Source organism: Saccopteryx leptura, chromosome X, assembly GCF_036850995.1.
Source record: "Saccopteryx leptura isolate mSacLep1 chromosome X, mSacLep1_pri_phased_curated, whole genome shotgun sequence".
NCBI classification, from domain to species: Eukaryota; Metazoa; Chordata; class Mammalia; order Chiroptera; family Emballonuridae; genus Saccopteryx; species Saccopteryx leptura.
The window spans coordinates 69873863-70162220 of record NC_089516.1 but is presented as its reverse complement, the minus strand read 5'-3'; the positions used below and the strand labels follow the sequence as shown (position 1 = coordinate 70162220).

Here is a 288358-nt window from a genome sequence, read left to right as displayed (position 1 = left end):
ATGAGACTTAGAATAGTAAAATAATTTACTTATATAGAAGATGCCTAGACAAGATCTAAACCCACATCTGTGTGACTCTACAAATGATTCTGTAAAGCAAAACATTATTTTATTTCCTTCATATCTTTGATGACCATTTAGATAGCATTTCTTTTTTTATTTAGAAAATTAAATTTAACAGGATTGATCAGCAAGAGTATACAGGTCTCAGGCAAATGTTTCCACTACATTTGAACTGTTGATTATGTTGTACATCCATCATCCAAAGTCAAATCATTATCTGTCACCATATATTTGTCTCTTTTTACATCCTTCCCCCCACTCTCTTCCCCCATGTCTCCACATCCTCCTTTCCCTGGTAACCACTTCACTTTTATCTATGTCCATGTGTCTCAGTTTCATATCCCACCTATGTGTGAAATCATACAGTTCTTACGTTTTTCTGATTTACTTATTTGCTCATAGACCTAGCTATCTCAGATTTCTCTTTTCTCTTTTTTATTGAAATTATTGGGGTGACACTTGTTAACAAAATTCTACATAGATTATATGTTATAAATTATATATGGATTTCAGGTGCACAACTCTACAATACATCATTTGTGTATATCACTCTAAGTCAAGTCTCCATTCATCATCATTTATCTCTTGTTTTTAAGGTTTATTCATTTTATATTTGCATTTAGCTAAAGATACCAACTAATAGTATTTACAATGTTCAACATACACAATTGAGAGATAATCAAAATAGAAAAAAAATTAAAGCATACTTTCAAGATGTACTCAATAATAAATCTATAGTACATTTGTATAGTATCTTGATCTAGGCCAGCGGTTCTCAACCTGTGGGTCGCGACCCACAGGTTGAGAACCGCTGATCTAGGCACTTTGGGGATGTGGTGGTCCATTTATAGTGCTGGCCATTTGTGCTTAGCCATCATTTATTTTCTAACTTCCAATATTAACATGATTTATGTAAAATGAGTGCAAAAACGTCTGTTCCCTTTAGAATTTTTTTAAACAGTTTTTTTAGATTTTTTATTTATTTATTTTAGAGAGAGGAGACAGAGAGAGAGAGAGAGAAAGAGAGTGAGAGAAGAGAGGGAGGAGCAGAAAGCATCAACTCCCATATGTACCTTGACCAGGGAGGCCCGGGGTTTTGAACCGGCGACCTCAGTGTTCCAGGTCGATGCTTTCACCCACTGCGCCACCACAGGTCAGGCCCCCTTTAGAATTTAAATCTGGTTAAATGACTTAGAGACTAGATGGACTGTGCTTGTTTTCATTTTGTTTTGTTTTCTGAATCTGAAAACCTACTTTCTCCCTTTCCCTAGAGCCAGTCTGCTGGATTAGATGGAAACAAGTTCTTTTCAAAGACAGAAGCTCAAGAACACCCAAATATACCTTGATCTGAAATAAAAACCATGCAAGACTACATTGAAGAAAGCTTTGGAATATAAAAATAAGATTAGAATAAGAATTTCAGAGTCTTACCCTACATCTTACTCCTTAATAACATAAATCATTTGCCACTTACCATTTGGTCTAATGGTATACAGATACTAAATAAAAATGGGATTATATAAAGTAATATAATGATCAAAATTTTGAATATTCAGAAGAAAAACAGATAAAATTTTCATTATTTAGTTTTAGCAACACCATGAAAATAATCAATCTTGCAAATTAAAGATACTGCAATCAATATATTTGATTCAGACTGTACTTATAAAATTTGGAGACACAAAATAATAGTTTCATACACTTAATATGCTGCAGAATAAGCTGTTATGTTTGGTAAAATGCAGATATTTGGCCTCTTACCAAAGAGAATGTCATTGAGTGAATTTGGTGTTGTTTCAGGAATCTGCATTTTAATGAACGAAGCAAGGTGATCATAGACTACATTGGAAACTATTCAAATCTGCTGTTGTAGCATGAAAGCAGCCATAGACAATACATAGTAAATGGGATCAACTGTGTTCTTTTTTTTTCTTTCTAGTAAAAGAAAACATAAGATAAGCTTTATTTTTGAACAGGTGTACTCATTTTGGCCCATTTGAAATATTAGGTTCAACTATATAAAATTGCTGTTTTTTAAAAAGTGACAACAGTCATTTTATGGGTCAAAATAATTATATAGATCCTAATTGTTTATAAATATTACATATATTTGATTATATATCCTAATTTTATATAAATCCTAATTGTATATATATATTTATTTCTGACATCATGGATTTACTTATTGTGTTTACATAGATTCTAGTGTCTCCTCAAATGCATCTCCCCCTCCCCTGTATTCCCCTCAACATCTCCCTTGTCCCCCTCTGAACAGAGCCCTCCCCCTTCCCTTCATGTTTAATTCTGTTCCTCAGTTCACATTGTTCCTTGGTTTCCTCAAATGAGTGAGGTCATATGATGTTTTTCTTTCTCTGCCTGGCTTATTTCACTTAACATAATAGTTTCCAGGTCCATCCATGTTGTTGCAAAAGGTAATATTTTCTTCTTTTTCATGGCCCCATAGTATTCCATTGTATATATGTACCACTGCTTTTTAATCCACTCGTCCACTGATGGACACTTGGGCTGTTTCCAGATCTTCACTATTGTGAACAATGCTGCCATAAACATGGGGGTGCATTTCTTTTCTTGAGTTGATATGATGTTCTTGGGATATATTCCTATAAGTGGGATGGCTGGGCCAAAAGGCAGTTCCATTTTTAATTTTTTGAGGAATCTCCATACTGTTTTCCACAGTGGCTGTACCAGTCTGCATTCCCACCAGCAGTGCAGGAGGGTTCCCCTTTCTCCACATCCTCGCCAGCACCTATCATGTGTTGTTTTGTTAATGAGCGCCATTCTGACTGGTGTGAGGTGGTATCTCATTGTGGTTTTAATTAGAATTTCTGTAAGGATTAGTGATGTTGAACATTTTTTCATCTGTCTATTGGCCATCTGTATGTCCTGTTTAGAGATGTATTTATTCATTTATTTTGCCCATTTTTTTATTGGATTGTTTGTCTTCCTGGTGCTGAGTTTTACAAGTTTTTTTTTATAAATTTTGGTTATTAATCCCTTACCAGATGTATTGTCGAATATGTTTTCCCATTGTGTGGTTGGTCTTTTTATTTTGTTCATATTGTCTTTAGCTGTGCAAATGCTTTTTAGTTGGATGTAGTCCCATTTGTTTATCCTGTCCTTTATTTCCCTTGCAAGTGGAGATAAAACAGCAAATATATATATTGCTGCGAGAGATGTCGGTGAGCTTACTGCCTATGTTTTCTTCTAAGATGCTTATGGTTTTACGGCTTACATTTAAGTCATTTATCCATTTTGAGTTTATTTTTGTGAATGGTGTAAGTAGGTGGTCTAGTTTCATTTTTTTGCAGGTAGCTGTCCAATTTTCCCAACACCATTTGTTAAAGAGACAGTCTTTACTCCATTGTATGCTCTTACTTCCTTTGTCAAATATCAGTTGTCCATAAAGGTGTGGGTTCATTTCTCGGTTCTCAGTTCTGTTCCATTGATCTATATGCCTGTTCTTAAGCCAGTACCAAGTTGTCTTGAGTACAGTGGCCTTGTAGAATAACTTGATATCAGGAAGTGTGATACCTTCCACTTTATTCTTCTTTTTCATGATTGCTTAGGCTATTTGTGTTCTTTTTTGGTTCTATATAAATTTTTGGAATATGTGTTCTATATCTTTGAAGTATGTCAGTATGTCATTGGTATTTTATTTTATTTTTTTTAATAATTTTATTTTTAATGGGGCAACATCAATAAATCAGGATACATATATTCAAAGATAACAACTCCAGGTTATCTTGTCGTTCACTTATGTTGCATACCCATCACCCAAAGTCAGATTGCCCTCTGTCACCTTCTATCTAGTTTTCTTTGTGCCCCTCCCCCTCCCCCTTTTCCTCTCCCTCCCCCCCCCCGTAACCACCACACTCACACACACATACATAGGTGGGACATAAAAGTCATTGGTATTTTAATTGGTATTGCATTGAGTTTATAAATTTCTTTGGGTAATATAGACATTTTAATGAAGTTTATTCTTCCTAACCATGAGCATGGTATATGCTTCCACTTGTTTGTGTCTTCCTTGATTTCTTTTATCAATGTTTTATAATTTTCTGAATAGAAGTCTTTAACATCCTTGGTTAAATTTACTCCTAGGTACTTTATTTATTTTATTTTTTTGCAATAGTGAATGGAATTGTTTCCTTAATTTCTCTTTATGACAGTTCATTGTTCGTGTATAAAAATGCCTCTTATTTCAGTGTATTAATTTTATATCTTGCCACCTTGATGAATTCATTTATTAGGTCCAGTAGCTTTTTGACTGAGACTTGACGGTTTTCTATATACAGTATCATATCATCTGCAAATAATGATAGTTTTACTTCTTCTTTTCCAATTTGGATGCCTTTTATTTCTTCTTCTTGTCTGATTGCTGTAGCTAGGACTTCCAGTACTATGTTGAATAAGAGTGATGAAAAGGGGCACCTTTGCCTTGTTTCTGATTTTAGGGAAATTCTTTTAAATTTTTGTCCATTAATTATAATGTCGGCTGTGGGTTTGTCATGAAAGGCCTTTATCATGTTGAGGTATGTTCCCTGTATTCCCACTTTGCCAAGAGTTTTGATCATAAATGGGTGCTGGATTTTATCAAATGCTTTTTCTGCATCTATTGAAATTATCATGTGGTTTTTCTCCTTCCTTTTATTTATGTGGTAAATCACATTAATTGATCTACAAATGTTGTACCATCCTTGCTTCCCCAGAATAAATCTCACTTAATCATGATTTATGATTTTTTTCATGTATTGCTGGATCCAATTTGCTAATATTTTATTGAGGATTTTAGCATCTAAATTCATCAGGGATATTGGCCTATAATTTTCTTTCTTTGTGTTGTCTTTGCCTGGTTTTGGAATCAGAATTATGCTAGCCTCATTAAAGGAACTTGGAAGTATTCCTTTGTCCTAAATTTTTTTGTAATAGCTTGAGAAGGATAGGAGTTAGTTCTTCTTTGAATGTTTGGTAGAATTTACGAGTGAAGCCATCGGGCCCAGAAGTTTTGTTTTGGGGGAGCTTTTTGATAACTATTTCGATCTCTTTTGTTGTAATCGGTCTGTTTATGTTTTCTGATTTTTCCAGATTGATTTTTGGAAGATTATATGTTTCAAGGAATTTGTCCAGTTCACCTAGGTTGTTTAATTTTTTGGCATACAGTTCTTCACAGTATTATTTTTCAATATTTTGTATTTCTGCTGTCTTCTTTTCTTGGTGAGTCTAGTTAAAGGTTTGTTGATCTTGTTTACCCTTTCAAAGAACCAGCTCTTGGTTTTATTGATCCTCCGTATTGTTTCTTTACCTTCTATGTCATTTACTTCCACTCTGATCTTTATTATTTTCTTTTTTCTACTACCTCTGTGCCTTCCTTGCTGTTGTTTTTCTAATTATTTTAGATGAAGGGTTAGGTTGTTTATTTTAGCTTTTTCAAGCTTCTTAAGGAATGGCTGTAGTGCTATGAACTTCCCTCTCAGGACTGCTTTTGCTGTGTCCCATAAATTTTGAGTTGTTGTTTGCTCAATACCATTTGATTTTAGGATTTTTTATTTCTTCTTTCATTTTATTGTTAACCCATTCGTTATTTAATAACATGCTATTTAGTTTCCATGTGTTTGAGTATTTTTTAGTTTTTCTGTTGTGGTTGATTTCTAGTTTCATGCCATTGAGATCAGAAAAAATGCTTGATATAATTTCAATCCTCTTAAATTTGTTGATACAGCTTTTGTGTCCTAACATGTGGTCTACTTAGAGAATGTACCATGAGCACTTGAAAAGAATGTATATTCTGCTGCCTTAGGGTGAAAAGTTCTAAAGATATCTATTAAGACAATTTGATGTAGTGTGTCCTTTAAGTCTGCTGTTTCTTTGTTAATTTTATTTCTTGAGGATTTATCTAGTGATGTTAGTGAGGTATTGAAATCTCCTACTATTATAGTATTGCTCTTGATCTCTTCCTTTATATCCATCAAAGTCTGCTTTATATATTTAGGTGCTCCTATATTAGGTGTGTAGATATTTATGATGGTTATATCTTCATGTTGGATTGATCCCTTTTTCATTATGCAGTGGGAGTTGGAGCGTCTGCTACTCTGTGGCCATCTTGGATTCTTCTCCACCATCTATCTCTCTTATACCCTATTCCACATCCTCTAACATCTCTTCCTCTGGCAGTCATCACACTATTGTCCATGTCCATGAGGTTTTTCTGTATTTTATTTTAAATTTTTGCTTAATCCCTCCACCCTAAACTTCCCTCCTTACAGCTGTCAGTCTGCTCTCTACTTACGAGCCTGTCTCTATTTTGTTTGTTAGTTTATTTTGTTCATTAGATTCCATGTATGAATGAGATCATGTGGTACTTGTCTTTCCCTGCCTGGCTTACTTCACTGAACATAATGGTCTCCAGGTCCATTTATGCTGTTGCAAAGGGTAAGATTTCTCTTTAAATATACATCTGATAGTCTATGTTGACCATCTTTTCTCAGTCCTTAAAACTCTTCTGACTCTTTCTGATCATCAGGATTTATCATCCATGTCCACAAACCTGGACTTAAATATCATAGGTATTTTAGCAAAGGGAAAGTAAGAGTGGAGAACACAAATACAACTTACTTATTTTTATTGTCTGGTAGAATGTGAGCAACATGAGGCAAGAATTCTGTATATTATGTTTTGTAAAAAAAATTTATTTTAAAAAATAAATTTAATGAGGTAAGATTGATCAATAAGAGTACATAGGTAAATATTTTTATAGTGTTTGTTTTTGAATATATCAAAAGTGTTTAGGCCCTGGCCTGTTGGCTCAGTGCTGGAACATCAGCACAGTATGTGGTAGTCCCAGGTTCAATGAATGGTCAGGGCACACAGAAGAAGTGCCCATCTGCTTCTCCACCTCTTCTTCTCTCACTTCTCTCTCTCTCTTCTCCTCCCTACCTGCAGCCATTGCTCTATTAGAGCAAGTTAACCTGGTCACTAAGGATGGCTTTATGGCCTCTGCCTCAGGTGCTAAAAAATGGTTCTGATTGCAACAAAGCAAGGGCCTCAGATGGGCAGAGCATTGCCCTCTAGTGGGCTTTCCAGGTGGATCCTGGTCAGGGCACATGGAGGAGTCTGTCTCTGCCTCCCTTTCTCTCAATAAAAAAAAAAATTTAAAAATGTCTAGAACATTTCTTGGAAGCTATTTTGATCTTGGTAAATATTTGTTGAATGAATGAATGAACATTCTAAGATCTTATAGTTCATTCTCTTCCTTTCTAGTGCTCAAATTAGAATCAAGCCTGCCCTTAAAGCTTACAGGCCATATGTTTTAAGAAGTAAAACTACAATTATTCTCAAGAAACCTTTTCAGTTTCTAAAACTAATCACTACTAGAGTTTGTTATTTTGTTCATGTACTCATGTATTCAGTTACTGAGTGCCTACTATGTGCCTGACCTTGAACTCGTGCCAGAAGTACAAAACTGAATACAATATACTCTTGCTTGTAGGAAACCCAGAATATAGAGTGGAACTTAGATACAAAGCAATTAACTAGATTTCTAGGATGCATATAATAAATGTCATGTTACATATCATCAACAGTCCAGATGCAAAAAGGGAAAAGATCTCCTTTAATTTTGTATTTTAATATCACCTTTAATAGCATCTTTAAATACCAATATAGTGTATTTTATTTTTAGCAGCTTAAGCCCATTAAAGTATTAGCAGAAAATTGTCAGGTACTCTTTTGACTACTAGCAAAGATGTTTCCTTCCATTAATACTCCTTCTTCTAGCTTTTTCTTCTCTATAATTTTTAATTCCTGTTCTGTTAGCCTCCTTAAAAGATCATGGTCTCATGACCTTGAACAGTTTTTTACAGTCTGTACTAGATTTTCTCTCAAATGACAATTTTATTTATTTACATTTTTTTGTGACAGAGACAGAGAGAGAGACAGATAGGAACAGACAGACAGGAAAGGAGAGAGATGAGAAGCATCAATTCTTTGTTGCAGCTCCTTACTTGTTCATTGACTGCTTTCTCATAGGGGGCTACAGCAGAGCGAGTGACCCCTTGCTCAAGCCAACAACCTTGGACTCAAGCCAGTGACCTTGGGCTTTAAGCGAGGGACTATTGGGCTCAAGCCAGTGACCAAGGGGTCGTGTCTATGATTCCATGCTCTAGCCAGTGACCCTGCACTCAAGCTGGATGAGCCCACACTCAAGCTAGTTTGAAACCTTGGGGTTTCAAACCTGGGCCCACTGTGTTCCAGTCCAATGCTCTGTCCATTGCACCACCACCTAGTCAGGCCTGAATGAAAATTTTAGTAAGCTATGATAGTCAATCTCATTACTAGGAAGTTAAGAAATTAAAGCATTTTTAGAGGGTTGTGCTGACTAATATGGAGAAATATCCTTGAAGATATAATGGTGTAGTCAGCCTGCCACCCCCACAGAGAATGAAACAACTAAGAATATGTAACAATAGGGTGATGTTGAGGGGAAGATGGAACAGGTGAAAGAAATAATCAAGACAGACTTAAAAGAAGTCATCAGAGGCAACTTCCCTAGCCTCCATCTTTCCTCGGGGCCAGGGAAACTTGCTGGGCGGGATGGGTGCTTTGTACTGAATAAAGCCATTTATTATTTCACACTTTGCGGCACTAAGACCTCTTCCTTCTCGGCGGGGAAAAATACCTTACATTTTGGTGCCAAAAACCCAGAAGGAGTTAGAAGTCCGCAAGGACCACTCCTTTCCCCTCCCCTCCGAGAAAGAAGCAGGAGAAAGAACCAGGATCTCCAACCTTCCACCCACTTCGGTGCAAGGTGCGGTAAGTCCCCTGCCTCTGCCTTTCCTCTCAGTTCTTTTTTTCCGAGACTCCTTGTCCAAAACCGTAGCTACATCAGGGAACTCTTTTCCGTCCGAGTGAGCGTGTGCTTCGGAGACCTCTGGAGCATATCCACTTTACCTTTTCTGTCCGTGGCCAGACCTTTGAGTTTTTAGGACGCTAATACTCAATACTGACCACTCCAAGAACTGAGGGTGGCTATGAGGGCACAGGAATCTCCCTCCCTAAGAAAGAAGAAACTGTTCTTCTTCTCTGCTGTGGCCAGGCCACAGAACCCACTGAATTAGCCTCCTGAAGGGACTTTTGGTGTTAACACCCTCACCAATTTAACTATCGCCAAAAAAGCTGGGAACTGATTGGAGATCTCTTACATACATGGCTTCTAATTATTCGTGCACCCATCCTTAATCTCTGGGCCACCTGTTCCACCGCACGGGCCTTTTTCTGGCCAGAGAAACCTCACCTAAAACCTCTACTCCTGATCTTTCCTTCTCCGTGGACTTCCAACTCTCTCTGTCTCTCTCTGTCTCTCTCTGTCTCTCTCTCTCTCTCCCTCTGAGAGCCTCCTCCCCTCCTTTCTCAAAACCCTGTTTCTTATTCACCACTACCATCTCTCTCTCCTCCCCTGCTGGCCAGGGGCCCCTCCCTTCACTGTGTTCTTAAGTTCCTCCTCCATCAGGCCTTTCTCAGCCTGGCATTGGCTCTTACACCGGTTTTCAGGACGTCCAACCCCAATTTTCTTGCAGGAAGTTCCTGCCCTGTCCAGAGTTTCCTGCAGGATCTGGGTGCTGGGCTCCACATAAGACCTCCTCCTCTTATTCCCAAACCCCCAAACCCCTATCCAGAACCTGTGAACACGGCATTTAAAGTTTTTAACTGTCCCAATTAGTAGAAACAGGCCAAGGCTGTTCCTCCAGGCCCCGCATGCAGTAGAAGGTAATGCTCCGAACCCCCAGGTCTTGTGGCAACCCTGAGACCAGCAGAGCCACCAGCAGCTTGCTTTAAGTGTGGCAAGCAGGACCACTGGTCCCGGCAGGGCCCCTGCCAGTGACTGCCCACTGAGCCCTGCCCTAACTTCAAGCAGCCCAGTCACTGGCAGAGTGATTACCCCTTTGGGCAACAGGTTTTTCCTCAGTGCCTCTATGTGGAGGACAAGCTGCCTGAATGGGAAGGCCAATCCAGCCAGGTGGGTGTATCGCTCGAACTCCTAGGACACAGCCTTGACTTGGAGAACCCAGGGTTCTGCAACAAGTGGGTAAGTCCACCTCATTCCTTGTGGACACAGGGGCTGCCTTATCTGTTTTGCCATCACACTCTGGACCTCTAGTTCCCTCACAGGTTTTGGTTATGGGAATGGATGGGACCTCTTCCTTTCCCCTAAAAAAAGAAGAAAAAATAGAAGTCATCAGAACACCCAGAGTTGCAGAGGTCACTACCACTTGAATTTTTTTCTTGATTGGTTTGGTCACTGTCACTTAAATGAAGAGTGTTTATATTAACTTTATTACTACTCTGTTTTGTAAGACTGTCCTGGATGGCACACTGCTGAGGATAAATCATGAACAGATAGATGTAAATGTCCAGCAACCTATAATAAAACTGGCTCAATGGAACTGTACTGATATTGTGTCATGTGCAGGAGTTCAAAGTGTTCAGCATTAGATGTTAATTTCTTCAATATACATGGACAACTTAACAACTTAAACACAGGTCTTGACAATTTTTACTTTGGAAGACATTATAAGGAAATATCCCAGAGCCTTGCAGTTAGTGACACTTTCACCCATCATTTCCATTTAACTGTTATAATCTTTTAAGGTGAGAGTTATATGTCACTAAAATATAAATAAAAAAAGGTATTTTAAAGAGCATCTTATTTTCCCAAAATCATGATAAACATTTTATATTTTTTAGGTGCTAGGAAGAAAAGTATATTTCTTACACTATCTTGGGACATATATCTATGTTGTGGCTGGTTGAAGGATCTTCAAGGATTGGTTTGGTTCCGGTTACTTCAGGGTAAGTTCTTAATTTCATGGATTCAGGCAGTCACTGTTTTCAACTCTGGTGAGTGGTGTCAAATTAATCAAAAGGATAAGCCAATGTTTATCAGTCTTGATTACACTTTATAATTATCTGTGTGATTGAAAACAATTCCCAATATCCAGATATTTCCTCAGACAAATGTTGAAATCTTTAGAAGTTGACCCCAGATATCAGTATTTTGCAAATGTTCCCAGGTGATTCCAATGTGTAGCTAAGGTTGAAAACCACTGTATTAGAGTAATCATTGTATAAATCGAAATGTTGTTTAAGTTACTGTGATGAGTGATATAACTAGCAAGATTTCCAAGGATTACCATCTTCTTTGTATCTCTTTTTTGGTATGGCTACATACAGGAAATACAATCTTGAGAAATGAAGCTAAGTACTACCCTCAGTGAGCATGTTATCAAAGTGTAGAGTCAGGGACTCTCCAGGCATGGAAGAAATTCTTATGATTTGAGAAAGTACATAAATAGAACAAAGGGTAAGGGAAGATCCTTAAATTAAATTAGGTAACATAACAAATACCCTCCCATCCCAGCAGACCCTAATATTGCTATTATGTAATACTATCCTATGTATAAAGAGATACAACCATATTAACTAATTCTTTGGTAAGTTTCTTACTTTATGATTTCCTTTTATAATTTATCTCTTTAATGGAAACCAACGTTACTTAAAAATTTATTTATTTATTTATTTATTTTATTATTTTTTTTTGTATTTTTCTGAAGCTGGAAACGGGGAGAGACAGTCAGACAGACTCCCGCATGCACCCGACTGCGATCCACCCGGCATGCCCACCAGAGGCAATGCTCTGTCCACCAGGGGCCGATGCTCTGCCCCTCCGGGGCGTCGCTCTGCCGCAACCAGAGCCACTCTAGCGCCTGGGGCAGAGGCCAAGGAGCCATCCCCAGCGCCCGGGCCATCTTTACTCCAATGGAGCCTCGGCTGCGGGAGGGGAAGAGAGAGACAGAGAGGAAGGAGGGGGGGTGGAGAAGCAAATGGGCGCTTCTCCTATGTGCCCTGGCTGGGAATCAAACCCAGGTCCCCCGCACGCCAGGCCAATACTCTACCGCTGAGCCAACCGGCCAGGGCCAAAGATTTATTTTAAAAAAACTTATTTTGTAGTCAACTTTGTAAACAAATAAATTTCACTTTTCACTTTTTCCTCTTTGCATGCAATACAATTACATATTTGCGTGATTAATATCACTCTGCTAATAGACTAAGACCATGAGGGCTGGAGCCTTGTCTTGTTTACTACTATATTTCCAGTTCTTTGCACACAGTAGGCACTCAATAATATTTGTTAAATTAAAGAGTTTATAGCAATAGGAAAGCAGGTGGTGGTTTATCACTTTTTAATTGATGAGTATTACCACTTTGTTATTTTACTCTCCTTATCAATAACACAATAGTCAACGCAGTCAGCAAAGACCCTTTACCTAAAGATTTTTTTTCTTGATAAGGCCCTTGAGGAAAGGAAACAGAGATATTCCTCCATTGTTGTAAAATCAGATCTACTACTTCTCGTTTCTGAGGGACAATGCCCTGAGCATAAGCAAAGTAAAATAAGCTAAAGCACTTGTTGGAAAGATTTCCATTGTATGTGAGAAACCATTTTGTATTTTCAAATTCTAAGGGAAGCTGTTAGCTTCTAAGTCTTTATTATGTAAGTTAATACCAAAGTATATTTTATTATACACTTAGAATGCACATTGTGTTTCTATTTTGGAGGGTGTTGCAGCCCTTTATATAACTGAGATTTTATCTACTGAGAAATTTTAAACTTTTTCAGACATGTACCCTTATAGGAGTGTGTATGAAAACATTAGAGCATTTGCCTGGCCTTGAAAAAGGACCATAACTCTTCAAGAGAGAAGAAAAGCAACACCTGCATTCTTGGAATTTACATAGTAATCTGGTATTAAGAAAATTTATTCAGATTACACCATGGTAGTAATATCGTTCACTACAGAGATTTTTGGGTTTTTTTTATTTTATCTTCTATGGGCTGTCCAAAATAATGCAGTGATAGGTTTAGAAAAAAGCCTTACCAAAACAAAATTTTTTAAAACCCCAGTTTAATATTTACTTGGTAAACATTAAGATCTCTTAGTCATTTAGTCTTTTGTTTGAGGTTAGTAAAAAAGTATGTAAATTATTTCATTATTTTGTATAAGCTGTGGACTCTGAAAAAACAAACAAATCAAAAACATTTAATAGACTTATATTATGCATACAGCATACCAATTTCATCTCATTTTACCCTTCAGATCATCTTGGTTGTTTCTTATTGCTTATTTGTTTAAAGTATAAACCTTGTACTGTTGACTTAGAAATACTGCCTTAGTTTGCCTAACTTATTCACCTTTTTGTTCTTATTTGTAATTTCTGCTCCAGCTATGCCATGCTCACTCCCAATACTCTTTCTGTTATTTCTTTACTCTCAACATCCTTTAAAAACTAAGCCTTAATAAAATAAGCAAAAAAATATACTAAGTCTACTTATTTAGTTAACATAGTAGTGTTTATCAACCCAGTTCACTTTTACTCATGCTGCTTTGTGATACATATGACTAAGGAATGTTTTTACCTTGCATAGAACCACACAATTGAAGGGTACTCCAACTAGATTTTTTAAGCAGAAAAAAATGGTGCAAATACAAATTCATATATACTCATAATTTATACCTTTCATACCTATATGCATACATATCTAGAAGCTGTACTTTCTTTTGCCATAGAGCCCAGTCTACCTTAAAGAAGAGGGCACTATAAATGCATACTAAATTCTTTGTTAATTACATAATAACATTTGGATCAATATTACAATGTCAACACATTTTTTTTCAATTTGTGAAATAGTGTAGTTTTCTTTACTAACTCTTATTTAGACAGGATGGAGAGACTCAACTGAGAGTGCAGTGACAGCCAACTGTAGGATGTGAGCCCAGGTGTCATTTAGCTTGAATTAATATTGACCAAAAATAAACTGAAAAGACAGAAGCAGACATAATAAATATTGGATTTGAAATTGAAAGTCTGAACCTGAATAACGAGACTCTTTAAACATGCATACTTCATCTGGCAGAAAGAAAATAACACTTCTTTCCAGAGATATTGGTTAAGTAATACAACAAGAACTAATGCATATCAGGGTCAAGTTCCATTACCTACCAATGACAAAAATGGTTTCATCTGGATCTTCCATAGCTGGAGAAAAAAAATATGGGAAAGTAGAATGGTTTTATTTTATTTTTTAATCTTGTCTCAAAATAAAAAGAAAAATAAGACCTTATCAAGCTATGAGAAAGAAACCTGTGGAGAAGACAAGATGGCACTGAAGTAGGCAACGTACCAACATCCACCTCCCAGAACCAAAGTGAATTACAAACTAATTTTAAGAAATATCATCTGGAAAAACCAACTTTGGACTAAACTAAGAGGACTCTTCAACCAAGGAACACTGAAGAAATCACACTGAGACTGGTAGAAAAAGCGGAAATGCGGATGGGGCTGCCCAGCTCCCTGGAGTGAACGGCAGCTGGGAGAGACTCGTGTGGTGGGAAGTGAGATTAACAGAGAGGGGAGGGTCCTGAGCCCCAGGAACAAAGCCCCAGCCTGCAGCCCCAGAGCCCAGAAAAGGTGTAAGGACAGTATTTAGCTGGAAACAAGTCAGGATACTGTTTGTGAGAAAGAGACTGATTTCTCAGACCCAGGATTCTTCTTAAAGGGACCACACAGAAAACCTCTCTCACAACCACTCACCCAGGGCTCTGGGGAATGGGGAGAGAGGAGAGGACCAGAGTAGCAGGAAGAGAGTGTAATCTAGGAGGCACAGGGAGAAACATTTTGGGAGAGAGCCACCCTAATCCCTGGGACGAGTCACTCCCCAAATCTGAAGTGAATATTTCCCCTGGAAACAGCAATACCAGCAAAGGGAAGCAGAAGAGCAGCCAAACAAGCTCCCCCACGGCACTCAGAGCAGAGACGCTTAGAAGGAGGGAGCTTTCAGGTCTACAGTAGTAAGTGTTAGGATCTGAGCTACAGCGCCTGCACACCACATGGCTGAGGGCTCGCCAGAGGGCAGTCAGCGGCAGGACGCGGAGGTGTGGTTCTGTGGGCTAGGGCAGAAGCTGGGTCGCCACCACTGGGCTCACGTGTGAGCTCACTCTTTCCCAGCTAGGGAGGAGTAGGTGTGCAAAAGCGGTCAAGCCCAGCTGCTGGCAGCCTGTAATCCAACCTGCAGGAGAAGGGCAGGAACCTCAGAAAGGGTGGAGACCAGCCCTTGAGCAAGGGCGCTGGAGCACAGCCTTGCCCTGCCGCAGAACCGAGGCTTGTGGCCTGACTTGGGAGCTGGCTCCTCCCGCAGGGGTGCAGCCAAAAGCCCAGAACAGGCGGAGTTCTGCTACTGAGCTGAGTATGAGCACGCAGTCCTGCCCGACCGGTAGAACCAAGGATAGCAGCCGTTCCACGAGTGGGCTCCTTCTGCAAGGGTGGGGTGAAAGCCCAGAAACAGGCAGAGAACCACAGCTGAGCGAAGGTGCATGCCAGTGCCCTCAGGACCGAGCATAACACCACCCACGGGGGCGGGGCAAAGGCCAAGGCCACCAAGGCTTGTGCACCTGAGCACGTGCTCACAGCCACTCCCATGAAAAGAAAATGTGGAGGCAGAGAAATGCAACACAAATGAACCAAGAGAAATCCCAGGAAAGGAACTAAATGAATCAGATATAACCAAATTACCAGATGCAGAGTTTAAAATAATGATTGACAAGATGCTCAAAGATATTAGAACAACAAAAGATGGTCATTACGAACAACTAAATAAAGAGATAGCAGATATAAAAAAGGACATTAAAATAATAAAAAAAATCAGTCAGAAAGGACAAATACAATATCTGAAATAAAGAACACAATGGAAGGAATTAAAAGCAGGATGGATGAAGCGGAGAATCGAATCAGCGAGTTAGACGACACGATAAATAAAGGCATGGAAGCAGAGCAGAAAAAAGAAAAGAGACTCAAAAAGTCTGAGGAAACTCTAAGAGAGCTATGGGACAACATGAAGAGACATAACATCCGCATCATAGGGGTTCCTGAAGAAGAAGAGAAAGAATAAGAGATAAAGACTTTGTTCAAATATATCATAGCTGAAAACTTCCCTCAATTAAGGCAGGCAAACATCTCACATGTTCAGGAAGCACAGAGAACTCCATTAAGGGAAACCCAAAGAAATCAACACCAAGACACATCATAATTAAAATACCAAAGCTAAGTGATAAAGAGAAAATATTAAAATCTGCTAGAGAAAAAAAGACTATCACCTAAAAAGGAGCTAGCAAGTCAGGTAACAGCAAATGTTGGAGAGGCTGTGGAGAAAAAGGAACCCTCATACACTGTTGGTGGGAATGTAAAGTAGTACAACCATTATGGAAGAAAGTATGGTGGTTCCTCAAAAAACTGAAAATAGAACTACCTTATGACCCAGCAATCCCTCTACTGGGTATATATCCCAAAAACTCAGAAACATTGATACGTAAAGACACATGCAGCCCCATGTTTATTGCAGCATTGTTCACAGTGGCCAGGACATGGAAACAACCAAAAAGCCCATCAATAGATGACTGGATAAAGAAGATGTGGCACATATACACTATGGAATACTACTCAGCCATAAGAAATGATGACATCGGAACATTTACAGCAAAATGGTGGGATCTTGATAACATGATACGAAGCGAAATAAGTAAATCAGAAAAAAACAGGAACTGTATTATTCCATACGTAGGTGGGACATAATAGTGAAACTAAGAGACATTGATAAGAGTGTGGTGGTTACGGGGGGGGGAGGGGGGAATGGGAGAGGGATAGGGGGTGGGGAGGGGCACAAAGAAAACAAGATAGAAGGTGACAGAGGACAATCTGACTTTGGGTGGTGGGTATGCAACATAATTGAACGACAAGATAACCTGGACTTGTTATCTTTGAATATATGTATCCTGATTTATTGATGTCACCCCATTAAAAAAATAAAATTATATTAAAAAAAAAAAAAAAAAAAAAAAAAAAAAAAAAAAAAAAAAAAAAAAAGGAGCCCCCATAAAGGTGACTTCTGACTTCTCAACAGAAACACTTGAGGCCAGAAGAGAATGGCAAGAAATATTCAAAGTAATGCAGAATAAGAGCTTACAACCAAGACTACTTTATCCAGCAAGGCTATTGTTTAAAATTGAAGGACAAATAAAAAGCTTTACAGACAAAAACAAAACAAAACAAAACAAAACAAAACAAAAAAAACCCAAAACAACTCAAGGAATTCATTACAACCAAACCAAGGCTGCAAGAAATTCTAAGGGACCTGTTGTAAACAGATCAAAGGAAAAAAAGAATATAGAAAAAGAGGAATACAGTTTTAAAGAATAAAATGGCAATAAACAATTACATATCAGTAATAACCTTAAATGTAAATGGATTAAATGATCCAATCAAAAGACATAGGGTAGCTGCGTGGATAAGAAAACAGGACCCATACATATGCTGTCTACAAGAGACACACCTTAAATCAAAAGATGAACACAACCTGAAGATAAAAGGATGGAAAAAATATTTCATGCAAATGGAAATGAAAAAAAAAGCTCGAGTAGCAATACTTATATCAAACAAAATGGACTTTAAAACAAAGACTATAGTTAGAGATAAAGAAGGTCACTACATAATGATAAAGGGAGCAATCCAACAGGAAAATATAACCATTATAAATATCTACGCACCTAGTATAGGAGCACCTAAATATATAAAGCAGACTTTGATGGACTTAAAGGGTGAGATCAACAGCAATACTATAATAGTAGGGGATTTCAACACCCCATTAACATCATTAGATAGATCCTCAAGAAATAAAATTAACAAAGAAACAGCAGACTTAAAAGACATATTAGATCAACTCAATTTAATAGATATCTTCAGAACCTTTCACCCTAAAACAGCAGAATATACATTTTTTTCAAGTGCTCACGGCACATTCTCTAGAACAGACCACATGTTAGGGCACAAAAGCGGTCTCAACAAATTTAAGAAGATTGAATCATATCGAGCACTTTTTCTGATCACAATGGCATTAAACTAGAAATCAACCACAACAGAAAAACTGAAAAACACTCAAACACTTGGAAACTAAATAGCATGTTATTAAATAGTGAATGGGTAAACAATGAGATCAAAGAAGAAATTAAAAAATTCCTAGAAACAAATGATAATGAGCATACATCAACTCAAAATTTATGGGACAAAGCAAAAGCAGTCCTGAGAGGGAAGTTTATAGCATTACAGGCATACTTCAAGAAGCTAGAAAAAGCTCAAATAAACAACTTGACCTTACATCTAAAGGAACTAGAAAAAGAACAGCAAGTAAAGCCCAGAGCTAATAGAAGGAAGGAAATAATAAAGATCAGAGCAGAAATAAATGACATAGAGCAGTGTTTCCCAACCCTTTTTGTGCCATGCCCCACCTTAACCTTTCTAAAATTTTTATGTCCCCCCCTATGTAACATACATAATTTTTAACATTAAAAAATTGATTTGTTCACTTAATAAACATAAATGATAGGTTCTAGGAAGAAATCACTATGAAATTGTTAACAAAACACAGTAAATAAAATTTCAAAACATATAATGAAAAACAGAAATTTAAATTCCAAATAATTTTAATACAGATTTTTCTATATTAATTTATTATTTTAATTTAGTGTGATCCTTGCGCTTGATGCTTGCTGCACAGAGATTTTATATTAGGTTCCAATTTGGTTAGCTTTAGTCTCAAGTCTCCACGTTGTGTTATATCCAGCCGATTTCTTTTTTTTTTTTTTTACCAGTAAATCATTTACAGCACTAAATCCACATTCAGCTAAAAATGAAGATGGAAATGGTAGCAATAGTTTTCTTGCACATTTGGTTGAATTTGGATATTTGATTTCTGTTTCCTCACAAAGCCATTCCATCGCTCCTTTGATATTAAATAAAGCTTTCACTGACTCATCATTTTGCAATTCTGCGAGTTCTTCTGGATACTGCATATTTGATATATCAGACAAATCCACTAACATTGGCTGCATCATCCATGTTGGGAAATCAATTTGTTTTAAATCAGAAAATCTTTCTTTTAAATCAGCCGATAGAATATTCAAATGGTTGACAATAACAAGTAAGCTGGTATCAGTTACTTCCCATTTTTGGAGCCAATGAAAACTGTTTAAAGTTTTTGTTGTTAATATCTTTCTGACATAACTCAATATTGGTAATGAAACCAAATATCTTTGCTTTTTGCATCGACAAGAGTTTTATTTGTTCCTTGAAGTTGCTTATTTAATATATTTAGTTTTTCAAAGATATCGGCTAAATAACTCACAAATGCTTTACCATCTATTGTTAACAGACACTTCATTTCAGGTTTGTCGCTTAAAAAATCACTAAGAGTATCAAAACAGTTCCATAAATTCTTTTCAAACAGTTTCCTTTAGTTAGCCATCTTACTTCAGTATGAAGTATAAGTCTCACATGATCTTCATTTTGTTCTTCACAAATATTGAGCTTTGAAAAGACGCTCACATTGGCACTAGCTTTAATAGCATTAACACACTTTATTACTGTATGTAATACTTCATTCAGAACAGGCGAGATGTTTTTAGCTACCAAGTTTTCCCTATGAATAACACAATGCACAAGAATCATTTCTGGATTCGCATCTTTCATCAATTTTAAGCAGCCATTTTTCTTGCCCATCATATTGTGAGCACCATCTGAAGCACAAGATGTTATATTTTTCATTGGTATATCATTGACATCTAAGTAGTTTTTTAGCTTATTATATATATCTTTGGAGGTAGTGGTGCTTTCTAATCTTTTACAGAACAACATTTCTTCAGCAAAATGTCCTTTATCAATATATCTTACGTAAGTTATCAATACTGCCTCACTGTCTCTCAAAGTTGATTCATCCATTTGAAAGGAGAATTTTCTTGTTTTTAGCTTTTCAGTAAGTTGTTTTTCAATATCCTCAGTCATTTCATCTATTCTTCTGCTAACAGTATTGTCACTGAGTGGCATAGCTTTTACATCTTTGTCATCTTTTTCAAGAACCTTTTTAAGAAATGCTGATATTGACAGTTTTATTAAATTCTCTCCTATAGTGTGATTTTCTCCAGTTTTAGCGATGAATAAAGAAATTTGATAATTAGCCTCATGAACACGATTATTATTATAGTTGAAGTATGAGCAGTAGAGACTTTAATGTTGTTCTTTTTTCAAAATTTTTCTTTAAAGTTTTAAAGTAACTCAAATCTGAATTAATATGAGCACTATGTTTCGCCCTCAAATGCGCCTCAAGACGACCTTGTTTCATTGATTCGTTGGTCAAGCATTGCTGGCATAAAAGACAAAAAGGAATCCACTCATTATGAACAGCGAGTATGAACCCAAATTTTAAATATTCCCCCGAATATTGACGAGTTTTTTTCTTGCTTGCACCACTCATTTTACTATGGGCTATAAGAAATAAAAATAAGATCAATTAAAAACTAATATTAAAATATGTGTTAAAATATATTCAATGTGACATAGAGTAAACGTGTACTAAAAATTCATATTTATTTAAATGTATATAACACATTTACTACACTACCACTGCAAATCAAAAGGTATCTATAATTTTTCCACTTGACAAAATTTTCTGGAAAGTTATGCTTCTAAAATTAAAATTATCGTGCATGCACTATTATAGCTCCAATAATATTTATAAAATATTAGTGCTTTCTAGCCTCAATGCAAGAAGTACTTAATAAAGAGTTTAATATTGATAAAAATAAAATCAAATACTTACCAATTATATATATACAATATATATATGTATATTTATTAAATCAATGAGCTTTTACAACAGTTTTGACTGACACTTATTTCAAATTAACACCAACTGAATGATGTGAAACACTACAGAAGTTGCGATGGGCCAATTAGGTGAGAATAACTGCGTTGTTTAGCGAGTTTTAAAAACGTTTGAGGTTCCCTGCGGCAGACGGCACGCTCCGCGGTGAACCCAGGAAGAAGTTTACTTGACGACATCAATCACCCAGTTGATATTTTAGTCTCGTCAAACAAAATTATACTTAATAATTATTTACTGCAATTATTTAAGAATTGCATTTTTTGTTAAATTTGGCACTGATATCTAGCATTGCATTTAAATGTCCCGGGGCGAAAGAGTTAAAGTCCTGTCTAGTCCATTTTCAAATTGCCCCCCTTAACTATCGAATTGCCCCCCTGTGGGGCGTTGGCCCCACATTGGGAAACACTGATATAGAGGCTCAAGAAACAATACAGAGGATCAATGAAACCAGGAGCTGGTTCTTTGGAAAGGTAAACAAGATCGATGAATCTTTAACCAGACTCACCAAGAAAAAAAGAGAGAGGACTCAAATAAATAAAATTAGAAACGAGAGTGGAGAAATAACAACTGACACAACAAAAATACAAAATATTGTAAGAAAATACTATGAAGAATTATATGCCAAAAAACTAGACAACCTAGATGAAAAGGACAAATTCCTTGAAACATATAATCTTCCAAAAATAAATCTGGAAGAATCAGAAAACCTAAACAGACCAATTACAACAAATGAGATTGAAACAGCTATCATAAAACTCCCAAAAAAGAAAAGTCTTGGGCCTTATGGCTTCACAAGTGAATTCTACCAAATATTCTAAGAAGAACTAACTCTTATCCTTCTCAAGCTATTTCAAAAAATTCAAGAGGAAGGAAGACTTCCAAGCTCCTTTTATGAGGCGAGCATAATTCTGATTCCAAAACCAGGCAAAGACAACACAAAAAAAGAAAATTATCGGCGAATATTCCTGATGAATTTAGATGCTAAAATCCTCAACAAAACATAAGCAAACCGGATGCAGCAATATATGGAAAAAATCATACACCATGATCAAGTGGGATTTATTCTTGGGAGGCAAGGCTGGTACAATATTCACAAATTGATCAATGTGATTCATCACATAAACAAAAGGAAGGAGAAAAACCACATGATAATTTCTATAGATGCAGAAAAAGCATTTGATAAAACTCAGCACCCATTCATGAACAAAACTCTCAGCAAAGTGGGAATACAGAAAACATATTTCAACATGATAAAGGCCATCTATGGCAAACCCACAGCCAATATCATACTCAATGGGCAAAAGTTAAAAGCAATCGCCCTAAGATCAGGAACAAGGCAGGGGTGCCCCCTTTCACCACTCTTATTCAACATAGTTCTGGAAGTCCTAGCCACAGCAATCCAATAAGAAAAGGAAATAAAAGGCATCCAATTTAGAAAAGAAGAAGTAAAACTATCATTATTTGCAGATGATATAATATAGTATATAGAAAACCCTAAAGTCACAGTCAAAAAACTACTAGACCTGATAAATGAATTTGGCAAGGTGGCAGGATATAAAATCAATACTCAGAAATCAGAGGCATTTTTATACACTAACAATGAACTGTCAGAAAGAGAAATTAAGGAATCAATCCCCTTTACCATTGCAACCAAAAAAATAAAGTACCTAGGAGTAAATTTAACCAGGGAGATTAAAGACTTGTACTCGGAAAATTATAAAACATTGATAAAAGAAATCAAGGAAGATACAAACAAATGGAAGCATATACTGTGCTCATGGTTAGGAAGAATAAACATCATTAAAATGTCTATATTACCCAAAGCAATTTATAAATTCAATGCAATACCAATTAAAATACCAATGACTTACTTCAAAGATATAGAACACATTCCAAAAATTTATATGGAATCAAAAGAGAGCATGATTATCCTCAGCAATCTTGAAAAGGAAGAATAAAGTGGGAGGTATCACACTTCCAGATATCAAGTTATATTATAAGGCCATTGTACTCAAAACAGCCTGGTACTGGCATAAGAACAGGCATATAGATCAATGGAACAGAACTGAGAATCCAGAAATAAACCCACACTTTTATGGACAACTGATTTTTTGACAAAGGAGGTAAGAGTATCATTGGAGTAAAGACAGCCTCTTTAACAAATGGTGTTGGGAAAATTGGACAGCTACCTGCAAAAAAATGAAACTAGACCACCAACTTACACCATTCACAAAAATAAACTCAAAAATGGTATAAAACGACTTAAATGTAAGCCAGTTGAACCATAAGCATCTTAGAAGAAAACATAGGCAGTAGGCTCTCTGACATCTCTCGCAGCAATATATTTGCGATTTATCTCCACAGGCAAGTGAAATAAAGGACAGGATAAACAAATGGGAATTTATCAAACTAAAAAGCTTCTGCACAGCTAAAGACAATAAGAACAGAATAAAAAGACAAACTACACAATGGGAGAATATATTTGACAATGCATCTGATAAGGGGTTAATAACCAAAATTTATAAAGAACTTGTAAAACTTAATACCAGGAAGACAAACAATCCAATCCAAAAATGGGTAAAAGAAATGAATAGACACTTCTCCAAAGAGAACACACAGATGGCCAATAGGCATATGAAAAAATGCTCAATATCACTAATTATTAGAGAAATGCAAATTAAAACCACAATGAGATATCACCTCACACTAGTTAGAATGGCGCTCATCAACAAAACAATACAGAATAAGTGCTGGCGAGGATGTGAGAAAAGGGAACCCTCCTGCACTGCTGGTGGGAATGCAGACTGGTGCAGCCACTGTGGAAAACAGTATGGAGATTCCTCAAGAAATGAAAAATCGAACTGCCTTTTGACCCTGCTATCCCACTGTTAGGAATATACCCCAAGAACACCATAGCACTGTTTGAAAATAAGAAATGCACTCCCATGTTTATGGCAGCATTGTTCAAAATAGCAAAGATCTGGAAACAGCCCAAGTGTCCATCAGAGGATGAGTGGATTAAAAAGCTTTGGTACATGTATACTATGGAATACTACTCAGCCATAAGAAATGATGACATCGGATCTTTTACAACAACATGGATGGACCTTGATAACATTATACAGAGTGAAATAAGTAAATCAGATAAAACTACGAACTACATGATTCCATACATAGGTGGGACATAGAAATGAGACTCAGAGACATGGACAGCAGTGTTGGTGTTACAGGGTGGGGGGAGGGGAGGGAGGGGTTTGGGGGAGTGGAGGAGCACAAAGAAAACCAGTTAGAAGGTGACAGAAGACAATTTTATCAATGTCACCCCATCAAAATTAAAAAAATAATTAAAGAATGTGTCTCATGGCTAATTCAGGCAGTTAGAAGAAAAGTATAAGGATGTTAATTCTGCTTCTCAGGCACATCCTGCAAAAGGGGCCCCAAGCAAATTGGTGATTTGTCTCCTCTGATTTTGCCAATTGGATTAAAAAAAAATAGGTCAGGAATGCCCTGGAATGGAACTAACAATACATGAGCATAAATTTAAAGGACTTTTAGATACTGGAGCTGATTTATCTGTTATTGCTAAGCTACATTGAACTCCTTCCTGGCCCACTCATCCAGCAGCCACAGAGTTACATGGTATAGGGCAGAGTAAATCCCCTCAACAAAGTTCTAGTTTTTTACATGGGGAAGATGAAGAAGGTCATTCTGAATTTCTTAAGCCTTATGCGCTCCCTGGATTGCTAGTTAATTTGTGGGGTAGAGATGTTTTGAAAAATACGGGAGCATTGCCTGTCAGTCCTAATGGTTTAGTCAGTACTCAGATGCTTGATTGGGGATTTTTTGCCCACTAAGGCGACTAGGAAAGAACAGCAAGAAATTCTCACCCCCAATAGAAAATGGCACCCAATACCAGAAGGTGTGGATTAGGATATCAAAATTTAGCATAGGGGCCTTGGTAGCTCCTGCTACCGCATTTATGCATTGTGCAGACCCAATTACTTGGAAATCAGATAATCCTGTATGGGTAGACCAATGGCCCCTTTCTCAGGAGAAGCTTAGGGCAGCTGCTCGATTGGTACAAGAGCAGCTACAGTTTGAGCACATTGAACCATCTAATAGCCCATGGAATACACTTCCATATTTTGATCTTGTCGCCTTCTTGATTATCAAGGGGCATAGGCGACCCTTACAGCATATAGGTTTTGAGCCTCAAAATTATTGTTGTTCCTTTTCTCAAAGGATCAACAACAATGGCTCTGGGAAACTTCCACTAAATGGCAAGTCGCTTTTGCAAATCAATGGACAACTTTATATTGAAACAGTCAACTTAAAATCAGTTTAAAGACTAGAATTATATGCCATTATTATGACTTTTCAGCATTTGCCATATTCCTCCTTTAATCTATATACAGACAGCAAATATTTACTTATGGTTGTTTCCACTATAAATACTGCTGTCTTAGGGACAACTGCGGATGAACTATTTCAGCAGTTCCTCCTTTTTCAGACTTGTATGTCAACATAGAGCTCCATGTTTTATAGGACATACTTGAGCTCACTCCATGCTCCCTGGAGCTTTAGCACAAGGGAATGCCCTTGTTGATCAAGCTACCCAAAAGAAAATTATTTGGAACAACCATGACAGAACAAACAATTCAGTCTTATACTATTCATCACCAGAACCCTGCAGCTCTGTGTAAAGAGCTTCAACTTTCTCAGGAAGCAGCACAGCAGATTGGTAAATCCTGTCCAAGGTGTCTAATCTGTCCCCTCATTTGGAGTTAACCCTCAAGGACTCCTACCAGGACAACTTTGGCAAATGGACGTTACTCATATACCTTCATTTGGCAAACAGCCCTATGTCCACATTACAGTGGATACTTATTTTGGATTTATATACATAGTAACCTCTTCCAGAACAGGAGAGGCTGCTAAGCAGGTTATAGCTCATTGTCTGTATGCATTTTTCTATTACTGCATTTCCTAAACTGGTTAAAACTGACAATGCTCCTGCATATGCAGCAAAAGCATTTACTGTAGTTTGTCAAACCTTTCAAATTATGGGTATTTCTTACAATCTTTAAAGTCAAAGTATTATTAAAGCATACCCAGCCAAAGCAATCTTAAAGAAAAAGAATGAAGCTGGGGGCATTACAATACCTGACTTCAAACTATATTATGGAGCCACGACAATCAAAACAGCATGGTATTGGCAGAAAAATAGACACTCAGACCAATGGAACAGACTAGAAAGCCCAGAAATAAAACCACATATATATGTCAAATAATTTTCTATAAAGGGGCCAACAACACACAATAAAGAAAAGAAAGCCTCTTCAACAAATGGTGCTGAAAAAACAGAAAAGTCACATGCAAAAGAATGAAACTAGACTACAGTTTGTCCCCTTGTACTAAATTTAATTCAAAATAGATCAAAGACCTTAATATAGGACCTGAAACAATAAAGTACATGAAGAAAACATATGTACTGAACTCATGGACCTCGGTTATGAAGAGCATTTTACGAATTTGACTCCAAAGGCAAGGGAAGTGAAGGCAAAGATAAACAAATAAGACCACACACGACTAAGAAGCTTTTGCACAGCAAGAGAATCTGACAACAAAACAAACAGATAGACAACTAAATGGGAGACGATATTTTCAAAAAACAGAATAGATTAGGGCCTAATATCCAAAATAAACAAAGAACTCATAAAACTCAACAACAAACAAACAAGCATGCCAATAAAAAATGGGAAGAGGACATGAACAGATACTTCTCCCAGGAAGGAATACAAATGGCCAACAGATATATGAAAACTTATTCATCTTCATTAGCTCTTAGAGAAATGCAAATCAAAACTACAATGAGTTACCACCTCACACCTGTTACATTGACTATTATCAGCAAGACAGGTAATAACAAGTGTTGGAGAGGCTGTGGAGAAAAAGGAACCCTCATCCACTGTTGGTGGGAATGTAAAGTAGTACAACCATTATGGAAGAAAATATAGTAGTTTCTCAAAAAACTAAAAATATAACTACCATATGACCCAGCAATCCTTCTACTGGGTATATACCCCCAAAACTCAAAAACACTGGTATGTAAAGACACATGCAGCCCCATGTTCATTGCAGCATTGTTCACAATGGCGAAGATATGGAAACAACCAAAAAGCCCTTCAATAGATGACTGGATAAAGAAGATGTGGTACATATATACTGTGGAATACTACTCAGCCATAAGAAATGATGACATCCGATCATTTACAACAACATGGATGGAGCTTGATAACATACTGAGTGAAATAATTAAATCAGAAAAAACTAAGAACTGTATGATTCCATATATAAGTGGGACATAAAAATGAGACTCAGGGACATGGACAAAAGTGTAGTGGTTACCAGGGTAGGGGGAGGGAGGTGAGGGAGGGGATGGTGGAGGAGAGGGGCGCAAAGAAAACCAGATAGGATGTGATGGAGAACAATTTGACTTTGGGTGATGGGTATACAACATAATCAAATGTGAAAATAACCTGGAGATGTTTTTTCTGAATCTATGTACCCTTATTAATCAATGTCACCCCATTAAAATTAATAATAAAAATTAAAAAAAAATTTTAAAAGACCCAAATAGTTTAAATTTTTAAAAAAATAGTGAAAAGGAATTGGAAATTGAAGTATACAGTTAATGACCGTTAAGAAACTAGCTGAAAAGTAGCATAATTTTGTGCTATACTTATGGTCATATATTTGAATATTAAATTTACACTCCCTTCAAATCTCTTGTCAATCAAGCTTTGTTGTTGTTTTTTAGAGAAAAACTGAAATGTGGTCAACAACTTATACCTGGGCTTAGCTCTAATGAATGGCTTGTGTTTCTGAGGCAATCTGGATGTTGAACTTTAGACATAAATTTTTCTAGAATTAGAAAATTGTCTGTATTATAGAATTATACACCTGAAATGAATAATTTATTAACAAATGTTACCTTAATAGATTTAATTCAAAAGAAAAAAAAGAAAATGGAAAGGAAAGAAAATTGCATTTCAGTCCAAAGGGTAATGATAGGATTCTGAGACATGATTATGGAAACATATGCTTTGCATTTCCACTCCCAAATATTGTACTTGTTTCTCATAATACCACAGATGACTCTTTGCTTCCTGTCCCCTTTGTTTTCTCTTTAAAATGTGTCCCAAATATTGATAGTAAAAAATTTACCATATATCTTGTATCTGAAATTACCTTTTTAAGTAGGGTCAAACTTCCTGCTTGGCATAGATTCGTAAGAAAGAAAATGATGGCTTCATTTCCTAAAACTAGGAGATGGTGTTTCAGCAAAAAAAAAAAAAAAAAAAAAAAAAAAAAAAAAAAAAAAAAAAATGCTACTAAATTGGAGCCACAATGGTGCTATCATCAGCAAATCTCTTTCTATGAAAACCCTGAGTGCTATGTGGAGGAGGAGTGTCTGCCTAAGTTTCACCTTCATCAGCAGTTCTTACATTTGTCTGTTTACATAATTTATTATTTTGCATTTATGTTATGCCCTGCTGCTGATCCTCTTTTCTTGCCCAATTCAAGGAGAAAAAGGTCAGATGTGGGCCTTGATAGTTTTTTTCACATAAATAATTTTCTATGAAACTCACTCCAAAGGTGACCCTATTAGATTTCTTAGTCTGATTTCAAACTTCATTGTAGACCATACACTTAAACCTGTACGAAAAGGAACTGATCTAGACAATAAAATAATCATCATCCTTCAAGCACTGAGTTTCTCAGAGCCTTAACTGATCATAACAACTCTCTCAGTTGTTGATTATTCTGGACAGCTTTAACACTAAATGTCTGTTTTGGCCACTAAAACTGAGTTCAAATTCTGCTAGATCGAGAATGCTATGGAGAAGTTCAAAAGCTCCCAGTGTTAATGGGCAATAAAAATCTAGTGGCATCTAGGCCTCCTGAAATCAGGTTAAATTGTAATGGCTGACAGTAATACCACAAATGGTCCTAAGAGTACCAGCTTTACCTTAAAATGTGTTATATGGTCAAATCAAAATATGCAATTTTGTTGCTCACTGGTAATTGATATATGTTTCCCCCCCCCACACACACACACATCTGAGGATCTAATCTATTGATGAGATTCAAATTAAAGGCTATGAACTGCAGAAAATACAGTCATCTCAAAGCCTAAATTGCACATGTAGAGAATATTATAAATAAGAGTTCTTTAGAGGTTATTTTATTAAGCAGCTACATTGTTGCAGTACCTTGAAGCTCACTCTATTCTGACTTAGGACAGTGAAGTGACTTATTGTCTTTACCTGGTGCCACATGAACAAAAAATTATTGTTTGGGCTGAGAGCTCTTCTCGGTTGAACAATATTTCTTACTTGGAATTTTTAGGATCTAATCTAGACTAATGTGTTTTTTCTTCCTTTGTGTGCCTCTTCTGGTTACACACAAACTCTGGCATGTTACTTGGAAGAAGACTACTCTGGCTGATTTATAACTGATGAACTATGTATTCAAATCTTATGAATAACAGTAGACTTTCCTGTCTAGAAGTGAAATATCTATAACTAGAAAATGCAATATAGTTTGTGGTTTCTTGGTCTAGGATCTGCCACAACCTATGAAATTTATTATGTTTTTTTTTTCTTAAATATCTACTCTGGTATTAGTCTCAGGATTCGGTATCTCTTGACAGTTAGATTATTATTTTTTTCCATCTTGCTTGACAGCAGAGTTTATTAATTCTACACCCTCTCCATTTGTCATTTAAGAGATGATATGCCCATACTATGTATTGACAATAATCTGGCAGAGCAAAAATTATTGTCATTTAGGAAGAATGTGAATTATACCTCAATCATGTCAGTTACTGCTTATTAGTTCATTTTTGAGACTCCACTGCGTTTGTGATAATTATTTCACAACAATAACAAAAGGATAATATATGACAACTGACACTGAGTATAATATTAGACCTGGGAATTAAAGAAATATTTGAATTATTACCTTGTTTTTTCACCAATTTAGTGTACATCATATTTGTGTTTGTTTTATAAACTGAAAAGTGAAAAAGCTGTTATAACTTCTCTTCTCCATAGTACTACAATAATTTACTTGTTATTATTTAGTGTGTGATATTTTTTTATTTTATTTAGACAATTAATTTTAACATGGTGACATTGATCAGTTAGAGTATATAAATTCAGAGAAAACATCTACAGATCATTTTGACATTTGACTATGGTGTGTGATATTTTTACTTGCTCTAACAACTTTAAAATTGTCTACATGAAAGTAAATTATGTAGAATAGTGATACTTTAATAATATTCCATATATACACTATTCCCTTTTATGTCACATTATCCTGTTTTACACAAAACAATGCTGTAAAGTAGTTTTTACATAATAATTAAAAGTTTAGAATTTAAGTAGTTATATTTACAAGACCTTGTTTATAATATTTTTCAGCCAGTCAGTTCTAAACTTCTTACTTTGATACAAGTGAAACTAAAACTACTCAATATGGAGGCCATTATAAAAATAGATGTAAGATTCATTTTCTTACTTTTCTCTGTTGCTCTTTATTTACTACCTAGCTGTAAAGAGCTGTATTGTACCCATCCCAATAAAAATTGCATGGTAATAGGCTATTATCAGGGAAACTTTTCAGTTAAGTGAATGAAACAGGATGGTTTAAGGTGTGCTCTTTATATCCTCCCACTGCTTTACTCATGCTATTTCTCCTTTGCCTTAATATTTATTAATTACAAAATATTTCAGTCTAAATAAATATTTTTAATACTTTATTACTTTGGTATACATACAAATACAACAGAGCCTAGCTTAGTGATAAAAATTTTTTGTTCACATTTGCAAATGGTTACTAATAAAAACAATAAGTTCTCTTAAAATGTCTTTTCTTCTGGCAATTGTTTTCCTTATAAATTATATAAAGAGGAAGTTCATTTTATTGTCTATTGGATCACAAACTGGAAAATATGTAATTCAATGCAATTTTACTCTGGCTACCCTGTTGAATATCAGAACTTTCTTACGTACTTTCCTCTTGTGTCCAAAGGGACTATGAAAAGTATTGAATATTTAAAGGAGCACTTTGTCAGTCAGAAGTATATGCATATTTGTCATACATAGTGATATATACATATGTTTTTATACATAGTAATATATACATATACAAGGAGACCTCGGGTTACAACAGTCTCCACATACAATGTTTCGGGTTTACAATGCTTACTCCCATAAAAACTTAAAAAAATTGAGACATGAGTGTTTTGGCTTATGCCTTTAGCATTGTACTTTTTTTACACTCCTTTTTTTGTCTCTTTTTCTGTTACTACAGTATAGTATACAGTGCAGTATATTTATGTCTTTTTCTTTGTTTTGTTGCTTAGTTGTGTTTTTATGTTCTAGATTATGATTTTACAGCTGTGTTATAATAGGTAAGTGACTTAGGCTAGGGTGTGTTTTGATTTACACTAAAATTTGGATTACATCATTGTCGTAGGGACAGAACTCTGTCGTAACCCAAGGACCCCCCATATATATATATACACACACACACACACACACAAACACACACACACACACACATATCACTAGCATTACCACATTACCCATCCGGCAAAGCAAATATCATTGCTATCTAGGAAGAAAGTGATTTATGAGCCTGAGGTAAGCCTACTGCACTGATGTGGGTTATTCAACAACAAAAAGTGGATGATCTATTACAACTGGCACTAAGTATAATATTATGGTTGGTATTCAAAAATATTTGAATTTCTGCCTTGGCTTTTTCACTATTTTGTGTATATTTGTTATCTTAAACATTACTTAATAACTTAGGATATTCACTCCATCTTTTAAACCATAAGTTTGTTACTATGGTGGCATTTTAATGTGAATATTTGAAAAAAGAAGAATCTGAACATTTTATTTTATTTTAGAAATATTATTTTCTTAATAAACCCAATTATGTTTTTTTATTAAATTTATTGGTGTAACAGTGAAATCCACAGAATGGAAAAATATATTTGCTAAAATGATACATCTAATAAGGGGTTAATTTCCAAAATATATGAAGAATTTATACAACTCAACACCTAGAAGACAAACAACCCAATTAAAAATTGGGCAAAGATCTTAAATAGACAGTTCTTTAAAGAAGATGTACAAGTGGCCAATGCATGTATAAAAAAAATGTTCAACATCACTAACCCTCAGAAAGATGCAAATTAAAATCACAATAACAATCTGTGCATTTTAGTCTGTGACATGGTTATGTATCTAAATGGTAAATGCACTACTGTACAAATATTGGCTAGGTTAAGAACTTTAATCTACACAAAGAAATTATGCATTTTGACTGGACTGAGTCAGGTTGTAAATAGCCATAATTGTAATGGAAATTCTAAGAGCATGGTGTCTGCTTTTTTAAACTGCCTTTATTGAGCTCTTTTTCAACTATTGTACCTGTGAATATTAAGGAAACTTAATTCCTGGCAGATACTTGTTTTTAATACTGTTATTACAGGTTTCCTTTTTTTTTTTCCGATTACACAACAAAGCTTTATTGTCTAGCTTGGCCAAGCAGCCACTCCTCCAAAAGTGGTCTGAGGGAGCACACGTCGGCCCTTTGTTCTATGTGGTTTTTATAGTTTTGTAAGTGGGAAGTACAGAAGCAAAAATTGTAATTAGGAGCCCTTTACCACTATTGGTTATAGTCATATGTCCTTTAACATGATAGGACCACGTTCAGTTTGCAAGCCATACATCCTTTTGGAGAAAACAAAATTTGCAAGTCAACACAATGGCAGAAAGATATCTTTTTACATATTAAAAGGAATTCCCATATTATCTAGTGTTCATCTGCTATCTCTCTGTCCAGAGTCACACGTGTTAACTACATGCATTTACATAGGAGAGGTAGTTTCCATGTGGACAAAAGCCCGCAAATGGTTCATAGTTATAAGAAAAGGTTTATTTTGGCTTTTCTCTCCCTGCACCTGGCTAGCCATTCACCCTTTTCCCCAAAGGTGTGGTGGAATGTCTGGGGATCCATGTTTTCCTCCCCTTTGCATTTACAATACAATGCCAAGGGCCATCCTGGTTATGCCAATCACACAGTACAGAGACTATTCTCACAATTTCTCTGCACACCTTAACCAAAATTAATAAAATGTTCTCCAAACCTCTTAAAATATTAATATTAATTCTGTAGTTATTGGTACCTTACAACACCTGCGGGTAAAGTGGCGCAGTGGCTCCTCACAAATAAGTTTGTAAAATGTGATTTTTATGTTTGCTCCCTTATAGTTTGTATTGGGGGCTGGGCAGCACCAGGTATATGTCTGTGAAACTGCAAATTACCTTCCTGCTTTGGAAGGTCCATTGCCTTGCTAATGTTTGCTGTAGGAAAGGTTTTCTTGCCAAAAAGTTTTGATAAGGAGAGAAGGCAGACAGAGAGAAGCCATGTTTGCAGTGAGAACAGAGAGAATGAGGGTGTGCAGATGGGGAACCAGAAGTGAGGGGCTTTGTGAGCTCGGTAAGACTGGTAAGGCCTTTTATTCTAGGAGGAGCCAGAGAAGATTCTCCTGGTTGTAGAACCAGAGAATGTGTCAGTGGCTCAGGGAGCCCTGAGTGAAAGAGAAGTGTTTTCCCTGTGATTGTTTGCTTGTTAGCTGGTGAAAGACTTTAATAAAGGATTGGCCCACCATTTTTGGCTCCACTCTTTGTTTACCATCTGCCCAAATCTTTTTTTATATAAATAAATTTTTATTTTAATGGGGTGACATCAATAAATTAGTGTACATATATTCAAAGAAAACATGTCCATGTTATCTTGTCATTCAATTCTGTTGCATACCCATATCACGCAAAGTCAGATTGTCCTTCGTAACCTTCTATCTAGTTTTCTTTGTGCCCCTCCTCCTCCCCCTCCTCGTCTCCCTTCTTCCCTCCCCTCACCCCCCGTAACCACCACACTCTGGTCTATGTCTCTTAGTCTTGTTTTTATCTCCCACCAATGTATGGAATCCTGCAGTTCTTGTTTTTTTCTGATTTACTTATTTCACTCCTTATAATGTTATCAAGATCCCACCATTTTGTTGTAAGTGATCCGATGTCATCATTTTTTATGGCTGAATAGTTTACCATGGTGTATATGTGCCACATATTCTTTATCTAGTCTTATATTCTTTGTTTTACAGTGATTAAAGCCTTTAAGCAAACTCTTGGCCAATACAGCAAGAATCCATAAAAGAGTAGTGTCCTTAACATGTTCACCAAGTCCAAGCCCCAACACCATGCCAAATCCCTGAAAAATGCAACTCAATCCCAGTTCAGTCTGTTAGGAGCTGTCACAAGGAGTAGGAGTCCAGGAAAAGTCCACATCCAGAAAAAGTCTGCATGGCACTGGAATTGTTGTCACAATTCTACACTTTGCAGCCCACGTCCAAGTCCCAATGACTGCTGCTTCTGGCTGGTAATGATTTAGGTAGACTGGAAAAGCCATCTGCAGCATGTGTGGATATGGAACTTCTGTTCTCCTCTGCCTGGAGAGATAAGACCAGGTTGCTTTTCCCTGGAGCTCTGTGACTGTGGCTTGATAAAGAGAACCTTGGGATACACTCAGCTGGGTGGCAAAGGTAGGTTCATAATAGAAGTTGGCAAAAGGGGGAAAGAGAGCTCTAAATTAGGAGTAGGTCCCAGCCTGAAATATGAGTGGGGCATTGAGGTAGGAGGAATAAAGGAAACATTATATATTAAACAAAGCAGCAGAAAATAGGACTATCAACACCCACAACAGAAATCTTCGAGGGAAGAATAAAAAACCTGACTATTCAGGCAAAACATAGTTAAGTGGCCCTTGTGCAAATGAGATCAGTTTACCTGCTCCTTGGAAGAAATACCCTAGGCTCATCCACAGTGTCGTAGATGGGGCAGACGGTCCTGGGCACCTTCAGCCTTCCATGGCAAACCCCAGCATTCTGGACAAGGTTAGGTCATAGGTGGCTGGAGCAGGGCTGGAAGAGACTGAACCCTCCCTTAGAGGAGCGAGGGGGAAGCCTACCTTCAAGTGTCCCTTTTTCCTCACAGCAGAGGCATGTAAGTCCGGCAGGCTTTAGCTCAATGACCTTCCTTTCCACTACTGAAGCAGGACCCAGAGGGCATCCTATGAGATCCCTTTGGGGCGTTGGAACCTTTAAGGGCGTGTCCTAAAAGCTGGTATTTCCCCTGATCTCTATTGGGCTTTTTCTGCTTCTTGGTATCTTAAAAGCCATGCTCAGAAGATCTCGCTGAGAAGTTTGAGGATCCCCATCCACCTATATAAATATTTTCCATATATCAGGAGCTATTTGGAAAAAGAAAAAACAGTGTTATTAGCTGGATCAAATAAAGAAGGTAGTAGTTTGCAGAAGAAAAAGATTTGGCATCTCCTGTTCATCAGCATTCAAAAGAAATTTAATTTTTTTTAAGTTAAAAAGCATGATATGGTAGACCCGTAGGAGTTCCAGGATATGACTACCCCCTTTTAAATTTTTTTTTAAATTGACCTTAAAATATTTTCTTGGTACACTTTAATAATACCTTAACTTTAAAGATTGTAAGAATGACAAAATACAGTAAATGCTTTTGCTCCATATGTAGGAGCATTTTCAGTTTAACCAGTTTAGGAAATCCAATAATAGAACAATGCATACAGACAATGAGCTATAACATGCTTAGCAGCCTTTCCTGTTCTGACAGAGGTTGCTATAAACCCAGAATATGTATCCACTGTAACGTGGACATAGGACTGTTTGCCAAATGAAGGTATATGAGTAACATCCATTTGTCAAAGTTGTCCTGGTAGGGGTCCTTGAGGGTTAACTCCAAATGAAGGGGCAGATTGTACTATAGGACCCCTTGGACAGGGTTTCCCAATCTGTTGTGCTGCTTCCCGAGAAATTTGAAACTGTTTACACAGGGCTGCAGTATTCTGGTGATGAATAGTATGAGACTGAATTGCTTGATCTGTCATGGTTGCTTCAAATAATTTTCTTTTCGGTAGCTTGATCAACAAGAGCATTCCTAGGCCCTGGCCGGTTGGCTCAGTAGTAGAGCATCGGCTTGGCATGCAGGACTCCTGGGTTCAATTCCCAGCCAGAGCACACAGAAGAAGCGCCCATCTCCCTCTCCACCCCTCCTCCTCCCCTTCCTCTCTGTCTTTCTCTTCCCCTCCTGCAGCCAAGGCTCCACCGGATCAAAGCCAGCCCAGACGCTAAGGATGGCCCCGTGTCCTCTGCCCCAGGTGCTAGAATGGCTCTGGTTGCAACAGAGCAACACCCCAAATGGGCAGAGCACCCCCCCCATTAGGCATGCTGGGTGGATCCCGGTTGGGCACATGAGGGTGTCTGACTGCCTCCCCGTTTCCAACTTCAGAAAAATATAAAAAAAGAAAAAGAAAGAAAAAGAAACAAAAAAAAGGGCATTCCCTTGTGCAAAAGCTCCAGGAAACATGGAGTGAGCTCGAGTATGTCCTATAAAACATGGAACTCTATGTTGACATACAAGTCTTTGAAGAAGGAGGAACTGCTGAAATAGTTCATCAGCATTTGTCCCTAAGACAGCAGTCTTTATAGTGGAAACACCATAAGTAAATATTTGTTGTCTGTATATAGATTAAAGGGGGAATATGGCAAATGCTGAAAAGCCATGATAATGGCAAATAATTCTAGACTTTGAGCTGATTTTAAGTTGACAGTTTCAGTATAAAGTTATCATTGATTTGCAAGAGCGATTTGCCATTTAGTGGAAGTTTCCCAGAGCCATTGTTGTTGATCCTTTGAAAAAAGGAAAAACAATAATTTTGAGGCTCAAAACCTATAAGCTGTAAGGGTCGCCTATGCCCCTTGATAATCCAGGAGGCGACAAGATCAAAATATGGAAGTGTATTCCATGGGCTATTAGATGGTTCAATATGCCCAAGCTGCCCTTGTACCAATTGAGCAGCTGCCCTAAGCTTCTCCTGAGAAAGGGGCCATTGGTCTACCCATACAGGATTATCTGATTTCCAAGTAATTGGGTCTGCACAATGCATAAATGCGGTAGCAGGAGCTACCAAGGCCCCTATGCTAAATTTTGATATCCTAATCCACACCTTCTGGTATTGGGTGCCATTTCTATGGGGGTGAGAATTTCTTGCTGTTCTTTCCCTAGTCCCTTAGTGGGCAAAAATCCCCAATCAAGCATCTGAGTACTGACTAAACCATTAGGACTGACAGGCAATGCTCCCGTATTTTTCAAAACATCTCTACCCCACAAATTAACTAGCAATCCAGGGAGCGCATAAGGCTTAAGAAATTCAGAATGACCTTCTTCATCTTCCCCATGTAAAAAACTAGAACTTTGTTGAGGGGATTTACTCTGCCCTATACCTTGTAATACTGAGGCTGCTGCATGAGTGGGCCAGGAATGAGTCCATTGTAGCTTAACAATAACAGATACATCAGCTCCAGTATCTAAAAGTTCTTTAAATTTATGCCCTTGTATTGTTAGCTCCATTTCAGGGTGTTCCTGACCTATTTTTTTAAAATCCAATTGGCAAAATCAGAGGAGCCAAATCGCCAATTTTCTTGGGGCACCTTTTGCAGAATGTGGCTTGCCTGAGAAGCAGAATTAGCATCCTTATACTATTCTTCTAACTGCCGGAATTAGCTCTGAGACAATTTTTTTTGATTAATTTTAATGGGGTGACATTGATTAATCAGGGTACATATGTTCAGAGAAAACAGCTCTAGGTTATTTGACATTTGCTTATGCTGAATTCCCATCACCCAAAGGACAATTGTCTTCCGTCACATTCTAACTGGTTTTCTTTGTGCCCCTCCCCTCCCAAACCCCCTCCTTCTCCTCCCCCACCCACTCCATAACCCCCACACTCTTGTCCATATCTCTGAGTCTCATTTTTATGTCCCACCTATGTATGGAATCATATAGTTCTTAGTTTTTTCTGATTTACTTATTTCACTCAGTATAATGTTATCAAGGTCCATTCATGTTGTTGTAAATGATCCAATGTCATAATTTCTTATGGCTGAGTAGTATTCTATAGTATACATGTACCAAAGCTTTTAATCCACTCGTCCACTAATGGACACTTGGGCTGTTTCCAGATCTTCGCTATTGTGAACATAGGGGTGCAATTCTTCTTTTCAAACAGTGCTATGGTGTTCTTGGGGTATATTCCTAACAGTGGGATAGCAGGGTCAAAAGGCAGTTCGATTTTTCATTTCTTGAGGAATCTCCATACTGTTTTCCACAGTGGCTGCACCAGTCTGGATTCCCACCAGCAGTGCAGGAGGGTTCCCTTTTCTCCACATCCTCGCCAGCACTTATTCTGTGTTGTTTTGTTGATGAGCGCCATTCTGACTGATGTGAGGTGATATCTCATTGTGGTTTTAATTTGCATTTCTCTAATGATTAGAGAAGTTGAGTATTTTTTTATATGCCTATTGGCCATCTGTATGTCCTCTTTGGAGAAGTGTCTATTTATTTCTTTTGCCCATTTTTGGATTGGATTGTTTGTCTTCCTGGTATTAAGTTTTACAAGTTCTTTATAAATTTTGGTTATTAACCCCTTATCAGACGCATTGTCAAATATATTCTCCCATTGTGTAGTTTGTCTTTTTTATTCTGTTCTTATTGTCTTTAGCTGTGCAGAAGCTTTTTAGTTTGATGTAGTCTCATTTTTTTTATCCTGTACTTTATTTCACTTGCCTGTGGAGACAAATTGGCAAATATATTGCTGCGAGATATGTCAGAGACCTTACTGTCTATGTTTTTTTCTAAGATGCTTATAGTTTCACAGCTTACATTTAAGTCTTTTATCCATTTTGAGTTGATTTTTGTGAACGGTGTAAGTTGGTGGTCTAGTTACATTTTTTTGCAAGTAGCTGTCCAATTTTCCCAACATCATTTGTTGAAGAGGCTGTCTTTTTTTTTTAAATTTTTTAATTTTTATTTATTCATTTTAGAGAGGAGAGAGAGAGAGACAGAGAGAGAGAGGAGAGAGAGACATGGGGGAGGAGCTGGAAGCATCAACTCCCATATGTGCCTTGACCAGGCAAGCCCAGGGTTTCGAACCGGTGACCTCAGCATTTCCAGGTCGACGCTTTATCCACTGCACCACCACAGGTCAGGCGAAGAGGCTGTCTTTATTCCAATGTATGCTCTTACCTCCTTTGTCAAATATCAATTTTTCATAAAGTTGTGCATTTATTTCTGGATTCTCAGTTCTGTTCCATTGATCTATATGCCTGTTCTGATGCCAGTACCAGGCTGTTTTGAGTACAATGGCCTTATACTATAACTTGATATCCGTAAGTGTGATACCTCCCACTTTATTCTTCCTTTTCAAGATTGCTGAGGCTATTTGTGTTCTCTTTTGGTTCCATATATAAAGTTTTGGAATATGTGTTCTATATCTTTGAAGTAAGTCATTGATATTTTAATTGGTATTGCATTGAATGTATAAATTGCTTTGGGTAATATAGACATTTTAATGATGTTTATTCATCCTAACCATGAGCACAGTATATGCTTCCACTTGTTTGTGTCTTCCCTGATTTTTTTTTATTAATGTTTTATAATTTTCTGAGTACAAGTCTTTAATCTCCCTCGTTAAATTAATTCCTAGGTACATTATTTTTTTTGGTTACAATGGTAAAGGGGATTAATTTTTTAATGTCTCTTTCTGCGAGTTCACTGTTAGTGTATAAAAATATTTCTAATTTCTGAGTATTAATTATACATCCTGCCACTTTGCTGAATTCATTTATCAGGTACCATCGTTTTTTGACTGAGACTTTAGCAGGGGTCCCCAAACTACAGCCCGCGGGCCGCAATGCAGCCCCCTGAGGCCATTTATCCAGCCCCCACTGCACTTCTGGAAGGGGCACTTCTTTCATTGGTGGTCAGTGAGAGGACCACTGTATTTGGCAGCCCTCCAATGGTCTGAGGGACAGTGAACTGGCCCCCTGTATAAAAAGTTTGGAGACCTCCCCTGCTAGGGTTTTCTATATACAATATCATATCATCTGCAAATAATGATAATTTTACTTCTTCTTTTCCAATTTGGATGCCTTTTATTTCTTTTTCTTGTCTGATTGCTGTGGCTAGGACTTCCAGAACTATGTTGAATAAGAGTGGTGAAAGGGGGCACCCCTGCCTTTTTTCTGATCTTAAGGGGATTGCTTTTAATTTTTGCCCATTGAGTAGGATGTTGGCTGTGGGTTTGTCATAAATAGCCTTTATCATGTTGAGGTTTGTTGCCTGTGTTCCCACTTTGCTGAGAGTTTTGATCATGAATGGGTGCTGGATTTTATCAAATGCTTTTTCTGCATCTATTGAAATTATCATATGGTTTTTTCTTTCTTTTTGTTTATGTGATGAATCACATTGATTGATTTGTGAATATCATACCAGCCTTGCCTCCCAAGGATAAATCCCACTTGCTAATGGTGTATGATTTTTTTTTTTTATATATTGCTGGATCCAATTTGCTAATATTTTTTGAGGATTTTAGCATCTAAATTCATCTGGGATATTGACCTATAATTTTCTTTCTTTGTGTTGTCTTTGCCTGGTTTTGGAATCAGAATTATGCTCACCTCATAAAAGGAGTTTGGAATTTTCCTTACTCTTAAATTTTTTGAAATAGCTTGAGAAGGATAGGAGTTAGTTCTTCTTTGAATATTTGGTAGAATTCACTTGTGATGCCATCAGGCCCAGGACTTTTCTTCTTGGGGAGTTTTTTGATAACTGTTTCAATCTTATTTGTTGTAATTGGTCTGTTTAGGTTTTCTGATTCTTCCAGGTTAATTTTTGGAAGACTATATGTTTCAAAGAATTTGTCCATTTCATCTAGGTTGTCTAGTTTTTTGACGTACAGTTTTTCATTGTATTTTCTTACAATATTTTGTATTTCTGTTGTGTCAGTTGTTATTTCTCCACTCTCGTTTCTAATTTTATTTATTTGAGTTCTCTCTCTTTTTTTCTTGGTGAGTCTGGTTAAGGGTTCATCAATCTTGTTTACCTTTTCAAAGAACCAGCTCTTGGTTTCATTGATCCTCTGTATTGTTTCTTTAGTTTTTATGTCATTTATTTCTGCTCTGATCTTTATTATTTCCTTTCTTCTACTAGCTCTGGACTTTACTTGCTGTTCTTTTTCTAGTTCTTTTAGATATAGGGTCAAGTATTGTATTTGAGCTTTTTCTAGGTTCTTAAGGTATGCCTGTAATGCTATGAACTTTCCTCTCAAGATTGCTTTTGCTGTGCCCCATACATTTTGAGTTGATATATGCTCATTATCATTCATTTCTAGGAATTTTTTTATTTCTTCTTTGATCTTATTGTTTACCCATTCCTTATTTAATAACGTGCTATTTAGTTTCCAAGTGTTTGAGTATTTTTCAGTTTTTCTGTTTTGGTTTATATTTAGTTTCATGCCATTATGATCAGAGAAAGTTCTCGATATGATTTCAATCTTCTTAAATTTGTTGAGACCACTTTTGTGCCCTAACATGTGGTCTATTCTAGAGAATGTACCATGAGCACTTTAAAAGAATGTATATTCTGCTGCTTTAGGGTGAAAAGTTCTGAAGATATCTATTAAATCAAGTTGATCTATTATGTCCTTTAATCTGCTGTTTCTTTTTTAATTTTCTTTCTTGAGGATCTATCTAGTGATGTTAGTGGGGTATTGAAATCCCCTACTATTATAGTATTGCTGTTGATCTTGCCCTTTAAATCCATCAAAGTCTGCTTTATATATGTAGGTGCTCTTATATTAGGTGCGTAAATATTTATAATGGTTATATCTTCCTGTTGGATTGCTCCCTTTATCATTATGTAGTGACCTTCTTTACCTCTAACTATAGTCTTTGTTTTAAAGTCCATTTTGTCTGTTATAAGTATTGCTACCCCAGCTTTTTTTTCATTTCTATTTGCGTGAAATATTTTTTTTCATTCTTTTATCTTCAGTGTATGTGCATCTTTTTTTTTAAGGTGTGTGTCCTGTAGACAGCATATGTATGGGTCCTGTGTTCCTATCCATGCAGCTACCCTATGGCTTTTGATTGGATCATTTAATCCATTTACATTTATGGTTATTATTGATATGTAATTTTTATTGCCGTTTTATTCTTTAAAATTGTATTCCTCTTTTGCTATATTCTTTTTCTGCTTTGATCTGTTTACAACAGGCCTCTTAGCATTTCTTGCAGCCTTGGTTTGGTTGTAGTAAATTCCTTGAGTTTTTTTTTTTTTTTTTTTTTTTTGGTCTGGAAAGCTTTTTATTTCTCCTTCAATTTTAAAAAATAGCCTTGCTGGATAAAGTAGTCTTCGTTGTAGGTTCTTGTTCTGCATTACTTTCAATATTTCTTGCCATTCCCTTCTGGTCTCAAGTGTTTCTCTTGAGAAATTGGAAGTCATTCTTATGAGGGCTCCTTTTTAGGTGATAGTCTTTTTTTTTTCTAGCAGCTTTTAATATTTTCTCTTTATAACTTAGCTTTGGTATTTTAAATATGATATGTCTTGATGTTGATTTCTTTCGGTTTCTCTTTAATGGAGTTCTCTGTGCTTCCTGAACATGTGAGATGTTTTCCTGCCTTAACTGAGGGAAGTTTTCAGCTATGACATGCTTGAACAAAGTCTCTATCCCTTGTTCTTTCTCTTCTTCTTCAGGAACCCCTATGATGGGGATGTTATTTCTCTTCATTTTGTCAGAGAGCTCTCTTAGGTTTTCCTCAGACTTTTTGAGTCTCTTTTCTTTTTTCTGCTCTTTTTCCATGCCTTTATTTATCTTGTCCTCTAACTTGCTGATTCGATTCTCAGCTTCATCCATCCTGCTTTTAATTTTTTCTATCGTGTTCTTCATTTCTGATATTATATTTGTCATTTCTGACTGATTCTTTTTTATATTTGCTATCTCTTTATTTAGGTGTTCATAATGACCATCTATTGTTCTAATATCTTTGAGCATCTTAACAATCATTATTTTAAATGCTGCATCTGGTAATTTGGTTATATCTGATTCATTCAGGTCCTTTTCTGGGGATTTCTCTTGATTCAATTATGTTGCATTTCTCTGCCTTCTCGTCTTCTCTGTGTAAAAGAAGGTCTTGGCCACTGGAGTCCACTGGGTGTGGCCTCTGTTTCCTAGGTATGGTCTGTGTGCAGGCCCACCACCCCCTCTGCTGTTGCATCTTTGGGCATTTGGATATGGGTGTTGCCGGTGCCTGCCCACTGTGGCTGTTGCTGTGGTTTCTGCCTCTCCTTCACAGGAGTGGCTGTGATCATGTGCTTGGGTGTACAAGCCTTGGTAGCCTTGGCCTTCACCCCACCCCCATGGGTGGCGTTATGCTCGGCCCTGAGGGCAGTGGCGAGCACTTTTGCTGAGCTGTGGGTCTCTGCCTGTTTCCGGGCTTCTGCCTCGCCCTTGTAGGAGGAGCCCACTTGTGGGACAGCTGTAAGCCTTGGCTCCACAGGCCAGGTGGAACTGTGTGCCCATGCTCAGTAGCAGGACTCTGCCTGTTCTGGGTTTTTGGCTCCACCTCTGCTGGAGGACCTGGCTTCCAAGTCAGGCCACAAGCTTTAGTTTCGTGAGTGGGGCAAGGCTGTGCTCCTGCGCCCTTGCTCAAGGGCTGGTCTCCACCCCTTCTGGGGTTCCCGCCTTTCCCCTGCAGGCTGGATTGCAGGCGGCCTGCAGCTGGGCTTGACCACTTTTGCATGTCCCCTCTTACCCAGCCAGGCAAGACTGAGCTCACACCTGGGCCCAGTGCTGACCAGCCGGCTTCGCCCTTGCCAACAGAACCGCGCTTCCGCGTCTCATCGCTGCTTGCCCTCGGGCAAGCCCTCAGCGTGTGGGGTGTGGGCGCTGCAGCTCAGACCCTAACACTCACTACTGTAGTCCAAAAAGCTCCCTCCTTTTAAGCGACTCTGTTCTGAGTGCCATGGGAGAGCTTGTTTGGCTGGTGTCCTGCTTCCCTTTGCTAGTATTGCTGTTTCCAGGGGCAATGTTCACTTCAGATTTGGGGGGTGACTCATCCCAGGGGTTAGGGTGGCTGTCTCCCAAAATTTTTCTCCCTGTGCCTCCTAGATTACACTCTCTTCCTGTTACTCTGGTCCTCTCCTGTCTCCCTGACCTCTGGAGCCCCTGGTGAATGGTTGTGAGAGAGGTGTTCTGCACTGTCCCTTTAAGAAGAATCCTAGGTCTGAGAAATCAGTCTCTTTCTCACAAACAGTATCCTGTCTTATTTCCAGGTAAATACTGTCCATACACCTCTTCTAGGCTCTGGGGCTGCCGGCTGGGGCTTTGTTTCTGAGATTCAGGACCCTCCCCTCTCTGCTAAACTCACTTCCTGCCACTCAAGTCTCTCCCGGCTGCCGTTTACTCCGGGAACTTGGGCAGCCCTCTCTGTGTTTCCGCTTTTCCTACCAGTCTTGGTGTGGCTTCTTCAGTGTTCCTTGGTTGAAGAGTCCTCTTAGTTTAGTCCAAAATTGGTTTTTCCAGATGATAATTCTTAAAATTAGTTTGTAATCCACTTTGGCTCTGGGAGTTGGGAGTTGGTACATCCGCCTACTCCATTATCATCTTGTCTTCCCTCTATCTTGTTTCTTGATATCAGCCTATAATGATGTAAACCTCCCTTTTATTACTGCCTTTGCTGCATTCCAGAAATTTTGTTATGTTGTGTTGTCATTCATGTTTTTCTGTATATACGTTTTGTTTTGATCTCTGCTTTTATTTTTTCTTTGACCCCATCATATTTTAGAAGTATGCTGTTAATTTCCACATTTTTGTGGGTTTCTTTACTTCATTTTTACAGTTAAGTTTTAATTTCAAATACATATGGTAAAAAACTATGCTTTGTATAATTTCAGTCTTCCTGAAATTATTGATGGTAGTTTTGTGGCCCAACATATGGTTTAACCTTGAGAATGTTTCATGCACACTGGAGAAAAATGCATAATTTGATGTTTTGGAAAAAAATGTTCTGTAGATGTCTATTATGTCCATTTGTATATAGTGTGTCATTTAAGGTTGATATTTCTTTATTGATTCTCTGTTTTGATGATGTATCTAAAGCCATCAATGGTGGGTTGAGATCTCCAAGTATGTGTTTTTGTCTGCTTAGATTTTTTAGAGCAGTTAGTAGATGTTATATATTTTGGTGCTCCCTGGTTCAGTGCATATATATTAAGAAGTGTCATGTCTTTTTTTTCTTTCTTTCTTTCTTTCTTTCTTTCTTTCTTTCTTTCTTTCTTTCTTTCTTTCTTTCTTTCTTTCTTTTCAGGGACAGAGAAAGAGTCAGAGAGAGGGATAGACAGGGACAGACAGACAAGAATGAAGAGAGATGAGTAGCATCAATCATCAGTTTTTTGTTGCGACACTTTAGTTTTTCATTGATTGCTTTCTCATATGTGCCTTGACCATGGGCCTTCAGCAGATTGAGTAACCTCTTGCTCAAGCCAGCGACCTTGGGTCCAAGCTGGTGAGCTTTTTTTGCTCAAGCCAGATGAACCCGCGCTCAAGCTGGTGACCTCGGGGTCTTGAACCTGGGTCCTCCGCATCCCAGTCTGACGCTCTATCCACTGTGCAACTGCCTGGTCAGGCAAGAAGTGTCATGTCTTCTCGATACAATGTCCTCTTTATCATTATAAATGTCTGTTTTTGTTTCTGGTTACATTTGTTTTCTTAAAGTCAGCATTGTCATGTATAAGTGTGACTACACCTGCTTTTCTTTGGATATTATTTGTTTGGGGAATTGTTCTCCAACTTTTCACTTTGAATCTACTTTTGTCCTTGAAGTTTAGATGTGTCTTTTGAAGACAGTATAAGGTTGTGTTTTGCTTTTTGATCCAATCTGCTACTCTGTGCCTCTTTATTGGTGAGTACAGTCTATTTATATTTAGGGTAATTATTGATACTTGATAATTTCTTATAGCCTTTTTATATTGTGTTTTCTGGTAGCTCTGTGTCTCCATTGGTTCTCCCATTCTGTGTTTATGTTAGTTGTTTTTGTTTGATGATATTGCATATTTCTTTCCTTTGTTTTTCTTTTTTTAAGCTGTGTGTTTAATTCAGTAGTGGGATTTTCATGGATAGTTATCATTAGATTATTAAGAGAAAAATTGTTATAGTACTAAAGTCCTTTGACTTATAAGTGCTTCTGCACTCCATCTTCCTTTGTTACTGCAGGTCTTTCTTAGTCCTCTCCTCTTTTATGTTATTGCTGTCCAAGATTATACTTGTTTTTATTGTAACCTTGTTGGAACTTTTACTTATAGTTTCGATTTGTTTTGTTCTTTGTATCTGGTTGAATAACTCCCTTGAGTTTTTCCTGAAATGGGGATTTTCTGATAATAAATTTCTTCAGCTTTTGTATGTTTGCAAACTTTTTTTATTTCTCCTTGATGTTTGAAAAATAATTTTGATGAATAGAGTATTATTGGCAGGTGATTCCTTTCTTTCAATACTTTGAATGTGTGGGTCCACTCTCTACTGGCTTGTAGATTTTCTGCTGAGAAGTCCAATGTTATTATTTTTGACAATTTTATTATTAGTTGCCTTGGAGAACATATCTGTTTGAGTTGAGGTAACTCAGCATTTTTTGCTTCTTTAATTTGACGTTCAACACTTTCCATAAGCTTAGGAAATTCTCATCAAGGTCTCCATTTCCTTCTCCCTCTCTTCTTGTTCTAACATCCCCATTATTTTTATATTATTCTTTCTAATTGAGTCAGGTAATTTTTTTTAGAGTTCTGACATATTTTTCAATTTGTGAGTCTCTGTTTTTCTCTCTGTAGCATTCTTAGTTGCCTGTCTTTGATGTCACTGATTTTCTCTTCTATCTGGCCTCTTTTATTAGTTAAACTTGCTACCTCAGTTTTTAATTCATGTATTGAGTTATTTCCCTCTTTTCCTTTTAGATTTTATTTATTGATTTTTTTTAGAGAGAGGGAAGGAGAGAAGGGGAGAAGCAAAAAGCATCAACTTGTAGTAGTTGCTTCCTGTATATGCCTTGACTGGGCAAAACCCAAGGTTTCGAACCAGCAACCTCAGTGTTGCAAGTCAATGTTTTATCCGCTGCTGTAAGGTATTTTTCTCCGAGGAAGAAAGAAGGACGTAACTACCAAGTGTGGACAAGCAAAAGCTTTATTTAGAGGACTCCTAGATGAGGCTCACTGGCCCACAGACAGGGTACAGGGAAGTCATGCAGCTTCTCCCTCCCGGGGGTAATTTATAGCATTGTTAGGGCGGTGGTGTGACAGATCATGGTGAAATTTTATTGGCTGACAGATAGTTTCAAAATGCTCCTGGGCTGTTTCTTTTGGTGGTCATGGGTGGTTTCTCATGTGTCCTTCCCCCATTGTCAACCGACCTCACATTCCGACCTTTTATGTTAGATAGGGGCGCCACTATTTTTCTGGCTACTTCCTGCTTATTAGAGGCATTGTGGGGAAGGGAGGTCGGAAGGAGGTGGCTCTGAGGGGAGTCGCATATATGGGTGTAAGAGCATCTTGTTGACCATGATTTGAGAAACCTTGCAGATGTGGCCCTGTGAGAATCTAAGAAAAAGAGGAGCAAACATTAGTAATATGCTGATAATTAGAGAAGGACATAGGATAGGGACAACCCAGGTGAGGATGGGTGACTGCCACCAGGAGTTAAGCAGGTTGTAGGAAGAGAAGATCCTTGTGCAGTTTCTCTTGCAGGTGGTTGAGGGCATTAATGTTTTCTTCCACCAGTCCAGTGTCATTGATATAGAAACAGCATGGCTCCCTGCTTTAATTTATTATGACGGCAGGTTCCCAGTGGGAGGGACAGGAGTAACAGGAGGATCTGTGGGGCCCAAACTTTTGTTGAGCTGAAGATGGGTGGGGCCTAGCGGTTCCGACTGCCAGTTGTCCTGTACGGGGGCAAGGTTGTGGTGAGAAACATGGTAGCAAGGTGTTTGCCCTAGGAGCTTGGCTGTGGTAGGAGTAGTCAATATTACCGTATGGAGTCCAGTCTTTTTGGGCTGTAAGGAGCCGGGTTGGAGCTCCCTAAAAGAATCCTGTCTCCTGGCTGGAGGGGGACTGCTGGGTGTGCTTTATCTGGACCCCCTATGGGAGGAAGTGTCTGGTCTGCATGTTCCCTGAGAAGATGTTGGAGTAAGGATAAAAAGGGGAGGTATGTGGCAAGAGGAGGGACATTGACAGGTGAGTTGTGATTGATTAGGAATGTTCTACTGTAAATCAGCTCAAAAGGGCTGAGTCCAGTGGTGTTTCATGGGGTTTCCCTGATTCTGGTGAGTGCCAGGGGGAGGAGGTTCGGCCAGGAGAGTCTGGTCTCAATGGAGAGTTTAGTTAGTTGACCCTTCAGGATGCCACGGGCCCTTTCCACCTTACCTGATGATTGAGGATGATAGGGTATGTGGAGTCTCCAGGTGATGTTGAGAGAGATGGCAACCTGTTGGGCTATTTGGGCAGTGAAGGCCGGCCATTTTCTGATTGAGTGATAGTAGGCAGTCCAAATTGAGGGATGGTACATTCAAGGAGAATGGAGGCAACAGTGTCTGTCATTTCTCGGGAGTGGAATGGTTTCTATCTATCCTGAAAAGGTATCAACAAAAGTTAGAAGATAGCAGAGTTTTTTGTGAGGAGGCATATGAGTGAAGTCACTTCGTCATTCCTGACCTGGTATGTGCCCCCTCAGTTGATGAGTAGGAAAGCGGGGGTGAAGACCCTCTTATGTAGAGATTTTGGAACAGATCGTGCATGCTGCATGTACCTTTTTAATAGTTTGCTTTAGGCCTGGGAAGAATAAGAGTGGTTTCAAGAACCGGAAGAGAGCTGTTGACCCTGTATGTAAGGAACAGTGGATATCAGAAAGGAGAGTTTCAGCCTGTCCTTTTGGTAAGGTAATTCTATCTCTGAAAAATATACATCCCTGGTTGCACATATCTCTACCTTTTCTGAGGAGGGTTTTTTCTTCCTCAGGAGTGTAGGATGGTTTCAAAGAGGTGGAGAGAAACATGAGAGCAGTGGGGGAGGCTCCCAGGGTGAGGTTTCAAGCCGCAGTGGCGGCCTGAGCTTTTGCTAAGGCCACCGGGTCCTGAGAGGTTTGATGGCCCCTACAATGTACCATGGTCACCTTAGCAGGTAGCTGTAATACCTGCAAAAGTTTAGAAATGAGGGTAGCATTGATTGTGGAGAAGCCCTTGGTAGTGAGGAAGCCCCTTTCCTTCCAGAGAACAGAGTGGCTTTGGGTGATAAGAAAAGCATATTTAGAGTCAGTATATATGGTTACACATTTTCCCTGGGCCAGAGTGAGTGCTCGCATTAGGGCAATTAGCTCTGCTTTCTGGGAGGTGGTGCCCTCTGGCAGCTGTTGGGCTTCTAGGATGGAGGAGGTGGTGACCACCACGTAGGCTGCCTGTCATCATCTGTCAGGTCCCTGTACAGAGCTCCCATCTCCAAAGAGTATTAGGTCTGGATCTTTTAAAGGAGAATCTGATCATCCATTTTGGGGTCTATTGAGGTAATCTATTAGCTCTGTACAAGAGTGGGTGGGTTCCAGAAATGTCATTGGAGCTGGCAGTAGAGTGGCTGGGTTGAGTCGGGGAGAGGACAAAAGAGTGACTGAAAGGTTTTTGATGAACAAGAGGTGAAATTCTTGTAGGTGGGGAGGACCCAATAAAGAAAGAGATTTGTACAAAAGGAGGTCAGTGAACCTGTGGGAGAAGTCAGTGATGGGTTGGGAAAGGGTGAGTTTAGTAGTCTCCTTGGTGAGTTCAGCTGCCGTGCCCAGTGCGCAGAGGCAGGGCTGCCAACCTTTGATGGTGATGCCTAATTGTTTAGAGAGATATTCCACGGGGCGGTATGTAGGTCTCACAGGTTGAGCCAGTATTCCAATTGCATTACTATGCTTTTCATCAGTGAAAATGTGGAAGGGGCATCTGGGGTCAGGTAAAGCGAGAGGGGGAGAGGAGATAAGGGTTTCTCAAAGCGTAGAGAAATCCCTTTTGATGGTGTTGGGGGATGTGAGAGGTCCCATGGGAGTCTCCTTTTCAGCCTTATAGAGGGGTTTATCCAAAAAAGAAAAATTAGGAATCCAGTGTCTAAAGAAGTCCATCAGACCAAGGAAAGAAAGAATCTGATCAGCGGTGGTAGGTGGTTGGAGATTGCAGATGGTCTAAGTTTGATCTAGGGTGAGACCTTGAGTGGTAGGGGTTAAGACAATGCCTAGATACGAACTGCGAGTGAAGTTGAGCCTTTGTAGAGGAACCCAATACCCCTTTGAAGCGAGGAAGTTGAGAAGGGTGGCAGTGTGTTCTCTGGAGGTGAACAGCGAAGGGCTGCAGAGGAGTAGGTGATCTACATATTGTAAGAGAGTATTAGTGTCTGGATTGCATGCAGCCAGATCTCGGATCAGTGCCTGTCCAAATAGATGTGGGCTGTCCCTAAATCCCTGGGGCAGGACAACCCATGTAAGTTGTTGGGCTGCGTTAGTGTCTGGGTCCGTCCAGGTGAAGGCAAACAGAAAGTAAGAGTCAGGATCTAGATGAATGGTAAAGAAGGCATCCTTAAAATCTAAGACCATGAAGTGAGTGTTGTCAGTGAAAATGTGTGAAAGTAATGTGTATGGATTAGGGACCACCAGATGGAGTGGGACAACCACCTCGTTAATTAGGCGTAAGTCTTGTACGAGGCTGTAGGCCCCCGAGAGTTTTTGAACAGGAAGGATGGGAGTATTACAGGGGGAGTCCGTACGGATAACTAGACCTTGATTTAAGAGGTGGGTAATTATGGGTTTAAGGCCTTGTCGATGATTCACCAAAATGGGGAATTGGGGTCTAGATGGGAATTGGGAGGGATTCTTCAAGCGGATATAAATGAGTGGGTGGTCGGTAGCTACTACAAGGGTAGAAGTGTTCCAGACTTGAGGGTTGACAATATCTGGTGGAATAGGGGGTGTGATCAGGTTAGGGTGATCTGTAGTAGTGGGAGAACCTTCAGTCAGGAGTGGTAGAAGTAAGTGGGAAGATGTCAGCTGGATAGTGACTCTGACACTTTGTAGAATGTCCTGACCCAAAAGGGGTACAGGGCATGATGGCATAATTAAGGAGTGCAAAAAGGGGAATCTGTCTAAACTACATGTCAGATGTGGCATGTGAAGGGGAAATAAAGGGGTCCTATCCACTCCCATAACTGAGACCTGTGAGCAAACTAGAGATCCAGAGTGTGATGGTAAACCAGAGAAGGTAGCTCTCATGTCCACAAGAAGTGAGATGGACTTACCTGCTACCTGCAGCATTACCCTGGGCTCAGCGAGGGTGATTGGGGGTCTTCAAGTCCAGGCTGTGTCAGTCATCCATGAGACCAAAAAGTTTGAGTGATGGGCCTGCCTGGCTGGCTTGGCCTCCCATTTGGGTGGCTTTTCCTCCACGTGGAGGTGCCAAAGAAGAGCCTGTTATCCAAAGGGGGCAATCACTTTACAGTGGCCAGGCTGCTTGCAATCAGGGCAGGATTTAGGGGGTGGCCTCAGGCAGGGGCACTGCCAAGCCCAGTGACCCTCTTTGCCACATTTAAAGCAAGCTCCTGGTGGGGTTCCTCTTTACAGTCCAGACTTGGGTTGGGTATCTCCTATGCCTTGCCCCTGTTGATCTGCTGGCATCAGGGCTGCCACAAGAGCCTGGGTTTGGAGCATTACCTTTTGCTACATGTGGGACTGGTGAGCAGCCTCGGCTTTTTCCTCCTGACCATTAAAAACTTTAAATGCCATATTCATAAGGTCTTGGATAGGGATTTGGGGACCCTCTTCCACCTTTTTTAGTTTCTTCCAAATGTCCAGGGCCGATTGGGAAATGAAATGGGTGGCTAATACAGTGGTCTCGGCATTGGAAGTAGGGTCTAAACAAGTATGGAGGACCATAGCATCAGTGAAGTGGTTCAAAAAGAGGGCCAGGTTTTCCTCAGGTCCTTGAGTGATTTCTCTCAATTTGTCATAGTTTATTACCTTTTGGGCTGTGCTCTGCATACCAGCTATGAGACATTTAATCATTTGGTCTTGTTGCCTCCTACCTGTTTTTCCCATCTGGTAATCCCAGTTGGGGTCCGTGTTGGGGACTGCTTGTACTCCAACTGGCATTTGGTCATTTGTGAGGTGAACTTGATCCGCATGAATTCATGCCACCATCCGATTTTGGTCCTGTTCATTGGGGGTAAGGGTAGAAGACATGATAAAATAGAGATCATGCCAAGTGAGGTCATATAACTTAATGAGATATTGGAATTCCTTGGTATAGGTCATAGGATTAGAAGTGTAGGAGCCTAAAAGCTTTCGATTGCAGACAGATCAGAGAGGGAAAAAGGAACATGAACCTGAACAACTTTTTCCACTCTGGCCACCTCACAGAGAGGGCAGAGAAGGTTGTCTCCCTCTTGTGGCTCAGAGCGATATCTGGTGTGAGCACTGACGGGAGGAGAGAGAGGGACTGATATCTGCGGGCAAATGAGAAACAGGATCCAGCGAAGGAAGAGGAGGACCCTGATAGGGCGGAGGAGGGGTTGTGCAGGAGGGTGAGAGAGCTCCTCAGGGGGGTCGGTGAAGGAGGAAAGATCAGAAGCAGAGGGTTTACCTGAAGTTTCTTTGGGTAAAAGGACTTGTGCCGTAGAGCAGGCAGCACAGAGATTAGGACGGGAGTGCAAATACCAGAAGCCCTGAATGTAAGGGATCTCCAACCATTTCCCAGTTCTCTGGTAATAGTTCTGTAAATCAGTGAGAATGGCAAAGTTGAAAGTCCCTTCAGGAGGCCACCTGGTTTGGTTATCCAGTGGGTACTGTGGCCAGGCCACAGTGAAAACGATCAGTTTCTTCTTTAGGAATGGATCTATGTTTGAGAGATTCTGGATAAGGCACCCTAAGGGTGTTTTTGAGCCAGGTTTAGATTCCTGTGCCTCCATGGCCGCCCTCAGCCTTGGGGTGATCAGAGATGAGAATTGGCATCCTGCAACTCAATCTCTGGCCAGCTGAAAGTCAGGCAGAATGGGAGTGTCTGAGACGTCTCCACGGGCACATACACACTCAGAAAGGGTAGGACATCCTTAATGCAGTAGTGATTATGGACAGGGAGTCTCGGAATTGGAAAGAACTGAGGGGAAGCCGGAGGCAGGGGACTTACTGCACCATGTGCCAAAGTGGGTGGGAGGTCGGATGTCCCTGGTCTTTCTTGGAAGGGAAGGGGAGAGGAGTGGCCCTTGCAGACTCAAGCTCCTCCTGGGTTTTGGCACCAAATGTAAGGTATTTTCTGCTGAGAAAGAAAGAAGGATGTAGCCACCAAGTGTGGGCAAGCAAAAGCTTTATTTAGAGTGATGCTGGGTGAGGTTCACTGGTCTGCAAGACGGGCCAGGGAAGTTGCGCAGCTTCTCCTGCCCAGGGGTAATTTATAGAATTGGTAGGATGGTGGTGCTGTGATAGGTCGTGGTGAATTTTTATTGGCTGACAGTTTCAAAATGCTCCTGGGCCATTTCTTTTGGTAGTTGTTGGTCAAATAAGTTTGTAAATATGATATATATGTTTGTTCGCTTATAGTTTGCATTGGGTGTGGGGGGCAGGTTGTAAGCAGGCAGGGTTGTTATAGCCTAAGGCTTAGTTTCAAGACAAGCTTTTCCCCACACCCTTGACTGTTGGATACTTTGTATTAGAGACTTCTTTGTTTGTATATTGGATTAAAGGTTTTGATTTCTACACTCTAAAATGGGCCAGAGGAGCCCATGCTGTAGGAGGAGAGCAGAGAAAGACCACGTGGAGGAGAGGAGAAGCAGTCAAGATGGTGGAGTGCTGAAGGAGAAGCCAGTTTGTGCAGTTTGTGCAGAGAGAAAGAGATGGGGAACAAAGGTGAATAGGCTGGTGAGGTAGATACCTTTGATTCTAGGAAAATCAGATAAGTCAGTGACTTTGGGATCCCTGAATGGATAGGGAAGTTTTCCCACTGTATGCATTTCTTGCCTGCTGGGTGCAAGCTAGGATTAAAGTTAATGGCCCACTAGTATTTGGCTCCATTGTTTTATTACTGTCTGTCCCAATCAAATGTGAACCTGCACAGGCCAGGTGGCTGTGATGGTGGCCATGGCAACTGGCTTTACAGTGGTCATGGGCATGGTTGATTCCTCATGTGACCTTACCCCATTGCCAACTGACCTCGCAACCGTGCCACCACAGGTCAGGCTGATTCTTTTTTTTAAAGTGTCAATCTTCTTGGTGAAGTACTCATTTTGTTCATCAATTTATTTTTTGAGCTCATTAAATTTTTTATCAGTGTTTTTTGCATTTCACTGAGTATTTTCAGAACTCAAATTTTGAATTCACTATTATTTAACTCCAAGGTTTCAATGTCATTGAGATTGTTTTGTGGAAATTTTTCGTTATCTTTCTAAACTACATCTCTTTCTTGTGTAGCCATAGTATTCAATTTCTTCTTGTTTAATGGAATTTTAGAGTGGTGTTATAATAAAAAATTCTATCAAAAACCAATTATAAAATGAAAAATAAAAGTTGGATAGATAAAATGAAAAATATAAAAGTTTACAAGTAATAACAGCTAAGAAAAATCCTCAAAAATCAAAAAACAAAAACAAAAAAATCAAAAGCAAACAGAACAACAAAAAGTATAAAAATATTAACATTAAGAAAAATAAATGAAAAAAAGATTAGAGTTTTGAGAGTATTTGGTTTTCTTTCAGTAAGTGACATTGTATTTCAAATTTTAGCTCTGTAAAATTTCTGGGCCTCTGGTGAGCTATTGCTATAGAAATCATGTAGGCAAGGCTTAATTTGCATTGGTAGTTGGAGTGTTGTATGGCCAGGAACTGCCATCGTGGCCATTCACATTCAGGTTCCCATTGGATTCAGGCAGGTGGTAAAGAAATAGCAAAGTCAGAGGATGATGGGCCATTCTGTTTATTGGTGTCTCAGCAAGACAGGCAAGCCACAAAAGAATACAAGGGAAAAGTAGAAAACCTGCCTTTTCATGAAAGGCAAGGAATCAAGAAGGCTCCTGGAATGGTGATAGCAGGAACTGAGAGAGAGCAAGCTCCCGGTCTGCCCCACTTTATAGTATAAAAATCAAAACCTTTTAATCCAATATACAAACAAGGAAGTCTCTGATACAAAGTCACTTATCTGAGGCATAATGGGATTCCTCATAAGAGTGTACCACCTTCATCATGCAACAGTCAAGGGTGTGGGGAAAAACTTAGTCTTAAAACTAAGCCTCAGGCCATAATGACCTGGCCTGCTTCCAGCCTGTCCCCCACACACAGTGCAAACTATAAGTGAGCAAACATATATATCAATTTACAAACTTATTTGACCAACAGGTGTGTTGTGAGAGTTTTATGTCTTTAGCAATGATTATCTCAAGTCTTAGGGGACTCCTTTCCATGTCTTAACAGACCAGGGGACCAGACATGGAGCACCTGTTTTTCAGAGGTGAGAGTGCCTCTGGAGAGTTAATTGTGGGGTCTTTCTCTGTCACTTTCTTTACACCCCAAGGTGATGGGAACAAGATCTAGGAAGCTGGGTATTTGGTTTTCCCTTTTTCTGTGCCAGGTGTGGGCTGGCAGACTATAGTGCTCCAGCCCATTAGGAACTGCCAGTGTCATATGGAAAAACCTACTCAAGACACAAACTGATGTCAAGAGGAAGAGGAAGAGGAAGAGGAAGGGGAAGAGGGAGAGGCAGAGGGAGAGGCCTGCCAAGAGAGGCAAAGAAGACCCCGGAATCTTTTTCTCCTTTAGATTTTATTGATCAGAAGGAGAACAAAGGTAACAGGATTATAGGAGAAAGATATCAGGTGATAAAGGGAAGAATGACTAATGGTCTTTTTGCTGTCATGGAGAAAGGTCTAATTTGGGTCAGTACATTCTTTTTCTTTTGCTAATTAACAAGGACAAAGGAAGGGGCAATCTAGAACCTCTAGGCTAATTTTCTAAAGCCCATTCACATATATTCCTTTTTGTTTGCACAAAGGTCACTCAATTCACCCAGTTTCTTGGTATTTGCATTTAAGAGACATTCACTCAAGGCTTTTAACACAAGTTCCCTAATCCAAATGATAGTGTTCAAGGTTAGATAGGTGACTCCCTACACGAGACTGTGGAACACTGGCTGTGACTCCTTGTTTGTCCCCACTTTGGTTTAGTGTCTCACCCTCTGGCCCTCAATCTCACCACTCTTCTTGGCAGAAGGAGACCCAATCACTCCAGGCTTCTCTTCTCTCTGGAGCTTTGGAAGAGAAAAATCCAAACAGTCTGGCTTAATTCTTCTCTGTAGCCCCTAAAGACAAAAACCACAACAGTCTAAACTTCCTTTCCAGAGCCACAGCAAACAAAAAACAGACAGTCCAGGACTCTTTCCTTTCCAGAGATGACTGTGAGTGCATAGTATCTCTTGTCTTCTTACTCAACCTTTCTCACTTTTAGTCCATTTTGTGTATGGATTTTTCAGACAAGCCTGAAAACCTGGATGAGTTGTTTTGTCATGTTATAGTAGTTAAATTTGTTGAAATTTCAATGGGAGAGACCAGTGGTGTCTCTCATGCTGCCATTACTCTGATGTCATCCTCAACATTAGTGTAAGGCCAGGAGCTGCCATCGTGGCCATTTACATGCAGGTTCCCATTGGATTAGGGCAGATGGTAAAGAAATGGCGGAGTCGGAGGATGGTGGGCCATTCTTTTTTTGGTGTCTCAGCAAGACAGGAAAACCACAAGAGAAGACAAGGGAAAAACAGAGAACCAGTTTTTCCCATGAAGGGTGAGGGATCAGGGAGGCCGCTGCAATGGTGATAGCAGGAACTGAGAGAGCAAGCTCCCGATCTGCCCCACTTTATAGTGTAGAAACCAAAACCTTTAATCAATATACAAACAAGGAAGTTTCTGATACAAAGTCACTTATCTGAGGCATAACTGGATTCCTCATGAGAGTGCACCACCCACATCATACAATCAGTCAAGGGTGTGGGGAAAAGCTTAGTCTTAAAACTAAGCCTTTGGCTATAATGACCTGGCTTGCTTGCAGCCTGTCCTCCACACCCAATACAAACTATAAGCAAGCAAACATATATATCATATTTACAAACTTATTTGACCAACAATTAGTTTCCAATGACTCTTTTATTACAACATTAAAGGTAAAGACAGAAACGTTCTACAATCAACAACCAGCAACAAGGGTACATCCTCATGATCATAGAATGACAAATTAGTGTACATCATCATAAAAGTATGAAAGAAAAGGAAAAACAATATAAAATAAATTGTGCTGTGCAGGAAGTACAGTACAGAGTTGCAATTATTCATGAATGGATTTTAGGAAGAAATTCATTGTGATTAATTTATTATGATTAATAACAATAAAAATAATTAAGGCAAAATCAAAGGGGGTTTGAACTTATGTAACTTAAAATACAATAAAAAAAAAGAATCAATGCAACGATAAGTTATACAACATCACCAGACAAATTAATATCAGTGTGGGCTCTAGCTTTATACAACAGCACCAGTCAAAGAAACATCAGCTGGGGTTCTAGAGTAATAGCTAGTTGTAAAGCCAGTAGCCATGACCACCATCACAGCTGCCTGGCCAGTGCAGGTTCGCATTTGATTTGGACAGATGGTAACAAAACAATGAAGCCAAGAACTGGTGGGCCATTAGCTTTAATCCTAGCTTGCACCCGGCGGGCAAGAAATGCACACAGTGGGAAAACACTTCCCTGTCCATTCAGGGCTCCCAAAGTCACTGACTTATCTGAGTTTCCTAGGATCAAAGGTATCTACCTCACAAGCCTTATTCAGCTCTGTTCCCTATCTACTTTTCTCTGCACAAACTGCACAAACTGGCTTTTCCTTCAGCACTCCGCCATCTCGGCTGCTTCTCCTCTCCTCCACATGGCCTTTCTCTGCTCTCCTCTCTAATGCTATTCTCAGGAACCAAGAGAAAGCAAGCTCCCAATCTTCCCCATTTTATAGTGTAGAAATCAAAACCTTTAATCCAATATACAAACAAGGAAGTCTCTGACACAAAGTCACTTAGGGTGGGAAAGAGTCTTAAAACTAAGCTTTAGGCTATAATGACCCTGCCTGCTTACAGCCTGTCCCCCACACCCAATGCAAACTATAAGTAAACAAACCTATAATATCATATTTACAAACTTATTTGACCAACACTAGTTAAAACAGTAGACTAAAAAAAGAAAATTATGAGTATGTACAAATCTCACCAAACTATGGGGGAACACTTCACCAGACTGGGAAGCTTTAGGCTGAGCTCCAAACTCAGCCACCTGCTATGTGCATTGACGAGGAAGAGTTCTCTAGAGCTCCAGGAGCATTCTGCGACCCTACCTATATTTATAAGAAAATTTTGACTGGAAGGTATTACACGAGGGCCCTTTGTGCATAACCTCTGAGAACAAAGAAATGTCGGCACATCCTGAAATAATTAACTTAGAAAGCAATCACGTAGTAAGAATATTATCCCTGGCTTCTGAGGAAATTGCACACCTGAGCAGCATTGGGAAAAGCAGGACCACTTATGACCATCCTCCTTGGCTTTAGGGAAACCTGTCTTAAGACTATCCTCTCTGCCTGTCCAAGTGGTGGCGCAGTAGATAGAGTGTCAGACTGGGATGCGGAGAACCCAGGTTCGAAACCCTAAAGTCGCCGGTTTGAGTGTGGGCTCATCTGGTTTGAGCAAGGGTCACCAGCTTGAACCCAAGGTTGCTGGCTTGAGCAAGGGGTCTCTTGGTCTGCTGTAGCCCCCCGTCAAGGCACAAATGAGAAAGCAGTCAATGAACAACTAAGGAGCCACAATGAAGAATTGATGCTTCTCATCTCTTTCACCTCCTGTCTGTCTGTACCTATCTGTCTCTCTCTCTGTCTCTATTTCTGTATCTGTCACAAAAAAAAAAGAAAAATAAAAGACTATTCTGTTTGGCTTCAAGGAAAACTGCAGGAGGAAGTCCTATTCTTTTCTGAATAAATGACTCAGTCATTTCTGCAGTCATTTTGTGTGACTTTTTTTGTTCCTGTTCAATTGAGTTCAAATATTATATATATAATATTATATATATATATAATATATAATATTATATATATATATATAAAATGTTCCTCCATATGAATCAAGATATGTTTGACTTTCCTTCAAAGTTATGTTTTTATTTGGATGTCACACATTTTTCATGCATGATAATTAATTGCTTTTTCTTTGTTTGACAGAGAAAGAGAGAGACAAAGAGAGGGACAGATAGGAACAAACAGACAAGAAGGGAGAGATGAGAAGCATCAATTCTTCATTGCAGCTTCTTAGTTGTTAATGGATTGTTTTCTCATATATGCCTTGACCTGGGATGGGGGGCTCCAACAGAATAAGTGTCTCCTTGTTCAAGCCAGTTACCTTGGGCTCAAGCCAGCGACCTTTGGCTTCAAGCCAGTGACCTTTGGGATCAAGCCAGTGACCATGGGGTAATGTGTATGATCCCATATTCAAAGCAGCAACCCCATGCTCAAGCTGTTGAGCCCACACACTCAAGCCAGATGAGCCTGCATTCAAATCGGCAACCTCAGAGTTTTGAATCTGGGTCCTCTGCACCCCAGTCTAATGCTCTATCCACTGTGCCACTGCCTAGTCAGTCATGATGAATAATTGTTTTGACCTTAAATAATAAGGATGAATTTTGGAAGAGAAAAAATATGAGATGAAGCATGAGAGGAAAGGAGCCATGTAGTTTCCACTCATCAAACTCAACATAAACTAAAAAATTTTCTAGCCAACAACTTACAGAAAAGTAAAGATAAGCATCATTTAAAAAAATTAAATTTAGTGAGCTGATTTTGGCTAATAATTATATAGGTTTTAGTGTACAAGTCCATAATATGTCTTCTGTATAATGTCTTGTTTGTTCACTACCCAAAGTTTAGTCTCCTTCCCTCACCATCTATTTCCCCTATACCCTCTTCTCCTCTCCCTCCTACAACTGGCACCTGTGTTAAAATCTGTTGTTGCTTGTGGCAGGAAAACAACATATAAATGGAAGATAATAGCTTCCCAGACAACTTAATAGAAGTATTTATTAGTAGCCAGCAGAGTATGTGGTGCTAGTTGTACTAAAGCATGATCTCTCCAAAGTTAGATTTCTAATATCGTATATAACTTTTACAATGTCCATGCAAGGGGCATGTGATTCTTTTGTCTGAGGTCCTACGTAAACCTCATGACTCAAGATAGATGGGGAAGTTTCAGTGGGGCAGCAAGAAAGAAGGGGTTTCTGGACCCCTGGTCCTATCTATTTACAGATCCTGTTTTTCCTGTGAGTAAGAGTCTCCAGGAGATCAGTTAGAGATCTATAAGATGTGAAAAATATTTAACTGGTCGAGTCAATCATTTCTGCAGCCCCCCTTTTTCTGCATTTTTCTGGTTTCTCCCTTCTCATGCTTATAGTAATTCTATTTCAGTTTTGTCATTTCAAGCCACAATAAATGCCACAAATGAAGCAGGATACAACATTTATGTAAAATTTTGAAGATATAATATATAATAATGTATTGAACTTTTTGAAATAATAGCATATATCATATTCTTCATGAAGATTCTTCTCTTATTATACTTCCTGAATATTTTGCAATTAAAATTTAACTTATTTTAATCATTTTGTCAGTGAATTAATCTATCAAGTTACCGCACTAACATTTCTGAAAGTACAGACTACCTTAATAATATTCAAGATTTGTAAAGCAAGATAATGCTAATGCAAATTTCTTAGTGACAATCTAGGGGTAAAACAAATTATTGAAGGCTGGAAGAAGAACTAAATTTCTTTCTTGTTGTTTAGAACTTATTTATTTATTTTCTTTTTTATTGAAAGTATTGGGGTGACACTGGTAAATAATATTACACATATTTTATGTGAATAAGTCTACAATATATCATCTGTACACTGTATTGTGTGTTCACCATCCCAAGTCAAGTCTCTGTACATCACCATTTTTCTCCCCTTTATACTCTCCTCCACCTTTATTCACTCCTGCTCCCTTTGGCAATCACCACACTGAATCTGTAGGCCAGTGTATTTACACCAAAACAATGTATCTATACTTCCAATGGATGATATGACAAGAGACAACCCATGTCAGAGTTAAAAAACCACAAATTTCTTTTTATTTTCTTTTTCTAAATTAATTTTGATGGGATGAGATTAATAAATCAGGGTACATATGTTCAAAGAAAACATCTCCAGATTATTTTGATATTTAATTATGTTGCATACCCATCACCCAAAGTCAAATTTTCTTCTGTCACCTCTGTCTGGTTTTCTTTGTGCCCCTCCCCTCCTCTCTCCACCCCCACCCCTTCTGACTCCTCCTCCCCATAACCACCACACTCTTGTACATGTCTCTGAGTCTCATTTTTATGTCTCACCTATGTATGGAATCATGTAGTTCTTAGTTTTTTTCTGATTTACTTATTTCACTCAATACAATGTTATCAAGGTCCATCCATGTTGCTGTAAATGATCCCATGTCATCATTTCTTATGGCTGAGTAGTATTCCATAGTATATACGTTCCACATCTTCTTTATCCAATTATCTATTGAAGGGCTTTTTGGTTGTTTCCATGTCTTGGCCACTGTGAACAATGCTGCAATGAACATGAGGCGGCACATGTCTTTACGTACCAATGTTTTTGGGTTTTGGGGTATATACTCAGAAGAGGGATTGCTGGGTCATATGATAGTTCTATTTTTAGTTTTTTGAGTTACCACTATACTTTCTTCCATAATGGTTGTACCACTTTACATTCCCACCAACAGTGGATGAGGGTTCCTTTTTCTCCACAGCCTCTCCAACACTTGTTATTACTTGTCTTGTTGACTTGACTTGTTATTACTTGTCTTGCTAATCTAACAGGCATGAGGTGGTATCTCATTGTAGTTTTAATTTGCATTTATCTAACAGCTAATGAAGATGAGCACATTTTCATATATCTGTTGGCCATTTGTATTTCTTCCTGGGAGAAGTGTCTGTTCATGTCCTTTTCCCATTTTTTTATTGGATTGTTTGTTTGTTTGTTGTTGGGTTTTATAAGTTCTTTGTATATTTTGAATTTTAGGTCCTTATCTGAGCTGTTGTTTGAAAATATCATTGCTCATTTAGTTGGCTGTCTGTTTATTTTATTATCAGTTTCTCTTGCTGTGTAAAAGGTTCTTAGTCTAATGTGGTCCCATTCATTTATCTTTGCCTTCACTTCCCTTGCCTTTGGAGTCAAATTCATAAAGTGCTCTTTATAACCAAGGTCCATGAGTTTAGTACCTATGTTTTTTTCTATGTACTTTATTGTTTCAGGTCTTATATTTAGGTATTTGATCCATTTTGAATTAATTTTCGTACAAGAGGACAAACTATAGTCGAGTTTCATTATTTTGCATGTGGTTTTTTAGTTTTCCCAGCACCATTTGTTGAAGAGGCTTTCTTTTCTCCATTGTATGTGATAAAAACCTTTATTGAAAATTATTTGACCATATATATGTGGGAAAACCCACAAATTTCTTATACAGAATTAGGTTTAGATATGATTTAATATATTTCAAATTTTACAATTGGAAAATTTTACAAATATTTGACTAGAAGGAACTTCAAAATGCCATCTAGTTCACTACTGCCCAAAAATTTTTGGTGTGATTTATGTATAAAACCAAGGAGCCAATAGAGCGCTGTATATATATATGTATATGTATATATGTATATGTATATATACACATATATACATGCATGTATGTATATATTCAATGTTAATTTAAAATTCCATAATAAGGCTATGTCCAGAAATTAACATGAAGGTTGACTCATGGTCAGTGTCAATGTTAATATTGAAATCTTGGCTTAATTCAATGTTGATGAAAAGCAAAAAATATACTTCCACCTCTCTTCATTTTCTTCCTTTTCAGACATGAAAATATAATTTACTAAGTTAATTACAAAAGATAGAATCATGAAAATAAAGATATATTTGTACTTCATTAAAAGTTAGATGATAAAGTTCAAATTTATATTGAATATTAATAAATATTTGCTAGAACATATGCACATTATATCTCTAAGGTAAGTAATGGATTACACACTTTTCTCACAGATATTACACAATGATTTCACCATTTGAATTTGTCTTTGAATGCTACTTACTAAGCAAAGACCCAAATATTAGAGCCATTGTATACTGTTTTATGCACTCTGTGGTTCATTGTAGAGCATTGACAAATATCTTATAGTAGCCATTTTATAGACAAAGTAAAAAAAAAAATAGACCAAAAAATTAATCATAGATTATCCTTATACTCACTAAGAATTAGCAAATAAGCTAAGAATGTAGCTCAGAGTACTTAAATACAGAACCTATACATTTTACATCTTTTTCTGTTTCTTTAGTGTCAAATGGAAACTGCTATCTGCTATATTACTCATGCCTGCATGTCATCTTGAATGCTGGTACATTTATTTTTGATTTACTGAGTGGTCTGCTAGTCAGCCAGAGTTATATGGTTCATGCCATTGAAACTTTAACAGTAGTCCAAATACTATAGTGTTTGATTTAATTCTGTGGTTTTACTTAAAAGAAACCTCACTAATGTGCCATGGAAAACAAGAGTTCAGTTCCTCAACTCAGAGGCAATCAACCTTAAAAATCTTGGAAAGGAGGATTGGAAATCCTGATAAACACTCACTCCTTCAGTTCTGCAAAATTGGCATTCATATTTCTCCACTTCTCTTTCATTTATTGTACTTAAGCATCATTCTCTGGAACTTTTCAGGGTAGATTCTGACATCCTCAATTTTCTTTGTTGGCATATAAAATGAAAACAGTTTACAATAAAGTTGGTTAAAATTTCCACATACCATTAATTCTCAATTACAGGAACTACTAAAAAGAAAAAGAGGCATAATTAATCTAAAAGTGTAGACCATATTCAACAAATGTATGCTAAGCACGAATGCTTATATGACAGTTATTGTAAACATTCTCAACTTTTCCACTAATTGGAGAGCTCTTGTAAGACTGGAACTAGTCTACCCCATCTTTCCTCCAAAATTTTAAACAATATTTTACACATAATGGATCCTCAATAAAATCTTACTGAATTCAGCACGTATTTTTTAGTATATTGTGCACATTAAGAACTATGAAGAGAATGCAATGATAAATAAGTAACAGTTTCTGTCACTAAACATTTAAAATACTCTACAGGGAGAATAAAATGTATTTATAAAGAATTATAACTTAATATATAAAATCTAAAATCAGATAGATGTGACTTGTATTTGTAGAAAGTATGTTTATTTAGAAATATATTCCCTCTCACATCTCATTCTGTTCAAACTTGAGCTCTGACCCTTGCCCAGATCTCTCTCTCTCTCTCTTTCTTTCTTTCTTTCTTTCTTTCTTTCTTTCTTTCTTTCTTTCTTTCTTTCTTTCTTTCTTTCTTTCTTTCTTTCTTTCTTTTCAGAGACAGATAAAGAGTCAGAGAGAGGGACAGATAGGGACAGACAGATAAGAAGGGAGAGAGATGAGAAGCATCAATTCTTAATTGCAGTTCCTTAGTTGTTCATTATTAATTGATTGCTTTCTCATATGTGCCTTGACTGGACAGTTACAGCAGAGCAAGTGACCCCTTATTCAAGCCAGTGACCTTGGGCTCAAGCCAGTTACCTTTGGGCTCAAGCTAGTGACCATAAGATCATGTCTATGATCTCACGCTAAAGCCAGTGACCCTGCACTCAAGCTTTTGAATCCTCATTCAAGCCAAATGAGCCCATGTTCAAGCCGGCAACCTCAGGATTTTGAATCTGAGTCCTTCATGTCTCAGTTCAACGTTGTATGAACTACATCACCACCTGATCAGAATCCCAGCTTTTTCTTGTTGGAAGTAATTATGAGCAGTGTTGGGGAGGAGGCTTTATTTCATGGAAAATCTACAGTGTGAGTAAATTTCAGAAGTAAACTAATATGGACTGTAGTTTCATTTTATATCTTCACTGGGATAAGAGCATATTTAACTAGGTGTTTCATAAAATGAAGCTCTAAAGAAATTTCTATAAGGTCTAAAAATGCAATGTTATAATTATTTTCATAGGTGGTGACTAAATATGATTTAATAATTTAGATCTGTACTATATTTACATCCTTATAAGATGTATTATCACCATATTTAATACATGTTAAAAATAAGTGTCATTCAGTCAGAATCTTCCAGTATAGACATAGTAAAACCTTTATTTAAAATTTAACACAGATAAGATAAATAATAAAAAAACCTAAAAGAATAAAACAACACATCACATTATCAATTACTCAAAATAAAGCTTTGTACTGTACCACTAATGTAAATAAACCTGGGTTATAACAAGCAAGGGACTAAAGACTCTATATGCCTTAAGTTAAAACTTGGAAAATATAAATAGGAATATTCAAACTTGTTTTACAACTGCTGTAATAGTTCCTAACAAATGTGCTTATCTGTCAAAAATCCCTTGAGGAGTTAACAGATCAGGAAAGTAGGTAAGATATTTAGACATAAAAATAGATGACTACTGCAAAGAAGTAACTGATAATTGCTGAATGAACAGCACAGATAATTTATTTTTATTCACATTCAGAAGAGAGAGCAATCACATTAAAAATTAGTCAGGCCTGACCAGGCAGTGGTGATGTTGGTAGAGCATCAGACTGAGATGCAGAGGACCCAGATTTGAAACCCCAAGGTTGCCAGCTTGAGTACAGGCTCATTTGATTTGAGCAAGGCTCACCAGCTTGAGCCCAAGGTCGCTGGCGATTGAGCAAAGGGTCAGTTGGTCTGCTGTAGCCCCCCGTTCAAGTCACATATGAGAAATAGATCAATGAACAACTAAAATGCTACAATGAAGAATTGATGTTTCTCATCTCCATTCCTGTCTGCCTGTCCCTCTCTGTCCCTTTCTCTCTGTTTCTCTCTGTCTCTGTCACACATACAAAAAAAATTAACCAGACATCTTTTCTGATTCTTTGATAATAAATAAATTTTCTGTCATCTCATCTTTTTAGGCCAGAAACTGGTGATCTGTTTTGTGGGTAGCATTTATCATTTGCCTAAATATTTACTCAACCAAGGAACACAAAAATCTAACAAGTCAACATATTATTTAAAAAACAGAAATTCAAGTTTTGGTTTTCTTTCTTAAAAAATTTGAAGGAAATGTTGACAATCCCTTTTAATCTACCAAGATCACAAACTGCATCAACAGAATATGAGAGCCACTGTTGCTAATATAGAAACTCAAGTTAAATATTGGTCAACTCATATGTCTAAATGTTACTCTAATGAAAGAAATGATATAGACTCAGAAATATCTGTAAACACAGCTTTTTTTCAATGTAATCGGATACTGACTCATCTTTATTATTTTAATATTCTCCTACTTCATATAATATAAGCCATTCCAAGGACATCATGACTAAAACAAAGACCATGTAGCTTTTGTATTATGAAAAAAGTGTCCTGTGAATTGAGTTTGGTCTATTTCAGTGGTGTTTCTTTTTCTTTTTTATTGAATTTACTGGGATGACATAAGTTAATAAAATTATACAAGTTTCAGGTGCAAATTCACAACACATTATCTGTATATTATGTGTTCACTATCCCAATTCAAGTCTTTGTCCATCATCATTTATTTTCACTCTCCTCCATCTCCCTCCCCAACAACCACTGCACTATTGTCCTTATTCATTAGTTTTTTTCTTCTTTTTCTCCCTTTTTTAATCTTGGGCCAGAAGGTGGAATGGGAAAGGCCTTTGATCATTCTTTTCTTTCCTATTAGGGTACTGCCGTACAAAATGTTCTGTGCCCTTGCATGCAAAGCAGGCTCCTTGTGTCAGTTGGCTTCCTTGATGGGAAACACTCAACTGGGCTGCAAGAGCAGTAGCAAGGGCCGCTGCTGAGTTGCTGCCTGAATCTCGGCAGGCAAGGACCCAATCATCTAGGAGCGCAGCTCTAATTGGCCTTATTGCCTATCTACACTCTCCATTGGTGCCTTCCCACACCAATTCTTTAGTTAGAGCACCGACTGCATCAGTGTGCGTATCTACACTTTACAGCTTCTTGGACCCTTCCTAGAAAATCTGAAAAAGGTTCACTGGGACCCTGAAGCAATTTGAAAGCTTTAAGGGCCTTCTATGAGCATTAGTTTGAGTAAATGCTCTAGTGGCACATAGGCACACTTGATCAAAATACTGAGGGAGTCCAGTAGCCTGTACAGCAGGGGAAGCAAATTGCCCTTCTCCTTTGAGGGCTTCCAGGGGGACGTTAATACCAGCCCTTTGATTTCTTTCACTTATTATTTTACATTGCTCATTGTATAAAGCTTTCCATTGAATTAAGTCTCCCATGGTAAGGACTGCTCAGGCTAAAGTTTTCCAATCATGGGGACAATTTAAATCAACACTGATATTTTCAAGTAATTGCTGAACATAGGGGGAATGAAGGCCATCTCCCTGGATAGCTTTTCTGAGAGTAATGACTATTTTTTGGTCATGTGGATACCATGCTTGCAGTGGTACAGCGGTAGGGTTAATATTGACTGGGAAAAGGTGAGGGAACTCTAGTCCTAATGCTGCATGGGAAATATCTCTGTGCTGACACATGGGGGCATATAGGCTGGCCCATGGATCTGCAGCAGGAACACGTGTTGGAGAAAATCGTGTCCGAGAGGCTGGGATGGGGCACTGAGACCTGGCAGGGAATGCAAAAGTAGTGACTTCTGCTTTTCCCGGTGGTGGAGCTGATGGCACAGTTAGCAATTCGGTTAGTTTTATTTCTGCACACTCGGCCGCAAATTCGGAGGCTAAACTACTTTCCTCCTCAGTGGAGGGGGTTGAATAGGGAGGTAGGGTCTCCTCTGAAAGAGGAGTAGCCTGTAGGACCTTAAGGACCGGTGGAGGGTCCCCAGCAGGAGCACCGGTCAAGCAGGTGTGTATTGCCAATAAGGCAGGAGTGAGGCCAAGAGGGAAAGCCTATCCCTTATGTACCTCGGTTGAATAAACATGTCGGAGAGCTTGGGCCCAAGTATCTGGGTCCTAGAACAATGTGTCCTCAATCCAGGGATTGAGACCAGAGAGAATCTCCCAGTAAGTACACAGATCCTTTTCACAAACTTCAACTCACCCACTCTGCAATAGGGCCTGCTGGGCTCAAGCCTGCAGGGCTTGAGAGTGAGGGAGAAGGTTTCCCATTACAGAAGGTCACTCACCCATCCCTTGGATGCTGGTTAGGTCCCTGCCCAATGTTGGGCACCAGTTGTGGAGAAGCTGGGGGTGAGGATGACGAAGATGCAAAGACCCAACTCCGGGGACTAGGTTCAGTGATGCAGATCCACTTTATTCAGGAAGTAAGCTAGCTTATATACATGGGTTCAGCCAATAGGATGTTACAGCATGTACTTCATAGCCAATGGCTGAAATGATCAGGGAGTTGCGTGGTTGATGCTAAATCACTTCCTTAAAGTGGGTGAGCTTCCTTCCTGGGTATGCCCAGGAGGCTTCTGGGAGTTGGAGTATTCTCATAGTATTGCATCAGCCACAGCGCTAGGAATGTGCTCTGCGCTCCACCTACATTTGTGTCAAACTTCCAAATCACAGACGTCATCAGTATAAATGTTTATGCAAAATGTCAAGATAAATGGATGTTTTATAAGTAAAAACCTATGCTACTATTTTATATTCTGCCTTGACTTGTAAGTAGTTCTGAATGTACATAAACAGGTTTGCTCATTAAAAGTATCAAAATAACAATAACAGAAAGATGTCAGAGTAATGGCAGCATGAAAGATACCTTGGTCTTTCCCCTTGAAATTTCAACAAATTGAACAACTATCATGCAGAAAAACAACCCCTAGGCTTGTAGGCTTGTCTGAAAGATCCATGCATCGAATGGACTAAAGGTGGGAAGGATTGTAAGGGGGGGGAGAAGATAAAATGCACTCACAGTCAGCTCTAGAAAGGAGAGAGGACTGGACCATTCAGGTATTTAGTTTTAGGGGCCTGAGAGAGGAGAGAAGCCCAGAATGACTGTATTTCTTTTCTTTATTGGGGCTATGGAGTGGGGGGAAGCTGGGAATAAATGTGTCTCCTCATGCAAGGAGGAGAGGAGAGACTGAATGGCAGAGGGGAGATACTAAACCAAAGTAGTAGCAGAATAAATGATCATGGCCAGTGTTCTTGTTGTCTGCCCACAGCTGGCACTTGGCACAGAGACAGAGAAGACAAAGTGTGACCTTGCAGCCTCCCAGATCCTACTTCCCTCTCCTGGTGGGTAGGAAGAATGGCAGAGACAGAGCACACAGCTAACTCTCCAGAGCCACTCTCTTCCCTGAAGAAGGGAGTTGTTTTGCATCTGATCTCCTTGTCTGTAGAGATTTGGAGATGAGTGCCTGGAAGACTCAGATCTCCATTGCTAAAGATGAAAAGCTTTAAAGTCCTAAAAACATGCCTCACCTTGCAACTGCAGCCCCACCTACATCATTGCAACAGCAGCATCTTAGCACAGAGCAGCCCAGGAATTTCACAGAGCCCTGGAGGAGGCATTGAAAGATGGGGGAAAGTGACCTATTGTAGGAGAAAGCTGGAGAATCAGGAGAACATGCAGCAGGTGCTGGAGATACTGGATCAGGTGAATCAGGATTTCCTAAGGAGCATGCAGGAGATGCTGGAGATTATTCTACCTATACTACAGATGTTTCATTTTGAGAAACAGCTGATGTACAGGGTACAGGATCTGTTTCAGGCTTCTCTACCATCTTAAATAATTGTTCTAGGCTAGGCTGGAAAATTGATGACTTCTCTTCCACAATTTGCCTATAACATTGCAAGGCATACATAACAGCTCTGTAAACCTTACTGAATTTGTCATTGCTAGGGTCCTCAGCCTGAAATTTTGCCAATCCATCCTCTACCATAGAAAAACCTTCTGCCAAACCCTTGGATTCTGGGGTTTCTATCTTTTCCTCTTCAATCAGCTGCTTTTCTATTTAATGCCAGTAGATATGATTTTCATTCAGGCACCATAATAAGGGCCAAAAAAGCACCAAACAAAGCAACACAAATAGATACTTTTGTTTTTAACAGTCCAAAATGGTGTAGGTAATTGTACTGGGGGATGCAAACTCCCTCACTTATATGCCACATTACTGAGTATTCTTTTGCTGTGCACAACCAATCTAGTTCACCCACATAGTCCATAAGTATAATGCTAATAGTGTAAGTTGAAACACTTACATATGAATTTTTTTAAAGTTTTTATGGGAGTGAGTGACATAAACTTGAAATGTCATATGTTGAGACTGTTATAACCTGAGGACCCTCAGTATATAACATATTTATAAACAGCTTTAAAATTGAAACAGACAAAAACACAATCAAACTTGGAGATCTCCACACACCATTGATGGCTTTAAATAGATCATTCAAACAGAAAATCAATAAAAAAATAATGTCTTTAAATAACACACTTGACCAAATGGACATAATAGACATTTATAGGACATTTCATCCCAGAACATCAACGTGTTTTTTCTTTTCCAGTGTACATGGAATATTTTAAAGAATAGACCACATGCTGGGCCACAAAACTAACTTCAACAAATTAAAAAAAGATTGAAATTATACCAATCATATTTTTTATTATATATTTTAAAATTAGAATTCAACTGAAAAAGGAAGTAAGAAAACCCCTCAAAATGAGGAAATTAAACAACATACTTCTAAAATATGACTGAGTTAATGAAGAACTAAAAGCACAGATCAAAGGGTATATACAGTCCCTGGCTGGTTGGCTCAGTGGTAGAGCATTGGCTCAGCCTATAGAAGTCCCAGGTTTGATGCCTTGCCAGGGCACACAGGAGAAGAGCCCATCTGCTTCTCCACCCTTCCCCCTCTCCTTTCTCTCTATCTCTTTCTTCCCCTCCCACAACTAAGGCTCCATTGGAGCGAAGTGGGCCCAGGCACTGAAGATGGCTCCATGGCCTCTACCTCAGGTGCTAGAATGGCTCCGACTGAAATGGAGCAACACCTCAGATGGGTGGAGCATCTCATCTTGCTGGGAATGCCTGGTGAATCCCGGTCAGGCGCATGCAGGAGTCTGTCTGACTGCCTCCCCGCTTCTAACTTTGAAAAACAAACAAACAAACAAACAAACAAACAAACAAAAAGTATATACAGACAAATGAAAATGACAACAAGACATATCAAAATTTCTGGTACACAGTGAAAGCAATAATGAGGGGGACATTTATACCATTACAAGTTTATATCAAGAAACAAGAGAGATTCCCAGTAAATAATCCAACATCATACCTTAAGGAACTAGAAAAAAAAAATCAAGGCAACCAAAAGTAAGTTGCAGAAGAAAAGAAATAGTAAAAATAAGAGCAGAAATAAATGAAATAGAGGACAAATAAAGTATAGAGGAAATTAATACAAGAAAGAGCTGGTTCTTTGAAAAGATAAATAAAACTAACAAACTCTTGGCTAGTCTCACAAAATAAAAAAAGAAGAAATATCAACAAAATCTGAAATGAAAGAGGAGAAATTACCACATGCATCATAGATATACAAAGGATCATAATAGAATAGTATGAAAGATTATATGCCACCAAATTCAGCAATCTAGAAGAAATGAGTCAATTTCCAAAACTATACAATCTTCTTAAACTGAGTCATGAAGAATTGAAAAATTTAAATAGACCAATAAGCAAGGAGGGAATAGAAAAAAAGTATCAAAAACCTCACCAAAAACAAAAGTCTAAGACCAAATGGCTACACTAATGATCTACCAAACATTCAAAGAAGATTAGGTACTTATCTTTTTCAAAGTCTTCCAAAGAAGAAGAAGAAGGAAGAAGAAGAAGAAGAAGAAGAAGAAGAAGAAGAAGAAGAAGAAGAAGAAGAAGAAGAAGTAGAAGAAGAAATACTCCTTAACACATTATATGGGGCCAACATAACCCTCACACCAAAACCTGGCAAGGACAAAACAATAAAAGAAATTTACAGACCAATATCTCTAATAAATACAAATGCACAAATCCTCAACAAAATATTAGAAAATCAAATACAATAACACATTAAAAAATTAATACATCATGATCAAGTGGGATTCATTCTAGGGGCACAAAGATGATGGTTCAACATACAGAAATCTATCAACATAATCTACCACAATAGCAAAACAAAAATATTATATTATTTTATCAATAAATGCAAAAAAAGCATTCAATAAGATACAATATTCCTTTATATGTAAAACACTCAATAAAATAGGTATACAAGGAAAGTACTTCAACATAATAAAAGCCATATAAGACAAACCATCAACTAATATAGTACTAAATGGTGAAAAAACAAAAGCTTTTTAAAAAAATTCAGGACCAAGACATGGCAGCCCATTCCCTCAACTCTTATTCAACATAGTTCTTGTAGTTTTAAACAGAGCAATCAGGCAAGAGAAAGAAATAAAAAGCACCCATATTGGGAGAGAAGAAGTAGAGGTATCACTTTTTGAAGATTACATGATATTGAATATAGAAAAACCCCAAAGACTCCACCAAAAAACTATTAGAAACATAACATTAAAGCAATATAATAAAATAGCAGGATACAAAATAAATATACAAAAGTTCATTACTTTCCTATATGTCAACAATGAAACATCAGAAAATAAACTAAAAAAAACCTCCTTTTACAATTGCAAAAACAAAAAATAAAATGCCTTAACAAAGAATGTGAAGTACCTATATACTAAAACCTACAAAGTATTTTTGAAAGAAAGTGAAAAAGACACAATGAAATCAGAAAAATATTCATATTCATGGAATAGAAGAATCAAAATAATTAAAATGGCTATATTACCCAAAGCAATATAAAAATTGAATGCAATATCCGTCAAAATCCCAATGTTATTTTTTAAATAAATAGAACAAAAAAAAAAATCACCAGGTTGTGTGGAACCATAAAAAACCCTGAAGAGCCAAAGCAATTCTGAGAAAAAAGAATGAAGCTTGAGTTACTACAGTACCAAACTTCAAATTATACTATACAGCCACAATAATTAAAACAGCATGGTATTGGCAGGAAAATAGACCTAGAGACCAATGGAACAGACTCGAGAACCCAGAAATAAAACCACATATGTACGGACAAATAATCTTTGACAAAGGAGCCTAAACACACAATGAAGAAAACAAAGCCTCTTCAATAAATGGTACTGGGAAATCTGGAAATCCACATGTAAAAGAATGAAACTTGACTATAGTTTGTTCCCTGCATGAAAATTAATTCAAAGTGGGTCAAAGACTTAAATATAAAACCTGAAACAATAAATTACATAGAAGAAAACAGGTAATAAATTCATGAACCTAGGCCATAGAGAACAATTTATGAATTCGACCAAAAAGGCAAGGGAAGTAAAGGCAACAATAAATAAATGGGACTATATCAAACTAAAAAATTTCTTTACAGCAAAAGAAAATAATAACAAAATAAATAGGCAGTTGGCCAATGGGAGATGATATTTACAAACAACAGCTCTGGTAAGGGGTTAATATCCAAAATATATAAAGAACTCACAAAGCTCAGCAATAAACAAGCAAACAATCCAATTACAAAATGGGGAGAAGACATGAGCAGATACTTTTCCCAAAAGGACATACAAATGTCCAACAGATATATGAAAAAAATGCTCATCTTCACTAGCTATTAGAGAAATGCAAATCGAAACTACAATGAGTTTCCACTTCACATCTGTTAGATTAGCTGTTATCAATAAGAGAGGTAATAACAAGTGTTGGAGAGGCTTTTGGAATAAAAGCAACCCTCATTCACTGCTGTTGGTAATGTGAACTAGTATATCCATTCTAGAAAAAAGTATGGTGTTTCCTCAAAAAAATTAAGAATAGAACTACCAGATGAGCCAGCAATCCTTCTATAGGGTATCTGTCAAAAATTCAAAAGCACTGGTGCACAAAGACAAATGTACCTCCATGATCATCGCAGCATTATTCATAGTGACCAAGACATGAAAACAAACAAACTGTCCCTTGATAGAACATTGAATAAAAAGGGGTGATACATATGTACAATGGAATACTACTCAGTCATAAGAAATGATGACATATTGCCATTTGCAACAACATGGATAGATCTTGAAAATATTATGCTAAGTAAGATAAGTAAACCAGAAAAAGTTAAGAACTGTATGACTTCACAGAAAGGTGTGATATAAAGCTGAGACTTATGGACATAGATAAAAGTGAAATGGTTACCAAGGGGAGGGGAACTGGGGGAGGTTAAAAAGAAGGACAGATATACGGTGATGGAAAATCATTTGACTTTGGGGCATGCAGCACAATCAGCAGCTTAAGATTGTGGAGATGTTCTCCAAAACCCTATGTACTCTTGTTGAGCAATGTCATCCCATTAAATTTTATTCCAAAATAAAAAATCTTAAAAAAGAAAGAACTAAGCAAACAATCTCATTAATAAGTGCTTCAAAAATAATTAAAATACCTAAAAATAAATTTAATCAGTGGTATAAAAGACCTGTACACCAAACATTATAAGACATAAAGAAAAAAAGTGAAGAAGAGAAAAAGACGTAAGTGGAAGCATATACTGTAGTCATGGATAGGAATAATTAACATCATTAAAATATCCATACTACCAATAATCTATATACTCAACATAATTTCTATCAAGACACCAATGGCATAGTTCACAGTACTAGAATAAATATTTCAAAACTTTATATAGATGGACAAGAGTGTGGTGGTTACATGGGGTGGGGGGAGGAAAGGAGAGAGAGAGGGAGGGGGAGGGGGAGGGGCACAAAGAAAACTAGATAGAAGGTGACAGAGGACAATCTGACTTTGGGTGATGGGTATGCAACATAATTGAATGACAAGATAACCTGGACATGTTTTCTTTGAATATATGTACCCTGATTTATTGATGTCACCCCATTAAAATTAATAAAAATTTATTTATTAAAAAAATCTTTATATAGAACCACAAAAAAATGTCAAATAGCCATAGCAATCTTGAGAAAGAACAATATTAAAGGAATTAAACTACATGATATCAGACTATACTACAAGGCGATAGTAATAAAATAATTATTGCACTGGCATAAAAACATACATATAAATCAATGGAACAGAGAATCTAGAAATAACCCACACCTATATGGTGAATTAATATTTAAGAAAGGAGGCAAGAATATACAATGGGATAAAGGCTGTCTATTTAATAAGTGGTCCAAAAATGAAGTTAGACCATATTCTTACATTATATATTAGAATAAAGTAAAAATGGACTAAAAATTTAATGTAAGTCTTAAAACCCCCAAATTTCTTAAAAAAAAATATAGGCACTAAAATAATATAGGCACTAAAATATCTGGTATTTCTTACAACAATTTTTTTTTTCTGATACATCTTTTCAGGTAAGAAAATAAAAATAAATCAAATAGTTTTTCATCAAACTAATTTTTTTTTGCACAACAAATTAAAGCATTATCAAAATGAGAAGACAGACTACTGAATAAAAAAATATATACTCACCAATGATACATATGATTAGGAGTTAATATCAAAATTTATGAAGAACTCATACAACTCAACAGCAAAAAAATTTAAAAATCCAATTAAAAATTTTGCAGTGAAATTGAATAGACACTTTCCCAAAGAGGACATACAGATGACCAACAGACCTATGAAAAAATGCTCAACTTTGCTAATCATCAGACAAATACAAACTAAACCACAATGACATATCACAGCACACCTGTCAGAATGTCTATTATCAATAAAACAACAAACATTTTTTGTTGAGGATGTGGAGTCAAGAGAACCCTCATGCACTGTTGGCGTGGAACACAGAGTGGTACATTCACTATAGAAAACAATATAGAGATTTCTCAAAAATTTGAAACTGTATCTGCCTTAAGACCTGGCAATTTTAATTCTGATTATATTTCTGAAGAAACCAAAAGCACCAATTTAAAAGAATATATTTACTCATATATTTATTGCAGTTTTATTTTATTTACAGCTATTAAGCTATGGAATAAAACCAATTGTCCCTCAATTGATGAGTGGATAAAAAAAAGCTCTGCATTGTTCACAGTGGCCAGGACATGGAAACAACCAAAAAGTCCATCAATAGATGACTGGATAAAGAAGATGTGGCACATATACACTATGGAATACTACTCAGCCATAAGAAATGATGACATCGGATCATTTACAGCAAAATGGTGGGATCTTGATAACATTATACGAAGTGAAATAAGTAAATCAGAAAAAACCAGGAACTGCATTATTCCATATGTAGGTGGGACATAAAAGTGAAACTAAGAGACATTGATAAGAGTGTGGTGGTTACGGGGGGAGGGGGGAAAGGGAGAGGGAAAGGGGGAGGGGGAGGGGCACAAAGAAAACTACATAGAAGACGACAGAGGACAATCTGACTTTTGGTGATGGGTATGCAACATAATTGAACGACAAGATAACCTAGACTTGTTATCTTTGAATATATGTATCCTGATTTATTGATGTCGCCCCATTAAAAAAATAAAATTATTTAGAATGAAGAAAAAAAAAAGAAAAAAAAAAAAGCTCTGGTGCTTATATACAATGCAATATTTCTCAGCCATAAAGAAAAGTTCCAATTTGTGACAGCATGGATGGACCTAGAGAGTATTATAGTAAGTGAAATAAATCAGTAAGAGAAAGACAAATACCATATGATTTTACTTATTTTAGGAATCTAAATAAAAATATAAATGAACAAACAAAGCAGAAACAAACTCATAGATACAGAGAACAGACTGATAAGTTGCCAGAGGGAAAGGGGGTTGTGGGACTAGTAAAAAAGATAAAGGGACTGAGAAATACAGATAGTAGTTACAAAATTGTCATAGCATATAAAGTATAGTCAATAATATTGTAATAACTATATATGGTGCCAGTTTGGTATATAAAATATTGAAATTAAAAAAAAAATGATGCCCTGGCCAGATAGCTCCGTTGGTTAAAGCATTGTCCCGAAGCAGAGAGGTTGCTGGTTCGATCCCTGGTCAGGGCACATACAGGAACAGAGCTATGTTCCTCTCTCTCTCTCTCTCTCTCTCTCTCTCTCTCTCGCTCTCTCTCTCTTCCTCTTTCTCTAAAAATAATAAAGAAAGAAAATTAAAAAATTGACTTGCAGGTCCAAGTGCCTGTTATCATGGAAACCAATTGTATGACACAGGTGCTGATGAGAAGGAAAGAGGTTTATTTAAGTGCTTGTTACCTGAGAGGGGGCTCTCCTGTCTTCAAAACCCCATCTTACCCTTTTGGTGCAGGCAAGGTTTTTTATGAGGAAATTTGAAGGGCCGATTAAAAAAAAATAGAGCAAAAGAATAAAAAGAAGGGTTTTGAGAGGTTTTTTATTTGTTTGCTTATTTTTTATTTGTGTTTTCTTTTTTCCTGTGGGGAAGCTATGTGCTCCCTAGCCAAGTGTTTTCAGATAACTAATTCAAAGTCAGCATATCTCTGGTAGCTAGAATATCTGAAGGTCAGAATTTGCTTCTTTGGTTGTTACAGGAACGAAGCTAACAAGTAGCTTCTAAACTAGAATTTTGTTCTTTGTCACAGGTTTCTACATATTCACATAATCAGGTTGTCCTCTTGGATTTGAGTGAGAATCAGAACTTTAAACCTTTTTGTGATGAGAGTGAGGAGAAGAGGGGGAGACCAAAGTGCATGTAGCTCTTGCTTATGCTTCTTCTTCTTGCTAGGATATTAATTCTTGGTGTGCATCAGTCAGAGGGGAACAAGTCTTTTAACTGTAATGAAAACTTGGCCAGAGGTTAAAGCACAAGGTTGATTATATATTTTTTATTTGTTACAGAATATATAAGTGTGATCACTAAATTAGTAATATTGAATCATGGATATAAGAGCAATAAACTAGATTTAGCATTTTACAGAAATTATTTTATAAGCTTACTTTGTTAGTACATTCTTGTTTAGCTCTATTTTTGACTAATCAGACTAAAATCAGTAAATTAGTAATATAGTATATTCCATTGCAATATTAGGGAAAATACTTTGTAAAGGATATGATTTTTTTACCGTTATGTTGTACACCTGAATCTAATAAAAATAATATTGAACATAATTTTTAAAATTTGAATAAAAATAAAAGAAATAAATAGTAGTCCCATAAGGCAGTAGTATATAAGATTAACAAAACAAAGTCATCTCACTAAATGGTGACAGGTCATTGACAAGTTCACTCCCTCTTATAGGTCTTACACAAGTGACACTTATTCATAAGCAAAAAAAATCACTGAAAGATTCTTGAACATTTCAATGAGACTGAAGTTTTCCTCTGCACCACAGATCAAGAAAAAAGTGTATGTGAAGGACAAGAGATGTAGCTATGTTTACCATATTGCCACTCCCCAAAGTTAGGGCAGCATTACATGAAGATGTCTCTCTTGAGCCATTGGTTCCTTCAGTGAGAAAAGAGAACCCAGAGGAGAAAACCAGCAACCCATTCATTGTTACTTACTTTTTGGAGCCCTTACTCTGATTGCACTCATGCAGACTTCAGGAATAATTGCAGGATTCAAACACTGCAAATCTGATTGTGATAAAGGAGGTAGAGCTTTTCTCAACAACCAGTACACAGACCTGTGAAGACTAAGTTCATATGTGCAGTGCCCAAGTCATAATTTCAAACATTAGTTTTGCTTTTCTGCAAAACCAAGTTGGTGGCAAATTCCAACCTGCGTACCCATTGGTGTGCAGATCTGCCTATTTAGAATCTCAAATGAAGAGTTTTGCTTGCCCTAGATTTTCCATGCCTAGGCAAGTAGTTGAATAACAGCCCCACCCACTGTGTCTCTCAGCTACATCAAAACAGAGGGGCTGCCTGAAAGAGCTGGAAGCTGTGTAGTCCAGCAATTCTTGAGCCAAGACTCAGTTGGGCAGTGCTAGTTGCCCCTCAGCAAAGCCAGTACTGAACATCTAGTTACCAAGATATGCATAAGCAGGGAAATGAATTCATACCCAATAATGAATGTAGCTCCCAGTCCCTCCTAACCAGAGAGCCTGTTTGAAAAATTGTGAATAATCTGAAGCTTCCACTTTCCAGCCTCATTCAAAGGGGCTGAGACAAAGCCTTACTTCCTGTAAGAAGTAAGAAGAAAATCTTCTGGCCCCATCTGAGAAAAAGGGCTAGGGACAATTCCTGGAAGCTGTGCAATTTAGCAGTGCTTGAGGCAAGAGAAAGGCAGACAAAGCCAATAGTTTGCAAAGCAAATCCAGTAGTCTTATTTGGCCAGGAATCTTTGGGTGTTGGCTGGACTGAGTTAAGACAGCATACAAAGAGCTTTAGTGGCTTTACAACTGTTTTTCCATTGTGTTTGGATGAGGAAACTAATTTTTAGCTCACATATTGCTGAATACAGCCTCTAGTTTGGCAGACCATGAAACTTAATCAGATAATATGGAAAGCTACATAGTCTATCCAAAATACCTGCTTACAGTAGAACTCTAGAGTGCACAGCCCATGGCTTTTTCCACCTCTAGAGAAGAACTAGTGGTTTCATCTGACAAGGAAAATCATTACACATTTTTAACTGATTTAGGTCCCCAAATAAAGAGCATTACAGGGCCTCTTCACCACATACTTCCCTAATAGGGCAAAGAAACATATTCATAACTGTTTAATACTGAGTGTGCTAATCAACTAAAATGTCAAAGCTGTCTTACCAGAAAGCCAAGCAATCACATGGTCAGTGAACCAAGTCACCAGTCAGTCCTATCTCACTGTTTTCTGTAAAACCTCTCTCACAACATAATCCTAGTGCTGAAGGACTATCCTCACTGAAAAATAGATTATGACAACCAAGTCCTACCTGCCCAAGGACATTATCAAAAACCCAAAATGAATGGCTGACAAAGAAATGTCTTTCCAACATGAATTTGTGAATTCTATAGAACAGTGGTCCCCAACCCCCGGGGCTGTGGACTGGTACCGATCTGTGGGCCATTTGGTACTGGTCCACAGAGAAAGAATAAATAACATATTATTTCCATTTTATTTATATTTAAGTCTGAATGATGATTTATTTTTTAAAAATGACCAGATTCTCTCTGTTACATCCGTCTAAGACTCACTCTTGACGCTTGTCTCGGTCATGTGCACATGATACATTTATCTGTCCCACCCTAAAGGCTGGTCCGTGAAAATATTTTCTGACATTAAACCGGTCCATGGCCCAAAAATGGTTGGGGACCACTGCTGTAGAAGATTACTTGCTTGATTGCACAAACACCAATTTAAGAAATGTAGAGTCACAAAACTATGAAGTATACATGACACCACCAAAGGTAATTGACCCTAAAGAAATGAGGATCTATGAACTTCGAGACAGAGTTCAAAATATTCCTCTTAAACAACTTAGTAGAATGCAAGAACAAATCTGTCTGTGTGTGTGTGTGTGTGACAGAGACAGAACGAGAGACAGAGAGAAGGACAGATAGTGACAGACAGGCAGAAATGGAGAGAGATAAGAAGCATCAATTCTTCATTGCAGCTCCTCAGTTGTTCAGTGATTACTTTCATATATGTGCCTTGACCAGGGGGCTCCAGCAGAGCTAGTGACCCCTTGTTTAAGCCAGTAACCTTGGGTTCAAGCCAGCAACCCTGTACTCAAGCTGGTGAGCCCACGCTCAAGCCAGATGAACCCATGTTCAAGCTGGCAACCTCAGTATTTCAAACCTGGGTCCTTTGCATCCCAGCCCAATGCTATATTCACTGTGCCACCACCTGGTCAGGCAAGAACAAATCTTTAAACTGTAATATTATTAATCTAAAAAGAAAAGTAAAGAAATAAAGTGTAATTTTGGAAAAGCTATTAATGTTAAGGTGCCAATTTAAATGGAGGGTTATAATTTTAAAATATTTTATGTAAACCTCATGGTAATCACAAGGGAAAAACATGTAATAGTAATTACACATAATAACATAATAAAAATGTCAAAAGATGCTAAAACAAAAAAGTAAAAAACAGAAGATAATAAGATAAATAGAAAGAATAAATTTATAAAACTCAGATAAAAACACATTTCAATAAATTCTCATCTATTAGTAATTACTTTATTTTATTTTTTTCCTTAAGCAAAAAGTGGGAAGGCAGACAGACAGACTCCCACATGTGCCCTGACCAGGATCCAACCAGCAAGCTCCCTACCAGGCGATTCTCTACTAACACTGGGAAATAAAATTTTTGTTACATCCACAAAAACATTTGTTCTTACCTAATTCAAGTGTGCTGATCTCAAATATGACATTAGTTTTTCTCTGTAAGCTATAGGTTTTTTGCAATTCAAGATTTTAGGTTTGTATCTTATTGTAAAATTTTCAACATTTAGTTTAACATAATGAAGTAGAATGTTTTCTTAGGCATCAATCATCTTTGTGAAAATATAATAATTTATATAATGCAATAAATACACTAATACACTAAAAGATATGATTGCATCAGAATTTGTCTGGAATTTCAGAATAGAACATATTAAAACACTTATTTTAATAATAAAATTTGCACAAAACATTTAAATTTTATTCAGGCAAAAATTTGCGTTTGTAGCTCTTGTGTTTGTGTACTTGTTGAGGACAATCTCGTTTGATGCTCCAGCAGTATCTGCCATCATATTTCTGTATCATCGCCCCAGATAATGCTCTTCCATTGTCTTCAAATCTTGATAAAAGTGTTCTCCCTGCTCATCACTAACAGCTCCAAGATTTTGGGGAACTTATGAATCTTAACGTTCACGTTACATCCAATGTCACGGAAAGCCAACAGCATCCTTTGAACCAGAAGTTCATAGTTTTCTGCTTTTTTGTTGCCAAGAAGTTCTTTATAACTGCCACAAAAGACTGTCATGCTGTTTTCTCCTCCTTATTTATCTTCCTGGCAAATTCTTCCTCATGTATGAGGGTTCAAATTGGAAGTCCATTGAATACACCTGCTTTTATCTTCTCGAAAGACAAGGCAGGAAAAGCAGAAATAATATGTTGAAAGCATTCACTTTCTCTATTCAAAGCCTGAATAAACTGCTTTATTAAGCCAAGTTGGATGTGAAGTGGGGGGAAAATGATCCTGTCTCGATTAACTACAGGTTCATTCACAATATTTTGCATTCCTACTTTGAGAGCTTCACGTTTCAGCCACTCCTTCTGTGTCTAGTGTTTCTCCCGAGCTTGGCTGTCCCACAAACACAGAAAGCAAGGATACTTCGTGAAACCTCTCTGTTGTCCTAGCAGAAAATTTACCATTTTAAGATCCACACAAATGATCCAGTTATGCTCCTCATACTTCAGAAAGTTGAGGACATTTTTTATGTCATTATAATCTTGTTGCAGATGAGTTGAATAACCAATTGGAACTGCTGCATAAACATTACCATTGTATAAGAGAACACCTTTCAGACTCCATTTAGAGCTGTCAAGAAATAGCCGCCATGCTGTTGGACTGTAAGTAGTAATACATAGCTGGCTGAGAAGACTACTGATATCATGACAGTAAACAAAGTGTTTGTCTTCGGAAAAAAAGTCCACAAAAATTTGTTCACACTTCCTGAAATGGGATACTTTAGCTGACTGGTGAAGTATATTCTTTTCTTGAAGCTTGGAGGCTAATAACTCAGCTGCTTCCTTTGATGGGCCCAAATATCTTACTAAGTCATTCAATTCTGGTTGGCTAAACTGCTGAGGTGTTAATGACTGCTTGGCATCAGAAGAAGACCCTTCAGATTCTACGACCATTTCCTTATGCATCTTATCAAAATACACTTGATCACCATGTTCACTTTCTTCGTCCTTAGAAGAAAGAGAACCATTGAAAACTGGAACAGGGAGTGTCTCAGAGTGTGGAATAAGTCATACTACTGAAGAAATATTAGGATATGTGATCACATGCTGTTTTTTCTTGCCAATGCCCTTTATATGGATCAAACAGAAATAATAGTCACTGCTGTGGTTTTTAGGTTTACGCCAAACCATGGGAATACCAAAAGGCATTCCTTTGCATTTTCTTTTTGTCCAGTCATGAAGCATTTCTTACAATTATGATAGACAATATGAGGAACCCATTTCTTGTCTTGATCGCCAAGGGGAACTTGAAAATAGGCAATATATGCATGTGTCACAAATGATGAAATATTGCTCCTTTGACGTTGAAGTGTGTAACAGCCACATATATAACAGAAGGTGTCAGGACTATTCTTACGTTTATGCCTACTCGAAGAAGCCATGATTCAATCTTAAAACAAAATAATGGGGTGTTTTTATCAGATAATAATTTCTTACATTTAAAAAAATCTACTATTATGTAAAAGTAATGTTTGTAAAACATTAATTGCCTTGTGGTTATGTTCAATTCAAGAGTCATTGTCCTTTAACTCCAATTTAAAAACCAATGCATGCCATTAACTGTAACAAAAAGAAATTAAAAGTGCATAAAAACTAGACATGCACCAAAAAAAATGGATTTCAGATTTGGAATCACTGATGCAGAAATATATAGAAAAAGTTCTAAAACCTCATGCAACAGAAAATTAAAAAAAAAAAAAATTGTTCCCCAGTGTAATCTGAGGACATTGCTTGGCAACTGAGCTATTTTAGCACCTAATGTGAGGACATGGAACCATCTTCAGTTCCTGGGGCCAACTTGCTCCAACTGAGCTATGGCTGCAGGAGGGGAAGAGAAAGCTAGAGAGAGAGAAGAGAGGAGAAAGGGGTAAAGAAGCAGATGGTTTCTCCTCCTGTGTGCTCTGACCAGGAATCAAACCCAGGACTTTCACACTTCAGGCTGATGTTCTACCACTGAGTCAACCAGCCAGGAGGGTAATTAATTTTATTATTCATTTACTTTTTTGTGACAGAGACAGAGAAAGGGACAGAATGGAACAGACAAACAGGAAGGGAGACAGATGAGAAGCATCAATTCCTCATTGTACCACCTTTGTTGTTCATTGATTACCTTCTCATTTGTGCCTTGACTGGAGGGCTACAGTAGAGTGAGTGACTTCTTGCTCAAACCAGTGACCTTGGGGTCATACCAGCAACCATGGATTTCATTCCAGAAACCTTTGGGTTCAAGCTAGTGACCATGGGGTCATGTCTTAGATCCCACGCTCAAGCTGGTGAGCCTATGCTCAAGCTAGGTAAGCCCGCACTCAAGCCAGTTATCTTAGGGTTTTGATCCTGGGTCTTCTGTGTTCCAGTTTGATGCTCTATCCCCTGGGCTTCTACCTGGTCAGGATACTTTAAAAATAAATTTATTTTTCCTTTATTACCATTTATTCTCTCTATACCCTCCTCTACCTTTCCCCACACCACACCCTTTTCTGGCAATCACCATACTGTTGTCTGTGTCTATAAGTTTATTTTCTCTCTCTCTTTTTCATGGTAATGGAAAAAGACATGAGGTGGTGAACATATAATACAATATACAGATGATGTGTTATAGAATTGCACACCTTAAATCTATATAATTTTATTAGCTAATGTCACTCCAACAAATTCAATTAAAAATACACATAATAAAACTTATGAAATTCAAGAAAAGCAGTTCTAACAGGAAAGTTCATAACAATAAATGCCTATATTAAGATACAAAAATGGTCAAATAAACTATATAATTCTATGCATCAAAGAATGAGAAAAAGTAAAAAAATTAACATAAAATGATATAATAAAAAATCAGAACAGAAATAAATACAATAAAGAACAGAAAAAACAGAAAAGATTAATAAAACTAAGAGTCAATTATTTGAAAAAATGAACAAAGTTGACAACCACTTGCTAGACTAAGAAAAAAGAGAGAGGGCCCAAATAAATAAAATTATATATGTAAAAAAGGGAGACATTACCTGATACAACAGAATTATAAAAGATTGTAAGAAACTACTATTAACAACAATACACCAGCAAACTAGACAACCCTGAAGAAATAGAAATATTTTTTAAAACAAACAACCTGAATCAAAAAAGTAGAAAATTCAGACAAATTATTAGTATGGAGATTGAATCAGTAATCAAAATCTCCCAATGAAGAAAGGCCGAGGACCAGACGACTCCTATGGTGAATTCTACCAAATATTTAAAGAAGATTAAAACCCACTCTTTTCAAACTCTTCTGAAAAAATAGAAAGGGATTAAAAACCTCTAAATGCAGTTTAACAGTAGAGCACTTTCTATGGTACTATACTTAAACCACAAGACAAGAAATGTTCAGGCCAATATACCTGATGAATATAGATGCAATTGTGGTAGAGGGGGTTAGGGGGAGGGAAGTAAAGAGGGAAAAATATACTGTGACAGAAAATGATTTGACTTTGGATAATGGGTACATAACATATTCAACTGTTCAAATACTATGGAAATGTTTACCTGAAACCTATGTACTCTTTAGTGAGAGAGGGATAGAGACAGAGAGAGAGATGGAGGGACTGACAGAGACATACAGACAGGAAGAGAGAGAGATAAGAGTCATCAATTCTTTGTTGTGGCACCTTAGTTGTCCACTGATTACTTTCTCATATACACCTTGGCCGGGGGGCTACAGCCAAGCCAGTGGCCCCTCGCTCAAGCCAGTGACCTTGAGCTTAAGCCAGAGACTTTGAGGCCTTGTCTGTGATCCCACACTCTAGCTAGCGACCTTGCACTCAAGCTGGTAAGCCCACACTCAAGCTGGATAAACTAATGCTCAAACAGGAGACCTCAGAGTTTCAAACCTGGGTCCTCAGCATTGGAGGTCGATGCTTAATCCACTGTGCCACAGCCTGGTCAGGCAAAGCCTATGTACTCTTATTGATCAATGTTACTGCATTACATTTAATTTCTAAATAAAAAAGAGAAACATTTGCAAACTGAATTATGTAGCACAGTAAAAAGATCATTGACCATGACCAAGTGCAGTTTATTTTTGTGATACAAGGATGTTTCAGCATACATAAATCAACTAATGTAATACATACATAAGTAGATAAAAAAATCTTATGACAATCCAATAAAAATTATTTGACAAAATTCAACATTTGTTTATGAGAAAAATTTAACAAATAAGGTATAGAAAGAATATAGCTCAAAAGAATAAAAAATCACTTCTCACAAGTCAACAGCTAAGGTCATATTCCATAGGAAATGACTAAAAACATTTTCTCTAATATTACAAACAAGAAAATGGTGCCACTCTCACCAACCTTATTCAACATACTATTGAAAATCCTAGCCAGAGTAATCAGGTAATAAACACAAAAACAAAAACAAAAACAAAGAAAAAATTGGAAATGAAAATATAAAATTGGTTTTATTTGCAGATGACATGACTTTATATACAGAAAAGCCTAAATAATCCTCAAAAAATCCTGTTATCTCTAAAGGAAGTTGTATTGTTTGACATGAGTAGAATAATAGAATAATAAGCTAATGTTTCCCCTAAAGATCATATGAAAGGCAGCTTATCTGGAGAGCAGTGTTGGTTTAGAAAACAAAAAGACCTTTCTGAGAATTAAATACTGACAGTAACAAAATATCAGCAAATATTTACTGAGTACCTGTTATAAATAGGTCATTATTATGTTTAGAGTAAATGAAAAAGTTCACTAAAAACTTTTACATAGAGGCAAGAAAAACAAAATTCCAAAACTATTATATAAAGCATAACAAAAGGTAAAGAAAATAGCCATTAAGGAATAGCTACCTCAAAATTACCTAGAGATCACAAGTTCCTTGCCCTTGCAAGAAAAATGAACCCCTAGAGAGAGAATGGATTTCCTCTAAAATGAAAAATAACTCTGGTCTCCCAGTCACCAGGCCATTCTTTTTTTACTTTGTATTCTGCCTTTTTCTATATTACTAAATAAATGTGTATCTATAACATTACAGTCTTTTAATTTCATATCTGCATAACAATATCAATAAAAAAACTTATAGACGCAGACAACAGTGTGGGGATTGCAAGAAGGCAAAGGGATGAGGGGAGGGAGAGAACGGTAGTACAGGGATAGATGGTGAAGCATGGAGACTTGACTTCAGAGGGGAGACACACAATGCTATACACAGATGATGTATTATAGAGTTATATATCTGAAACCTGTATAATTTTATTAAAATGTCACCCTAATAAATTCAATACAATTTAAAAATAAAATAAATGAAAGTTTAGAATACTATTTTTTAAATCAATTCATTTCCAGGACAATAGACATGCTTTTTAATAACAACTTCTGTCCACAAATTGTGTATAGCTTTAAATAAATATAATTGGGATAATTAATGGAAAAGTAAGTTGAGTCAAAACAATGATGATTTGTACTAAAAAACATTGGGCCTGAAACATATACCTAAATAGTGATCTTCATTCTTTTCTTTGTGAGTTAGCCATTCATAGTACAAATAGAAGGAGAATTTACATAAAGAATAAAAAAGAGACTAGCATTAACTAATCGCTTACTGTGTAACAGGTACCGCTCTAGACACTAGACAATTTTACAGATATTCTTCCATTTTATTTTCTCAGCCTGATTTTACAGATGACAAACTGGGTCTCAAAGAACTCAAGTGACTTTCCTACACACTTTCTAGAGAGGCAGAGCCAAGATTCAAAGCAGTAGTCTCTGTGCCAGAGCCTACAATCAGGAAGCCACGTGAGAATGTAGAGGACAGTTGGCAAGAGGGGCTGATGCCATTCATAGAGTTGTTCCAAGAAGGTACCAGAAAAGTAGACATGTTAACTGAGCATGGAGGGGAAAGGGAGGTTCATATAGGCAGGCAAGAATGGTCTGGCAAATAGGTGTTGGGAGGATGCTCAAAAAGACTCCACATGAAGGAGGTACCAAGAAACTGAAAGAAGTACACTTTTGATGTGGGGCAAAATATTGGACACTTGAAGACCAGGGTGATGAGATCTCAGGGATCAGTCTGCAGAAACAAGTTGGCTGGCAGTAGTAAACTTGAGAACAAGATTTCCTTAGGCTTGAGTAGTGTTTCTCAAAGTGTGATTCTTAGAACAGCAACATTGGTATCACTTGGGATCTTGTTGTAATTGTTGATTACCAGGCCTCACCTCAGTTTTATTGAAGCAGAAATCCAGTGTCTTCACAAACCCTCCAAGAGATACTTGGTGCATGCACAATTATGAACCCACTGCTTTGGAGGACTGATGAAAGTAACACGTAGAATTAAGAAACAGAGTTCAAGAAAGAGACAGTGTCACTTGGGGAAGCCTGAGAAAATCACACATTACAGTAGTGCATATCAATCTTTACGAAGTATGATGGAGCCTGTTGGTCAGAAGTGGGCAGGGGGATGAAAAAGAAGGGCAGTAACTTTAGAGATGTGACCTCTAGGCAATAATATCTTGTTCCCTGCACCCCTTCACCATTTCTCAGAGGACTTCTTTTTAATAACTGCTAAGGGAAGCTCATCAGAGAGTCTTGAGATAAAGGAGGCAGACTGCTTATGCTAGGGCACTGCTCATGGCTTATTTTTTGTTTTTACCAGGTACCTGATTTCACTGTGAGAATGACAAGAAAGAAAAGAACATGAATTGGAGGCTGCCAAGGTTATACACTGTGTGAAGTGTTCATGGAAATGACAGCTTATTTAATTATTACAATATTCCACTCATGGAAGTGTTATTGTTTCTTTTTGACAGATAAAGAAACAAGAACCTTAGAAAGTTTAAATAAGTCGCCCAAAGTCACACAGTTCAGAAGGAGTCAGCCCTGGTCTTTCTGATTGCAAAACCCATACTTCTCACACTAGATAACGTTGCCCCTAACATGAAGGTCCCTGTAATCCTTTCATGTTTGTAGCCATCCCAAAACTATGCCCTTTTTATTGTCCATGCACAAGTAACCTGGACATATTTATTGAGTAAATGAATAAGAGATGGGTTAGTGACATTTTTTACCAAGACAGAGAGAGACAGACAGACAGACAGGAAGGGAGAGAGATAAGAAGCATCAACTCATAGTTGCGGCACCTTAGTTGTTCATTGATTGCTTTCTCATATGTGCCTTGACCAGGGGGCTCCAGCTGAGCCAGTGACTCCCTGCTCAAGCCAGTGACCTTCGGCTCAAGCTAGTGACCTTGGACTTCAAATCAGTGACCTTGGGCTCAAGCCAGAGACCATGGGTTTATGTTTATTATCCCAAACTCAAGACAGCGACCCTGTGCTCAAGTTGTTGAACCAACGTTCATGCCGTATGAGTCTGTGCTCAAGTTGGTGACCTTGAGGTTTCAAACCTGGGTCCTCAGCATCACCACCTGGTTAGGCTAGTGACAATTTTTACTTACTCTTAAACACATTCTGTTCTTGTGCTTCTTAAATAAATGTACTTTCAGTGCCATTGAGATTTCTTGCTTAGTGCAGCAGGGTTAACCACATTGTCATAGTGGGCAAAAGTACAAAGAAACATATCCCTGTGTCTTAACCTTGCCCATTTTCTTTCTCTCTTCTAGCCTTACCAGAAGAACTCCAGTTTCATCTTCCATACATAGTGGGTATATACTATAAGATTTTGTTTAGGAAAATGGTTTTGATGCCAAAAATAATCTCGAAAAATAAAGTTTAGAATATCTCCATTTTATAAGAGAGTGAACAAAGTCGTGTAAAGGCAAATTGACTTGTCCAAGATTATTGTGTGATTTTTTAGTAACATAATTAGAAATTAAAGACAGAATTCTACATTCTTACTTTTCATTTTAAATTAATAAAACTTATTTTCTGAGAATGAGTAAAAAGAATTTAGGTTTTTTTAATTTAAAATTTTAAAAAATAATAATTCTTTTTGGGTCACTTATTGTGTGCTAGTCACTGTGCTAAATAGTTCATATGAAAAATTTTATTTCATTCCTCATAAGAGCCTTATGAAATAAGTACTATTGTTATCCTTATTTTACAGAGGCAAAACTGAGGTTTAAAAGGATTGAATAAATTTTTCAAGGTCATAGAATCAGAAAATGACAGAGTTGGTATTTCAGTCTAGAGTATCTGATTGTTTTCATTCTCTTCATAACATTATGATATTGCACATGTCCATATTACAGAACAGTCTATAGTGGCAGTTTTCAAACTATAGCTCATCAGTCAAATCTGGCCTGCTGCTTGTTTTTGTAAATGAACTCTTTTTTTTTATAAATAAATTTTTATTTTAATGGGGTGACATCAATAAGTCAGGGTACATATATTCAAAGAAAACATGTCCAGGTTATTTTGTCATTCAATTATGTTGCATACCCATCACCCTCTTATTTGTACATAGATATGCCATACATGCTACCCTGCTCTGTTTTGGTAGTTATGGTAGGGGTTGCATATTATGCAAATAAAATATTTACTACCTGCTTCTTTACTAAAATAGTTTACTAATCTTGGTCTCTAAAGGTCAAGTTAAACTCTTTTTTGGTGACACTTGATGAAAGGCACCAGAAATATATCCAGAATTTGTAAAAGAGGGAAGAGCTGTGTGCCCACTCAGTGAATTTCTGAATGAATAATGTAAACTCTGAAATCTGGCCTAGCTAGCTTCCTGCAGCTTTTATTGTGTTGATTTAAGTGTGTCTCTATGACCTGCTTCTTGTTTTCTTTCATGAGTCAGAGCAGAGATCTTATCCTTTACCTCCCTGTCATAAATGCCTTGGAGCCTGGACTTGGATCCAAGCTTAATGGGTTTGGTTCCCTCCTTCCCCTTCTGGCTTCAAGGTTCACATCAGTGACAAATAGGGGAAGAGGCAGATAACTTCAGCAACTGCTGTGTCCTGATCCAGCTTCACATGACCACTGAACATTTCTGAGAGAGCTGAGGCTGGTGGTTTCTCCCTTCTCCCTATCATTGCTTCTACTTGGCATGGCCTAGGGTGTAGTTTGTGGGACAGCTCCTAAGTGTCCAGGCACCTTTAACCACCTCCAGTGGTTTATGACCCAGACTTTGCCCCCACCAGCTCAGTCTTTGAAAGTTCTCCTCCCTGGACCCTGTCCCAGATACTTTAAATCCAGGGAAGAAAAATGTTTTGAGCTTGCCTAGAGAAGAGTATCTGCTCTGAGCCAAGATCTCCTCATCATAAAGTAAGGATACTAGGTGGTAGAACCGCCATTATGTGTCTTCTTTCTATACGTGGGTCTGGTGGGTAGATGCAGTCTTTTCTAAAGCGGCAGGCATATTTTCTCCACTATTTTTCTCCACCATTTACTCTCTACTCATTCTTTCCTTATATTTACTTAACGTCTTTGCAAACTCTCTTCCACTCTTAATATCAAAAATGTGTCTTCATCATAGAATGCTAGATATATAAATTTATAAATCTTAGAGGTTCTGTAGATAGCTTAAAGTTTTTTTGTGTTTTTTTTGTTTTGTTTTGTTTTGTTTTGTATTTTTTCTGAAGCTGGAAACGGGAAGAGACAGTCAGACAGACACCCGCATGCGCCCGACCGGGATCCACCCGGCACGCCCACCAGGGGGCGACGCTCTGCCCACCAGGGTGCGATGCTCTGCCCCTCCGAGAGGTCGCTCTGTTGCGACCAAAGCCACTCCAGTGCCTGGGGCAGAGGCCAAGGAGCCATCCCCAGCTCCCGGGCCATCCTTTGCTCCAATGGAGCCTCACTGCAGGAGGGGAAGAGAGAGACAGAGAGGAAGGAGAGGGGGAGGGGTGGAGAAGCAGATGGGCGCTTCTCCTGTGTGCCCTGGCCGGGAATCGAACCCGGGACTCCTGCACGCCAGGCCAACACTCTACCACTGAGCCAACCGGCCAGGGCCGCTTAAAGTTTTATATAAATAGAATGACTGAGGCTCAGAGAAAAAGAGCCTGGTTAAAGTGACATACCTTAAAACTACCAGAGCAAGCAGGTGCTTGCATTTAGGTCACTTGACTTAGGCTAGTGATTTTTTTCACTACCCCATCTTTCCATCAGAAAGAAGTGTGACTTCTGGTTTAAAAAAAAAAAAAATCCAAATTTCAATTTCACCTAGAAATTTTAGGATCTATTTGCATTATTTTTTCCAATTTACTTTTCATTAAGTTTAATTGTTCCAATTCTTCTGGATCTTCTTTGTTTTTAAAAAGCTGACCTATATTAATCTAAGTTATCTTCTAGTTGTATCTCATCTTCTCTATGGAAACTGTTGACAATACAGCCCTGAGATATTACAGTAGGAGATTCTAGAAATGACAGAGGCAGAGCTAATATACGTTTTAAAAATATCTAGCAGTGACTAGTAGACAGTAGACGCTCAGTAATTATGAAGTCACTTCCCTCAACTCAAAAAGTCTTTCTGTTTCTTTCCTAAGCAGCACAGTGTGGTAGTGTGGTACTTAAAATTCTAGACAGACCCAGTAAAGTTCCTTCTTTTACCTAGTAATTGTGTGACCTTGAACAAGTTATGTACTCTCTTAGAGCCTGGCTTTTATAAGTTGTAAAATATAGAGAAGTAGAGTCTATTTCACAGGGTATCAGGAGACTTAAATGAGAGATTGCATGTAAAGTAGTTAGCACAGGGCTTGGTATGTAGAAAGTTTTGTTTTATTACTAGTTTTTTTTTTAATACCAAACAACTATGGCCAGAAGATAATAGGCAGAGATGATGCTGTTTTACAGAAAGAAGGGGAAAAAATTGGTGGTGGTGGTGTGTTCTTCCTAAATCTAATCACACTTACAAATGACCACCTTTCATTAATGGGTTGTGGGAGTCCCTCTGTGAGCTTTGACTGGCCATACTGTCAGTGTATTCTCCTCCCCCACTCAGCAAAAGCCAACTAGCAAGCTGCGATAACAAAAATGCAGCCCACCCCCTTGTAATTCCTCCTGAGATCCTAACCAGGATTTGGAAAACACCCGGATATGTTCAAAGAACCATCCGGGTTTTGTACCAAACCGGACGGAAACAAGAAGTTTCAGTAGTTTAATTTCTGGAAAGGATTGCACCCAGCATTACCTCTTTCTCCACTCACCCTACCTCAGTAACAATCGTCAGATTGGAGCCTTGGACTTAGTTTATGAGAAAGTCCCTGTAACCCAGGATACTGACTGAGCAAGGGTGACAGACTCACGCTGTGGTCTGCATACTAGGTTGCTGACATGAATATGTGGAAGGGTTTTCTCTAGCAAAGGTAAGCTTCCTTTCATCTCTTTCCAAATTCCACCTCACTTTCTTTTCTATGTAAAAACTTTATGTCTCTGGGTTTAGTGGAGTTCTGGGCCACTGGGAGAGAAATTAAGTTGCTGAAAAGTTAGAGGAAGCTTGGCTATGTGTGCACGAAAATTTAAATGAACAGTAAGCTTCTTTTGTTCTTCTCTTCAAAATGGCCAGGACCACACTGGCTTGACTGCTTCAGGGACAATTCTGGAGCTGTAGAAAGTAGTTAATATTTTTTTGTTGAAATAATGTATGGATCTCTCATCTTATAGGTTAAGAGGTTTGTTGAGGTGATGGATCTGAGGACTACATGAATTAGAAGTTCAAACACTTAAAAACAACCACTTGTTTTCATATTTTGAGATCCAAACTTAAAGAGAATAAGCAAGTAAATGATAGGTAAACTAAATTATTAGCTTAAAATATCAATTATTTCTCACACTTAGTATCTAAATAGCAGAAATATCTTAGAAAACAAGGGTTCAAAATCTGGCTTTACCAGTAACTGCTGCTTGACTTTGAGTAAACACCGTCACTCCTCTGCCTCAGTTCTCTATTTGTCACATCAAAAGGTTGATAAAAGATACTTTCTAAAGGTCATTATGGATGTATGAATCTATGATGCATCCATTTTTTTACAGAACATCTATTGCATTCAACCGTTTGCTTGGGTCACAAATATTAATACTTGAACCTCAAAACAATCATGTAGATAATTATTATCCTCAGTTTTGGATGAAAAAGTGAGGCTCAAATATGTGAAAGTGACTTGTTGAGAGGTCACATAGCTATAACAGACAAGATATAAGATTTGAATTTAGGTCTTTGTATTTCAAATTAGTATGTTTTCTATGATACCACAACTGGAGTATGTGGAAATAAAGCAACCTCATTAATACAAGTGGAAAATATGTAGTGAAATAATATTGTCCCAGGAATGTTACGATGACACTAGGCTGAACACGATTGCCAGGATGGGGAGTCAGAAGTCTTAGGTTCTAGTACTATTTTTCAAGATTTCGGGTGAGTTTCTTCTGCTCTAGGTCTCAATTATATCACCTCGACATGCAAGCATACAGTGATACTGACTAAAGAATAATATAAATTTTATTCATATTATCTGGAACCCTGTGAAGCTTTTAACACTCTGGTTTCTATCCTTATAAAGTAAGCCTTCTACTTAACTAAGGTGAGAAAATCCCCATTTGGAATGTATTTTGAGTCACAGGGTAAAGAAAGCACTAAAAAGAATTAAGGAAACAAAGGACCAAAATGAATGAAGGGTTTTATTATGTTGAGATTGGAGACAGGACCCAAAAGATAATTCAACATTCTTGTGTTCAGTTGAGTGATCCTTTCTTTAGTATGAGCCTGTCAATTTCAGTCTAACCCAACCCATAGGGAGATGGATAGAAAAGAACCTTATCACCTTAAAGTAATAACTTGCAAATTATAGGGAAAAGAGTGATGCAAATTGTCATGGATTTTGGTGACCAGATCTAGGTGATGTTGGGATGTCAGGAAGGTAAGGTAAAGGTAGGGGAAGCTTGATTGTTGCTGGCTGACCTTCTCCCCAGGCTAGTCTCAGTGTGTATTAACTATACTATGTCTGATTCCAAGTGCAGCAAAAAATCATTCATATTAGTTCTCTCTCTTTTTCTTCTCTCTCTCCCCTTTTGCTCCCCAACCATTTTTTCTATTTTACCTTCTTCCTTATGCCCTCTCTGTTTTTACTTTTTTCCCAGGATCTGGCTCACCTTACCTATTTCATTTGTCCTTTTACCTTTCTTTTTTATTTTTCTTCCTCAGTCTGACCTTTCTCTAAGACTTCCTTCTGTGGACTCAGTAGAGAAAAAGTAGCCTTGCCCAAATAAAAAGTTTATGTAGGGCTTCCACATCCTTCATTTCATTTGATCTTCACAGTAAACTAATGAGGAACCCAAAGCAGAGATTATCTTCACTTATTTGATGAAGGAACTAAGGCTCAGGAAATTAGGTTGACTTGCTCAATATTACACAACTAATAAATGATGAATCCAGAACTAGAATCTATTTTTTCTAGGGTTTGAAGTATTTTAATTTTATTAAGAAATATCTAAATGATTCTAAAGGAATATTATGGATTTTCTCTTTCTTCTGTTTTAATAATTTACTGTAAAATTAAATTAAAAATAATACAGCAACAATAGCAACAACAAATGCATTTTTGGGAAGAAAGAAAGCCAGTGATTAGGAAGAAAGAAAATTAATATTTATCAGGTACCTATTAATAGTTATCAGGTGCCTACTAAGTCTCCGATGCTATCCCTTTCCAACACAACTTAAAACAGTACTTGAACTTAAGTTCATCTGACTCAAAAGTTCTGGTTCCTTTTATTATATTATATCACTTCCAAAGAGACTAATTTCAGTCATATACATGTGCCTCTATGCTTAGTATGTGTTACTGTATATAATTTTTTCTCTGTGTGTACCTGTTGTGACTATCCATAAAATGTCAAAGTTTTGGGATCCTGACAAGTTTCATTTCTAAACCTATTTTCTCATCTGTAATAATAACAGCTGTTAATACTTTTTGACCACTTATTTGTGCACTTCACATATTTGTGTTCTGTGCATTTACAGATATTAATTCATTTAATCTTCATACTACTTAAAGTGTAACTAATAGTATTAAATCCATTTCAAAGATAAAAGCACTATGGCTAGTGAAGTGAAGCAGTGTATGAAATCAAACAGCTAGGGAAAGTGTAGCCAGGATTTGTTTAGGTAGTCTGATTCCAAAGTCTGCTCCTTAGATACAAAATGGAGAAGATAATCCTTATCTAACAAGAGTCTGAGAATTAAATAAGATGGCAGATATGAAAAACATACTGTGAAGTGGAATGTGATAGGAAACACTTTTTTCCCCAGGTTTTATTGTCTACCTCTTTTTGTCATTAGTCACTACCTTTAAATGCTTAGTCATTGTATGCTGAAGATCTGTACCAGTCTTTTCTGGGAATATTTCCAAGTTTAGCATGTGCTTCTCCAGTTGTGAAACTGTTACCTGGGACAGTTTTATTCCTAGGTGAGTGAGTTTAAGGTACAAAGGCTTTGTTGGCAGGTTCCTGAGAAAGAAGCTTGGAGAAGGTCCGAGTTTCACTCAGATTTCCCTTGAACTAGAGACATTCTCTCCATATTGAAGGTTTTAAAGCAGGGCTATTTGTTTGACAATATATAATACTATATGTAGGTGCATATAAATGCATCCATGTTTCATTGGTAAATGGGAGTACTGACAAAGTATGGGGGTTTAGAATTATTTTTTTGTGTGTATGACAGAGACAGAGAGCAACAGAGAGAGGGACAGATAAGAAAGGAGAGGGATGAGAAGCATCAGTTCTTCTTTGCGGTACTTTAGTTGTTCATTGATTGCTTTCTCATATGTGCCTTGACCAGGGGGCTCCAGCAGACTGAGTGACTCCTTGCTCAAGCTGGCGACCTTGGGGTTTTGGATATGGGTCCTCCACATTCCAGTCCCATGCTCTATCCACTGCACAACCGCCTGGTCAGACTCTTTTAGAATTCTTTATATAAAATATTTTTGTATTTCTGTGTTTTTACATTTTATTAGGTTCTCAAACATCCATGATCCTTAAAAGGTAAGAACTATATAGTCCAGCTCTATTATTTTATCTATGGAAAAAAAATAGACTCACTAAGATAAAGTAACTTCCATAAAGTCACTCTGTGAACCAATGTCAAACTTGAACTAAAACCAACTGGTGGGAAAATATGTGTGTGCATCACTTCATGTCACTTTAACAGTAGCTGTTCATGGTACACCCACGGAGCCCTTGTCATCATGCCTGGCAATAGATGCACAAAGACTTCTAAGACATGACATCCATTGTCAAGGAGTTTATATTCCAATATGAAAAATAAAGACAGTTCATGAGGCAGCTCATAGACAGAAAGGTGGCAATAATACTAAGTCTGAATTAATGAAATTGGGTGGTATAGAGAGTAGGTAGTCATTCAGAAGAGAGTGGTATGAAAAAGCTAAAGGGTACCTTCTGGGGCAATTAAGATTTAAGCTAGCCTCTAGAGTAGAAATCTAGAATGTAAGATATGTAGGAGACAGTAGCCAGGAAGGAGAAGGAAGAAGAAAAACACCAGCAGTTATTGTCACTTATGTTCTAAGCATTAATTGTATTATGTCTCTTTCATGTAAGTTTTCTAATCTATTTCTTCAAGACACATTCTTATATATACTTTATTGATAAGAAAGCAGGTTGAAAGTAGTTAAGTATTACCCAAGTCTACACAAATGGTTAGTTGGAGATCCAGGTTTTGGGAAAGGGAACCCCAGAACAGATTCTCTGTATATCAAGGGCTTTCTACCAAATGTCATATGGAGATTGGGGATCAACACTGGTACTACTGTTGTGTGTAGAGGGGCTTGAGATTTTGTAAGGAAGGCTATAGGTTTGCTTATTAATCAAGGCCAATATCTAGGCTTCACCAAAGTAAATATCTGGGGATTTCTTATTTATATGTAAATCTGTGCATATCTTTATTTTATATTTTTGATTTATTGTCCCTATTTAATGTTTTTAGAATGAGAATTTAAGGCAATGATTTATATAAACCATTGAATATGGTGTTTAGTATGTAGTAACCTCTCAATGAATGTTAACTATCATCATTATGACCATCATTATGAATGATATTGATTAGATGGTTCTTTGCCTATATGAGTATGTTTCTAGAAGTATCTGTTTCTAGAAGTGATCACAACTATATGTGATTGCATGCTTCAGAATATATGAGATTTTCCAAGCTATGGTTATAGTTATGGACCTATACATGTTCTCTGTGTATATTCATGTGAGTATGCAAATTTGTTTTGTGGAAGTTAGTAAGGCATGGTGATTAAGAACTAAGCCACAGTTTCTGGACTCACTATCCAACTCTACCGATTGTTAACTAGGTGACTTTGGGCAAATTATACTTCTGTTCTGCAGTTTTACCTTCACTAATATGGGGATTATAATGATGCCTTCTTCTTAGTGTGGTCATGAAGATTACATTATTTAATCTATGTAGAACATTTAGAAAAGTATCTGGCATGCTATGCACACATGACAAATATTGATTTATTATTATTATTGTTATTCTGAAAGTGACAAAGGCTTTTATGATAGTGTGGTTCTATATGTGGATGCAAGTGTGTACAACTCTGCATAAGATTGCAGTGTGTGTGCAAGTGTATGTATATGTGTGTTTGTGTTATGTTGTCTGTGTTTCTAAGTTTGATTGTAGCTACGTATTGTGTGACTGAGTGTATCACAGCCCCAAGAAAGCTTACCTCCTGGATGATAAACTGAAATGAAAGGCTAGAGGTTTCCTGTTGACTCTGATTCAAGACCGGACCCATGAAATGAGTCTGTGCACAGTAGAGAACCAGCAGAAAACATTTTTCATAAATTAATGTTTTCTTTACATTGTCTCATTTGTTTGTTTCACTTTACCTTTTTATTTTTTACTTTTTTTTGCTATTCACATGCAGAAAAACACACAAATATTAAGTTCATAGCTCTCAATGTATTTTCACAAACTAACCACATCCATGTAACTAGGATTGAGATCAAGAAACAGAACATAACCTAGAAGCATTCTTCCTCTTCCTTTCCCAGTCACTGATCCCTACCTCAAGGGCAAACACTATCTTGAATTCTAGTGGCATAAATTAGCTTTACCTAATTTTGTACTTTACATAAATGAAATAATAGAGTATATATTCTCTTGTGTATCATTTATTTCTGCAACATTGTGTTCATGAGAGACATCTATATTTTCATGTGTAATTGTAGTTTGTTCATTATCATTGTTATATAAAATTCTATTGTATAAATAACATACAATTTACTTATTCTAGTGTTCATGGGCATTTTGGCTGTTTTCATTTTGGGTCTATTAACATCCTAGTAAATGTCTTTTGGTGAATTCTCATTAGTTTTTAAATACAATTCATAGGGGATAGAAGGAGAAGCAGAAGTAGAATGATAGCAGAAGCACAGAGAGAATTAGTGACTTGATTCAGGTATTGAGTCAGTGGCACAATCAGGTTTTTGGTGCCTGTTTCATGACTCTTGAACTAGAGTAATTCTTCCTTCTACACAGCTAAAGAAATTAGATTCAGATTTCCCTTCTGAAAGAAGTGATGCATAATTATCAGTATACGTGACTCTTTAACTTTCCCCTCCAAAGTCCAGTGCGTAGAGATCAATGACTGCTTGTTGAACTGAAAGTAATAAAGTAAGGTATAGATTCTATGGTAATTTGTTTTTGCTTTCTCAGTCACTCTAAGTGGCTTTGCCTCTAGTTTTCCAGACGCAAGCAATGCCCCTTTGTTCTCTTTCTTCCATACCAGCAGCTATTCATTTGCCTGTTTCCCAGAGTAATGTGGGCTATGGAGCCAGGCTGTCTCCTTTGGCCTCTGCTGTTCATGCAACTTTTGTGGCCCCAATTGACTGATGGGGCCACTCGAGTCTACTACCTGGGCATCTGGGACGTGCAGTGGAACTATGCTCCCAAGGGAAGGAATGTCATCACGAACCAGCCTCTGGACAGTGACACGTAGGTTTAATCTCTTGTGGAATTAGAGCTGGAGTTGGGAGGGAGGCACCTAGAGGCCAGGAGGTAGCCTTTTGAAGAGCCTTTCCCAGGGTGTGATAGCAGGCACTTCCTGACTTCTCTGTGCCATATATCGAGCACCATGTTTACTGAGATTAAGGCTAGTTAATTTAAGAACCAGCATTCCATGTGGATTCTGCTTTACACTGAGGTGCCTCAGCATTTTTAGGGTCCTAATGGTAATTTCATATTCTCTTGATGCTAAAATGATATGCATAATACTGTTTCAATAACACTTGATTAGTTTTAGAAAAAGAAACATGAAATACATACATAATTATCTTACAAAGACTGTATGTATTTCATGTTTCTGTTGAACTATGGGTAATTAATATCCCATAGTTCAACAGAACTATACTAATTTCAGATAGGTAAAATGAGAAAACATAAGGAAGTCTTAGAATCAAAGAAAGAACAATAATAACTATTACCTATGTAATAATAGTCTGCCTGTGACAGACACCATACTAGAAATTTACACACTAGTCTCACCTACTTCTTACAAAAGTACTAGGAGGTGAGTTTGAATACCCTCATCTTTTAGATAAGAAACCTGAGGGTCAGAGATATAAAGTAACTTGCTCACGTCCCATAGCTATGATTGAACCTGGGTAACATGGATGCAAAATTGGTACTCTTCTCATCATTCTTCTGCTTACAGATACCACAAGATTAACCTTTCTTGCTCTTAGATCCCTGTAGGTGTTCCACAAATATATACTTTAAAAATGAATGAATGTATTAAATAATCATTTCTGATCATGAATCATTTTGTCTCTCCAAAGCCTCAGAGTTTTTCAAAGTTGACTGTAACATCTCAGTGCTCCCTAGGAAGAATTCGAGTAAGAAAAACAGCTGTTTGTTTTTTTTTGACAAACCACCTTTTCTATCCATTGAATTTTGAAATCACAAAGTCTTTGTTTTAAAACTGTGCTTAACAGATAACTGCATTATCTTCCATCCCCAATATTTTGAAGTAATACTTAACATTTATTAAATTTTTACTAATTTTCAGGCACTGCCTTAAACTCTTTACTTATTTTAATTTTTTTAGTTACCAGTAGCACCTGTTCAAGTTTAAGATAGAGAAATTATGCATGCACAGAGAAGTTAAATCACTTGCTCAAAGTTCAAAAGATTTGAAAGTGCCCACATCGACATTTTTTAAAGGGTTCAAATATTTATTTTTTTTATTTATTATTATTATTATTATTATTTTAATAATTTTATTTTTTAATGGGGCAACATCAATAAATCAGGATACATATATTCAAAGATAACATGTCTAGGTTATCTTGTCGTTTAATTATGTTGCATACCCATCACCCAAAGTCAGATTGTCCTCTGTCACCTTCTATCTAGTTTTCTTTGTGCCCCTCCCCTTCCCCCTTTCCCTCTCCCTCTCCCCCCTCCCCCTGTAACCACCACACTCTTATCAATGTCTCTTAGTCTCACTTTTATGTCCCACCTACGTATGGAATAATGCAGTTCCTGTTTTTTTCTGATTTACTTATTTCACTTCGTATAATGTTATCAAGATCCCACCATTTTGCAGTAAATGATCTGATGTCATCATTTCTTATGGCTGAGTAGTATTCCATAGTGTATATGTGCCACATCTTCTTTATCCAGTTATCTATTGACAGGCTTTTTAGTTGTTTCCATGTCCTGGCCACTGTGAACAATGCTGCAATAAACATGGGGCTGCACATCGACATTTAATTGAAACATTCCAGCTCCAGAGCTTGAGAATTTAACCACAAAACTAAAATCCTCCATGTATAAACAGGGCTATGCTACATCAGATAACATGGGTAGGGAGTTGATCACTTAAAGGAACCAGTCTTAGTTGGTTGTTTCGCCATTACTATATATTAGATTGAACCACATGAAATTGCCTTTTCTCTAGGTTAAAAGTGGCTAAATATCAGCAGTTTTGTATGCTTTCACTTAATACTTCCTATTATCAAACAATTAGACTCTAACTTAAAGCTTTCATGTTTTAATTAGTATATCCAATTTCCTCTTGTTTTGCCAACAAATACGGACCCTCTCTGGCCAGCCTCCTATGGAAAATAACCTTCCAAAAATTTAAAGATTGTTGTTAAATTGTGACTCTCTTTCTTTCTTCCCAGAGTAGCTTCCAGCTTCCTAAAGTCTGACAAGAACCGGATAGGGAGCAGTTACAAGAAGACAATCTACAAAGAGTACAGTGATGGCTCATACATGCATGAAATGACCCAACCTGCCTGGTTGGGCTTCCTGGGTCCAGTGTTGCAGGCTGAGGTGGGAGATGTCATGCTTATCCACCTGAAGAATTTTGCCACTCGTCCTTATACCATTCATCCCCATGGTGTTTTCTATGAGAAGGACTCAGAAGGTAAATCAGTCCACCCTTTCTTTCTCCTATCCATAACAACTATAATTTTTCTCTTCTACTATGTTAAAAACGAGCTGGGAACAAATATAGTCTTTTCTTCCTTTTTGATCTGAGGTAGCAGGGACTCTGCTCAGAAAAAGGATGGCTGAGTATTATTATCAGTTCTGTTATTCATATACTGTGTAACTTTGAGCAAGTCAATGTCCCTCTCTGGGCCTAAGATTCTTTATTAAAAATGTGATGATTCAATCTGCCTTTTTTCTATGAGTTTGTTTCTGTATTTTTTTTCTATGATTGATACAGAGAACAAAACGATGGTTGCCAGATGGGAGTAAGGGTTCGGGAACTGGGTGAAATAAGTGAAAGGATTAAAAAGTAAAGATTTGCAATTACAAAATAATCATAAGGGTGTAAAGTATAGTATAAGGAGTGTAGTCAATAATATAGTAATAACTATGTATGGTGTCAGGTGGGTACTGGAAATATCAAGAGGAATCACTTATATGAATGTCTAAACACTATGCTGTACAGCTGAAACTAACATAACATTAAATGTTAACTGTAATGGAAATACAAAAAAATTGAAGATCTGTCCTTTATCACAAAGAATTACTTAAATGGCATTTCCATAAAATATTTGTGATTTGAAAAAAGAAGAGTGTGCTCTGAATATAGGGAGCATCAATCTAGGTCCACAATCTTCCAAAAGATCATCTTTTTTCTTAAGTAAAAGTTCAGTTTACTCATCTGAATCTCTCACTATCCCAGACCCAGTGGCCTAGAATTCAAACACATAGTGACTGAGGGGAATAGAGAGGGAAATCAGAAGGTCCTGACTTGGTCGTCAGTTCCATCTGTATGATCTCCAGCAAGTTACTTTTTCTCAGTTTTCTCTTTCATAAAATGGGTAAGTGGACCAACTGATCATTAAGTGGCCTTTAAAATTAATTCTGTGATTTTTTTTCTAAAGCAAGTGCTTGAAGGGAGGGAATTCTCTTTTCTCCCATGCCTTCATGCCACTGACTTTGCACTAGGGTACTACTACTAGGTCAGGCTGTGGAGCAGTTTTGTGGCCACAGCTCCTTTTCGAGTGGCTGCTACCTTTCCAACCATTTTATTTATTTATTTATTTATTTATTTATTTTAGATTTTATTTATTCATTTTTTAGTAGAGAGAGAGGAGAGAGAGAACAGGGGGAGGAGCAGGAAGCATCAACTCTCATATGTGCCTTGACCAAGGCAAGCCCAGGGTTTTGAACTGGCGACGTCAGCATTCCAGGTCGACGCTTTATCCACTGTGCCACCACAGGTCAGGCTCCAACCATTTTAAATGTGAGGCCTGGGATTCTCTAGGTAGATATTACCTGAATCTGTGCCCTCCTTTGGTTGTGAGGAACACCAAACTGGATCTTAGAACTTGACCTTTTCTGCAACACTGGAGCTAGGTGTCTCATATGTCAGCCTTTTCTTTGTTTCTCTATCTTCCAGTTCTTTCCTGCTCACCCGGGGACTGAACATATACAATTTCATTTTCTAGGCTCCCTGTACCCAGATGGTTCCTCTGGTCAGCTGAAAGCTGATGACTGTGTTCCTCCAGGGGGCAGCCATATCTACAACTGGACCATTCCAGAAAGCCATGCACCCACTGATGCTGACCCAGCATGCCTCACCTGGATCTACCATTCTCATGTAGATGCTCCACGAGATATTGCAACTGGCCTTATTGGGCCTCTTATCACCTGCAGACGAGGTATAGGCCCCAAGAGTGAGCTATGAGATGCAGTTTGGGATATCTTTGGGAAGCAATGATATAGTTGAACCACCTACATATTAAGCAGCAGCCTGAGGAGTGTTACTTCAGAACCATTGCTTATCAGCAGAAATAAACAATGCAAACTCCATTTTCACTATTTCTTTTTTTATTTTATTACCTTCTTAACAACAACAACAAAATATTTTCAACTTTTTAAATATTTTTCTAAACACTTAAAAATTTGAATTACTAATGATGAGAGTCAGGTCACATAAAAGTAAGGTATATGTTAAGAGTTTAAGTTTAGATAGGATTGAAAGTGTAGTCATCAAAATTTGGGGAGGATTGTAGAATAGTAGAAAACAGGGTATGTTTAAGTTATAGTCAGGCCTGAAGACCTGGGTGTTGCCACAGTGTAGTCAATTTAAGGCCCTGGGAGAAGAAGTCTCCATCTGCTTTTGTGTTGCTGACAGATTCTTAAGGTTCTCATTCCTATTCCTTTCTTATAGATACCCCTTGCAGTTTACTGTTACTAAGGATAGAGGTTCTAAAAAGCATCTTTCTTACTTGTACTAGGAACCCTGGATGGGAACACTCCTCCTCGGCGGCAAGATGTGGACAATTATTTCTTCTTGCTCTTCAGTGCTGTAGATGAGAATCTTAGCTGGCATATCGATGAGAACATTGCCACTTACTGCTCAGACCCAGCCTCAGTGGACAAAGAAGATGAAGCCTTTCAAGAGAGTAATAGGATGCATGGTAAGCTGGGAGGCCGTGACCACACTGTGACAGTAAACACTGATGAAGGGTCTCCTCTAGGCCTAGTATTTGGTGGGTGCTTTCATATACCTGGTCCTTTCTAATCCTTAGAAGGACCAGGAGTAGTAGAAATTCTATAAGAAATCTGAGAAACACACAGCAGATAAATGGTACAGCTAAAATTCCAATCCTGATCTTTCTGACTGCAGACTGTGTTCTTATCATTAAGTAGCATGCCTCTTCAACATTGAATAGCCCCAGGTGTTGACTCCAAGCTCATATACTATGTTTAGACACTTTGGTGAGGATTGTTTGTTGATATAATTAATTAACATTTATTTGTTCTGAATAGGATGTAAGTTGGAAGAATTACTCACTTTGTGAAGAGAAATGGTTACCTATAAGGGTATCCAGCATTTTAATTAAGCTTAAAATTAACTAAAAGCACAAAAGCTCTGAGGTATGGGCAGAAAAGTGATTTTGAGAAAGAGAAGCAACTTACCTTTGCTTTTGCTTAATTAAGGGTGTGGCTTACTTGCTTTTGGTGTCAGATTGTCCCAAAGTGAATACTCAGAAAGAAAATATAAGTGATGGCTTAGAGAGCTCAAATTTATTTCAGATTTTATATAATTTGTTTATAATAAATACAGTGTCCTATAAACATTTTAGAAGAAAATTGGCCTGGAAAGAAAGAGTAGCTTACAAAATAAAATACATTCTACCACTTAATATCTCTATGGTCTTGGGAGAAAGTACCTTTACCTCTCTGAGCCTTTGTTTTCTCATTTTTTGAATTAGTCATTGATATCTGCCTATTTCCTAAGGTTTTTTGTGAGATTTAAATAAAATTATACTTTTTATGAGCACAGTGTTACTTATTATTACTGCCTGATAGTAAGTCTTTCTCCATTGAGCTGTCATTCATTAACTCTGATATTTTCTTTGGATTTTATTTTTCAGCAATCAATGGCTTTGTATTTGGGAACTTACCAGAGCTGAACATGTGTGCACAGAAGCGTGTGACCTGGCACTTGTTTGGTATGGGCAATGAAATAGATGTCCACACAGCTTTTTTCCATGGACAAATGCTGACCATCCGAGGCCACCGCACTGATGTGGCTCACATCTTTCCAGCCACCTTTGTGACTGCTGAGATGGTGCCCCAGAAAGTTGGTATCTGGTTAATTAGCTGTCAAGTAAATAATCACTTGAGAGGTAAGATCTATCATCTTTGAACCTTGAGGTATGAGAGGGTGGTGGCAATATGGTTGTCAGGAGTCTGGGCTTCTGGTCTGGAACTATAAGATAGGTTTTTTAAGTGAGACAGCTAGGAGTAAATGATTAAACACTATACTAGAATTCTGGAGACCCACATTTTTTCCTGGCTTAGACATTAACTTGCAGGTTGATCTCAGGCACATCTCTCTGGGTTTCACTTTCTTCATTTGTAACGTAAAAAAATGGTATAAGGACGGATAAGTGGAGTTTTAAACTGTTTATCTTTTTCTCAGAGTTCTAAGGAATTAATATTTGGAGGTAATTGCAGCTGATTGAAGAGTCAATAAAGGAGAGATTAGTTTAAAAAGTATAAGCTTTTGCAGGAGATCATGGAGTATTGTGGGCAAGTGGTGATACTCTAGCTGGGACCCAACAGGAATAGAGGTAGGAGGTTTGGTTTTCACAAGAAAAATGGTTGAAGTAATGGTACAGTGCACTGATGAGCATCAAAGGAGAGGAGGAACATATGAGGCAATGGAAAGAGTACTGGATAAGTAATTAGACGGTTTCAGTTGTTCTTTCTGCTCTATGAAAAGTTCATTGTAATAACTTCAGAAAAGTACTTTCCCATTTTTAGGCTTCATTTGCCACATTTATAAAATGGGAAATTTGGTCTAAATAGTCTCTAAGATTCCTTTCAGCTCTCACTTTCTAAAATTATTTGATATATGGTAAATTGAATGGATGTTAGGAAAGTGATATATAAGTATATGAAAATGGATTTGAATAGGCAAAGAGTTATAAACTAGTAGGATAATGAGTCTGGGGTGGTAGGTTTGTCTTAATTGTGGTCAGTTACCTATGCTCCATTATCCAGGATCTGCCATCAATCCTCTAGATGCCTGGGTGAAGACTAAGAATACAGCCCAACTATAAAACAATAAGGGGTCTTAGAGCCAGACAAACTTGGATTTAAATCTTGTTCCACCAGTTGCTTAGTTAGTTTTGGTAAATCATATCACTTTTCTGAACCTGTTTCCTCATATGATTATTTCAATAATGAGTCCTACTTCATAAAGTTGTAATGAGGTTTTAAAGAGGTATTGTGATTTTGAATCTTAAAGAACAGGAGAATGTTGATACCAAGGTAGTGAATATAAGAGAAAAAAACAAGCACTCAAATCTGCAGTTAAGAAATAGGAGCTTAAGTCTCAGCTCCACTTCTGACTAGCTGTGTTATCTTGGGAAAATTACTTAACCTTTCTGAGCCTTAGTTCTTTTCAACTACAAAAGGTGATGCTAAAAGTCTGTTTCAGATGGTGGTTATGAAGATTGGAAGAGATAACGTATTATAAGGAACTTGACACAGGACCTGGCCTATGTATACTTATTCAATAAAATGAATATCCTTTCCTCATCTTTTTTCCTAACTCAGATTTTTATCTAAAATTTAAATTCTCCTTGGGATGCTGTGAGATTCAAATGAAATAATGATATGAATGACTGCTATAAGATGCCAAGCAAATATAAGGCAATATAATCAATTACCACTATACCTCAATGTAATATTTTTCACACTTTGGATACACTACTTAGAATCTACATTTTCATGACAGTACTAAATCTGAAGCTTCATCTCTATGTATAGAAGAAGTTCCATTATTTGGGGAGATTCCCTTTTTATAAATTACTCCTCTTTTTTTTTTTTTCATTTAATCTGATGCTCCCACCAGCTTAGTGTGGCACATTTCCTATTCTCCTCATTTACAAAACAGGGGTTAAACTTTAGATCTAGGAATTGATTTGCCTAAGGTCCTACAGAGCAATAAGGCTTGGACTGAATACCTTATTCAGTGCTTGAAGACTGAAGGTATTCAAGCACTGTGATGTTTGTACAATGTAAGCCTTTTGCAAAGGAAGGAACATCTGGTAAATGAATCAGTGGGGGTGAGCAGATAGAGTATTTGAATTCCCACCTGTGTTCCTTCTCTTCCAGCCAAGCTCTTAAAAAGTGAGAGAAAATGGTTCATTTGGAGCTAGGGGTAAATAGCCTAGGTGTAGGAGGGGAAAACTTTAGAAGAAGGAGAAAGGTAGTTTATCTGAGTAAAAGACCTGTTGGTTGAAATGGGGCCAGCCATAATGTTCTTCTTCCAGATGGCATGCAAGCACTCTACAAGGTCACATCTTGCTCAACGTCATCTCACATGAACCTACTAACAGGGAAAGTCCGGCAGTACTTCATACAAGCCCATGAGATTCAATGGGACTATGGCCCAACAGGTCATGATGGGAGTACTGGGAAGAATTTGAGGGAGCCAGGCAGGTAAGGGGCAGAGAGATTCCTCTCCCTACTCTGGGTTTCAGCTCGCAAAACCTATTATCCTTCTCAGAAGTCTCTCGCTTTCACTTGGGGATCACAATCACTGTCTGACTCGTTACATGACACAACTTTTAATTAAGTTATTTTGGCCCCCTTGGACAACTTACTCTTGGGGAGCTACAAATACTTTTTAAGGTTATGGCATATCCTTAGTAAAATGTCCTAACACTGAGTTTGTTACTGCTCTAATCCCAAACTACATTCAGAAAAGGAAGCCTGGTGTGACCAGCTTGGTTGAAAAATTTCCAGCTCTTATTTATTTTATCCATTATGTACCTCCTTGCACCTTTCTTTATTTTTCATAGTTTGAAGGAGGGATTTAAGCAGGACTCTGAGAAGCACTCTGAGAAATGTAGGGAGAAGGGGAAAAAAATCTGCCTTGTGACCATTCCATAATCATCATTTTGGAGGAATTTATCCAAATATACTGCTTCATCCATGACTCATACTGGGCACGGTAGAGTAGGTTAATTTCCTACTTAGTTGCTAGGCCTTAAATTATTCCTACTCATTGGCTTATCAGTAATTCCAGGTCTTTCACAGATGAGGCACTTGGTAGATGACTAGAAGAGTTTGAAGGAAAAAAAAGGAGTTTGAAGGAATATTCTAAGGCACCTGTCATGTTTATTCTTCCAGCAATAGCAATAGTAATAATAATGGGCTGAATCTGCAGGAAACATAAGAAAGTAGGCACTGAGTCTGAGCATGACTTCTAGAATATTTAACAGGATTTCCTAAGTTGGTAGCTTTTCATTTTGGAATTAAGGATATTCTTTATTAAGAGAAGAAATAATATTGAGTACCTAAAGATGTTTAAGGACAGATGTAAGTCTATGTAACTCAGGAGGGCAGGTGCTAGTGTCTGGAAGTTACAAGCAAGAAGATTTCAGCCTACTCTAAAAATAACCCTAATCATTAATTCTATTCAACAGTAAGAGGGATTGCATTCTCTGAAAATGACTTCCCTGATCTTAGAAAGGTTGAAACAAAGGCTGAATATTATTTGTTAGTGGTGTCACCTTCACTGGATTGAAGCTAACTTGGATGATCTCTGAGGTCTTTCCTAATCATAAAAATACATAACTTGATGAAACCAAGGGTGATATGGGAATCTTTGATACATAATTAAATCATGTGACATTGTTCTTCTTATATGACAGTGGCTCAGATAAATTCTTCCAGAAATCCTCCAGCCGAATTGGGGGCACTTACTGGAAAGTCCGATATGAAGCCTTCCAAGATCAAACATTCCAAGAAAAGGTACAGCTGGAGGAAGATGAGCATCTTGGAATCCTGGGTGAGGAATACTTAAATTATGAAATTAATTGACTTGAACCACAGAACTGGGGAGGACTTAAAAACTGGAACCTGGGGGCATCTCAGGGACATACATACTCTAGACCAGCATCACTAAAAGTGATTACTAGCAGATGAGTGTTTTGTGCAAAAGGGTTATAGTTCTGAATGTACTTACAAACTACTGAGTTAAACATAGTCCAGTAAAACAGAGTCAGATAATGTTCTTTGCTGCAAGGCTTCTCAGAACTTGGGGTTTATTTTTGTTTATCATGAATCTCCAATATGGGAAAAGAGTATGTAGCATGTCTTATAATTTACTACAGACCTTTGTTTTCAATGAACACCTTCTAGTAATACTGTTGTACAGATCACATTTTTAAAAATGTTTCTGTATGTATATTTCTGAAGGACTATATATAAAGTAGTAAGATGGTCTAGGTTCCTGGCAATATGAGGACCAGAACAACTTGATATGACGTGTAGACATGCTTGCTATGGTGAGGGATGCAAAACAAAGCCTAGAGCCTGGCTTGGATAAAGTATCCAGAAGGCCTAAAGCACAGCATTGAAACAGTATAACAATATTAGATGTGGTTTAGTCACTTAATGGAACAAGAGAATAAAAGAGATCAGATGGGAGAAAACTTTGGAAATGAAAATAATGAACTGCATTTTGGAGTTGGATGTGTGCCAGTTAATTCCAGGAGATCTGAATATGGCTAGTAGGGTTTATATCAGATAAATAAGGAGAGATATAGACCAGAAATGTACCTTGCAAAAGAGGATGGGCAATGAGAATTAAGAAGCTCTCATTAGTTTCTGTTCAGTATGGATCCTAGGTCTTCTTTATTCTTCAATGTTTTAGTGTGGTGAAAAAGCACAAAATAAAATTTATCATAGTAATCATTTTAAGTATACAGTTTATTGGTGTTAAGTGCATTCATAATGTTGTGCAACAATCACCACCATCTATATGAACTCTTTTCATCTTGTAAAACTAAAATTCAATACCCAATAAACAATAATTACTCATCCTCCCCTCCCCCAGGCCCTAGGAACCATCATTCTACTTTCTGTGTCTATGTTGATTATTCTAAGTATCTCATATAAGTGGAATTATACAAAATTTGTCTTCTTAACTGGCTTATTCACTTAGCATAATGCCCTCAAATTTCAATTATGTTGTAGTATCCTACAAAATTTCCTTCTTTTATTAAGGCAGACTAATATTCTATTATATATATATATGCTACATTTTATTTATCCATTCACTCATCAATGAGGACTTTGGTTGCATCTACATTTTAGTTCTTGGAAATAATGCTGCTATGAATATGGGTTTGCAAATATGTCTTTGAGACATGATTTCATTTTGGGGGGTATACACAGAATGTAGTTGTTAAATCACATGGTAATTCTATTTTTAATTTTTGAGACCACTATACTGTTTTTCACAGAGGTTGTATCATTCTAAATTACCACAACGGTGCATGAGGGTGCTGTTTTCTTCACACCCTCAGCAGCACTTTTTTTTTCTTTTCTTTTCTTTTATAGTCGCTATCCTAATGGGCGTGAGGAGGTATCTCATTATAGCATCTCTCTAATGATCAGTGATGTTTATAATCTTTCCATGTGCTTATTGGCCATTTGTATATATTGTTTGGATAAATGTTTACTCAAGTCATCTGCCCATCTTTAATTGGGTTGTTTACATTTTGGTTGTTGAGTTTTAGGCATTATCTTATATTTTGGATAGTAATTCCAGATCAGATATATGATTTATAAATATTTTCTCATTCTGTGGGTTGCCTTTTTACTCTGTTGATTGTGTCTTTCAATACACATTTAAAATTTTATGAAGTCCAATATATGTTTTTTGTATTTTGCTACCTATGCCTTTGGTGTGATATCCAAGAAATTATTACCAAATTCAATGTTTTGAAGATTTTTTCTTGTTTTCTTATAAGAGTTGTATTAGTTTAGGTGGTATATTTAGGTCTTTGATTTATTTTGAATTGATTTTTGTATATGGTACTAAGGATCCAACATCATCATTTTGCTATAGAAACCAGTTCTTCCTGTACCATTTTAAAAAATGTTTCCATTGTACCTTATTTTTGCAGAACATTAAGGCAACTTGCATGCCTCCCTGCACTATTTGTTTAAAAGACTGTCCCATATATGTATAGGTTTATTTTTGGGTTCTTTAATGTATTTCATTAATCTATATGTCTATCCTTATGCCAGTACCACACTTTTTATTGCTGTAGATTTGTAGTAAGTTTTTTTTAAATTTAATTTATTGTAATGACACTGGTTTGTAGAACCATACAAGTTTCAAGGGCATAACTCAACAAACCACCATTTGCCTACAGCATGGTGTGCCCTTCACCCTTAAAAACATCTCTTTCTGTCCTCATTAGCCTTACCCTCCTTTACCCATCTCCTTCTTTCTTCCTCATCCCCTGCTTTACCTCTGGCTATCACCACACTGCTGATTGTGTCTATGTGTTATGTGTGTATATATACATATTGGGGGGTGGTGAGTTTTAAAATGAGAAAGTGTGAGTCTTCTAGTTGTGTTTTTTGTTTTTAAGAGTATTTTGGCTATTTGGGATGCCTTGAGATTCTATATGAATTTTAGCAATGTTTTTCCGATTTTTGCAAAATTATCACTGAGGACTTGACAAGGATTTCATTGAGTCTGTAAATTTTTTTCAGGTAGTATTGACATTTTAACACATTAAGTCTTCCAATCTATAAACATGGGAAATGTTTACATTTAGTTATGTCATATTTAATTTATTTCAGCAATGTTTTATAGTTTTTATTGCACAAGTATTTTACATCTTCAGTTAAAATAGTTTTAAGTATTTTATCCTTTTTGATGCATTATATCTGAAATTATTTTTTGTAATTTCATTTTAGATTGTTCATTGTTAGTATATAAAAATGCAATTGACTTTTGTTTGTTTGTTTTTTTCGTATTTTTCTGAAGTTGGAAACGGGGAGGCAGTCTGACAGACTCCCACATGTGCCCGACCAGGATCCACCCAGCATGCCCACCAGGGGGTGATGCTCTGCCCATCTGGGGCAAAAATGCAATTGACTTTAATGTGTTGACTTTTATCTTGCTCTTTGATTAATTTGCTTATTAGTTTGAACAAATGTTTTTTGTGTACTTTCTAGGGTTTTCTACATATAAGATCATATAATCTGTAACAGAGATAATTTTACTTTTTCTTTTACAGTTTGAATTTATTTTATTTTTTTTCTTGACTAATCACTTTGGCTAGAATTATCAGTAATATGTTGAAGATAAGTGGTAAAAGTAAGCAACCTTGCTTTGTTCCTTATCCCAGAAAAAAAGCTTTCAGTCTTTAACCATTGATTATGGTATTTGTTGTGGCTTTTTTATATATGTATTATGTTAAGAATTCCCTTTTTTATTTCTTTTAACTTTTATTAATTTTAATTTATTGTGTTTACATGGATTCAAGTGTCTCAACTCAATATAACACCCTCATCCCCACCCCCTTGTCCCCTATTATACCTCTTTTGCCCCTTCCCCTTAACTCCCTCCCCCCTTTCCTCTGGGATTTGCTGTCCTGTTATCCATATTTATGTGTTATGTATATATAATTTTACTAATTTCTTCACCTTCTCTGATCCCTCCCATCATCCCCCTTCCCTCTGACAGCTGTCCCTTTGCTCCCTGTTACCACGTCTCTACCTCTATTCCATTCCTCAGTTCACTTTGTTCATGAGATTCCACATATAAGTGAGATGATATGATTTTTTTTCCTCTGCCTGGCTTATTTCACTTAGCATAATAATCTCCAGGCCCATCTGTGCTGTAGCAAAATATAAGATTTCCTTCTTTTTCATGGCCACATAATATTCCATTCTGTATATGTACCACTGCTTTTTAATCCATTCATCCACTGATGGACACTCAGGCTGTTTCCAGATCTTGGCTGTTGTAAACAATGCTGCAATAAGCATGGGAATGCATATCTTCTTTTGAATCAGTGATTTGCTCTTCTTAGGATATATTCCTAAAAGTGGGATAGCTGGGTCAAAAGGCAGTTCTGCTTTGAATTTTTTGAGGAAACCCCATACAGTTCTCCACAGTGGTTGCACAAGTCTGCATTCCCACCAGTAGTGCAGGAGGTGCCCTTTTCTCCACACCTTCGTCACCACTTATTGTGTGCTGTTTTGCTAATGAGCACCATTCTGACAAGTGTGAGGTGATATCTCATTGTGGTTTTAATTTGCATTTCTCTGATGATTAGTGATGTTGAACATTTTCTCATATGCTTATTGGCCATCTGTATGTCCTCTTTGGAAAGTGTCTATTCAGTTTTTTTGCCCATTTTTTAAATTGGATTGTTTAGGTTCCTGGTGTTGAGTTTTAGAAGTTCTTTATAAATTTTGGTTATTGACCCCTTATCAGAAGTATTGGCAAATATGTTCTCCCATTGTGTGTGTTGTCTTTTTATTTTGTTAATGATGTCTTTTGTTGTGCAAAAGCTTTTTAGTTTGATATAGCCCCATTTGTTGATTTTGTCCTTTATTTCACTTGTCCATGGAGATAAATCAGCAAAAATATTGCTACAAGAGATATCACAGAGTTTACTGCCTATGTTTTCTTCCAAGATGTTTATGGTTTTGCGCCTTACATTTAAGTATTTTATTAATTTTGAGTTTATTTTTGTGAATGGTGTAAGTTGGTGGACTATTTTTATTTTTCTGCGTGCACCTGCCCAATTTTCTCAACACCATTTATTAAAGAAATTGTCTTTATTCCTTTGTCAAATATCAATTGACCATAAAGGTGTGGGTTTTTTTCTGGATTCTCTGTTCTGTTCCATTGATCTGTATGCCCATTCTTATGCCAGTACCAAGCTGTTTTGAGTACAATGGCCTTGTAGTATAACTTGATATCAGGAAGTGTGTTATACCTCCCACTTTATTCTTCATTTTCAAGGTTGCTGAGGCTATTTGTGTTCTTTTTGGTTTCATATAAATTTTTGAAATATTTGTTCTGGATCTGTGATGCTCAACATTTAATTAGAATTAAAGCAAGCTTATATATTTAAATGGGTCTTACAAGGATACTCAACTGTGAGAACTGGAACAATAGAGGCAGGGGAAATGCGATAGGACCTGACAGTGAAGTGAGAGAAAGCCCTAGTTTTAGACCTTGTCTCTATTCTTAATCAGCAATTTAAATTTGAGGTCAATTCCACCTGTCTGAGCTGTAGTTTCCTAATCTGTAAGATGAAGATATCCCTTGCCTTGTATACCTTAGAATGATATTTGAAGATCAAAGTAAGATAATGGATTTTAATGTGTTTTTTATAGGTATAAATTTGAATATACTTAGGAGAGACTTCTCTTTATCTTCTTTTCTCATTCCTTTTCCCCCTTTCTTCTGTTTCTATCCTCCCTGTCATTCCTGTTTTCATTTTCATTGCTTCTTCTTCCCATTTAACAGGGCCAGTGATACGGGCTGAGGTGGGTGAAACCATCGAGGTGATCTTCTATAACCGTGCATCTCAGCCATTCAGCATACAGCCTCATGGAGTGTTTTATGAGAAAGACTACGAGGGAACTGTATACAATGAGGGTGAGCAGACAGGGTCTCCAAATAATAAGGGCTACAGGCAATAGTGGGTAGCTTTAGAGGAAAGATAAATAAGGAGTAAAAGAAGAAGGAGGCAGAATTAATAGCTATGTGGATATTATTGAATGAATTTATGATTTTATAACAAGGCAGAGCTGGAATCAATAACAGACATGTTTTAAATATTTTTTCATTATAAAAATAACATACCTATTATGGAATTTTGTAAAAATGTAAAAATTTATGAAATTGATAAAATAATTCATAGAAAAATTGTCAATATGTTTTGAAATATCTTTAAATATTTTTCTGTGCTTATAATATGTATGTATTTATAGATTTGTGATCATGTGGTTTGCACAATTTTGTATCATACTATTCTCAGTTATCATTATATTTTGTCAACTGTCCAATTCATAGTAATGTTATAAATATTTTAATGACATATTATGCTCTGTCATGTGGATTTGCCATAATTTATTTACATTACCCTCCTTTGTTTATACATGTAATTTTAAAATTATTTTAGAATACTTTAACTCATTGAATGCATTAAATTAATACACACATAAGTTTTGAATTCCTATTTCAGAAGAGAATTCTAGAAGTGAGATTATTAGGTAATTTATTTCTGTTTTCTCTAGAAATAATATTAACACAAGCTAATTGCAAACCCAAAATAATAAAATTATAAATGGAAAAGTCACAGACAAATCTAGACTATAAAAATATCCTACATGGCAACTGATCTAGTCCCTTTAAGAAGTCAATGCCATAGGGAAAACATTAAAGAGACAACACCATGGGCAACATACAAATCTTTTTTGATCCTGTTTATAAAAAAGTGGACTTAAGGGTCCTTTTGGAGGTAATTGTAAAATTTTTGTTATAGACTGAATATTAGATGATATTAGGGATATTAGGGTATTTTTAGGTGTGATAATATTATTGTACTGTTACAGGAGATGCTCCCTGATTATTTGTAAATAAAATACTATGATACTTACTTTTTATTTCCAAAGGATTTAACAAAAGTAAACAGAAATTGTGTGTGTAATGTATGTGTATGTAGATAGACATACACATAAATGTAGATGTATTAAAGAATGCAAAATGTTAAGAATCAACTCCAGGTGATAGGATGATTGTTGCACTAACCTTTACATTTTTCTGTATGTTTGAAAATTTAAAAAATTTGGAACAATGAATGAATAAAAAAAGATAAGTTAATACCATTCTAAATTATACCATCCTATTATAGGTTATACTACAAATATCCTTGTGTATGTTTCTTTGCACACTTACATAATTATTTCTTGAGAATATATATTTTTGATGTAGAATTGCTATGTCTCATGAAACACACATTAAAATATTTTGTACATAATATTTTGTACATATATATAAATTGTTTTCTGGAAAAATTTGTACTCCCATCTATTTTGAATTCTATAACAGCAGTTGGGAGGGAGGACCCATTTTCTAACATCTTTTCCCACACAGAGCAGCCATTTTAACCTTTAGCAAAATTTCAGTCTTGTAAGTAAACAACAACAAAACTCATGGTTGTTTTGATTTGCATTAAGTTGCACATTCTTTTTAAAATTTATACATATCTTACAGTTTTTATGAGCATGAATTTTTTAAGGCTTTTCATACTATTTACTAATCTTTTTTTCCCCTGAAAAGGCTATTCGCATTTACCCTTTTAATAAGTGGATGAGAGGGGTAAGTGCTATCTGAACTATTTTAATTTGTAAAATATTGAAAAATTGACCAGAAAAAAGTTATCAAGATACTTTTGTACCTTTTTTGATTACGAATAGGTTTGGAAATTTAAGATAAAATTTCTGTGCATTGCTTGACCATGACATGTATCCATTTAAGAAATGACAGTTTTAATGTTGTTGTTTTTTTCCAGTTGCAGTTGATGTTCAGTATTATTTTATGTTAGTTTCAGGTGTACAGCATGATGATTATACATTTATATATCAATAATTTGTGATGTAATCCCCTAATAAGTTCAGTACTACCTGACACAGTACATAGTTATTACAATATTATTGACTATATTGCTTATGCTGTACTTCACATTTTAACAACTATTTTGTAACTACTTTTTAATCCTTTTATCTTTTTCACCCAGTCCCCCCCAATGCCCTCCCATCTGGCAACCATGAGTTGTTCTCTATATCTATGTATCTGTTCCTGCTTTGTTTGATTATTATTTTTTATTTAGATACCTCAGATATGTGAGCTATATGGTATTTGTATTTCTGTATGACTTAATTTAGCATAATACCCTTTAGCTCTAGCAATGTTGTTGCAAATGAGAAGATTTAATTTTTTATAGTCAATTCATATTCCATTGAATATATATACCACATCTTCTTTATCAAATTCTCTACTCATGAGCACCTAGGTTGCTTCAATATCTTGGTTATTGTAAGTAATGCTACTATGAACATACAGGTTCATATATATTGATATATTTTTGAATTAATGTTTTGAATTTCTTTGGATAAATGCCCAGAAGTGGAATTGCTGTAAGATAGTTCTATATTTAATTTTTTGAGAGGAGCCACTAGACTGTTATAAATAAATAGATATGTACATAAAGGAAAAAGTATTAAACAATCAGAACCATTCAAAGATGAAACAGGCTATGATGGATGGCAGATAGTGAATCTCCAAAATACAATGATTATTAAGCAGAAGTAGGGATATAAGAGCAGAAAAATGTATGTTTTCAAGTGAAGAGTGTTCCAAGTAAGATTTTAATGCCCTTTTTTTCCTTAGGTCTTATAAGTTTGAAGTTTGGGAAGTTGAAATATCTCCTGTTCATATAACAAGGTGTGACATAACTATAAACCAAAGTCTAGTGTCTTGATTTTTACCCAGGATTCTTTTAAATATTCAATATTCCTATTATTGCTATTCTTGTTGCTATTTCAAAATATCTTTGTAGTTAATGAAATTTACTCCAGTGTTTAAAGCTTATGATCTTTATTCTAGCCAATATGAGTAACGAATCCTATGTTTTCCTTGCAGGCTCATCCTATACTGGCTTGGTTGCCAAGCCCTTTGAGAAGGTAATCTATCGTTGGACAGTACCCCCCCATGCAGGCCCCACGGATCAGGATCCTGCCTGTCTCACTTGGATGTACTTTTCTGCTGTGGATCCCATAAGAGACACAAATTCTGGTCTGGTGGGTCCCCTGCTGGTGTGCAAGGCTGGTGCCTTGGGTACAGATAACAAACAGGTATTGTCGGGGATTCTGTCTGGAAATTCTATTGGGAGGAGGATGAGGCTGGGGTGCTGAATAGGAGTTAAGCATGGAACTGGATTCTAAAGGTAAGAGAATAGAAAAAACAATAACAACCAAGTTATTGAATCAGACATTAATAGTGAAGTCATGTTATTTTGCACATTTTTCTGTTAGTCACGAACACACATCATCCTTAGTCTTTGATTCTTTTTTTTTTTTTTTAGCTTCCGTAGCCCCTAAACTTTGTTCTAAATTCCTAAATCTTCATTAAGATTTGCTTGTTTTCTTTCATATCCAGCCCACCACTCCCAACTGTGTAACCTTTGGCAAGTGACTTAACCTCTCTTTGCTTCTGTTTCTTCATCTATAATAAAGGGTAAACAATAGAAGATGGTATCTGGGTTTCTAAAAAGTAATTAAAGTAATCTATATAAAGTGCTTAACAGAGTGTCTGGTAACATAACTAACACTCAGTAAATGTTAGCAATAATAATAATTACATATTAATCATAATTATAATTATTTTTTTCTCTTACTTTCTAACTTTCCCAGTTTCCTTCTGATCTCCTAAATATTTTGCCCCACTCCCACTCAAGTGACTGTAGAGTATCTTCTATCACACTCTGTACCTTTTATTTCACAATCCACATCTTATGCTTCTTCCCTTCTCCCTTTCTGACATTCCTATCCTCCAGTCGTGTCACTTTGTTCTGACCTCCTTCACCTACTTGTGATTGAGGTTACCTAATTACCTTAAGAAAAACTGCATAGCAACAACTGCACTTCTAAGCAGGAGATGAGTTTGGCTCTGTGTCTGGAAAAAAATGGGAAAGAACAAGGGATCATTGGGTCTAAGAGTATCAGAGTCTTTAACTGCTGAAACTGTTGTCATATCTCCCTCTTTTCTCTCCCACTGGGCCTACAGAAAGGGGTGGATAAAGAATTCTTTCTCCTTTTTACTGTGTTGGATGAGAATAAGAGCTGGTATAGCAATGCAAATCAAGCAGCTGCTATGTTGGATTCCAGACTACTCTCAGAGGATGTCATGGGTTTCCAAGACTCCAATCGGATGCATGGTAAGGGAAATGAGTGCTTTTGTCTTGAGCTACAGCTTCGAAGTTATAAGTAAAATCTAACCTTAACCTAATTATGACCCACCCTTGAAAACACTATTGCCGCTGGTCAGCGATGCCCACGAGATGGAGTAGGTTGAGGGATTAAACCTGACAACAGATCTTATACTTAGCACCTGCTTGTGCTGTTTCCTGTGTTAAACAGTATCAGGAGCACTAGATAAAAGTATTATGAAATGAGGACTATGCCCAAAGAATCCACTGTAGACTGAGAAGAGTAAGCAGGGATGACACCTTTCCAGGCTTATTGCCTTCTCCCTTATTGCCAAACACCCTGGTTTCACAAACCCATACTTTAGCCAAACAGAGCTATTTTTATCTACATGGACATACCTTTTACTTTTTTAACTTCATGTTTTTGCAATGCTTTGCCCTCCACTTAAAATTCCTTTCCTTATATCTTTGCCTTGAGCCTAGAGAAACTATTTCCATTCTCTAAGGCTCTATTCAAAAGCTAACTCCTCCAAGTAACAATTTACTTTATCACCCAAGCCCAGGATTATGACACCTTGTTCTGAACAACTATAGCAGTTCTATCAGACTATTTTAATAACAAGTATCATATACTCACCAGTAATTTATTCAATTGTTACATTGCTTTTGATTTCTGCTAAAATGTAATCCTTAATAGTGAGTATTGTTTGTTACTTATCCCTGTATCCTGCCAGGCGTTCCCAAACTAGGGCACGGGCCGCATGCGCCCCCCTGAGACCATTTATCCCACCCCCTGCCACACTTCCAGAAGGGGCACCTCTTTCATTGGTGGTCAGTGAGAGGAGCACTGTATGTGGCGGCCCTCCAATGGTCTGAGAGACAGTGAACTGGCCCTCTGTGTAAAAAGTTTGGGGACCCCTGCTACACTGTCTAATACACAATAAATATTTATGAAACAGTGAACTACCAGTTCATGAGTAGGTGAAAGCGTGAGTGAATGAATGGAAAGACGTTGTCCCAGTTTGCAAAGAGCTCCTAGCATTTTATAACAAGATGAGGCTAATAACATCCATGAAACAATTATAGAACAATCCAAGGTATAGTATAATTAAGTGCTAAATTATGTGGAACCAATTTTAAGTAATATAAAAGTTTGAAGGGAGAAAATATTAATGAGAAACAATCAAATGAAAGGGTTTCTGAAAGAAGGGAATGCTTGACCTGGGTCTTAAAGGCTGAATAGGTTTTCAATCAGACATTATAGGAAGGAGACACAGAATCAGGTTAGCAATGTTTCCATCCAGATCCCGGGAAATTACCCAATAGGGTTCCTCGTTAAAGCTAGTTCCAGTGGATGTGGGGACATTGAAAAGGGGTCAGCTTCAAGCAGGCCTCCCTGTATTTTTTTTGTATTTTTCTGAAGTTGGAAATGGGGAGGCAGTCAGACAGACTTCCCGCATGTGCCCGACCGGGATCCACCGGGCACACCCACCAGGGGGTGATGCTCTGCCCATTTGGGGCATCGCTATGTTGCAACCAGAGCCATTCTATAGCCTGAGGCAGAGGCCACAGAGCCATCCTCAGCACCTGGGACAACTGTACTCCAATGGAGCCTTGGCTGCAGGAGGGGAAGAGAGAGACAGAGAGGAAGGAGAGAAGGCGGGGTGGAGAAGCAGATGGGCGCTTCTCCTGTGTGCCCTGGTCGGGAATCGAACCTAGGACTTCTGCACGCCAGGTGGACGCTCTACTACTGAGCAAACTGGCCAGGGCCACCTTCCTGTATTTTTGAAGGGGGTGTAGAGGATGCAAGGGAGTCAAGAACAAGTGTGTTGTCTTTTTTGGCACTATCTCTTGGTTTTCATTACTGGTCAGTTAAATCATCTGGAAAAAGTAAGATAGTCCTGCAATCTAATTTTATCCCAGTATGAATTAATGGAGCACCCAATTAGTATTAGGTGACATGTTAGGTACTTGGATAACCACACAGATACAGAAAAAAAATGCTTCTTCTTAAGTCTGTGTGGTGGGGGAGATAGATCTGTAAGTAAATCACTGTATTCTGTGGTAAGAGATATGATAGAATTTTGTGTGGCAGGGGAGTTTCATAGAAATCAGAGATGGAATGATAATTCTGCTTCACTGTAGAGATAATGTTTATGTTGGGGCATGATGAATGGATGAGTATCTGTATGTTGTATAGAGAAACCAGAGGGAAATTATATTACAGACACAGGGAGCAGCATTTAAAATCAACAAGGGTATTATAAGCACTGACCATATTTAGGGCTTTGAGCATGGAGAGGTAAATAGAGCTCACAAGATAATGTGTGTATGTGTGTTAGAGGGGGTAGGAGGATAAACTACAGGCAGGGGTACCAGGAAGGAGGCTTTTGCAAGAGTTCAGGACAAAGATGATGAGGGTTAGAGACAGAGAAGTGGCAGTAAAGATGTAGAAGAGGAGACAGCTTGAAAACTGAGTTTGGAACTTTACATAAGAATGGCGAATGAGAAAAATATGTAGAAAGAACAAAGGGGTTGTAAGAGAACCAAGAAAATATGGTGTTACATAAGCCAAGGGAAGAGATTTTCAAGAGAGTGGTGGGAGTACAAGAGGTTGGTACTTTTGTGTATGTGTGAAGAGGTTATGGTAGTGGAGAATACTTCAGTTTTGCCAAGATGTGATGTATGTTGGAGGAGGAACAGTAAGTGAAGCAAGAAAGGCTATTTAAACCCTTATTCCAAAGGGACAGATCTTTATAAGAGGAACTAAAATGGTTTAGAGAAGAGGGTACAAGTGTTGAGAGTGACTCAGTAATTTAAAGTTGTGGGAAACCATAGTACAGCCAGAGGTGCATTTAACAGTGGGCGCACCGGGCACGCGCCCTGGGCCCCAACTTTTGAAGGGCCCCGCAAAACCCCAACCTAACACCTTTTTCTAATGTAAGGGGCCCAATATTTTCTTCTGCGCCCAGGGCCTCAACCGATCTTAATCCACCTCTGAGTACAGCACTGATGTCATGTGTGGTTTCATCTCCACATCCTGTCTTGTGTTCTTGTTTTCCAGCCATTAACGGGTTTCTATTCTCTAACCTGCCCAGGCTGGACATGTGCAAGGGTGACACAGTGGCCTGGCACCTGCTCGGCCTGGGCACAGAGAGTGACATGCATGGGGTAATGTTCCAGGGCAACACTGTGCAGCTTCAGGGCATGAGAAAGGGTGCAACCATGCTCTTTCCTCACACCTTTGCCATGGCCATCATGCAGCCTGACAACACCGGTAAGTGTCTTAGCAACTTGCCTGAGGCTAAGAGACTTTATTGGGCTTGCGGTTGGGTGAAGGGGGCTGGTGAAGAGGAAAGAAGAGTCATGTAGAGGGTTCTTACAATATTTTCAAAACAAATTTGTCTTCTCTCTCCTCAATATGCACCCCATGTTATGGTTATTTGGATTATCATCTTAGCTGCAGGTAAATTAAAGTGAAAAGCTGAGGAACCTCTTTCTGGAACAACAGGAGATAAATAGGGATGCTGCCCAGGTGCCAGGGTCAGGACAATTTTTATGTAGGTAGAGGATAGAATTGACCATGTAGCCCTTTGGCCACATAGAAATTCCATATATACAGTCCTTGCTTTTGGGGATGGATATGTCCATGTGATGTACTGATAAGCACTTCGAATTCTTATATTCCATGAGAATTTTTGCAAATTTTGCTGGGAGTGAGGCAGCCGTGTGTTTAACAGTTTTAACCCAAGTATTGGAACACAATAACTTCTAGTACAGCTTCTTTCAGAAACTTGCAGTTTAAATTTGTTCTAATCATTTCCCCTCTATGTGGCTAGATTTCTTTCTTATTTTCTTTTTCTGTCTGTCCCTACCCTCCCTCCCTCCTTCTTTCCCTCCCTCCTCTTTCTTTCTTATTTTTCTTCCTCTCTGTCCCCTTTTCTGTCTTTCTTTCATTAAGAAATTGGACTAGTCTATTTCTTCAGATTTCATCTCTGTCTAATATTTCATAATGCAGCAGTAATCTCTCCTTGCTGTTTCTAGCCTCCAAACTCAGTTTTCATTTACTTTTTCTAAGCAGTAGATGACAATAATGTTTGTAAAGAAAATTTGTAAGTTCATGTATTTCCCACTAAACTTTATTTTAGTTCAGTAAATTTCATTCATATCTCAGAAAAATCCCTATTCAAAACAAGTCTCCTTGACAATTTAGCAATTGCATTCTGGCACTGGGTTTAACAAACATTTGACATAAAGCTGGTCTCCACAGCAATCTAGGTTCTCATTTTTGCCCATCTACCTGGGATATCTTTTTAGTCTGGGAAAGTTGTTATCAAATTAGAAACAATAGTTAATAGAGCTGAAAAGAAAAAGAGAAACAAGTGTTTTAGTGAAACTTAAAGTAGGGAAATTCTGAATAAGGAAGACCTTACTCTCTAACCTTAATCCTAAAGCCAAATCCTAGGTTTAATCTCTTTCTTGTGAAATTAGCCAGGCTCACCTGCCATGACTATATACCTCCCCAGGGCTCACTCTTACTTTGGATGAATAAAATTATTTTTGTATCACATTGAGTCTTAATATAGGATGGCTTTAGATGGATTAAAAACATTCTGATCTGGTATGAGGGAAAGAAAATGTAAATGGGTTTATAAGAGTAAGAGCTTGAAAGGTTCTTCAAGCAAAAGCCCAAATTTATCTTACCTTTCAAACTCTTTCTTCTTTCTGAGAACTTCTGAAGTCATAGAATGTTGAAAGTTGTAGAGCCCCTTTGAGATCATCTCAATTTACTTATTTTATTAATGGGAGGAAGAGACAGAGACCAGAAAAGGAACAATGTTTTGTTCTGATTAACCATATTGGCTCTATATGAAAGGGAGATAGGTATGTGAACAATATTATAAGGCTATAATAGTGCCATCTGCCAAGAGCTATGGTAACACAGAGAAAGTTATAACAAATTCAACCTGACTTGTAGAGTGAAGTTTTCTTGGGAAAAGACATTCACACTTACCTTTTTAAAGATGAATAAATTGTCACCAGGCAAAGTAAGGATATGGGTGTGAGGAAGGCATTATAGGTAGTATGAACCATATAGGCAGTGTTTTGGAAACAGCATTTACCTGGAGAATGTTTGCATAGACTGATTTGATTAACTGTTTTTCAACTCAAAGTATTATGCTAAAAGGTGTTTGGAAATATGTGGAGGTACTTTTAGTTGTTACATGACTGGGGATATGAAGACGGTTATACTGTCATTTAGAGAGTTGGAGTGAGAGATGCTAAAATGTTCTGTAATATGTAAGATAGTCTTAAGCAGTGAAAAATAGTTTCATGCAAAATTCTGATAGCTTCTCTGTTGAGAAACATCAGGAAGTAAGGTTTAAAGGGAAGTATAACAAGAGAATCTTGCAAGAGGATGTGAGAGCCTTTCTGATGGGTGGGAACAATAGGGTGGTGAATAGAGCCAGAGTTAAAACTCTAGAGATTATATACATAAGACCTATCAACTCTTTAATTATAAAAACCTAAGGAAAGACATTTCAGATGTCTCTGGTGTATATATCTCTGTGATCAAGAAGTTTTTTTTTAAATTTAAATTAAATAAAATATATTGTAACATTGGTTAATTACATTATGTAAGTTTCAGATGTACAACTTTATAAAACAACATCTACATACTCCATTGTGTGCTTACCACCCATAGTCTTGTCTCCCTCCAACATCATATATTTGACCCCCTTTAGCCTCTTTATCTTTCCCCCATTTCCCTTGCTCTCTGATAACCAACAAAATGTTGTCTGTGTTTATGAGTTTGTCTATTTGTTTGTTTGTTGTTTTTTTGTTGTATATTCCACCTATGAGTGAAATGGTATTGTTCTTGTCTTTTTCCAACTGATTTATTTCACTTAGAAAGAAGTTCATTTTTTATATATCTATTTAAGATCACCTTTATTTTATTTTATTTGTGGCAGAGACAGAAACAGAGAGAGAGAGAGAGACAGAGAGAGACAGATTGGGACAGATAGACAGGAAGGGAGAGAGATGAGAAGCATCAATTCTTCAGTGCAGCTCCTTAGTTGCTCATTGATTGCTTTCTTATATGTGCCTTGACTGCAGGGGACTACAGCAAATCAAGAGACCCCTTGCTCAAGCCAGAAACCTGAAGTAACTAAAATTGTACTCATTTTACCACATGGGTAAACATAGGCTTAAAAACTGCCTTGAAATTATATAGATAATGTGTCAATAGGTTACCAAACATTCTAGTTTGCTCAGAACTGATGAGTTTCTAGGGATATAAGACTTTTAGGGGTAAAACTCAGAAAACCTTGGATAAACATGGAGGAATTGGTCATCTTAGTAGTAGAGTTTAGTTTTAAACCCAGACAGTATAGATTTGGAACTACAACACTTAACCCTTGTGTTCATTGCTCACAATACACTTGTAATAATTTCTTTTAATGTACTACCTAGATTTATCTGAAACTACCCATTTTCTACAGTATGCCTAAAATCCCCTAGGCACTTTACAGGTATATTCTGATTCAGATTTTTTCTCTTTCTTTCTTTCTCAGGGATATTTGAGATTTACTGCGAGGCAGGCAGCCATAGAGAAGCAGGTATGAGGGCAATTTATAATGTCTCCCAATGTCCTGGTCATCAAGCCACTCCTCGCCAACGCTACCAGGCTGCAAGAATCTACTACATTATGGCTGAAGAGGTAGAGTGGGACTATTGCTCTGACAGGAGCTGGGAACTGGAATGGCACAACCAATCTGAGAAGGACAGGTAAGGTTTGAGAAAAGAAATCACACATTTGGAGACTCTGGGCCATTTTAACGATAAAGAGGATACTAAAATTCTGAAAGAAGGAGACACTTACTTAAAGGCACCTAACTAGACACCAACAAATCTGATGCAGGGGCTGGAATGCAAGTAAAGTGGAACTCATTGCTTCTTTTATATTGCTATACTGTGGGTCTGAAGTAAAAGATTTTACCCACACCCTCATGTTCTTCATCTTTGCCTCCTTTCCTCCTTTAGCTAGAAGCCTCTCTATTGGTACTTCAATTTTATAAAGAAATTATTCAAGGAACAGAATATCCCGAGGTCAGGTGTTCCTTGACAAAATGTCATTCAGGTACAGGCTGAGCTGTATAGCAGGAAATGAAATAGAATGGATTAAATAAGAATTTTATTTCTTGCTCATATAATGGTATAAACATGATCAGTCCAGGGACAGTAGATGAACTAGTCACATAACATTTGCTTTCATCTTTAGAATTAAAATGCCTGTACCAGTTCTAATCATTCTCAGAGCTCAAGAAAAGGGAAAGAATTCCAAGGAAAGCAGCATTGTCTGTAAGGCAATGACCTGGAAGTTGTGTACATCACTTTCTTTCATACCCCATTATCCTGAACTTACTCATGTGACCATACTTAGTGGTAAGAAAGCATGGGAGGTGCAATCTCTGGTTTGGCTGGTTTAGCAGCCATGTGCTCAGCTAAAACCTAGATGATTTTATTACTATAAAGGAAGGAGAGGAGAATAGAAACTGAGGTACACTTTAGCAATTCCCTATACAGTTTATTTTTGGTACTTTGACCACCCTTTGTCAATGCTTGCTCTTTATGTTGGTTATGTTGGTTATGAGAGGTTGAAGTCTATTTGCTAACTTGTTCTGCAACCTAGAAAAAGTGACTTCCCCTTTCTGAGCCTTGGTTTACTCATCTTTAAAGTGATGTGGTATACTTGAAAAAAACTTGAGTGGAAAGATGTAGGGAAGGAGCCTCAGACTTGAATACAAGTTCTGGCTCTTTTTCTGACAGTATCAATGAACACACATCCTGTCACCTTTGGACCACTGAATCCATCTCTGAGACAAACCTACCTTATTAGGCTATTGGTAATGTCAAGTGATAAAATAAATAATAACATTCTTTGGAAACAGGAAAACATCCTTTAAGGACAAATCTTTAATGTTCCTATTCTTCTTATGCCATACCCTCCAGCAGCAGAAGCAGTTAGTACCTTCCTGCTATATGTACCTTGTCTTTTTGTGAAATGACTCTCATCTAAAACATTATCAAGGCTAAAGCTAGAGATCAAAGCTTCTGATTGTTACATCAGTGTTCTTGCCATATAAATTTTACTACAAATTCTTATCTTGATGATGGCAAACAAGGACATAAATAGAAATAAAAGTGCACGTATGCAGCCAATGTGGTGAGGAATCTGATATTAGAAGAAAGAGGCCTTCTTCTTCTTTTATCTGTGCAATTAACTTGGATCTGACCTAGCTCCCTATGGACTTGAGAGCTTGAAGGCCAAGTACTGATACCCTTCATTGGATTCCTCTAGCTATAGTCACATCTTCCTGAGCAACGAAGATGGACTGCTGGGTTCCAGATACAAGAAAGCTGTATTCAGGGAATATACTGATGGTACATTCAAGATCCCTAAGCCTAGGACTGGACCAGAGGAGCACTTGGGAATCTTAGGTAAAGGAATTGCACTTTTCTTCTAATGTCTGGAAGCTTGTGCTGCTCCTAGAAGGGTTATTTCGCATCAAGAAGACCTCCTATTCTGTGTTACCAGTTTTTCCTTATGAATACTAGAACGATAGGCATATTTTATAAAGCAACCATGAAAACAAGTAGTCAAAGCAGAGAATTCATGAATTTTGCTGCAGTATGAACCAGATTTTTCCAGACCTTATATCTAGGGACCTCTGAGGGTGATAGATTTTATTCTTTAATGCTAAAGGAGGGGGAATGTAGGAACATAAAAATTAAGAAAACATGTATAGGAAACCAGTATTAGCCTTGTACCCCAGTTTAATTATTGCTGCAGTTTCTTCACTTTTGTGAGAGCCAATGAGTTTTCTCATTCTTGTCTTTGCATAGAAAGGATCCACTGTTTTTTTAAGAGAGCCCACCGATTCTGTACTTTATGTCAAACTGTTATTCTTAACTAACAATTATTACACAGAGCCGTTATTCTCTAGAAATTTGAGGTATTATTAAGAGAGAGTTGAGGTGGGAATGTGGAAGCAATTGTAGGCACAATCTTATTATGTAGTATCCTCATCCTGGGGGTAGCAGTTTAAGGGCTTCTGAATTTCAAAATGAAACAGTTATGACTTTTAGTTTCAGAAGGATCCTTTCTTATGACAAACTCCTGAATCTGGGAAGTTCCTATGTATGTCCCTTTCTTTATATGCCTTTAATGTCCCAGTTTCACTATTCTATTAATGAGAATTTTCCCTTTTTTGCATATGTTAGGTCCACTTCTCAGAGGAGAGGTTGGTGATATCCTAACTGTGGTGTTCAAGAATAATGCCAGCCGCCCCTACTCTGTGCATGCCCATGGAGTGCTAGAATCTAGTACTGGCTGTCCAGTGGCTGCTGAGCCTGGTAAGTGGGAACACTTAGTGAAGGGTAAAAGAATGTGTGGTATTTCTTCATCTCTCTGTGCTGCTCCTTTGAAAAATACGCTCTTAGAGAACTGAAACAGGAATATTAGCCAAGACTAAACCACAGCCTGAGGTTATCCCTATGAAATACTCATTCTCTCAGTCTTAGACCAGCCTACCTTAGTTGTGTTGTTTCATCACAGTTGCCCTTAACACTAGTTACACATAGAGCTTTATACTGTCCTTAACTCTTTTTTAAAATATTTATTTTATTTAATTTTTTTTTAATTTTATTTACAAAATTAAATTTAACAGTGTGACATTGGTCAATAAGAGTACATAGGTTGGCCATGGCTAGTTGGATCAGCTATTAAGGTAGTGGTAATTTGATGCTTATTTGACTATTATTATTTATAGTTCTCTTAGTCAATGGTCTCAATGATAAGAGTAATAAGAGGCAGACTTTCTTACAGTCCTAGATTAATATCATTACAATGGCTTTGAAATCTTGGCTTTTGCCTTTGCTCTGAGTATATATAAAAGTTTAATATTATAAAAACCTAGCATTTCAGTGGGAAAAAAAGAAAAAAACGATTAATATGTAGTGTTAGGACGAGTCATTCTCTTCACTAAATAAAATTAAGTCTCTACCACATGCTAAAATAAATTACAAACAGATTAAAGTTAAAATAGTTTTAAAATAAAAGAACTAAAATAAAATTTAAGTGAAGATTTACTGGACTCAGGGTGTTACTGAACACAGATTCGATTAATTGCTATGATACAAAAAGCCAAGATTCATGACACAGGTGCTGGTGGAAAGGAAAAGGTTTATTCAAGTGCCAACCACTTGAGAAGATGGTGAGTTCTTATCTTAAAAAAACCCATCTCAACAGCTTAAACACTTTGACCAGATTATATAATGTAAGAGATTCAGAGAATTTGGGTAGGGTAGAATTCCTAAAGGGAGGGCAGATGTGCACTTTCTTTTGAGAAAGGCACTTTCTTATTCTCATAGCTGACTGGACTTCCATGGTCCTCTTGGCCTTGTAACTGGAACTGAAGCTAGCAAGTAATTTATAAACTAGAGTTATTGTTTTTCTGAAAAATAAAAATTATTTTCAGTTAAACTGATGTTTACACATTCCTGTGGTTAGGTTGTCCTCTTATCCATCCCCTGAGAATCAAAATTGTAAGCCTCAATGTGGTGGGAGAGAGGGGAGGGAGTTGAGGGTTCATTCTTTTTGTTCTGATGTTAACTTTTGATGCATGTCAACCTGATGTCTGTGATTTATTGCCAGTGTGAGCATTCCTTATTCTAAGAGAAGAATAGGTCATTCAACTGTAATTAGAATTCAGCCAGAAATGAAAGCATAAGATTGGTAATATATTTGCTTTGTTACAGAATATACAACTTTGATTACTAGATTGGTAATATTAAATTATATTTAAAGCTAGAGTAACAAGCTGATTTTAATATTTACTAAGGTTAACATGAGTAATTTTACATAAATTATTTTATTAGCTTGTTTTATTACTATATTCTTATTATAGTTCTGTTCTGTGGCTAAGCTAGTCAAAATAATATCAGTAATCTAGCATATTCATTTGCTGTTACAAGGATGGGGATCTGTTTCTGATATTTTTGGCTTTAAAAAATTTTGTTTGGAGACAGGAACTTGGAGATGCTTACTCTACCTTTATACTTATGACTCCTTCATCTCATATTTTTTGTGGCAATTATTTGTTGAAGAAGTAATTTATTTATGCTGTAGATTAGATTTACCTAAAGGCACCTTCATGACGCTTTCTTTTGCTTTTCATAAAAATTTAATATCCTTTAAGTTAATTTAATTTTTATTATATATTACAGTAATTTCTAATGTATATAATGTCCATATATAAATATACTAATGTATTCTTTTGTATTTTATAACACAGAAATTGTGCCATACAGGTATTTCTACAATTTATTTCTATCTTAAAAATATGTTAGGAGTGTTGCCATTTTAATGCATTTATGTTTACTTATTGATATATACTGCGTGGTAGTCTGTGAGATAGATTTACCATACTATATTTAAGCAGTTTCACACTGATGAATGCTTAAGTTGTTTTCATGTTTTTTTGTTTGTTTGTTTGATTATAAGTTTCAAAGAACATCCTTGAATGAACCTCTTGGTGAACATACATTTTATAGGATAAATACTGGAACATGAATTGTTAGTTACAGATTATAAAGTATAACTTTTCATAGAAACTTTCAAATTCATAGGATTTTGAAATTCCCTTCCAAAAAGAATTCAGTTTACATTTCTAAAAACACTCGATGAGATTCTTTCTTTTTCCAGATCCTTGGCAACACTGAATGTCATCAACTGTTTTAATTATTGCCAATTTGATGGGTGAAAATTGGCAGCTCACTTTATTATAATTTCCATTTCCTTGATTACCATTGAGGTTGATCATATTTCCTTTCTTCTTCTCCTTCTCCTTACTTTCTCCTCCTCCTCCTCCTCTTCCTCCTCCTCCTCCTTTTTCTTCTTCTTTTTCTTCTCCTCCTCCTCCTCCTCCTCCTCCTTCTTCTTCTTCTTCTTCTTCTTCTTCTTCTTCTTCTTCTTCTTCTTCTTCTTCTTCTTCTTCTTCTTCTTCCTCTTCTTCCTCTTCTTCTTCTTCCTCTTCTCCTCCTCCTCCCTCCTCTCCTCCTCCTCCTCTTCCTCCTCCTTCTTCTCCTCCACCTCCTCCTCCTCCTCCTCCTTCTCTTTCTTCTTCTTTCTATTTTGGGCTATTTTTTCTATTTTGGTATATTCTATCCTGAATTCATCCAGGATGGAAAAGTTGTAGCATCTTTTAAATCCTCCCCTTTTTTGTTAACTTTATTTTGAAGAAATATTTTAAAACACAGTGTGGAAGCATTTCCCCAGACTGATGTAAGGAGGGAAGTGCTCCACTTACAAAAGATGGCATCTGCAGTGTGTAAGAAGGAATCATCACAGGTACCATGGTGGTTGTTCCTTCTTTCTGGAGCCACAAACCCTAATCTCTCCTCACATGACTCTAGTCTGCTTCACATTTCCTCCACTAGGGTTCAGGATGTTTGTCTGTGAATGACATGCTGCGCATTGGCCCTTTAACAGGGATCCTGGATCACCAGTAAACTCTTGTCTCTCCCTGCTGGGAAAAATCCTTGCTGGTTTTCACAGCCAGATGTTATGTGGGTACCTCTTCTTGGCTCTGGTACTCTTGGCTGGGATCATGGCATGGGGTTGAGAAAACCTTTGCGGCATTGCTCATGCCTGCAGGGCCAGGTTTTTTTCACATCTCTAGCCTTCTTACTAGTCTCAATGTAGCTCCTTTTCTTTTTATGTAGTAAATCCTTGATTAAAGTCCTTTGTTTAGCTAGTTTTTAGTTGGCTACTCAGGTTGATTGTTCTATAATTGGTTGTAATGCTGGATTGATCCTGGGAGGGTGTGAGTGTAATTTCCACTTATTCTCTCCCCATCTTGGATCTCCTTCTTCATTTACATTATTTTGTGTGTGTATGTGGCCAATTGCTTTTTATTTATTTATTTTTAAATTATTATAAATTTTAATAAGGTGACATTGGTAAATCAGGGTACATATGTTTGGAGCAAACATCTCCAGGTTATTTTGCCATTTGATTATGTTGCATACCCATCACCCAAAGTCAAATTGTCTTCCGTTACCTTCTATCTGGTTTCTTTGTGTCCCGTTCCCTGCCCGCCGTAACCACCACCCTCTTGTCCATGTCTTTGAGTCTCATTTTTATGTCCCACCTATGTATGGAATCATATACATAGTTCTTAGTTTTTTCTGATTTACTTATTTCACTCAGTATGTTATATAGCTCCATCCATATTGTTGTAAATGATCCGATGTCATCATTTCTTATGGCTGAGAAATATTACGTAGTATATATGTACCAAAGCTTTTTAATCTACTCATCCACTGACGGAAACTTGGGCTGATTCCAGATCTTTGTTATTGTGAACAATGCTGCCATAAACATGGGGGTGCATTTGTCCTTTTGATACAGTGCTATGGTGTTCTTGAGGTATATTCCTAAAAGTGGGATAACTGGGTCAAAAGGCAGTTTGATTTTTAATTTTTTTTTTGTATTTTTCTGAAGTTGGAAATGGGGAGGCAGTCAGACAGACTCCCGCATGCAACCGACTGGGATCCACCTGACATGCCCACCAGGGGGCGATGCTCTGCCCATCTAAGGCATTGCTCTGTTGCCACCAGAGCCATTCTAGCGCCTGAGACAGAGGACATGGAGCCATCTTCAGCACCCGGGCCAACTTTGGTCCATTGGAGCCTTGACTGCGAGATGGGAAGAGAGAGACAGAGAGGAAGGAGAGGGGGAGGGGTGGAGAAGCAGATGTGCGCTTCTCCTGTGTGTCCTGGCTGGGAATCGAACCTGGGACTCCTGCACACCAGGCTGATGCTCTACCACTGAGCAAACCATCCAGGGCTTAATTTTTAATTTTTTGAGGAATCTCCATACTGTTTTCCACAGTGGCTGCACCAGTCTGTATTCCCACCAGCAGTGCAAGAGGGTTCCCTTTTCTCCACATCCTCGCCAGCATTTATTCTGTGTTGTTTTGTTGATGAGCGCCATTCTGACTGGTATGAGGTGAAATCTCATTGTGGTTTTAATTTGCATTTCTGTAATGATTAGTGATGTTGAGCATTTTTTTCATATGCCTATTGGCCATCTGTACATTCTCTTTGTGGAAGTGTCTATTCATTTCTTTTTCCCATTTTTTGATTGGATTGTGTTGTCTTCCTGGTGTTGAGTTTTACAAGTTCTATATAAATTTTGGTTATTAATCCCTTATTAGATGTATTGTCGAATATATTCTCTCATTGTAAAGTTTGTCTTTTTAATCTGTTCTTATTGTCTTTAAGTGTGCAAAAACTTTTTAGATTGATATAGTCCCCTTTGTTTATCTTGTCTTTTATTTCACTTGCCCGTGGAGATAAATCGGCAAATATATTGCTGTGAGAGATGTCAGAGAGCTTAGTGCCTATGTTTTCTTCTAAGATGCTTATGGTTTCACAGCTTACATTTAACTCTTTTATCCATTTTGAGTTTATTTTTGTGAATGATGTAAGTTCTAGTTTCATTTTTTTTTGCAGGTAGATGTCCAATTTTCCCAACACCATTTGTTAAAGAGGCTTTCTTTATTCCGTTGTATGCTCTTACCTCCTCTCTCAATTATCAGTTGTCCATAAAGCTTTGGGATTATTTCTGGTTTCTATGTCCTGTTCCATTGATCTATATGCCTGTTCTTATGCCAGTACGAGGCTCTTTTGAATACAATGACCTTGTAGTATAACTCGATATTGGGAAGTGTGGTACCTCCTACTTTATTCTTCCTTTTCAAGATTGCTGAGGCTATTCATGTTCTTTTTTAGTTCCATCTAAATTTTTGGAATATGCGTTCTATATCTTTGAAGTAAGTTGTTGGTATTTTAATTGGTATTGCATTGAATTTATAAATTGCTTTGGGTAATATAGACATTTTAATGATGTTTATCCTTCTTAACCATGAGCACGGTATATGCTTCCATTTGTTTGTATCTTCTTTGATTTCTTTTATCAATGTTTTATAATTTTCCAAGTACAAGCCTTTAATCTCCTTGGTTAAATTTACTCCTAGGTACTTTGTTTTTTTGGTTGCAATAGTGAAGAGGATTTTTTCCTTAATTTCTCTTTCTGACAGTTCCTTGTTGGTATATAAAAATGCCTCTGATTTCTGAGTGTTAATTTTATATCCTGCCACCTTGCTGAATTCATTTATCAGGTCTAGTAGTTTTTCGACTGTGACTTTAAGGTTTCTATAAACAATATCATATCATCTGCAAGTAATGATAGTTTTACTTCTTTTCCAATTTGGATACCTTTTATTTCTTGTTCTTGTCTGATTGCTGTGGCTAGGACTTCCAAAACTATATTGAATAAGAGTGGTGAAAGGGGGCATCCCTTCCTTGTTCCTGATCTTAAGGGGATTGCTTTTAATTTTTGCCCATTGAGTATGATGTTGGCTGTGGGCTTATCATAGATGGCCTTTATTATGTTGAGGTATGTTCCCTGTACTCCCACTTTGCTGAGAGTTTTGATCATGAATGAGTGCTGGATTTTATCAAATGCTTTTTCTGCATCTACTGAAATTATCATGTGGTTTCTCTCCTTCTTTTTGTTTATATGATGAATCATATTGATTGATTTGCGAATATTGTACCAGCCTTTCCTCTCCAGAATAAATCCCACTTGATCATGATGTATGATTTTTTTCATATATTGCTGGATCCAGTTTGCAAATATTTTGTTGAGGATTTTAGCATCTTAACTCATCAGGAATATTGGCCTATAATTTTTTTCTTTGTGTTGTCTTTGCCTGGTTTTGGAATCATAATTATACTCACCTCATAAAATGAGCTTGGAAGTCTTCCTTCCTCTTGAATTTTTTGAAATGGCTTGAGAAGGATAGGAGTTAGTTCTTCTTTGAATATTTGGTAGAATTCACTTATGAAGCCATCAGGCCCAGGACTTTTCTTTTTTGGGAGTTTTTTGATAACTGTTTCGGTCTCATATGGTGTAATCTGTCTACTTAGGTTTTCTGATACTTCCAGATTAATTTTTAGAAGATTATATGTTTCAAGAAATTGTCCATTTCATCTAGGTTGCCTAGTTTTTTGGCCTAGAGTTCTTTATAGTAAGTTTTTTTACAATATTTTGTATTCCTGTTGTGTCAGTTGTTATTTCTCCACTCTCATTTCTAATTTTATTTATTTGAGTTTTCTTTCTTTTTTTCTTGGTGAGTCTAGTTAAATGTTCATTGATCTCATTTACCTTTTCAAAGAACCAGCTTCTGGTTTCATTGTTTTTCTGTATCGTTACTTTCTAGTAATTTTCAACCTTTTTGTTTCTCACGCACTCATAAACGAATTACTAAAGAAAAAGGGGCCCTGACCACTTCTTCTTTAGTAACTAATTTATTTGTGTCATGAGATGAAAATGGTTTATTTAGTCAGGGGCACTGACCTTAGTAATTAGTGTGTGTTTGTGCCATGAAAAAAAAATGTTGAAAATCATTGCTTTTAGGCTATATGTCATTTATTTCTGCTCTGATCTTTATTAATTCCTTCCGTCTGCTACCTCTGGGTTTTACTTGCTGTTCTTTTTTTAGTTCTTTTAGATGCGGGGTATATTTGTTTATTTGAGCTTTTTCTAGCTTCTTAAGGTATGCCTGTAATGCTATGAACTTCCCTCTCAGGACTATTTTTGCTGTGTCCCATAAATTTTGAGTTGATGTATGCTCATTATCATTCGTTTCTAGGAATTTCTTAATTTCTTCTTTGATCTCATTGTTAACCTATTTGTTATTTAATAACATGCTATTTAGTTAGTTTCCAAGTGTTTGAGTATTTTTCAGTCTTTCTGTTGTGGTTCATTTCTAGTTTCATGCCATTGTAATCAGAGAAGGTGCTCGATATGATTTCAATCTTCTTAAATTTGTAGAGATTGCTTTTGTGCCCTAACATGTGGTCTATCCTAGAGAATGTATCATGAGCACTTGAAAAGAATGTGTATTCTGCTGCTTTAGGGTGAACGGTTCTGAAGATATCTATTAAATCCAGTTGCTCTAGTGTGTCCTTTAAGTCTGTAGTTTCTTTGTTAATTTTCTTTCTTGAGGATCTATCTAGTGATTTTAGTTGGGTATTGAAATCCCCTACAGTTATAGTATTGTTGTTGATCTCACCCTTTATATCCATCAAAGCCTGCTTTTTATATTTAGGTGCTCCTGTATTAGGTGCATTAATATTTATAATGGTTATATCTTCCTGTTGGATTGCTCCCTTATCATTATGTAGTGACCTTCTTTTTTTTTCTGTATTTTTCTGAAGCTGGAAACAGGGAGAGATAGTCAGACAGACTCCCACATGCACCTGACCGGGATCCACCCTGCACGCCCACCAGGGCGTGACGCTCTGCCCACCAGGGGGCGATGCTCTGCCCCTCCGGGGCGTCACTCAGTTGCGACCAGAGCCACTCTAGTGCCTGGGGCAGAGGCCAAGGAGCCATCCCCAGCACCCGGGCCATCTTTGCTCCAATGGAGCCTCACTGCGGGAGGAGAAGAGAGAGATAGAGAGGAAGGAGAGGGGGAGGGGTGGAGAAGCAGATGGGCGCTTCTCCTGTGTGCCCTGGCTGGGAATCGAACCTTGGACTTCTGCCGCCAGGCCGACGCTCTACCACTGAGCCAACCGGCCAGGGCCTGTAGTGAACTTCTTTATTATTTACTATAGTCTTTGTTTTCAAGTCCATTTTGTGTGATATAAGTATTGCTATCCCAGCTTTTTTTCATTTCCATTTGCATGAAATATTTTTTCCATCCTTTTACCTTTAGTCTATGTGCATCTTTTGTTTTAAGGTGTGTCTCTTGTAGACAGCATATGTATGAGTCTTGTTTTCTTACCCACGCAGCTACCCTAAGTCTTTTGATCAGATCATTTAATTCATTTAAATTTAAGGTTATTATTGATATGTAGTTGTTTATTTCTAATTTTATTTTTTAAAGCTGTATTCCTCTTTTTCTATATTCTTTTTCCCCGTTGATCTGTTCACAGCAGGCCTCTTTGCATTTCTTGCAGCATTGGTTTTGTTGTAGTGAATTCCTTGAGTTTCTTTTTTTTTTTTTTTCTGGGAAGCTTTTTATTTATCCTTCAATTTTAAATGATAGCTTTGCTAGATAAAGTAGACTTGGTTGTAGGCTCTTGTTCTGCATTACTTTGAATATTTCTTGCCATTCCCTTCTGGACTCTAGTGTTTTTGCTGAGAAGTTGGAATTCATCTTTTTGGGGGCTCCTGTGTAGGTGATAGCCTTTTTTTTTCCTAGCAGCTTTTAATATTTTCTTTTTTTTATTATAATTTTATTTTTTTAATGGGGCAACATCAATAAATCAGGTTACATATATTCAAAGATCAACAAGTCCAGGTTATCTTGTCTTTTAATTATGTTGCATACCCATCACCCAAAGTCAGATTGTCCTCTGTCACCTTCTATCTAGTTTTCTTTGTGCCCCTTCCCCTCTCCCTTTCCCTCTCCCTTTTCCCCCCTCCCCCTGTAACCACCACACTCTTATCAATGTCTCTTAGTTTCACTTTTATGTCCCACCTACGTATGGAATAATGCAGTTCCTGTTTTTTTCTGATTTACTTATTTCACTTCGTATAATGTTATCAAGATCCCACCATTTTGCTGTAAATGATCCGATGTCATCATTTCTTATGGCTGAGTAGTATTCCATAGTGTATATGTGCCACATCTTCTTTATCCAGTCGTCTATTGATGGGCTTTTTGGTTGTTTCCATGTCCTGGCCACTGTGAACAATGCTGCAATGAACATGAGGCTGCATGTGTCTTTACATATCAATGTTTCTGAGTTTTGGGGGTATATACCCAGTAGAGGGATTGCTGGGTCATAAGGTAGTTTTATTTTCAGTTTTTTGAGGAACCACCATACTTTCTTCCATAGTGGTTGTAATACTTTACATTCCCACCAACAGTGTATGAGGGTTCCTTTTTCTCCACAGCCTCTCCAACATTTGCTATTACCTGTCTTGTTAATAATAGCTAATCGAACAGGCGTGAGGTGGTATCTCATTGCAGTTTTTGATTTGCATTTCTCTAATAACTAAAGAAGATGAGCATCTTTTCATATATCTGTTGGCCATTTGTACTTCCTCCTGGGAGAAGTGTCTGTTCATGTCCTCTTCCCATTTTTTTATTGGATTGTTTGTTTGTTTGTTGTTGAGTTTTATGAGTTCTTTGTATATTTTAGATATTAGGCCCTTATCTGAGCTGTTGTTTGAAAATATTATTTCCCATTTAGTTGGCTTTCTGTTTATTTTGTTATCAGTTTCTCTTGCTGAGAAAAAACTTCTTAGTTTGATGTAGTCCCATTCATTAATTTTTGCCTTCACTTCTCTTGCCTGTGGAGTCAAATTCATAAAATGCTCTTTAAAATCCAGGTCTATGAGTTGAGTACCTATGTCTTCTTCTATGTACTTTATTGTTTCAGGTCTTATGTTTAGATCCTTGATCCATTTTGAGTTAATTTTAATACAGGGGGACCAACTGTAGTCCAGCTTCATTCTTTTGCATGTGGCTTTCCAGTTTTCCCAGCACCATTTATTGAAGAGGCTTTCTTTTCTCCATTGTGTGTTTTTGGTCCCTTTATCAAAAATTATTTGACTATATATATGTGGTTTTATTTCTGGACTTTCTATTCTGTTCCATTGGTCTGAGTGTCTATTTTTCTGCCAATACCATGTTGTTTTGATTGTCGTGGCCCTATAATATAGTTTGAAGTCAGGTATTGTAATGCTCCCAGCTTCATTCTTTTTCTTTAGGATTGCTTTGGCTATTCGGGGTTTTTTATAGTTCCATATAAATCTGATGATTTTTTGCTCTATTTCTTTAAAAAACGTCATTGGAATTTTGATGGGAATTGCATTAAATTTGTATATTGTTTTGGGTAATATAGCCATCTTGATTATATTTATTCTTCTTAACCAAGAAAAAGGAATATTCTTCCATCTCATTATATCTTTCTCGATTTCTCTTAACAATGGTTTATAGTTTTCATTATATAAGTCCTTTACATTCTTTGTTATGTTTATTCCTAAGTATTTTATTTTTTTGTTGCAATTGTGAAGGGGATTATTCTTTTGCGTTCATTCTCAGTTGTTTCATTGTTGGTATATAGAAAGGCTATGGACTTTTGTATGTTAATTTTGTATCCTGCGACCTTACTGTATTGGCTTATTGTTTCTAGTAGTCAATATTTTCTCTTTATCACTTACCTTTGGTATTTTAATTATGATGTGTCTTGGTGTAGATTTTTTTGGGTTTCTCTTTAAAGGAATTCTCTGTTCTTTTTGAACTTGTGAGACTTTTTCTTTCATTAATTTAAGGAAGTTTTCAGCTATGATATAATTGAACAAAGTCTCTATCCCTTGTTCTTTCTCTTCTTCTTCAGGAACCCCTATGATGTGGGTGTTATTTCTCTTCATGTTGTCACAGAGCTCTCTTAGAGTCTTTCTACACTTTTTGAGTCTCTTTTCTTTTTTCTGCTCTGCTTCCATGCTTTCATTTATCTGGTCCTTTAATTTGCTGGTTCGATACTCAGCTTCATCCATTCTAGTTTTAATTTTTTCCACTGTGGTCTTCATTTCTAATATATATATTTATTTGACATTTCTGACTTATTTTTTTTTATTATTTCAATATCCTTTTCTATATTTGCTATGTCTTTATTTAGGTGTCCATAATGACCATCTATTGTTGTTCTAAGATCTTTGAGTATCCTAACAATCATTATTTTAAACTCTGCATCCGGTAATTTGGTTATATCTGACTCATTCAGGTCCTTTGCTTGGGATTTTTCTTGATTCTTTTGTGTTGCATTTCTCTGCCTTCCCATTTTGTCTGTGTATAGGAAGCTTTTGTCCACTGGAGTCCAATAGGTGTGGCCTCTCTGTTCCCTAGGTGTGGTCTGTCTGCAGGCCCTCTATCACCTCTGCCACTTCTCCCTAGGGCATTCTTGGGTATGGGTGTTGCCTGTTCCAACCCCCTAAGGCTGCCTTTGTGGTTTCTGCCTCTCTCCCATGGGAGGGGCTGTGATCACATGCCTGGTCTACAAGCCTTGTCAGCCTTGGTGTGGTGGGTTATGTGCTATGCCTGGGGCCGCAAGCCTCAGCACCACAGGCATGGATGAACACCTTTGTTCAGCTGCAGGTTTCTGTCTGTTTTCGGGATTTTGCCTTACTCCCTCGGGAGGAGCCTGCTCACAGGTTGGCTGTAAGCCTCAGCTCTGCTGGCCGGGTGGGGCTGTGCACCTGCACTCAGTCACGGGAATCTGCCACTTCACCTGTTCTGGGCTTTTGCCTCACCCCCATAGGAGGAACCTGCTCATGTGTCGGCTACAAGCCTCGGCTCTGCAGGCTGGGCAGGGCTCCATGCTTGTGCTTAGTTGCTGGACTGCACCTGTTCTGGGCTTTTGCCCTACCCCCGCAGGAGGAGCCTGCTCACATGTCAGGCCTCAAGCATTGGTTCTACAGGCCCGGTGAGGCTGCGCATCTGAGCCCTTGCTCAGTGGCGGGACTTTGCCCCTTCCGGGGCTCCTGCCCTCCCTCTGCAGGCAGGATTGCAGGCATGCCTGCAGCTTGGCATGACCACTTTCACGGGTCCCCTCCACCCCTGCCAAGCAAGACTGAGCTTACACCCAGCCTCAGTCATGGCCGGCCGGCTTCCACCCTTGCCGAAGGAACTGTGCTTCCATGTTTCGCCAATGCCCGCCCTCCAGTAGCCCTCAGCTGTGTGGGCAGGGGTGCTGCAGATCAGACCCTAACACTCACTACTGTAGTCCTGAAAGTTCCTACCTTTTAAGTGACTCTGTTCTGAGTGCCACGGGAGAGCTTGTTTTGCTGATGTCTTGCTTGCCTTTGCTGGTATTGCTGGTTCCAGGGGAAATGTTCAATTCAGATTTAGGGAGTGACTCAACCCAGAGTTTAGGATGGTTGTTCCTTAAAGTGTTTCTCCCTGTGTCTCCTAGATTACACTTTTTTCCTGCTGCTCTGGTCCTCTCCTCTCTCCCCGTCCCCCAGAGCCTCAGCTGAGTGGTTGTGAGAGAGGTTTTCTGTGCAGTCCCTTTAAGAAGAATCCTGGATCTGAGAAATCTGTCTTTTTCTTGGAAATGGTATCCTGACTTGTTCTGCAGCTAAATACTGTTCATACACCTCTTCTAGGCTCTGGGGCTTTGTTCCTGGGACTCAGGACTCTCTCCTCTCCACTAAACTCACTTCCTGCTGCCATGCAAGTCTCTCCCAGCTGCCGTTCGCTCTAGGGAGCTGGGCAGCCCTCTTTGCATTTCTGCTTTTCCTACCAGTCTCATCATGGCTTCTTCGATGTTCCTTGGTTGAAGAGTCTTCTTAGTTTAGTCCAAAGTTGATTTTTCCAGATGATGGTTCTTAAAATTAAGTTTTAATTTTTTAATTTTTATTTTTTTTAATTTTTATTTTTCTGAAGTTTGAAATGGGGAGGCAGTCAGACAGACTCCTGCATGCGCCCAACCGGGATCCACCTGGCATGCCCACCAGGGGGCAATTGCCTGCCTATCTGGGGCGTTGCTCTGTTGCAACCAGAGCCATTCTAGTGCCTGAGGCAGAGGCCATGGAGCCATCCTCAGTGCCCAGGCCAACTTTGCTCCAATGGAGCCTTGGCTGCGGGAGGGAAGAGAGAGACAGAGAGGAAGGAGAGGGGGAGGGGTGGAGAAGCAGATGGGTGTTTCTCCTGTGTACCCTGGCCAGGAATCGAACCCGGGACTCCTGCATGCCAGGCCGACGCTCTACCACTGAGCCAACCGGCCAGGGCTGTAAAATTAAGTTTTAATCCACTTTGGTTCTGGGAGGTGGAAGTTGGTATGTCCACCTACTCTATCGCCATCTTGCTGACATTATTTTTTTTAGATACGGAATTCTTTTTTATTATTACTTTTAGCTCATCATTGAACTTTTCATTTTGATCATGTATTTTTTTCTAATTTCATTGTGTTGCCTGTTTTCTCTTATAGCTTACTGAACTTTTTTAAAACAACTATTTTGAATTCTTGAAAATAGAATGTATGTCAGAAAATTTTTAGATTTCTATTATTTGGAGTTGGTACTGAAAAATTACTGTGTACCTTTGGTAGTGTCATATCTCCTTAATTATTTGTGTTTCTTGTAGGTTTGCACTTATGTTTCTACTTTTGAGTTCTCAGTTCCTTTTTTTTTCACACTTTATGAACTGATTTCCATGGAGAAAGACCTTCACCTATAATTGGGTACAAAAGTGTCAGCTGGCTGCGGTCACAGTAGCTTTGCTTCTTTGGATGTTCAAGATCGGTTCTTGCTCTAAGGAGGGCATGTTTGTATAGTCTTTCTCCAGTTCCATCTGTGTTCTCAGTGGTGAAGGCTACTTGGATTCTCCTGTTCATTTTTTCCCTCATGCGGCAGAGTCATACCCGAGGGCATCTTCCATGGCACCATATCTAACATGTGTTTGTGCATAGGGCAACTTTGGTTGTTGTTCTTGAGATGCACATGCTCTAGAATTCTATGATGTGGGTCTACTCACTGATGCTGTGGTGCTGATATTTTGAGGGAGGGACAACACTTGTTATGAATGAGAAGGTAAGTTGTGGCTAATTCTGGTGGGAGTGGAGGAGCAGTGGCTTTTTCTGAATAGTCCAAGTAGTTTCTTTTTGGGAGCTAAGTAGTACCAGCTTCCTGTGTGAGGGAGGTCAGTGAAATAGTGACCCCTCTTCTGGGAGAACACAAGTATTGTGGCCTATTACTTTGGGCTAGTCCTGCTCTCTCATTACCAATGGCTCAGACACTGTGGTCCTGGTTACATGAATGGTAGCTTCAGTTTTGATTAAAAGTCTTTCATCACAGTCATATTTCCTTTTGCCTTTGTGGCGAACTCTTGTTAAGTAAATGAATGCAACAGCATACAGGAACAAGGAGTTGGTTCTCTGACAATTCTAAGTTATTCACAAAGTTTTTCAATAATTGAGAATTCAAGGCACAGTTTTGATGGCCAGAAAGAAATGTTTTGCAAAAAATCAACTTGTTGCTCTTTTACCAAAAGATTGATGAATAACTATTGCTTTGTTAAACTTTTTGAATTACATTTCAAAAGAGAAAATGCCTCTTTAATCCACAATTCACTTTCTATTGATGACAGAAAGATTAACTGTTGCATCAATCACATGTCCCTCCCACAGTGACTAACAATGCGTAAGTGTTGCTTAGAGACCCACCCTCTCATTAAAAAGAGTCATGTTGCTAATACCGATCTTGAAATGTTCTATTGGCTTCTAGAACAAATATAAATAAGCAGATTATGTTATTTGTTCTCTCTCTTTTTGTTTTCTGTAGTTATATATATGGCATATATATATGGCATAGAAAGCTATTAATAGATTTTAACATTAAATAAATTTTAAGAAAATAATAGCATACTGAAATTTTGCTGTTGAAGAAAGTACTTGTTATATGAAATACTATCACTAGTCAATATAGTTCTGCCAGAGTCTGAAAGTAGAAAAAATGGGAAATAATGATTTATAGGGTACAGGATTTTATTTTGGGTAAACAAACATATTTGGAACAGTTGGCTTTGTTTGATTTTGGTAAGTGTTTTAGTATGATTGGAACAGAATTAAATTTAATAATTTGGTAAATAGCTATTTTTTTAAATTACTATCTTAGTCATTTTTAAGTGTACAGTTCAGTGGTGTTAAATCCATACATATTATTTTGCAACCACCAAATTGTAACTCAATTTAAAACATGTATATATGTAGGTATTGAAATATGTGGTTATATAATGCTCATTCAAAACAGTGGCTTTTTATTGAGAGATAGAGATGTTGGCAGATTTTGGGGAACAGAGTGTCACTGGCTCTTTGGTTAGAGACTGGAACTAGCTCCATTGGAATGTGTGGAACAGTAGTAGCTCTTCCTGGGGAAAAGAAAATTAACAGTGGTTATTTTTTTACAAAAGTTGGAATTGATAGCTCCTTTTTTGTGACAAGGATATGGAAGTACATCAATTCCTTTGGGGTAAGGGAGGCAAAGACTGCCATTGACTCCTTCTCAAGAAAATTCAGTGGTAGTGGTTTGCTCTAAAGATTGGGAGTGGTGACACTTCTTTGGGGGAACAAAATAGCAGTGGTTCTTTGTAGACATGAAGAACATCTGTGACTCCTTAGATGTAAAGGAAGTTTAGTAGTGACTACTTAGGTAGGGTACATGGCAGTACCTCCTTCAGGTAGAGCAGGCCAGTGGAGAATTCTTTTTGTTGGTAAAGGTGATAGGTGCTCCTTCTGGAGCAGGTAGAACAGTTAAACTTTTTTTGTGGGTTGGGGTAGAGTGATGGTGGCTGCATTTTATGGAGATGGCAGAGAGTCATGAACTACTGACATCTCAATCAGCTGGGCTCAACATCAAGAAAGACTTCCTGGTGGTAAGGGTGGCTGAAGTCCTCTTACTATCCTTTACCACACTATCAGAGCTATTTTTGTGGGTATGTAATTTATTTCTTGTTTTATTGTTATTATGGGAAAAGTGAACCTTAGGACTCACTAGTTAATCTTGTTAATGTCATTACTATAGTATCCCATTTGTATCAAATACTCAGAATGGTAAAATATATAAAAACATAAAGTAGATTAGTGGTTTCTCAAGGTTTGGGTGATTAGGTGGATTGGGGAAGGATGGCTAAAGAATGTAGGTTTTTGGGGTTTTTTTTGAGATAATTTTTCTAATATTGATTGTGATTATTGTTACAAAATTCTGTGAATATTCTAAAGACCACTCAATTGTATACTTTAAGTAGTTGAGCTTCATGGTATACAAAAGTTTTATCTTGGTAAATCTGTTATAAAAATTAATATGTAATCTATAAGATGATGGATTGGAGAGGGCAAGATTTGGAAACAAAGAAAAGTGTTGGGAGGTTTTTTATAACTTAGTTGAGAAAAACAAGGGTCTACATTAAGGCAGGGATATTTGGAGTTAGGAAGAGGAGAGTATAGGTATTAAATATATTGTAGAGTACAATCAATAAGATTTATCATTTGATTGGATGAATTGTGCATGAAGGTGGAGATACAAAGTTTTGAATTTTGGTAGTTAGGCTGGTTTTGATATTTTTACTAGACACTGGGAACACAGAATGAGTAATAGCATTCTTTTTTTTAAAAGACAGAGGTGTGTTCATCTATTACAGTTTTAATTTTTGATGTGCTGTCAGACAATCTTCAAAAGATGCCCAGGTAGGTCATTGAAAATGTCAGTTGGAGCTTAATGGCAAGGGAACTCTGGATAGGTATTTAAGAATCATCAATAAATAGATAACAATTGACATCAGAATGGCAGATGAGACCGTCCATGGAGAGACTATGGACAAAGAGTAGGAAAGAACTGGAGACATAGCCTTAGGGAGACAGTTCCAGATAGGAGGTAGCAGCAGAAAAAGAACAAAGCAGAGCCAGCAAAAGGAAAACATTATAAGCTGAGAGAAAAATAGCAGAGCTGCCTTACAAGATGATTAGACCTGGGCCTTTAAGGGCAGGGTTAGTAGGAGAGAAGCTGAGATTATTCCAGGAAGAAGAGCAAAGTGAAACAAAATTTTAAAAAATCAGTATGAAAATGATAGAGAATAATCTTTAAGGTCTTGGGTCTCACCAAGCATAGTCTTTTTGGAAGATTAGGGAGTTGGGAGAAATTTCTGACCTAGTACAACTAGAGATCTATATTACCTTTCTTAGGTGAGGTTCTAACTTACAAATGGAACATCCCAGAAAGATCTGGCCCTGGACCAAATGATTCTTCTTGTGTGCCCTGGATTTATTATTCTGCAGTAAATCCCATCAAGGTAAATACAATGTTAGTTTCTTAGAGGTAAGTCTCAAAATATGGGCAAACTAACTGGCAAAAAGGAGGTATTAAATAAATGTAATAAAAAGTTTATTCCTGAAATATTAAAGCCCAGGGTTTAGGGGAGGGTATTTAAAGGCTTGGCTTATTTTAATAGACAGGAGGAAGAATTAAGGGAATAGGTAACACCACATGTTTTCTCTGAACATTTTATTCTTTGTTTCTTCTTTTTGGATTCTCTAAGCTCTCATTTAAAAACTGTAGAATTGCTTGTCAAGAGACGAGTTTTATAATTTTAAATTTGGTTCTATCTTGCCTTTAGAGTGACTTTAGGTAAGTCATTATGCTTCTGTGTCCTAATCTGGAAAATAGCTTTATCTATCTATATCTTACTGTGTTTTTGACATTTTACTTGGTGTTTGGATGATACAAATATTAAGATAAAGTTCCCATATTCAAAGAATATGATCTACCTAGGAAGACAGATGAACATAAACTATAATGCTAGCTATATATATATATTAGCAGCTCTTAAGCCCATATAATAGTTCTATATGAGTCCATGAGAGAGTGATTAATTCTTATTGGAAGAGAAGTTGTCTGACAAGGAAGCTGAAAAAGGTCTCACAATGAATGAAAGTTGCATATAATTTGAGTATTGAAAGATGAATAACAATATGCCTTAAGATAAGGGATATGGCAGAGAGGAGGACATTACAAAGAGACAGCATGAGAAATAGCCAAAGTTTTGATCTCTCAGATCAATGAATAGTCTAGGCTAGGTAAAACATAGGTTATATAGCACATCTTACTTGTATCCCAAGATAGTTGTGAAGAAAATTCAGATAACATAGTGAAGATACTTATAAGTGTAAGACATTATGATGAATTTCTGAGGGCAGGAAGGTTTGAATGTCAGCCTAGCTCCTTGTACAGCACTGCCACCCAGGAATAACATTATATTCTTAACTCTCTCCTCCTTCCTCCCATTATTAGGACATGTATAGTGGCTTGGTGGGACCCTTGGTCATCTGCAGAAAGGGCACGCTGGAGACTCATGCAGGACGGAATGACATGGACCGAGAATTTGCCTTGTTATTCTTGATCTTTGATGAGAACCAATCTTGGTATCTGGATGAGAATGTGGCAACCTATGGGCCCCAGAAGCCAGGCCATGTTAACCTACAAGATGAAGCATTCTTGGAGAGTAATAAAATGCATGGTCTGTAGAAAATTTCCTACTTTTCTTCCTTAGAAGTCCCCATTAATTGTATAAATGTATCTGATAGACCCATTACTATCTAGGAATCATAATTCCTAAACGGATGGGAAGGTAGGAAGGTGAATTTTTGACAAATTAGATAAAATGTCTTCTACTATTTTATATTTACATACACAAAGCATATATGTAGTCTACATTATATCAGGTGCCCAGAAAGCAGAAAGCTGAGTTGTTAAATTTTATGTGGTGACACCAGCACACTTCAACATATTACAGAAAATAAGATGGGCATTTAAGACCCTCAGTGTATTTGGTGAGCTGGCTGCTGAGGTTTTCCTTGCTTCAAAATCCTGAATTTAGTCTCTAAATGTCTTCTTATTTATTTACCACTCCAGACCTGTTATCTGATTATTCAATATAAACAGACAGAAAGCTTGTCTTTTACTTTATTTTCATAAAAAACAGAACTTCAATTTACAGATGGATGAATCAGTGGAGAGAGACTCAGAGTAACATACTTAGTTTATATTACATACAAGGAAGGGTCTTTGATGCTTAAGTGGATTTTGGGGGGAAAATTCTGCATTCAAGCCTTCTTTTGTTCTAGAAATATGTGTGTCTCTTCAAAAAAAAGAGAAAATTTCAAATAAGAGGGAGAACTTAAGTGCAGTGAAATGGATTAAGTAATTTCTCGCTATCCCTTCTAATGTAATATTTCTTTGATCTGAGCATAAGATGTAGCTTTGATAGTGACTGTGAAATTTAAAAGTAGTATTTCATTGTCACATGGATTCTAGTTATTTTTTCTTGATGGATATATGAACAATTCACATTGGAACAGATGCTTCATAAACTACAAAGTGAACTTCATCTCCTATAATATCAGAAAAGAATTTGCTCAGGACAAAAAAGGAGCAAACACAATTAGATCTTGCTAGTGCAGGGACGGAGCTAATGTTCATTTCTATCTGTTTGTTTATATGTCATTCATCCAAAGTATCCATGCATCAATCAATTTACCTATCTACCTATCAGATATTGGTTGAACACTTTTTGAGTGCTGGCATTGGAAATAAAAAGTTAAATAAAATTAGGGTCTGAGGGACAGTAGATAGTATACTTCCTTTATCTTTCAGATTCATGGACAGATTGAGAAATAAAGTTGCTTGGCCCTGGCCGGTTGGCTCAGCGGTAGAGCGTCGGCCTGGCGTGTGGGGGACCCGGGTTCGATTCCCGGTCACAGCACATAGGAGAAGCGCCCATTTGCTTCTCCACCCCCCTCCTTCCTCTCTGTCTCTCTCTTACCCTCCCGCAGCCAAGGCTCCATTGGAGCAAAGATGGCTCGGGCGCTGGGAATGGCTCCTTGGAATGGCTCCTTGGCCTCTGCCCCAGGCACTGGAGTGGCTCTGGTCGCGGCAGAACGATGCCCCGGAGGGGCAGAGCATCGCTCCCTGGTGGGCAGAGCATTGCCCCTGGTGGGCGAGCCGGGTGGATCCCGGTCGGGCGCATGTGGGAGTCTGTCTGACTGTCTCTCCCCGTTTCCAGCTTCAGAAAAATACAAAAAAAAAAAGAGAGAGAAAGAAAGTTGCTTGAGATTAAATATGAGCTTACTGAGAAAGCTAATTGAAAAACTGAAATTAGTTCTTTGAATAAATGGGCATGCTAATACTCCTCTTGTAATAGATAAGTTTTCTACCCTTCTGTTGCCATAAATGGCCAACATTAGCCATCCTCTTTGTCAAAGGCAGAGTCTTTTCCACAATGGAATAATAAATCTGTTACACTCTTTTCTATGGTCAGAAAAATTAATGAGAGGAGATTCAGAAAAGGCCAAGTAGAGCAAGTGTAGTTCCTTTTCTCAAATTCAGTTTGGTGGTGGTAAAAACCCAAGATGGCTATAATTAATTTCTTTTATTATTTTCCCTCTTGAGGTGTAGAATGGCAATTATTTTCCCTCTCTGAGAACATGAGAAGTAGAGGAATGTGTCCTGGAAATAAGACTGGCAGTGTTAATTAACATGAAAATGAGTAATTTATTGTCTTTAGAATATAGGATGTAGCTTAGGAAGAAGAAATGAGGAGGCCCATCCATTAATGTAATTATTAATTCCAAAAATGAGACAAGTATTTTACAAAATATTGTAGGTTCAGATGTCTGCTGGGTGTTCTGAGGAATATAAGAGAACAATAGTGCTATAGCACTATAATTCCCTGCTTACTAACAATTTAAAGTCTAGTTGGGGATATGAGCTTCTACAGATTAAAAGATAAGTAAATGAAGATGCAATTTCTGATGTATTTCAAAAAAGTGGAGTAGAAAGTACTGGAGACATTTAGAGATTAAAGGGATGTAGGTTTTAAAAGGTATTGAAAAGAGTTAATCAAAGAATTGTTCTTGAAGGAAATGAAGGTTTGACTGGCTTTTGGATAAATGGATAAAAAGAGGGAGGGTTGTTGGGAGGGAAATAAAAAACATAAGAAAGAACACAAAGAACATGCATATTGGATTCTATAAGTGATGGTGAATACATTATCTTAATTGGAATGTTTGTTGGATTATGGGAGATGAGTTTGGGAAAATGTTTTGGAACTACATTTTGAAAAAACATGTTGGCTGAGCTAAGGAACCATTGACTTGATCTTTTGAGCAGGATCAAGGTATTATTTTAAGCAACAGAATTGCATGGTCATATTAAAGATTTAGAAGACCAGTCTTATAGCACCAATGTGGAAGATAGATTAGAGGGGAACAAATGGAATAGATATGAAAGCAGTTAGGAGGCTGTTGCAGTTATCAAGAGATGATAGGGACTAACCCTAGGGCAAAGGCAATGGAAAAATAAAAAATGAGAGGTATAAGACTTTGTATTCTTTTACAGCTATTAATGGAAAGCTCTATGCCAACCTCAAGGGTCTTACCATGTACCAAGGAGAACGAGTGGCCTGGTACATGCTAGCCATGGGCCAAACTATTGACCTGCACACTGTTCACTTCCATGCAGAGACCTTCCTCTATCGGGTGAGCAGGAAACAGGTTGAGTACCTCAGGGGTGATTAAAGGAGCGCTTTAACAACCATTGGAGCAGAAGGGAATAGAAAAGAATGAGATAATAATCAGTTAAAAGAAGAGAGGTCTTGTACATGGAACATTGACCTGGACATTCTAGCTTGACAGTGAATCTTAGCATCACTTCTTTCTAGGTCTTAGATTTCCACTCTGATATAGAAAAAAAAGTCGTTCATTTATACAGTAAAGGGATAGAATGAATCAATATAATTGGGTCTCAGTCAAGGACTTGCGACACAATGAAAAGTTATCCTAAGATCTACAAATTTCAGTGTTGTCTCAGAATCTCTGAAAGTACTTATCCATTATAAGAACTTCAATTCAGGAGCTACATGGAAAAACATGTAGGTTTTGAAGAAGATTTGGGCTTAAGAAATAAAGAAGAGTTGGAGGCATTGATATAGATGCAAAGATCTCAAAGTGCTGAAAAAGGAGTTCATATGAAGGACAAACTAATTTGAGTTTCATTGTGAAAAAAAATATGTGGCTTCTTCCCAGAGGCCAACACTTAAGGCAAGTCCCCAAGATTTCAGCCTGCTGGAAAGTATAGAGATGCTAGATATTAGCCTCCTACAGGTAGGTGCACTGTTTTTTGTTTTGGACTACTTTAGGAATCTGTAGGAGGAGAGAGTATGCTCTATTGATTTAGTTTATGTGGTCAGGTTCATTAGGAAAATGGATAAGGTGGACTTTTTAAGCTGCTCTTTGGTTTATGAGTTTGAGTCCCATATTCCTAATATGGACTTCCAAGCATTCTAGTTTTTATAACTTTTGAAGAGACCTTCTTTTTTTTGTGAGAGAGACAAAGGGAGGGACAGATAGGGACAGACAAACAGGAAGGGAGGGAGACAAGAAGCATTGTTTTTTTGTTGCGGCACCTCAGTTGTTCATTGATTGCTTTCTCATATGTGCCTTGACCAGAGAGCTATAGCAGAGCGAGTCACCCCTTGCTTAAGCCAATGACCTTGGGCTTCAAGCCAGTGACCTTTGGGCTCAAACCTGCAACCATGGAGTCGTACCTATGATCCCACGCTCAACTCAATGACCTCACACTGAAGCTGGTGAGCCCATGCTCAAGCCAGATAAGCTTGCGCTCAAGACTTTAGGGTTTTGAATATGGGTCCTCTTTGTCCCAGTCCAGTGCTCTGTCCACTGCACCACCTCCTGATCAGGCTGAAGAGATGTTTATACCATTCACTTTCTCTCCACCCCCAATCTCTCTTGCAGAATGGAGAGAACTACCGGGCAGACGTGGTGGATCTATTCCCTGGAACCTTTGAAGTTGTGGAGATGGTGGCCAGCAACCCTGGAACATGGCTGATGCACTGCCATGTTGCTGACCATGTCCATGCTGGCATGGAGACTCTATTTACTGTCTTGCCCCCAAAAGGTAAGGATAAAGTACCCACACTGTGCCATTTTCTAGAACTTGTCTAGCCTATTGAAACTAAATAATCCTAAAAAGTCTCATATGTCCTTTTGATCCCAGAAGAAGCAGAACTTAAGACAGAGCAAGTCCCCTATGTTTTCTCTTAATATTTCTTATTCTTCATTTCCCCTTTGCTCTCTCTTATTAATTTCTTCAACACCTGTTCAGCTCAAATCAATTGAAACAATCTAAAACTGCTTGGGTTGTACTCAGCGATGCTTAGTGCAGATTAATTTACTTTGAAATATATTTATTTTGTATATAAATTTATTATTTAGTATTTTTTCTCTTTTTAATTTTTTTAATTTTTATTTAGAAAAATAACTTTAACAAGGTGACATTGATCAATAAGAGCACATAGGTTTCAGGTAAATATTTCAATAGCATTTGGACTATTGGTTATGTTGTGTACCCATCATCTAAAGTCAAATATTTTCCATCACCTATATTTGTCCCTCTTTTCCCTCTTTCCCCACCCTATTCTCATCCCCTCCTCAATGTTCTTTTTCCTCTGGTAAACACTTCATTTTTATCTATGTCCATGAGTTTCAGATTTGTACCCACCTATGTGTGAAATTATACAGTTCTTAGCTTTTTCTGATTTACTTATTTCACTCAGTATAATGTTCTCAAGGTCCATCCATGTCACTGTGTTTCTATATATACCACATTTTCTTTATACAATTCTCTATCGAGGGGCACTTTGTTGGTTTCCATGTATTGGCCATTGTGAATAATGCTGCGACAAACATGGGAGTGCATGTCTCTTTACCTACCAATGTTTTCGAGTTTTTGGGGTAGGTACTCAGTAGAAGGATTGCTGACTCATATGGTAATATTATTCTACTATTCTTAATTTTTCTGAGAAACCAACATACTTTCTTCCATAATGGTTGTACTAATTTGCATTCCCATCAGCAGTGAATGAGGTTTTGTTTTTCCTCCACAGTCTCTACAACACAAGTTATTACCTGTCTTATGGATAATAGCCAGGCTAACAGGTATGAGGTGGTATCTCATTGTAGTTTTAATTTGCATTTCTCAAATAGCTAGTGAAGATGAGCATTCTTTTATGTATCTGTTGGCCATTTGTATGTCTTCTTGAGAGAAGTGTCTATTTATGTCCTCTCCCCATTTTTTATTGGATTATTTACTTGTTTGTTGCTAAGCTTTATGAGTTCTTTATATATTTTAGATATTAAGCCCTTATTGGAGCTGTTGTTTGCAAATATCAATCTCCCATTTAGTTGGCTGCCTATTTGTTTTGAATTCAGTTTCCTTGTAGTAAGTACAGAAGCTCTTTAGTTTAATATGGCCTCACTCATTTATTTTTGCTTTTACTTCCCTTGCCTTTGGGTTTAAATTCATAAATTGTTCTCTATGGTCAAGGTCCATGAGCTTAGTACCTATATTTTCTTTTATGAAATATATTGTTTTGTATCTTAAATTTAGGTCTTTGATCCATCTTGAATTAGTTTTTGTGCAGGGGAACTAACTGTAGTCAAGTTTCATTTTTTTGCATGTGGTTTTCTGATTTTCTAAGCACCATTTATTGAAGAGGCTTTCTTTTCTCCATAGTGTGTTTTTGGCTCCTTTGTCAAAGATGGTGTGTGTGTGTGTGTGTGTGTGTGTGTGTGTGTGTGTATGTGGTTTTATTTCAGGGTTCTCGATTCACTTCCATTGGTCTGTATTTCTGTTTTTCTACCAATATTATAGTGTTTTGATTATCATGGCTCTGTAGTATAATTTGAAGTCATATAATGTCATATCTCTGGCTTCATTCTTTTTTCTCAGGATTGCTTTGGCTATTTGGGTATTTTTTTTTTTTTTTTTTTTTTGTATTTCTCCGAAGCTGGAAACGGGGAGGCAGTCAGACAGACTCCCGCATGCGCCCGACTGGGATCCACCCGGCACACCCACCAGGGGGCGATGCTCTGTCCATCAGGGGCGTCGCTCTGTCGGGACCAGAGCCACTCCAGCACCTGGGGCAGAAGCCATAGAGCCATCCCCAGCGCCCGGGTCATCTTTTGCTCCAATGGAGCCTTGGCTGCAGGAGGGGAAGAGAGAGACAGAGAGGAAGGAGAAGGGGAGGGTTGGAGAAGCAGATGGGCGCTTCTCCTGTGTGCCCTAGCCAGGAATCGAACTCGGGACTTCCATACGCCAGGCCAACGCTCTACCACTGAGCAAACCGGCCAGGGCCTATTTGGGTATTTTTATGCTTCCAAACAAACCTGGTAATTTTTTGTTCTATTTCTTTAAAAAATGACCTTGCAATTTTGATGAGGATTTCATTAAATAAGTAGATTTCTTTGGGTAATATGGTTATTTTAGCTATGTTGATTCTTCCAATCCTTGAACATGAAATATTTTTCCATTTCACTGTGTCTTTTTCTATTTTTTTAAATAATGTTTTGTAGTTTTCAGTACATAGGTCGTTCACAGCCTTTGTTAAGTTTATTCTTAGACATATTACTTTTATGTTGTTGCAGTTGTAAAAGGAATTATTATTTTGAGTTCATTTTTTAATTTTTCATCATAGACATATAGGAAAGCAGTGGACTTTTGTATATCTATCTTGCATTGTGCGACTTTACTGTATTGGTTCATTGTTTCTAATAGTTTTCAGTGGAGTTTTTGGAGTTTTCTATATACAGGATCATGTCAACTTCAAAAAGTGATACCTTTATTTCTTCTTTCCCAGAATGGATGCCTTTTCTTTTCTCATGCTTCATCGCTCTAAAACTTCCAGAACTATGTTGAATAAGAGTGGAGAGAGCGAGCAGCCTTGTCTTGTTCCTGATTTTAGAGGAAAAATCTTTAATTTTTTCTTACCATTTAGTATATTAAGAGATAGTTTGTCATATATGGTCTTTATTATGCTGAGGTATTTTCTTTCTATTCTGATTTCATTGAGTGTTTTAAACATAAAGGGATGTTGTATCTTATTGAATGCCTTTTCTGCATGTATTGATTGCATCACATGATTTTTTTTCTTTGTTTTGTTGATGTGGTGTATTACTTTGATCGATTTTTGTATGTTGAAACAGTTTGTGCTCCTGCAATGAATCCCACTTGATCATGATGTATTATTTTTTAAATATTTTGTTGTATTTGCTTTGCTAATATTTTGGTTAGGATTTTTGCATCTGTACTCACTAGAGATACTGTAGTTTTCTTTATTTGAGTTGTTCTTGCCAGGTTTTGGTATGAAGGTTATGTTGACCTTATAAAATGTGTCGAGGAGTATTGTTTCTTCTATTTTTTGAAAAATTTGAGAAGGTTCAGTACCAAATCTTTTTTGAATGTTTTGTATAGCCATCTGGTCCTGGACTTCTGTTGTTGGGGAAGTTTTTCATAGCTGTTTCTATTTCCTCCCTGCTTATTGGTCTATTTAGGTTTTCTACTTCTTTGTAACTTAGTCTAGGAAGATTGTATAAATCTAGGAATTTATCCATTTCCTCTAGGTTGTCAAATTTGCTGGCATATAATTTTTTGTAGTATCCTATTATGATCTTATGTATATCTATGATGCATGTGGTAATTTCTCATCTTACATTTTGGATTTTGTTTATATGAGCTCTTCTTTTTTCCTTTGTGAATCTAGTCATTGGTTTGTTGATTTTATTGATCTTTTCAAAGAAACAGCTTTTTGTTGTATTAATTTTTGCTATAGCTTTTTTATTCTCTATTTCATTTAGTTCTGTTCTAATTTTTTACTATTTCCTTTCTTCTGCTCACTTTGGGTTGCCTTTGTTCTTCTTTTACTAGTTCCTTAAGGAGTAATGTTGGATTGTTTACTTGGGATTTCTCTTGTTTTTTGATATATCCTGTAATGATATAAACTTCCCTCTTTTTACTGCTTTCCTTGCATCTCGGAAATTTTGAAATGTCTTGTTGTCATTGGTTTGTATATAACCTTTGATCTCTGCTTTTATTTCTTCTTTGACTCAGTCATTTTTTAAAAGTATGTTGTTAAATTTACACATTTTTGTGTTGTTTTTACTTCCTGTTTACAGTTGAATTCTAATTTCAAAGCCTTATGATCAGAAAATATGCTTGTATGTATAATTTCAGTCTTCCTGAATTTGATGTTAGTTTTGTGGCCCAACATATGGTCTATCCTTAAGAATGTTTCATTCACACTGAAGAGGAATGTATAATCTAATATTTAGAAATGAAATGTTCTATATATGTCTAGTGTGTTCATTTGTTCCAGAGTGTCATTTAAGGCCAATATTTGTTACTTGACTTTCTGTTTGGATGATCTATCTAAAGCCATCAATGGTGTGTTAAAGTCTCCAAGTATGATTTTGTTTTTGTCTGCTTCTATTTTCAGCTCGGTTATTAGATGAATTATTTATTTTGGTGCTCCCTGGTTCAGTGCATATGTATTAAAAAGTGTTATGGCCCTGGCCGGTTGGCTCAGCGGTAGAGCGTCGGCCTGGCGTGCGGGGGACCCAGGTTCAATTCCCGGCCAGGGCACATAGAAGAAGCGCCCATTTGCTCCTCCACCCCACCCCCCCTCCTTCCTCTCTGTCTCTTTCTTCCCCTCCTGCAGCCAAGGCTCCATTGGAGCAAAGATGGCCTGGGCGCTGGGGATGGCTCCTTGGCCTCTGCCCCAGGCGCTAGAGTGGCTCTTGTCGAGGCAGAGTGACCCCCCAGAGGGGCAGAGCATCGCCCCCTGGTGGGCGTGCCGGGTGGATTCCGGTCGGGCGCATGCGGGAGTCTGTCTGACTGTCTCTCCCCGTTTCCAGCTTCAGAAAAAAGAAAAGAAAAAAAAAAGAAGTGTTATGTCTTCTTGATACAATAGCCCTTATATCATTATGAAATGTTGATCTTTGTCCCTGGTTACCTTTGTTGTCTTGAAGTCAGCATTGTCAGATATTAGTATGGCTACATCTGCTTTTTTGGATACTATTTGCTTGGCAAGTCATATTTCAACCTTTTGCTTTTAGTCTATGTTTGTCTTTAAAGCTTAGATGTGTTTCTTGAAGGCATTGTATGGTTGGGTTTTGCTTTTTGATCCAATCTGCTACTCTGTGCCTCTATATTGGTAAGTTCAGTCCATTTATATTTAAGATAATTATTGACATTTGAGGATTTCCTAGAACCATTTTATGGTTTGTTTTATGGTAGTTCTGTGTCTTGTTTGGTTCTTCTTCTTTTTGTTTCAGTCAGTTGTTTTTGTTTGGTGATATTCCATACTTCTTTTCACTGTTTCTTCTTTTTTTTAATTGTCTGTTTCAATGGTGGCTTTTTCATGGGTGGTTATCTTTATGATATTAGGAGAAAAATGTTCATATGAGAACCTTTATCTCATATGATATGAGATATGAGAATCCTTTATCTCATGATTGCTTCAGCACTCTATCCTCCTTAGCTACTTCAGATATTTATCTTCTCCCCTTTTATGTTTTTGTTGTCACAGATTATTCTTGTTTTTATTGTGACCTTGTTGGAGCTTTTACTTGTAATTTTGATTTGTTTCATTCTTTGTATCTAGTAGAATAATCTCCTTGAGTATTTCTGGGAGTGGGGCCTTTCTGGTGATAAATTTTCTCAGCTTCTGTATGTCTGTAAGTTTTTATTTTTGCTTCATATTTGAAGTGTAACTTTGATGGATATAATATCTTGGCTGATAATTCCTCTTTTTCGGTACTTTGAATGTTTGGGCCCACTGTCTTCTGGCTTGTAAAGTTTCTGCTGAGAGGTCTGATGATAACCTAATGGGCTTTCCTTTATATGTTATGTTCTATTTCATAGCTTCCTTGAGGATTCTTTCTTTGTCATTGATTTTTGACAATTTTTTTACAATATGCCTTGGAGTACATCTGTTTTGGTTGCGGTAACTTGGCATTCTGTTTGCTTTTTGGATTTGAGGCCCTAACTCTTTCCATAGGTTTGGGAAATTCTCATCAATTATTAGTTTGAATAGGCTCTCTATTCCCTTTTCCTTCTCTTCTTCTTCTGATATACCCATTATTCTTATATTGCCCTTTTAATGGAGTCAAGCAATTCTTGTAGAGCTCTCTCAGTATTTTTAATTTGTGAGTCTCTCTCCTCTTTTCTATGTAACATCTCTAGTTGCCTGTCTTTGATGTCACTGATTCTTCCCTCTATCAGGCTTGTACTGTTAGCTAAACTTTGCTACCTTAGTCTTCAATTCATGTATTGAATTCTTCATCTCTGTTTTTAAAGTTTCAATCTCCTTTGAGAGATATTAATTTTGTTCATTTATTTGTTTTCTGAGCTCATTCAGTTGCCTGTTGTTCTCTTGCATCTTGTTGACTGTTTTTAGAACTTCAATTTTGAATTCTTTATCATTTAACCGTAAAGTTCCCATGTGATTGAGATTTTTTCTGAATATTTTTAATTTTTTTTCCTGAACTACATCTCTGTCTAGTGTACCTATAGTATTTAAATTCGTTCTTGATGGCATTTGAGAGTGGTATTGTTAAAAACCCTCACACACAAAAAACCCCCACTAAAAATGAAGAATTAAAATAAAAAATACAAAAAATGTAAAAAATTTAATAATATGACAAGAAGAAAAACCACAGAAAATAAAGATGGAAAGCAAACAAAAATCAAAAAGAAAACACACACAAAAAATAAGAATAAAATATAAAAAATCAGATACCATGGAATTAAAAAGAGAGAAAAGAAGATTAAGAAGAAAAAGAAGGAAAAAAAAGGAAAAAAGGGGGAAAAGTGAAAAATAAATTTTGGTTTTGAGAGGTTTCTTCCAGTAGGTGTCACTATATTACAACTTTTAGCTATGTGAAGTTTCTGGGCTTTCCTCCACTGAGATGTTGCTGTTGCAATGGTGTAGGCAGGGCCTCAGTCAGGTTGGTGGGTAGGGCATGTTGTGAGGACTTTATGGCTTCAACCTTATGGTTTTCGCTTTATGGCTTCAGCTTTCTGGTTTCCAACTTCAGCAATGGTGATCTTAGGCTTCTGGGTTCTTCTTCCCACTTATCAGAAGATCTGGGGACTTGATGTGGAGCACCTTTGTTTTTCAGAGGAGATAGTAGCTCTAGAGAGTTAGCAGTAGGGTTTGTCTCTGCCACTCTCCATACCACAAGATGAGTGGTGGGATCTGGGTGACTTGAGGCTGCACTTTATCTTTCTCTGTCTCTGTTGAGTATTGGCTGCAGGCAGACAGTGGGAACACTGGTCGTGACTATGTGCTCTGACTGCTTTGGTTTATTTCCCCATTGTGCTCCTTGATCTCACTACTCCTCTTTGCAGAAGGAGACCCAGTCACTTTAAGTTTTCCTCTCCATACCCTTCAGACAAAATCCAAAAATCCTGAACTTCCCTCCTCCCCATAGTTCAGCAGAGAAAAAAAAATCCAGTCACTCCAAGTTTGTCTCTTCTCTTCTCCAAAGTCCACTGTAAATACATTTTATCTTCTGCTTCCCCTTTTCAATGCATCCTACCTTTAGTCCATTTGGTGTGTGGATATTTCAAGTGCACCTGTGAGCTGTGTATAGTACTGTAGTTCAGTTTGTTGCAATTTCAAGAGAAGAGTTCAGGAGTATCTCTCATTCTGCCATTACTCTGATCTCATCCTCTCTTTAGTGTTAATTAGAATTATTATTTCAAAGAATTTTCTAATGAATCTAGTTTATAAAATAAAATTTTAATAATCACCTCTTAATTTATGTTCTTTGTGGTGATTGTGAAAGGCAATTCTTTCTCTTCAAGAAGAGCTTTGTCTAAGGGTGTAAAGAAATAATGGCTTTTGATTATAGCTTGTCTTAGACAGATTTGCTCCCAAGAGTAAAAAAAGGTGTTTTTTCCCCTATAATTATTTTTAATATGGAGAGAGAATACCTGGGGTAGTTTCTTTATCAATAAATCTTTTTTCATCACCATGAATGTAGAAAGTTAGGCTGTGTTGGATGTTATGCCTTTGGGTCATTAGTAGGTTAAATGTCTTACTATTTAAGTCTTTTGACCTGAATCCAGTCTTCAGCATTATGTCTCTTCAAAGGGGCCATGTAAAACTCCTGGGGCCCACAAAATTCCCAGAAATATTTATTTTGTGAGGATATGGAGATTATTATGCTAGTGAAATAAGGTAGTCAGAGAAAGACAAGTACCACATGATTTCACTTATATGTGGAATCTAATGAGCAAAATAAACTAATAAAATAGAAACAGACTCACAGATACAGAGAACAGACTACTGTCAGGGCACAGGTTGGGGGATTGGTGCAAAAGTGAAAAGATTAAACAAAGAAAAAACTTATAAACAAACAAAAGTGTTGAGATTGCAGGAGGGAATAGCGAGTAGGGGTAAGGGGAAGTGGTAGAGTGCAAATAGATGGCAATGGAAGAAGACTTGACTTCTATTGATGTTGAACACAACATACAATATATAAATGATATGTTGTAGAATTGTGAACCTGAAATCTGTGTAATAGTATTAACCAATGTATGCCTAATAAATTAATTAAAAATAAATAAAAAAATAAGATATCATTCCACACCAATTAGAATAATTAAAATAAAAGTGACCAAAATATGAAAAAAAAACTGTCATACAGTTTTAAAAAATGATGGTTTTGAGATAGATATTCTGGGATTACCAGTCATTGGCACTCTGTCAGCAGGAATAGAAAGTGAAAGAAAGTCTTCAGCATTTAATGACTTAGCAAACCAGAGTAGGGATTATAATTCTGCTATTTACCCCCAAGAGATGGAAAAATAATTGTACATTATGATTTCCTGTATGTTTAAAAGCTTTTTTAAAATATGGTAACCCACAATGGTTTCCACTACTACTCTAGTATTATTTCCCACCACCCAGATAAGCACACAATTTTTTTCTTGTGTTCTGTCAGCCCTTAGGACCAAAATCAAGTACTGACTTGATGTGTCATCAAAATGTTATAGATCTAAGATAACAGGTTGTCTCCATGTGTAATATGACTCATCCCAAATATGGACCACCTAATAGATAAGAAACTATCTCAATTCATATAATGGGTGAAATTCCATGAGCAATGTAGCTCAGATCTCTCTATGAAAAGAAGCCAGCTTGTAAATCTTACCTATTTGCCTTTTTTGTTTATTTGTTTATATCCTATTATGGCCAAATTTGGCATTACTCCAACCACATATGAGTTAAAAGGCATACAGAAGTAAGAGTTGAAGACAGATGGGGAAGAAAGACTTTACTGTTGGAAAAAGATTCCTGGTGAAGAAGCAAGAGATGAAAACCAGAGCTAAAATGAAAGATTAGAGACTGAAGTAAGGTCACTGTTTCAACTAAAAAAATGAGAGACAACAAAAAATAAAAAGATGCATGTGTAAATTTGGGTGAGAAGCTTTACAGAAAGGTAGACTATTTCTCTTTATGGTCTCTTTTTCATCTGTGATGGAGGAGACAGAGTCATCTTCTTAGAATAAAGGATAGCTTGTCCAGTAAGAGGCTTGAGGAGAGTAGCCAAATGTTTGAAATAGTCACTCTGGGAAATGGGAAATAAAAGTTTACTCTGAGTAATGGAAAATTAATTAATTGTTATCAGGCAGCATTGAGAACTTAGTTAAAATTGGACACAAACCATAGAAGTAGTTATTAGAATTAAAGTAGATGTGAAAAAGTTGGAGTTAAGAGATACAGAAATGGTGAGGCTTAGGTATTGTATGATGAGTCTACACTGATTGTGGGAACTGAGGAAGAAGAAGATTGAGCTAGTTATCAAAGCTTCATGAATAAAAACAACTGCTAGGTAACAGTGCCAAGAAATGGTTGTGATTTTTCTAACCAAATAATAAGGCCCTAAAAAATAGACCTTTACAAAAAGCAGAGGAATAATAATCTCAAATCACTACCAGAAGATATAAAGGAAAAATGGCACTTAGACAAAAGCTCAACCTCATTAAATCAAGCAGAGGAAGAAGTATTCTGAGAAGAGGTAGACTATGTATGGATGTAGGGGCTTCCTGAAGGTAAAGTAGAAAGGGTGACAAAGAGAGCAATAATAGGGATAGAAGAAGTGCTAATAAATATATGAATAATGTAAAAGAATGGCTTACCCTTTGGACTCCTAAGCTTATGTTCTTGCTAAAATTTTGTGTCACTACTCAAAATCAAATTTATATACCAATATTGACTTTGGCCATGAGATAGTTAATTCCAGGTACCTTTGTTTTTTATTACTATATCCAGATTCATCAAGGCAGTGCCAACCTCCCACAGTTAACCTGTGAATAGGTAGAATAATATGACTAATCTCTTATCTTTTTTTCTCTCTAGAGTACTTAAACATTATCACCACCATCACCAACAAGATTGGAAAAGGTAAGAAGAGTGATGTATGGACTCGGTAGTTACACAGTGTACATTTGTGGGGAGTTATGGAGTCTCTAAATTAGTGGTCCCCAACCTTTTTTAGGCCATGGACTGGTTTAATGTCAGAAAATATTTTCACGGACAGGCCTTTAGGGTGGGACGGATAAATGTATCACGTGACCGAAACAGGCGTCAAGAGTGAGTCTTAGATGGATGTAACAGACGGAATCTGGTCATTTTTAAAAAACAAAACATCATTCAGACTTAAATATAAATAAAATGGAAATAATGTAAGTAATTTATTCTTTCTCTGCGGACCGGTACCAAATGGCCCACGGACCGCTATCGGTCTTAGGCCTGGGGGTTGGGGACCACTGCTCTAAATTATGGGATTCACATGACTGAAAGATGAACCAAAATACTAGCAGAAAGCATTCTGAGATTTCTACAAGACTTCAAAAACCAGGAATCCCAAGTTCAGCTTCCCTCTCAGTAGGTTTATTCTTTCTGGCCCCACCCACAACCTCCTGAGTTGAAGGCTGATCTTAGTCTCCCAGCTAACATGTAAATGGCAAGAAGATTCAAAGTCTTGCCATGTTGAGTATAAAAAAGCTATACCACAGATATGAATTCCTAAAGAGACAGTGTGACACTAGAACAAATAAAGTCTGTACCAGGTATTTTTTTCTTGCATCTGTGGAATACCAAATTATTGACTCTTTAGAACCAGCCATTACTTCCTTTCAAGAAAATACAGATTCTTGCTCTATCTAGCCTGGGTCAAAGTAGTATTTTCATTTTCTATCTCATTTGTATCTAAACAAAGATTAAGAAAGATCCAAAACATTATGAGTGCTAAAAGGAACATTAGAGATGATCAGTGTAGCCTGGAAGTTTATCTGCTGTGTTTGGAAAATTCCTAGTGACCTGCCTATATATCTAATAAACTGATAGCCAGGGAACTAGGGTATATACTGGATGGGTTATGAAGAGGTAATATGAAGATGAGAGAGTGAAGCATGACACATTCATTTGCATGTACTTTCATTCAGTTACACATTCATTGAACAGGTTCTGAGTGTCAGGAACAACAAAAAAGTAAGATATGGCCTGAGCAGGTGGTAACACCATGGATAGAGCATTGGACTGGGACATGGAGGACCTGGATTTGAAGCCCCGAGGCCGCCAGCTTGAGTGTGGGCTCATTTGGCTTAAGCATAGGCTCACCAGCTTGAGCACAGGGATGCTGGTTTGAACCCAAAGGTCACTAGGTTGAAGCCCAAGTTCGTTGGCTTGAGCTCAACGTTGCTGGCTTGAGTGAGGGCTCATTCAATATGCTGGAGCCCCCTGGTCAAGACACGTATAAGAAAGCAATCAATGAAAAACTAAGGTGCTACAACGAAAAATTGATATTTCTCATCTCTTCCCTTTCCTGTCTGTCCTTATCTGCCCTTCTTTCTGTCTCTCTGTCTCTGTCTCTCTTACGAAAAAAATATGTAAGACATAGATACTGATTTTCAAGAAGTTTGTATCTAAAAATGGAATGAGACAGAGAAATAATAATTACAATGTTAGATGATATATGTTGTAAGAAAAAGGCAAACAGTAATAACAGCTATCAGTTTTTGCACATTTGCTGTATTCCAGGTGCTATGCTAAATATTTATAAATAACAACTCACCTAAAACTCACAATAAATCTCTGTATGGTTATTCTCTTCTTTTTCAGAAAGAGGTGACTGAAGTGCAGAAATGAGGTAGAATTAGGTTATTTGGTCCAAGCAAGTAAATTGTGAGAGAGCAAACCATACAAGATGCTTTGAGAACACAGAAGAAAAGAGTTTTTAAGTGTCCAGCTGAATAGATGAAAGCTTCACAGATACCTGTAACATTTAAACTGGGGGCAGAAAGATAGGAGGAAGAAAGGATGTTAAGTTAAAAGTAGCATCAGGAGAAAGTCTTAGAGACCTGAGAAAAGATCACCTATTCTGGAGAACAGAAGAATGAGTTAATGTAGTTAAAGAGTACTAGGAAAGTAGGTCAGAGCCTGATTGTGAGAGCTGGAACGCCTGACTTGAGTCTGAGCTTCACTCCATAAGTTAATTGGAAAACATTAAAAGTTTGCATGCCAAGAACTCAGACAATTAAATATTTCAGTTGAAAATAACAATGTGACATTCAATGCTTTCATGACTCAAAGAGATGAGAGACCAGACAGAATAGTGGCAGGTTGTTCTCATGGTCCAATGGTCAAAGTGAACATTGATAATCTAGATCATTGAGTCAAACTTTATCCCCTGGAGTTTCTACTATTTGCTTTTAATTCTATCCTCTGAAACTATGCAAACCAATCCAAATCTTTGTTATAAAAGTTTTTATTTTTATTGTTTTTAGAGAGAGGTGAGAAAGAGAGGTGGTGGGGGGAGTGGGAAGCATCCACTCATAGTAGTTGCTTCTTGTATGTACCTTGACTGGGAAATCCTGAGGTTTTGAACTGGGGACCTCAACATTCCAGGTTGATGCTCTATCCATTGTGCCACCACAGTCAGCCCTTTTTAAAAAGGTTTTTTTCCTCGCCACATCATAGGTCTTGATATATTTTCAAGAAATATATCAAGGCTCTTAGGCTCTTTCTATTCTGAGCCTTAGCTTTTTCCATATGGGGATTGTGGTCTCAATGATTTTTAAGTACTTTCTTAGTTGTGATCTTATCATTTCAAGGCACTGTAACCTCAGATTCTTTTTTCATCAGCTAATATTTTGAGAGATAAGAACAGTTCCTCTGTTGTATTTGGATGGAATTGTTTCTTTTTTTCCAAGAGTTGCAAGTGTCTCTTTGGGGTACACTCTAGCTCAGGGTGCCCATTTTCCTTCTGTTCCATTTCAGCAACCATCTCCAGGGACTTTAAAGAAGACAATGTGAGGATGCTGGGCATGCAGATACCTGTAAAGGATATCGAGATACTGACTTCTGTCTTAATTGCCACGGGTGTCATTCTCCTGCTCATTGCTCTGATTCTTGGTGGTGTGGTGTGGTATCAACATCGTCAAAAGAAGTTACGACGCAACAGGAGATCGATCTTGGATGACAGCTTTAAACTTTTGTCCCTCAAGAACTAACAGCTGAATCTTGGAATTGCACATCTGGAATGCTCTCTCAGTAGGCCAAGGACTAACAGCTGTCCCTACTGTCAAAGGGGCATGGGTAATAGACAGGCAAAAGAGGGAATCAAACTTTTCTGGGTATTTTTTAAATTATTTATTTACATAGAAATGCTATACTTTCACTTATTCTTTAAGTGTCTTTGCTCTATAGAGAATCAGGGCTTAGGTAAGTCTCTTATTATGTATCATGAATTTCAACATCTAGATTATATCACTCACTGACACTTGGAAAATCTGGAAATTTCTAAAAACTGATCTTTCTCTTAAAGTACATATCAAGAGTGAAACACATTAGATAGGTGTCTATTACTTTCTAGTAACTAGAAAATTCATTTTGAAACAATGTTAACTGAGCTGTGAAGATAATCAACCTCTAAACTAAAGTCTAAGCACACGAATATGATGGAGGACTGGATGGGGTGAGATTTGAAGATCCAAATTGTATTCTGATTCTCCTTGAAAGGGAATTACTTTGGAAAAGTGGGTGGATAGTGGTTGCCATGAGCACCTTTAACTTCTGAACCTAGAAGCTTCCCAGAAATTCAGTACTCCAAAAATCTGGTACAATCACACTGAAGGAAATTGTGTCTTCTCCATATTTTAAGCAGAATTTGCTGTACATTAAAGTTCTTGTTAACTGGGAGAGTGAACTTAATGACTTTGGTAGCTCCTTCGGCTTCTGGAAAGTTGTTACTGTGATTGAAACAAAGAACAGTCTGTGGTGGGTAGAAAAATGGGTATAGAATGGGTCAGTTTATTTTTTGTGGAGCTTGCAAGCTTGTGTTTTGGGAATGAAAAGGCTGTCCCAAAGGAATTCTCAAAGTCAGAATGTCAGCTATGGTCTTGAGGCCTATATGTGCCAAAAAATCTTTTAAATACTAAGAAAACTTGCTAGAAGAGACTGACCTGTGGTGATACAGTGGATAAATTGTCAACCTGGAATGCTGAGGTTGCTGGTTCAAAACCCTGCACTTGTCTGGTCAAGGCATATATGGGAGATGATGCTTCCTGCTCCTTCCCCCTTTCTCTCTATCTCCCTTTCTCTCTCTCTCTCTCTCTCTCTCTCTCTCTCTCTCTCTCTTGCTCTCTCTCTCTCTCACTCTCCTCTCTAAAATTAATAAATTAAAAAAAAAACAAAAGAAAAGTTGCTAGAAGAAAACAAAGAGCTGAAACATGGCTCAAACCTGTCCACTGGGCAAGGAAAGGTGAACACAGGTCTCATGGACTTTTTGGCAGTTGGGGGTATATGAGGTCTACTTGCAATTTGAGGAGCCTCTTTAAAACACAGAACATTCCCTCTGGCAACTTAAAGCAATATTTTTTTGTCACTTGCAAGTTTAAACCTATTTGAAACTGTGGTAAGAGAGTACACACAGGAAAGGAGGGATGGCATAAGATGTCCAACCATACTACAGTATTCATAATAAAATTTTACATTTCAAGTGGAGAACAGAAGAGGCCTCAGGGTCAGTGAAGATGATATGTGAAAAACAGTGCTTTACATTTTATAAAAAAATATAACATCTGATTGAATTTGACTTATTTGAGTTCAATAAGTGTGCTATTTTGTTTTACATTTGAGTAAACAAAAGATTAAAGAGAGTAAGTGATTTTACCTAAGAACATTCAGCTAGAAGTTGACAGGGAGCCTGACCAGGTGGTGGCACAGTGGATGGAACGTTGGACTGGGATATGAAGATTTGAAAACCTGGAGATTTGAAACCCAGAGGTTTCCGGCTTGAGCGCAGGCTCATCCCACTTGAGTGGGCATTCACCAGCTTGAGCGTGAGGGTTGCCAGCTTGAGCACAGGAACATGACACCATGGTCACTGGTTTGAGCTCAAGATTGCTGACTTGAGCAAGAGGTCACATGCTCTGCTATAGCCCCTCAGTCAAGGCACATATGAGAAAGCAGTCAGTGAACAACTAAGAAGACTAAGGAGCTGCAACAAAGAACTGATGCTTCTCATCTTTCTCCCTTCCTGCTTATCTGTATCTCTCTCTCTCTCTCTCTCTCTCTCTCTCTCTCTAATTCTGTCACACACATAAAATAAAGTTGAGCAGGGATTCAAACCTTCATCTATTTGACTACAAATACCTGTACTATCTTCTTATATCATGGAAACTTCCAGTAATCTCCATATTTTGTGCCCATACTGACTTAACTTTCCTGTTTTCCAAGCCAACCCCCTTACACATTAAATATAAAAACCCCATAATATTGATGTTCAACTGTAATATATGTTGAAGTTTTAAGGGAAAAATGCAGGCTAGAGCTTATTATTCATCTTGGTTTACACTAATGTGGTAACCTCCCGCTTTCTTTCCTCAATTACTTCTAGCACCCTTCCATAGAGTCTCCATGGAGAAAAATTTTGTTTTTAAAATGTAAATTAGGCTTCCACTTCAAATGAGATTCCATAGACTCACCTTTCCATGGAAATGAATAAACCATAGAAATAGTGAAAGAAAAAACAATATAGGACTCAAAAAAAGATAGAAAGAGGTAGACATCCCAGTGAAAAATAAAGCCACAGAGCAATTGATCATCTTTCTTACATCCAACCAAGCAGAATGCAACCAAAGATCAAAAAGAAGTTTCAATGACAACCCCAGGGGATCTTGGAGGCACTGGAAAGAATGATTGAGGAGAAGCCCTTTTGACACCAAGTGGCCAAGATAGGTGGTCCTTATCTCTGTTGGCCAAAACCTCCTCTATCTTAAGGAAAAATTTAACATGGTAATTTGTTTAGCCCAGAAAACATTCTTCATCCATGCAAAGTAGAATACTCCTTTTTCTACCCAGAAATAATAAGTAACTCTAGCAGGGATCAGTAGGAGTTACAGCGACAGTAGAGAAACCAAGCAAAACAAGAAAAGTACAACAAAGTCACTGTCATTGTCATACAAATTATACAAGAACCTGTGTGTTAAGCTTTAAAATTTTTGTTTAATTTTTATTCATTGAATTTATAGAGAGAAGGAAGATAAGTAGATGGATTAGATAGATGATAGATGATAGATAGATGATAGAAATATCAATTTATTGTTACACATTTATGCATTAATTGGTTGATACTTCTATGTGCTCTGGTTGTCAATCAAACCCACAACTTTGGCATGTCAGGGCAACACTCTAACTAATTGAGCTATCTGTCCAGGGCACCTGTGTATTAAACTTAAACAAGATGACTGCCTCTTAAAATAAATTGTTTGAATGTGGCTCAGGGTTTCATTATACCAGAACCAGGAAACTCACAACTTTAATGGGAAAAGACAATCAATAGAAACAAACATTATATGAATCAGATGTTTAAATGACCTGAAAGGGACATTAAAATATTCATTATATTAATGCTGTAACAAACAATAACAAATGTCCTGGAAATAAATTTAAAAAGATAAAAAAATTAGCAAATTAACAAGTTAAAAAAGATAGTATATGGAAAGGATAGAACAGAAAAAAATGAATAACTGAGAAAAACTTCACTGGCTGAGTTCAACAGTTGAGATAACAAAGGATATAAGTAATGAAATTGACCAATCATTAGAACTTAATGCAAATGAAGAACATATTCTGAGTGAACAAAATCCCAGGACCTTTTACAAGAAAATAAATAGATTCAGCATTTATATCATAGAATTCATAAAGGAAAAAAAGGGACTGAAAGAATATTTAAATAAATAATGGCTGAAAAATTTCTAAATTTGTCAAAGATATGTCTACAAATACAAAATTTGAATAAACCAAAAATAGAAAAAAACAAAACAATTTATAGCAAGGCATAATATATTTAATTTCTAAATACCGAAGATAAAAATAAAAACATAATACCATCCAAAGATAAACAACATATTCCTTATAGGGGAACATCAATTTGAATGACTGGGTGTCTATCTAAAGTTTTAGAGGTCAGGAAAAGGTAGCATGACATTTTTCAATTTCTGAAAGAAAAGGATTGTCAATCCCAAATTCTATATCCAGTGAAACTATCATTCAGGAATGCAAAAGAAAAGAAAGACTTCTCAGACTAAGGAAAACTAAACTAATTTTTAATAGTGGAACAACCTATAAAAGTATGGCTCAAAAAATTTGATCAAACATTAAGAACATAATAAAAGAAAAAATCCTGGAATACCAGAAAGGAATAAATACAGAAAAAGCAAAAGTAGGGATGATGATATAAAAGATATGAATATAACTACTACCATACTATACACCTGAAATTAAAACAAAATAATATTGACTGTAAACTAAAAAAATAGAGAAATATAAGATGATAGAAAATGATTTGATGTTGGATGGTAAGCATGCAACACAGTCAGCAACATAAAGGCTATAGAGATGTTCACCAAAACCCGATGTACTCTTGTTGATCAATATCATTCCATCAAACTTGATTTTAAAATTAAAAAAAAATTAAAATAATTAAAAAAGAAAATCAATCAAAAGAATCTAATTGCTATATTAAAAAATACCTCATCAAGAACAACAAAAGACACATTTTTAAACAATCATATTCATTGATAGATCATATACTGAACCTTAAAACAAACATTAGCAAGCTTAAACTAATTCAAATCATTCATACAATGTGTATTCCCTGATGACAATTGAACCAAATTATAAAGTAATAACAGAAAGAAAACAGAGAAATATCTAAGCACTCAGATTTTAAATGACACATTTCTTAGTATCCCGTAAATCAAAGGTGTTTCAAAGGAAATTTTAAAGAATAAAAATTGCTTGAAAATGAAATTAAAACATTTCAAAATTTGTGAGATGCAGCTATTAAAGTGTTAATAAAAAATTTATAAAACTAAAATGCATTAAAATATAGAAAAGGTGTTAAATTAATAAAATAATTTCTACATAATTAAGTTATAAACAGAAGAGAAAATAAACCCAAAGAAAGCAAAAGAAAAAAGAGCATATAGATAAGAATAGAAATAAATAAATATCAAAACAGAAATAGAGTAAACAAATGAAATAAACTAAAAACCACCTAGCTCTTTAAAAAATCAATAAAAATAAAATAGCACCAATTAAACTAACATTACTGACAAAGATAAAAATAGATAAAATACAAAATACAATTATCATAATTGAAGTGGAATACCATTGCAAATCATGCATCTGTTGAAGGTGACATCATTAAGATAGCAACATAGGTAATTCCAACTTCAGCCTTCCTCACAAGAAGACCAGCTAAAAATGATCCATTTACAAAACACCACAGGAAAATCCCAGAACCTGGATGTTAGGTACAATCACCATTATGGACCAGAGAGCTGTAAAAGTATTGTATTATAAAGGTTTATCACCCCTCATTCTTGCTAGAACAACATTACACTGAGATAGACCCACTGGGTTAATGGTTTTTCCAGCAGAAAAAGAAAGCCCAAGGTGGAAATCCAATTACTTCAGAGTTTAAAGATTCTGCTCAGAAGGCCCACACAGCTCTGACCTATGGGGATCACTGGGGAATCTGTGGGACTGAACCAGAAAGGATCAGATAGAACTAGAGAAGGGAGAGGTCTTAATAGCAACCAGCTCTTAGATTTTGATATAACATATCTATGCTTGCAGCAGCACTTTAACAAGATATGAGCCTGTTCTACCCATTTGCAGAGAAAAGCGATGACCCTATCTTGGCAGGAAACTTGGTTGGAAGTTTTGCTTGAATTAAGTAACTGGAAAACTGACCAAAGAGACTATTCTACAGCCTCTCCTGGGCAGAAAAGCTGACTCACAGCTCCACCCAACTGTTGAGTAGAGCCTCAAGAACCAGAATAATCAAAAAGTCCATCTTTCTGCCCCTCAGAGTGGGAAGGCAAGCCAGTACCTCTTTTCAAATGTTGAGTGCAGCCTCTGGACCTAAATGAACATGGAACCTAATCACTTACCCAGTGCATCTTTAAAGCCCTTCTAATAGTCTTTCCAAGCCACAGAGCCTAGCCTACAGTCCAGTCTGATTACTAAACACAGCCAGAAACATGGCCCAACCAAAGGTGATTATGGAGTCCCAGAACATCAGCTTGTTCATTCTTTTCCAGTGAACATTTTCAAGACTAGACCACATCCTGGGCCACAAAACTAACTGTAACAAACTGAAAAAGATTGAAGATATACTAAGCATATTCTTGACCATAATGGTTGGAAATTGTAATTCAACTGCAAAAAAGAAGTGAGGAAACCCATAACTATGTGGACATTAAACAACATACTTCTGAAAAATGACTGGGTCAAAGAAGAAATAGAGGGTGTCTCATGCCAACGCCTTGGAAGGCAGACCGACAGGACAAGCTCTAAATCACAAGATCAAATGTGATGAGAAATAGCCACAAAAATCAAAAGGAGAGACAACACCAAACCTAGACTCAACCAGCTCTACAAACAATACACCCAAACACACAGACATAATGAGAAGACAGAGAAGTGCAATCCAAATGAAACCACAAGAGAAACCTCCAGGAAATGAACTGAGTGGTATGGAAATAATCAAACTTCCAGATGCAGAGTTTAAAATAATGATGGCAAGGATGCTTAGGGATCTTAGAACAACAATGGATGGTCATTACAAACACCTAAATAAAGAAATAGCAAGTATAAAAAAGGACATTGAAATATTAAAAAGAATCAGTCAGAGATGACAAATACAATATCAGAAATGAAGACCACAATGGAAGGAATTAAAAACAGGATAGATGAAGCTGAGGATCGAATCAGCGAGTTGGAGGACAAGTTGAATGAAGGCATGGAAACAGAGCAGAAAAAAGAAAAGAGACTTGAAAATCCTGAGGAAACTCTTAGAGAGCTCTGTGATAACATGAAGAGAAATAACATCTGCATCATAGGGGTTTCTGAAGAAGACGAGAAAGAACAAGGGATAGAGACTTTGTTCAATGATATCATAGCTGAAAACTTCCCCAAATTAATGCAGGAAAAACTCTCACAAGTTCAAGAAGCACAGAGAACTCCATTAAAGAGAAACCCAAAGAAATCTAGACCAAGACACATTGTAATTAAAATACGAAAGCTAAGTGATAAAGAGAGAATATTAAAAGCTGATAGAGAAAAAAAGGCTATCAGCTACAAAGGAGCCCCCATAAGGATAACATCCGACTTCTCAACAGAAACACTTGAGGCCAGAAGGGAATGGCAAGAAATATTCAAAATAATGCAGAACAAGAGCCTACAACCAAAACTACTTTATCCAGCAAGGCAATCATTTAAAAATTGAAGAAGAAGCAAAGAAGAAATAAAAGCAGATATCAAAAGATAAATACAAACAAATGAGAATGATAACACAACATATCAAAACTTATGGAATGTATTGAAAGCAGTAAGGTGGAAGTTTATACCATTACAGGCTTATATGGAGAAACAAGAGAGATCACAAGTAAACAACCTAACATCACATCTGAAAGAACAAAACAAAACAAAACAAAGCAAAAAAAGAACAAAAGCAACCCAGAACTAAGTGAAATAGAGAACAAAAAAATTATAGAAAAATTAATACTACAAAGACCTGATTCTTGAAAAAGATCAACAAAATTGACAGACCTCTGGCTAGACTTATTAAGGAAAAAAGAAAAATGGCTCATATAAACAAAATCTGAAATAAGCCTGACTTGTGGTGGTGCACTGGATAAAGCGTTGACCTGGAAATGCTGAGGTCGTGGGTTCGAAACCCTGGGCTTGCCTGGTCAAGGCACATATGGGAGTTGATGCTTCTAGCTCCTCCCCTTCTCTCTCTCTCTGTCTCTCTCTCCTCTCTCTCCCTCTCTGTCTCTCTCTCTCCTCTCTAAAAATGAATAAATTTAAAAAAATAAAAAATTTAAAAATCTGAAATAAAAGAGGAGAAATTACTACAGACATCAAGGATAAACAAAGCATCAAATAGACTATTATGGAATATTATATGCCACCAAATTTAACAGTCTAGAAAAAACAGATAAGTTGTAAAACTATACAGTATTCATAGACTAGTCACACAAAAAATGGAAAACCTAAATAGACCCATAAGCAGGAAGAAAATTGAAACAACTATCAAAAACTCCCCCAAAATAAATTTGAGGATCAGATGGCTACAGTAGTAAATTCTACCAAACATTTAGGATTTGGTACCTATCTTTCTCAAAATCTTCCAAAATATAGAATAAGAAGCAATACTCCCAAACATGTTTTGTGAGGTCAACATAACCCTGATACTAAAACCTGGCAAGGACAGTACAAAAAAAGAAAACCATAGACCAAACTTTTTACACAGGGGGCCAATTCACTGTCTCTCAGACCGTTGGAGGGCCGGACTATAAAAAAAAACTATGAACAAATTCCTATGCACACTGCACATATCTTATTTTAAACTAAAAAAACAAAATGGGAACAAATACAATATTTAAAATAAAGAACAAGTAAATTTAAATCAACAAACTGACCAATATTTCAATGGGAACTATGCTCCTCTCACTGACCACCAATGAAAGAGGTACCCTTCCAGAAGTGCGGCGGGGGCCAGATAAATGGCCTCAGGGGGCCGCATGTGGCCCGCAGGCTGTAGCTTGGGGACCCCTGCCATAGACCAATATCTCTAATGAATACAGAAGCAAATACTAAAAAAATACTAACAAATCTAATACAATACATTAAAAAATACATCATGATTAAGTAAAATTTATTCCAGTAGCACAAGAATGGTTCTACACACATAAATTTATCAATGTGATATACCACAACAACATAACAAAGAACAATAATTTAATCTTACCAGTAGATGCAAAAAAAGAAATTCAATAAGTACAATATCCTTTTATGTTTAAAACACTCAATAAAATGTGTATAGAAGGAAATTACCTCAAAATAATAAAGGCCATATATGAGAAACCATGAACCAATGAACCAAATATTGAAAAACTGAAGGTTTTACTTCTAAAATCAGGAAAAACACAAGTCTGCTCACTCTCTCCACTCTTATTCAACAGAGTATTGGAATTCTTTTTTTTTTCTTTTTTTTTTTAAATTTAATTTATTAATTAATTTTTTTTTATAAATTTTTATTAATGTTGATGGGATGACATTAATAATTCAGGGTACATATATTCAAAGAAAACATGTCTAGGTTATCTTGTCATTAAATTATGTTGCATACCCCTCACCCAGAGTCAGATTGTCCTCCGTCACCCTCTGTCTAGTTTTCTCTGTGCCCCTCCCCCTCCCCTTAACTCTCTCCCTCCCTCCCTCCTGCGTTCTCACTCCCCCCACCCCTGGTAACCACCACTCTCTTGTCCATGTCTCTTAGTCTCGTTTTTATGTTCCACCAATGTATGGAATCATGTAGTTCTTGTAAATTTAATTTATTAATTAAATTTAATGCAGTGACATTGATAAATCAGGGTACATATGTTGAGAGAAAACATCTCTAGATTATTTTGACATTTGATTGTGCTGTATACCCCTCCCCCAAAGTTAAATTGTCTTCTGTCACTTTCTATCTGGTTTTCTTTGTGCCCCTCCCCTCCCCCAACCCTCTCTCCTTCTTCCCCCATCCCCCCTCCCCCCATCCCCCACCCCTGTTGCCATCACATTCTTGTTCATGTCTCTGAGTCTCATTTTTATGTCCCTTCTATGTATGGATTCATATAGTTCTTAGTTTTTTTTCTGATTTACTTATTTCACTCCGTATAATGTTATCAAGGTCCATCCATGTTATTGTAAAGGGTCCGATGTCATCATTTCTTATGGCTCAGTAGTACTGCATAGTATATATGTACCAAAGCTTTTTAATCCACTCGTCCTCTGACGGACACTTGGGTTGTTTCCAGATCTTCGATATTGTGAACAATGCTGCCACAAACATGGGGGTGCATTTCTCCTTTTCGAGCCGTTCTATGGTGTCCTTGGGGTATATTCCTAAAAGTGGGATAGCTGGGTCAAAAGGCAGTTTGATTTTCAGTTTTTTGAAGAATCTCCATACTGTTTTCCACAGAGGCTGCACCAGTCTGCATTCCCACCAGCAGTGCAGGAGGGTTCCCTTTTCTCCACATCCTCGCCAGCACTTATTCTGTGTTGTTTTGTTGATGAGCGTCATTCTGACTGGTGTGAGGTGATATCTCATTGTGGTTTTAATTTGCATTTCTCTAATGATTAGTGATGTTGAGCATTTTTTCATATGCCTGTTGGCCATCTGTATATTTTCTTTGGAGAAGTGTCTATTCATCTCTTTTGCCCACTTTTGGATTGGATTGTTTATCTTGCTGGTGTTGAGATTTACGAGTTCTTTATAAATTTTGGTTATTAGCCCCTTATCAGATGTATTGTCAAATATGTTCTCCCATTGTGTAGTTTGTCTTTTTATTCTGTTCTTGTTGTCTTTAGCTGTGCAAAAGCTTTTTAGTTTGATATAGTCCCATTTGTTTATCCTGTCTTTTATTTCACTTCCCCATGGAGATAAATCATCAAATATATTGTTCCGAGAGATGTTGGAGAGCTTACTGCCTATGTTTTCTTCTAAGATGCTTATGGTTTCATGGCCTACATTTAAGTCTTTTATCCATTTTGAGTTTATTTTTGTAAGTGGTGTAAGCTGGTGATCTAGTTTCTTTTTTTTGCAGGTAGCTATCCAATTTTCCCAACACCATTTGATAAAGAGGCTGTCTTTACTCCATTGTATTTCGTTGCCTCCTTTGTAAAATATCAGTTGTCCATAGAACTGTGGGTTTATTTCTGGGTTCTCTGTTCTGTTCCATTGATCTATATGCCTGTTCTTATGCCAGTACCAGGCTGTTTTGAGTACAATGGCCTTGTAGTATAACTTGATATCAGGAAGTGTGATACCTCCCACTTTATTCTTCTTTTTTAAGATTCCTGAGGCTATTCGTGTTCTCTTTTGGTTCCATATAAATTTTTGGAATATGTGTTCTATATCTTTGAAGTATGTCATTGGTATTTTAATTGGTATTACATTGATTTTATAGATTGCTTTGGGTAATATAGACATTTTAATGATGTTTATTCTTCCTAACCATGAGCACGGTATATGCTTCCACTTGTTTGTATCTTCCTTGATTTCTTTTATCAATGCTTTGTAATTTTCCAAGTACAAGTCTTTAGTCTCCTTGGTTAAGTTTATTCCTAGGTACTGTATTTTTTTGGTTGTAATAGTGAAGGGGATTGTTTCCTTAATTTCTCTTTCTGACTGTTCATTGTTGATGTATAAAAATGCCTCTGATTTCTGAGTATTGATTTTATATCCTGCCACTTTGCTGAGTTCATTTATCAGGTCCAGTAGCTTTTTGACTGAGACTTTAGGGTTTTCTATATACAATATCATATCATCTGCAAATAATGATAGTTTTATTACTTCTTTTCCAACTTGAATGCCTTTTATTTCTTCTTCTTGTTTGATAGCTGTGGCTAGGACTTCCAGGACCATGTTAAATAAGAGTGGTGAAAGGGGACACCCCTGCCTTGTTCCTGATCTTAAGGGTATTGCTTTTAATTTTTGCCCATTGAGTATGATGTTGGCTGTGGGTTTCTCATAGATGGCTTTTATCATGTTGAGGTATGTTCCCTGTATTCCCACTTTGCTGAGAGTTTTGATCATGAATGGGTGCTGGATTTTATCAAATGCTTTTTCTGCATCTATTGAAATTATCATATGGTTTTTCTCCTTCTTTTTGTTTATGTGATGAATCACATTGATTGATTTACGAATATTGTACCAGCCTTGCCTCCCCAGAATAAATCCCACTTGATCATGGTGTATGATTTTTTCCATATATTGTTGGATCCGGTTTGCTAATATTTTGTTGAAGATTTTAGCATCTATATTCTTCAGAGATATTGGCCTATAATTTTCTTTCTTTGTGTTGTCTTTGCCTGGTTTTGGAATCAGAATTATGCTCGCCTCATAAAAGGAGCTTGGAACTCTTCCTTCCTCTTGAATTTTTTGAAATAGTTTGAGAAAGATAGGAGTTAGATCTTCTTTGAATATTTGGTAGAATTCTGTTGTGAAGCCATCGGGCCCTGGACTTTTCTTTGTTGGGAGTTTTTTGATAACTGTTTCGATCTCCTTTGTTGTAATGGGTCTGTTTAGGTTTTCTGATTCTTCCAGATTGATTTTTGGAAGATTGTATGTTTCAAGGAATTTGTCCATTTCATCTAGGTTGTCTAGTTTTTTGGCATACAGTTCTTCATAGTATTTTCTTACAATATTTTGTATTTCTGTTATGTCAGTTGTTATTTCTCCTCTCTCATTTCTAATTTTATTTATTTGAGTCCTCTCTCTCTTTTTCTTGGTGAGTCTAGTTAAAGGTTCATCAATATTGTTTACCTTTTCAAAGAACCAGCTCCTAGTTTCATTGATCTTCTGTATTGTTTCTTTAGCCTCTATGTCATTTATTTCTTCTCTGATCTTTATTATTTCCTTCCTTCTACTACATTTGGGCTTTACTTGCTGTTCTTTTTCTAATTCTTTTAGATGCAGGGTTAAGTTGTTTATTTGAGCTTTTTCTAGCTTCTGAAAGTGTGCCTGTAGTGCTATGAACTTCCCTCTCAGCACTGCTTTCGCTGTGTCCCATAAATTTTGAGTTGTTGTATGCTCATTGTCATTCGTTTCTAGGAATTTTTTTATTTCTTCTTTGATCTTCTTTAATCCATTCATTATTTAACAACCAGCTATTTAGTTTCCATGTGTTTGAGAATTTTTGAGCTTTTCTGTTGTGATTCATTTCTAGTTTCATGCCGTTGTGATCGGAGAAAGTGCTTGATATGATTTCAGTCTTCTTAAATTTGTTGAGAGCACTTTTGTGCCCTAACATGTGGTCTATCCTAGAGAATGTACCATGAGCACTTGAAAAGAATGTATATTCTGCTGCTTTAGGGTGAAAGGTTCTGAAAATATCTATTAAATCAAGTTGATCTAGTGTTTCCAATAAGTCTGCTGTTTCTTTGTTAATTTTCTTTCTTGAGGATCTATCTAGTGATGATAGTGGGGTATTGAAATCCCCTACTATTATAGTATTGCTGTTGATCTCACCATTTAAATCCATCAAAGTCTGCTTTATATATTTAGGTGCTCCTATATTAGGTGCATAGATATTTATAATAGTTATATCTTCCTGTTGGATTACTCCCTTTATCATTATGTAGTGGCCTTCTTTATCTCTTACTATATTCTTTGTTTTAAAGTCCAATTTGTCTGATATAAGTATTGCTACCCCAGCTTTTTTTTCATTTCCGTTTGCATGAAACGTTTTTTTCCATCCTTTTACCTTCAATCTATGTGTGTCTTTTGTTCTAAGGTGTGTCTCTTGTAGACAACATATGTATGGGTCCTGTTTTCTTATCCACGCAGCTACCCTATGTTTTTTGATTGGATCATTTAATCCATTTACATTTAAGGTTATTATTGATATGTAGTTGTTTATTGCCATTTTCTTCTTTAAAGGTGTATTCCTTTTTTTTTTTCTCTCTATTCTTTTCCCACTTTGATCTGTTTACACCAGGCCCCTTAATATTTCCTGCAGCATTGGTTTGGTTGTAATGAATTCCTTGAGTTGTTTTTTGTCTGGGAAGCTTTTTATTTCTCCTTGGATTTTAAACGATAGCCTTGCTGGATAAAGTAGTCTTGGTTTTAGGTTCTTGTTCTACATTACTTTGAATATTTCTTGCCATTCCCTTCTGGCCTCAAGTGTTTCTTTTGAGAAGTCAGATGTCATCCTTATGGGGGCTCCTTTGTAGGTGATAACTTTTTTTCTCTTGCAGCTTTTAATATTTTCTCTTTATCGCTTAGCTTTGGTATTTTAATTATGATGTGTCTTGGTGTAGGTTTCTTTGGGTTTCTCTTTAATGGAGTCCTCTGTGCTTCTTGGATTTGTGAGAGTTTCTCTTGCATTAATTTAGGGAAGTTTTCAGCTATGATATGATTGAACAATGTCTCTATCCCTTGTTCTTTTTCTTCTTCTTCAGGAACCCCTATGATGCGGATGTTATTTCTCTTCATGTTGTCACAGAGCTCTCTAAGAGTTTCCTCCTACTTTTTGAGTCTTTTTTCTCTTTTCTTCTCGCTTTCATGCCTTCATCCAGCTGTCCTCTAACTCGCTGATTCGATCCTCTGCTCTATCTATCCTGTTTTTAATTCCTTCCATTGTGGTCTTTATTTCTGATATTGTATTTGTCGTCTCCAACTGATTCTTTTTTATACTTGCTATTTCTTTATTTAGGTTTTCAAACTGCTCCTCCATTGTTGTTCTAAGATCCCTAAGCATCCTTACAATCATTATTTTGAACTCCGCATCTGGAAGTTTTATTATTGACATATCACTCAGTTCATCTCTCGAAGGTGTCTCTTGTGATTTCATTTGGATTGCACTCCTTTGTCTTCTCATCTTCTTTTTTTTGTTTGTTTTATTTGTAGAGTTGGTTGAGTCTAGGCTTGGTGTTGTCTGCCTCCAGTTTTCAGTTGTGTTATTTCTAGGTCTTCTTGGGTTGGTATCAGCTATTATTTGTAATCCACTTTTGGATTTGGGCAGCTTTGAAGTCTTGATTTGTTTGTTTTCTTAACAGGTGATAGTCTTGTTAACTGATCTCAGCATGGGGCTTCCTTGGAACTGTAACCAGGAATGCTGTGGTGTAACCTGAGACGCTGAAGGTCCCTTCCACCAACTAATCTCACTGGGGGCTGGGTTTTTTCTCAGCTTCAGTAGGGGGAGGTGTATCTCAGATCTCCATGGAGACCTGAGTTACTGCCCCTCCTCCCCACTTCTTGTTTTCAGCTGTGTCTTGTTGCACTGATTGGAGCTGGATAGATGTCTGGAGATCTCTGATCCGGAAGCACTTCAGCTCTGTTTTGTGAAAGGTTCAGTCCCTCCCCCAGCTATGGCCACCTCCAGCATGAATGAGTCAGCTTTTTTATTTCATTTCTTGCATACCTTAGCCCCTCACAGTCTGTCCCTCTCCCTGTCCTTTCCACTTGGGAGATAAGCTGGTCTTTTCAACCCACCTTGCTCCCTGGTCACCAGGTAAGTGGCTGTGAGCAGTAGTTTCTGCTCTTTTTCCTCTGTGAAATCCTCTCTGGGCTCTCAGCCTCACCCCCCCCTTCCGTTCCTGTAAGCAGAGGAGATTCAGGCACTCCTTACCAGGATTATTGTGGCTTCCTCTTTGCTCCTTGGTTTTTGAGAGCTGTTCTTGCAGTTCAGTGTTGGTTTTTCATGCTGATTTTTCCTAAATTGATTTGTATTCCAGTTTGGTTTTGAGAGCTGGGCATCTGTGTGTCCGCCTACACCGCTGCCATCTTCCAGAATCTCTGGAATTCTTAAGTAGAGCAATCAGGCAAGAAAAAAAAATAAAAGGCATCCATACTGGGAAAGAAGAAAAAAAAGTATCACTTTTTGTAGATGACTGTCTATAGAAAACCTCAAAGACTCCACTGAAACACTATTAGAAACAATAAACCAATACAATAAAGTCATAGGATACACAATCAATATACAAAAGTCTAATGTTTTCCTGTACACCAACAATGAAACATCAGAAAATGACTAAAAGAACTAATTCTTTTTACAATTACAACAACAAAAAAATAAAATACCTAGGAATAAACTTAACAAAGGATGTGAAGGACCTATGTACTGAAAATTACAAATCATTACAGAAAGAAATTGAAAAGGACACAATGATGTGGAAAAATATTCTGTGTTCATGGATTGGAGAATTACCCAAAGCAATATTCAAATTTAACCCAATCCTCATTAAAATCCCAAAATCATTTTTTAAGGAAATACAACAAATCATCAGGTTTGTATGGAACCATAAAAAATCTTGAATAGTCAAAGCAATCCTGAGAGAAATGAACAAAGAAGGAAGTACCACACTACCTGACTTCAAATTATACTACGGAGCCACAATAATCACATTAGGGTTTTAATTAACACTTTTCGGATGACTAATGACTTTAGTATCTTTTTTGCACTTATACATTTATATAGTTTTTGAAAAATATATATATATATATTTTATCCATATTTATGCTGTGTTTATATTTTTATTGTTAATTTGGAAGAATTCTTTATGTATTTTGATCAAAAGTCCCTTATCAGATGGATGACTTACAAAAATTATTTACCATTCTGTGAGTTGTCTTTACATGCTTTTGATGTTGTTCTTTGAATCACAAATGTTTTCATTTGTTTTGGAATTTATTTTTTTTCCATATGCTTTGTTTCATATCTAAAAATTTATCTGTTAATGAAATGTCATGAAGATTTGCTTCTATATTTTTTCTATGAGTTATATCATTTTAAACCTATTATATGCCTGTTATTTTAAATATATTCTATGCTTTTTATGATGAAATTATAATACATTACTTTTCTGCATTAATTGAGGTAATCATATGCTTTCCCCCCATTTTTTATTAATGTGATATATAACACTGATTTTCTATATTGGAACATTGTCGGAAATCTCACATGGTCACAGTGTGCAATTCTTTTAGTATTCTGATAAATCTGGTTTGCTTGTATAATGAAGATTTTGTATCTATACATATGTTTGTATATTAAAAATATATTGGTCTGTAGTTTTCATATCTTGTGATATCTGTCTGATTTGGTTGCATCTGGCTTCAAATCATTAGTTAGAGATGTTCCCTCCTCTTGTATTTTTTATAAAATTTATAAAAAATTAGTATCAATTTTCTTTATGTTTGAAAGCATTTATCATGAAGGCATATGATCCTGATATTTTCTTAGCTGGGAAGTTTTTGATCAATAATTTAATCTTTGTATTTGTTATAAATTGATTCAAAATCTGTATTTTTTTGTGTGTAAGTTTTGCATATGTGTATAAAAATTTGTCCTGTTAAACTAATTTGTCTTACTACTGATTATCGTATTCTCTTGGAACTCATTTTATTTTTGCAAAGTCAGAATTGATGTTTATGCTTTTATTTCTAGCTACTATTCTGAGTCTTGTGGGATTTATTTTCCCAGTTTAAGGTTAATAAAAATGTTGCACAATTTTGCTGAACTTTTTATAAAGCCAAATTTAGTTTTGTGAATTCTCTTTATTGTGTTCTATTTTCTATTTCATTTATCTCTATTCAAATTATTCTTTGTGTTTTTATTTCTTTGCATTTTTTTTTAATTTTATTTTTTTAATGGGGTGACATGAATAAATCAGGATACATATATTCAAAGATAACAAGTCCAGGTTATCTTGTCATTCAATTATGTTGCATACCCACAACCCAAAGTCAGATTGTCCTCTGTCACCTTCTATCTTGTTTTCTTTGTGCCCCTCCCCACCCCCTTTCCCTCTCCCATTCCCTCCTCCCCCCTGTAACCACCACACTCTTATCAATGTCTCTTAGTTTCACTATTATGTCCCACCTACGTATGGAATAATACAGTTCCTGGTTTTTTCTGATTTACTTATTTCGCTTCGTATCATGTTATCAAGATCCCACCATTTTGCTGTAAATGTTCCGATGTCATCATTTCTTATGGCTGAGTAGTATTCCATAGTGTATATGTGCCACATCTTCTTTATCCAGTCATCTATTGATGGGCTTTTTGGTTGTTTCCATGTCCTGGCCACTGTGAACAATGCTGCAATAAATATGGGGCTGCATGTGTCTTTACGTATCAATGTTTCTGAGTTTTTGGGATATATACCCAGTAGAGGGATTGCTGGGTCATAAGGTAGTTCTATTTTCAGTTTTTTGAGGAACCACCATACTTTCTTCCATAATGGTTGTACTACTTTACATTCCCACCAACAGTGTATGAGGGTTTCTTTTTCTCCACAGCCTCTCCAACATTTGCTATTACCTGTCTTGCTAATAACAGCTAATCTAACAGGTGTGAGGTGGTATCTCATTGCCGTTTTGATTTGCATTTCTCTAATAGCTAAAGAAGATGAGCATCTTTTCATATATCTGTTGGCCATTTGTATTTCTTCCTGGGAGAAGTGTCTATTCATATCCTCTTCCCATTTTTTTATTGGATTGTTTGTTTGTTTGTTGTTGAGTTTTATGAGTTCTTTGTATATTTTGGATATTAGGCCCTTATCTGAGCTGTTGTTTGAAAATATAATTTCCCATTTAGTTGAATTTCTGTTTATTTTGTTATCAGTTTCTCTTGCTGAGAAAAAACTTCTTTGTCTGATGTAGTCCCATTCATTAATTTTTGCCTTCACTTCTCTTGCCTGTGGAGTCAAATTCATAAAATGCTCTTTAAAACCCAGGTCCATGAGTTGAGTACCTATGTCTTCTTCTATGTACTTAATTGTTTCAGGTCTTATGTTTAGATCTTTGATCCATTTTGAGTTAATTTTTGTACAGGGGGAGAGACTGTAGTCCAGTTTCATTCTTTTGCATGTGGCTTTCCAGTTTTCCCAGCACCATTTATTGAAGAGGCTTTCTTTTCTCCATTGTGTGTTTTTGGCCCCTTTATCAAAAATTATTTGACTATATATATGTGGTTTTATTTCTGGACTTTCTATTCTGTTCCATTGGTCTGAGTGTCTATTTTTCTGCCAATACCATGCTGTTTTGATTGTCGTGGCCCTATAATAGAGTTTGAAGTCAGGTATTGTAATGCCCCCAGCTTCATTCTTTTTCTTTAGGATTGCTTTGGCTATTCGGGGTTTTTTATAGTTCCATATAAATCTGATGATTTTTTGCTCTATTTCTTTAAAAAACGTCATTGGAAGTTTGATGGGAATTGCATTAAATTTGTATATTGCTTTGGGTAATATAGCCATCTTGATTATATTTATTCTTCCTAGCCAAGAACAAGGTATATTCTTCCATCTCATTATATCTTTTTCGATTTCCCTTAACAATGGTTTATAGTTTTCATTATATAAGTCCTTTACATTCTTTGTTATGTTTATTCCTAAGTATTTTATTTTTTTTGTTGCAATCGTGAAGGGGATTATTCTTTTGAGTTCGTTCTCAGTTGTTTCATTGTTGGCATATAGAAAGGCTATTGACTTCTGTATGTTAATTTTGTATCCTGCGACCTTACTGTATTGGCTTATTGTTTCTAGTAGTCTTTTTGTGGATTCTTTGGGGTTTTCGATGTATAGGATCATATCATCTGCAAAAAGTGATACCTTTACTTCTTCTTTTCCGATATGGATGCCTTTTATTTCTTTGTCTTATCTGATTGCTCTGGCTAGAACCTCTAGTACCACATTAAATAAGAGTGGAGAGAGTGGACAACCCTGTCTTGTTCCTGATTTAAGGGGGAAAGCCTTCAGTTTTAGTGCCATTTAATATGATGTTAGCTGATGGTTTATCATATATGGCCTTTATCATGTTGAGATATTTTCCTTCTATACCCATTTTGTTGAGAGTCTTAAATATAAAATTGTGTTGTATTTTATCGAAAGCGTTTTCTGCGTCTATTGATAAGATCATGTGGTTTTTATTCTTTGTTTTGTTGATATGGTGTATTACGATAACCGTTTTACGTATGTTGAACCATCCTTGAGATTCTGGGATGAATCCCACTTGATCATGATGTATTATTTTTTTAATATGTTGTTGTATTCGATTTGCTAGTATTTTGTTTAGTATTTTAGCATCTGTATTCATTAGAGATATTGGTCTGTAGTTTTCTTTTTTTGTGCCATCCTTGCCTGGTTTTGGTATGAGGGTTATGTTGGCCTCATAAAATGTGTTTGGAAGTATTGTTTCTTCTTCAATTTTTTGGAAGACTTTGAGTAGAATAGGAACCAAGTCTTCTTTGAATGTTTGATAAAATTCGCTGGTATACCCGTCAGGGCCTGGACTTTTATTTTTGGGGAGGTATTTAATGGTTTTTCTATTTCTTCTCTACTGATAGGTCTGTTTAGGCTTTCTGCTTCTTCTTGACTCAGTCTAGGAAGGTTGTATTGTTCTAGGAATTCATCCCTTTCTTCTAGGTTGTTGAATTTAGTGGCATAAAGTTTTTCATAGTATTCTACAATAATTCTTTGTATATCTACGGTGTCCTTGGTGATTTCTCCTCTTTCATTTTGGATTTTGTTTATATGAGTTCTTTCTCTTTTTTCCTTGGTAAGTCTTGCCAAGGGTTTGTCAATTTGTTGATCTTTTCAAAGAACCAGCTCCTTGTTCTATTAATTTTTTCTATAGTTTTTCTGTTCTCTAATTCATTTATTTCTGCTCTGATTTTTATTATCTCCTTTCTTCGGCTTGTTTTGGGTTGTCTTTGTTCTTCTTTTTCTAGTTCCTTAAGGTGGGAAGTTAAGTGGTTCACTTGGGCTCTCTCTTGTTTGTTCATATATGCCTGAAGTGATATGAACTTCCCTCTTATTACTGCTTTTGCTGCATCCCATAGATTCTGATATGTCGTATTGTCATTTTCATTAGTCTGTATATATCTTTTGATCTCTGCACTTATTTCTTCTTTGACCCATTCATTTTTTAAAAGTATGTTGTTTAGTTTCCACATTTTTGTGGGATTTTTTTCCTCTTTTTTGCAGTTGAATTCTAGTTTCAAGGCTTTATGATCAGAAAATATGCTTGGTACAATTTCAATTTTTCTGAATTTGCTGATGTTGTTTTTGTGGCCCAACATATGATCAATTCTTGAGAATGATCCATGTACACTGGAGAAAAATGTATACTCAGTCACTTTGGGATGAAATGTCCTGTAGATGTCTATCATATCCAGGTGCTCTAGTGTTTTGTTTAAGGCCACTATGTCTTTGTTGATTCTCTGTTTGGATGACCGATCTAGAGCCGTCAGCGGTGTATTGAGGTCTCCAAGTATGATTGTGTATTTGTCAGTTTTTGTTTTAAGATCAATAAGTAGCTGTCTTATATATTTTGGTGCTCCTTGGTTTGGTGCATATATATTAAGAATTGTTATGTCTTCTTGATTCAGTGTCCCCTTAGCCATTATGAAATGGCCATTTTTGTCTCTGAGTACTTTTCCTGTCTTGTAGTCAGCATTATCCAATATGAGTATTGCTACACCTGCTTTTTTTTGGATGTTATTTGCTTGCAGTATTTTTTTCCAGCCTTTCACTTTGAATTTGTTTTTATCCTTGTTACTTAGATGAGTTTCCTGTAGGCAGCATACAGTTGGATTTTCTTTTTTAATCCATTCTGCTACTCTGTGCCTTTTATTGGTGAGTTTAATCCGTTTACATTTAGTGTAATTATTGATACTTGTGAGTTCCCTATTGCCATTTTATATCTTGCTTTCTGTTAGTTTTGTGTCTTGTTTGATCCTTCTCTTTCGTTTTTCTATCTTTTGTTTTTATTTGGTTGTATTCCATACATCTTTCCTCTGTTGCTATCTTTTTTATCTCATGTGCTTCTGTGGTGGTTTTTTCAATGGTGGTTACCTTTGAGTAATGAAAAGGGTCTCTACCCTGTTTATTATAGCGAACTATTTTGTGAGTACTTTTGCACTCCATCGTCCTTTGCTACTGTTAATCTCTATCTTCTCCCCCTCTTTCTTTTTGTTGTTGTCACAGTTTAAATTTGGTTTTATTGTGTTCTTCTTGGAGCTTTTACTTGTGGCTCTGTTTTTTTTTTTTTTTGTTCTTTGTGTCTGATTGGAGAACCCCCTTTAGTAATTCCTGGAGTGGGGGTTTTCTGATGATAAATTCTCTCATCTTTTCTGTATCTGTGAATGTTTTTATTTCTCCTTCATATTTGAAGGATAGCTTTGATGGGTATAGTATTCGTGGCTGAAAGTTCCTCTCTTTCAGGACTTTAAATATTGGGGTCCACTCTCTTCTAGCTTGTAGAGTTTCTGCTGAGAAATCTGATGATAATCTAGTGGGCCTTCCTTTATATGTTGTATTCTTCTTTTCCCTGGCTGCCTTGAGAATTTTTTCTTTGCTGTTGGTTTATGTCAATTTCATTATGATATGCCTTGGAGTAGGTTTGTTGGGGTTAAGAAAACTCGGAGTTCTGTTTGCTTCTTGAACTTGAGGCTTTAGTTCTTTCCACAGGCTTGGGAAGTTCTCATCTATTATTTGTTTGAGTATGTTCTCCATTCCATTTTCTCTCTCTTCTCCCTCTGATATACCTATTATTCTTATGTTATTCTTTTTGATGGATTCAGATAATTCTTGTAGGGCTATCTCATTTTTTTTAATTTTTGAGTCTCTTTCTTCTTCTCTCTGTTGTGCCTCAAGTTGCTTGTCTTCTATTTCACTAATCCTCTCTTCTATCTGACCTGTTCTATTAGCTAAGCTTGTTACTTCGTTTATCAGCTCGTGAATTGAGTTTTTCATCTCTGTTTGATTTGTTTTTATAGTTTCAATTTCCTTGGACATATATTCTTTGTGTTCATTGAGTTGTTTTCTGAGCTCCCTAAATTGCCTTTTGTGTTTTCTTGTATATCTCAGAGGATTTTTAGGAGTTCTATCTTGAATTCTCTGTCATTTAGCTGCAAGGTTTCCAATATATTAAATTTTTTCTCCATAGATTTTTCCTCATCTAGCTGTGTTACCTCTCTTTCTTTTGTATCCATGATATTCGATTTTCTCTTCCTTAATGGCATCTGAGGGTGGTTTTGTTGATAGTATTAATGAAATTTAATAAAGAATAAAAAGTTAAAAAAATAATAAAAAAATAAAAAATCGAAAATAGTTGTTTTTTTTTTAAAAAAAAATTAATAAGGAAATAAAAAAAATAAAATAAAATAAAAATTTTTAAAAAAGGAAATTATCCCCCCCTCCTTTTTTCCTCTCCTCTCCTCTCCCCTCTTTCTTGAGAAAATCTTGTGGTGAACTGTGAATTATAACAAACAATGCCTGTGATGGAGGGCCTGAATTGGGGAAAAGTAATAAAGGGGGAAAAAAAAGAAAAAAAAAAGAGCGTATGGACCCACAAAAAGCAAATAAGGAAAAAATTTGGGTCAAGAATAAAATGATTTGCTTTTAGGTGTTGGTTGTCTAAGAGTTATGATGAGAGGAATAAGAGGAAAATGGAAAAATGGGGGGACAAATTAAAAAATTACTATTGTATTTAGTGGAACAAGAACTAGATAAAATAGAGAGCCAGGGATGGGAGCACTGCTAGTGAGTTAAAAAGGTGAAGTAAAAACCCCCCAAAATGCCACAAATATAAGTTTGAGTCCCAGATAAGATAATTTGTTTGTTATTGAGGTTTGAATGAGAGGAGATGTAAAGGAGAAAGGAAGAAACTAATATAGAGGGAGAAAAGAAGGAGAGAGATCAAAAAAGACGGAACCACTAAAAGAAGAAAAAAGAAAGGAGAGAGAGAGAGAGAGAGAGTTAAGGGTTTTGGAGTGCAACCCTCATAGAGAGAAAGGAAGAGAAGAGAAAAGATAATGGAAGATGTAACACTTATGGCTAGTGTAGTTCAAGGAGAGGAGAGAGTAAGACTGGCAGAGAGTTAAATGACCAAATTGGAGGAGGAAAAAAAGTATCAAGAATGAAGATAAGAGAAATAAACGAACAAATATAATAAAATGGGATAGGTTATAAAGTCTGCCGATTATTCTTGATTTTGAGAGGTTATCTTCTTGCTTTTTCTTTTCTCTCCCTCTTCCTGGTCGGTGACTCTGTACCCCGGGTTCTGCCCCTTTGGCACGCTCAGGTAGAGGTTTGCAGTTGATAAGTCTCTATGGCAATGTCATGTATTGTGCTTTAGTCTCGTTGGCAGTCGAGGCTCATTAGCATTTATAGGTTCCGACAGTGAGAGAGTCCGTGTTCCTGGAGCCTTTCTCCTAGTCTTTCCTTCCTCAATTAGTAGCCTGATAATCCAGCTATGGGGTTGCTGCTGCCTCTGCCTGGATAGTAAGAGGCTGAAAGAGCTGGCAACTCCCCACTCTATTTCCACTCAGCACAGGGCTCTGGGTAAGGCTCAGTCAGTCAGAGCTGCTAGCATAATCAGGCGGGCTTTCCGCCCACTCAAAGACCTCTGGCTCTGTCTGCCACTCTGTCCGGTAACACAGGCGGGCACCCACTTCCGGGGCGCTTGGAGAAAACTCTCACTCACTGGCTGCGCGCGCAGACCAGGATATCCGGCCAGCAGTCTCACGCTCTGAGTGAAACCCCCAACCGCAGGGAAAAGTTGCAGCGTTGGAATTGAGTCTCGCTCCGTCCCCGTGCGCGACTTTTGCAAGGCGCTGGGGCGGCCAGAGATTCTGCTTTGGCCCACACAAAGGCCCCTGACTCTGCCCCTCTGTGCAATAACATGGGCGCGCACTGCCGAGGCACTCGGAGGAATCTCTCATTCACTATCTGCGCGCGCAAACCAGGATATGAGGCCGGCCGCGTTTCCCTCTGAGTGAAACCCCCTCCAGCACGGAAAATCTCCACCGTTGGAATTAGTTCTCACTCCCTTCCATGCGTGGCTTTCCCAGGGCGCTGGGGCTGCCCAGAGACTCTGCCCTCGGCCCACAGAAAGGCCTCTGAACCTGCCTCTCCGTGGGGCAATACAGGCACCCACTCTCAGGGCCTAGGAAGAAATCTCTCGCCCACTAACTGTGCGCACGCCGACCAGGAGACAGGGTAAAATGGCCGCCCCGCTTGTCTTTCTTTGTTTGGATTTGGCACGAGTGTTAGCTTGTATTGCCCGGGTTGCCACAGGATCAGTTTTTCCTCAGCTTGGATCTCCGTGCCACAGCCTGGTTCGGCCGTTTGTGCCGCGGCCTGGATCTATTCACCCCCTTTGCCCGCCTCAGTTTCTATATTCACAGTTACCAGAGAAAGCCGCCCTGTTTAGGTTAGTGAGGAAGGCGGAGCATTTCTTACTCCCTATTTCCTTCGGGGTTTGGTTATATATTTAGCCAATTTTTCACTCGACCATAACTTTGGGTGAATTGTGAAGCATCTGGAGGCTCCAAGTATAGATTTTTCTGTTTCTGGTTGAAGATCTTGTTGAGTTTTGGGGGAGATTTATCGGTATCGCTTCCTACCCCGCCATTACTCTGATGTCATCCCTTCTATTTCTTTGCTTTTTTTCCAGGTTTGTAAGGTATCAGGTATTACTACTGATTTGAGATCTTTCTTTTAATTTTATTAGAGTAAACTCTATTCTATATAACATAAAATATGCCATTTTAACCATTTTAAGTGTAAAGTTTAATGACATTAATTATATTCAGTATGTTTCAAAACTATCACTATGTTTAATTTCAATCATTCCTTTTCCATATCGTTTAAGCAATAATTTCATATTCTTGCCCTGCCCGGTTGGCTCAGTGGTAGAGCATTGGCCCGGCATGTGTAAGTGCTAGGTTCGATTCCCAGCCAGGCACACAGGAGAAGTGTCTATCTGCTTCTCCACCCTTCCCTTTCTCCTTTCCTTCTGTCTCTCTCTTTCCCTTCTGCAGCCAAGGCTCCATTGGAGCAATGTTGGCCCAGGCACTGAGGATGGCTCCAGTTGCAATGATGCAATGCCCCAGATGGGCAGAGCATCACCCCTTAGTGGGCTTTCCTGGTCGGGTGCATGTGGAAGTCTGTCTCTCTGCTTCCTTGTTTCTCACTACAAAAATAAATAAATAAATAAATAAATAAATAAATAAATAAACAAACAATAAAATACATAATTTCACATTCTCTCTCCTCCCTGAAAATCTCCAATATACATCTTGTCTTTATTCTTATATTCCACAATATTTGTCCTGGTGCTCTTTATTTTTTTTTTCACATATTTCCAAATAATTGTCTGGTGTCACTTGCTTTCAACCTGAACATGTTCATTTATTATATATTTTAAGAAAGTTCTGCTTTCAAAAACATAAAACAAACTCAGTTTTGTTTATTTTAGAATACTTTCTATTTTCCCTTCATTTTTGAAAGATAGTTTTGCTGGATGTAAGATTTTTAGGTGGAGGATAATTGTTTTTTATCAGCACTTTGAATATGTCCTTCTAACACTTTCTGAATGGTTTAATTTTTGCTGCTTTAAACCTTTTATTCTTATGTTTTCCCAACTATCCAACCTCCACCCTTTACTGTGATGTTTCATATGTGGATGCTTTTGTGTTTATTCTTGACATTTGTTGAGCTTTTTTGATTGTAGATTAATGTTTTCCATCATCTTGGAAAATGTTCTTCCATTATTACTTTAAATATTTTTCTGACTCTTTCTCTCATTTTCTTATGCTACTTCCATTGCATGTAATTTTATTTGCTTAATAATGCCTCATTTATCTGAGGCTCTGATTTTTTGTTTCTATTATTTAGATTTTGCAGTATCTATTAATCTATCCTCAAATTCACTGATTCTTCTGCCAGTTGAAATCTACTGTTAACCTTCTCTAGTGAATTTTAAATCTCAGTTATTGTACATAATTCTATATTCTTTAATAATTTCTATTTATTTTTATTCTTTACTTGATGAAATTGTCAGAATATCTTCATTTTCCATATTTTGCAAAGTGTTCTTTAGTTTTTTAACATATTTATAATTGGTAATTTGAATTATTTATTATATTCAACATTTAATCCTTTCACAGGCACTTTTTGTTCCCTAGTTTTTTTCTTTGTATGGGTCACATTTTTTTATTTCTTTACTTGTCTTTATTTTTTACTGAGAACTGAGTATTTTAGATATGCCCTTCTAACAATTCTGCATACTGTCCACTTCTTCATTTGTTGTTGTTGCTGTTTATTTATTTATTTATTTAGTGTTTATTTGGCTGCACTTCTTTATTTTGCTGTATTTTAATAATATATACTTTCCCCAGTATGAGTTATCTTCCAATAGGGCATAGATTTGGACATGTACAAAATTACCCTGAGTTTATAGTAGTTTTATCGGGAATGTCTTTGATTGTCTCTTTCCTTGATTTGTTTTCTTAGATGTCTGCTTCTATTGGTATCATGTCCAGATCAGAAGCAAATTAAGGTTGGTTGAGACCCCAAGTGCAGAAGAAAATATTGGGCCCTTTAAAAAAGAGAGAGAGAGCCTGACTGGTGGTGACGCATTGGATAAAGCATTGACTTGGAATGCTGAGGTCACTGGTTCAAAACCTTGGGCTTTGTCCGGTCAAGGAGTATATGAGAGTTGATGCATCCTGCTCCTCCCCCTCTTCTCTCTTTCTCTCTCTCTCTCTCATCTCTAAAATGAATAAATAAATAAAAATAATTTAAAAAATAAAAAAGAGAAATGAAAAATAAAAATACATGTTTACCATATTTTTTAAATAAATAAAAAATATTATGTACTATTAATGTTAAAATTACACATATGAAACCAAACTTGGTGTCACTAGAAAAAAGTATAAAGTTGGGGTTTTGCAGGACCCTTCAGAAATTGGGGCCCAGGGCGCACACCCAGGGCACCTGCCATTAAATCTGCCTCTGGTCCTGATGTTAGCCTCCAGCAATTTTTATCTAATTTTTTAAACCTCATTCTGGTACATAAATTTTTCCACAGTGTAATTCAATTAAATTCAGAGCCCATTGCAGTGGTAGGTATTGAGTATGGCCTCTGAATTTTGTTCTGATTGAACAAAGACTCTCATTAGTTGGCTCTTTTTCTAATCCTTTTCTGGTGAACTAGCTGGTCTTGGCTTTAGCTTGTTGCTAGCATAGAGCTATCAGCCTCCTCTTACTTGTTTACTACACAATTCTGCCTTATTTTAAATGTGCACTTAAATTTTTACTTCTCTATATTTCTTTAAAAATAAGGTCATTTGGAATAAGGGGAAGAATTTTATAGCTGCTATTAGGCCATTCTAACAGCCTTACACATCTCTAATCAAGTGCTCTGGAGCTGGAGACAGAGGTACTGGACTACTTCTCTTGGAGTGACACATCTGATTTATGAACGGTGTCCTGGATGGGATAGTAGTAGCCTCTGGTATTCTCAGTTGCCTTACATTATGAAACTTCTGCCCTAAATGGTAGCTGGAGCTCATACAATTGGAGTCCTGTCATTCTCAACTTGCCACACCTAGGGCAAAGCCTATATCCTGTGGGTTGAAGCTGGGTGGAAGAGAAGAACACACTGACTTTCCAGCAACTCTTACCTGATATTTAGAATCTGCAACAGAAAGATCAGGATAAGGAGAAATGCTTATAGCCTTCTACTCCTGGGGAAATACTATGATACTTGTCTGGGAGCTAGGCAGAGATGGGAGCCTTGACTTCTTGGCGACAACCTCCTCATAGTGGAGCTTCTGTCATACTGAGTTGGTAGGGAGGTAGATGGGAGTGAATAGGTCATGGCTTTTAAATGCCACAGACTTCACTCTTACAAAGATTTAGTCAATTTTCTTAAATAAAGACATGTTTATTGGTTGTATGTCCTTGAGAAAATCTCTAAAAAACCTATATAGTTTTTTAATTAAGTAATTTTCACTAAGTATGCTTGTTTAGCTAAGAGTTCATGAAACTTTTCATGCTGCCATTTCAAGTCATCTGTTTGTATCTCTTCTCTGTGTTAGCATTGGATTTTTTTCTATGCTACCCTTTTACAAATTCTCATACAATGTCTTCATCTCTTACTTGAACTATAGCAATAATATCCTAACTTGTTTTCTTGCCTGCCATCTGTTGCCTCTCTTACCCAGAGTTACCTTTCATTTTTCAAATCTTACCAGGTCTTGCCATTTGAACACTTCAAATATTTTAATGTCTCCCTATGGTCTACCAAATAGTTAAAACTCTATAGTGTGATATTTCAAGCCTTTATGATTTGATCTCAAACTACATTTCTGTCCATATGTACCTTCTCTTCTAGCCATAATGAACCAAATCTGAAACATGACCCCACTCTTACATCTCTGAGCTTTATGCTATTATTTATGCATAGAATGCCTTTTCACCATATTCTTCTCTGCCTATAAAACTTACATTTTAAAGCTCATGTTTATGTTATCTCTGCATAGGAGCTGTTCAGGATTTTTCTCTGGGTGAAATTGAGTCATTGTTTTGTTCTCTTGACATGTTCCTTATAATTTTTATCAGCTGTAGGAATATGTTATGAAAATATGCAGAGTTAGGAAGACAATTAGAGACAGCAAGATGCCTTAGGGCAAAAACCCTGAGTGGACGAGAGTCCAGGAGTCTCTCTGACCTGTACTGGGAAGAGTGCATGCTGGAAACAGCAAAACAGCAAGATATGATTCAGCAATAAGAAATGTTTCGGCTCTCAGAAGTAAGATTAAAAGTCAACATGTTCCTTGCACTTTACTCCACCCCCTGAAAACTTCCGTCTGCTTCCTTGAGTTATTTGTACTGGCTAATAAGTATCTGACTAAGGCTGAGGACAGAGCTTCAGTCCTTCGGTCTTCAAATCCAGGGCTATTGCCTCCCCTCCACCCCTCTTCTTGGGCATTTCATCAGGTCTTTGAGAAAATCAGCATTTTAAATTTTTTTTCTTGTTAAATGTGTTTACAGGTCCGTCTTTTATAAACAATATACTCCTAAAAGACAGAAATTATATTTTGGGCTGTTCTTTATTTCTCATATAGTGCTTGATACAAAATAGATACTTAATAAGTTTTAAATTAATGAAATAATCAAAGGAATACTTTATAGGCTAAGTGACTAGTAATTCTAACTCCAGTGTAATTTTAAAAGTTGTTTTTCTTTTTTTTTTTTTTTTTTTCTGTTTTGTCAGATCTTCCAAGGGAAATGGACAGCCTGAGATGCAGTAGGGGCTGCTAAAATCGTAGTTGCTATGGCAACATTGATTTTAACAGAAGCTTTCTGTGACCTGAAAATGGGTTGTGGATTTTTAGAAGACTGTGGATGTATTATATATATATATATATATATATGTAATAACACATGTGTTATTTATATGTGTGGACTTGGTTATTTATATATTTGATGTTTGGGTGGAGGATGTGAAACTGTTTGCACATCACTTAGCCAGCCAAATAATTTAACTGTTATTCTAGTGAGTTGTTTTTTTCTTATATACTTTTGTTCCTTTTTGTTTTTTTAAGGAAATTAAAAAATATTTCTTTTGTTAGTTGAGACAGATTGTATTAAGTGATTTTTTTTTTTAGTATTTTGAAGTAGGTCTGAGCAAAAGCCTTCCAAAATTCTTTTGAAAAATCAATAATTCTAATTAGACAATATGTTTCTTTGTAATTTCTCATCTTATACAAGTGTATGGGAATTAGACAGTTCAACACCTGTTTGCTCTCAGCTGTATGGAGAGACATTAGTTGACTGAATTTCTCCATTGTGTTCTTAAAGATAGCTGTTGGTAACACAGTCTATGGCTTGAAAAATATGACATCTAGGGCTCTCTGTACCCAGCTTATCTTGGAACTAAGTATTAGCTCTTTTTGAAACTGCTACTCTTTTTTGCATGGTTTGTAGAGGCTGGTGGGTTGGAGACTGCCATCCAGCCAATGAAAGTGCCCAATGTGGCCAGAACTCTGCTATTTTTGACAGAGTTAACAGAAGTTACATATCTCTGTGAAAAGCAGCTACAGCTAAGAAGCAGAAAGCTAACAGAATGAAAAGAACTGCCAATCACCAGACATGTTCATCTCTGATATTTATTAACTATGTCTCCTTGCCTATAATGCTTGGACTCCCTGGAGTTCTATTGCTTTACTACATTATAACATAATCAGAGTTAGGACATAAAAAAGAAAATTGATATGGAATGGAAATGAGGACAGAGGTTCCTAAAGGAAGGTGCTTGAGAGAAGTGGATGAATGTGTTTATTGATAACCTGCTGTGTTCCAGGCACAGTGCTGGTAGTTTATATACATTATCCAATTTAATTTTCACCAAAGACTTTGTGAGATGGGAGGCATGTTTTTCATGTTTTATGTAAAGAAAATGATATTCAGAGTGGCAAAATACTTGCCTTAAATATCATATGGCATAAGTAGCATAGATATGATTTGAATCTAAGACTATCTAAACCCAAACTCCATATATTTTATTGCATTTTATACTTAAGTTATTTTGCCAACTCTGCTCAATCTCAGTGATCTCTGAAGGAACAAAATTGACCAACTGATGACTCCGAAAGCCTTCTATATTAAAACACCTTCAGGCCCTGGCTGGTTGGCTCAGTGGTGGAGCGTCGGCCTGGTGTGTGGGGGACCCGGGTTCGATTCCCAGCCAGGGCACATAGGAGAGGCGCCCATTTGCTTCTCCACCCCCCCTCCTTCCTCTCTGTCTCTCTCTTCCCCTCCCGCAGCCGGGGCTCCATTGGAGCAGGGATGGCCCGGGCGCTGGGGATGGCTCCTTGGCCTCTGCCCCAGGAGCTGGAGTGGCTCTGGTCACGGCAGAGCAACATCCCGGAGGGGCAGAGCATCGCCCCCTGGTGGGCAGAACATCGCCCCTGGTGGGCGTGCCGGGTGGATCTCGGTCGGGCACATGCGGGAGTCTGACTGTCTCTCCCCATTTCCAGCTTCAGAAAAATACAAAAGAAAACAAAACAACAACAACAAAAAATCACCTTCACACAGTGGGGTTTCATCTATATAGTTCTGAAGGTGATAGTGTCAAACAGTAACTCCCAAATACCTCATTTAAAGAATTTAGCCTTGCAACCAATGCTGAAGGCCTTAAGAGTGGACATAAAATCATCTTAGTAGCCCCCCTTTCAATGCTTGTTTGGGGATGTGTTCATAGAATCTTTCAAATGCCATGAAATGTCCTTACTTTGAACAAAACAGTTGCATCACGAAGACCTCCTGGAATATTGTCCAAAGACTCAGCTTAAAGTCTTTTTTCTTATTAAGTGAGAGGGGAGGAAGAAGAGATAGACTCCTGCATGCATCCTGACTGGATCTAACCTACAAGCCCCTTACAAGGTGATGTTTTGTCTCTCTGGGCCAGTGCTCTGTTGATCGGCAACTGAGCTATCCTAGTGCCTGAGGTGAGGTCATGGAGCCATCCTCAGTGCCTGGGGCCAATTTTGCTTGATTAATTTAAGCCATGGTTGTGGGAGAGGAAGAGCGAGATATATGGGAATGGGTGGAGAAGCAGGTGGTCGCTTATCTTGTGTGCCCTGACCAGGGCTTGAACCCAGGACTTCCATACACTGGGTAAAGCTCTACTGCTGAGCCAACTGGCCAGGGCCTTAAAGTCTTTTCAATGGAAGAAATACAAATTATGAAAGAGAAGGTAAGTATTCTGCTGCTGAACCTACATTAGATCTTAGACCTCGACAGCCTCACCAGTCAGAGAAGAATGGCTCTGATGTCAATTTATTATTCTTTATCATCCCCAGAACATTATTTTTGAGGGGAAATAGTGGCTTCCTGGGATTCTCTTATCTGCTCTTTTTCAGAAGCTATGACATTTGGCATTAAATTCTACAAAAACATTCAGACTGTGGCATAAATTACGTGGCCTTGTATCTCTGGGGATCATCCTGGGGCCTTTTTAATGAATATTGTACCTATTAATCACACTAGTTGTCATCATTATCACACTACTATAGTTCCAGCTCCCTCAACCAGCGGGAATAGCCGATGAATTCAACTCTGCAGGTACATTATACAATATTAATATAAAAGTCTTATGGAACACTTTCTTAGCAGCTTAATAATACTCCACAGCTCAAGGCTACATGGGTTATCACCATCTATGATAGCTGAAGGTGAAGTTAAAAAAATTGTCAGATTGGGCCCCTCTATGCCACCCCTTAATTTTGACCCTGACAGTCACCATTTAAGCCAACAACTATTATATAGAAATGAATGCTAATTTTTAACTCAGGGTTTCATGTTCCTCTGCTTGAGACAGCAGGAGAGAAAACTGGGTTTTCTGTCAAAGGACAAGAACTCTAGCCTCTCTGCAGCCATCCTGAAGCTGACATATATGAATAGAAACCTTTGAGAGATAAATTCTTTTTGCTCAGAAGAGTAAAGTTTTGTTCTCTTCACACACACGCACACGCACACACGCACACACGCACACACACACACACTCATGGTGCCAAAACAGTTTTCTTTACCACCATCTACCCCTTGTTAATTTCTCTGGCTTGGTTGATCTCCAGTAAATATGACTTTTACCTCACCTGGCTTTCCCTCATCAAGGCAGGCACTGATTTGGAAACATGCTTGTGCGCATTTACACAATTCACTTAAAATTAGATTATTAGATTACCATCAGTGTAATAATGAACAGCTCATTTGAACTCCCTGAAGCTCAGTTCTCCATAAGCAAAATGAAAATAGTTTACCTCACTGGATTGCATTGAATAAAACATTTTGTTAAAATCCAAGAAAAATACCAGGTCCCTAAAGTGTCCTTCTCTTACATTTCTTTTATTCTATATTCCTTTTTTATTTCTGGATGGTAGAATTTTACAAACACTTCCATATGATGTGTTCAGACTTCTACCCCTTTCCTCTAGAAAAAAGAGGCTGAGAGCTTATTGTTGACAGGTTCCACTATAGCCATATCTGAAAATAATGTTAAGGGTATAGAAGTGAAGTCTCATGATCTCACTCAAGGATAGAACAGATATAAATTCAAATTAGAACCTTTTCAAAATAAAGGCTAACATCAAATATTAAGTCAGTCAACAGTATGCATTGAGCATATGCCATATTCACCTAGTTCAATTACAGGCAAGAGAAAAAAGTAAGCCTTAGTTCTATTTCTTGAAAAAAACACAAAAAGTGTTGGAAAAAAAGGCCACTGAATGGCCACATGTAGTTTACATTGATTCATAGGGTAATAGTTGTTCATAGCAAGGAAGAGCATTTACAATGTATCTGGCCCTGTGCATCTAATTTGCACCTCACAATAACCCTGCAACTATAAGCAAGGCATGATGAGTACCTAGCATGGAAAAGGAACTAAAGGAACTGTGCAAAGTTCTGCAGTGATAGTGAGAATTTCAACCCAGATCTATTTGGCTTTCAAGTTTTTCATATTGCCACTGCACCATACTGCTTCCAAAGCATAGGATTGACACAACATATTAAGAAGTCTATGAAAAAACTTTATGCCTTACACATCTCTTCCATTACTGGCTTCAGCAATTATGTTTTATATTGTAAAACATTTTAATCTTTCATCTACATTATTGTATGATGAAGACTTGTGAATTGTTAAGTTTTTTAACTGATCCCATTTAATATATTACTTCCCTTACATAAAGGACTGTACACTATACTTCATACCTCACACAAATAAGATGGTATTAAATTGAAAACAATCTTTAGAATCTGACTCTTTGTTCAGTCCATTCATTGTTGTTAACCTCAGCCATGTGACTTGCTATGCAAATGTTCCCATGACAATGTTTGACTGTACTGGAAAACTTTTATTGTTAGGTGGCTGTTTTCCTTGTACTGGTTCATCTCCAATTTATGTATTCAAATTTATCTCTTTGTTTCTCCCACCAAAGATGTATGCAATTGCTAATGAGGTATGGAAGGCTGGAAGAAGTCAGGAGATGAATCAGCAGTAAATTGATGGGGTAATACTAACTTATGCTTTCTTCTCCCCTTTCTTCCTCATTTATAGCCAGGACTTTTACCCTATAAGTTGTTATTTCTTCTTTTGTCTCATGTATCTCTCATCTCAGTCAAACATTTCTGCTTTATGTAATGAACTTTATTTTTGAAATTAAATATAGCACAGCACAACTTCTTACAGGATTTCTTGTGCCAGAGAGAGATGATGAGAGGAATGAAGGAAATGAAGGGTGCTGATAGATGCAATGTGGCAATGTCAGTTATCCATAATGTTTTCTCTAATGATGCCAAGAGGCAGTCTGAGTGATATCTACTCTGTCTAGCCAGAAATTCAAGATTGTCTTGCTATGCAGTGAAAGTTAGGGAACAGAAAGGATGTGTCCTTGTTTCCAATTTAAGTACAAAGGATCAATGAAAGTTTACAGAGAATTGGGAAGATGTGACAACATACATATGAAATAATGAAATTATATGAGGCAGCATGGGTTCAGATGTCAATATGAATGATGCTGACAGACTTTGTAATCTGAGGAAGCTCTGGTGAGAGTGTACTTTATTAGTTAGGGGGTTAACAAAGGCTTCTTGGATAAAAGGAGGTTTTAATCAGACTCTAAAGAGAAATAATACTTTGCAAAGGCAGGGTAATGGCTGATATTCAAGGGGGGAGGGAGGAACACCTCATCAGAAATAGTTAAAGGCTACACAGTGTGGTGGCTGAGTATACTAGGAGGTTATAGATTGACAATGCAATACTGGAACTGTATCATGTAGCTTTGATAGTGGTGGTACTCATCATTATTATCACCAATAATAACCACAATTTATTGAGTATTTTTTATGTACAAGAAGCCATGCTAAATGCTTTACACGGTTTGTTTTCATTTTAACCTCACTAATGTTGTGGACTTACATTCTGTCCATTTTACAAATGACAAAAATGAGGATCAGAGAGGCAAAGAGATTTTTCTAACATCATGTATCCTAGCAGAAAGTCGGTGCTGGAATTTGTCACCCTATTCCATCTGACCTTAACCTCAACAGGTGACAAGTTCTCCAAATGTTGCTTTTCCAAAAGATTTTTACTTTCTATACCTGAAGACAGGGTGCAGGTACTTGGTTTTTGGCTCATAGACACCCGAGAAATACCTGAAGAGCCTGACATGCTGCTCTGTAAGAGTTTCTGCTTTTCAAATGCACCCTTTTCTGGGTCGATTAGTGCAAGGACATGTAGACATATCAATATGTAGACATAGTAACACATCTAAGCCGCTGTTATTTTTGCATATAACAGCCCAGGAAATATCCAGATATATTAGGTCTACTGGAAAGTTCTGTCTGTTTTTGGAATAAAACAAAATACAAATTTTTCTTACCATCAATAAACTTTATTAAATAATATAATTGCCATTATTATTAATGATTTCTTGCCAGCGTGAGGGCAATTTGTATATCCCATTTTTGAAAAATGTTTTATCTTTTGATGCAAAAAATTGAACCAGTGCTTGTTCGATATCTTCTTCATTTTTGAATTTTTTGCCCTTCAAAAAATTTTGTAAGGACAAAAACAAGTGATAGTCAGTATTATTCCTTCACCAAACACTTTCAATAAATTTTTACATGCTTCTGTAGCATTTCTTCCTTGTTGAAATTCATAAAAATTACAGTGGCGTAAATAAACTTTATCAGTAGCCATGGGTACACTATCGCTTCACACATAAGACTAACGTGAATCAACTTTGTTTTAATTTGCTATGTCAGTATGTATACATTAAGTGATAAAAATAGAGAGGCACACATGCGCCAAATAAACGTGCTTACGTGTCAAAACTTGTTGTGATAGAAATGGACAGAACTTTCTGGTAGACCTTATACATTGTTATCGTCATCTACTCAGAAAGCAAAGTTAGTACTTGTTAATAAAAAGTGGGACTTGAGCCTTTTTGAAGTTGATTGGCTGAGTTATTCTACACTTGGAGTCCGTCTTTGTCTTTTTGTTCATTTTAATACATGACAGAAAAAAAGGAAACTTTTTTTTTTTTTTGGAACTAGCACAATGAACACAGCTGAGGTCTGGTGAATCAGAAAAACAAATGTATTGCAATAACACTTGAATTTGAGCTGTGCTTAGCTACCTATAGGTTTAATCTTGAAAACGACAACTCCACATTGTTTTACTTTTCATTTTTTTAATTTTGAAATTAAATTTAATGAGATGTCATTGAACAATAAAAGTACATAAGTTTCAGGTGAACATCTTTATAGCATTTGAAATGTTGATTGTGTTATGTGCCCATCACCCAAAGTCAGATCACTTTCCTATCACCATGTATTTGTCCTTCTTTACTCCCCTCTCCCAACCTTCTCTCTCAAGTAACCATTTCATTTTTATCTATGTCCATGAGTCTCAGTTTTATATGCCACGTATGTGTGAAATCATACAGTTCTTAGTTTTCTCTGATTTACTTATTTCACTCAGCATAATGTTCTCAAAGTCCATTCATGTTGCGTAAATGACACTATGTCATCATTTCTTTTGGCTGAGGAGTATTAATTGCATATATGTACCACATCTTCCTTTTTGATTTTTTTAATTTATTGCTTTTAGTGAGATAGGAAAGGGGAGAGACAGACAGAAAGAGAGAAATAGAGAGAGGAACATCAATTTGGTCCTGTATGTGCCCTGACAAAGGATCAAACCAGCAATCTCTGAGCGATAACAACCTATGATGTGATAACAAAACCAAGCTATCCAGCCTGGGTATACCACACTTTCATTATTCAATCCTCCATTGAAGGACATTTTGGTTGTTTCCATGTCTGGGCCACCTTGAATAATGCTACGATGATCATAGTAGTGCATGGGTCTTTGTGTACCAATTTTTCGAGATTTTTTAGTAAATACCTAGTAAAGTGATTGTTGGGTCATATGGTAATTTTATTCTTAATTTTTTGAGGTACCACCATATCTTCTTCTATAATGGCTGTACCAGTTTACATTCTGACCAGAAGTGAGGGTCACCTTTTCTTCACAACCTCTTCCATACTTGTTATTATCTGTTGTATTGATAACAGCCAATCTAACAGGTGTGAGGTGTTATCTTATTGTAGTTTTGATTTGCATTTCTCTAATAGCTAGAGAAGATACAAATTTTTTTATATATCTGTTGGCTATTTATATGTCTTCTTGGGAGAAGTGTCTGTTCAGATCCTCTTCTTTTTTTTTAATTGAATTCTTTGTTTATTTGTTGTTGAGCTTTGTGAGTTCTTTATACATTTTAAATATTAACCTCTTATCAGAGCTGCTGTTTGTGACTATCAACTCCCATTTGGTTGGCTGCCTTTTTGTTTTATTGTCAGTTTTTTTTTCTGTACAGAGGCTTTTTAGTTTGATATAGTCCCATTCATTTATTGTTGCTTTTACTTCCCTTGCCTTTGGGGTCAAATTCATAAATTGTGTCTATAGCCAAGGTCCATGACTTTAGTACTTATATTTTCTTCTATGTAATTTATTGTTGCAGATTTTATATTTAAGTCTTTGATTAATTTTGAATTAATTTTTATACAGGGGAAAAAATTGTAGTCAAGTTTCATTCTTTTGCATGTGACTTTCCAATTTTCCTACCACCATCTACTGAAGAGGCTTTCTTTTCTCCATTGTGTTTTTGGCCCCTTGTTAAAGATTAGTTGTCCATATATATGTGGTTTTATTTCTGGGCTCTCTATTTTGTTCTGTTCTTCTGTATGTTTCCTTTACTGCCAATACCATGCTGTTTTAAATACCATTGCCCTGTGGTATGATTTAAAATCAGGTAGTGTATTACCTCTGGCTCCACTCTTTTTTCTCAAGATTGCTTTGGTTATTTAGGGATTTTTATGGTTCCATATAAATTTAGTGATTTTTTTCTTCTAACTCTTTAAAATATTACATTAGAATTTTAATAAGATTGCATTAAATTTGTGTGTCTAGCACAATCCTTGGCACATATCAATAATAAGAATGAACATTCACTGAATGCTGAATACATGCATGACACTGTGATAAGGACTATAAGTAATCTTTTCTTATCTGAATTTAACAGATAAAAAATCAAGATATTAAAAAACTTACTCTGTTTAATACTCCTTTTTTTAATGAAAGGAAAGGAAATAGTGAGACAGATTCCTGAATTCACTTTGACCTGGTACTATCTGGTGACAATTCTCAAATCAACCAAGTTATTTTTAACACTTGAGGCTGATGCACTCGATTAACCCAGCTATCCTCAGTGCCCAGGCAGATGCTCTATCCAATAGAGCCACTGGCTGCAGGAGGGGAAGAGGCATAAAAGGGGGACTGGGAGGGAGAGAGAAGCAGATGATAACTTCTCTTGTGTGGCCTGACCTAGAATCGAACCTGGGATATTTCTATGCTGGGCTGATGCACTATTCACCGAACCAAATGGCCAGGGCTTCACCATTCCACTTTTAAAGTCTTTTCTGTTGATTCTACTATGCAGCCAAGATTGAGCATCTCCAGATTAAGTCATTTGTGGGTGGAGTTTTCTGTTATTTCAATTTAACTTTTTCAGTCAGATTGATATCTCTTTCAGCTCATTAGCACACATTTTGTTATATCCCTGAAATGTCTTTTTTGCTGCAACCTGGATTGAAATACCTGGGTCACCACCAGCCAAATTCCCAATTGGGATATATAGGATGATAGTGAAGATAACGGAAGCTGAAAAAGGGAAAGTGCGTTTTATGAGGTAGCTAGAGTAATAGAGAAAGCAAAAGATGATATTTGCACCATTTTACTTCAATAAACATTCTATGAGTCTCTGCTATGTGACAGGCCTTGTATTGGATTGTGGGGGTATTTAGAGGGATCAGACCTAACTAGAATTTTACAAATTTTAATGTACATATGAATTACCCATATATAATCTTAAAATGCATATTCTGAATCAGCAGGTCTAGTTGGCACTTAAGTGCTCACATTTTTAAAAATGTTTCCAAGAGATGATAAATGTGCAGATATAGGACCATACTTTGAATTGAAAGGATCTAACCAATGGGCTAGAGATAGAACAAGGTAGAATTAAATTAGTGCTATAGTCCTGGTTGGATAGCACAGTTGATTAAAGCATTGTCCCAATACACAGAAGTTGACAGTTCAATTACTGGTCAAGACACATACAGAAACAGGTTGATGTTTCTGTCTTTCTCTCCTTTCCTCTTTAAAAGCAGTAAATAAAAAAGATTAAAAAATAATGCTATAATAGAAGTTGAGTGAGGTGATGTAAGAAACCAAAATCTGGAGAGGACTTAATAAAGAAAGGGAGTTAAGGATGATATCACTGATATTTAACTGCAGCTGGTGGTCAAGATGTCCATACAATAGAGTAGAAAGAATTTTAATATAAAAGTTTCAGGAAACCAATTTTCTAAATCAATTCTGTCATTTATTCACTGCATGATCTTGGACAAATCTTTTTCCCTTTCCGGGCTTTACAATTTGGAAATGGAATGAATAGATGTTCTCCAAATCTCTTACCCCTCTTGACATTTTGAGTAATGATTTGATGATTACATTTGCTAAAAGAAGCAAAAGGTACAAAAAGTAGAGTAGAATACTGAACCTCAAGGAAAAATAGAATCTAAGGCATACATTTTAGGGGGTGAGCATTACATGCTGCCTACTAATGATGAGTCATAAATTTATCTTTTCATTTAGAAGTTCAATAAACAACTCAAGTTAACATGACCTTGATTGATGTATTGGTTTCTTTGCTGCCACAAAACAACTTCTTTATTGTTCTTTTTAATTTTAGATCATTCTTGATTATTCTCTCCCTCTATAATACACAAGTCAATGGCAAATCACGTTGACACTGCCTCCAAAACATATCTTGAATTTGTCTTCTGGTTCTCATTTTCATTGCTATAACTCCAATACAAGCACTGTCATATCTTGCACAGTAAATAGTTATTAAATAAGTTAATCAAGAGACAAAGAGTCACCAAAGCAAAGAAAAACTTTATAAGCAGGCACCCCCAATATAGATCAACTTCATTATTTTCAAATTCAGATAGAAGCCAGAAAGGTAAGTATCATCCCCTGAATGCTTAATATATGTCAGATTCTATAATGGTAACTTATACATGTATACAACTATTTTAAATATGTAAGGCTACATTTTACAGATGAGGAAACTGGGGAGACCATGAGAGTTTAATTCACTTTTACAGAGTCTTCCAGCTTTATGTGGTTGATCCTGAACTTGAAATTTGTCTGCATAATACTTAGATTACTTTTCTTTTCCATTCTAAATTTTTCTTTCCTTTTATCCATCTAACCTGCCTACATAGTTTCTATTCTCCAGTGTCCAACACAAGAAGGGTGCTTGCAAGTACAGGGCTCAAAATGATTGACCCCATTTGATGTACCATTGAGATTGCTTTATTGTGCTGGTCTCCTTGGAAACCATCAAGCATCATTCTTTAGGGAAGGTACAGATACTTGGCAGCCTTATTAGAGTTACCTGCTCCAAAACTGTGCCAAATGGATACCAATGATTTTAAGTGATTAAGTCATTATCTAGGAAGTCACCCTGGGACATTTTTAGCTTGCTTCCCAGTAACATGGTAAGCCTTCTGATGACACTTAACAACATCTCATGACAATATGAACACCACAGTTATGAAGGTCATAATTCATCTATTTATTCAAGAAATATAAATTGAACGTCTATTTTTACCATTCATGATACTAAAATATAAGGATACAAACAGATAATTTTTTTTTTGGTATGTGTGTATGTGTGTGTGTGTGTGTGTGTGTGTGTGTGTGTGTGTGTGTGTGAGTGACAGGGACAGAGAGAGGGACAGATAAAGACAGACAGACAAGAAAGGAGAGAAATAAGAAGCATCAATTCTTCATTTTGGCATCTTAGTTGTTCATTGATTGCTTTCTTATACGTGCCTTGACTGGGAAGCAACAGCAGACTAAGTGGCCCCTTGCTCAAGCCAGTGACCTTGGGCTCAAGCTGGTGAGCTAGCTTTGCTCAAACCAGATGAGCCCACACTCAAGTTAGCAACCTTGGGGTTTCGAAACTAGGTCCTTCGATTCCCAGTTCCATACTCCATCCACTGCACCACCACCTGGTTAGGCAGACAGGTAAATTTCTTACTTACATAGAACTTATTGTGTTATGGCATTTAAGAGAAGTAAAGTAAGTCAATAAATAATAAAATTTCAGACAGTGATAAATGCTGTGAAGAAGGTAAAGAGAGTAAGGGCGTAAAGAATAGTGTAGGGAAATTTTAGATAGGATAGGTGGTCTGAGAAGGTCTCTCTGAAAAGGTATCATCACAAATTAAATCAGAATGATAAAAAAAAGCCAATAAGGAATGAATATGGCAGAAGAACAATTTAGGCAAAAACATAGGAAGCGTAAAGACCCTGAAGTAAAAAGTAAACTTGATATATTTGTTGAACAGCAAATATATATATATATATATATATATATATATATATATATATATATATATATATATATATTTCAAAAGAAAAGTATTATAAGAGGAATATAGCAAATTAACAGGGTCCTGATTAATTTGATTCAAAGTTAAACTGGAAATCAGAAATCATTGAAGGATTTCAGGCCAGGGAATGACATAATTTAATTTACATTTTAATAGAGTAAAACAAAATTAAATGTGAATAATGGATTTTAAGGGACAGGAGTGAAAGCACAAAGACCAATTATGAGGTTACTATTGTAGCCCAGGTGAGATATGATAGTGACATAGATAAAAATGGAACAGTGCAGATAAAAATAATTGACTGGATTTAGAATTCAGGTTGGAGGTAGAGGGACTAGTAGCATAGAGGTTTGGGAGTATGCAGAGATTAAGGAATTCTGGTTTAGCTCAGCCACTATCCAGTTATGTCAATTGTGCCAAGTCTACTCTTCTTTTACAGTTTTAATTTTCCCATGCTTACTTTAGCTAATACAGTGAAATCTGTATAAAATAAATATACATTTTGTATACTAACTTACAAAATATCCTTAAATTAATTTTCCATTTTTTATTTTGATTTTCACAATCCTATGAAATAGTTGGGGCAGGAGCAATGAGCTCCATTTTTTTGGTGATAAGGATGACATAGAATAGGGTAGACTTAAGAGTATAAGCCTCAAAGAAACCATATAGTACCTTACCTATTGATTTGATAAAAAACACCTGAAGCTTCCAGTCAGAAAGCCTAGTGTTAATCATGGCATAGTCAAGTTACTTTCCCTTTCTGATTTTAGTATTTTCATGTATCAAATTACATTCCAAAGTTGGTTAGCAGCCTTTTGTAAACACAAAGTTACCATCACATATAAGCCCATTGTTATAAATGTTTATCTACCAACACATTGAGTTTATCTCGACAGATGAATTATAATTCTGGAAGTTAAGATCTTGAATTTGTCAGTTATTCAATTCTGTCTTTTTACTCTAGAAAATAAGGCCAAGACGTCAAATTTCACTTGATATGTTATACAGGAGAATAAAGGAAAAGATCATATGTTGACTATTCACCTTGTGATTAACCTTTTGTATATTTTCACTCATTTATTCTCCACAGAAACTTTATGAGGTAAGTTTTATTATTTCTACTTTCTATAAGTCACACAGTTAATCAATAATAGAGATCAGTTGTCTGATTCCAAATTCTATTTTCTTTTCACTCTGCCATATCCTTGGTAGCCAGCTGTTGCTTGGGTCTTTCTCACTTCAGCCATATCTAAAATGTTTGAGGCACTGAACTCCAGGAAATACCAGAGATCTTACAGAGCTGCTAAATCAATAATTAAATCTTTTTCACCTTGGTATACCAGTAACTGGCATTGTGCTTATATATAATACATTTTATATATATAGTGTAAGATAAATATTCAGTAAAAGTTTATTGAATTAATCCATTCATCTAAACATATATATATATATATATATATATATATATATATATATATATATATATATATATATACTCATCTACTTGTATACTTACCAACCACATAGTCAGACTGTAGTGGTTAATCGCATGGATCCTTAGGTAAAATTATATGAATTTAAATCTTGCGTATTACTTTTACTATTGGAAAGACTTGGAGCAAGTTTGTTAACAACTAGATTTTTTTTCATCTGTTAAATTCAGATAAAAAAGATTACCTTAAAGTTCTTAGCAAAGTGCCAGACATGTAGTCAAGGTTCAATGAATGTCAATTCTTATTATTGATATGTGCCTAGGATTATGCTATACATACTGGATTTACATTGATAAATCAAGCAAAAAAAACACACTCCTTCCCCGTTGGAGTTTAAAGATTAGTGAGGGGAAAAAGAAACATTAAATAAACAAATAAATATGTAATAAAAATTTTAACAAATTGTAGGAAGTAGGTAAACAGAGCACAACCATATAGGGTAATGAGAGTAGGGGGAAATGGAGCCTATGAGAAAAGGCATGGAAGCTCTCTTTGAGGAAATAACACCTAAGTCTGAAGGAGGAGAAAGACTGAGTCATACAATGAGCTGGTGGTATAAAAAAGTTTAATGTATAAGTAGAATTATCATATTTTATGTTTTCTGGTTTGTTTTTAATTAATTTTAATGGGGTGACATTGATAAATCAGGGTACATATGTTCAAGGAAAACATCTCCTGGTTATTTTGACATTTGATTATGCTACATTCCCATCACCCAAAGTCCAATTGTCTTCCGTCACCTTCTAAATGGTTTTCTTTGTGCCCCTCCCCTCGCCCAACCTTCTCAATCTTCTCCCCCCCACCTCGTAACCCCCACACTCTTGTCCATGTCTCTGAGTCTCATTTTTATGTCCCACCTCTGTATGGAATCATACAGTTCTTAGTTTTTTCTGATTTACTTATTTCACTCAGTATAATGTTATCAAGGTCCAGCCATGTTGTTGTAAATGATCCGATGTCATCATTTCTTTTGGCTGAGTAGTATTCCATAGTATATATGTACCAAAGCTTTTTAATCCACTCATCCACTGACAGACACTTGGGCTGTTTCCAGATCTTCGCTATTGTGAACAATGCTGCCATAAACATGGGGGTGCATTATTTCTTTTCAAACACTGCTATGGTGTTCTTAGGGTATATTCCTAAAAGTGGAATAGCTGGGTCAAAAGGCAGTTCGATTTTTCATTTCTTGAGGAAGCTCCATACTGTTTTCCACAGTGGCTGCACCAGTCTGCATTCCCACCAGCAGTGCAGGAAGGTTCCCTTTTCTCCACATCCTCATCAGCACTTATTCTCTGTTTTGTTGATGAGCGCCATTCTGACTGGTGTGAGATGATATCTCATTGTGGTTTTAATTTGCATTTCTCTAATGATTAGTGATGTTGAGCATTTTTTCATATACCTATGGGCCATCTGTATGTCCACTTTGGAGAAGTGTCTATTCCTTTCTTTGGCCCATTTTTGGATTGGATTGTTTGTCTTCCTGGTGTTGAGTTTTACAAGTTCTTTATAAATGTTGGTTATTAACCCCTTATCAGATGTATTGTAAAATATATTCTCCCATTGTGTAGTTTGTCTTTTTATTCTGCTCTTATTGTCTTTAGCTGTGCAGAAGCTTTTTAGTTTGATATAGTCCCATTTGTTTATCCTGTCTTTTATTTCAATTGCATGTGGAGAGAATTCGGCAAATATATTGCTGTGAGAGATGTCAGAGAGTTTACTGCCTATGTTTTCTTCTAAGATACTTATGGTTTCACGGCTTACATTTAAGTCTTTTATCCATTTTGAGTTTATTTTTCTAAACAGTGTAAGTTGGTAGTCTAATTTCCTTTTTTTCCAGGTAGTTGTCCAATTTTCCCAACACCTTTTATTAAAGAGGCAGTCTTTACTCCATTATATGCTCTTACCTCTTTTGTCAAATATCAGTTTTCCATAGTCCTGTGGGTTCATTTCTGGGTTCTCTGTTCTGTTCCATTGATCTATATGCCTGTTCTTATGTCAGTACCAGGATGTTTTGAGTAAAATGGCCTTGTAGTATAACTTGATATCCGGAAGAATTGATAACTCCCACTTTATACTTCTTTTTTCAAGATTGCTGAGGCTATTCGTGTTCTCTTTTGGTTCCATATAAAGTTTTGGAATATGTGTTCTATATCTTTGAAGTAAGTCATTGGTATTTTAATTGGTATTGCATTGAATTTATAAATTGCTTTGGGTAATATAGACATTTTAATGATGTTTTTTCTTCCTAACCATGAGTACGGTATATACTTCCACTTGTTTGTATCTTCCCTGATTTCTTTTATCAATGTTTTATAATTTTCCAACTACAAGTCTTTAATCTCCCTGGTAAAATTTATTCCTAGGTACTTTATTTATTTTTTTTTTGGTTGCAATTGTAAAGGGGATTGTTTCCTTAATTTCTCTTTCTGACAGTTCATTGTTAGTGTATAAAAATGCCACTGATTCTAAGTATTAATTTTATATCCTGCCACTTTCCTGAATTCATTTATCAAGTCTAGTAGTTTCTTGACTGAGACTTTAGGGTTTTCTATATACAATATTATATCATCTGCAAATAATGATAGTTTTATTTCTTCTTTTCCAATTTGGATACCTTTTATTTCTTTTTCTTGTCTGATTGCTGTGGCTAGGACTTCCAGAACTCTGTTGAATTAGAATGGTGAAAGGGGGAACCCCTGCCTTGTTACTGATCTTAAGGGGATTGCTTTTAATTTTTGCCCATTGAGTAGGATGTTGGCTATGGGTTTATCATAGATGGCCTTTATCATGTTGAGGTATGTTCCCTGTATTCCCACCTTGCTGAGAGATTTAATCATGAAAGAGTACAGGATTTTATCAAATGCTTTTTCTGCATCTATTGAAATTGTCTTGTGTTTTTTATACTTCCTTATTTTTAAACGATGAATCACATTGATTGATTTGCGAATATTGTACCAGCCTTGCCTCCCAAGAATACATCCCACTTGATCATGGTGTATGATTTTTTTTATATATTGCTGAATCCGGTTTGCTAATATTTTCTTGAGGATTTTAGCATCTAAATTCATCAGGGATATTGGCCTGTAATTTTATTTTTTTGTGTTGTCTTTGCCTAGTTTTGGAATCAGAATTATGCTCGCCTCATAAAAGGAGCTTGGAAGTCTTCCTTCCTCTTGAATTTTTTGAAATAACTTGAGAAGGATAGAAATTAGTTCTTCTTTGAATATTTGATTCAATTCACTTGTGAAGCCATCAGGCCCAGGACTTTTCTTTTTTGGGAGTTTTTTGATAGCTGTTTTGATCTCATTTGTTGTACTTGGTCTGGTTAGGTTTTCTGATTCTTCCAGATTAATTTTTAGAAGATTATATGTTTCAAGCAATTTTTCCATTTCATCTAGGTTGTCTAGTTTTTTGGCGTACAGTTCTTCATAGTATTTTCTTACAACACTTTGTATTTCTGTTGTGCTAGTTGTTATTTCTCCACTCTCATTTCTAATTTTATTTATTTGAGTTCTCTCTCTTTTTTTCTTCGTGAGTCTGGTTAAAGGTTCATCAATCTTGTTTACCTTTTCAGAGAACCAGCTCCTGGTTTCCTTGATTCTCTGTATTGTTTCTTTAGCCTCTATGCCATTTATTTCCACTCTGATCTTTATTTTTTCCTTCCTTCTACTAGCTCTGGGCTTTACTAGCTGTTCTTTTTCAAGTTCTTTTAGATGTAAGGTCAAGTTGTTTACTTGAGCTTTTTCTAGCTTCTTGAGGTATGCCTGTAATGCTATGAACTTCCCTCTCAGGACTGTTTTTGTTGTGTCCCATAAATTTTGAGTTGATGAATACCCGTTATCGTTTGTTTCTAGGAATTTTTTTTTGTATTTTTCTGAGGTTGGAAACGGGGAGGCAGTCAGACAGACTCCCGCATGTGCCCACCTGGGATCCACCTAGCATGCCCACCAGGGGGCGATGCTCTGACCATCTGGGGCATTGCTCTGTTGCAACCAGAGCCATTCTAGTTCCTGAGGCAGAGGCCATGGGGCCATTCTCAGAGCCCGGGCAAACTTTGCTTGAATGGAGCCTTGGCTGCGGGAGGGGAAGAGAGAGATAGAGAGGAAGGAGAGGGGGAGGGTTGGAGAAACAGATGGGCACTTCTCCTGTGTGCGCTGGCCGGGAATCAAACTCGGGACTCCCGCACGCCAGGCCGATGCTTTACCACTGAGCCAACCAGCCAGGGCCTGTTTCTAGGAATTTTTTAATTTCTTCTTTGATCTCATTGTTAATCCATTCATTATTTAAAATCATGCTATTTCGTTTCCAAGTGTTTGAGTATTTTTTAGTTTTTCTGTTGTGCTTCATTTCTAATTTCATGCCATTGTGATCAGAGAAAGTGCTCGATATGACTTCAATGTTATGAATTTGTTGAAGCCGCTTTTGTGCCCTAACATGTCATCTATCCTAGAGAATGTACCATGAGCATTTGAAAAGAATGCATATTCTGCTGCTTTAGGGTGAAATGTTCTGAAAATAGCTATTAAATCGAGTTGATCTAGTTAGTATGTCCTTTAAGTCAGCTGTTTCTTTGTTAATTTTCTTTCTTGAGGATCTATCTAGCGATGTTAGTGGGGTATTGAAATTCCCTACTATTATAGTGTTGCTGTTGATCTCACCCTTTAAACCCATCAAAGTCTGCTTTATAAATTTAGGTGCTCCTATATTAGGTGCATAGATATTTATAACACTTATATCTTCCTGTTGGATCACTCCCTTTATCATAATGTAGTGACCTTCTTTATCTCTTACTATAGTCTTTGTTTACAGTCCATTGTGTCTGTTATAGTATTGCTACCCCAGCTTTTTTTTCATTTCCATTTGCGTGAAATATTTTTTTTATCCATCCTTTTATCTTCAGTCTATGTGCATCTTATGTTTTAAGGTGTGTCTCTTGTAGACAGCATATGTATGGGTCCTGCTTTCTTATCCACACAGCTACCTTATGTCTTTTGATTGGATCATTTAGTCCATTTACTTTTAAGGTTATTATTGATATGTAATTGTTTATTGCCATTTTATTCTTTAAAACTGTATTCCTCTTTTGCTATATTCTTTTTCTCCTTTGATCTGTTTACAACAGACCCCTTATCATTTCTTGCAGCCTTGGTTTGGTTCTAGTGAATTTCTTTAGTTTTTTGGGTTTTTTTTTTTTGTTTTTTTTTTGTCTGGAAAGCTTTTTATTTTTTCTTCAATTTTAAATGGTAGCCTTGCTGGATAAAGTAGTCTTGCTTGTAGGCTCTTGTTTTGCATTAGTTTGAATATTTCTTGCCATTCCCTTCTGGCCTCAAGTGTTTCTGTTAAGAAGTCAGAAGTCATCCTTATGGGGGCTCCTTTGTAGGTGATAGTCTTTTTTTCTCTAGCAGATTTTAATATTTTCTCTTTATCACTTAGCTTTGGTATTTTAATTATGATGTGTCTTGGTGTTGATTTCTTTGGGTTTCTCTTTAATGGAGTTCTCTGTGCTACTTGAACTTGTGAGATGTTTTTCTGCCTTAATTTAGGGAAGTTTTCAGCTATGATATGTTTAAACAGTCTCTATCTTTGTTCTTTCTCTTCTTCTTCTTCAGGAACCCTTATGATGCACATGTTATTTCTCTTCATGTTGTCACAGAGCTCTCTTAGAGTTTCCTCAGACTTTTTGAGTCTCTTTTCTTTTTTCTGCTCTGCTTCCATGCCTTTATTTATCTTGTCCTCTAACTCCTTGATTCGATTCTCAGCTTCATCCATCCTGCTTTTAATTCCTTCCATTGTGTTCTTCATTTCTGATGTTGTATTTGTCACTTCTGAATGATTCTTTTATATTATTTCAATTTCTTTTTTTATATTTGCTATCTCTTTATTTAGGTGTTTGTAATGACCATCTATTGTTGTTCTAATATCTTTGAGCATCCTAACAATCATTTTTTAAACTTTGCATCTGGTAATTTGGTTATATCTGACTCATTCAAGTCCTTTTCTGGTAAGTTCTCTTGATTTATTTGTGTTGCATTTCTCTGCTTTTTCATTTTGTCTGTATAAAAGAAGGTTTTGGCTACTGGAGTCCACTGGGTGTGGCCTCTGTGTTCCACAGGTGTGGCCCGTCTGCAGGCCCACTACCCCCTCTGCTGTTGTTGCCTAAGTTGTTCAGGTATGGGCATTGCTGGTGCCTGCCCACTGCGGCTGTTGCTGTGGTTTCTGCCTCTCCTTCATGGGAGTGGCTGTGATCATGTGTTCATGTGTACAAGCCTTGGTGGCCTTGGCCTTTGCCCTGACCCTGTGGGTGGCATTATGCTTGGCCCTGAGGGCAGAAGTGAGCACCTTTGCTCAGCTGCAGGTCTCTACCTGATTACGGGCTTTCATCCCACCCTTTCAGGAGGAGCCCGCTCGTGGGATGGCTGCAAACCTTGGCTCCATAGCCATATTTTCTGTTTTATTTTTGAAAATGTCTGTTTACACCTGTTGATTTAGCTTACTTATTTTATCACCCAGTTTGGGCATCAAACTTCAGTATATAGTCATGTTAAGCATGAGGAACAGTACATGTTTAAGTACTGAGAGAGGAAATATTTTTTTTATTGAAAATCTGTAAAGAAGCTAGCATAGATAAAGGAGTTTTAAGAAGTAGACATGAACTAGAAAAAGATGAGGAAAGGGGGCTAGCTACCCTTTTCCATACATCAGCAAGATAAAAACCAGAATTCAATAATAGTGGAGTAAAAAACAATGGACATTATATCTTATAAAATTATTTTCTGTAGCTGTTGATAGAATCATGTCATTTTTGTCTTTTGTTTTGCTGATGTGGTGTTGATCAATTTGTGTATGTTGAACCACCCTTCTGCTCCTGGAATAAATCTCACTTTATTGTGAAGTATTATTTTAATGAATTGCTGTATTTAATTTGGAATATTTTGCATAGGATTTTGCATCTGTAGTCATTAGATATATTGGTCTGTATTTTATTTTGTTCTGTTGCCTTGCTAAGTTTTGTTATCAGGGTTATGATGACCTGATAAAAAGTGTTAAGAAATATTGCTTCTTTATTTTTTGGGAAACTTTGAGGATAGGTACTGAATCTTCTTTGAGTGTTTTGCAGAATTCACTAGTGTAGCCATCTGGTCCTGGACTTTTAATTTTTGTGAGATTTTTGATAGTTGTTTTTATTTTCTCCCTGGGAGATTTAGCGGCTCTGCCTAATACATGAAAAAAAAAAACATGGGAGACTGCCAAAATGAGAAGAAAACATACATGTCCCAAATAAAAGAACTGAATAATACTTCAGAAAAAGAAGTTTTAAAGAAATAGACACAAGCATTTGACTATATGCAGAGTTCAAAACAGTAACGAAATAAACCAGGCAAAGAAAGACAAATAGTATATGATCTCACTTATATGTGAAATCTACCGAACACAATAAATTGAAGAACAAAATAAAAACAGAAACAGGGTCACTAGGAACAGATGAATATCTGTCAGAGGAAAGAGAAAGAGGTAATGGTATAAGATAAGGTGAAGGCATTCATGAAAATCATCTATGCATAACACATATATACAGACACAGGGTAATGATAGCCAGAGGGAAAGGGGAAATGGAGTTAAAGAGAGGAGGGGTAAAGGGTTGGCAATGGGGGTGGAAAAAGATTTTTACATTGTGCATGGGGAGGCATGATGCTGTGTATATAGAGTGAAATATTGAGTGGGACACTTGAAACCACATCAACACAGTAAATTAAAAATTAAAATAAAAAATAACACTAATTATAAGGATGCTTAATGAAATAAGGGGAAGAGTAAAGGAGCTTAGTAAAAACTTTAACAAAGTAATAGGAAACAAAAACAGAACTAAAAGGTTATTTTTAATTCAGTGAAAAGAGAGGAAGCAGAGACAGACACCCTCATGAGCCTGGACCAGAATCCACCTGGCAAGCCCACTAGGGGGCGATGTTCTGCCCATCTGGGGCATTGCTCTGTTGTTCAGCAACCAAGCTCTTCCTAGCACCTGAGACAGAAACCATGGAGTGATCCTCAATGCCAGGGGCCAATTCACTCCAATTGAGTCATGGCTGCAGGGAGGAAAGAGAGAGAGAGAGAGAGAGAGAGAGAGAGAGAGAAGGGATGGAGAAGCAGATGGGCAATTCTACTGTGTGCCCTGACTGACTCAAACCCAGAACATCTACACACCAGGTCGATGCTCTAACACTGAGCCAACTGGCCAGGGTCAGAACTAGAAGTCTTAAAAAATAACCAGTCAGAAGTGAAGAATACATGACCAAAAAAGAAGAATACTTTACAAGAAACTAACAGGGGAGTATATGAACCAGAGGATCAAGTAAGATTTGGAAGATAAGGAAGCAGAAAACACCTAATCAAAAAGGTAAAAAAAAAACAGAATTCAAAAAAAAAAATGAAGGTAGTACAAAGAGACTCTGGAACAACTTCAAGTGTGCAAACATTCACATCATGGGGATACTAAAAGAGAAGAGAGAAAGCAAAGAATTCAAACTCTGTGTGAAAAAATAATGATGAAAAACTTTCCTAATCTGCTGAAGAAAATTGATGTACAATTCTGAAAGGTACAAACAGCTCCAAACAGGATAAACCTAAAGAGGTCCACACTAACACAAAACTGAATTAAAATGAAAAATTTTAATGACAAAGAGAAAATCTTAAAAGCATCAAGAGAAAAAGCATTTACTTATATACAAGAGAGCTCTCATAATACTGTCAGCTGATTTCTCAGCAGAAACTTTGCAGGCCAAAAGAGATTGGCAAGAAATATTCAAAGTGATGATAAGGAAGTGCCTGCAAGCAACAATAGTGTACCTAGAAAAGGTATTTAGAATCAAAGCATAGATAAAGAGCTTCCCAGACAAGAAACAGCTAAAGAAGTTCATCACCACAAACCAGTATTATATAAAATGTTTAAAGGGTCTTCTTTAGGAAGAAAATAAAACTCTGAATAATACAACGGCAATAAATACATATATACTTTTCATATTGTTCATATATATATATATATATATATATATATATATATATATATATATATTTGTTATAAAAATACTGAACAAATTAGGTATAGAAGGAAGAATTATCAACATAATAAAGGCAATATATGACAAGTCCACAGCTAACATTATATTAAATGGTAAAAATCTGAAAGTTTTTCATTTAAACAGGAACCAAGCAAGGATGCCCACTTTTATCACTTTTATTAAATAGAGTACTGGACATCTTAGCCAGAGCAATTAAAGAAGAAAAATGAGAAAAAAGCATTTATATTAAACAGGAATAAGACTTTTTTTTTTCTTTAAATGAGAGTAGGGGAGATACAGAGACAGACTCCTGCCTGAACCCCAGTCAAGAACCACTTGAAAACCTCTATCTGGGGCTGATGCACTGCTCATTTAGAGCCACTGCAAATAAGTGATTTTTAGTGCTCCTCAGTGCCTGGGGCCAACATACTTCAATTAACTGAGCTATGGCTGTGGGAAGAGAAGAGAAAGAGAGAAGAAGGAGGGGGTAGAGAAAAAAGCTGACGATCACCTTTTCTGTGTGCCCTGACTGGAAATCAATCCAAGACTTCCACACACCGGGTAGACATTCTATCATTAAGCCAACTGGCCAGGGCTGAAAAATGTTTTTGTTTGCAGATGATATGATCTTATACATAGAAAGCTTCCCTCAACTCTACCAAAACGTTAGATTGTTAAAATCAATAAAATGAATTCAGTAAAGTTGCAAAATACAAAATTAATGTACAACTATTTGTTCAATATATTAACAATATACTACCAAAAAATAAGTTAAAGAAAAATCTAACTTACAACAACATCACAAATACTAAGAGTAAATTTAAATAAGGACATAAAATATCCATACACTGAAAAGTAGAAAAAAATTGATGAAACAAAATGAAGAAGACACAAATAAATGAAGTGCTATCTTTTTTTTTTTTTCACTGAATATAATCTGGTATAGCCATTATGGAAAACAGTAGGTAAATATAATAATAGCTAAAATGTCCATATTATCCAAAGTTATCTACAAATTTAATACAATCTCTATAAAAATTTCAATAACATGTTTTAAAGAAATTGAGAAAATTTTTAAATTATGTGACACCACAAAAGAACCTGAGTAGCTAAAGCAATATTCACCAAAAAAACCCAAAAAACCAAAAACCAAAAAGCAAACAAACAAAAAAAACAAAGCTGGAGATAACAAACCATCGGTTTAATAATGTATTAGTTAAAGTGGTATAGTACTGGCATAAAAAGAGGAGTGTAAACTAATGGAATAAATTACAGACAGCACAAATAAATCCATTTCTGATCAGATGATATTCCACAAGAATTCCATGAACACAGCATGAGGAAAAGACAGTCTCTTCAATAAATGGTGTTGGGAAAATTGGATATCTATTTGCAAAATAATGAAATGTGACCCTTATATCACATCATATATCAAAATTAACTCAAAATGGACTAAAGACTTAAATAAGATCTGAAACTATAAAATTAAAAGAAAACATAGGGGAAAAGTTTCTTGACAATAGCCAAGGTAATAATTTGTTTTTGGATATAACACCAAACACACAGATAATAAAGACATAAAGAGATAAATGGGTTTTAGCCAACATACAAAAGTTTGTGCACAACAAAAGAAACAATGAACAGAGTGAAGAGACAACCTTTAGAATAGGAGAAAATATTTTCAAACGATGTACCTTGTGTGGAATTAATATTCAAAATATATAAAAAACTAAAATAACTGAATAGCAAGAAAAAATAAATTAATAATGGACAAAGAACTTGAGTAGACATTTTTCTAAAACAAATATGCAAAATGCCAATCAACAGATATATGAAAATTTTTTACATCACTAATCATCAGGGAAATGCAAATCAAAGCTACAGTGAGAGCTTGACCAGGTGGTGGTACAGTGGATAGAGCATCACACTGGGACATGGAAGACTCAGGTTTGAAACCCTGAGGTCGCCAGCTTGAGCATGGGCTCAACTGGTTTGAGCAAGGCTCAACAACTTGAACCCAAGGTCATTGGCTTGAGCAAGGGGTCACATGTTCTGTTGTAGTGCTGCAGTTAAGGCACATATAAGAAAGCAATCAATGAACAATTATGGTGCCACAGCAAGGAGTTGATCCTTCTTATCTCTCTCCCTTCCTGTCTGTCCATCCTGATCTGTCCCTCTCTCTGTCTCTCCCTGTCTCTGTCACAAACACAAAACAACAACAGCAACAAAAAACTACAGTGAGAAATCACTTCAAACATAATAGAATGGCTAATTTAAACCAGACAAAAATATAAGTTTCTGTGAAGATGTGGAGTAAATGGGACACATTTGTGTTGTAGGTTGGAATGTACGTTATGGAAAATAGTATGAAGATTTGTCAAAAAACGAAAAACAGAACTGCCTTTTGATTAAAGAATCCTACTTCTAGCATATAGTCAAAGGAAATGAAATCAGATTCTGAAGGATATATTTGCAATCTCATGTTCATTATAGCTTTACTCACAATATGCAAGACATGGAAACAAGATCTGTTCATTGATCTATGAATGATTTTTAAAATGTGTGTTTGTGTGTATGTGTATGTGTGTATATTTTATTCAACCTTTAAAATGTAGGCAATGTTGTCATTTGTGACAACAAGTATGAAATTGGAGGGATTTAAAATAAGTTAAAAAAAAGCCTGGCATAAAAAGACAAATATTTCATGATTACACTTATAGGTGAAATCTAAACAATTCAAATTCATAGAAGCAGAGAGTTATTATCATGCTTTACATGTGGCTGAGGAGAAAAAAATGGGAAGATTTTGTCAAAGGATACAAAGTTTCAGTTGTACAAGATGAATATGTTCTGAAAATTTAATATACAGCATGGTCATAGTTAATAATACTATATTATATAATTGAAATTTGGTAAGAAAGTATACTTAGTACTTTTACCACACAAAAAAAGATAACCATATGAGGTGATAAATATGTTATCTAGTTTAATTATAATAGTCATTTCAAAATGGTGCTTATATCAAAATTAAAAAAAAAAAGATTCGGAGATACCAAGACGGCAGCAGAGTAGACAGATGCACGACTCCCAGCTCACATCAACAAACTGGATTACAAATTAATTTAGGAATAATCAGCATGTAAAACCAACTTTGGACTAAAATAACAGGCCTCAAAAACCCAGGAGCAAAGAAGAAGCCACACCAAGTCTGGTAAGGAATGCGGAGGTTCGCTGGGAGCTCCTCTGGCACAGTGGAGGAGTAAGGCTGATAGCCTAGAAGGTCTCTAATTACAAGAAGAAGAGCAGAAAGTATCTCTCACAGCCACTTGCCTGCGTACCTGAGAACAAGGTGGGCTGAGAGGACTGGCTTGTCTTTCAAAAGGAAAGGGGGGAGAGAGAGACAGATGGTGATGGGCAGAGGAATGCATGGGAGGACCTGAGAAGCTGACTTATCCAGTGCAGAGGCGCCATAGCTGGGGGAGGGGTTGATCCCTCCACACAGCACAAGCCTAATGTGGTTCCAGGTGACCCACCTCCAGAAAGCTCTCCAGCTCCAATCAGCATAAAAAGACACAACTGAAAACAGAAAGTGGGGATGAGGGGCAGTAACTCAGGTCTTCATGGAGATCTGAGATACACCTCCCACTACTGAAGCTGAGAAAGCACCCTGCCCCTGGAGAGTAGTTGGCAGAGTCTCAGAGATTACACCCACCACATTCCTGGATACACTTTCAAATAATCCCCCTGCTGAGATCAGTAACAAGATTACCACCTAGTTATGAAAACTGAGAACAAAACAAACAAATTACAACTTTAAAGCAACTCTATTAGGCAAGTAGACCACAACTGGAAAACAAAGAAAAATGGGAAAGCAGAGAAGCATAAGTCATATGCTTCAACAACATAAATCCTCAGAAAATGTCCTGGATGAATCAGAAGTAATCAAATTCCCAGATACAGGGTATAAAATAATGATTGTTAGAATGCTTAAGGATCTCAAAGCTACAATGGATGGACTTAATGAACACCTCAATAAAGAAATTGTAAGCATCAAAAAGGACATGGAAATCATAAAGAAGAACCAGACAGAAATGACAAACACAATATCAGAAATGAAGACTACACTAGAAGGAATTAAAAGCAGGTTAGATGAAGCTGAGGATCAAATCAGTGACTTAGAGGACAATGTAAGCAAAAGCATGGAAGCAGAAAAGCAAAAAGAAAAGAGGATTAAAAAGTCTGAGGAAACTCTAAGAGAGCTCTGTGACAACATGAAGAGAAATAATATCCGCATAATAAGGGTTCCTGAAGGAGAAGAGAAAGAATAAGGACTAGAGAAGCTCTTTGAAGAAATTTTAGCTGAAAATTTCTCTAAATTGATAAAGAAAAGAGTTACACAAGTTCAAGAAGCAGAGAGAACCCCATTAAAAAAGAACCCAAAGAGACCAACACCAAGACATATCATAATCAAAATACCAAAGCTAAGAGATAAAGAAAGAATATTAAAAGCAGTAAGGGAAAAACAGTCAATCAGCTACAAAAGAACACCCATAGGATGACATCTGACTTCTCAACAGAAACACTTAAGGTCAGAAGAGATGGGTAAGAAATATTCAAAGTAATGCAAAACAAGAACCTACAACCAAGGCTTTTTTAAACAATATATAGTAAAAGAGGAATATAGATTTTAAAAAAGAAATGGCAATAAACAACTGCATATCAATAATAACCTTAAATGTAAATGGATTAAATGTCCAATCAAAAGACATAAGGTAGCTGAGTGGATAAGAAAACAGGACCCATACATATGCTATCTACAAGAGACCAAGCTCAAAATAAAAGATACACATAGGCTGAAAGTAAAAGGATGGAAAAAAAAATATTTCATGCAAATAGAAATGAAGAAAAAAAAAAAGCTGGGGTAGCAATACTTATATCTGACACAGTAGACTTTAAAACAAAGATTATAGTAAGGAATTAAAAAGGTCACTACATAATGATAAAGGGAATAATCCAACAGGAAGAGATAACCATTATAAATATCTATGCACCTAATATAGTAGCACCTAAATATGATATATAAAGCAGATATTGATGGACATAAAGGGAGAGATTAACAGCAATAGTATAATAGTAGGGGATTTCAGAAAGAAAATTAACAAAGAAACAGCAGAATTAAGGGACACACTAGATCAACTGGATTTCATAGATATCTTCAGAGCCTTTTACCCTAAAGCAGAAGAATATACATTCTTTTCAAGTGTGCATGGTACATTCTCTAAGATAGACCACATATTAGGGCATAAAACAAGTCTCAACAAATTTAAGAAGATTGAAACCATATCAAGCATCTTCTCTGACCACAATGGCATGAAATTAGAAATCAACTACAATAGAAAAACTGAAAAACACTCAAACACTTGGACACTAAACAGCATCTTATTAAATAACGAATGAATCAACAATGAGATCAAGGAAGAAATAAAAAATTTCCTTGAAACAAATGAAAATAAGCATACAACAACTCAAAATTTGTGGGACACAGTAAAATCAGTCCTGAGAGGAAAGTTCATAGCATTACAGACAAACCTTAAGAAGCTAGAAAAAGCTCAAATAAACAACTTAATCCTGCAACTAAAACAACTAGAAAAAGAACAGCAAGTAAAGCCTAGATGAAGTAGAAGGTAGGAAATAATAAATATTAGAGTGGAAATAAATGACATACAAACTAAAAAAAAAAAAAAAAAAAAAAAAAACACTGCAGAGGATCAATGAAACCAAGAGCTGGTTCTTTGAAGAAGTAAACAAGATCGATAAACCCTTAGCCAGACTCACCAAGAAAAAAAGAGAAAGGACTCAAATAAAATTAGAAATGAGAGTGGAGAAATAACAACAGACACAACAGAAATACAGAGGAATATGAAATACTGTGAAGAACTGTATGCCAGAAAATTAGACAACCTAGGTGAAATGGACAAAGTTTTTGAAAAATATAATCTTTCAAAAATCAATCTGGAAAAATCAGAAAACCTAAATAGACTGATTACAACAAATGAGATCAAAACAGTTATCAAAAAACTCCCAACAAATAAAAGCCCTGGGCCAGATGGCTTCACAGGCGAATTCTAACAAACATTCAAAGAAGAACTAACTTCTATCCTTCTCAAGTTATTTCAAAAAATTCAAGAGGAGGAAAACTTTCAAGCTCCTTTTATAAGGCAAGCATAATTCTGATTTCAAAACCAGGCAAAGACAACACAAAGAAAGAAAACTATAGGCCAATATCTCTGATGAATTTAGATGTTAAAATTCTCAACAAAATATTAGCAAACTGGATCCAACAGTACATGAAAAAAATCATACATTATGATCAAGTGAGATTTATTCTGGGGAGGTAAGGCTGGTACAATATTTGCAAATCAATCAATGTTATCCATCACATAAATAAAAGGTAGGACAAAAACCATATGATAATATCAATAGATGCAGAAAAAGCATTCAATAAAAGCCAGCACCCATTTATGATCAAAACAATCAGCAAAGTGGGAATACAGGGAACATACCTCAACATGATAAAGGCCATCTATGACAGGCCCACAGCCAACATCATATTCAATGGGCAAAAGTTAAAAGCAATCGCCCTAAGATCAGGAACAAGGCAGGGGTGCCCCCTTTCACCACTCTTATTCAATATAGTTCTGTAAGTCTTAGCCACAGCCATCAGACAAAAAGAAGAAATAAAAGGTATCCAAATTGGAAAAGAAGAAGTAAAACTATCATTATTTGCTGATGATATGAAACTGTACATAGAAAACCTTAAAGTCGCAGTCAAAAAACTACTGGACCTGATAAAGGAATTCAGTAAGATATCAGGATATAAAATTAATACTCAGAAATGAGAGGCATTTTTATACACCAACAATGATCTGTCTGAAAGAGAAATTAAGAAAACAATCCCTTCACTATTGCAACAAAATAAAAAATAAAATACCTAGGAGTAAATTTAATCAAGAAGGTTAAATACTTGTACTGGGAAAATTATAAAACATTGATAAAAGAAATCAAAGAAGGTACAAACAAGTGGAAGCATATACCATGTTTACGGCTAGGAAGAATAAACATAATTAAAATGTCCATATTACCCAAAGCAATTTATAAATTCAATGCAATTCTTATTAAAACATCAAGGACATACTTCAAAGGTATAGAACAAACATTCCAAAAATTCATATGGAACCAAAAAAGAACAAGAATAGCCTCAGCAATCTTGAAAAAGAATAATAAAGTGGGCGGTATCACACTTCCTGATATCAAGTTATACTACAAGGCCATTGTACTCAAACAGCTTGGTACTGGAATAAGAACAGGCATATAGATCAATGGTACAGAACAGAGAACACAGAAATAAACCTGCACCTTTATGAACAATTGATATTTGGCAAGTGTGGTAATAACGTACAATGGAGTAAAGATAGTGTCTTTAACAAATGGTGCTGGGTAAATTGTACAGCTACCTGAAAAAAAAAATGAAACTAGAGCACCAATTTACACTATTCACACAAATAAACTTAAAATGGATAAAAGACTTAAATGTCAGTCATGAAACCACAAGCATCCTAGAGGAAAATATAGGCAATAAGCTTTCTGACATCTCTCGCAGCAATATATTTGCTGATTTTATTTTATTTTTTGATATATTCCCATTTATTTATCCTGTCCTTTATTTCCCTCCAGGTGCATGGGAAATAAAGGACAGGATAAATAAATGGGAATATATCAAACTAAAAAGCTTCTGCACAGCTAAAGACAATGTGAACAATATAAAAAGGCAAACCACACAATGGGAGAACACATTCGTCAATATGTTTGATAAGGGGTTAATAACCAAAATTTATAAAGAACTTGTAAAACTCAACACCAGGAAGAAAAACAATCCAATCAAAAATGGGCAAAAAAAAAAGAATAGACATTTCTCTAAAGAGGACCTACAGATGGCCAATAGGCATATGAAATAATGCTCAACAGCACTAATCATTAGAGAAATGCAAATTAAAACCACAATGAGATATCACCTCACACCAGTCAGAATGGACCTCATCAACAAAACAACACAGAATAAGTGCTGGCGAGGATGTGGAGAAAAGGGAACTCTCCTGCACTGCTGGTGGGAATGCAGACTGATGCAGCCACTGAGAAAAATAGTATGAAGATTACTCAAAAAATTAAAAATAAAATTGCCTTTTGACCCAGCCATCCCACTTTTAGGAATGTATGCTGAGAATATCACATCAATGATTCAAAAGGAGAAATGGTTCCCCATTTTTATGGCAGCATTGTTTACAATAGCCAAGATCTGGAAACAGACCAAGTGCCCATCAGTGGACAAATGGATTAAAAATCTATGGTACATATACACAATGAAACACTATGGGGCCATGAAAAAGATGGAAATATTACTTTTAGCGACAACATGGATGGACCTGGAAACTATTATGTTAAGTGAAATAAGCCAGGAAGAGAAAGAATAATATCATATGACCTCACTCATTTGAGGAATCCAATGAACAATATGAACTGAGGAGCGGAATAGAGACAGAGGTGTGATCAAAGGATCTAGGAGGAAAACAGACAGAGGGAAAGGGGATGATAGGCTGATAGGATGGGATGATAGCAGAAAAGCAAATTCTGGAGGGAAGTGGGGAGGGTGTTATGGGGAGGAGGACAGGGGGATGTACTGGGGAACATGGGGGAGGGGAGGATGTATTTGGGAGGACACTAGAATCTATGTAAACACAATAAATTAATTTTTAAAAGATTGAACTCACACAGACTATCACACTAATAAAAATGGAATAAAAGTATAAATGAGTAACAGAAGGAAAACTAGAAAATATAATTTGTGGAAATCAAACAAACACTTATTAAACAACCAATGGTTCAAATAAGAAATTGCAATGGAAATTTTAAAATACATGGAGAAGCATAAAATAAAAAACAGAACATACCAAAACATTTTGGATGCAGCAAAATAGTTTTGATAGCAAAATGCATAAATGCTCACATTATAAAAAAGAAAATTTCAAATCCTTAAAGGACTTGAAAAATAAAAGCAAGTTACATTCAATGGCAATAGAAAGAAGAAAATAGTAAAATTTATAGTGGAGGTAAATAAAATAAAGACTAGAAAAATAGACATTATTATTAAAACCAATGTTGATTATTTGAAAAGATAAAATTGGCAAACCTTTAGTGAGACTGATAAGAGAAGAGAGAAAATTCAAATTACTAAAACCAGATATATAATTGGGGGCATTACTGTTAATTACAAATTGAAATAATTATAGAAGGTTATTATAAGCAGTTATACTCTAAAAATTAGGTAAAATGGACAAATTTATAGTAACACAAAATATATCAAAACTGATATGAAAGGAAATTTAAAATCTGAATACTTACTGGCTGATTGGCTCAGTGGATAGAGCATTGGCCCAGTATACAGACGTCCTGTGTTTGATCCCTAGTCAGGGAACACATGAGATATGACCATCTGCTTCTCTTCCTCTCCCTCTCCCCCTTCTCTCCCTCTTCCTCTCCCATAGCCAGTGGCTCAATTGGTTCCAGCATCAGCCTCAGGCACTGAGGATAGCTCAGCTGATTCAAGCATTAGCTCTAATGCTCAAAAACAGTATGGAGATTCCCAGTTGGGGGTTGCCGGGTAGATCCTGGTGGAGGCACATGTGAGAGTCTGTCTCTATCTCCCTTCCTCTCACTTAAAAAAAATGTGAATAGGCCAATGACTACAAGAGGATTTATCAGTAAATAAACATCTCTCAACAGGCCATTATAATAAATAAATTAAGCCAGATAGAGAATGACAACAAAAAGTACAGACATCCAATTACAAGATCAATAAGTACAGGGATGATTACAGTTAATATTGCTGTATAATAGTTATAGAAATTGTTAAAAGAGTATGTCTTAAGAGTTCACATCAGAGTAAAAATATTTTTTGCTTTCTCTTTTTATTGTATCTATATGAGATGGCAGATGCTAACTAAACACAATGGTAATCAGTTCACAATATATCTAAGTTAAACCAAAATACTGTACAAGTTAAACTTATACTATAACATATGTTAATTATATTTGAATAAAACTGGAAAAAATGTAAAGTTAGAAAGCAACTTTCAGCATAGAAAATCCTAAGACAAGATGACTTCACTGGTGAATTCTAATAACAATTAAGAATAAATTAGCACAAATATTTTTAAAACTCTTTTAACAAGTTTAAGATAATAAAACTGCAAACCTATATCCCTTATTAATATACATGTACCACCATGCTCACTGCAGCATTATTCACAGTGGCCAAGACATGGAAACAACCAACATATCCTTAGATAGAGGATCGGATAAAGAATATGATACATATATACAATGGAATACTACTCAGCCATAAGCAATTATGACATAGGTTCATTTACAACAACATGGATGGACCTTGAGAACTTTATACTAAATAAAATAAGTAAATCAAAAAAGCTAAGAACTGTATGATTTCACACATAGGTGGGATATAAAACTGAGACTCATGGACATAGATAAAAGTGCAGTGGTTACCATAAGAAGGGGTTAGAGGGGAGGGCGTTGTGGGAAAGAAAGTAAAGAGGGACAAATATACGGTGATGGGAAATGATTTGACTTTGGGTGATGGACACACAACATAGTCAACAGTTTAAATGCTGTAAAAATGTTTACCTGGAACCTGTGTACTCTTACTGATCTATTTCACCCAATCCATTTTAATTTTCTAAATGATTTTTTTAATTTAAAAATAAAAATCATGAGTGCTACAATATGGGATACTGTGCTGCTTCTCAAACTTGATGTGCATATCAATCGCTTCAAGATCTTGCTAAAATGCAGATTCTAATTCAGAAAGTTTGCAGTGGAACCTGAGATTCTGCAGATTCTGCATTTATAATATGATTCCAGGTAATGTGGATCCCACTGCTCCAGGGGCCACATTAAGTAGCAAAGGGCTGGTGGTTAAATATAAAACTGGACCCTGAGGTAAAATGGAAATAGGAAGACTTATTCACTGTATTTGCTTGCCATGTTCAGTCATCTGCCTTTTATTGTCCTTCATGTGGATCTCAGGAACAAATAGTTGAGTTAATTTTATTGGTGAGCCATCTCTCTGATCTGTATCTCTCATCTCCCAATGATTACTTAGGAAGTCATTTCTGAATTTAAATGTTGAAATGTTTGTGGCAAAAAGATAAGCAGCTGAGAAAGATGGTGCAAGTATTACATAAATGCTAAGCAATGATGTGAATACAAAACAATACTTCATCATTAAACAGAGTTTCTCTATATATAAATACATATGATTCTCACATTTATCCTATGAGGAAAACCAGAGAGAAATTATTATGATCATTTTAAAGTTGAAGAAACAGACTCTCAAATGCTCAGTGACTTGTCTGAGTCTATACAGGAAGATAGGAGCAGAGACAGAGAGTGTTCCTAATATAAGTCTGGTAAGTATTACCTTTTAAAAAAAATAGAAACATAAAAAAGTAACTTGTTTAAATCTTCATCAGCTAAGGGAAGGTGATGGGCAGATAGCTGTTTGTTGATCTTTTGTGCAAACATAATAAATTATGTCTTTAATGATATTCAAAGTTATATGCTTTTTTATGCTTTTGATGGCAGAAACTTTCTGCCAAACATACTTCCTTCTGCAGATAACATCATTTGATGTTGGGAAGGTTACTATCCAAAGTTAAAATAATGATTAAGAAAGCACTTAAGGGATTATAAGGTGATCTACAGTGGTTAAGGACTTATTTTTGTATTATTTTTACTCTTTGAAGATAAGATCTATCTCCAGCCCTCTTTCTCCTTGCTTACTACATCTGTCCTTGTACTAGTTCTCCTTCTGTTTCCTGAACATTCCAATCTTATTTCTGTTTCAGTGCCTTTATACTTGCTCTTCTCTCTGCTTGGTATATTTCTCCTCAACCCTCAGTTTTACATGATTGGTTGCTTCTATTTGTTTAGGTCTCAACCCAAATAGTATCTTCTCAGAGAGCCTTAGCACATCCATTCTAATGAACTACACACACCCCATTCTGTCCTTCTTTATCACTTCAATCTATTTTATTTTCTCCATAGCATTTGCCATGATTAGACATAGCATGATGAGAGTTGTCATGATTATCTTATTTATCTACTTTCTTATCCATTATCAGTCTTCCCCCACTGAAATGTAAGTCCTATGAAGACAGAAAATTTGTCTCTCTTATTAATTGATTGCTATGTCTAAGAGACTTGGATTGTGCTTAAAACATAGTGGATGTATGTTTAATGGAAAATTGGCAAATGATCTAGACCTCACATTCAGAACAAAAGGGAGATAATATGTTTGCCAAGTTGATGCATCTCACTTTCCCTTTTTAACATTTTTGCCCTTCTGTGGACCCTCTGAAAAGTGGCTCCTACATAGAAGCTGTGTTTCCAGGGATGAATTAGAAGAATAAGGGGTGCTACTTCCAGTTGCTATTTTTATTGTTTAAGTAACAGTTATGAATAGTAATATTAGACATAAGGCACCTCTAAGAAGCCACTCTCTAATCTAGGGGCATTTTTAGGGGTTAAGTGTAGAGATTACTGCCTACATCTTTGGTTATTTCTAAATCCTGTCTGCAGTTTGAAATATAAAAATAAAAATAACGCCATTGTTGTAGATAATGGTAGTGATAACTATCACAAGATATTTTATCAAGAAAGGCCCTTAGAATGTTGAATGCAACCCTTTATTGTAAAGATAGAGAAAGTGAGACCCAGAAAAGAAAAATGGGAAAAATGCTTACTCAAGATTACTTTTCAAGTTACAGATTTAATAGGATTCAGAAGTTACTGCTCCAAATCCAAGCTATGAAAAGACACCATTTGATAGCCCCAGTTATCTGAACCAAAAGAAATGAAGGTTAGAGGAATGGATGAAAAAGATGAAAGCATTAAGAAGTTAACAAATTGGTTGTTATAGAATAATCGTGGGGATGTAAAATACAGCATAGGGAATAATTTTATAATAACTATATATAATATCAGATGGGTATTAGATTTATCAAGGTGACATAATTGTCTAATCATGGAGTTGTACACCCTTCAGTAATATAATACTCTATGTCAACTATAGTTAAAAAGAAAGAAATAAATAGGTGCCTTTCTTCTTTCTTCTTGCAGACATTCTTACTGCCTTAATTTGAAGGAAATATACCCCAAAGGAAAGGCAGTGTAGGAGGTCTTCAAAAGTTCTTTTTTTAATTTGTTTAGAAAATTAAATTTAACAGGGTGACATTGATCAATAGAAATATATAGGTTTCAGGTAAACATTTCTATAGCATTTGAACTGTGGATTATGTTGTATAGGCATTGCCCAAAATCAAATCATTGTCCTTCACTATATGTTTGTTCCTCTTTACTCTATTCCTCCATCCCCTCTCCCACACTCCCTTCCTTGTTAACCACTTTACTCTTATCTATGCCCATGTATCTCAGTTTTATGCTGCACCTATGTGTTAAATCATATTGTTCTTAGCTTTTTCTAATTTACTTATTTCACTCAGTGTAATATTCTCAAATTCCATCCATGTTGTCATAAATGGCGATATGTCACCATTTCTTTTTCCTTTTTTTTCCACAACAAGCACCACAGTACTGTTTATCTTGCTGTCTACCTACTTTAGTGTTTCCTCTGTTAGTTCTTAGGAACTGTTTTTATTTTTTCCTTCAAGTTACAAGGCTCCATCTACCTTACAACCTCAACAAAAAGAGACTCTAGAGAAATATGGACACTGTCTTAAATATCTGAAAAATTGGCATAAATAAGAGTGATTATTCAAATTGTGTGTGACCCTGGAGAGCTGAAGTGAGGCTAAAGGCATGAACTAATTTGAAAGCAAGTTTTGCCTCAGTGCAGATCTGAATCGTCTCAAGTTTGCAGTAAAACAGGCAGCCTTGGTATGCAAACTCCTTTCGCCAGAGGGCTGCAAGTTGAGGCTGGGAAACCTCTTATAAATGGAACACCTTCACTGGGTTGGGAGATGGCATAATTGAAAGCCAATGAAATCTATATTTAGGAATTCACCTTTGATTGTCCCATTGGACCCTGTTACTTGCAACCCCCAGCAGTTCAGTTGTCAACAATAGGGTAATATCTGTTCTCATGTGAAATGATGTCACCATAGGTTTTTCCCTCTATTTTTGCCTCTTCCTGGTAGTGGGATTTTTTTCCTCCCCTGGAGCTGGAAGCTCCTGTCTAGAGAGGTTTTCCAACTAACCCTGGTACATTAGTACATGGACTCCAGGAAGGATAACCTTATAGAGTTCCCTGTGACCATAACAACATTGACTACAACTTGGCATAATCATCTGTGACCTCTTGGACAGGAGAACATTTGGCTATGGTTTGGAATCAGGTAATTGTGTTGCAAAGAAAGCCTTGAATCTTTGAAACTTGTGAAATTAGATGTGAAGCATAGGTTGCTTGTGACTACTACAAGGAGAATGGAATATTGGGGTGAAATTAGTATCTTGGTTGGGGTTCCTGCCTGGGAGTGGATCAAGCAGTTGAGAGTACTATTGCCAGTATAAGTTGCTAGCTATGGTAGAACAGCCTGGTGAGCCTGGCACAAAACCCAAGGTACATAGGTGATTATGTTTCTTTGTCACAAGCCCATCACAATCTGTCAGCATCATAAAAACCAATTTGGTGGGCAGTATAGTGTTGAGAATTATTGGTAGAAGTAAGAAGAGGCTAAGCATAACCAACAGCCTTATTAATAGGCGGTAAGAACTTAGACTTTAGGTCCTTACAGGCATCAGAACTGAATGGGACTTGAGACAATTAATTATAGAGTATCTAATAGAAGATAAGGAGTTGCAATTAAGGTTAGACTAAGACATGAAAAAATAGTAAGGGGCAAGGTGAGTATTAAAGATTATGTTTGATAGCAGGATTCAGACTACAGTATAGCTGTTAAGTGCTGTGTTGTCGTTCCCCCTGCTCAAAATAAAGTTGTTTTTTAACTATACCTGTCTGCTATACTCTTTAGCAGCCAGGTACACTTGGTCTCATACATGTGAAAGAAAAAAAGATTATGTTTGCACCAGAGTTTGTTCTTGTGTCACAAGATTTCTTGTCTGAGTAAAGTTAAGCAGATGTTTGGACTAAAGAAGACTGTTTCAGCTCTCCCTGACTCTCCGGACTCCAGATTTGGAAGGATAACTTTATTCAGTTTCCACTGAATATTAAGGTTGACTGAATCAGTGGTGCCATTTTTGTATCTTTGTCAGGATTTGAGTAAGAACCAGACATTTAGGAACTCTGTGAGGAGAACTAACTGCACTGAGAGCCAGGAAACAAGTTTGGAGCTGTAACTTGGGTCTGGTTGAAAACAGAGGTACAGGCCCTGGCCCGTTGGCTCAGCGGTAGAGCGTCGGCCTGGCGTAGGGGGGACCCGGGTTCGATTCCCGGCCAGGGCACATAGGAGAAGCGCCCATTTGCTTCTCCACCCCCCCTTCCTCTCTGTCTCTCTATTCCCCTCCCGCAGGCAAGGCTCCATTGGAGCAAAGATGGCCCCGGGCGCTGGGGATGGCTCCTTGGCCTCTGCCCCAGGCGCTAGAGTGGCTCTGGTCGCAGCAGAGCGACGCCCCGGAGGGGCAGAGCATCGCCCCCTGGTGGGCAGAGCATTGCCCCTGGTGGGCGTGCCGGGTGGATCCCGGTGGGGCGCATGCGGGAGTCTGTCTGACTGTCTCTCCCCGTTTCCAGCTTCAGAAAAATACAAAAAAAAAAAAAAAAAAAAAAGAAAACAGAGGTACTTTATGCCTAATGTAGGTTTGGTTTCTGTGTGATTGAGTGCATGTTTTTGTGTTTTATAGCTTAGAATTTAGAGTAGGGAAGTAGTGGTGATATTAGAAGAAACTTGATGTGAGGTATAGCTGTAAATTAAGTAAATGGTCTCCAATGGCAAAGACTAAACACTTTCAGAGGATCACAGTTGTAAGAACTGAGAGTTATTTTGCCTGAAAAAATCCAGGAGCTCAATGGATAGATAAATTGAAAAAATCACATGAATTAATATGCTTGTTTCGGCTTTTACTGTACCAGGGAGACAGCCTTCTCCTATTGATGACAGTAAAACTAGTTTCCTCAATAATCAGCCATTGTATTTTCACAGAAAGTACTTAGAAAAAAACATCAGTGCTAGAGAAATGCATAGGAACTGCACCTACTAAACTCTCCATCCAAAACCTCTTCTGTCCCTGTCCCTGGAATGAAACAGGAGCAATTTTTCATCATTGTGGCTTGCTTACTCCTGCTTTTTAGGGGTCCAAGTTTCACCACCCTTTTCCTTCTCTCTGGTCATTTTTGTCCATTCAATTGTTCAAACCTTTGCTCTTCTGCAAAACCTTTTCAACCCCCACTCCACACCTACACTGCTTGCTCCTTTAACTTTGACTGTCTGAATAGTTTTCACCTGCCTGGAATTAACTATTTTCTTGGCATGGATTATTTTTCTTACTGCAATTATAAGCTGCTCAAGAGAAAAGACTGTTCTGAATTATTTTCTTCCAATCCCCAATAGTTCCTGGTCTAAAGATGGCCAGGAAACTCCCTCTCTTACTGATAAAGTGGGTGCATGAATGGGATCACTAGCCTCAGTCCTCCTTTTTTCTTCCAATAAACTAAATATGTCATGCAAGGTTTCAGGTAGCTCATGGACTTGAAGTACTTGTGGGTCAATAAGCTCACATATATATTATGGCTTTGTTTTTAGAAAGAATGACAGCAGTGGTTTGATGATAAATGATATAATCTGCATCATTTTCCTTTTTGCTGACTCTAATCTAACAATAGTGTTGCATGAAACCCTCACTTCTCTAGAATTTAGGTATTGCCAACAACTTTTTGTGAGATTCAGGGACTCTGGATCAAGAGGCCAAAGATGCCAAGGACCATAGTTAAGAGGCTAGTGGAGGCTAAGACCACATTTCAGAATCCCACCTCTTGGGTTCTGCCTCTGCCTATTTGATCCTTCCATTCTGGCCCCTGCCACAGGAACCTCTGCACTTCTCCAGTTATATATATTTTTTAAAATCTTATTTTTCACTATATGTCAAGATACCCTTTATTCCTCGCCAAATCTGGGGCCCTTTGAATCCTTTGGGAAGTCAGCTCAGGGTCATGAGCAGAGAAAAATGCCTCCTGAATATTCAACATATATATATATATATGATCTTCCCTTAGAAATCAGTGATTACCACCTCTGGAGTCGATTTTGGGGTAGAGTCAACATTTATAATCTCCCTTCAAAGTGTTTCTTTGCGTGTCTCTGTTTTGTGGGTCACTCAAATAAAACACAACTTACTTTTCCTTCCTTCCTTCCTTCTTTCCTTCCTTCCTTCCTTCCTTCCTTCCTTCCTTCCTTCCTTCCTTCCTTTCAAATTTTATTTAGAAAATGAACTTTTGTAGGTTATTTAAAAAAATCACTTTAATAGGTGACATTGATTAATAAGAGAACTAGGTTTCAGATAAACATTTCTAAAGCATTTGAACTGTTGATTACATTGTATACCCATCACATAAAATCAAGTCATTTTCTGTCACCTTATATTTGTCCCTCTTTATACCTTTATCTCCACTCCCTTCCCAATCACTCTCAAATACCCTTCCCCTGGTAACCACTTCATTTTTATCTGTCATGAGTCTCAGTTTTATATCCCATCTATGTGTGAAATCATACACTTCTTAGCTTTTCCTGATTTACTTATTTCACTCAGTATAATGTTCTCATGGTCCACCCATGTTGTCATAAATGTCACTATGTCATCATTTCTTATTAAGAATTTGCCTAGTAACCAGATATTTTATCCATATCTAGGTCTATATTCAAAAGGATTAGCTCTCATTCACAAAATATAGCTTTAATAATTTTTTCTGATAAACCTTTCTATATTAACCTCAGCCATCCTTTTCTCACAAATAAGGATAGCCCAAAAAAGGTTGCAAGATCCTCCAATGTCTTCCTTAAACATTCTTTAACCCATAAACAGCAAGATGGGGCCAAAGCAGACAGATACACACACACACACACACACACACACACACACACACACAAGCACAACAGAAGTTTGCTTGCCTATTTTATGACTGATTGATGATCTTTGATGATGCAATGACATTATGATGATGATAGTAATAATGAATGCCTGCTTATCCCTTAATAAGTTGTTTTTGATATTGGACTGTTCCCTTACTGGCTCCTCTAAAGAAAAGGGGTGCAGTTGCTGGCTCTCTTCACAGTCTTTTCACAACATGGAGTGTGAACAGGAAGTCTTCACACTGCAGTTGAAACAAACACCAGGATTTCTCAGTGACTACTTACTGTAGAGCAACACGTTCTGGGCTGCCAGGTTACATTTCTAGTCCTGCTTCTTTAGATTATTATCTTTGTGGACTTCCTTAAACTCTTTCCATCCCAAGCCTCCATTTATCTACCTGTAAATTAGTGAGGGAGATCGTAAGATACAAAATTTAAAAATAAATTTAAAATAAATATAATAAAAATAAAAATAAGAATATTAGCAGCAGTGGGAAAAACACTCTTAAACTCTGAAAAGCTCAGGGCTCTGTTGTGTTCCCTAAAGCACCTCTAGAGAAGCAGTTCAGCTGCTCTAGCTGTGATTGAAATATCTCCGGATCCCTTTTCCAGGAGGCAGCTGAAAACTCCCAAGATAAAAGGCAGTCTAGCAACCCCCAGACACAACCTCTTTTCCATTATAACTCCTAAGAATAAACTTCATCTCCCTCTTACTGCTGCATCAGACTGTGGGATAATCAGTTGATTTGCAAAAGCTTCCCAAATCTTAAACTCTCCTTGGGCATCATTGTCAGTCTCTCCACTAACCTGCCACATCCAGTTCCCAAACTGTTACTCCCTGGGTGTTGGACAAAAGTGCAGTGTCCTTCTAGGAGGCTGGATGAAGACCCTGGGGTCATTGAAGGCGTTTCTGAAGCTGGTGGTTGCACATAAAAGAAAGCAGAGCATCAGAAACATGCTAGGTTCACCTTCTTCCAGATACTCTCACTTGGTCTCTCAGAGACTCTACAGTGCCCCCCCCCCCATTCTCTAACAGTCTCATTCTCTTTGCATAATAACAACATTTGTGCAAGCCCTTCTTGGAGATCACTGTCCCTAGGCGGCCACCCAGGTGGCTAGTACCAAATGAAGCATCCAGCTTGTCAGTCAGATCACTGTCTGTCCAGATGCCACCGCGGTCACCACCTCCCCTTCTCAGTTCCCAGTGCCACTGCTCCTAGCTGGCATTTCAGGCACGGGTGCAGAAGAAAAAAAGGAGAGTAAGGGAAAAGGGAGGTGACAAAGGCGGATCATGAGAGTTGATGAGAGAAGATCCCCTAAATCTGGGCTTTCAGCTGCAGCAAGAGGGAGGAGGGAGAGTCAGGGAAGAGCAGCGAAAAGAGGGGGCCTGAGGCTCTAGCAGCGAAGATATTGCCAGCCCCCTTAGCTCTCCAGCCAAATGGACAGGGCGCGGGGGAGGGAGGGTTCAGCTGCGGCTCCTCATTGGCTCTCTTGCAAGCTCTAGACATTCTATAAAGGGAGGTTGCAGAAGGTGCTGTCCTCACTGGCTCAGAGCACGGCGTCTGTAGACATACAGACGGATTTACCGACTGATTCAAGGCGCCACATATTTAGTTGGAACGACCCTCAACTACGAGAAGGAGAACGGTGCTGGGAGGGTGTTGCGGGGCGGCGCCTGGCGTTGCGGTTCTGGACTTGGAACGTACACGGCCTGCACACACCAAGCTGCGGAACGTTTGGAGCCACCGCATTCGCCCGCCCGGGAGTTAGACTGCCCAGCTCAGCTTAGCTCTGCGCATTTGCGCACACCGAGCAGGTCCAGCGGGTGTTTTTTGCTTTCCTTCTTGCGGGTCCCCTCTGCTTACCCTATCATCCACCCCATCCCACACCTTGGAGAGCGCATTCTCTATTCACAGCTGCAGAAGGCTGAACAGCACTCTCCAAGAGCTCTGTGGAGACCCCTACCCCTCCTCTCTTCACCCGGCTCTCCCTGACCCAGTAGCTTAAGGATTTGGGAGTTTCCCAAAGGCTTCAAGCTGGACGCCCCGACCATCGAATCGCCCCAAGGGGTTTTCCCGAACCCCAGCACCATGAGCTATGAGGACGAGCTGACCCCCGAAGCTCTGAGTGTGCCGAGCGGGTTTGATGATCTGATCACCTCCACCGCTTCCCAGGTGCTGCAGGCTATTTCTAATGCCGCGCCTGCTGTTGGTAGCTCAGGCCGTGATAGCATGCTTTCTATGATCCATAAGCTACCAGACCATCTCTCAAACATGGACAACCTGGCTGACACATCAGGTCCCATGGCTCCAGAGATGGTGTCCCAGGATGAGCAGGTACATTTCTGGTTAGTAATAGGGTACACCATAGTGGTATTTGCTGCCATACTAGGGAACTGGATCTTAAACCATGTGATTATGAAGTACAAGAAGATGCACACTGCCACCGGCCTCTTTGTGGTAAACATCTCCGTGACCAACATGATGCTGGCTTTTCTCAGCTCGCCCTTCACCATGGTAAGCTGGGTGTAGGGGAGTGCGAGCTGGGGCTCAGACTATGGGAGCAGAAACACAACTTGACACTTGCAACAGAGAGAGCCGCGGGGTAGGAAGAAGCGCTGAAGCGGGTAGCGTTGATTGGGAAAGTGCGTAGAGAGGAATTGCTGAGAAATTTTATAAACTGTTTGGAACTCGGGAGGGGGTTGGCTACAGGCATGATTGTGATTGTGTTTGCTAAATTAATCTCCTGCCTTAGCAGAGACTGAGAAGCTTAAGTGGCTCAAGGAAGCAGGGTGAAGGGGAGAGGGCTATTAGAGTGAGCTTTGTCTCAAAGACTTAGCCTGTTTCCCCATCTTTTACAGGTAGTGCTTGGAATGGACTGTGGCTAACAATTTTTGTGATTTGGGGTCTGCATCTTCAAGTTAGTCTGTTTTTGTGGGGAGAAATGGAAAAGTCTAGGGAGATGCAGTGTGAAAATATTTCCTTCCTAAGACAAAAATGTTAGCAGTTTGGTGAAACAAGGAGGCTTATTTACTTGTGTTTTTAAGTTTGTAAGAGAACACCCAGGGATGAGTCCTTGTGCCTCACCATGTCCTTTCTCCAACAGGTGCGCTATTTGTGTAATTCCTTGATGTTTGGGAAGCTGACATGCCACCTCAGTCGTTTTGCTCAGTACTCTTGTGCCTATGTAACTGTGATGAGCATGGCTGCTATTTCCCTAGACCGACATCGGGTATGTGTTAACCAGGGCTTTTGAAGTCTTATAAAGGGGTAGGTTTCTCTTCTAGGCAGATGGAAGCAGCTAAGAGCACAAATAATTTAAAATGTTCTTTGAGTTCCTTGAGACAATCTACGTGCATGCAGGACAATCTACATTATATCTACATATAATACATTATATCTACAATTTACATATATATACACACACAAACTCATAAATACATATATATGCTTAATTTAGAAGTATTGCAAAATGTAAATTATAGACTTTCACCATATCAAATATTATGTAATAAAAATACCCTCATGTTTGATATGGTGCTATGGAAACAGATACAGCAATAAACAAATGATAAAAAAAAAAACCTGTTCTTCTTCTCTTTTGGAAAACATTTTTTATTTGCTGCATTGCAGGACCAGCTAATGGAAGAAATAAGGAAAGGATGAGTCAGAAGAGGGTGTGGCTTCAGGGCTGGTAGTGGGTTGAGTCTGGGAGGTGGGTTTGAAGTCTGTGAGTGAGGGCTGAACAAATATAGTAGAAAGAAATTGAAAAATTAAGAAATAAAGAGTTGGGAGGAGGAATGGAAATGACTTAAGAAGAAGAAAATAAATGGGTCTGGGGTGAGAATCTGGGAGGAATTACATTGTTAACCAGTTGAGAGGGAGCCAGGAAACAAGTTAGGTAGGAGGAATATAGAAGGAGATTGAAGGAGTTGTGGCTGGAACCGTACTTCAGGGGCCATGGAGAAAGGAGATGAAGGAAGATGATAAAGGTATAGAGAAAAGGAAGGAGAGCATGAGAAGAGAGGAAGGGAGGGAAGAAAGTTTGACTACAGAAGGATCAAGATGGGAAGGGATGGAAGGAAAAGGGAGAGGGACATAAAGGGAACCAAGTGGGAGAAAGGGTGGAGGGATGTAGAGTACTGATTCATCAATATGTGATAAATAAAAAAATAAGTTACACTTTTGGACATTCATCCTTCTTGACTGAACTCCCAATTTGGAGACAGAAAGAAACTTTGACATCAGTCCACTTCTCATTTAAATGTTTCTCTCTACACTACTAACTTTGCTTTTTCATAAAACAAAATGCCACTCATTTGCTGTCAGCAGAACTAGTATCCAAAGCACATTACTCACCCACCTCCCAAGTCTTTTCACTTTCACAAAAGAATGTCAGTTGAAGAATGACTAGTAAGTAACCCTAATTTGCACTGTTGAACTGGATTGGTGTCTTTTCTTCCAGGTGATGCTATATCCCCTGAAGTCCCGAATTACTCCAATGCAAGGCAATGTTTGCATCATTCTCATCTGGATTGTGAGCACTTGTGCTGCTTTACCACATGCAATTTACCAAAAATTTTATCAAGTGGAGATCGGGTAAGAGGAACACAGGATGGTCAGTGTCTAGATTTCAGCAACTGATGACCTTGGAAGCCTCCTGGAATAAGGGGAATGGAATAGGGGTTAGAATAGTGTATTTCAAAACATGGGCACAAAAATAAATTTCTCTAAACTAGAACATATTATGAGTACCCAAAGATTTTCATGGCAGTCGATTGTTAGGCATACCACTTGCTGTTTGGGGTCCATTGTTTCCCTATATAGATATCATATGAAAGATCTGGAATTGGTTTAGCCTAAAGCTCCCGGTTTATAACTCTAGTGTTCACTCCTAGCACAGAGACAAATAGTAAATATGTCTCTTTATTAAGGCCTATTGTTATAATACCTAGCTGTGGGGCTGGGGGTAAAGGAAAATCAAGTTAATGTTTCTTTCTTTCTTATAACCTAGAAACGTCACTGAAGAAACTGTATGCCTCCCCAGTTTCTCATATACTTCAAAATCCACATGGAAATACCTTGACTTGACCACCTTTTTGCTCTTCTTCATCTTTCCATTGATGGTGCTGATGGTTGTCTATGGTCATGTGGCCAAGAAACTGTGGATCCATAATGCTGTTGATGACATCAACATCCACACCTACATTTGCCAGCGTGGGAAGAAGAAGCAGAGCCTGAAGATGTTGCTGATGGTGGTGCTTGTCTACACTATCTGCTGGCTTCCCCTCAACCTCTATCTGGTGTTGTTATCCAGTGAATCCATTTCAAGCCACAATGGTCTCTATTTCTTTCTCCACTGGCTTGCAATTAGCAGCACATGTTACAATCCTTACATCTATTGCTGGCTCAGTGATAGCTTCCATATTGAAGTTCAGAAGGTCATCATGGAAATCCAGAAGATGCTGCTAAATGGAATCAGCCGCCTGAGAGGAGAGCACCGCCAACTGAACCCTGTCTCACCCACTGCCAGGGTGGATTCTAATCCTGTAGTCCCCAAATTTCCACGATTTAAAGATTTTGATGAGCTACCCAGTCCTCCTCCTTCCCCAGAGGTGGAAACCTCCTTTCTCTACCCAACAGTGCCTAGAGTTTAAGCTGCCCAGACCGCGATAGATTATCCATCCTCAAAAACTCAGATAGGGTGGGACCAAAATCATTGTTTCATTCATTTTCTATGGTTGGGGGAAATGGAGGAAGGGGTTGGAATGTGAGGAGACCATGTGAGCCACCATATGTGTCTCACTTGTTCTTTCATTTTCTTCTGTCTTTACTCCTCTTTCCTTTCCAACATTTCCTTTCTCCCTGCAGTAAGCAAAACTGAAGATATATATTAGATGTACAGGCTCTTAAGAGATACTTACATAACTCAAAGGAAAGTTACACTTTGACTTGGGTCTCCTGAATTTTATCTCTGATTCTGTTCCTTTTTTCATTTTTTGTATGTCTATCTGGCCATGGCACTTGTCTCAGGGGTTGCAAAAACCCCAGAGATTACTTATATTTTATTTAATGGAAAAGAATGTAATGTCCATATTGTGTCCATAATATTCCCAGAGAAGTGATATAAGAAAAATGTATAGTTTCTGAAATTTAATTGGGTTATCTGGGAACTTAGAGCTCCCTGTAAATGCAAATAATCTTAGCTCGTTATGACAGAATGAGAATGAGAAATCTTACAAGAAAAAACAAGGCAGTTAAATAGTTAGCTCCACATCACCAGGGCTAATTTTCCAGATTGCAAATATAATAACTTTATGATGGCTTTCTTTTTAGTACACCAACAATTCAAGTACCCATCTCAGCACTGCAAACTCAAAAAAGAAAATCTCTTGTTTCTTGACCCCATATTTAACATCATACCTTGTCTCATATAAACTAGTACTGTCTAGTCTTGTCTTTCTTTTTCCAGAAAAAGTGAAAGTGTAATGTGTTCATTGTTGATTTTTTTTCATCTCTCTAGCCTATGAGGATGACATTTCAAGAGAGACAAGAAGGAAGTAACTGTCACTGCCTTTCATGTGGAGACAATGCTATTAAGCCTTTTTTGAAGGTACAGCTTGTGTATGTCAGGAAGATGCCAAGACGAGGGTGGGTTCTTTTCCCCCTGTTCTTGATTCCCTTTCTTACCCCCATGTCTTCCTCTCTTTCATCTCTTCCCTTTTGTTCCCTCCTTCCTTCTATCTCATTTCCCTGGCATCTTTTCCTCCTTTGCTTTTTCTGTTCCACCCTTCTCTTCTTCCTACTCCTACAAATTTATTTCTTCTTTCCACTCTCTTTCCATGTCTCCTTTGTTCCCTTTCCTCTCTTCTTTTCCCTCTTTCCCCTATTTCTGTCCATCTTAATTTCTCCCTCTTCTTCACTCCTTTCCTCTTCCCTTAATTCTGTTTCATTTTCTCCTCTCCTTGCTCTTCTTATTGCCCCTCTTCTTCCATCTCCAACTTCCTCAGCCTTTCTCAGTCTCTTCTTTCTTCAGCACTCCTTCTCTAATTCTTTCTTTTGTCTTCATTCCTTCTCTGTTTTTTATCTGTGCATCTTTTATTTCTTCGAACTCTAATGCATAGTTTAAACTACTGCTTCCGCATTGCATTTTAGCTATGGTTTGTCAATTTCCTCCCATATTTCTCTTCTCTTCAGAATTCAAACTCCTCTCACCCTTAGTGGAAGCCTGAGGATGTGGGGGGTACAGTCTCTGGATATAAACTTTGCAATCTCTGTCTTGCTCCATAGGCTTTTTTTTTTTTTTTTTTTTTTTTGGTGGAATGTGTAATGACCCAAGGGATTGGTGGCCATTGGTTACATTTTCTCTTCTATATATCTTTCTCATTTAATTCAAACCATAGAAAGTGACTTCCAATTGTGCCCTCCTGGGATATAGGATGGCTCACTGCAGGATTATGGAGGAAATGGTCCAGACTTAGGCTGTACCCTCTGTGTCTGTTGCAAAGTGAGTACCATTCAGTGGCACCGAGAACATGACTTAGTTTACTTTGGAGGAATAGTGCTCAATTCAGGAAGGTTTTTTTTTCTAGCCACTCATGTTTTATTTTGTTTTGCTAAAAAAATCTTTCTATTTTTACAGAATTCTAACTTTTGCTTATCTCTTACTCTCCTTCACCCTCTCTTTCCCATAGTCACTCCCCCAAAGAAGGAACATAACTTCTTAAAATATAAAACTAATAATTAACAACAACGATAATGACATACTTTTATCACCACAGCATGACCTTGGAGAGTCTTAGGAGTTCCAGGCTCAGCTGATGGGCTTCAGACTTTTACTTCTGCATTTATTGTGAACTGCATAGTGACTGTCCAAACTTACTGGTTTTAGCAGTTTTGAGAACAGGTTATTGATTTTTTAGAGTGTATATGTGTTTCTCCTTCCATTTCTTTCTTAATCATCTCCCTTTTCTTTTCTTCATCTTAATTTTTTTTTTTTTACCAAAGAAATATTATTCAAAGTTTATTAAATCTTTGAGTTTCCTCTGGAAAAGAGCAACCCGGGGCATGAAGCAGGCTAACTGGAGTTTAGCTTCTGACTGGTCATCTTATCTGGTGAAAGCAAAAATTAGATACTTTGAAGTTAAAACTCCAGTTATTTATGAAAATTTTCCATACGTGCTTAAGTATTGCATCCATTTTTTATATCAAGAACAATTTGAGGAGATAAAAAGTGTAGTTTAGTCTCTGTTTCTTTCTATTTTCACTCTCATTGATGAATCTTTATCTCCTCTCTATTCCTATGGTCACTACCAAAACAAACAAAAAAGTTAAAAAAATAAAATACAAAGAACTATAGTCACACAAGTACAGGACTAAATATTTAGAGAAGTCCTGGACTAAGTAGATGACCATATCTACTGGTGACATCATTGTAAATTGCACATAACTTTTCAGCTTCAGCTGTTTTTAAAATTAGTCTTTGTGAGTGGTGAGCTCTGCTGATATCTTTTCTTTCCTTATTTAAATCCTCGTTCTTCTAAGGACAGAGTTGTCTTTTTCATTCTCCTTTTGGCAAGATGGATACATCCCAGAATGATCAGGCTGACTATCTAAGGCTCTGCCTCCCCACGAGAGGGCAGAGTGAAATTATCTTGAGGTAGCTAGTGTTTCTTAGAGGAATTATACCTTGCTCTGACATGCTCCTTTACCTGCTTAGACTTAAATGAAATTTAGAGAAAAGAGCTGTCATTTTAATTTAAACAACTATTGAACTATTGTGCTATTTATGTTCACGTAACATTTTCTCATTCCCAGGTAAATCACTCCCTATTCCTACCTTTATTCTCCAAAGAATCAGAACCCCGTCCCTTAGTAAGGCTGGAGGTCTGGAATGTACTAAGTTTGACAGATGATTTAGCTTCAATGTTTGCTGCTGCCTTGACTTTGCGTACCCAACAGGTTTGATGATGGACAGGATCCTTGAAGAATTGGGTCTCTCGGTAGTTTGAGATTTTTGTGGGGTTTGTTTAGATTTTTTCAGCAGCAATTAATCTGAACTTAACACCCAGACAAGTCTGGGGGTGCTAACTCTGTAATTAGTTTCTGGCTGGAGGGCTTATTTGGTTGGAATATGGTGCTAATGAGCGCTAGGTCTTGGCTCTAGCCCATGTACAGCCATTCAGCTTTGTGGGTTTGAGCATGGTGCTAAAGAACTATGGAATTTCAGTTTCAAAACTCCATGTGTGTCTGTTTACAGACTGCACCACTCACCCTAGCCAACCTTTTTCTGAACATGGGTTATCAACCATTGAGAAGATCCAACAAAACTGTTCTTTGAATAGCCCTGAAAAATTACTTTTCACTTCCAGGAGAAACAATTTAAAGCGTATTACCCATTGATAGTGTGATAGCAGTGTCACCTTCTTATCAGGAGAACAACATTTTTGAAATGTATAACTGAACAAAGAGAATTCCAGCAATGGTGGATGAGAGAAGTTGCCAAATTCTCCCCTTTCACATATTCAACTGCACATACCAGCCTTTGTCCAATGCCATAAAATTGTATCTTGGTCCAGTCCAGGACATTTAAAGAAATGTTTTTATGAGATTAAGATCTACATGTAGCTTGTCTAGTTTCCCAACTTAATGGGACAGGATGGACTAGAGAAATTTATCCCCTGACATATATATTTGGGATGCTGGTAATTTGTTGCTGATCATTTGTATATGTGTAATATGGATTTACTTTTAGGTGTTCTGAGTTGAAGACCTCTCTGAGAATTTCCTTCCCTCCTGTACTTATCTTTTGTGTGCTGTCACACACACACTCATTCATATAGATGCATGCACTGACACATATACACATATACCTATACATACATACTTATACATGTGTGAACACACATATACCCCCACATATATAAACATACATATATGTACACATATACATAAAAGTATACACACAGATTTACTGTATTTTAAAACAAAAATGACCAGATCTTTTCATAATGCATATTTCAAATCTAAATTTTAATTTTGTCATACTTTCAATCAATTAACTGTTTGAATAAATTAACTGTGATTAAATGACTATTTTGTACATTGCTGTAGTTGCTGACCTTAAGTTATTAAAATCTGTGTAGCACTTACATTTTTGGCCTTATAACATGATAATTGTCCTACTAACAAATGGGTATAATAATATGAATTGGACTCTGAGACAAAGCCTCATTGAGGGACAACTGTTGTCCTCTCGGTCACATGAGGAAGGGAAGGAGACAAACCCAGTCTGGACAGTTTGAGAGTGGGGGTGAAGTTGTTTATTCTGATAACTCTTGTTGAGTTTTCTGTGTCTAGTTAAAACTTCCTGTCCTATTAATTGTAATAGAATTATCTTATATGTGATGATAACTTTGTGATTTTCCAAGTAAGACCTTCCTGTGTTTTCCAACAAATTTATTGTCAATATTTCCCCCATATTAAAAAACTAAAGACTTTCAGGGGTTTACATAAGACTTCAGGTTTCACTTGCAAATATGCTGGTTAATGGGCCTATTCTCTGAAAACAGCAAAGCACTGGATCAACTATTGTTGTTCTGCAGCTTGGAAAGGAGCCTTGTTATATCCTAGAGAAAGCTAGATGCTGAAGAAAATAGCCTTATCTGGATGTCCAAGGTGGATACTGAGGGAAAAATTGTAAATACAGTAAATCTGTGTGTATACTTTTATGTATATGTGTACATATATGTATGTTTATATATGTGGGGGTATATGTGTGTTCACACATGTATAAGTGTGTATGTATGTATAGGTGTATGTGTGTGTTTGTGTATATGTGTCAGTGCATGCATCTGTGTGAGTGTGTGTGTGACAGCACACAAAAGATAAGTTTCTTGACAAAATAGATGCAGATTCTGAAGGAAGTGCCCCTACTTAGATTTATATAAATAGATATATGTTAAATAGACTAGTTGAAATGTTGTAGCAGCCTGGCTAGATAGCTCAGTTGGTTAGAGCATCATTCTAAAGCACAGAGGTTGTCGTTTCAATCTCTAGTCAGAGCACATACAGGAACAGATTGATGATCTTGTCTCTCTCTTGCTTCAATCAATAAATAAAAAAATTTAAAAAGAAATGTAGAAGAATTTACAAGTAAGGAGCAACTCTAGCTATTATTTTGAAATTAGATCCTACTAGAAGTAAAGTTGTTATTGGTTTGAATGTTTTTGTTGAATGATCTAAGAAGTCATCCAAGAGAGAGGTAGAGGTCGAGCTCGCCCACAAGGTCTTCGCTTTAGAGGGATTTCCCACTAAAAACACTTATCTCAAGGTAATATAAAGCCTTCATTAAGAGTTGGAAAACTGTGAATATGTTTTTTCTGCTTTTACTAAGAGACTATGTTTGTAAAGATCTTTGTACCTGCAACTTGGAACTCAAGTAGAAAAGTATAATATTAAAAACACCCTGAATAAAATAAAAATTTAAATACAAATCAAGTGAAATATAAAATAGCCCAGAAGGAATGAATGAAGGAAGGAAAGAAAGAAAGAAAGAAAGAAAGAAAGAAAGAAAGAAAGAAAGAAAGAAAGAAAGAAAGAAAGAAAGAAAATGCCTTTGATTTTATAAGATAGTTAGTGAAGTGTATTTTCTACTCCAGCACCTGCCTAAGAAATGCTTCCTGGACCCTCCATGAGATGAAAATGAACTTGATACTTTAATGACTTTCAGCTTTTCAGCATTTTTCACTGCTCTGTCCTTGCTTACAAGCTCTGTGGAATGATTGAAACATCCTAAGTGTTTGTGCACACTCATACCCCATAGCAACTATATGATGTAAATATAGGTGTGGTGTGGACTGTGTTGGAGTGAAGACTTCCGGAAGAACTGTGATTTGCCACATTTTCTGTATACAAGCAGCAGCAGCAGTGTTTAAATGGCACAGGAAGTAAAAGCTTCCTTCAGAGATACTGACAAAATGCATTGGACATCCTGACAAAGAGGAATGAGGGAAGTCTCACCTTTTTACAACAGGAGAATGAACATTATTTTCAGTTACTAACAGGGGTATTTGTGATACATATTTTCTTGTTACTGTGCTTTAAATATGCTCTACTAATTTTACTGTTCCTCTGTAACCTCATTTAATGTTTGATTCTAGATTTTGGGTTGGGCTGGGGAGGGATTACAGGGTTTATGGGTAGTGTAGTGGGTGGGAGTATGGGAGGCGGGAGTAGATTAGAATATATATGTATTCGTACACTAAATAAAATATTTGTTTAAAGCAATTTCAAGCTCTTCTTATATGAATTGATCTGGCTGACAGAGCGTGGAGTGTTGTTTACATCAGTGAGTATTTATGATCCACAGTACCTATCATAAGTGCCAACAAATTATTGTTAGCACCAATTTAACATCAACAGGAATCTCCAATTTGGGGTGTGGTGAAGAAGGAAACTCTATTCCAGGGGTCCCCAAGCTTTTTACACAGGGGGCCAATTCACTGTCCCTCAGACCGTTGGTGGGCTGGGCTATAAAAAAAAAACTATGAACAAATCCCTATGCACACTGCACATATCTTATTTTAAAGTAAAAAAACAAAACGGGAACAAATACAATATTTAAAATAAAAAACAAGTAAATTTAAATCAAGAAACTGACCAGTATTTCAATGGGAACTATGGGCCTGCTTTTGGCTAATGAGATGGTCAATGTGCTCCTTTCATTGACCACCAATGAAAGAGGTGCCCCTTCTGGAAGTGCAGCGGGGGCCAGATAAATGACCTCAGGGGGCTGCATGTGGCCCGTGGGCCGTAGTTTGGGGACCCCTGCTCTATTCGGTGCAAACATTGATACATCGTGGTTGTGAAAACAGCACAGCTGTGAGGTGGAGGCTCTGCTCTGCTCTGTTCTACTCCACAATGGTCTTCTCCAATCTGGTCAGTTCTGTTCTGCTCCAATGAGACACATCTTAAATGTTTCAGCCAGGGAAATACAGTTTTCAGTTTTCCATGAAAAGTGCTCTCTCCTAGCCAGAGGAGAGCTGGATTATATTGACAGAAGTACCTGCCTCTGGTTCCTGATAAGTCTGTCCTCATGCAAATGAGAATGCCAAATCCTTACAGTTTGATTTCTGCTCCAAAAGGCGTTGTCCTGATTGGCCAGAGTAGAACCACTCTGATTGGTCAAAGCTGATGTAGCTCTAATTGGATGGTGATGCTTGGTCTTATTGGTTAGACTACAACTCCAAGAACTTTTATGTAAGGGTTGGTTCAAATTGCACAAATGCAGTGCAAGCAGTTCAGTGCAGAGGCAGGCTTCACCGGGAGTACAGTTTGTATGAGAATCCAGGTGCAAAAATGTCTGCTAGAATCAGCTTTTATTCTTTATTTTATTTTCTTTATTCTTTAATTTGAGCCCAGTTAGTGACTGGAGTCCTTCTTAATTTTCAGGGCTTACATAAGTTACCAACTACTGAAAACTTTTTATGTGCTAACCTTATGGGTATTGAAGTGGGGGTGGATGAGTGTAGAGGTAAAACATAAAAGCAAATCCACAGGCTCTCCTGTTACCTCCTGGATGAGGCACAGGAGGCCCAGCTTTGGACATTTATTAAATTCCAGGGTATGCAAAGGTGGTTAAGCAAGTGGTTTGGGGAGTCTGGATCTGAACTTGGGAATGAAGAGGTGATATTGCTTGTCATTTTTGGAGAGAGAAACTTCCTTTCCTGTAAGAACTTGGTACTTAAAGGGAGATATGGGCGATCCCAAACTCTCCTAGCTTCATGTTGTGTGGTCATTGCCTAGGTTGACACACAACCCCCTAACAGCCCCAGTGTCACAGAACCTATGCTTTCCCCTACTCCTTATGGCCTTCCAAAGACCTCAATACAGTTTTTTCCCGACAATAATGCCCAAACTTCCCAGGTGTAGGTCTTGTAAGTGAGCATCCTTAAGATTCCAGGATCTCCAAATATCCCATTTCCCTGTTCTAGGATGGCTGTTAGTAGGAAGAGACAGGTCAGACCCACAAGTGGTGATGGTTTCTGGCAAGACCTGAACACTGCCTCTTGAATTCAGACAAACAGACCAATGTTCCATAGTTTATGGGATATCCTATGCTCCATCTCTTCCTCCAGGTATCTAGAACATGAGGATCTCTGTGTCCATGGCCAGAACTCACAAGCTGCATGAAGGGAAGCGGTCGTGTATCTCTAGCTGTCATAGGGAGCTGCTGGTTGAAACAAATGCAGCCTTTAATAATTGGCTAGCAACCTGTTGCTCTGCCTTTCATAATCTAACAGTCCTGGTTCTTCAAGTGGCAAGAGAGGGGATATCCCTTTTAAGCCATATTGAGGATTGGCTAGGATGGCTAGACAGAGATGAGTACCGCAGGCCCTGGGAGCAAATACTGTCAGCCTCCTTTAGAAAGAGTATAAAATGCCAGATATTTCTGGTACAAAAGGGTACAAAATTATCATTTAATCAGCCTCCAGATTAGTTTAGTTCTGTGGAAGTTGCAAAAAAAACATTATTTTCTGAGTTGTTTAATATAATTTTTTTTGTACTTACATCGAGGCTTTTTCTTCTTCTTTTTTTTTTTACTTATTGTATATCTGTAACAGTTTGCATGGCTTTCAGGGCACAGTTAAACACCTGTGCTTACAGCAACTGCCATGAGCATGTAGCTGCCGATGGATTTTCTGCATCCAACCTATGGAAGTTGTGCTGAGTGCAGAAGGCTAGAAAATTCCAGCTGCACCACTTCCGTGGTACCTGACCCAGGCTGCAGAGGCAGGCCAGGTGGAGGTGGAGAATAGACAAAGAGGGGTGGAGTTGTGTGGCCATACCCACATGGCATACCCCTTGGCTGGCCCTGGTGGCTGATGGAGGAGGCTCCTGGGCTAGTTTCTTGGGCACTTGCAGCTGTGCATGCTTTAGGTCTTGCATGCCAGTCCTAAAACCCATGGTATTAGCTTGACACCCCTCATTTCATTGCCCCATATGCACCGACCTTTTGTGTGAGATCTGAATTGTGAGCCGCCATGGCAGCAGCACTGGGAGCAAAGACACCCTGGGCAGGTGGGTGGAAAGTGCATCCTACCATTAATGTATGCTGAGATAGAAGCTGCTGGCATTGTTGCTAGGCAACAATACAGGGGTGCTCAGCCCACACTCATGAAGCTGGATCCAAGAGGAATTACAGATTTGAAACAGTAACAAAGTAGGAGAGAGAAAAAGAATCAGAAAATGTAAACAGGTGTCAGTAGAGGGACAACTGAGAAAACATTCCAGCCCCTGCCTCAAGAAAAAGGATGAGGTCATAATTCTTACCACAAGCTACTACTTCTTCTGTCCCACATAGGGCACCAGATGTTACCGGTCAAAATGGAGTCCTTTAATGCAGTCAGAAAAAGAGCAGGTATAGGAACCACATATGAAGAAATGTAGGCTTTCACAGTAAGACTTGGGTTTGAAATTGGAGACTGCCCATAGTTTCCCAGTGTCTCCTTTCCACCTGTCCTGCCAAGGGAAAAGTTCAGTCTTATTCTTAATAAACATAGTATAAAGACCAAAGTTCAGATATTCTGCACAATGATTTAGTCCATATCAAATTTCAGTCCAGTCCAGGTGCTGCTCAAAGTTTGTACTTGAGAAAGCATGCAGCTACTGGCCCACAGACAGCTTCCCAGCAATGCAGCATGGATGCTTCCCAGTGAATAGAGCAAGCATGCGTTCCTAAGTGAGACCAAAAAAAAAAAAAAAAAAAAAAAAAAAAAGGGAGAGAGAAGGGCCAAATCTTTGTCAGGCCTGTGTTTATATTTGTGGACTGGGAAAAACTAACTTTTCCTTAGGCCAACCAATTGCTTCTTTCCTTTTTAATTTTTAAATTTTATTTAGAAAATTAACTTTAACAGGGTGACATTGATCAATAAGAGTACAGGCCCTGGCCGGTTGGCTCAGCGGGAGAGTGTCGGCCTGGCGTGCAGGAGTCCCGGGTTCAATTCCCGGCCAGGGCACATAAGAGAAGCGCCCATCTATCTGCTCCTCCACCCCTCCCCCTCTCCTTCCTCTCTGTCTCTCTCTTCCCCTCCAGAAGCTGAGGCTCCATTGAAGCAAAGATGGCTTGGGCGCTGAGGATGGCTCTGTGGCCTTTGCCTCAGGCACTAGAATGGCTCTGGATGCAACAGAGCAACGCTCCAGAGGGGCAGAGCATCGTCCCCTGGTGGGCATGCCGGGTGGATCCCGGTCGGGTGCATGCGGGAGTCTGTTTGACTGCCTCCCCATTTCCAGCTTCGGAAAAATGAAAAAACAAGAAAAAAAAAAACAAAAACAAACAAACAAAAAAGAGTACATAGGTTTCAGATGTACATTTCTATAGCATTTGAACTATTGATTATGTGTGTGCCCATCACCCAAAGTCAAATCATTTTTGTCACCTTGTATTTGTCTTTCTTTACACCCTTATGCTCATCCCTTCCCCCTCCCCATTCACTCAAGTCCCCTTTCTCCTCTCCCAGGTTCCCTTCTCCCTGGTAACCACTTCACTTTTATTATTTTCATTAGACTCAGTTTTATATTCCACCTATGTGTGAAATCATACAGTTCTTAGATTTTTCTGATTTACTTATTTCATTTAGTGTAATGTTCGTAAGATCCATCTATGTTGTCCTAAATGTCACTATGTCATCATTTCTTATGGCTGAATAATATTCCATTGTATATAAGTGCCACATCTTCTTAAAATTTTGTGGGCTTGCAATGATTCCTCCCACTAACCAATCAGATATTTTTACTAGGCTGGATTAACAAGTCTCTATAGTTACCATCTTGGCTATCACTGCGCATACCTTAAAGTGGAAGCACAGAAGTATCTCTCTCCACATTCTGAAATTGGATTGGTTGTACCCTGAGAAGCTGGAAGAAACTGTTTTTCCTAACCAGTTTGGGGGTTAAGTCCCAAGACAAAATGGCCTAATGAACCTGTAAATGCTATAGCTTCCTAGAAAAGTGAATGCTGTAGGTTCTTATTGAAGCAGGCTTTCCAGTATATTAAATTTAATGCCTAATTCACTTTACTCCCTTTTCTTATTAATATGTATTTACTTACCTACATTACCAGAAATAATAAGGGAAACAGCTCTATATTAGAGGAAAGTAAATGTGTTTTTTTTCTTAGATATAAGATATGAAGGTGTATTTTCTTTCTTCCTTTCTTCTTTCTGAGAGGCAGAAGAGAGAGAGACAGAATCATCTAGCTGCTCTTGTATATACCCTTACCGGAGATCAAACTGGCAACCTCCATATTCTTGGATGACACTACAGAGCTATCCAGCCAGAGCATGAAAGTGTGTGTGTTTTCTTTTTTTTTTTTTTTTTTTTTTTTTCATTTTTCTGAAGCTGGAAACAGGGAGAGACAGTCAGACAGACTCCCGCATGCACCCGACCGGGATCCATCCGGCTCGCCCACCAGGGGACGAAGCTCTGCCCATCCTGGGTGTCGCCATGTTGCGACCAGAGCCACTCTAGCGCCTGAGGCAGAGGCCACAGAGCCATCCCCAGCGCCCGGGCCATCTTTGCTCCAATGGAGCCTTGGCTGCGGGAGGGGAAGAGAGAGACAGAGAGGAAAGCGTGGTGGAGGGGTGGAGAAGCAAATGGGAGCTTCTCCTGTGTGCCCTGGCCGGAAATCGAACCCGGGTCCTCCGCAAGCTAGGCCGACACTCTACCGCTGAGCCAACTGGCCAGGACGTGTGTGTGTTTTCTTAAGAAAAGGTAGAATAATTTTTGTTTAAATTAGAATTTCTATTTTTTTTTTTTGACACAGAGAGTCAGAGAGAGGGACAGATAGGGACAGACTAACAGGAAGAGAGAGAGATGAGAAGCATCAATTCTTTGTTGCAGCTCCTTAGTTGTTCAATGATTGCATTCTTATATGTGCCTTGCCTGGGGGCTAAAGCAGAGCAAGTGACCCTTTGCTCAAGTCAGCGACCTTGGGCTTCAAGCCTTTGACCTTTGGGCTCAAGCCAGTTATCATAGGGTCATGTCTATGATCACACGCTCAAGCCAGGGACCCCGCACTCAAGCTGAATTAGTCTATGCTCAAGCCAGATGAGCCCTCACTCAAGCTGGCAACCTCCGGGTTTTGAACCTGAGTCCTCCACAGCTTAATCTGACGCTCTATCCACTGTGCCATCATCTGGTCAGGAAGAATTTATAATTTTGAAGGACAAATTAATTGTATATAAAAAAGTTGATGAGATAAGTTTAATTTGTTTTTTTTTTAAGTTTTTTTTTAAATTTATTCATTTTTAGAGAGGAGAGAGAAAGACAGAGAGAGAGAAGGGGGGGGAGGAGCTGGAAGCATCAACTCCCATATGTGCCTTGACCAGGCAAGCCCAGGGTTTCGAACCGGCGACCTCAGCATTTCCAGGTCGACACTTTATCCACTACGCCACCACAGGTCAGGCGAGATAATTTTACTTTGTATAATCAAGTTGGCTAAAACTTGAATTTTTATTGTAAAGCTTTTAAAATTTATTGTTGGGGAAGAAGAGAGAGAAAGAGGAAGGAGAGAGAATGAATAGCATCACCATGCAGTTGCTTCACTTTAGTTGTTCATTGATTGCTTCTTGTGCATGCTTTGGCTAGGGAGCTCAAGCTGAGCCAGTGAGCCCTTGCTCAAAGTCAGCAACCTTGGTTTTAAGCCAGACACCTTGGGCTTCAAGCCAGCACACTTAGGATCATGTCAATGATCTCATGCTTAAGCCAGTGACCTTGTGCTCAAGTTTGTGAGCCCGCATTCAAGCCATTGAGTCTTCCCTCAAGCTGGAGACCTCAGTCTCAGTGTTCCAGGTCGATACTCTCCACTATACTACCACAGGTCAGGCCATTGTAAGGGTTTTTTTTTTTAATTTTTCTTTTATTAATTTTTAGAGAGGAGAGAGAGAGAGAGAGAAGGGGGAGGGAGGAGCAGGAAGCCTCAACTCCCATATGTGCCTTGACCAGGCAAGCTTAGGGTTTTGAACCGGCGACCTCAGCGTTCCAGGTCGACGCTTTATCCACTGCGCCATCACAGGTCAGGCTGTAAGGGTTTTTAATTGAGTTTTGATATGATAAATGTACTTATGTCTAAAACTGATACTTGATTTTCTTTAGATTGCTAAAATGACAAAAAAAATTTAACTATAGCTCTACTTCTAATAATATATTGTAAAAACTTTTCTGTGTGGACATTAAATATATTTGAGCCATATGAAATGTGCTTCACATTGTCTTCATCAGTCTTTGAATCCTTAATCTGATATCTTCTTAATATTAAAAATGCTAAATTGTTTTCAGAACAAGGAAACTTCTGTATTTGTCTTTGAAATGTTATTTGAGGATGATCTGTGGCTCAGTTTGTCAAATTCCCAAATTTTTGATATTTTTGGAAAATTTTCCTAAGTCAAACTCTGTAGAAAAATTTATTTTAACCCCAAAGTAACTGAGATTTCCCATAGAGTTCCTATTTTTCTCTTTATATATAAAAAAGAAATGTTAATGGTTTATTTGGTATGTGAAATTACATGAGGAGCATTATGAAACAAGAAGTAATAGTTTGCCTTCTTTATATTTTGTTTGTATAGGTATATGTTATAAGTGTTCCAGAAACTGTGTAATTTCTAGAAGTCTAATCTAACATGTCATCTTTCAAGTTTGAGGTTCACACTAAAAGAACCAAAGCTGAATATTAGGAAAATGACCTAGCTGATACAAATGCATCAGCAACAGAATGTATAAAGATTATGGCACACATGAATGAAGTCCATTCAGCTTCTGCAAGGAAGAACCCCTCATTATGGCACTTTTTGCCATCCCGATGTCCTTGTAACATGGCAATGACTATAAAATTTTTAAAGAGCTGAAAACTGATGGTACAACCATTACCCACATCACCACCCAAGCCATAATTCTGAAAATTGCAAGTGCTGCCAAATTTATCTCACCAATAACTTTGAAGTTTGTTTCCTCCCCATTCACACTACTGCTGCTCTGATTCTGATCTTCAGTTTCTCTGTCTTGAATCTCTGCAGGGCCCCTCTCCCCTGTCTCCCTGTCTACAACCTATGCTTTCACATTAGCTGGTAACTTGAGTACCTACATTGAAAATATCATGTGCTGACATGCTGGAAACTATGCACTATTTTCTATTGCTCAACCAGGGCAAATTATTCACAGTTCCCCACAGTTATTAAATATTTCTTACATACCAAAGGCTATGTATTAGTTATTAGAGATAAAGTGTTGAACACAGGATGGCTCCTGCCTTTCAAGAATTTATTTCTAGCATCTTAGGCAGGCATATAACACACAATTATAATATAATCTGATAAACTCTGTTATAGTAATATTCAAAGAATTTTTCATAACATGAGACTGAATCCATAGAGCGGAAGGGTGGTGACTTCTTAATCTTAGCATTCTAAACTCTTATCATAACATCTGATGCAACACATTGGTGTTAAAATACTGAAAAACTTATTCTTTCCAATTCTATTTCTAAAATAAGGACAAAAACTTCTTTATCACTTACCAAAAAAATGCAATGTATAGATTTTGCTAAGATCTTATTTTGAATAGAAAAATTATAATTATTTTTATAAGAAAACCAGAGAAATTTAAACACCAATAGAATGTTTAATAATTTAAGGGTACTGATCTATTTTTAAATGTGATAATGATACTGTGGCTATACTTTTTATTTTAAGTTCTCATTTCTTTAAAAAAAAAGCATTTACAAATGAAGTAATATGACATCTGAAATTTTCCTCAAAATATTCCAGAGGTGGTGGGATGCAAGAAATGAGAGTATAGTTGAAACAAGATCAGCTATGCATATATTAATAACTGTTTAGCCTGTGTAATAGATTTTTTAAAAATGGTGTCAATTTGATAGGGTTTTTGTGGCAATTAAATAAAATGCTTGATATAGTGTCTACTTCTTCAAAAAATGTTAGCTTTGCTTCTCCCCTATCCTTTTATCTCTCTCCATTTGGTGAGACATATCAAAATTATCTGCAGGTCAGTGGGATAGGAGTTAGAAGCATATTATTTGAGAACCTAGAAACATACTCAGAACTAGTTCTCTCTTCTGACTGATAATGACAGTGGTCTGAGTGCCAGACGACTCCCTGAACAAGCCTGTAACAGGAATGTCAGTGTCCAACAGCAAGGGAAAGAAAGGGCAAGAAATAATGTTTTGAAGTTATGAGGAGTGAAGAGAGAAAGCACTTAAACACACTTTCTGGGTTGAAAGGAGCTGGCTTATTGAAGTGTTTCTTTTCCTGTTTGAATCTCTTCTGCAATATTGCCACCTGGTGGCATCACACGATTTTACTTCCAGAATGCAGAGCGTGCTGTGCAAGCTGTGCTTGTTCTGTGAAAGTTTCAAGAGAAAATGAGCCCTCTCAGTGAAGTTTCTTAATTTTTTCAAACATTCATATTCTCCCTCTTGCCCTGTAAAGTGCTTTGTGTTTAACTTCTGCTATAACACTTATTACTTTATAATTGTTTACTGATAAGCATGCATTAATTTAATTAAGAAACTTATTCCATAAATGTCTATTTTGGGTGAGAGAAAAGTTAGAAACACAAAAACACCAATGGGCACAGACCAATAAAGCCACCGCCCAAAAAACTTCCTCTCCAGCCAAAAGATAAGGAAAGAGGCAACCTATCAAGACAGAAATCTTCTAAATAATAACTGCCTTTCATTATGGAAATCACTGGGTTTTATACCCATTCTTGTCAAGAAAGGCAATGTGGGGAACCAAATTCATTTATCAGGACTAACAGGTTTTTGACTGAGACTTTAAGGTTTTTTTATGTACAGTATCATGTCATCAGCAAATAATGACAGTTTTACTTCTTCTTTTCCAATTTGGATGACTTTTATTTCTTCTTTTCTGATTGCTGTGGCTAAGTCTTCCAGAACTATGTTGAATAAGAGTGGTGAAAGAAGGCAACACTGTCTTGTTCCTGATCTTAAGGAGATTACTCTTAATTTTTTCCCATTGAGTATGATGTTGGCTGTGGGTTTGTCATAGATGGCCTATATCATGTTGAGGTATGTTCCCTGTATTTCCACTTTGAGGAGAGTTTTGATCATAAATGAGTGCTGGATTTTATCAAATGCTTTCTTTGCATCTGCTGATATAATCATGTAATTTTATCCTTTATTTTGTTTATGTGATAAATCATGTTTATTGTTTTGCAAATATTTTACCACCTTTGCCTCCCCAAAATAAATCAACTTGATCATAATGTATGATATTTTTTAATATACTGCTGGATCTGGTTTGCTAATATTTTGTTGAAAACAATAGCATCTATGTTCATCAGGGATAATGGCCTATAGATTTCTTTCTTTGTAGTGTCTTTGCTTGGTTTCAAAATGAGGATAATGCTTGTCTCATAAAATGAGCTTGGAAGTCTTCCCTCATTTTGAATTTTTTGGAATAGCTTGAGAAGGAAGGTGTTAGTTTTTTTTTTTACTGTTTGGTAAAATTCGCCTGTGAAGCCATCTGGTCCAGGACTTTGGTTTGCTGGAAATGTTTTGATAATTGTTTCAATTTCATTTTTTGTAATTAGTCTGTTTAAGTTATCTGATTCTTCCAGATTGAGTTTTGGAAAATTGTATGTTTTTAAGAATTTATCTATTTCACTTAGGTTGTTCAATTCTTTGACATACAGATTTTTGTAATATTTTCTATCCTTTGTATTTCTGTGGTGTCAGTTGCTACTTTTCCACTTTTATTTCTAATGTATTTATTTATTTTGGTCCCTCTCTTTTTTCCTTGATGAGTCTAGTTAAATATATGTCACTTTTGTTTACCTTTTCAAAGAACCAACTCTTGGTTTTATTTATCTTTTGTATGTTTTTTTAGCCTCTATGTCAAGTTTTTCCACTGTGATATTCATTATTTCTTTTCTTCTACTTCTTCTGGGCTTTATTTGTTGCTCTTTTTCTAGTTCTTTTAGGTGTAGGGTAAGGTTGTTTATTTGAGCTTTCTCTTGCTTTCTAAGGTATGCCTGTAATTCTATGAACTTTCCTTTCAGGACTGCTTTTGCTGTGTCCCATAGATTTTGAGTTGTTGTATGTTCATTTACATTTGTTTCAAAAAAGTTTTTTTTATATTTTCTTGATTTTATTGTTAACTCATTTGTTATTTAATAACATGCTATTTAGCCTCCAAGTGTTTGAATGTTTTTCAGTTTTTCTATGGTAGTTGATTTCTATTTTCTTGCCATTGTGGTCAGAAAAGATACTTGATAGGATCTCAATCTTCTTAAATTTATTGAGACTTGTTTTGTGTTCTAAAATATGATCTATCTTAGAAAATGTACCATAAGCACTTGAAAAGAATGTATATTCTGCTGCTTTGGGGTAAAAGATTCTGAAGATATCAATTAAAACCAGTTGATCTTGTGTGTCATTTAAGGCTGCTGTTTATGGGGGGCTTTCTGGTTAATTTTCCATCTGGAGAATCTGTCCATTGATGTTAGTGGGGTATTAAAGTCCCCTGTTAGTGGGGTATTAAAATCCCCTACTATTATAGTACTTCTGTCAATCTTGTTATGTTCATCAAAATCTGCTTTATATATTGAGGTGTGCCTTTATTGGGTGCATAAATATTTATAATGCTTATATTCTCCTTTTGAATGCTCTTTTTATCATTATGTAGTTAACATCTTTGGTTTTACCATACCTTTTGTATTAAAGGATATTTTGTCAGATATAATTATTGCTACTCCAGCTGTTTTATTTTCATTTCCATTTGCATGAGATACTTTTTTCCATCTGTTCACTTTCACTCTATGTGTAACTTATGTTCTGAAGTGGATGTCTTGTAGACAGCATATACACAGTTCTTATTTTCTTATCCATGCAGCTACCCTATGTCTTTTGACTGGAGCATTTAATCCATTTACATTTAAGATTATTATCAATATGTACTTATTTATTGCCATTTTATTCTTTAAACCTACAATCCTCTTTTCCTCAATTTCTTTTTTCCTCTTCTCTTTTTATGGCAGGCCTTTTAACATTCCTTGCAGTGCTGGTTTGGTTGTAATGAATTCCTTGAGTCTTTTTTTATGTTTGGGAAGCTGTTTATTTCTTGTTCAATTTTAAATGATAGCCTTGCTGGATAAATTTGAAATTTATCTAGTTGTAGTTTATCTAGTCTTGGTTGTAGGTTCTTGTTTTGCATCACTTTGAATATTTCTTGCCAATCCCTTCTGGCCAGAAGTGTTGCTGTTGAGAAGTTTGATGTCATCGTTATGGGAGCTCCTTTGTAGGTAATTAACTGCTTTTCTCTTGCTGCTTTTAGTATTCTTTCTTTGTCTCTTAACCTTGGCATTTTAATTATGATGTGTCTTGATGTGGGCTTCTTTGGGTTCATCTTTAAAGGGACTCTCTGTGCTTCTTGAATTTGTGAGAATTTTTCTTTCAACTTAAGAAAATTTTCTGCTATGATTTCTTCAGACATGTTCTCTATCCCTTTGTTTGTTCTCTTCTTCTTCTTCACAAATCTCTTTGATGCAGATGTTGTTTCTCTTCATGTTGTCACAGAGGTCTTTAAGAGTTTCCTCAATATTTTGTTTTCCTCCTCAATATTTTTGAGCCTCTTTTCTTTTTTCTGCTTTGCTTCTGTGTTTACCTTTATCTTGTCCTCTATATCACTGATTTAATCCTCTGTTTCATCCAGTCTGCTGTTAATTGTTTCTAATGTCTTCATTTCAGATATTGCATTTGCCATTTATGACTGGTTATTTTTTATGATTTAATCTATTTTTTATGCTTGCTATCTTTTTGATTAAGTTCTCATTGTGAACATCTATTGTTGCTCTAAGATCCTTGAGTATTCTAATAACCATTATTCTAAACTCTGTGTCTCATAGTTTGGTTATTTCCATTTCATTTAGTTCTTTTTCTGGGGATTTATCTTGTTGATGCATTTGGGTTATATTTTTTTGTCTCCCCACTTTGTCTGTGTTTTAAGTAGCTCCTCTCTTACTTTGAAATTTGTTGTCATGTCTTTATGAGGAAGATGAGCTCGGTGGTACTGATGTCCAGGCCATCTGAGTTCCTTGCTCTAAGAATAATTCTTGAGGGTAAAATTTATCTTCCTATTGTATGTGAGTATTGATTGCAATTGGTCTTCCCATTGGCATAGTTTTCTTCAGGCTGGCTGGCTCTAAGTGTCAACCTTGATCATGTGTATTAGACATTGTGCAGTGCCTGTCTTGTTGGTTGTATTCATTCTCTGCAGTGTCTGGTGTCTGCTGGAATCCTCTTTTGGGTGTGCTGCTTGTGTAGCTAGCTCATTGTAGTATTGGTGTGGTCTGCTACCCACTACTGGCTGTGTTGTGTCTGGGTCTTCTTGGGTTGGCATCAGTCATTGTTTATTACCTGCTGTGGTCTATCTTTCAGGACCCAGGGTGGCTGACTGTGAAGTTCCACTCTGTCCAATGAATGTGCATTACTATGCTGGTACTGACCACAGAAAGTGGAACTTACCTAAGCTGGGCACAATGTCCAAAGAGCCCTAACTTAAGACAAGCCACCAGCAAGGTTCATTAGGTATTGCACCTAGGCTCTCTGCAACAGGCCTCTGAATGTGCCAGTGTTGGGTCTCCCTGGTGAGAACCTGGCACAGTCCAGTGGGGAACATTATCTATGACTTGCCCTCAACAACATTCTTGGAGCTATAAACAACCCCGAGTTTGTGGCTGCCTCTGCTGGGCCCAGGTACACATAAAAATACCAAGCTATCAGCAAAAGGCCAAGGTTCCTTGCAAACTGCATTCTGTAACCTCTGTCTGTTTGCTGCTTGTTGAGCTTGGCCACTGAAATAAAACTTTTAGTTGAGTCCAGACCCCGAGGAAATTCAGGTATTAAGAAGGGTGGTTGGTATGGCTTCCAACCCTCAGGCATGTCTGTTAGTTCTGACTTTTTTCACAGACCTCAGTAAGATATAGCCCCTAGAAGTCTGGTGGGTATGACTTCTGAAACCAAAAGATGTGATGTACTGTGCAGTCTGGACAATTTCTATGAAATCTTTCATGAGGCAGAAGCACCAGTCATATTCTCAGGAGAGTGCAGGGAAAGTTCTGGCCTCCATCTCAGAAAACTAAGTCCCTGAAACAACCCCTGTTTCCTGGTTTACTTCTCAGAATGATCCCGTCTCCACAAGGTGGGGTCAGAAAGACTCTCAAGGGGTGAGTTGTTGTTTTCTCCCCAGGCTACTATGACACACAAAGTGCTGCACCACCCAAGGAAGATGGTGATTGCTGTATTGGGGAATGACTCAGCATAGGGTTTTTGGTGGCCATCCCCTCCAGTGTCTCCATGGGCCATGAACTTCACACTGTCCTCACACAATTCTCCTCACATAACATCAGTCCTCTCAGCCCTCCCTCTGCTGGAGCACTGGGTATGTAGCTGTGAATAAGATTTTCCATGTGGACCCTTTAAGTGGGAGCCCATGTCTCTGAGAGCTCCCGTCTCTTTCTCACAGAGAGAAATCTTGCCTCTTTTCACCACCAAATGCTGTATGAGGACTTCTTCTGGACTCTGGTGCTCTGGGGTGGAGTACCTCCTTGGAGTGTAGGACCTTCACTTCTCAGGGTTAACCTCCCTGAAGAGATAGTCCCTCTGGACTCTCATTCACTGCTCATTCCTGAGAGTGGGGCAGTTCTTTTTATGTCTCTAGTCTTTCTACCAGTCTCGATATGTCTTCTTCTGTGAATCCTTGGTTATAGATTCCTCTTCATTTAGTCCAAAGTTGGTTTTTCAAGATGATTGTTCTTAAATTAAGTTGTAATTCAATTTGGTCCTGGGAGGTGATAGTTGGAACATCAGCCTACTCTGTTGTGATCTTGGAATTCTCCCTGTCATTGTTTTAATTTACAGTTTCCTGGTTACATATAAGGTGAAGGATCCTGTGATATGCTTATTTGCTATTGTTATAAAGTATTGTACCCCAGATTCTGAAAGGCATTGTACCTTACTCCATCGAGTTTACATAGAGACACCCAGTCCAGATGAATTTTTGAAGAGTTTTATTGAAGGAGGAGATTTGTTAAATATGCTGCTGCAAATGGCTGACACAGGGCATAGCAGACCCAAATCATTTGCCCTGAGTATATTTCAGAGGCTGGTTACATACATTTTGACTACATACAGGTTGGGTGGGGGACATGACAGCATGACAAGATTAACATTTAACAAGATTTAATCCACATTTAACAAGATTAACATTTGACAAGATAACAATAACAAGATTAACATTTGTCTAGGGCAGTGGTAGTAAACCTGGTCCCTACTACCCACTAGTGGGCATTGCAGCTTTCATGGTGGGTGGTAGTGGAGCAACCAAAGTATAAATAAAAAGATAGATTTAAATATATTAAGTTGTTTTGTAAAGATTTATTCTGCCAAACTTAGCAAAAATCCAACATAAAGTACTTAGTAAGTAATTATTATTATATGCTTTAACTTGCTGTAACTCTGCTTTATAAATTTTATAAAATAAAGTTACTTCCCTACTTTATAAATCACCATTACTGTGGAACCAGTGGGTGGTTAGAAAATTTTACTACTAACAGAGATAAAAAAGTGGGCAGTAGGTATAAAAATGTTGACTAGCCTTGGGCTAGTGGTACTTATTAATCTCAGATTCCAGGAAGGGAGAGAGAGAGCTAAGATAAGTGTATAGTGGTATGTAAATTTTGTCTCTTATTGAAAGCAAAAAGGAGTTCTTCAGATACCCTTAATCCTTCCAGAGAACTTAAGACCAAATGAACCTAGTTGTCCTTGTAAGTCAGGAGGCATCTATATTTTTTTCCTACATTTTCCAAAGATAGGACAGGAAAGCCTGACCTTTTACTCCTAGAATATCAAAATTAATTTTACAGCTTTTTGGCACCTTACAACATTCCTCACTGATTTTATGTCCTAAGTCAAATCTTTGTGTAGGGATATTAACTTATAACATGTAACAGATATTTAACAGACATCATTAATGACAATACAGTTCACTAAAGAAACAAGTGTTATTGATTAATTTCTTATACACTGCACAAACCTTTTGCAACTTATATAAAACTAATTGGCTTTTATAACAATTTACTTATAGTCAGAATTCTTAATTTTAAAATCTTTAAACTTTAGTGACAATTAAGTTGACTTTTGTTTTACCCTAATTTTTCTTTTCCCCAAAGTCTGATTAAAAAGGAGTCCTTAATGAGTTTCTTCATTCTTTAGTTGTACGTAGACCAACCAGCTCCCAGTTTGTGGTTGGAGTAAGGCATGCTATCCACCTTGGCAGCAGTAGGAGTCAGGATCATGGTGATGTACTGGATCTTCTGGCAATGCTGGAAGTGCCTTTTGAACAGTCTGCTGTGTAACCTGTAAATCCTGCAAGTACTTAAGGAAGGAATAGTTATGTTTCCTTTATGATTTGATTCATGCATTCTATTTGTCCTGAACTTTTTGGGGCTTGTAGGCATAATGTAATTTTAAATTAGCTTTTAATTAATATTGGGTCCCTTTCTTACTAGCTGTGAGAATTTGGACTCAAATGCAGGCCTATCATTAGAATGGGAAAGCTAAAACGGGAAAGAATTATATACAGCAACTTTCTAACAACTGTCACTGTGGCCCCCCTTCTACCTATTTGTCAATTATTTTATTAAAGTCTATTTCTAAATGTTTACCTGGAAAAACTCCTTTTTCCCTGTTTCTATAATTCTTTCATTTTGCTTAGTATTCACTTGGAAATAACGAAATTTCAGATATTATGCCTTTTGTAATTCTAAATTTGGTTTTTCTAATTATTCCTTTCTTGTCAAAATCTTTTTCTAATTGGTTTCAAATAAACCTTTGGTAATAAAGGTCCCAAGACTCCAATGATTTTGGGTGGCATCTATTCATTTGAATTACTATGTTCCGATTTTGAGACAGACTTGAAAAATATACAATTAATAATACAATTCAAATAGCTAGTGTTAACAAATATTATAACAAGTTTCATAATACAATAAAGTGACTAAAGCCTATTAGATTATTAAAAAAAACAAAGTTCTAAATAATACAACAGGAATCAATATAAAAATCTTACAGTCTCAAATGTTCTTAACATGTTAACATAATTTCACTATGTCTATGTTGATACCGTCATTGCTCTATATTATTTGCAAATGTTATTCAATCTTATTTCAGTTTGGAAAATGTCCCAAAGAGTAGGAGTCACATATGCAGGAAAAGTCTATAAGGCACTGAAGTTGTGGTCATATTCCACACTCTGTAGCTAAAGTCTAAGTCCTGATGACCACTGATTTTAACTGGAATTAGAATCATATTCCAACCAAAAACAGGCATGAGGCATTGAGACAAGAGGAATAAAGGAGACACTATACATTAAATAAAGTAAAAGAGATGAGACTGTCAATACCCACAGAAGAGATCTTTGAGGGATAAATAAATCTCAAATATTCAGACAATGCATAGTAAATGGCCCTTGTGTTCACAAGAAATGAGAACAGTTTACCTGCTACATGGAAGAAATTCCCTAGGCTCATAAATGGTGTTGTGAGATGGGGCCAACAGCCCTGGGTACCTTTCTAGCCTTCAGTGGTAAGTCCCAGCATGCTGGGCAAGGTCAGGTCACAGGTATCTAGATTGGGGCTGGAAGAGACTGAACTCTCCCTCCACAGAGCAAGAGGACAGCTTACCTTCTTGTGTCCCTTTTTCTCACAGCAAAGGCATGTCCCTGGTGGGGGCTGAGAAGCCTGGTAGGCTTTAGCTCAATCACCTTTCCACTCTTGAAGCAGGGCCCTGATGGAATCCTATGAAGTCCCTTCAGGGCGCTGGAACCTTTAAGGGTATCTGTCAAGAACTGGTATTTTCCTGATCTCTTTTGGGCTTTATTTGTCTTTTTTGTTCCTATATTGTTTATTATAGACCTTAAAAGGCATGCTCAGAGGATCTCATTGAGGGCTTTGAGGGCCCTTTTCTGTCTATATAAACTTTTGGAAAAAGACAGAGACAGTGTGTAAAGCCAGTAGGGCCAGTAGCCAAGAACACCATCACAGCCGCCTGGCCCATGCAGGTTTGCATTGGATTCAGACAGACGGTAATGAAACAATGGAGCCAAGAACTGGTGGTTCATCATTTTTAATCCTAGCTTGCCCCAGTGGGCAAGTAAAAACACACGCTGGGCTCCAAAACCCACTCATTCAGCGCTCACAAGGCTACTGACTTATCCGAGTTTCCTAGAATCAAAGGTTTTTAGCTCAACAGCCTTATTCACCTATGTTCCCCATCTCCTTCTCTCTACACAAACTCTGCATAAACTGGCTTCTCTCTCAGCACTCCACCATCTTGGCTGCTTCTCCTGGCCTCATCCACATGGCCTCTCTCTGATCTTCTCTCTCTGCTCTCTCCTTTAATGCTAATCTCAGGAACTCAGAGAGAACAAGATCTCGGTCTTCACCCATTTTTTAGTGTAGAAATAAAAACCTTTCATCCAATATACAAACAAGGAAGTCTGTGATACAAAATCACTTATCTGAGGCATAATGGGATTCCTCATGAGAGTGCACCACCCCACAGTACAAAGGGTAGGAAAGGCTTACTCCTAAAACCAAGCTCCAAGCTACAAGGATCCTGCCTGTCCACAGCCCACCCCCAATACACATTAATATAATCACACCCATTCCAAGCAATCACCTGGGTGACAGGCTTCCATGTGGGCAGCACCATCTTTAACAAAGTGAGCATAATATATTTTATCTGCCCAACACAGCATTATTAGCTGGATCAAATAAAAGAGGGTAAAAAGCTTTCAGGAAGAACAGGCTTGGTGTCTCCTTTAGAATTCCAGAGTCTCTCTGTTGTTGAATAACTTAGTACATTAGCATTCAAAAGAAATTTTAACAATACTGTTTCAAAATGATAATAAACATTACATAAAAGACAACAACAATTATTACATGTCTTCTAAATATTCAAACAAGATTTTAACATCACAGTGCTATGAAATCACAGATAAAAAGAGAATTAACAAAAGGCCTTCTAAATAACATATACATTTTTAACATGGAAAATATTTTTACACAGGGCAACCTTGATACCAAAAAAAAGTCTTTTGAATTTGGCAGGCTATGTAATTCTATATGCCTTATTATTAGTACAATTTTAGTACTGATTACAATGAATTATTGATTGAGAAAAATAAGGAATGGTCAAAATGAATTTACTATTTTATAACTACCCAGCTGGCAAAGAGATATTAATTTTCTTTTGACCCACAGTAATTTACACTATTAAGTCAACATGAGGGGTGGGATGCCTGGGATTCTTGGTGCCCAATGGGGTACTGCTATGGCTAAAGCAGTGGGTCTCCCTCATGAATCCCATGCCTCCCATATCAGATAACATCAACATCCATACCACATGAAGAAACTGGGTAAGGGTAGAGGAAACTTGGAGGGGACCCTTGTTGGTCAAATGAGTTTGTACATATGATATATATGTTTGCTCGTTTGTGATTTATGTTGGGTGTGGGGGACAGGCTATAAGCAGGCTAGGTCGTTGTAGCCTAAGGTTTGGTTTTAGGACTAAGCTTTTCCCCACACCCTTGACTGATTGTATGATCTGGGTGGTGCACTCTCATGAGGAATCCAATTATGCCTTGGATAAGTGACTTTGTATCAGAGACTTCCTTGTTTGTATATTGGATTAAGGGATTTTGGTTTTCTACACTATAAAGTGGGACAGACCAGGAGCTTGCACACACAGTTCCTGCTATCACAATTGCAGGGGCTTTCCTGATCCCTTGCCCTTCATGGGAAAAGCTGGTTTTCTGCTTTTCCCTTGTCTTCTTTTGTGGTTTGCCTGTCTTGGTGAGACACCAATAAATAGGATGGCCCACCATCCTCCAACTCTGGCATTTCCTTATCGTCTGCCCGAATCCAATGGGAACCTGCATGTGAATGGCCACGATGGCGGTTCCTGGCCTTACAACCCTATACCTGCTTTGGTCTCGAGGAAGAGAGTCAGAATCCTTCTCCCAGTGCTAATTTTGTTTATTTTACACTTATTTTCCCTTCTATAACTTTCTACACATCATTGGAGGGCAATAAACTATTAATCCTAACCCATAGATGGCCCACTTGACCCCTATGTCCTAGGGAGGAGAAGGAAAGAGGCATCTAGATGGCCTGTCTCTAATAATCTCATCCCCTATAATCCTGTTACTCATGGTCTCAGTAATCCTTCTGGAATATCCTGATAATTCTATCCCCTATAATCCAATACTCATGATCTCATCATTCATTCTAGACTGTCCTGATAATCCCATTTTCCATAATCTTATTATGTGTAATCACATCACTTATTCTGGAATTGCAATTTATTTCAAAGAACTGATAACCAGCAAGGTCCACACTCCTGGTTTGTTAATTTTTAAATCATTTTACTTGGCCCTGTTCTTTTTCTTTTTCTATGATTTTTCTCAAGCAAAGTTCCATTTTAATATTATTCCTACCCTATATTATCCAAATGGGTAAAACTTCTTTTGTTCAGTAGGTGGATATCTGAAACTAGTTTCTATTCTACCCTTTCTCTAGTCACTTCACACATAGTTGTCTCTGCCATTTTAGTCTAGTGCCCTTCCCCTACTGCTTTACCTACAACATGTCCAGGCCCTGCTTTTCTCTCACCCAAAATGCTTACTTGTCATCCTTTCACCCCAGAGGTTGGGGAAACACTTCAAACTGTCCAGAGAGAAGGCATGAATTAGCACAGCAAGAAAGATAAGACAGACAATAACTAGTACTCAGAATAAAGGGTGTTTAACTATAGAGGACACAAGATAAGAAGTAGAAACCAACAGAAAAGAATAGTTTCTTCAGGGGAGAAATCAGACAGAGTGCCCTAAAGTTAAAGAAAGGTCTTGGATCCAAGAAAAGAGATTTTATATTTTTCGGGTTTGTTTTATGATTTTTTTTTTTACTTTTGCCCAGAAATTTCCAATTTTGCATGCAAAAATTCAATTCAGGCCTTAGAAACAGACACGGTTACAAATTAAACAAAGGCTCCTGGCTCCACCTACACAAATTGTAAATCAAGAAATTTAAATGAGCACACTTTACTTATTCCAATTAAAATTATACTGGAGATATTTTCTGACAAATAGACAAAACAGATTACTTACTCATACAGCTCAATAAATAAAGGAAGGGGTTCCACTTTCAGGGGCTTCTCAGGTGTTCTTCTAGCCATGTTCCCAGAACTTAAGATTAGGCACCAGAGATTCCCACTCACACACCACACACCCAGGGGTCTCAAACAGAAACAAGGAAAGCAAAGAACGAGATCTTGAACACTACCAAATGTAATGTGGTACTGTTGTAAGGTATCAAAAAGCTACAAAATTAACGGCACCACAATTGGCCCATCATGAAAGCTGGAATGCCCACTAGTGGATGGGAGGGACCAAGTTGACCAGCACTGTAAAAGTGTGTGGTTTTTATAAAAAGGTTCACCATTATGGTTCTAGGAGGAAAAGATTAAGTTTTCTTGTCCTTTCTTTGGAATATGGAGGAAAAAGAATATAGAAGTCTCATGACTTACAAGGACAACTGGGATCATTTGGTTTTGAGTTCTCTGAAAGGATTAAGGTTATCTGAAGAACTCCCTTTCCCTTTCAATAGGAGACAGAATTTACATACTACCCTACACTAATCTTAGCTCTCCCTCTCTTCCTGGAATCTGAGATTAACATATACCTCTAGGCAAAGGAGGAGACATAGATACTAAAAGGATTTGTGAATGTTTTTGATTGTATTACCTTGAAAGTTGTAATGTTTTCTGTAAAACCCCTAGACAAATGTTAATCTTGTTAATGTAATGTTAATCTTGTTAAATGTTAATCTTGTTAATGATTATGTTATGCTGTCATGCCCCTCAACGTGTATGTAGTCAAAGGGTATATAACCAGCCTTTGAAATATATTTGGGGTGCATGATTCGGGTCTTCAGATGCCCTGTGTTATCCATATGCAGCCAATGTATTTAACAAATCTCCTCCTTCAATAAAACTCTTCAAAATTTATCTGGACTGGGTGTCTCTATGTGGACTCAATGAAGTGAGGTATAGTGCCTTTCAGAATCTGGGGTGCAGTACTTTATAACATTTGTGGGCTTGTCTGGGATCCAGTGTTTTGTGTCATTGTGTAGAGACATCCCGAATCAGCTGGTCTCTTCGGGGAGCTGCCTGACCCTTCTTGAATCTCAAGGAGAGACACCCCCTGAGACTTTTCAGGGTTCCCAGTCTTCCTGTGGGGTCCAGACAGTTTCTCTGCAGATGCCTACTGGTTCCTAAATTTGACACTTTGGACAATTCAGCAGAAAAATCAAGGAGGTAGTTAAAGCAACTCTTTGCTTTACTGAATTCTGGCTTTCTTCTCAATTCTTTCTTTCTGTTTAGGACTAGGTTGTAAGTGTAAGGTTGGTGGATAATGGGAAAGGTCAGACCCGCGAACTTGGCTAGGACTGCCCACAACCAAGCAGGCCAAAAGAAACTTCCCAGGAACCCTTTGGAAAAAAGCATCCGTCTGCCAGCCAGTGAGATTTCAGCATGTCATATTAGCTCGACTTCCCTAGAGGGACCCTTTAAATATCTCCCACGTGGTTTAATACTTGCGATTTCCTTGGCTTCCATCTTACCTTGGGGCCAGGGATCCTCACTGGGCAGGATCTGCAGTACTCAATAAAGCCTTTTGTTATTCCACACTTCGTGGCTCTGGCCTCTTCCTTCCTTCTTGGCGGGGAAAAATACCTTACATTTTGGTGCTAAAACCCGGGAAAAGTTAGAAGTCTGCAAGGACCACTCCTCTCCCCATCCCCTCTGAGAAAGAACCAGGATCTCAGACCTTCTACCCACTTCAGTGCACGGTGCGGTAAGTCCCCTGCCTCCAGCCTTCCTCTCAGTTCTTTCTGCTGAGATTCCCTGTCTGAAACCATAGCTACGTCAGGGAAGTCTTTCTGTTCCAAGTGGGTGTGCTTGCAGAGAGATGTCCGGAGCACATCAACTTTACCTTTTCTGTCTGTGCCAGACCCTGAGTTTTAGGATGTTAATACTCATGTCTGACCACTCCGAGGACTGAGGGTGGCTGTTGGGGCTCAGGGTGACTCGCTGTGGCCAGGCCACAAAACCCACTAAATTAGCCTCCTGAAGGGACTTTTGGTGTTAATACCCTCACCAATTTAACTATCACCAAAAAAGCTGGGAACTGATTGGAGATCTCTTACATACACAGCTTCTAATTATTTGCACACCCGTCTTTAATATCTGTGCTGCCTGTTCCACCATGCAGGCCTTTTTCTGGCCAGAGAAACCTCACCTAAAAGCTCCATTCCTGATCTTTCCTCTCCATGGACTCCCAACTCTCTCCCTCTCCTGCCTGACCCCCGGGGGCGCCTCTCCCTCTCTCGGGACTTCTCTCTGGTCCCTCAGCAGAGCTCTTTTGTGCTCGGGTCTCTTCCCTCTGAGATCCCCCTCCCCTCCCTTTGCAAAATCCTGTTTCTTATCCTCCCCTGCTGGTCAGGGGCCCTTCCCTTCTCCACGGTGTTCTTAAACCCCTCTTCTGTCAGGCCATTCTCAGCCTGACATTGGCTCTTACACTGGTTTTCAGGATGTCCAACCCCAATTTTCTTGCAGGAAGTTCTGGCCCTGTCCTGCCTTTGGCTCCAGTGTTTCCTGAGGATCTGGGTACCGGGCTCCACACGAACCCTCCTCCTCTTATTCTCAACTCCCCCAAACCCCTATCCAGGACCTGTGAACAAGGCATTTAAAGTTTTTAATGGTCCCAACTAGTAGAAACTGGCCAAGGCTGTTCTCCAGGCCCACATGCAGCACAAGGTAATGCTCCAAACCCCAGCACTTTTGGCAACCCTGAGGCCCACAGAGCAACAGAGGCAAGGCACAGGAGATGCCCCAACACAAGTCTAAGCCACAAAGAGAAACCCCACCAGCAGCTTGCAACGAGTGGGTAAGTCCATCTCATTTCTTGTGGACACAGGGGCTACCTTCTCTGTTTTGCCATCACACTCTGGACCTCTAATTCCCTCACAGGTCTCGGTTATGGGAATGGATGGGACCCCTTCCTTTCCCCTTTTTATGCCACTCCTGACATGCAGTTTTGCCTCAAGCTTGCCTCCTTACAGGACCATTGTCAGTCAGAACCATTGGACTCCATCCATCTCCAGCTCACCAAAAGGCTGGACCCTGTAAATTAACCTATTACTCCTCTTTTTTAAAAATCCTTACAGGACTGCATCCATGAAGTTTCTCAACTCACGGCCACACAAATGTTCCTCCTGACACCCCTCAAAACCACCACCTTCTGATCTCCCCCTCCCCACAATGCCCCTAATCAGCAGGAAGTAGCCAGATGAATAAACAGTGCCCCTTTTCTATTTAACACAAAAGGTCAGAATGTAAGGTCGGTGGACAATGAGAAAGGTCAGACCCGCAAACTTTGGCTAGGACTGCCAACAACCAAGAAGACCAAAAGAAACTTCCCAGGAACCCTTTGGAAAAAAGCGACCGTCTGCCAGTCAGTGATATTTCACCATGTAAAGCCAGCAGCCAGGGCTGCCATCATCAGAGCAGCCCGGCCCATGCAGGTTCGCATTGGACTCGGATAGTCGGTAAAGAAACAACGGAGCCAAAAACTGGTGGGCCATAGTCTTTAATTCTAGCTTGCACCTGGAGGGCAAGCAAAAAACACACACTGGGCTCCAAAACCCACTCACATTCAGTGCTCACAAAGCTACTGACTTATCCGAGTTTCCTAGAATCAAAGGTTTCTAGCTCACCAGCCTTATTCTCCTCAGTTCCCCATCTCCTTCCTTCTCCAGCATCAAACTGCAAAACTGGCCTCTCACTCAATACTCTGCCATCTTGGCTGCTTCTCCTGGCCACATGGCCTCTTTCTGCTCTCTGCTCTGCTCCCTCTGCTCTCTCATGCTAATCATCCCAGGAACCAAGAAAGCAAGCTCCTATTCTGCCCCTATTTCATAGTGTAGCTTCACAACCTTTAATCCAATATACAAAATAGGGAAGTCTCTAATACAGTCACTTCTCTGAGGCATGATTGGATTTTACCACCCCACATCATAAAGGGAGGGAAAGGCTTAATCCCAAAATCAAGCCCCAGGCTACAAGGATTCTCAACACACATTAATATCACCTGGGCGACGGCCTCACGTGGGCAGCGCCATTTTTAACAAAGTGAGCATAATACATTTTATGTGCCCAACACACCACATCATATTAGCTCGACCAATCCTAGGGACCCTTTAAATATCTTTAATGAAGTGTATTGTTATTAATGCTGTCTGTTAAATATTTGTTACATGTTATAAGTTAATATCCCTACACAACAGCCTCATGCTACACAGTTAGTTAAGTCAAAGTTTTGACTTAGGGCCTGACCTGTGGTGGCGCAGTGGATAAAGCGTCGACCTGGAAATGCTGAGGTCACCGGTTCGAAACCCTGGGCTTGCCTGGTCAAGGCACATATGGGAGTTGATGCTTCCAGCTCCTCCCCCCATCTCTCTCCCCTCTCTCTCTCTCTCCTCTCTAAAATGAATAAATAAAAAAAAATTAAAAAAAAAAAAGTTTTGACTTAGGATATAAAACCAGTGGGGAATGTTGTAAGGTACCAAAATGCTGCAAAATTAATATTGATATTCTAGGAAGAAAAGGTTTGGCTTTCTTGTCCTGTCTTTGAAAAATGGAGGAAAAAGAATATAGAAGTCTTGTGACTTACAAGGACCACTGGGGTCATTTGGTTTTGAGTTCTCTGAAAGGATTAAGGTTATCTGAAGAACTCCCTTTCCCTTTCAATAGGAGACAGAATTTACATACTACCCTACACTGATCTTATCTCTCCCTCCTTTCCTGGAGTCTGAGATTAACATATACCTCTAGGCAAAGGAGGAGACATAGATACTAAAAGGATTTGTGAAAGTCTTTGATTGTATTACCTTGAAAGTTGTAATGTTTTCTGTAAAACCCCTAGACAAATGTTAATCTTGTTAATGTAATGTAAATCTTGTTAATGATTATGTCATGCTGTCATGCCCCCTAACCTGTATGTAGTCAAAGGGTATATAACCAGCCTCTGAAATATACTTGGCGTGCATGATTTGGATCTGCAGATGCCCCGTGTTAGCCATATGCAGCCAGCATATTTAACAAATCTCCTCCTTCAATAAAACTCTTCAAAATTTATCTGGACTGGGTGTCTCTATGTGGACTCGATGAAGTGAGGTATGGTGCCTTTCAGAATCTAGGGTATGGTACTTTATAACAGCACCACTGTAAAGCCAGGAGCCATGGCCAGGGCCACTATCACAGCAGCCCGGCCCTTGCAGGTTCGCATTGGATTCGGACAGTCGGTAAAGAAACAACGGAGCCAAAAACTGGTGGGCCATAGTCTTTAATTCTAGCTTGCACCCGGCGGGCAAGTAAAAACACACACTGGGCTCCAAAACCCAATCACATTCAGTGCTCACAAAGCTACTGATTTATCCGAGTTTTCTAGAATCAAAAGTTTCTAGCTCACCAGACTTATTCTCCTCAGTTCCCCATCTCCTTCCTTCTTCAGCGTCAAACTGCACAAACTGGCATCTCACTCAGCACTCCGCCATCTTGGCTGCTTCTCCTGGCCACATGGCCTCTTTCTGCTCTCTGTTCTGCTCCCTCCGTTCTCTCATGCTAGTCATCCCAGGAACCAAGAGCCAAGTCCCGTTCTGCCCCCATTTTATAGTGTAGCTTCACAACCTCTAATCCAATATACAAAATAGGGAAATCTCCAATACAAAGTCACTTCTCTGAGGCATGATTGAATTGTACCACCCCACATCAAAAAGGGTGGGAAAGGCTCAATCCCAAAACCAAGCCCCAGGCTACAACAATCCTGCCTGCTCCCAACACACATTAACATCACCTGGGCGACGGCCTCCTCGTGTCATCCTTAACAAAGTGAGCATAATACATTCTATCCGCCCAACAACCACCAAATGTCCCTACTCAGGTTTTTTTCTTTGAGAGCATAACACAACTAGCTGCCTCTGGAAGTTAGGAGTCTCTACTCAGTTCCCTTTAATTATCTTTCTATAGAAATATACAAATGAGCAAATACAAACAGATGTCTCTGAAAAGCCTGAGACAGAACTGATGGACCTGGTCACTACAGCTCTTCCCAACTGTCTTTTCAGAGTATGACTACATGTGCAATCACAAAACCGTGATTGTTGGTCAAATAAGTTTGTAAATATGATATATTTTTGCTCGCTTATAGTTTGCATTGGGTGTGGGAGACAGGCTGTAGGCTGGCAGTCATTATAGCCTAAGGCTTAGCTTTATGACTAAGCTTTTCCCTAACCCTTCACTGATTGCATGATGTGGGGTGGTGCACTCTCATGAGAAATCCCATTATGCCTTAGATAAGTGACTTTGTATCAGAGACTTCCTTGTTTGTATATTGGATTAAAGGTTTGGATTTCTACACTATAAAATGGGGCAGACCAGGAGCTTGCTCACTCTCAATTCCTGAGATTAGCATTAGAGAGGAGAGCAGAGAAAGGCCACTTGGAGGAGGCCAGGAGAAGCATCCAATATGGTGGAGTACTGAGAGAGAAGCCAGTTTGTACAGAGTTTGTGCAGGGAGAAGAAAGGAGATGAGAAACAGAGGTGAATAAGTCTGGTGAGCTAGAAACCTTAGATTCTAGGAACCTCAGATAAGTCAGTAGCTTTGTGAGCACTGAATGAGTGGGTTTTGGAGCCTAGTGTGTGTTTTTACTTGCCCGTGGGTGCAAGCTAGGATTAAAGGTGATTGCTCACCAGCTTTTGGATCCATTGTTTTATTAATGCTCACCTGCATGGACCAGGTGGCTGTGATGGTGGCCATGGCTACTGGCTTTACAGCAATAGAAGCTGATTGACCTGTACACTTCAGCTTCTACTAGTTGTCTTTCCAGAGTACAACTAAATGCATCCCAGGGAATCCTAATTAGGACCAACGGACCTCCTACAGATGCCTCGGTCTTTGGAGAGTCAAAAGTAGGTCTAGTTTCAACTCAGTAATACCGGAAAGCTGACTTTACCTACATACCTCTGAAGTTTCCACTCAGTAAAGCAGACAATTTGTCCTACTTACACCACCGGAGTTCCACATTTCCAGAGTCATAACTCAGCAAAACAAAAGATCTACCTTACCTACAAATTTCCAGAGTTTCAGCTCAGCAAAGCATCTTTGAAGGCTGTAGCTACACCACCGGAGTTCCACATCTCCGGAGTCACAACTCAGTAAAGACCTCAAATTACCTACATTTCTAGTCCCAAACAAATTTGACTAGTACCAGTCCCAGACAGAAAAGCGAAAACAAGAATTCAGAGGAAAGCCAGAAAATTCAGTTAAGCAAAAAGAGTTACTTTACCTATCTCCTCGATTTCTCTGCTGAATTGTCCAAATTTTCAAATTTGGGAACTGGGAGGTGTCTGCTGAGGAATGGTCTGGACCCCACAGGAAGACTGGAAACCCTGAAAAGTCTCAGGTGGCTTGCCTCTCCAGGAGATTCAAGCAGGGCCGGGCAGATCTCTGGAGAGACCAGCCAATTTGATGTGTCTCTACCTGGTGACGTGAAACATAGGATCCTGGATGAGCCCCCAAATGTTATAAAGTACCATACCTCAGATTCTGAAAGGCACTGTACCTCCCTCCATCGGGTTTATGTAGAGACACCCAGTCCAGGTGAATTTTTAAAGAGTTTTATTGAAGGAGGAGATTTGTTAAATATGCCGGCTGTATATGGCAGACACGGGGCATATCAGACCCAAATCATGGGGTATATTTCAGAGACTGGTTATATACCCTTTGACTACATACAGTTTTGGGGGGGCATGTCAGCATAACAAGATTAACATTTGACAAGATTACAATAACAAGATTAACATTTGACAAGGTTACAATAATGGGATTAACATTTGTCTAGGGCAGTGGTCCCCAACCCCCAGGCTGCAGACCGGTACCGGTCCGTGGGCCATTTGGTACTGGTCCGCAGAGAAAGAATAAATATCTTTCATTATTTTCATTTTATTTATATTTAAATCTGAATGATGTTTTATTTTTAAAAAATGACCAGATTCCCTCTGTTACAACCGTCCAAGACTCACTCTTGATGCTTGTCTCGTAAGTTTGACAATTATATTTAAAAATACCACAGTTTTTATGCCGGTCGCATAATTTTATTTTGTGCATTTATCCATCCCACCCTAAAGGCCGGTCCGTGAAAATATTTTCTGACATTAAACCGGTCCGTGGCCCCAAAAAAAGGTTGGGGACCACTGACTTACATTATTTCCGTTTTATTTATATTTAAGTCTGAACAATGTTTTATTTTTTAAAAATGACCAGATTCCCTCTATTACATCCATCTAAGACTCACTCTTGACGCTTGTCTCGGTCATGTAATACATTTATCTGTTCCACCCTAAAGGCCAGTCTGTAAAAATATTTTCTGACATTATACCGGTCTGTGGCCCAAAAAAGGCTGGGGACCACTGGTCTAGGGCATTTACAAAGAACATCAAAACTTTCAAGGTAATACAATCAAAGACATTCATAAATCGTTTTAGTATCTATCTCTACTCCTTTGCCTAGAGGTACACATTAATCTCAGGATTCCAGGAAGGAAGGGAGAGCTAAGATCACTGTAAGGTAGTATGTAAATTTTGTCTCTGACAACGAAAGGGAGTTCTTCAGATAGCCCTAATCCTTTCAGAGAACTTAAAACCAAATGACCCTAGTCGTCCTTGTAAGTCAGGAGACTTCTATATTCTTTTTCCTCCATTTTCCAAAGATAGGTCAGGAAAGCCTGACCTTTTCGTCCTAGAATATCAATATTAATTTTGCAGCTTTTTGGTACCTTACAACACTATTTGAATATCTTTTTGGTGAAATGTCTATTTCTAAATCAGTTTGTTTTCTTATTGTTGAATATTAATAACAATTTCTTCTTTGAATAATTGTCTTTTACCAAATATGTATTTTACACATATTTTCTCTCAGTCCGTGGCTTGTCTTTTTGTTGGGCAGATAAAATATATTATGCTCACTTTGTTAAAGATGGCACTGCCCACGTGGAAGCCCGTCACCCAGGTGATAATATTAATTGCCCTTCTTTCTTGGGATGGGCGTGATTATGTTCATATGTGTTGGGGGAGGGCTTTCGTGCCAAAAGATTTTTAAAGGAAGATAGATCACTTTGTTCTGGGAGAAGAGTGATTACATTCTAGGAGGAGCCCCTGCTAGAGGAGAGCAGAGAAAGGCTACGTGGAGGAGAGGTGAAGCAGCCAATATGGCAGGTTGCTGAAGGAGAAACCTGTCTGTGCAGAGTTTGTGTAAAGAGGAGATGGGAAACAGAGGTGAATAAGGCTGGTGAGCTAGAAACCTTTGATTCTAGGAAGCTCGGATAAGTCAGTGGTTTTGGGAGCCCTGAATGGAAAGGGAAGTGTCTTCCCACTATGTGTATGGCTTGCCTGCCGGGTGCAAGCTAGGATTAAAGCTGATGGACCACCAGTTTTTCGCTCCATTGTTTCATTACCATTTGTCCGAATCTAATGCGAACCTGCATGGGCCAGGCGGCTGTGATGGTAGTCATGGCTACCGGCTTTACACTTTTCATTCTCTTATCAATATCTTTTTCAAGTAACAAGAATTTAGTTTTTTAATTCTTGTTATGAACTGTAATTCTGGTGTCATATCTAAAAAGTCATTACCAAAAGTTATTTAGTTTCTTCCATGTTATCTTACAGTTTTTTAGCTTTGTATTTTACATTCTGTCCTGATATCCATTTTGGATTTATTTTTGTGAAAAGTGTAAGGTGTGTGTAGATTAGTATTTTGCATATAGATGTTTAGTTTTTCCAGTACCATTTGTTCAAAAGACTTTCCTTGCCCCACTTTATTGTCTTTGTTTCTTGTCAAAGATCAATTGCTTATATTTATGTGGGTATATTTCTGGGATTTCTAGTCTTTTCCATAGATCTCTTTGTCCATTTCTTCAGCCTTACCAATTTGTCTTGATTACTGTAACTTTATGGTAAATGTGGAAGTCAGGTATTATCAGTCCTTCAACTTTGTTTTTCTTCAGTATTGTGTTTGTCATTTGAGTCTTTTTGCCTTTCTCTATATACTTTAGAATCAGCTCAATATGTACAACATATCTTTCTTGGATTTTGACTAAGAGTACACTGAATTTACAAATGAAATTGAGAAGAACTGACTTCATAACAATATTGAGCTTTCTTACTCATGCACATGGATAATCTGTCCATTTATTGAGTTCTTTGGTTTCTATCATCAAAGTTTTGCAACTTTTTTTTTTATATAGATCTTCTACATATTGTATTAGAGTTATACACCTGAGTATTTCCTTCTGGGGTTTGCTAATGAAAATTATATTGTGCTTTTTAATTTTAAATTCCACCCTTTCATCTGGTTTTATTTTTCAGTTTATTTCTTTCTTTTGTTTTGCTGAGATTACTATAATTGTCGTACTTTTAAGTTCACTAAGCTTTTCTGTTTTCTTTATTGTGCTCTTAAGTCCATCCATTGAGTTTATACAGGTATTGTATTTTTTAGTTCCACAAGTTTTATTTGGCCCTATGATGTCCTTGCTGAAACTCTGTATTTGTTTTATTTTGTCAAGCAAGTTCTTAATTTCTCATTGAATCATTTTTTTTATGATGTGAGTATATTTAAAGTCCTTGAGAGATAATGCCAACATCTGTGAAATCTCTTTGACATCAGTTTTCTTTTTTCATTTAAATTGATATTTTTCTAGTTTTTGTTATGAAAATTTTTGTAGTAGCTGGACCATCTGCATACTATATTATGGCACCCTTTATATTTTAAATATAATCTGTTCATTAGGCTTCTTCTGACATCACAACAATGAGAAAAGTAGAATTGCCCTTTCATCAGTGACAGGTAGGGAGTAGAAATTCAGGTCTTCTACTCAGCCTTCTTTGATAATCCAGAGTTAAGGGGTGTTTTCTTACTGCCAACAAAAATTGGAAATTTTTTTGTATTTTTCTTAAGTTGGAAATGGGGAGGCAGTCAAACAGACTCCCCATGCACCCGACCGGGATCCACCTGGCATGCCCACCAGGGGACGATGTTCCGCCCATCTGGGGCGTTGCTCTGTTGCGACCAGAACCATTCTAGCGCCTGAGGCAGAGGCCACAGAGCCATCCTCAGTGCCCGGGCCATCTTTGCTCCAATGGAGCCTTGGCTGTGGGAGAGGAAGAGAGAGACAGAGAGGAAGGAGAGGGGGAGGGGTGGAGAAGCAGATGGGCGCTTCTCCTGTGTGCCCTCACCGGGAATTGAACCTGGGACTCCCGCATGCCAGGCCGACGCTCTACCACTGAGAAAAATTGTAATTTTGAGCTCTTTACTAGGCCTCTATGACACTACCTTAGCTGCGAAGCACAGCACCATTTTACTGATGCACTGTCAGCTTTGTGTGGAAAGATGCTTTGTTAATTCAAGATGGTAGTGAATACTCGTCTTCCCAGTCATCCTCTACTGATGATGGTGGGGGAATAAAAAGGATGCCTTGTTATCAGTGGGTAGGGTTGGAATTAGAGCCTCCCTTTACTAAGCCTCTACTTATACCATGGGGGAATACATATTACCACAAATCGGTTATAGAAGTCTCCAGTCCCCATTTGATGTTATCTGATACCACCCTGTCATATTTAAAGCAGGTTGTATAGGCACAAGTCTTGGTTCCCCACACTGCCTTTATTGACAAAAATGGATATGAAACCCAGTGATTTCCATAATGTAAGGCAATTACTATTTAGAAGATTTCTGTCTTGATAGATTACTCCTGTCCTTATCTTTTGGCTGGAGAGAGCAAGTTTTTTGGGTTGTGACTTTATTGGTCTGTGCTCATTGGTGTTTCTGTGTTTCTAGCTTTTCTTTCACCCAGTCTAAGATATACTATTCATCATGTTACAAAACCCCTAGATGATCTGTCCTGCAATAATCTGCATTGTCTCCACAATTCAGGATCTTCTCATAAAATATAATATTAGCTTTATCTACTGGGTAGATACAGAAATACATCTATTTCTCCTTTATCTGGAAACTTGAGCCTTTATTTTTTCTAAGGATGTGGCTTGATTTCACAGCCTGAAGACTGTACCGAGGAAGCATATTTGAGCATAATTCTATACCTTTATCTGTAATTGGATTGCTTAGTAAAAATAATAATACAGATTAAGAAGAACATCAGTTTCAACCTCAAAGAACAAAGAGTTAAGTTTAAGAGAAGGAAAAGCAATAGTTCTATGGAGGCTCATTTCTTGGCTTTAGCCTACAGCTGGAGAAGTAGGAAATAAGGAGTTTTTTTTTTCTTTAAAGACCTTTGAGCAGACTAAATAGATTACTTGTAACTATGATAAAGAAAGTCATTAGTAGGAGAATTTTTCTATATGGAAGAGATTCTCAATCATGGCTACTCATTGGTATCACTTGGGAAGATATTTTAAATCCTATGTCCAGGCTGTACTCTAGAACAAATAAGTCAAAATCTCTAAGGATGATATCTGTGCATCAGCATTTTTATAATTCCCCAGGTCTTTCAAATATAAAACCAATGTTAAGAATAACTTCTATAAGAGTTTTTGACTAGAGTGTAAAGGTTCAATTCATGTGAATAATAAACATACACCAGTTAAGACAGTGTGCAAGTAGAATCAAAGAGATGAATCAGTGATTGTCAACAACTATGGTTTATGTAAAAAAAGTTTCTAATCAAGCCTAGGTCTTTTAATATTTATCTAAATGTGTTGTAAAGTTTAATATGATATTGTTTAGTATTGTTATTAATGTATTACTTTAAGCAATAGATCTGGTTTTATAGACAACACATAAATGAGCAGAAATTAGCACTGTGACTTATGTCTTTGTTGTTTCTATTTATGAGCCTACTTTCTCAGATGCAGCTGGAGGATCTGAGGATAATACTTAGAGGAACATTTAGTCAACATTTAGGTAAACTGTCAGGATATTAAAAAGAACTGATTCCAAAATGGATAGAAAACATCAATAAACTACAGTTTTAAAAATAATCAAGCCTGTGTTTTTCACTCAGCTCTGTTGCCACCATTTCTTCTCTGACATTTATCGTCTTTGAGATATCCTGTTATCAGGAGTGAGTCTTGCCCTGGCCAGTTGTCTTAGTGGATAGAGGGTTTGCTCAGTATATGGGTGTCCCAGGTTCGATTCCTAGTCAGGGCACAGAAGAGAAGCAAATATATGCTTCTCTCTCCCTTCCTTCTCCCTCTTCTCTCTTTCTTCCCTTCTGCAGCCAGTAGCTCAGTTGCTTTGAGCATCAGCCTGGGAGCTGAGGATAGTTTGGTTGGTCTGGTAGGTCAGCCTGAGGTGCTGAAAATAGTTCAGTTGTTTCAAGCATCAGCCCCAAACAAAGGTTGCTGAGTGGATCTCAGTAGGGGCACAGGCGGGAGTCTGCCTCACTATCTCCTATCTTCTCATTTTAAAAAAAAAAGTGTTTTCAATAAAGCTATGTCTTGTATATTTATTGTACATGAGTGTTGGAAGGCTCTTAGAGATCATTGAATTCAGTCTCCTTGGTGCACCAAAGGAACAGTGACAGCAGAAAAAAAGGGAAAAGATCTTACTCCAGATAATGAATGATGGAGGTAAAATAAGAACTCATATCTTTATCATGCTCTTTCAATGATACTGCTGTGGCCAAGGGGATAGTGGTTTTCATGTGGTTATTATGATATGGGAATGATTACTATATCATGTCCTCCAGGTTTCTAACAAGAGGAATTTAATAGGATAAATGGGGTACTCTTTCCTGAGGTCTGTTTTTGGGAGACAGTTGTGGCATAGTGGCAAGTGTTTGTACCTCAGAGTCATACAGACTTGGTCTAGAATTCTAACACATCACTTACTGCTTTATAACCATGGAAAAGTCATTAAGTCTCTTTGAGCTTCAGTTTCTTTTTTGTAATATGAAGAATGTAGAGAGCACCTACCACCTAGGAAGTTCATATACCACCTATATAGCACATACTACCAAGGATTTACTAAGACAAAATATGTAAGTAAGAAAAAACACAAGAAATAATCAATAAATATCAATTGTGCTTTACTTTTACCTTTCACTGAAAATATAACTTAGAAAAGAGATGTTAAAGAAGAAAATTCACTAGCACTAAAAACCACAAGAAAAAAAAAGGCTTTTGGAATGATAGCCCTGTGATTAAACAGCTGATTTCACTGGGGATCCATTTTGACTGGGTAGGCAGCCTCTGAACCCACCCCCCCACACACACACACACATAGTTACTAAGGCTTTAGAAGGCTAACTGCTCGGTGTACAAAAACTTGCAAATTATGTAAACATAAAACGGAAGAGCGTCATACCAGCTCAGAAATGTTCAAGTGTTCTTTGTTCCCAATAAAAAGGTTATTAAAAATCACCGAAGAATTTTTTGTCTGACAGTTTGATGACTTATTTGCTACTTTAATTCATCTGTTCACAGAGCTTTTATTTCCTCATGTCCTTCTGGGTAAAGTGTTTGCTTCCTTTTGACTGGCATAAGTAGTTACTGTTATCTACTTCAAAACAGGCAAGGGTTACTTAAATGCTAACCCTTCCAGTGCTTCCATCAGTATCCATAAATTAGAGAGTTAAATTTCCTCCAGTACTAGAATTCCAAATTTTTTGATTGAGAATAGAAAACCTGGTGGCCAAAAAATTTTGTTTTATTTTTCCTTACAGAGGTATAACAGATTCACCATAAGCCCTGTCCTCTTAACTGCCAGGTAATTCCTAGTTACTACTTCCCCATTCTGTGGTGGTCTCTTCAATATACTCTTCTGTAACTTGTGATAGTATCTCCCAGTATCTGTTTTCCTTACTCACTCCTGAAGCTGTAGTGGTTTTCTTTGTTCTTCTTCTTTTGGTCTGCATGATACCTTTTAAGTTTTTCTTCTCTAAGTTCCTTCCAGATACACTCTTTCTCTCTTTCTTTGAGGTTATATAGAGAGCTCAAAGTGAAGAAAATTGGATAAGATTTAGATTCTGTATTTCTTTTTTTTTTTGAATTGAGTTAACTGGGTGGTGTGTGGGGACGGAGAGGAGGGAAGAGAGAGAGGGAGATTGAGATCGTATCTGGCAAAGCAGTTGTTTGGAACGTAATCAAATTGGTAAACCAACACCAGTCTACTCAGAGATCAGTGATTATAATAAAAAACAGCTTTATTAATTTATATTTTACACATTATAAAATTAATCCATTTAAAGTATACATTTCAATTATTTTTATTAACTTTACAGAATGCTGGAACCATCATTATAACCCAATTTTTTGAACATTTTTTATCCCCAGAAAAGATCCTTCATCCCTATTTACATTCAATCCCTTTTCTCTCTCCTGGCCCCAGGCAATCACTTATATACCTTTTGTCTCTCTTAATTTGTCATTATGAATATTTTATATAAATGAAATCATAATATGTAATCTTGTGTGTCTGACTTTTTTCACTTAGCAAGCTTTGGGGTTCATCTTTAACATACTTTATGTAAGTTCTATCTTTTTTATTACTGAATACTATTCCATTTAATGTATATAAAATAATTTATTTATTATTCAGTTGATAGACACTTGTGTTGTTTTCAGTTCATTTTTCTATTAATATTTATAAAAAATGTATAGATAAGTGTTTTTAATTATCTTAGGGTATATACCTAGTAGAGGAATTACTAGACCACATGGTAACTCTAGCTTTAACTTTGAAGGAACTGCAAGACTGTTTTTAAAACTGGGTGTACAATTTTACAATTGCACCAACAATATAGAAGGATTCTCATTTCTCTACATCTTGTCAAATGTATTGTTATCAGTAATACATAATATTAAAGATGGTAGAAAACTTGATTTTACTAGCTTTTAAATGACTATAGTGAAACAATATTCAAAAGTAAATTTTCAAAAGAAAAGAAATACTATTTTTTAAGTGGTTCTCTGAATCCAATGAGATTGTAAATATAAACACAGTCTCAGAAATAGCAAGGAAAACACTTAAGAGGTAATCATGCAGATGCTGTGGGTAGAATATGCTTATGTTTTTTTTTTTTTTTTAATTTTTATTTTTTTAATTTTTTTTTAATTCATTTTAGAGAGGAGAGGGAGAGACAGAGAGAGAGAGGAGAGACAGAGAGAGAGAAGGGGGGGAGGAGCTGAAAGCATCAACTCCCATATGTGCCTTGACCAGGCAAGCCCAGGGTTTCGAACCGGCGACCTCAGCATTTCCAGGTCGATGCTTTTGTCCACTGCGCCACCACAGGTCAGGCTGCTTATGTTTTTAAGACTATTATGATCCAAATGAAAACATACACGTGCACAAATTCCTAGATGTTTTACAGACCTCAGAAGATATATGCACAGCCTGATCAAGAGGTAGCACGGCCAGGGCCGGTTGGCTCAGCGGTAGAGCGTCGGCCTAGCGTGCAGAGGACCCGGGTTCGATTCCCGGCCAGGGCACACAGGAGAAGCGCCCATTTGCTTCTCCACCCCTCCGCCGCGCTTTCCTCTCTGTCTCTCTCTTCCCCTCCCGCAGCCAAGGCTCCATTGGAGCAAAGATGGCCCGGGCGCTGGGGATGGCTCTGTGGCCTCTGCCTCAGGCGCTAGAGTGGCTCTGGTCGCAACATGGCGACGCCCAGGATGGGCAGAGCATCGCCCCCTGGTGGGCAGAGCATCGCCCCTGGTGGGCGTGCCGGGTGGATCCCGGTCGGGCGCATGCGGGAGTCTGTCTGACTGTCTCTCCCTGTTTCCAGCTTCAGAAAAATGAAAGAAAAAAAAAAGAGGTAGCACGGTGGATAGAGTGGGATGCAGAGGACCCAGGTTCAAAACCCTGAGGTCTCCAGCTTGAGTGCAGGCTCATCTGGCTTGAGCATGAGATCATAGACATGAACTCATGTTCACTGGCTTGAGTCCAAAGGTTGCTGGTTTCAAGCCCAAGGTTGCTGGATTGAGCCAAGGTCACTGGCTTGAGCAAGGGGTCATTCGGCCTGCTGTAGCCCCTCCAGTCAAGGAACATATGAGAAAGCAATCAATGAGCAACTAAGGAACCACAACAAAGAATTGATATTTCTCATTTATCTCCCTTCCTGTATGTCCTTATTGGTCCCTCTCTCTGTCTCTGTCTCACACACACACACACACACACACACACACACACACAATAAATAGTTAATTAATTAAAAAAGAAGAAGAAGTCATGTGCACAGTCTTCTGAGGGTCATTGAACTCTGTTTAAGATGTAATAGTTTAGAACACAAAATTTTCTAATATATCTGTAGCCCAGATGAGAAAATAAATGTCATAAACAATTGAACAATATATATGTGTAAAAGGGGCTTATATCTCTTGGGTGACAATTCAGTGGATCCCCCAACATGTACTGCATCCACTGACAAAAAAAATTCCTTACTGTACTCACTGAACAAAGACACATTAGCCAAATGAGAGACTTTGGTTCTTTAAAAGTATTGAATTAAACACAGCATTTGGATGATGTTTGTTTATTGGCTAATATAAAAATATTTCCAGAACATCAGATAAAAAACACAACTCTATCAGTAGCCACACATGCATATGGCACAAGATTTAACAAAATCTCTATAAATATCCAACTTACAAGGGAAAAATAATTAAGACTTATCTACATTCCATGTAAAATGCCAAAAGACCTTGTCAGTAAGGCAGGCAGGGATTTAATGACATGAGAGATTATCTTCTCAATATACAAAGGTTGTGTGTCAGGGAGATAGTGCTGTAGTATTGACACTCTAATGTAGTGGGATCTGAGAACCATGGAGGAGGAAGTTGCTCTCCCAGACTTTCCTTGTCAAAATTCTAATAAAGGTACACAGACGGAAACACTGCAAATCAAATCAGTAAACTCCTTGGGAAATACTTCACCTCCCTTACAAACAAAAAACAACTCATTTTTTCTTTGCAAATTCAAATATAAAGAACTTAATTATTATCTAGCCTCAGTGGTATGTTGAAAACATCTCAATTAAGTATCTTTGTGTTTTCATTGACCAATAACTCCAAAGTAGAAAAGACACATAAAAGCAACGTGCTGAAACAAAGTTGTCTATACTTTAAAAGCAATGGGAAAATAATCTTTAAAAGTACTCTCCAGGAGCAAACACTCAAGTGAGACATTTGCCATGAACAAACAACAATTGTAAAGAAGAAATATATAGGAGGATAAGTGGTGATGGACTTAGAGTGGTGAGTACATAATACAGATGATGTATTGTAGAATTTTGCAATCATGTCCATGAGTATCAATTTTGTATCACACCTATGTATGGGATCATACAGTTCTTAGGTTTTTCTGATTTACTTATTTCACTCAGTATAATGTTATCAAGGTCCATCCATGTTGTCATAAATGATACTCTGTCATATATATATGTACCTCATCTTCTTTATTCAATCCTCTATTGCAGGACATTTCACTTGTTTCCATGTCTTGGCCACTGTGAACAATGCTGTGATGAACATGGGTATAGATAAGAGTGCAGTGGTTACAAGGAGAGAGAGGAGTGAGGAGGAGGAGAAGAATAAAGAGAAAAAAATAGAAGGTGACAACGGATGATTTGACTCTGGGTG

At 37.5% G+C, this 288358-nt stretch overlaps 2 protein-coding genes and 1 non-coding gene across 12 annotated transcripts; all 3 read left to right on the top strand.

Moving 5' to 3' along the window:
- The first annotated feature begins 91015 nt into the window (after positions 1 to 91015).
- Positions 91016 to 195563, top strand: HEPH (hephaestin). Of its 10 annotated transcripts, none has more exons than XM_066357317.1 (22): positions 91016 to 91247; positions 96929 to 96956; positions 99734 to 99936; positions 102129 to 102373; positions 103911 to 104123; positions 104703 to 104885; positions 105846 to 106100; positions 108258 to 108426; positions 109644 to 109780; positions 115283 to 115414; positions 118463 to 118674; positions 119606 to 119756; positions 122812 to 123024; positions 126326 to 126539; positions 128113 to 128252; positions 129036 to 129167; positions 146577 to 146683; positions 147682 to 147907; positions 150787 to 150926; positions 152202 to 152364; positions 162674 to 162718; positions 165596 to 166516. In XM_066357317.1, exons 3-22 carry the CDS (start codon positions 99761 to 99763, stop codon positions 165826 to 165828), a joined length of 3486 nt encoding a protein of 1161 aa, XP_066213414.1. In that variant the 5' UTR covers positions 91016 to 91247; positions 96929 to 96956; positions 99734 to 99760; the 3' UTR covers positions 165829 to 166516. The 10 variants fall into 10 exon arrangements, with proteins under 10 accessions (XP_066213414.1, XP_066213412.1, XP_066213417.1 ...); XM_066357315.1 differs by having other exon boundaries at positions 99731 to 99936; XM_066357320.1 differs by lacking the exon at positions 96929 to 96956 and having other exon boundaries at positions 99757 to 99936.
- A 37785-nt stretch (positions 195564 to 233348) lies between these two features.
- Positions 233349 to 233479, top strand: LOC136386620 (small nucleolar RNA SNORA63). The gene has a single exon (XR_010747985.1). It is a non-coding gene; the product is annotated as a small nucleolar RNA SNORA63 (small nucleolar RNA).
- Positions 233480 to 238122: 4643 nt separating this feature from the next.
- LOC136385524 (G-protein coupled receptor 83-like) lies at positions 238123 to 243782 on the top strand. Its single transcript, XM_066356531.1, has 4 exons — positions 238123 to 239016; positions 239606 to 239731; positions 240965 to 241098; positions 241514 to 243782. Exons 1-4 carry the CDS (start codon positions 238591 to 238593, stop codon positions 242154 to 242156), a joined length of 1329 nt encoding a protein of 442 aa, XP_066212628.1. The 5' UTR covers positions 238123 to 238590; the 3' UTR covers positions 242157 to 243782.
- The last annotated feature ends 44576 nt before the right edge of the window (positions 243783 to 288358 follow it).

Coding starts and splice junctions, on each gene's coding strand:
- HEPH (XM_066357320.1), top strand. CDS start 99,761: ATGTGGGCTATGGAGCCAGGCTGTCTCCTTTGGCCTCTGCTGTTCATG. Junction 146,684..147,681: donor CTGCAGTAAATCCCATCAAG/GTAAATACAATG, acceptor TCCCATTATTAG/GACATGTATAGTGGCTTGGT. Junction 150,927..152,201: donor CAGAGACCTTCCTCTATCGG/GTGAGCAGGAAA, acceptor TCTCTCTTGCAG/AATGGAGAGAACTACCGGGC.
- LOC136385524 (XM_066356531.1), top strand. CDS start 238,591: ATGAGCTATGAGGACGAGCTGACCCCCGAAGCTCTGAGTGTGCCGAGC. Junction 239,732..240,964: donor TTTCCCTAGACCGACATCGG/GTATGTGTTAAC, acceptor CTTTTCTTCCAG/GTGATGCTATATCCCCTGAA. Junction 241,099..241,513: donor TTTTATCAAGTGGAGATCGG/GTAAGAGGAACA, acceptor CTTATAACCTAG/AAACGTCACTGAAGAAACTG.